Source organism: Phyllobates terribilis, unplaced genomic scaffold (assembly GCF_046119375.1).
Source record: "Phyllobates terribilis strain yellow unplaced genomic scaffold, ASM4611937v1 Scaffold_11__3_contigs__length_659146591, whole genome shotgun sequence".
Taxonomy (NCBI): domain Eukaryota; kingdom Metazoa; phylum Chordata; class Amphibia; order Anura; family Dendrobatidae; genus Phyllobates; species Phyllobates terribilis.
Genome location: NW_027362771.1, coordinates 349,604,775 through 349,893,132, shown reverse-complemented (window position 1 = coordinate 349,893,132; position 288,358 = coordinate 349,604,775). Strand labels below are relative to the sequence as shown.

Genomic DNA, 288,358 nt, shown 5'->3' with positions numbered 1-288,358 from the left:
TAGGGTTAATGAGAGCAAATCCTCTGCTATGTCAGTTTCTGGTTGTGATAATGTGTGTACTAACAGCGGTGAACCGATGGAGATTGGATCGGTGGCACCTCGCTCTCAAGAAAAAGACCGTCGTTTTTCGGAAGGCTTGTGTTTCTATTGCGGAAAATCTGGTCATTTGATTAAAGGCTGTGAGCTTCGTATGAAGAAAGAAAAAAAAATGGTCAGTCACGCCCGTATTGCCTGTTTAAATTCCAAGGGTATATTTTTAGCTGCTTCCACGATTGCTCAGGAAAAATTAATGGAATTTCGGGTGTTTGTTGATTGCGGGTCTACACTGAATGTAATTGATGGGGGATTCGTGGAAAAACTCAATTTAAAACCTGAACCTTTATCATCCCCCATTGCTGTGGTTTCTGTGGATGGCTCCCCTTTGAAGAATATTACTCTCAAGGTCAGTGAATTTCCTCTCACTATTAATGGTGTTCACCATGAGAAATTGGATTTGGTAGTGTTGAATAACTTGCCTTCTCCAGTAATATTGGGTTTGCCCTGGTTAAAATTTCACAATCCTGTACTGGATTGGTCTACCAGTGAAATTAAATCCTGGAGCCATAAATGTTATGACAAGTGTTGTAACGGGCGTATTGCAGCTTTGGATAGGGGAGAATTGCCTGTTCCTATTCAGGATTTTTTGAGAGTTTTTTCAGAGAAAGAATCGCAGGTTTTGCCTCCCCATAGAGACTATGATTGTTCTATTGAATTTGTCCCTGGAGCGATTCTTCCTAAAAGTCGTTTATTTAACCTTACTATTCCTGAGAGGAAGGCTTTGGAGGAATACATACAGACAAGTTTGGCCGCCGGTCACATTAGGCCCTCTAAGTCTCCTGTGGCGGTTGGATTTTTTTTTGTAAAAAAAAAGGACGGCGGTTTACGTCCTTGTCTGGATTTTCGTGAGATTAACAAAATTACGGTACGCAATCCTTACCCACTGCCATTGATTCCTGATCTGTTTAACCAGTTATTGGGGGCCAAGTGGTTCTCTAAAATTGACCTTAAGGGGGCATACAATCTGTTGCGCATGAAGGAGGGTGATGAATGGAAGACTGCTTTTAACACTCCTGTGGGTCATTTTGAGAATCTGGTTATGCCTTTTGGTCTTACTAATGCTCCTGCATTTTTTCAGAATCTGATTAATGACATCCTTAGACCTTTGATCGGTAAAAATGTGGTTGTGTATTTGGATGACATTTTGATTTATTCGCCAGATCTGGAGTCTCATTGGCAGAGCGTGCGTGAGGTATTACAGTTATTAATGGACAATTCGCTTTTTGCTAAGCTGGAGAAATGTGAGTTCGCTGTACAGAGAATTAGTTTTTTGGGCTACATTATCTCCAGCAAAGGTTTTGAGATGGATCCGGTTAAGGTTCAGGCTGTGCAGGAATGGCCTAGGTCTATTGCTTTGAAATCGATACAGAGGTTTTTGGGTTTCGCCAATTACTATAGAAAATTCATAAAAAAATTTTCTAGTATTGTCAAACCTCTGACTGATCTCACCAGGAAAGGTGCTGATGCGGTTCAGTGGTCTTCTGAGGCCATTGAAGCTTTTGTGTATCTCAAGGAGAGGTTCACCTCTGCTCCCTTCCTTATGCAGCCTGATGTTACTAGGCCGTTTTTGGTTGAGGTTGATGCTTCCTCTGTGGGGGTTGGCGCAGTATTGTCTCAGGATAACGGGGATGGATTACATCCCTGTGCCTTTTTTTCAAAAAAATTTTCGGAGACTGAATTGAATTACGATATTGGTAATCGGGAATTATTGGCTATTAAACTCGCATTTGAACACTGGCGCCACTTCTTGGAAGGTGCGGAATTTCCCGTTCAGGTTCTTACGGATCATAAAAATCTGATATATCTTGATGCTGCCAAGCGCCTGAATGCCGGTCAGGCTAGGTGGGCACTGTTTTTCTCGCGGTTTAATTTCTCCGTTACTTACATCCCTGGTACTAAGAATGTTAAGGCGGATGCCTTGTCTCGCAGTTTTTCTCCCATAGTCGGTGCTGAGAAAGAGGAAAACATTTTACAAGAAGGTGTTGTGATAGCTGCTTTAGACTCCGTTTTGGAAGATGAGATTCTTAAAGCTCAGGAGAATGCCCCATCTAACACTCCTCATGGGAGGTTGTTTGTGCCTGGGACCTTTAGGAGAGATTTGTTTGTTGAGTGTCACGAATCTCGGTTGGCAGGTCATCCCGGAATCTCTGAGACCAAGAGACTGGTGGGTCGCAGTTTTTGGTGGCCTGGATGGCAGAAGGAAGTCATTAAGTGGGTGCGCCAATGTACTATATGTGCTAGATCTAAGTCCTCACATACTCCTGCTGCGGGGTTACTTTGTCCTTTGGAGGTCCCCAGTGCTCCTTGGACACATTTGGCTATGGACTTTATAACTGACCTTCCCCCCTCTGAGGGTTTTACTGTCATCTGGGTGGTCGTGGACCGTTTTAGCAAGATGTGTCACTTGGTTCCCTTCGTCAAACTGCCCTGCGCTAAAACTCTCGCTAAGGCCTTTGTCAAGGAAATTGTCAGACTTCATGGCGTTCCTACTGACATTGTTTCTGATAGGGGTCCTCAGTTCGTGGCTCGTTTTTGGCGTGCCTTTTGTGACAAGTTGGGAATTCATTTGTCGTTTTCGTCCGGATATCATCCTGAATCTAATGGCCAGACAGAAAGGAAAAACCAGGATGTTGAGCAGTTCTTGCGTTGTTTTGTGGCAGACAATCAAGAGGGGTGGTCTGAGTTTCTGCCACTTGCCGAATTTGCTCTGAACAATCATACATCTTCTTCTGCTGGTTGTTCGCCTTTTTTTTGTTGTTCTGGGAGACATCCGTCGTTTGGGTCGTTCTCCAAGTTGGGATCTGCCGTGCCTGAGGAGGAGAATTTTTCCGGTGATTTGGAAAGAGTTTGGACGGATGTGCGTGGTAATCTTCAGGAGGCCAACAGAAAATCTAAAGACTACTTTGATAGGAAACGACAGGAGGTTTTGTTCGCTGTTGGTGACATGGTTTGGTTGTCCTCTAGGAATCTGCGGTTGAGGATTCCTTCTAAGAAATTGGGTCCCAAGTTTGTAGGGCCCTTTAAGGTGCTTCAGGTTGTCAACCAATCTGCTGTTAGGTTGGAGGTTCCTACCTCCTGGAGAATTAATCCGGTCTTTCATGTCTCTCTGTTAAAAAAAGCTGTTGTGTCGGATGGTGATGCCTCTGCCTCTGTTCCTCCGGTGGTGGAGGACGGGGAATATGAAATTTCTCGCATCCTTGACTCTAGACGGTATAGAGGTAGTTTGCAGTATCTTGTGGCCTGGAAAGGTTTCGGACCCGAGGATAACTCTTGGGTGAGGTCAGATGATGTTTCCGCGTCCAGACTTATCAGAGCATTTCACAGGAGATTTCCTGATAAGCCTGGTCCTAGGGGATCCGGAGGATCCTCTTAGAAGGGGGGGTACTGTTAGAACCTTGCTGTTAGGTTTTTTTTCCTTTGCTGGTCACATGACCTTGTTGGCCTATTTAATCCTGCTCCGCCCTTCTGGCTTTGCTGGACTTCATTGTATATCTACTTTCTAGCTAGCCTGTGCTCTGTATCTAGCTCTGTTAGTTTGCTTGGTCTACGGACCTCTATGTTCTATCTATTTTGTTTGTTCGTCTGTCTGCTACTATTTCTGTTAGGAGGTGTCCCATATTCCTCCCAGTCCTTAGTACTTGTAGGGATTCCCTCCCCACATCTATAGGTCTCCGTACAGACTAGATTAGGACTTTAGCAGGTCTGATCGCAGGATCAGGTTCCCTGTTACATCGTAGGGATTCAGCTGAGTCCTATAGTAGGGACAGATCTCCTCTCTTTCCTTAGCTTTGGTAGCAGAACATAACAGAAGCGTATACCCATGTGTGGGTGTGAAGCGGTGCATGGGAATACACCTCCCGAAATAACACAGTGGATTTGACTTTATGTTACTCTGCTGTCATTTGGTGGTGATGAGAAGTCTGGCCCAATCCAGCCCTTGTTCATTTTGATAAGGGTCAGCTTGTCAGCATTGTCAGTTGACAGGCGAGTGCGCTTATAAGTTATAATTCCCCCAGCGGCACTAAAAACACGCTCCGGTAACACGCTAGCTGCAGGGCAGGCCAGGACCTCCAAGGCATACAGAACGAGTTAATTCCAAGTGTCCAGCTTGGATACCAAATAATTAAAAGGCACAGAGGAATCACGGAGGACGCTGGTACGGTCGGCAAGGTACTCCTTCACCATCTTTTGAAACTTTCCACTCCTTGTGAGAGTACCCCGCGCCTCAGGGCCTGTAAGCTGGTCGGGTCTCAGAAAACTGTCCCAGAACGTTGACAGTGTTCCCCTGCTGGATTGGAGTTGCGTCCCTCTCTGTAGCCAACTTCCGAAAATGAGCTGCAGGCTGCATACTTTGTCGAGCAGATCTGGCAACTAGGGGTATGATTTAAGAAACCGCTGAACCACGAGGTTAAGCACATGAGCCAGGCATGGTACGTGTGTGATCTCGCCTCGCCTCAGCCGCCACCAGGTTACGGCCATTGTCACACACGACCATGCCTGGATGTAGGTTCAGCGGTCTCAGCCACAGATCTGCCTGCTTTTTCACAGCTGTCCACAACTCACAAGCAGTGTGAGGTTTATCACCTAAGCTTATGAGTTTCAGCACAGCCTGTTGCCACTTGGCTGAGACAGTACTGCAGTGCTTCCAGCTTGTAACTGATGTGGTGATATCTGAGATGGAGGCTGAACATGAGGAGGATGATGCGCAGTAGCTGTACACTGTGGGGGCAACTCTGACTGACATAGGGCCCGCAATCCTCGGTGTGGGGAGGATGTGTTCCGTCCCAAGGTCCGACTGGGTCCCGGCTTCCACTATGTTTACCCAGTGTGCCGTCAGGGAGATGTACCGTCCCTGGCCACAAGCACTTGTCCACGTGTCCGTTGTCAGGTGGACTCTCCCAGTAACTGCGTTGTTGAGGGCATGGCAGATGTTTTGGGACACGTGATTGTGTAGTGCGGGGATGGCACACCGGGCAAAATAATAACGGCTGGGGACCGAGTACCGAGGGACGGCCACCGCCATAAGGTTACGGAAGGATTCTGTCTCCACGAGCCTAAAAGGCAGCATTTCCAACGCAAGAAGTCGTGAAATGTGCGAATTTAGGACTGTGGCCTGTGGGGCGTTGGCTGCGAATTTGCGCTTTCATTCAAAGGTCTGGGATATGGACAATTGAACGCTGCGGTGGGACGTGGATGCTGTTTCTTGAGAAACTTCCATAACAAGTGAAGACTGAGAGGAGGGGGCATCTTTGCATGCAGTATGGACAGGGGATTGCCTTGCACGCACAACAGGGGGTTCTATTACACGCACAACAGCGGAAGAAGCAGTGGTGACACCCACTGACACAGGTCGTGGACCCTGGGGTTCGCCCCACAAAGTAGGGTGCTTTGCTGCCATGTGCCTGATCATGCTGGTGGTGATCAGGCTGGTAGTTTTGTCACCCCTGCTGATGCTGGCATGGCAGGTGGTACAAATGGCCTTTTGGGGTTATCAGCAGAGTCTTTAAAAAAATTCCAGACTCTGGAAGACCTACTGCTTGTACTGGCAACGTCCCTCGTGTTGGTGTTAAGGGGAACTGTTGCCCGCCTTCTGTGTGCGGCCACTACACTGCTTCTTCCTGCCTGTTGGGGTACTCTGCCTCCCTCCCCCTATGTGCTGCTGGCCTTGCTCTGCGTATCCTCCTGCCACGTTGGGTCAGTTACTAGATTATCCACCACCTCCTCCTCTTCCACTTGCGCACCACGATTCTCCTCCTCACTTCGTGGCAATTGTGTCTCGTCATCGTCCACCTCTTGTGACAAATTGCCAGCGTCGACTTCCTCTGGCCGTGGCTGTTCAAATATTTGGGCATCGCTACATGGGATCTCCTCTTCCACCACTTCAAGCGGAGCAGGCGTGGGTCACAAATATGGAAATGGACCAGTGAACAGCTCTTCACAGTGTCCAAGTGTGGGATCAGTTGCTGTCTGACGACACTCGGCATGGTGGGAGGAAGGAGCATCAGGGTTAGGAGGAGTATGCGGTCAAGACTCATGGCTACTAAAACTTGACCTTGTGAAAGACAGACCGGAGGTGGTGGTGCCCAGGTATCTGGAAGTATTATCTGCTATCCAATTAATAACCTGCTCACACTGATTAGTTCGCAATACTGGTGTTGTAGTGTGCTTCCCTAGTAATTCGGTCAAGAAGTGGGAACGAGAAGATGTGGCTGTTGGTTGTGGCACATTTTCACCTTGGTCACGGCCCCGTCCTCTACACGCACCATCACCAGAACGTCCAGTTCCACGTCCCTTGCCCATTGTAAATGAAGTAAAATAGCTTACACTCGCACTATCAATGGAAAAAGGGTAATAAAAAGGAGATTAGAACCGTGGAAGAGGAAAACCACAGTTCTATTTCTCAGGCCTACACCAGACTCTCTTAAACAGATATATTTGTGTCTGAACAGTCAGGGAGACACTATTACTGTTTTTTTTTACAGAAAAAATGCCAAAAGCAGGATAATACAGAGATTTGAACCTTGGAAGTGCAAAACCACAGTTCTAGTTATCTGGCCTACACCAGACTTTTTTAATTATTGGTATATATTGGTGTCTGAACAGTCACAGACACACTCAATTTTTTTTTTTTTTCTTTGGGGGAGGGGTTGAAAAACCAAAAGGTTAATAAGACGCATATTTGTACAGTCTGACTGAGGGAAAAAAAAAATACAGGATTTAGATGAAAAAAAAAGGATTTTTCCTGGCCCCTGAGACCGGGGGATAAGTCTAGCAATTTGACCAACAGGAGCACACAGGACTGTAATTCAGCGTTTGCTGGTATAACCACTGTGTCTCCTATACAGCCTGCCTGCCTGATATCTGGGATGGATATTAGTCCTGAGAAGGACTGTTTGTTTGATTTGGCAGGCTTTAGAGACCCTACACTCCTTATTTCGCAGTATAAATCTCTCCCTAGCTCAGCAGCACTCTCCCTACACTGTCTGATCCGGAGCGACTGTGTCCAAGATGGCGGTGCCCGGTTTTAAATACTCGAGGTGACGCTGTGCGGCCAGCCAATCACAGTAATGCCCACGAACAACATGGCTGTGGCATTACAGTGACTGGCTGGCAATCCCTGCATGTTCATTGGCTCTGTAAAGAGCGCCAAACGTGCAGGGCGGAGACCCGAGCTCCTGCCCGAGTAACCCGGAAATGCTCGGTGCTCGCCGAACATCCCGAGTAGCGAGATGCTCGGGCGAGTACCGAGCAGTGTCGAGCATGCTCGCTCAACACTAGTGGTGACGTGTTTCTATTATACTTTTCTTCTGACTGTTCCCCTCCTGGTTTTACTGATGTAAAACACTGACCAAATACGCAATGTGTGAACGTGGCTTTAGTGAGACAAGCAGATAACCTAGCGCTTTGCTAGGCACTCCCATTAGAATGAATGGCGCGCCAGTGCACATGATTGACACCCTCTCCAATCACACAGGCCTCTGCAGAGCCCAGGTTCTCGGAACTAGTTGGGGGTCTCAGTGGTCGGACCCCCAGTGATTGGGAAGTTATCCCCTATTCTATGAGTAGGGAATAACTTGCAAATTTGATAATACCCCTTTAAGGACACGCTGCTGCCAGCAACCTAGAGAGACAAATTCTAACTGCGACTAAACTACTGCACACACCATATATTATCCATGGATATTATCAGTGATAGGATGTCCTACTTCCTCACACTGTACAACCAGAGCATGTGCACTGGATATGTGGTGGTGGCGTAAGGACCTTTGTTGATGTCACACCCATGTGACCAGTCACGTGCTGAAGTCACGCCCTTGTCTCTACTTTCTGACTATACTCTTCCTATAATCGCAGAACCTGGCTCCTCCTAGTCATGACGTCATTGAAGGTCCTTCAAGGCTCGAGAAGCTTGCATCCTCTGCCCTGTCCCTGTGTCCGTTAACATAGGCATCCAGGTTCTGAAGCCAAGTAGATGTCACCTTGAGCTTCCTGCAGTCATGTCCGTGCTCAGGAGGGGCAGAGGTGTCCTACAAGGTGAGGCTGTGCCTGTTGTTAGTCCCTGAGGTGTCTGCTTGTAGGGCAGTGCAGTGATCACATGAGCAGGGTTACACTGGCTATCACTGCCCTGTACAGCAGCAGCAGCATTGTTATATGGGGCATTTATCAGTATATATTGGTAATTACTATTGTGACCGGCTCAGTCCATACATATTCTGTCCTTCTGTCACTATTCTGGGGTTCACCCACCTAAAGGTCCGGGTCATCACCGTATTCCTGAAACCGTGTGTCACACATGCAAACACAGCGGAAAAGTTTGTGGGGCTTAAAGGGTCACCTGAGGGGGGATTGTTTTTTTTCTTGAATGCGTGTATTTGCAGAAAAATAAATAAAGAAACGACCCAAAAACAAAGGAAAAAACGTGAGAAAAATACACTGGTGGTCAAAAATGACTAAATAAGCTCTCAAGAAACGATCAATAGATGCAAAAAAGCCACAACAGGACAAACCCGCAGAGATGGACTGGAGTGTTTTCTTAGGGTACCAGCAGTGGCTCAAGTTGCATTTTAACCATTGTAATGCCACTGATTAATCACTGACAGAAGTAGTTAAATGCCTTGTTTTCCGGTGTGTGTATCAGCTCCCATAACTCCCACTGTGACTCAGTCGTGAGGTGCCAATGGGTCACCATGGCAGCCAGGGGTGTGCTAACAGCCCCCTTGGCCGCCATTGTAGTCCTCCTACAAAGCACACTCAGTTACACTATATACTACTTTATTGTAGTGTATATACTATGAGCAATCAAATAATCGCAGGCTCACATTGCCGAAGGAAACTAAGGAATAAAGTGTACACTTTAAAAAAAATATATTAAAAAAAGTTTAAATCACCCCCTTTTTTCCCCCTTTGAAAGATAAGGAAATTTTAAAAACTACAAAATAAGCATAATTGGAGTGATTATTTTATTTCTTTAGAGATAACATATTCCACAGCACTTTACAATAAAAGGGATTGTGCACTACTAGGACAACTCCTTCTCAGTCTGAATGTTTGCCCCCATTAAAATTAAAAACACCTAAACTTACTGCCGATTCCAGTGCCATTCCAGTGGTATCTGCATTTGTGTTCCTGAGACTCGCATAAGGTTGTTCCATCATGTGACCTCTGCGCTCAATCAGAGCTGGCGTTACTGTCCCGCCTTCGGACATACAACCCCTGGCAAAAATTATGGCATCACCGGGCTCAGAGGATGTTCATTCAGTTGTTTAATGTTGTTGAAAAAAAGCAGAGGAATTAAGAGGAAGTGAGAAGGCAGACACAGCTCTCACCTCCTGTTGATTACTTTTACGTCCCAAGGGCTCACATGATGGAACAACCTTACTTGAGCCTCAGAAGCGCGAGTGCCAGCACTGTTGGAACAGCATTGGCACTGGAGGTGGTAATAGGTGTTTTTATTTTAACTGAGACAGACATTCAGATTGAGAAGGGGTTGTCCTCATAGTGAACAACCCCTTTAAGCGGTAACATGTACAGACCATAAAGATAATACAAACTAACATAGTTCAATAATTAAAGGAGTGAGGGCCCTGCTTGAAAACTTATAATGTACAAGGAAATAGAGGTGACACAATAGGTAAAAAGTGCTTGTCCCGTACAGTGCAGCCATCATTATAATAAGTAAAGCTGCATGATCCGGTCATCAGCCAGTATATAAGCACAGTCCTCAAGGGCTATTGGGTGCATAGAGGATGTGAAGACAGATGAGTAGAAGGGACCAGATTCTGAGGAAAATTTATAAAGAGGCAATAGAGAAAAATTAGATTAGTGAGGTGAGGTGATAGGCTTGTCTAAAAAAATGTGTTTTTAAACCACGTTTAAAAATGTGGGCGCTAAGTATTAACCGAATTATCTGGGGTAGTGCATTCCAGAAAGCTGGCGCAACATGAGAGAAGTATTCAAACAGAGGTGAGAGGTTCAGATTATGGCAGATGTTAGTCTTAGATCAGTTGCAGAACAGAGGGCACAGGTAGGGTGATAGAGATGACGGAGGAGATATAAGGCGGTGCAGAACTGTGGAGAGCTTTGTGGGTGAGAGAGATACGTTTATATTGTACCCTGTAGCGGACGGGTAACCAGTGCAATGACTGGCACAAGGTGGAGGCATAGGTGAAGCAGCTGGACAGAAATATAAGCCTGGCTGCCGCAGTTAGTACAGATTGGAGAGGAGAAGGTTTGGTAAGAAGGAGACCGATCAGAAGAGAGTTGCAGTAGTCCAGATGACTAAGATGAATAAGAGCAACAGTAAGAGTTTTTGAAGTTTCAAAGGTGAGAAAAGGTCGGATTCTGGAGATGTTCTTAAGACATTGTCATATCCATAAAAGTCTGATGTGTCAAAATATAAAATTATTTAAACAGTATGGTAGACGCTGGAAAAAAATGTAAACCCCAGAATTGCTGTTTTTTGGTTGGCACATTCCTGAAAACAATGCAGTAAAAAGTGATCACATCATATGAACCCCGAAATGCTTTCACAGAAAACTACAGCTAGGGTGCAAAAAAATAATGAAAAAAGAGATTGGGTTTTTCAATTGACCTCAGCCTTGCAACTTCTTCTGCTCCAGGAACACGGAAATCTAAGTTTGGAAACGTGAGCTGGTGATTTTCTTTTTCACCTTTGCAGAAAAACAAGCCCATACTTAGCTTTATTGACTGAATAAAAAAATAAGTTACAGGTCTCAGAAAATGATGACACAAATTTATTTTTTTTTTCTACTAATCTCAGATTTTTTTTAGTTACTTTAAATAAAAATAATCACTACAGATAATTACTGGTTTATATATAGTAACATAGAAGCATTGGGACAAAGGGTAATAATAGGGGTAAAAGTTTAGCAAATAAACCAATCAGCAGTAATATGCATAAGGTATAATGCTCACCCATAAAGTTATGTCGTTTTGCGGGGGGGTTCAGACGCATGCCCTGACGGGACCAGCGAACGTGTACTAATGTGAAAGCAGCCTAAGTCCACAACCACCCAAGTAGGCCCACGCGAAACGTGCGTCGGGGCTGTGAACTTTCACACAAGGATACATAACTTTATGGGTGAGCATTATGCCTTACATATATTACTGCTGGGTTATTTGCTTAAAGGGGTTTTCCCACAAACAGAAGTTCATTTTAATCAATAGATCTTGGAATAATAACAACTTCCACAATTGAATGTATTTAAATAAAAAGTTCCTGTGCTGAGATAATCTTATGAATGTGCCCCTGCTGTGTACTGTGTAATGGCCGTGTCTGACCGTGCAGGAACATGGTCTGATCATACCACATCTCCTGGGCAGGGGAGGAAGCAAAAGCGTATACCGACATTACATCAGAAGAGCACAGCTGATTTTTTCTTTGAAGTAAAACATTGTTTAAAAACAGGCAGTAAAATATTTTACCTCACAAAAAGAATCAGCTGTCATTCCCTGCTGTAATGTCTGTATTGTCTTTTGCTCCCCTCCCTGCCCAGGAGATGTGGTATGATCAGACCATGTGCCGTACATGGTCAGACACCGCCATTACACAGGGGAACATTTATAAGATTATCTCAGCACAGGAACATTTTAGTTAAACACATCCAATTGTGTAACTTATTATTATTCCAAGATCTGTTGATTAAATTGAACTTTCTTTCATGGGAAAACCCCTTTAACTATCAGGTGTATTACCATTTGTCCTAGCGCTACTGCGATTGCCTTAACTACTCATTGTATCCACGTTCGGATTTTATATGCCCTGAGCTATACTATGTTATGGATTCCTAAATGTGCACATGTACGATGTCATGCAAATAACGTAGTGCCCATGAGAAGGTGTCTGGCTCAGGCTAGCCCTACCTCTCTTATGTACTGTATGAATTCATTTGTGGCCGCCAATGTCCGCAATCATTTCAAGGCAGTCTAATGGATGTGGCCTAAGTGTCACAATGCCCTTTTCTTAGATCAGAGGGTAAATGAGACAGCCCAGCCATGACTGAACATTTTGTAATAGCAGTAAGTTTTTGCTGTGTAATCTGAGATCAGCATATGTAAGGACAGAGACCCTGATTCCAGTGATGTGTCACTTACTGGTCTGCTTGGTGTAGTTTTGATAAAATCACTGTTTTATCTGCTGTAGATCTAGCAGTTCGCTGAATGCTGAGCTCTGTGTAACCCCGCCCACACCACTGATTGGCAGCTTTCTGTGTACACTGTGCATAGGCAGAAAGCTGTCGACCAGTGGTGATGGTGGTGTTACACAGAGCAGGATGACTACATGGGACAAGACAACTAGCCCTCTAGCGATAATTTCCTACCGATAAAACACTGATTTTTATTGAAAATATAACAAGCAGTGCTGTAAGTGTTATATCCCTAGAATTAGGGTCTCTTTCCCTACATCATTCTTCTCTCAGATGAAATAACAAAAACCTGACAACAGATTTCTAAAGTCGTATTGCATATGCGCTTCTCACACACAACCTTAAGTCACTGTTTACATCCAACCTAAAGATGTATATGCCTTTTATGGAATAATCTATAGTTTATGCATTGTAGATATTTCCAGGTCTGACTTCTGTGAAATAGCAATAATTAATACAATTAATTATAAAGCCTTTTCATGTTATCCATTGACTACAGTGATGTCCACCCAGATACATTCGACTTTCATATCGCTTCACAGAATTCAGCAAAAACTCGCTCCTTCTTCACATTTTAACCGCTTCCCGACCGCCCACTGTACATAAACGTCGGCGCTGCCTGGGCTCTGTGCAGCGCCGACGTTTATGAACGGTCGAGGGTCCTGCAAGTGTTGCGGTTGCGGTTCAGAGCGACAGCTTTGACAGGGGACATCATCGGGACCTGTTTGGATCAGGTCCCAATGATGTTAACCCTTTGCTATCTTCTATATGCCGCGATCTATATTGATCCGTGGCATATAGAAGATAGTGAGAGGAGAGGGGGTCGTCCACTTACCTCTCTGACGGCCCCCTGATGCCTTCCAGGACCTGCCATTGTTATGGCAGCTGGAGGTCACATGACCGCCTCCAGATCTGCCATATATGGTGCCCTGCTGAGCTCAGGCTGCAGCTAAGTCCAGCAGGAGACAGAAAGTGTGAAACTGTCAGCAAACTTCTCATGCAATGTAATACATGTCTATTACATTGCATGAGAAAAGTGATTAGAAAAATAAAAATTAATGTCCCATACAGGGACTAAGTAAAAATGTAAAAAAAAAGTCTAAAAAATGTTTTCAAACTGTTAAAAAAAAAATCACAAAATAAATAAATAAAATATTAAACCAATAAATCCGTATATTTATGCAAAAATGAAAAATTGCACATATTTGGTATCGCCGCATCCGAAACAACCCGATCTATAAAACTGTCACACTAGCTCCTTCTGTGCACACCGTAATAAAAATAAATAAAAAAACGGAGCAAAAAACTATGCTTTTTCATCATATCGCCAAACAAAAAGTGGAAAAAAATGCGATCAAAAAGCAAAATGGAAATAAAAATGGTACCGCTGAAAACGTCATCTTGTTCCGCAAAAAAAAGCCGCCATACAGCTCCATCAGCCAAAAACTAAAAAGTTATAGCTCTCAGAATAAAGCGATGCAAAAAAAATATTTTTTCTATAAAATTGTTTTATTGTGTAAAAGCGCCAAAACATAAAAAAATATACAGTAAGTGTAGTATTGCTGTAAACGTACTGACCCCAAGAATAACGCTGCCTTATCACTTTTACCACACGCAGAACGGCATTAAAAAAAACCTCAGGAAACAATTCCTGAATTGTTGGTTTTTGTTAATTTTACCTCCCAAAAAACGGAATAGAAAGCGATCAAAAAATGTCACGTACCCAAAAATGGTGCCAATAAAAATGTCAACTCGTCCCGCAAAAAACAAGCCGTCACATGACTCTGTCTGCCGAAATATGGAAAAATTATAGCTCTCAAAATATGGCGATGCAAAAACTAGATTTTGCAAAAAAAAAAGCGTCTCTTAGTGTGTGACAGCTGTCAATCATAAAAACCCGATATAAATCTGGTATCTCTGTAATCGCGCCGACCCGAAGAATAAAGTAATCTTATCACTTATACTGCACGAGGAACGGCGTAAAAAATAAATAAAACCAATTCTTCACCTGCTACTGATTTGTTTATTGTGTCTCCCAAAGATCGCAGTAAGGCTCTGCTCACATTTATCCTGCGCTCTGTGCTGAGCACTTACACCAGAGTTTCCGTGTAAATCTCTGAAATACGTGATTCAGACGGAACCCATGACGGAAGATTCCCTGTAATGAGGCAGATATAGTCCTCTGTGGATGCCATCTGGCCTGTGATCCCACGGTGTCATTTTTTTTAGGCGTGCATAAAAGTGCGGTTGGCCACAGTTTTGTGCTCTTCTGAAAAAAAGGACACCGCTAAACAGAGGCCAGACGGAGTCCAGAGTAACTCTGCTGCCTCATTATAGTGAATGGATCCTGCAGGGGTTTCATCTGAATTACATCACTTGGAAATTTAGATGGAAACCCCGATGTAAGTGCTCAGCCTAGAGCGCCGGATAAATGTTACGTAAAATGTTCCCAATAAAAGCTTCAACTCGGTCCTCAAAAAAAGCTAGCCCTCACTCAGGTCCGTCATCTGTTAAAAATATAAGGGACTTCCAAGTTACTGGTAGCAGAAAGGCTCTGGAAAAGCGAAATGACCCTTGCCCCCCAAAAGAAATTCAGAAAATTTTGTGCTCCCAAATCAAATGCCTAATCTACAATAATTTGTTCTCTAATTGTGAAATAGCGCTCCTCCCTCCCAGATCTCGCCGTATGGCTAAGAGGTACGATACAGCCACATATGGGGTATTGCCACGTTTAGAAGAAATTGTGTGACACATTTCGGCACCATTTTTACCCATTGCCCTGTGTGAAAATGTAAAATCTGAGGGTAAAACATTTTTTTGTGGTAAAAATACAATTATGTTTTCTTCACTGCCCAATGGTATGAATTAAAAAATACTCACTACTTCCCTAGATGAATTCCTTGAGAGGTGTAGTTTACAAAATGGGGTCACTTGTGGGGGTTTCTGCTGTTTCGGCATGTCAGCGACTCTTCAAATGTGACATGGTGTCTGCAACCTATCCCAGCCAACATAGCGCTCCTTTCTCTTCCGAACCCTGCCGTACACCAAAGCAGTGGTTTTCCCGCACATATGGGGTATCGGCGTGCTCAGGAGAAATTGCACAACAAATTTCATGGTGCAATTTCTCCTATTATCCTTATGATAATGCAAAATTAGGGGATGAAAAACATTTTTTGTGGGAAAAATGTGAAAATTTTATTTTTACAGCTCAATATTATAAACTTCTGTGAAGCAGCTGGGGGTGCAAGGTGCTCACCACACATCTAGATAAGTTCCCTAAGGGTTCTAGTTTCCAAAATGGTGTCACTTGTGGGGGGTTTCCACTGTTTAGGCACATCAGGGGCTCCCCAAATGCAACATGGCGTCCGCTAATTATTCAAGCAAATTTTACATTCAAAAAGTCAAATGGCGCTCCTTCCCTTCCAAACCCTGCCGTGCGCCCAAACAGTGGTTTTCTTCCACATATGGGGTATCGGTGTGTTCAGGAGAAATTGCACAACAAATTTCATGGTGCAATTTATCCTATTACCCTTATGATAATGCAAAATTAAGGGATGAAAAAAGTTTTTGTGGGAAAAATGTGAAAATTTTATTTTTACGGCTCAATACTATAAACTTCTGTGAAGCACCTGGGGGTGCAAGGTGCTCACCACACATCTAGATAAGTTCCCTAAGGGGTCTAGTTTCCAAAATGGTGTCACTTGTGGGGGGTTTCCACTGTTTAGGCAAATCAGGAGCTCTCCAAACGCAACATGGCGTCTGCTAATTATTCAAACAAATTTTACATTCAAAAAGTCTAATGGCGCTCCTGCCTTTCCGAACCCTGCAGTGCGCCCAAACAGTGGTTTTCCCTCACATATGGGGTATCAGCGCGCTAATGAGAAATTGCACTACAAATTGTGTATTCCATTTTTTCCTGTTACCCTTGTGAAAATAAAAAAATTGGGTCTAAATAACATTTTTGTGAAAAAAAGTTAAATGTTCATTGTTTTCTTCCACATTCCAAAAATTCCCGTGAAACACCTGAAGAGTTAATAAACTTCTTGAATGTGGTTTTGAGCACCTTGAGGGGTGCAGTTTTTAGAATGGTGTCACTTTTGGGTATTTTCTGTCATAAAGGCCCCCCAAAGTCACTTCAAATAAGATGTGGTCCCTAAAAAAAAATGTTTTTGTAAATTTTGTTGGATAATTGAGAAATCGCTGGTCAACTTTTAACCCTTATAGCTTCCTAACAAAAAAAAATTTTGGTTCCAAAATTGTGCCGATGTAAAGTAGACATGTGGAAAATGTTATTTATTAACTATTTTGTGTGACATATCTCTGTGATTTAAGGGCATGAAAATTCAAAGTTTGAAAATTGCAAAATTTTCGCCAAATATCCGATTTTTTTCACAAATAAACGCAAGTGATATCGAAGAAATGTTACCACTATCATGAAGTACAATATGTCACGAAAAAACAATCTCAGAATCAGGGGAATCTGTTGAAGCGTTCCAGAGTAATTACCTCATAAAGTGACAGTGGTCAGAATTGTAAAAATTGGCCTGGTCACGAAGGCAAAAACAGGCTCTGGCGCAAAGTGGTTAATGTAGCAATCGTGATATTATGATAGATGCTTGTTACTAGCATATGTGTAACTAACTTATTTCTTTCTGTTTTATAAGCAATCCGTCCAGCCAGTACATCTAGCAGGGTTCAAACCTCCGAGGTGGCTGAAGTGGACACAAGCGAGAATGAAATTGTAAACCCAGATTTCACCAATAGGAATCCTCGAAACCTGGAGCGACTTGCACTGGCCGTTAAAGATCGAGGATGGGGCACAGTGTGGCCAACACGTCAGTACTGGCATAGGTGAGAAATAACGGGAGAGAATGTGGTAATATAAATGCAATATATTGCAAAGTATAAGACACTGAATGACCCTTTTTTTTGCATGATTATAATGGGCATTCCTAACTTTGATGATAGTTATACCCAGACATAAATTTCTATCCAAGTAGCACAAGTCGTTTTCTTTCTTTTCTTTTTTTTTTTTTTTTTTTTTTTTTTTTAAAGGGTACGTCTAGAACGCACTGGGCATCATGTGACGGCAACTGTGGAACATTGTAGCGGTAATGTCGTACTCTCTGCCTCCACCCAAGAATGGGCCGTAAAGAAACATCTTTACAGTACAAAAGATGCCATGGCATGTGAGAATATCGGTCGTGTTTTGTCCCAACGCTGTTTAGAGGCTGGAATCCATTTCACGTTTTTCCGAGAGATCCCATGGGTGTTCCGTAGTGAGTCGGTGAGAAGAAAAGTTGATCTTTTATGAATTACTAGTTTGGAGTAATGATGCTGTACGACCGGAGCTGTATTGTTCCTCTGAAGTGTTAATAGCCAAAATTTTGATGCAATATGTGACTTAAAAATATGAAAGGCCTTGGCTTGAAGATGAGGAAAATAGAATTCTGCCCTTTACATAAGTCTCTTCTTTACCAGAACAATTGGAATAAAGCCATTGCTCTTTTTTTCCTATAGATTACTGCTCAAGGTTTTACATTTGGTGCTATTTTTTTAGACTGCCATATAAAACACCAGTATTGATACATTTCCCCCTTTTTGTTCTGGTATACCGTTTGTGTTTTTCTGGAAACTGTGTTGGTCACGAGGAGATGTTGGTCATATATTGGTTAAAAATTATGTAAAAAGCAAACATAGAAGAGGGATATGTAATAAAATGATCAAAGAATCATTACCTACCTATTAAATCCCAGACCTTTCAGTACTACCACTCCTGTGTGTGTGTAATTGGCTGCAATGATAACGTGCCATATACCACATGTGACCACTGCAGCCAATCACTATAGTCAGCAGCAGGGAGCACCAGAAGGGCACAGGGATTCAATAAGTAAGTAGTGCCTGTTTTATTAATTTATCATATTTTCTGTAGCCCACTATTTCTGTATATTTTGAGAAAACCCATTGGAATTGTGGTGGTACCTGACTAATTCATTTACTGCTGAGGCTCTGTGCTCATGTTATACAACGTGTCTGCATGTCTGCCAGCGGTCTTCGGGGCTTCAGATGAGACATTTGATGCAGCCATAGACGGCGGTGACACAATGGAGCTCAAATGTTTTTTGTGCTACTCTTTTTTTTCCAACAGGTACATGAACCCGGTTTAGTATGTTTTTGTAAGTTTCCTAGCGACTTTCTGTGATAGTGCAACCCATTTAAGGTGCCCCTTCTCTTTTGAGAGCTGGTAGAAACAATTCCTTTCATTGCATCATTGGCATTGCGAGAACCAAATATAGTGGCTAAGGGGATTTTAACGATATAATTCCTGGGACAATATATTCAGTCATGGTGGGGGGCAGTAAGGGACTGGAGTAGCATTTCTAGCGTATGAAACATCAGAAATCTTGCTGAATTTGACTGGCTGGCGCAGCCACACCTCATACCGCCCCGACCCTTCCACTGCTCCACCCATTGTGGAGACGCTGCATTAAACTGGCCTGAAAAATACCTAAGTCGTAATATTTGTGCACCACTCCACATTGCGCAAATATTTAAGTTCTTTACACCAGTTTTCTGGTGAAAACACTTTGACGCGTCGCCCTATTATTGCTCTGCTTGGTGAACAGTTGCTGTTAATAGTCCGGTTTCTATTTGATATTAATATGTACATTTTGCCAATAGATTTGCTGGTCACCTCTTTAATTAATATGTACCTACAGACAAGTGACGCTTTACAGCCCATCCTGGCCATTGCTGAGTGCTAATAGGAAACCTTTTGAAAGCGTTGATTACTAGTGTTGAGCGAGTATGTTCTGTCCGAGTATGCTCCGGCTGGGCTCCGAGTATTTACAGCTGCTCGGTGATAAGGTTAAATCGCTCCCGTGTGTATGATTTGCAACTGTTTGACAGCTTTATTACATGTGAGGAATGTGTAAGAAATAGACATTCCTCACATGTAGTAAAACTGTCAAACCGTTGCAAATCATGCTCACGGGAGCGATTCAACCATATCACTGAGCAGCTATAAATACTCGGCCCGAGCATACTCGGCGAAAGGGTTAATAGAACATACTCGTTCAACACTATTGATTACCTTTTATATCTTCAGAAATAACTTAAAATCACCTGAATTAGTTACCCAGGTCAAGCAGCCGTATTCTTTATGTATTTAGTGTGCTTGATTAATCAGTTTAATCTCCTGGTTATTTGCATGCAAACCCCTGTGGTTGTCTGGATTCACATTTATTTTGGATGCACAAACAAGTAAAGGACATTACCATGTCAATATATACACAGGAGTGCCCACGCTGTTTTCTCAGGTTCTCCTTGATTTCTCTGTCCCTTTTATTTGCTCTGTTTGAGCTTAAAAGCATCCTTATTTATCTTGGAAGTGGAGTAGCAGTTCATAAATGTATTCATCAGTCGCTCGGGCTTAGCTTGTGCTGTTGATGACGGATCTCTAAATAGTGTGGTCATTTTCAGAGCTCATCTGTGCGTTTGGCTCTGGCGTGGTCTGTGTTTGTTCCCATCTTATGATTAGGTAATTGAGGGCTGGATATGAACAGCAGCTCTCAGCTTTCACTAAAAAGCATCCACGAATAAATGTATCAATTCACTTTGCAATAGTGATATAAAACTATAATGTACAAAAATATAATACTGATTAGAGAGTTGTTTATTGCGCTATACAGATAATGGTCACTTTGTACTTTTTGTGCAAAAAAAATATATATATCCAGCAACAGAAATCCAATGCTAAAAGTATTCTTTATTATGTCCATTTAAAAAATACAGATCTCGCATTACTCCATCGGTTTTCTTTTCAATTCCATTACAGTTACAAGGGCCCTGCTGTTTAGTTTGGCACTCCTTTTTTGGATAAAAAAACAAAACAAAAAAAAACATTTTTTTTAAGTAGATGTGAATTAAAACAGAACATTCCCAGTACTATATAGAAAAAATACATGTGAGCTTTTCCTACGTGTTTCGGACTGAATCTCCTAACCCCTTAAGGACCCTGTGATTTTCCATTTTTGCATTTTTGTTTTTTGCTCCCCTTGTTCCCAGAGCCATAGCGTTTTTATTTTTTGGTCAATATGGCCATGTGAGGGCTTATTTTTGCGGGCCGAGTTGCACTTTTGAACGACATTACTGGTTTTACCATATTGTGTACGGGAAAACGGGAAAAAAATTCCAAGTGCGGTGAAATTGCAAAAAAAAGTGAAATACAATTTTTTTTTTTTATTATTATTTTTTACCACTTTCTTTGAATGCTAAAACTGACCTGCCATTATTATTCTCCAGGTGATTACGAGTTCGTAGACACCAAACATGTATAGGTTCTTTTGTATTTAAGTGGTGAAAAAAAATTCCAAAGTTTGCTAAAAATAAATAAATAAAAAATGGTGCCATTTTCCAAGACCCGTAGCGCCTCCATTTTTCGGGATCTGGGGCCGGGTGAGTTTATTTTTTGCGCGCCGAGCTGAAGTTTTTATTGATACTATTTTGGGGTAGATCCGATGTTTTGAAGCCCGTTATTGCATCAGCACATGACAACCACTGGGGTCTGCTGCAGACCCAGGGTTGTCATGCCCACCCATCGGTGACCTGCAATCACGTGACAGGGTCACCGATGGACGGGGTAAGTGACGCGCTTCCGGCGCGGCGATGTTAAATGCCGCTGTCAGAGATTGACAGCGGCATTTAATATGTTAACAGCCACGGGTGGATCGCGATTCCACCCGCGGCTGTTGCGAGCACATATCAGCCGACATGTGCCCGGTTCAGTGTGGGCTCAGCGCCGGAGCCCGCGCTGAACAGGGGGTGACAGCCTGGGGCGTACAATACGCCCCAGGCTGTAAAGTGGCTAATTCACAAATTTCTATAGCAATGAACTGGGTAGATTGTGAACTGAATAAGATGCAGCCTTAGGCTTAGTGCCCACGATGCAGAAATGAAGCAGAAATTTTCCTGAGCATTTCTGCATCCACTTGGCAGAAAAAACGCATGCGGTTTTTTACATACGTTTTTGATGCGTATTTGCCATGCGCTTTTCCAATGCATTGTATAGGCAAATCCGCATGCGGAAACGCACAAGAATTGGTCATGTCTGGATTTTTTCTGCAAGTAAAATCGGCACAGAAGAAATCCTGACCATGTGCACAGAACTTGCAGAATGTCATAAGAAGTCATGGGATAAGGTATGCAATGCGTTTATAGAGCTTTTCCATGCTGCAAATCCGCACCAAAAACGCATCATGGGCACACAGCCTTTGCCTGTACATGGTGATTCAAGTATATAGTGCCAAGTACTACTCATATAAGCCCACTCATGCCCAGGGCCCACCGGAGGATTTCTCTGTACTCCTGTGGGCCAGTCCAAGCCTGCCCACATGCAGTTTTACCATAGATTATTAATAGATTGGAACCAGCCGGGTGCTTTTGCTGGTAAAACTGACTACAACACAGATTTGCTTTAAAACCACATTTTTTTTTCCCTTTTGCCGCTTCACGCCCAATGAGTGTGAACTTTCCTCTGGGTTATATCTGGTGCTATATATCAGTGGTTCTTTATGCACAGTGAGCCACTATGGGCAGAACATAACAATTCCTGGTAATTACTCTAGAACGTGGAGTCATTTATTTGTTATGTGGAAATGTGGTGATAAAAGTGAGTATGTAAGTAACTTCTGTTTTATAAAGGTTTCACCATGTGTTATCCAATTTTTTTTCTCCGGTATCCTAGTTGTTTAAGGGGTCTTCTTCTTCATTTTTTTTTTTTTTTTTAAATCTATTGAGTCTTAACAATGTACAAGTTAAAAATAAATGAAACTAGGATTGAACACTGAAGTACAAAGCATGTCTTCTTAGTTTCACCTGTGTCTCATGGATCTCCATAGACTTTAATGACCAAGTCTGATCTGCAAGATCGGATCAGAATAGGACATGCTATGAGTCTCACGGACAAGAGACACCGATCTATTTTTAAAATTTGATGTATATATGGCTCAATGAAACCCTATAGATCAGTGCGATGTCCGAGATGAAAACATACATCACTAGGACGTGTCACATGGATGTGTACATGTAGTCTAAGATGTGCAGATAAAGAGTCTCACATTGAATATCCAGTGATATGTGTGTAAAATATGAAGTCAGACCCCATGATTGCATGTACCTAGACAAGACAATTTATTTCTATTTGTTCCTGTTGAAAAAAAAATGCATTCACTTCTTTGTTTTGTAGGTGCAGAGGTTTCGAAATGCAATGATTGAGGGTGGAATTGTGTTGGGTGAACCAAGACGAATTTATGAATAGTAAGACATGATAGGTGCAGTTGCTGTGAAGAATACCAAGATCTACTAAATGTTCCTGCCTCTAGGACATCTCTGCAGAGCTGGAGCAGGCTTGCCTTCCTTGGGAAAAAAAACCTTGTCTTTCCAAGGCTGAACGCCATCTCTAAAGCTACATCTGGATTGTTGACTTTCTAATACACCTCCACGCTATTGTCACACAATTATTTCAGTCAAGTTTAATTTTGAAAGGGTCGTGATGTAAAAATTACCTTATTTTGCAAGTATTTTATTTGTCCAAGCTGAGTATTTTTCAATTAAATATTCCTATTAAAATTTTATTAAAGCTTGATAGGCTATGAAATTGATTGCAGTGAAGTGTCTGAGAGTGATTTATCTTCCGCCCGTTTGAACAACCGCTGATCGTCTTTGTTTAATTTGCATTTTTTTGGCAGCTTTTTGCCTATGCACAGAGTACACAGAAAGCTGCTAATCAGTAGTGTTCTACAGAGCTGAGCATTCAGAGAACTGGTAGAGCTGCAGCAGGTAAAACAGCAAAATTTGCAGCAAGCGGCAAATACATCAGTGGAATCAGGGTCTCTGCCCCTACATCATGCTGCTAATATCGCAGTAGAAACTTGGCAACAGATTCCCTTTAAAGACGTTTAACCACTTTCTCTTGTAATAAGGCTATGTGCCCACGATGCAGAATTGAAGCAGAAAATTTCTGCTTCATTTCTGCATCTCCTTGCCCGGAAAAATACATGCAGATTTTGACACGCGTTTTTCGCGCGTTTTGCACATGCGGAATTGCCATGAGTTTTCTAATGCATTGTAGGTGGCAATTCCGCATGCGTAAAGGCACAAATAATGGACATGCTGCGGATTTTTGAGCGCATCAAAAACGCTGTGGAAAAATCCACAGCATGGGCATTGAAAGTGCGGAATTTCATTGGGGACCATGGGGGACGGATTACCAAGCGTTTCCCAAGCGTTTACGCTGCAAAAATTCCGCAGCATAAACGCTTGAAAAACGCATCGTGCGCACGGACCCTTAGTGCAGCTTTCCTCACAAACTGACCAGCACTTCTGACCATAAAATGGCTGCTGGCGGAGGAATATGTGACTAGACCTGTCCCTCAGCTTTTCTCAATTGTAACGGAACTGCTTTTCTATTTGATGAGGCTGATGGACAGGCCTGGTCACATGACTCTCCGTCAGCAGCCATTTTGTAGACAGAAGTGCTGGGCAGTTTGTGAGGAAAGCTGCACTAACAAGTAAAAGTGGCCGACCTCCTCACCAGAGAGTCTGTCAGCGAGCTCGCTCTGATCGTCTAAGGCCACGTGCACACTGAGTATTTGGTCCACTCCTGGATTTGGCTTATAATTACTGAGGTAAAAAACTCACCAATCAGAGGAAATTTATAATAAAAACACGTCACCACTTCTGTACTTTTTACCCACTCCTGGTTTTCTCTTATAAATACTGAAGTAAAAAAAACCTCACCAAATACTCAACATGTGAACGTGGCCTGACAGGAAAGTTTATAACTTTTTTATCTGTCCTTTTTCTGAGCTCTTCTCAGCTGATTGATAACCACAGATTATATTGAAACTGAATGTGCAGGGAAACGAAAAGCCTGTAAAGGCCAGAGTATGCAAAATACGTAATGAAACCAAAATGTAAAAATGCTATTTAACCCAAAATGGATATTCTCTCTCCACCCCCCCGACAACCGGGAAGCCTGAAGGCAGAAGAGCAACATTTCAGAACAATGGCATGGCTGTGCGGCTGGCCCGAACTGTGCACTAAATGATGCTGCTAGCAGAGGTAGCTTTTCCTCTGCAGCATTGGAGTAGCACAGGAGCTGTAAAGCTGGCCAGATACCGCCATCGGCCATCTTCAGAGTAGGACTGTATAGCAAACAGCTGCCTGCAAGTGCTCTCCATTCCTAGAAAACGAGCCATTGCTAACAGACGGCAGAGGTGGTCAGTAACTTAGGCAATGAGCAGAAAACTATAGAATTAAAAATCCTTCTGGAAAGTATTTTATTAAGAGGTATATTACAAAGTTGTTGTTTTTTTTCAAGCACTCAGCAATTTTTTTCATTTAATAAGTTGAGATAACCACTTGATTTTTATTATTTATTTTTTTTACAAATAATGCGTTAAAGGGATCAGATCATAAACATGTAGTTATTACATGGCTCATAACTCCCCATGTTTAAGTCGCTGCTTGTATAAGGCAGGGAGAAATTGCAATTGTGACAGTGGGGTGCAGCGCTTTTGTCAGTGATCTGCAGTGTTGAGTAATCGGTACCCATGCTGTTGGCATGAATGACATCTTGTATGGCACAGCGGAGACCTGGTACAGCAGGGCCCTAATGACTAGTAACAACGCCATGGTGGCTTAATAAGTGCAGTTTTTCCCTTCCGTCTTTATTTGAAAAACAAGGACATGTAGAAATGTATACATTTCTGAGCTATGTAGAATGCTGATGGTGGTTTCACAACCACATTTTTGATAACCAGTTCCCTTTAACCCTTTAGAAATTACAGCTACTTTTTGCATAGTCCTTAATTTCCAGACTCAAAAGTAATTGGATTGTTGACTAATAAAGTCCCTTGATGGCTTTGTGTGGTCTGTTATCTTTTTATGTCTTGAAAAATTAAGGAGATAAAGGGTCTATAGATGTTTCCAAGAGTTGAATTCGCATCTGATATCTGTTCCTGGGAATTCCCATTATGTCAATAAAAGTGAAATAGATCATCATTGGTCTGAAAATATAAAAAAAAACAGATCAGTAGAAACATAAAATTTAAAGAAGTACTTCGATAAAGAATTTTGTTAATAAATCTGTGTATATGTGAATGTAATGTAGAGTGTGTGTCTTAACCCCTTAGTGACCAATAGACGTCTTTTTACTGACCTGCGATATAAGAGACTAGCATCCCCCTACGAGTGGCAATCCTGTAACTGTCACCTGTTCACTATAGCTGACAACTTGCTGCAACAGCCACGATCCATGTTTGGCACCGACCATGGACGTTTAACCCCTTAGATTCTGCTGTCAATAGTGACTACAGAATCTAAATAGTTAACAGAGTGTGGGGGCTCCCTCTTTAACCCCTTAACCCCTGAGGGTGGTTTGCACGTTAATGACCAGGCCAATTTTTACAATTCTGACCACTGTCACTTTATGAGGTAATTACTCTGGAACGCTTCAACGGATCCCCCTGATTCTGAGGTTGTTTTTTTGTGACATATTGTACTTCATGATTGTGGTAAAATTTCTTAGATATCACTTGCATTTATTTGGGAAAAAAATGGAAATTTGGCGAAAATTTTGAAAATGTTGCAATTTTCAAAATTTTAATTTTTATGCCCTTAAATCAGAGAGATATGTCACACGAAATACTTAATAAATAACATTTCCCACATATGTACTTTACATCAGCACAATTTTGGAACCAAAATTTTTTTTTGTTAGGGAGCTATAAGGGTTAAAAGTTGACCAGCGATTTCTCATTTTTCCAACAAAATTTACAAAACCATTTTTTTAGGGACCACATCACATTTGAAGTCACTTTGAGAGGTCTTTATGACAGAAAATACCCCAAAGTGACACCATTCTAAAAACTGCACCCCTCAAGGTGCTCAAAACTACATTCAAGAACTTTATTAACCCTTCAGGTGCTTCACAGGAATTTTTTGAATGTGGAAGAAAAAAATGAACATTTAACTTTTTTCACAAAAATGTTACTTTAGACCCAATTTTTCTTATTTTCACAGGGGTAACAGGAAAAAATGGACCCCAAAATTTGTTGTGCAATTTCCCCTGGGCACTCAGATACCCCATATGTGGGGAAAAAACACTGTTTGGGCGCACGGCAGGGCTCGGAAGGGAAGGAGCGCCATTTGACTTTTTGATTGTAAAATTTGCTTGAATAATTAGCGGACGCCATGTTGCATTTGGAGAGCCCCTGATGTGCCTAAACATTGGAGCTCCCCCACAAGTGACCTCATTTTGGAAACTAGACCCCCCCAAGGCACCTATCTAGATGCATAGTGAGCACTTGGAACCCCCAGGTGCTTCACAAATTGATTCGTAAAAATGAAAAAGTATTTTTTTTTCCACTTTTTCATTTTTACGAATCAATTTGTGAAGCACAAGTGCTCACTATGTATCTAGATAGGTGCCTTGGGGGGTCTAGTTTCCAAAATGGGGTCACTTGTGGGGGAGCTCCAATGTTTAGGCACGCAGGGGCTCTCCAAACGCAACATGGCGTCCGCTAACAATTTGAGACGATTTTCCATTCAATTTGTTAGCGGACACCATGTTGCGTTTGGAGAGCCCCTGATGTGCCTAAACAGTGGAGCTCCCCCACAAGTGACCCCATTTTGGAAACTATACCCCTCAATGATTTTATTAAGGTGTATAGTGAACATTTTGAACCCAGAGATACGACACAGAATTTGATAACATTAGGTCATCATATTGAATAAGTTGTCATTAGTCTTGAGCGCAAGTGCTCGCTCCTTGAGTTTGCATCGGGTACTCAGGTATGCACCATGTACTGCGTGTGCTTGAGTGACATGCTCGAGTCCCTGCCCCGCATGTTTCACGGTTATTAGACACCCAAAAAAAAACATGCGGGGATCTCTCGTGCATGGCAGGCAATCCCCGCAAAGTATTTTTGGCCGCGAAGCATATGGGGCGGAGACTCGAGCATGTCACTCAAATACCTCAATGCATACCCGAGCACCCGATGCAAACTCAAGTAGCGAGCACTTGCGCTCAACACTAGTGGCCATATCGTCATCTTTTTTTCTTACTTTTGAAAAAAATCCCAACCCTAACCCTAGCCCAACCCTAACCCGAGAGTTTATTTTTTATGCCGTTCCTCGTGCGGTATAAGTGATTAGACGACTTTATTCTTCGGGTCGGTGCGATTACAGTGATACCAGAATCATATGGGGTTTTTATGACTGACAGCTGTCACACACTAAAAGACGCATTTTTGTAAAATCTAGTTTTTGCATCGCCATATTTTGAGAGCTATAATTTTTCCAGATTTTGGCAGACAGTCATGTGACGGCTTGTTTTTTGCGGGATGAGTTGACGTTGTTATTGGTGCCATTTTCAGGCACGTGACATTTTTTGATCGCTTTCTATTCCGATTTTTGGGAGGCAGAATAAACAAAAACCAACAATTCAGGAATTGTTTTTTTTTTGTTTTTTTTTATTCTGTTTCGCGTGTGGTAAAATTGATAAGGCAGCTTTATTCTTCGGGTCAGTACGTTTACAGCGGTACCACATTTATATTGTTTTTCTATGTTTTGCACTTTTTCATAAAAGCAATTTTATAGAAAAAATTATTTTTTAGCATAGCTTTATTCTGAGAGCTATAACTTTTATTTTTTGGCTGATGGAGCTGTATGGTGGCTTGTTTTTTGCGGGACGAGATGACGTTTTCAGCGGTACCATTTTTATTTATATTTGTCTTTTTGATCGCGTGTTATTCCATTTTTTGTTTGGCGGTATGGTGATAAAGCATTGTTTTTTGCTTGTTTTTTTTTTTTTTTTTTACCGTGTTCACTGAAGGGGTTAACTAGTGGGACAGTTCTATAGGTCAGGTTGTTACGGACGCGGCAATACCAAATATGTGTACTTTTATTTTTTTTATAATAATATTTATTGATGGGTATATTATATTTTTATTTTTAGTGGATTATGTTTTTTATTTTATTTTTTATATTTTTACATTTTTTTTTTATTTTTCTTTTTACTTTCTGACAGTTTTTACACTTTTTTACTCTGTCCCACTCTGGGACTTTCACTTTTTTTATTCTGATCGCCTGCATGGCATAGGAATGGAGCACCATCCCTGTGCCGTGCCGGCTGTCAGCGCTGGACAGGGAGAAGATAGTTTGGAGATGCACTGCGCATGTCCAAAAAATCTTCCTGCTGTCTGGTGACCCGGATGTTGTCATGACGACATCGGGTCGTCATGGCAACATCCTGGAAGCCACGGCAGACAGCGCTGGAGGCCGGAAGAGGAGGTGAGTATCTGCGATCACCTCCCCTTGCCACCGCAATGCTGCGATCGACTTCGATCGCAGCATTGCGGGGGTTAATGTGCTGGGAGCGGTGCGGGACTGCTCCCTGCACATAGTACCGGATGTCAGCAGTGACAATCAGCTGACACCCGGCGGCGATCGCGCCCCCACAGCCTGTGTGCGCGCGCTATCGCGATGACGTACTAATACGGGTCTGGCTCTTAAGTCCCAGGGCACAGATGCGTATTAGTACGTCTAATGTTGTTAAGGGGTTAACCTCATTGGCACCCTGAGATCTTGATTGTGTGGTAATGATGGCGTGTAACGGCCTTAGAGTCTGCAGGCTATAGCAGCCTGTTCAGAAGTTATCAAAATTTAGGTGGTAAAAATGAACTTTTTCATTCTTGTCATGCCACTTTCCATTACTTCCTGAAAAGAATCAAAAGGGTTAATTAACCACCTGAAAGCAATTTTAAATACATTGAGGAATGCGGTTTTTAAAATGGTATCACTTTTGGGTGGTTTCCAACATATTGGACCCCCAAAGTCACTTCAAAACTGAAATAAGTTTTGTAAATTTCCTTGAAAAAATGAAAAATTACTGCTACATTTTTAAACCTTCTAAAATGCTAAATAAATAAAACAACACTTTACAAATGGTGCTGATGTAAAGCAGGCATGAGCGAAATGTTATTTATGAATGTTTTTATGTGGTATGACTTTTGGGATTAAAGGGATGGTCATTCAAAGTTTGAAAATTGCAATTTTTAAAACCTTTTTGTCAAATTTCTGATATTTTTTATAAATAAACTCAAAACATATTAACCAAATTTACCAATAAAAGTATCATGTGTCACAAAAAAACAAAATCATGTGTCTCAAAATCAATGGGATATGTTGAAGCATTCCAGAGTTATTACTGCGTAAAGTGACACTGGTCAGATTTTAAAAAATTGGTCCGTTCACTAAGGGGTTAAGATACCATATTTTTCGGACCATAAGACGCACTTTTTTCCCCCCAGATTTTGGGGGGAAAATGTGGTGCGTCTTATGGTCCGAATGTAGTCCAAACACACTTGTTCTGGTGCTTACTGTGGTGTGGGGTGGAGGCACCAGTGGCGGCGATGGAGCATGGTTGCGCTGCAGGTAGCGGGGTCGCATGGCAGGACGAGGGATCAAAGAGCAGGGATCAGCGGCGCCACCATTAATGCACTATGGCTGTGTTAGACAGGAGAAAGTGGGCGGTCTCCGGTCTAGATCACGTGCTGCAGTGACGTTACGCTGTGTGATCCCTCTTCCTGCGTGCGACCCCGCTACCTGCAGTGCGACCACGCTCCCTGCCTAGCACGGTCGAGACAAACAGTGAGGCAAGCATTATACTGTAGTTTAAGTACAGCACATACAGTAAAACACTACCACTGTGGTGAACTATAACTCCCAGCATGCCATAGGAGCTACAGGATATGCTGGGAGTTATAGTTCTCCTCAGGGAAATCACATGACATAAATGTGGGGTGAGCTATAACTCCCAGCATGCCATTGGAGCTGAAGGACATTCTAGGAGTTATATTTATTTATTGAATTATTATGTTATTAAACATGTTACTACATTTTTTGCTTGAAAAGTTTTTTTCTCCTATTTTCCACCTCTAAAACCTGGGTGCGTCTTATGGTCTGGTGCTCTTATAGTCCGAAAAATATGGTACTTGCCTACCGCTGCTCTGAACTGAACTTGGCAACACCAAAATGTCTGGGAGAGCGCTGCAGACAACCAATACAATCAACCAAACCAATGGTCACACTCCAGAACAGAAAGGGCAGATTGTTCCTTACTAGTAAATATTAAAGAAGCACTCACATCAGAAATGTTATACACTTAATATATTGCAATCATATTATATTGCATTGTGTACTTACAATTGCTCATTTTGCCCTTCTATCCAGTTAATTATTTATTATGCTTTGCTTGCATAGTACCATATTCTGTAGAGTATTACAGACCTCATCATCACTGTCCCCATTGGGGCTCACAATCTAAATTCCCTATCAGTATGTCTTTGGGGGGTGGGGAGTAAATCAGAGGAAACCCAAACAAATACAGGGAGAACATACAAACTTGCTAGCCACTGAGCCACCGTGCTGCCCATTATGTCTATGTCATCATTTGATTAAAAACAGACGACCTGAATTCTTTTAAGATCTATGTAGAAACAGGAAGTCAATTTTCCCTGCATGAGTCACTGCAAAAGTCCCTTGCTGTCGCATCGCTGTATATAGCACAAGTGATCAGATGATCACAGCTTCAGTTCCCTTAAGGGGACTATTAAGAACAGTGAAAAGAAAAAAAAAATAAGGGTTCAATTAATTTCCCTTTTCCCCGCAATAATGATATTAAAAAAAATGAGAAAATACATGTGGTATCGCTGCGTTCAGAAAAGTTTGATCTATCAAAATATAGAAATGATTAACCCGATCGGTAAAAGTCGCAAACGAAAAAAAAAAAATAACCGCCAAAATGAAATTTTTTTGATCGCTGTAATTAAGCAAAAAATGCTGTAACAAGCAAACGTCATATCTATCCCAAAATGGTATCAATAAAAATGTTGTCTAGCCGCACAAAAAAATAGGCAGTCACAGCTCCATCAACTGAAAAATGGCGACACAACCCCAAAAAAAATATTTTTGCAAACTTCTGATTTTTTTTACCACTAAAATAATAAAAGCAACTGAACATGTTTGGTATCGCTGTAATCATACTGAAGAGTAGAATTATATTGCGAAGCCGTTTTTACCAAAAAATGTACACCGTAAACAATTTCCAAAAAACAATGTCAGAATTGCGTTTTTTTCACAATTTCTCCCCATTTGGGATTGTTTTTCCGTTTCCCGGTTGTGGGCCTCTGCACTTGGCTACACTTTTTCACCGTTAAGCTCCACACACTTTTTGAAAAATGTTGCACTACTCTGAGTTGTACAAAAATTTTGCAAGCTTTTAGTTTTAATGCAGATTCCTAGTGAAAACTGATGATTTGAGGCTGTAGTGTTTCTTTAGAAAGATAAGATTTAGGCCATGTTCCCACATAGAATAAATGCTGCGTTTTATCATTCATTTTTTGTTCAGAAAATCTTCTGCATTTCACAGTTCAAAGTGGATCTGATTTCATGAACACATGCCTGCTGAGCATTTTCTGGTGTGTTTTTTTTCCTTATACTTTTCTCTGAGGAGTCTGAAAAATGCATATAAAAATATAAATGAGTTTTTAAAAGCAACCTGACATTAGGCAAAAGTGACCAGCTTTTGGCCTTATTTTATTCCTGCTCCATGATGGTGTAAAGGTGTGACAGGAACTTTCATATATCTGCCTTTGAAGACAACTGTTGTAAAGTGTGTATTGTGACATGTGGTTTTATTGCATTTTTTATGGAGTGATGTAAAATTGCATAGAATGTTATAGGTACTGATGTATGCAGTTCTTGTAATGTTATGTAATGTACAATGTGTAGTGCATAGGGAAAATATAGAATTAGATTTAGGACATAAGGTTTAGTATAGGACTTAGCGGGTAGGCCAGATAAGAAGATAGGCAGTGGTGGGCATATTAGTGGAAAGATATAGAGATATAGTTAAAATGTTTCGGACCAGCCCAGCACGGGAGGGGGTGGGTAAAGCTACAAGGGAAAACATTTTCTGGTTTAGTCAGGCAGTGTTAGTATGTAAGTTTCGTGTCAGATTTAAGTTTAGGTGGCAGTGGGCTCAAGGCACAAGGAGCACATAGCGTTCTGACTGCATGAGGTTGTACCAAATTCCCTGTGGACATTTCTGTAAGGCCTGGGGCCTACAGTCTGAAGTAGGCACTGGGAAGTATGCCTTATTCCCTTCCAACCAGGGGAAACCAGCTGCGGAAACGCGTGAGGGAGATGTTGCGGATCTCGTGCGTACTGCGGAGCCGGATGGAAAATCCCTGAGGCTGAGGGAACTAGTAAGCGTAGTTATAGTTCAGGCTAAACAAACAGAGAACATGAAAATGTACTGTGCTATGAACCTAAGCAGACAAGAAGGTTGGGCCCAATGCTGCATGTTGTCATTGTAATGGGTCTGGGAGGCGGAACCTCTGAGCTACTATACAAGGGGGCGGTCCTTGTAAGGGAGCGGGTGGCGACCAGGGAAGACGGGCAGGCAGTCACAGCAGGTGACCGGGACAGTCTCTGGGTGAACGGGCTGGAGGTCACGGCAAGTGACCGGGGTAGTCTCTGGATGAACGGGCAGGGGGTCACGGCAAGTGACCGGGGCAGTCTCTAGATGAACGGGCAGGGGATCACGGCAAGTGACCGGGGCAGTCTCTGGATGAACGGGCAGGAGGTCACGGCAAGTGACCGGGGCAGTCTCTGGGTAAAGGATAGGTACGACCTGTGATGGCTGAACCTCCAGGTAGGCTAGCAGGCAGATGGTAGATGTGTGCTCCCAGGTGAGCAAGCAAGAGTCTCTGGATAAACGAGTGGTCACAGCATGTGACGGCGGAGCCTCCAGGTAGGCCAACAGACAGGCAGCAGATGAGCGCTCCCAGGTGAGCGGGCAGGAGTCTCTGGAATGGCAGGTGGTCACAGCACGTGACGGCGGAGCCTCCAGGTAGGCCAACAGACAGGCAGCAGATGAGCGCTACCAGGTGAGCGGGCAGGAGTCTCTGGAATGGCAGGTGGTCACAGCACGTGACGGCGGAGCCTCCAGGTAGGCTAGCAGGCAGGTAGCAGATGTGCGCTCCCAGGTGAGCGGGCAGGAATCTCTGGAATGGCAGGTGATCACAGCACGTGACGGCGGAGCCTCCAGGTAGGCTAGCAGGCAGGTAGCAGATGTGCGCTCCCAGGTGAGCGGGCAAGCTGGTCCATAGACAGACTGACAGGAGTAGGAAGGCAGACCGTCGGACCTCAGGCTAGCAAGCAGGTAGGAGGAATGTCAGGCAGGAAACAGACAGCAAACTGGCAGGTTTCTGGCAGGTAACTGGCAGGTAACTGGCAACGGGACCTGAGGGCTGAAGCAGAGTAGTGAACAGTGCAACAACATTGCTCGGGCACCTCCATTTTGGAGGAGGTGCCTTATATATGGTGAAGTCCTCCGGCCATTGGCCGGGGACTCCTTAGGACGGCGCGCGCGGCCCCTTTAAGAGGGAGGGAGCGCGCGCTTGCGCCCTAAGCACAGTGGCCGGGAAGGAGCGCGCGCTGCCAGCAGAGCGGGAGGAGGACGCCGGGCTCGGAGCAGAGGGGTGAGGGGAACAGCGTCCCTGTCTAGCAGAGGGCAGGGACGCTGGCGCTACAGTCATCTATTAAGCTTGGACTGTTAAGTAAAGTTGAACTGGTTAATCTGAACCAGGTATCCCCTAATTTATATGCGGCTGTTCCTGGATCCGGAAGCATGGAGGCCTGTCACTGGAATGTGAGTGTTCTGCACCACACACACAGCACATATGGCCTGGGGCACATTTTACTTGTAAGGAGCCAGGGTGACATGAGGCAGCCCCTCGAAAATTACTACCGCCCTGCGAACCTTATAACGGAACACCATGTCACAAGGTAAAAGTGATAAGTTGCTCAGTGAACAAAACATTGAAATTTTGGGTCTATAGCAAGGAAACTTTCCAGGTCTCCCATTGAGAATCTGTTTTCAATCCTCAAAAACTGAGTGAACAAACAAAAATACAGAAATTGTGATAAATTAGAATTGTGCACATAAAGGGGACCTGTCACCAGGTCAAATGTGGATAGTCTTTACTCATATTTTATTCCTGCTGCTCCCCTAAGTAGCCTGCTTTTTGTATTCACTCATGATTCTCTGGGGGCATGTCTTTAGGTTGCACTGCATTATCACCCTGTGAGCAAAAACACCATGTTGGAAACTATAAAGTATAATAGAATATAAGATCTTTAAATAAGTAGCAGGAGACTGACTGGTTCATTTTCTGATTAACAAAGACAGTATATACCGTAATATACACAAAAACATAATAAGACTACAGTCTTCTGGGATATTTACAAATAGGAACAATATTTTATTTCTAAAAATATGATAGGAATTTACAAGATAATTTGTGTTTATTACTAATTTAACCTATTAACCTACTGTAAGTTTTCTTAATGATAGGGGGTCTTTGAAAAAGTGATAAGTGACAGTTCAATGAACTAACAAGTAAAATGAAAATGCTGTGACAAAAATGATGGAAAGTTGCCAACCTTTGATATTACATTGATGCTAAAATGGTGCCAACATGTCTATGTCCCCAAATAGCCTTGTATATCATTAAGTCTGTGTCAGATCTGAGAAAGTATAAGTTCAGGGATGGGGCTGTTTGAAATTGGAAAAAAAGGTCTGCTTTTTATCTGGCAACAGGGCCACTCTTCCCCATAGGCTAAGTCTGGTATTCCAACGTAACTTTTTTCAAGTTAAAGGAAACCTGTCATTCAGTTCATGCTGACCAAACCACGTTATTCTTTGAAACATCAAACATAGTGTGGAGAGCCGCCGGTAACTATAGGGAGAGATGAAAGATGGGGTTTCTCCTTGCATTGCTCAATTTGATTGACAGGTCTCTTCCTATGTAAATACATGGGAGAGACCTGTAAATCACCTAGAGAAGAGTGTGAAGAAGCTGGGCTGGGAGCGAATCTTCGGGTCGGACTAGTTGGTTTGGGCAGCATGAAACAAGTGACCAATTCCCTTTAAAGAAGTGAACTGCATTACTACCGTAGACACAGCACAAGGACAAGTGTTTTTATATTCCTGGTGTCAAGCAGAATTAAATTTTGAGGCTTAAAAAGTAACCCTTGTTCCAATTTTTATTTCATAAATCAATAGTACATGAGAAAATTAATTTTTTAAATTTCTTATCAGAAAAATCTGCTTCTTGCTCTGCCAGAATTGATAATTTATTTCCAAAATTCTCAATTCACAGTCAAAATCAGTATTCAGATATCGATCGCAGCATTTAAAAGGCAAGCAGAGGGATGGCCCGATCATTGCCATAGTGACCCGATGTCTTCATGACGACATCCGGGTCACCAGGCTCTAGCAAGTTAGTTAGATCATGCGCAGTGCATGATCTAACTTGTGTTAGTGCAGCACTGACAGTTACAAAGCATAGCAATGCTCGTGCATTGCTGTTCTTTATAACTGCGATCAGAGTGCTGAACATCAAAGTCCCATAGTGGGACTAAGTAAAAAAAAGTTTTTAAAAAAAAGTAAAACACAACTTGTGCAAATATAAAAAAAAAAAAATCACTAAATAATAATAATAAAAATTATATAGTGTACCCATAAATAAATATTTTTACAAAAAAAAAAAGTACACGTATTTGGTATTGCCTCGTCCAGAACGATCCACCCTATAAAAATGTCACACTAGTTAACCCCTTCAGTCAATACTGTTAAAAAATAAATAAAAAACAAGGCAAAAAAATGATTCTTCATCATCATACCACCAAAAAATAGAGTAAAACGCTATCAAAAAGACAAATGTAAATAAAAATAGTAATGCTGAAATATTGTCCTGCAAAAAAACTAGCTGCCATACAGCTCCATCAGCGGAAAAATATAAGTTATAGCTCTCAGAATAAAAAAAAATCTATTTCTTCTATAAAATAGTTTTTATTGTGTGAAAGCGCCAAAACATAAAAAAATGATATAAATGTGGTATCGCTGCAATCATGCTGACCCAAAGAATAAAGCTGTCCTATCAATTTTATCACACGTGGAACGGCATAAAAAAATAACCCAAAAAATTAATTTCTGAATTGCTGTTTTTTGTTATTTCTGCAGGAATAGAAAGCGATCAAAAAATGTCATGTGCTCGAAAATAGTACCAATAAAAACGTCAACTCGTCTCGCAAGAAACAAGCCCACACATGGCTCTGTTGGCAGAAGTATGGAAAAATAATAGCTATCAAAATATGGCGATGCAAAAACTAGTCTTTGTAAAAAAAAAAAGCATCTTTTACTGTGTGAAAGAAGTCAAACATAAAAAGCCAATATAAATCTGGTATCGCTGTAATCGCACCGACCCGAAGAATAAAGTTGTCTAATCACTTATATTGAACAAGAAACAGTGTAAAAAAATAAATAAAACCAATTCTTCACCTGCTGTTGATTTGTTAATTCAGCCTCCGAAAGATCGCAGTAAGGCTCAGCTCACATTTCTTCTGCACTCTACGCTTAGCACTTACACCGGGGTTCCCGTGTAAATCTCTGACATACGTGATTCAGGCGGATTCCCTATAATGAGGCAGATGGAGGCACTGTGTATGCGTCCGTCTTTTTAGGCTTGTATAAAAGTGGGTCCAGCCACAGTTTTGTGCACTTCTGGAAATAAGGACATTGCTGAACAGAGGCCAGACAGAGTCCAGAGTAACTCTGCCTTCTCATTATAGTGAATGGATCCTACGGGGGTTTTATCTGAATTATGTCACTCGGAGATTTAGATGGAAACCCCGATAAAAGTGCTCAGCAAACAGTGCAGGATAAATGTGATTCCAAATGTTATGTAAAATATTTCTAATAAAAGTTTCAAATCAATCCACAAAAAAAAACCCACTCAGGTCTGTCATCTGTCAATGGAAATATAGGGGGCTTTCATGATACTGGTAGCACAAAGGCTCTGGAAAAGCGCTATGGCTCCTTGCCCCCAAAAGAAATTCAGCAAATTCTGCGCTCCCAAATCCAAATGCCCCCCTCCTTTTTGAGCCCTAGTGTTCCTAAACCCCATTTAGCATCTACCTGTCTGGCATTTCTGTAGCAATGAGAGCCCACCTAATTTATGGGTGCATGTCTCCATAAGCATGAGCTGGGCACTACAACATACTGGTCACTACAACGTACTGATCACTACAACATACAGATCACTAAAATGGCAATTTGGAATTTTCACTCAGCAACATCCACTGCTGCTTGTTTTTGAAAAACACTCATTTAATCAAAATCATTACTACACTTGTAGATAAATTCACAAAGGGGTATAATTTCTAAAATGGGTCACTTGAGGGGGGATATTCTGCTCTTCTAGCTCCTAAGGACTCTGTATATGGAGTCTGCAAACAATTCTAGGAAAATCTGTGCTCCAGGAGGAAAATAGTGCTCTGTCCCTCTTGAATCTCGCCGTGTGGCTAAGTAATACTGTACAGCCACATATGGGGTATTACCATGTTCAACAGAAATTGTGGGACAAATTTTGGTTTTAACCCACTTTCCCGTGTGAAAATCTAAAGTTTGGGGCTAGAACAAAATTTTCGTGGTAAAAATGTAATAATTTTTTCTTCACTGTCCAATGGTATACAATACTGTGACACACCTGTGGTGTCAATTAGTGATCAGCGAACTTGCTCGTATAAGGGGATAACCAAGCATGCTTGAGTCCTAACCGAGTATCTTCGGCGTGGTCGTATATTATGTTCTAGTCCTTGCGTCTGCATGATTTACGGCTGTTAGCCTCAACACATGTGAGGATTCCCTAACAAACAAGCAATCCCTGCATGTGTTGAAGCAGCACTAAAATGCTTGGGTACTTGTTGTTCAAGTTGAGCAAATTGGAATGCTCGAGTGCTCGGTCCGAGTAACGAGCTCAATGTAAGTCTATGGGAAACTTGAGCATTTTTCCGGCAGCTCCCCCCGGCGGTCTGCAGAGGGCCTAAAAATTGCCCAAATCGATGGGAACAGTGCTCAAATGACATGGGAACAGCATGGGAAAGACCCCTGGAAGCATTTCTGACTCCCAGGTCAATGCTGTAAACAATGTTATCAGAGGTATTACGCCACTTTTACGGACTCACATTAAAACATACAAAAACAAAACCAAAATGGATTTTCCTGGGAAATATGTTAAGGAACATCCTTTCCACAGTAATGACTTGTATATAAAGCAAAATAAATATACAAAAACAAAAATTCTCCTCCACACCTTGGGCTATGTTCACACGTAGCGTTATTGATGCATTTTTGCACTTTTGCATTGCTTTCAACCAAGACAAATGCATTCACCAGAAAATGTCATTTTAATATGTTACAACCTTATCTGGCCATGTGGCATGTGACACATCATCAGACACATCCTGTTTCATTTATGATGGAGGGACTCTGAAAGTCACAAAGCCTATTTTTATAGGGCCATCAGGCGGCCCTTACTATTCTTAAAGGCCCAGCAGTCGGCTCTCGCTATTGTTAGAGAGCCATCAGCCAGCAATGCTTTGTTGCTCCCATTATTACCGAGTGGGTCTCCTATACTGTTATTGCGTATGCAGTGACTGCAAGGGGTGCCAAAAATTTTGACGCAACCCAATGTCCCTTTGAAGAGACATAGAGGAAGGTCTCAGTAAAAAAAATGTTGCCATTATAAAGGAGCGGGTCTCCTGTACTGGTAATGCCCATGCTGTGACTGCAAGGGCTGCCAAAATTTGTGAAAAACCTCACTAACAATTTAAAGACACATAGTGCTGGGCCACAGTAACGACATGTTCCCATTAGAAAGGAGAGGGTCTGCTCTACAGTTATAGGGTATGCAGTGAGAGCAATGGTGTCAAAATTTAGGAAAAACCCCACTAACAATTTAAAGACACATAGAGCTGGGCCACAGTAAAGAGTATGACATGTTCCCATTAGAAAGGAGAGGGTCTGCTATTCAGCTATAGGGTATGCAGTGAGTGCAACGGCTGCCAAAATTTAGGAAAAACCCTACTAACAATTTAAAGACACTTATAGCTGGGCCACAGTAGCGACATGTTCCCATTAGAAAGGAGAGGGTCTGCTATACAGTTATAGGATATGCCGTGAGTCCAACAGCTGCGAAAATTTAGGAAAAACCCCACTAACAATTTAAAGACACATAGAGCAGGGCCATAGTAACAACATGTTTCCATTAGAAAGGAGCGGGTCTGCTATTCAGTTATAAGGTATGCAGTGAGTCCAACAGCTGCCAAAATTTAGGAAAAACCCGACTAACAATTTAGACACATAGAGCTGGGCCACAGTAACGACATATTCCCATTAAAAAGGAGAGGGTCTCCCATATTGTTTGCCTATGCAGTGACTGCAATGGCTGTCAAAAATTTAGAGGCACTCCAGTGACGTAGATGTCAGAGGGCCTCCTGAAAACAATGTTCCCATTATTAGGAAGTGGTTCTCCCATACTGTTTGCCTATACAGTGAAGCAACTGCTGACAAAACTTTGAAGGAATGCCAATGCCTCTTGCAAGAGACGTAGAGGTCAGAGGGCCTCCTGAAAACTATGTTCCCATTATTAAGAAGTGGGTCTCCCATACTGTTTGCCTATGCAGTGAAGCAACAATTGCAAAAATTTGGAGGAACTCCAAAGCCCCATGCAAGAGACGTAGAGGTCGGAGGGCCTCCTAAAACTATGATCCCATTATTAGGAAGTTGGTCTCCCATACTGTTTGCTTATGCAGTGAAGCAATGGCTGCCAAAAATTTGGAAGAACTCCAATGCCCCTTGCAAGAGATGAAGAGGTCAGAGTGCCTCCTGAAAACAATGTTCCCATTATTAGAAAGTGTGTCTCCCATACTACTTGCCTATGCAGTGAAGCAACGACTGCCAAAAACTTGGAGGAACTCCAATGCCCCTTGCAAGAGACGCAGAGGTCGGAAGGCCTCTTGAAAACAATGTTCCCATTATTAGGAAGTGGGTCTCCCATACTGTTTGTCTATATAGTGAAGCAACGGCTGCCAAAAATTTGGAGGAACTCCAATGTCCCTTGCACGAGACGTAGATATGTTGATAGGGTACATATGGTGGTGATGTGGTGGAGGATGAGGATGCGGAGAAGGAGGAGGACAAGAGCAAATAGACAAAATCAGGAAGTGTATACCCATGCCTGGGTGTGAAGACAGAGATGCATGGGAATAGAGATAGACCTCCCAAAAAAAACATTGTATTTGAGTTTATGTTACGCTGCTATCATTCGGTGGTGTTGAGAAGTCTGGCCAAATCCAGCCCTTGTTCATTTTTATAAGAGTTAGCCTGTCAGCATTTTCAGTTGACAGGTGGATGAGCCTATCAGTTATAATTCCACCAGCGGCACTGAAAACCAGCTCTGACAAAACGCTAGCGGCAGGGCAGGCCAGGACCTCCAAGGCGTAGAGAGCCAGTTCATGCCACATGTCCAGCTTGGATACCCAATAATTATAAGGCACAGAGGAATCACGGAGGATGTTGGTACGATCGGCAAGGTACTCCCTCGGCATCTTCCGAAAATTGTCCCTCCTTGTGAGAGTACCCCTCGCATCAGGGCTTGTGCGATGGGAGGGTCTGAGAAAACTGTCCCAGAACTTTAACAGTGTTCCCCTGCCTCTGCTGGATTGCATTTGTGTCTCTCTTGCCTGTACTCCTTGGTTGTCCAACGAACTGTGACCTCTGCCGCCAGGGTTTCCAGATAGGAATTTTTTTAATAATTCCGCATCAAGGGTATTCTGGTACTGTTCCATTCTATTAGGCCTGTCCAGCGTGGGAATAATAGACAGAAAGTTTTCCTTGTAGCGTGGGTCTAGAAGTGTCACCAACCAGTAATGACTGTCACCCAAAATTTGGACAATGCGAGTGTCACGGGAAAGGCAGCATAACAAAAACTCAGCCATGTGTGCCAGACTGCAAAGAGGCAAGACTTCCGTGTCCTCACCAAGAGGTCGACCGACCATGCTCTCCTCCTCATCCTCTTCCTCCTCCCTGTCCTCAGGCCATCCACGGTGAACAGACAGTATGACAGTTGTACCGTCTATAGCGCAGGAAACTATCTCCTGTTCTTCCTCCTCCTCCTCTTCCTCATTGTCACCCAATCAACGTTGGGCTGTGTGGAATTACCCTGTATGGTTCCTTGCTCCACCTCATCGTGCTCCGCCTGCAATGCATCCTCTTTAATTGTGAGCAGAGAGCATTTCAGAAGACAGAGAAGTGGTATGATGATGCTAATTATGGCGTCATCACCGCTCACCATCTTGGTCGAGTCCTCAAAGTTTTCGAGGATGGTACATATGTCTGACATCCATGTCCACTCATGAGGTCTTATGTGTGGAGTCTGAACTGAATACAGACGTTCTTGTTGATGCTGGTAGTCAACAACTGCCCTCTTCTGCTCACATATCCTTCAGAACATCTGCAATGTAGAGTTCCAACGCGTGGGGACATCATAGATCAGTCGGTGAGATGAAAACGCTGCTGAAGCACAGCAAGGGCGGAAGCTGTAGCTGACTTTCTAAAATGGGCATGCAGGGGCGTACTTTGACATGATGCATGTGTGAGCTCGCCTCGCCTCAGAGCCGCCACCAGATTTTGACCATTGTCACACACGACCTAGCCTGGCTGTAGGATCAGCGGTGTCAGCCACAGATCTGCCTGCTCTTTCAGAGCTGTCCACAACTATTCAGCGTTGTGCGGTTTATCACCTAAGAATATTAGCTTCCAGCTTGTGACTGATATGGTCATTTTGGAAATGGAGGCTGAAGAGGAGGAGGAGGTGCAGGAGCTGTAAAATGTGGGGGCAACCCTGATTAACCCAGGGCCCGCAATCCTTGACGTTGAGAGGACGTGTTCCATCCCAAGGTCCTGCTGGGTCCCGGCTTCCACTATATTAACCTAGTGTGCCGTCAGCGAGATGTACCGTCCCTGCCTACAAGCACTTGTCCATGTGTCCTTGGTTAGATGGACTTTCCCAGTAACTGCGTTGTTGAGGGCACGTCTAGTGTTGAGGGACACGCGCTCATGTAATACGGGGATGGCAGACTGGGAGAAAAAGTGGTGGTTGGGGACCGAGTCCAGAGGGACGACCACCGCCATCAAGTTGCGGAAAGGTTCCATCTCTACGAGCCTAAAAGGCAACATTTCGATTGCAAGCATTCGCGAAATGTGTGAATTTAGTAGTGTGGCCTGTAGGGCGTTGGCTGCGTATTTGCACTTGCATTTCAAGGACTTGGGTAGGGCCCGAGGGTACCGGATTGGAGTCACTAGGTGTGAGGTGCAGGGAGAAGGCCAGAGAAAGGACACTCAGAAGGGGGTCCTGCTAAGTACTCCGGAGCTACCTGGGGGTGGACTGAGCCCCTCACTGAGTATGCACAGCACGACGGGGGAGATTGCTCTGGTACCTGTAATCTGGACTGTAACAACTGTGAGTAAAGACCCTGGGACTGCACTATCTTGTCTCTGTGTTCCTTGCTGCGCCATCCCTCACTGCACTACAATGCCCAGCACAACCTGCACAACCACCATCATCCACACACTGCCCTGAAGCTAACTCTTCCTGTGGGGAGTTATACCATCATTGCTGCAAAACCACCAGCTTCAGAGGACTGTTCCGCAGCGGCGGCCTCCACTCCACAGGTGGCGTAGTTGGACATTAAACACCTTTACATATACTTTCCCTTGGTTTGACCGCCCTGAGAACCACAGTTTTAAATAGTAGGCCTGTAATTTACTAATACTATTTTTCACAGACACCTAGTGTGAATAGCTTGACCAACACACTGCAACAGAATGGAAAAGGAGGCCAATATTTTCCACGTTCAGTTCAAATTTCTGGATTTTTATCTCTGAAATATGGAACAGATCTGGCTTTATTCTGCAGTGAGAACAAGCAAATGGAGCAGAAAAATGGTGTACTCTGGATTGCTTTTTAAGCAAATAACCAAGATTAATATAAAAAAAAAATTGCCCTGGCCCCTGATATCTGGGGCTATGTCTACAAATATCTGTAATTATTACAGCAACAGCAGACAGGACGTTCAATGGACTCTCTTGTGCTGTATCATACACTGCAGTCTGCCACATACACTGCCTGCCTGCCTAGCACTGATTATATGCAGCTGGATTTGTCCTCAGAAGGACTGTTAGTTCAGATGGATAGATATATATTGTAGAATCTGCTGAGTTTTGGGGTGCCAGTTAATATTAATTAACAAGAGATACTGGATCTTTTAAAGGGGATTTATTACAAATAGGATATTTACAATAACATACATAAGGTGCTCTCTTTACTCTATCACTAGAACAAAAGGCACCACACCACAGGACACACAATGTCTTCCCGCCTAACAGGTTTTATGACTTCACAGCACATGGTCAATCTCTTTGATGTAGTCCTTTGATGAACTTCTAGTGCTCTACAGAGTTTGTGGATCAAATTATGAGTTCAGTCATTCACATTACACGTACGATAGATATTGTCCATGTTGGCTTCCAACATATATATATGTTGTGAAATACATATACTAACAGGACGTTCAATGGACCCTCTTGTGCTGTATCATACACTGCAGTGTGCCACATACCCTGCCTGTCTGACTCCTGCTATCACCACTGAATATATGCAGCCGGATTAGTCCTCAGAAGGTCTGTTAGTTCAGTTGGATATACACTGCTCAAAAAAATAAAGGGAACACTAAAATAACACATCCTAGATCTGAATGAATGAAATATTCTCATTGAATACTTTGTTCTGTATAAAGTTTGTTGTCAGCACATTCAAATCACACAAAAATAATCAATGGAAATCAAATTTATTAACCAATGGAGGCCTGGATTTGGAGTCACCCCCAAATTAAAGTGGAAAAACACACTACAGGCTGATCCAACTTTGATGTAATGTCCTTAAAACAAGTCAAAATGAGGCTTAGTTTTGTGTGTGGCCTCCAGGTGCCTGTATGACCTCTCTACAATGCATGGGCTTGCTCCTGATGAGGTTCCACATGGTCTCCTGTGGGATCTCCTCCCAGACCTGGACTAAAGCATCCGCCAACTCCTGGACAGTCTGTGGTGCAACGTGACGTTGGTGGATGGAGCGAGACATGATGTCCCAGATGTGTTCAATCGGATTCAGGTCTGGGGAACGGGCGGGCCAGTCCATAGCTTCAATGCCTTCATCTTGCAGGAACTGTTGACACACTCCAGCCACATGAGGTCTGGCATTGTCCTGCATTAGGAGGAACCCATGGCCAACAGCACCAGCATATGGTCTCGCAAGGGGTCTGAGGATCTCCTCTTGGTACCTAATGGCAGTCAGTCCACCTCTGGCGAGCACATGGAGGGCTGTGCGGCCCTTCAAAAAAATGCCACCCCACACCATTACTGATCCACTGCCAAACCGGTCATGCTGAAGGATGTTGCAGGCAGTAGATTGCTCTCCATGGAGTCTCCAGATGCTGTCACGTCTGTCACATGTGCTCAGTGTGAACCTGCTTTCATCTGTGAAGAGCACAGGGCGCCAGTGGCAACTTTGACAATTCTGGGGTTCTGTGGCAAATGGCAAGTTTCCTGCACGGTGTTGGGCTGTGAGCACAACCCCCATCTGTGGACGTCGAGCCCTCATACCACCCTCATGGAGTCGGTTTCTATCCGTTTGTGCAAACACATGCACATTTGTGGCCTGCTGGAGGTCATTTTGCAGGGCTCTGGCAGTGCTCCTCCTGTTCCTCCTTGCACAAAGGTGGAGGTAGCGGTCCTGCTGCTGGGTTTTTGCCCTCCTACGGCCCCATCCACGTCTCCTGGTGTACTGGCCTGTCTCCTGGTAGCGCCTCCAGCCTCTGGACACTGCACTGACAGACACAGCAAAGCTTCTTGCCACAGCTCGCATTGATGTGCCATCCTGGGATGAGCTGCACTACCTTAGCAACTTCTATGGGTTGTAGAGTCCGTCTCATGTTACTGCAAGTGTGAAAGCACAGCCAACATTTAAAAGTGACCAAAACATCAGCCAGAAAGCGTTGGTACTGAGATGTGGTCTGTGGTCCCCACCTGCAGCACCACTCCTTTATTGAGTGTGTCTTGATAATTGCCAATAATTTCCATCTATTGTCTATTCCATTTGCACAACAGCATGTGAAATTGATTGTCAATCATATATATATATATATATGTTGTGGAATACCTATACTAACTATAAACAAGCAAATCTCTCCCTGACGCAGCAGCACCTACTCTGCCTGATTCCGGGGTAGACTGTGACGAGCATAGCGGCGCCAGGTCTTATATAGACCTAATGATGCTGTGTGGCCAGTCAATCACTGTAATGCCCACAACCAACATATCTACGGCATTACAGTGGCAGGCAATCCCTGCATGTTCATTGGCTCTCTAGAGAGCGCCAAACATGCAGGGAGGGGACCCGAGTTCCCACTCAAGCAACCCGGAAATACTCGCCGACCGCCAAGCTTGTGGAGCAAAGTGATGCTTTGGCGAGTACCGAGCAGTGGCAAGCACGTTCGCTCATCACTACTCATCACTAGTGTCAATATGATCACTGCACCCCTAGATGAATTCATTGAGAGGTGTAGTTTGTAAAATGGGGTCACTTTTCAGGGATTGTACTGTTCTGGCACCTCAGGGCCTCTCTCAGTGGGTCATGGCACCCACAAACCATAACAGTCAAATCTCCACTATAATATGGCACTCCTTCCCTTCTGAGCTTTGCACTGTGCCTGAAAAGTATTTCCCGATTACACGTAGGGTATTGGCTCACTCAGGAAATTTTTTTACAACAAACTGAGGTCCATTTTTTCCTATAAGCCCATGGGGCTAAAACAACATTTTAGTGGTAAAAATGCAATTATTCTTTCTTTACAGCCCAATGGTATAAAATTCTGCGATGCACATGTGGTGTCAATATGATTACTTCACCCCTAGATGAATTCATTGTGGGTGTAGTTTGTAAAATTATGTCACATATGGTGGCTTCTGCTGTTCTGTCACCTCAGTGGCTCTGCCAATGTGACATGGCACCCTCAAATCATTCCAGCAAAATCTGATCTCCAGTATGGCGCTTCTTCCTTTCTGAGTTTGCACTGTGCCTCAAAAATAGTTTTCGACACATATGGGGTATCGGTGTACTCAGGAGGAATTGTACAACACATTTTGGGGTCCATTTTCTCCTGCTATTCTTGTGAAAATGAAAAAAAAATTTAGGGCTAAAAGAACATTTTTGTGTGAAAAAATATATCTTTTTTTCATTTTCACAGATCAGTGTTGTAAAATTCTGTGAGACACCTGGGAATTCAAGGTGCTCCCCAGACATCTAGATAAATTCCTTGAGGGGTTTAGTTTCCAAAATGGGGTCACTTGTGGGGAGTTTAACTTTGTAGGCACATCAGGGGTTCTCCAAAAGCGATATGATACCCGCAGACCATTCCATCAAAGTATGCATTCCAAAACGTCAGTCCTTTCTTCCTGAGCCCTTCCCTGTGCCCAAACAGTAGTTTCCCCCCACATATGGGGTATCGGCGTACTCAGGAGAAATTGCACAACAAATTATATTGGGGCTAAAATAACATGTTTGTGAGAAAAATGTTTTCACAGCTGAACTTTATAAACTTCTGTGAAGCACCTGGGGGTTCAAGATGCTCACCACACATCTAGATACATTTCTAGAGGGTCTAGTTTCCAAAATAGGGTCACTTGTGGGGTGTTTCCACTGTTTAGACACATCAGAGGCTCCCCAAATGGGACATGGCGTCCACTTATGATTCCAGCAAATTTTGCGCTCAAAAAGTCAAATGGCGCTCCTTCCTTTCCGAGCCCTGCCGTGCTCCCAAACAATAGTTTTCCCCCACTTGTGGGGTATCGTCGTACTCAGTAAAAATTGCAAAGCAAATTGTATGGTGCATTTTTTTCTGTTACCCTTGTGAAAATAAAAAAATTGGGGCTAAAAAACATTTTTGTGAAAAAAATTAGATTTTTTGTTTTCACGGCTCAACGTTATAAATTTCTGTGACAGGGGCTCTCTAAACGCGACATGGCATCCTCTCTTGATTACAGCCAATTTTGCATTCAAAAAGTCAAACGGTGCTCCTCCCCTTCCAAGCGCTGCCATGCACCCAAATAGTACATTTCCCTCACATATGGGGTATCGGTGTGCTAAGGAGAAATTGTACAACAAATTTTGGTGTCTATTTTCTCCTGTTATCCTTGTAAAAATAAAGAAATTTGGGTCTAAAATATTTTTTGGTGAAAAAAATGAAATGTTCATTTTTTTTTCCACATTGCAAAAATTCCTGTGAAGCACCTGAAGGGTTATTAAGTTTCTTGAATGTGGTTTTGTGCACTTTCATGGGTGCAGTTTTTAAAATGGTGTCAATTTTGAGTATTTTCTGTCAAATAGGCCCCTCAAAGTCACTTCAAATGTGATTTTGTCCCTAAAAAAGTGGTTTTGTAAATTTTGTTGGAAAAATGAGAAATCGCCGGTCAACTTTTAACCCTTCTAACTTCCTAACAAAAAAAAAAATGATGTTTCAAAAATTGTGCTGATGTAAAGTAGACATGCATAAAATGTTATTTATTAACTATTTTGTGTGACATAACCCTCTAGTTTAAGGGAATAAAAATTAAAAGTTTGAAAATTGCAAAATTTTCTACATTTTTGCCAAATTACCGATTTTTTTACAAATAAACACAAGTCATATTGAACAAATTTTACCACTATCATAAAGTACAATATGTCACAAAAAACAATCTCATAATCAGTGGGATCCATGGAACCATTCCAGAGTTATTACCTCATAGAGTGACACTCGTCAGAATTGTAAAATTTGGCCTAATCATGAAGGTGAAAACAGGCTTGCAGGGTGAAGAGGTTAGGATTTGAGTTTTTTGGCAGAAAGAAGTTGTATTTCTTGGCATGTATGTATACATTTTTCTATAGTATTGTATCAATTACAATGTATGTCTTGTCTGAAAAACAGAAAAAAAGCTCAACACAAGTGATAATCTAAAGCAAGTAGTGCTGTTAGGCATGTAAACTATTCAAGAAAAGTTTAAAAAATGGGTTATGTTTGTGCTTGCTTTTAGTACAACAAAATTAACCCCTTTGTGACATGGCAATTTTTCATTTTTGCATTTTTTTTATTTCCTTCTTTCAGGAGCCGTAACCTTTTTATTTTTTCGTCAACTTTGCCATATGAGGGCTTGTTTTACACTGTGTTCCAAATTATTATGCAAATTGAATTCAAGTGTCTTAAAGATGTAATTTTTTTATTTTTCAAATAAAATCATGGTTGATATTTTGTCTCAGGGCTTTTTGGGTCACTGAAATCAATCTCAAACACCTGTGATAATTAGTTTGCCAGGTGAGCCCAATTAAATAAAAACTGCTTAAGAAGGACGTTCCACATTATTAAGCAGGTAACAGGTTTCAAGCAATATGGGAAGAAAAAGTATCTACAGTACAGACCAAAAGTTTGGAGACACCTTCTCATTTAAAGATTTTTCTGTATTTTCATGACTTTGAAAATTGTACATTCACACTGAAGGCATCAAAACTATGAATTATCACATGTGGAATTATATACTTAATGAAAAAGTGTCAAACAGCTGAAAATATGTCTTATATTCTAAGTTCTTCAAAGTAGCCACCTTTTGCTTTGATGATTGCTTTGCACACTCTTGGCATTCTCTTGATGAGCTTCAAGAGGTAGTCACCGGAAATGGTTTTCACTTCACAGGTGTGCCCTGTCAGGTTTAATAAGTGGGATTTCTTGCCTTATAAATGGGGTTGGGACCATCAGTTGTGTTGTGCAGAAGTCAGGTGGATACACAGCTGATAGTCCTACTGAATAGACTGTTAGAATTTGTATTATGGCAAGAAAAAAGCAGCTAAGTAAAGAAAAATGAGTGGCCATCATTACTTTAAGAAATGAAGGTCAGTCAGTCCGAAAAATTGGGCAAACTTTGAAAGTATCCCCAAATGCAGTTGCAAAAACCATCAAGCGCTACAAAGAAACTGGCTCACATGAGGACAGCCCCAGGAAAGGAAGACCAAGAGTCACCTCTGCTTCTGAGGATAAGTTTATCCGAGTCACCAGCCTCAGAAATCGCAGGTTAACACCAGTTCAGATTAGAGACCAGGTCAATGCCACACAGAGTTCTAGCAGCAGACACATCTCTACAACAACTGTTAAGAGGAGACTCTGTGCAGCCGGCCTTCATGGTAAAATAGCTGCTAGGAAACCACTGCTAAGGACAAGCAACAAGCAGAAGAGACTTGTTTGGGCTAAAGAACACAAGGAATGGACATTAGACCAGTGGAAATCTGTGCTTTGGTCTGATGAGTCCAAATTTGAGATCTTTGGTTCCAACCACCGTGTCTTTGTGCGACGCAAAAAAGGTGAACGGATGGACTCTACATGCCTGGTTCCCACCGTGAAGCATGGAGGAGGAGGTGTGATGATGTGGGGGTGCTTTTCTGGTGACACTGTCGGGGATTTATTCAAAATTGAAGGCATACTGAACCAGCATGGCTACCACAGCATATTGCAGCGGCATGCTATTCCATCCGGTTTGTGTTTACTTGGACCATCATTTATTTTTCAACAGGACAATGACCCCAAACACACCTCCAGGCTGTGTAAGGGCTATTTGACCAAGAAGGAGAGTGATGGGGTGCTATGCCAGATGACCTGGCCTCCACAGTGACCAGACCTGAACCCAATTGAGATGGTTTGGGGTGAGCTGGACCTTAGAGTGAAGGCAAAAAGGCCAGCAAGTGCTAAGCATCTCTGTGAACTCCTTCAAGATTGTTGGAAGACCATTTCCGGTGACTATCTCTTGAAGCTCATCAAGAGAATGCCAAGAGTGTGCAAAGCAGTCACCAAAGCAAAAGGTGGCTACTTTGAAGAACCTAGAATATAAGACATATTTTCAGTTGTTTCACACTTTTTTGTTAAGTATATAATTCCACATGTGTTAATTCATAGTTTTGATGCCTTCAGTGTGAATGTACAATTTTCATAGTCATGAAAATAATGAAAAATTTTTAAATGAGGTGTGTCCAAACTTTTGGTCTGCACTGTATCTTCTGCTGAAAAGTGTCAAATAGTGCAATGCCTTAGACAAAATATGAAAACATTAGATATTTTAAGAAAACTTAACCGTGATCATCGTACTGTGAATAGATTTGTAGCTGATACAGAGCAAATGGGTTCATGCAAATAAAGGCATAATGAGGAAGGTTTCTGCCAGACAAATTCATCAAATTAAGAGAAGCTGCTAAAATATGATTACAAAGCAGCAAACAGGTATTTGAAGCTGCTTGTGTCTCTGGCGTCCCACTCAAGGTGTAGGATCCTCTACAGACTTGCACTTGTGAATTAACCTAATATTTGGCCACCCCTAGACAATGCTAACAGGCAGAAATGGTTGCAGTGGGCCTAGACATACATGATGACTAATTTTAAAACAGTCTTGGTTACTGCTGAGTGTCGTACAACACTGGATGGTCCAGATGGATTGAGTAATAAATGGTTGGTAGATGGCCACCATGTCCCAACAAGGCTGCGACGTCAGCAAGGAGGTGGCAGACTCATGTTTTGGGCCGGAATCATGGGGGGAGCAGGTAAGACTCTTCAGGGTCCCTGAAAATGTGAAAATGACCTCAGCAAAGTACTGTATTTTTCGGATTATAAAATGCACTTTTTCTCCATATTTGGGAGCAAAATAGGGGTCCGTATTATAATCTGAAGTGAGCTTACTGGGGTTGCAGCGGTGGTGGAGTGGGGCCACAGGAGGCAGGTGGCGGCAAGATTGGGGCGATACTGCGGGCCCTGGGCTCTCAAAAGATATTGGCACTGGTTAGTGGAGTCTTCTTTCCCGTAGATTTTCCTGCTGTGGGTTTGAGAAAATGGCCGCCAGAGGTGACACATGCACAGATTGAGATCTTTTATGACCACACAGGAATACAACTAAAATACATTTAAAAAATGTTTCCTCATTCTGTAGCAAATATTTATATACTTCTGACAGTTTGTGTTTTTTTTATAGGGGTGGGGCAAATAACAGTGATTTGGGTTGACCGTGACATTTTTTTTTATTTTATTTACTTTTTATCTGCTATTTTTTATTCATTTTATGTTTCATTTATTTTACACATTGTGCCCCCATAAGGTCATAAATGACTTTTTGGGGGAACATTTCAATACTGTAAGGCTGTATGCTCACGTTGCGTTTTTTGCTTCATTTTTTCAGTGCAGGTTTGACAAAACCTGAAGGGTTTCCTGATGCCAGCAAATTGAATGACAATCTTGAAGTTTCATGCACACATTGCTTATTTGTGACTTGCAGATTTGGTGCAGATTAAACCCCTTCTCGTCCAATGATGTATATTTACGTAATCAGCCATGTCACCTTTTAATGCGGGCTCACATGCTGATCCCGCATCATTCCCCTCACGTGATTGTGTGGCGCTGATGGGTTGTCATGACAGCTGGAGGTCTGCTGAAGACCCCCATGCCTGTCATCACAAACCTTCTGTGAACCTCCAGTGAATTTTTATTAACCACTTAATAAAAAAAAAATAAACATGTTTGGTATCTGCGTAATCATACTGACCTGGAGAATCAGTTTTACCCTAGCATGGTAAATAATAAAAAAAACTAAACATTGTGGAATTGCACTTTTTTTGCAATTTCATCACAGTTGGAATTTTTTTCCCTTTCATGTGGCAGAATGAATGGTATCATACAAAAGTACAACTCGTCCCGCATAAAACAAGCCCTCGTACGGCTACATAGCTGGAAAAATAAAAAAACTTATGGCTCTTGGAAGAAGGGAAGGAAAAAACGAAAACGGAAAATCGCCCAAGGATGAAGGGGTTAAATCTGCAGCATGTCAATTCTTTCAGCGTTTTTGTTGCAGATTTCAGCCATACTAATGAGAGGGAAAAATCTGCTCCAAAAACGCAAATAAAAAACCCAGTAAAAAATGTGCGTTTTTGCCGCTGCGTTTTTCCTGACAAGTGATACATAAATTTCTGTACCAAATACTTAACGTGTGCACATACCCTAAGGCTATGTGCCCACGATGCAGAAATGAAGCAGAAAATTTCTGCAGCATTTCTGCATCTCCCTGGCAGAAAAAACGCATGCAGATTGTGCATGCGTTTTTCCTGCAGAATACATGCGGATTCACATGCGTATCCACATGCGTTAATGCATGTGTTTCCGCATGCGGACTGACAAGCACTTTCCAGGCGATAGCATCACTTGGAAAGTGCTTGACAACTAGGTCACACTATATAAATCCATAGTTCATATAGACAAAAATGACGTAAACGAACATATTCTGTTCAAAAAGCTGTTAAATTTATTAGTACATATTAGTAAAAAAAGACAAGATATTCATTAGAAAAGTAGCACAAATACATGAATAATGAGCAAAAACAAGGATGCCAGCATTGACACACAACAAATAGATATATAAATATATAAAGCAGATAGAGACAATATGCACACATATATACACATATACATACATGCATTTTTTTACTAATATGTACTATATAAATCCATGCAAACGGCATGGATTTATACTGTGTGACCGTAAAAAAAATAAATAAAGCTATACTTACCTCCGATGCCGCCGTGTGAGCTGTCGCGCTCCTTCCTGGTTCCTTCCTGGCTTGCCGGCATCTCGCGAGACAGCCTGCGGTCACATGACCGCGACGTCATCTCAGGTCCTGGAAGGAGAAGCGCTGCAGGGGCCGCCAGACAGGTAAATATAAACTTTATTTTTTATATTATTCTTTTTTTTCCAGGTACAATGGTACCCAGGTCTGGATGAGAGTCGTCTCTCCTCCAGAACTGGGTACCATCCGCACATTGAAACGCATATTATCCGCTTGTACAAATGTACAGACACGGATTCTATGCGTCTCAATGCAAGTCAATGGCGGCGCTTCCGCTGCGCTTCCGCAAAATTAATGAACATGCTGCGGATTTATGAGCGCTGCAGAAACGCTGCGGGAAAATCCGCAGCATGTGCATTGACATTGCAGAATGCCATTGGGGACCATGGGGTGCGGATTACCAAGCGTTTTTGATGCGTTTCTGCTGCGGAAATTCCGCAGCGGAAACGCATGAAAAACGCATCGTGTGCACGCAGACTAATAGCTTTATTTTTGTCCTATTTCCCCGATAACTGAGGTTGGCATATAAACCCCAGTTACAAGGGAAATGCCACCTGATGGTTGCTTAGCAGAGGAATCTGAGTCTCCTATAATCCAGCAGCTCCTGCTCCACCCTCCCTATTTACAGTGATCACATGACTACTATGTATGGAGAGGGAAGCGCCGTCAGTGCACACGTAGCGCTTGTTTAACTCTGTGTATAAAGCAATACATAAGACACAAACAGTAATAAATCATCTATGTCTTCTCCGTGGTGACTTCGGCTGTGTAGCAGAGTTGTTCTACTATGCAGTGAGGTTTTAGAACGTCACTGCAGAGTAGGACCCAGACCATCCAGCCAATTAAAGTCTGTGTGCAGCCTAAAAGCAGTTAAATATTATCTGGAAAATAGGATTCTCCAGATCAGTACAATTACAATGATGTCAAACTTAAAAAGTTTTTTTTAGACTTTATTGGTAAAAAAAAAAGTTCACAACTTTGTAAAAACAATGAGTCACAGAAAATGGCGACACAAATGATTTTTTTTTATTTTAGAAATTTCCGATTTTTTTTTACCACTTAAATTATAAAAACATATCGTCAGGTCAGTTTTACTGTATAGTGAACATAAGTAAAAAAAAACAAAAAACATTGCAGGATTGCTCTTTATTTTCACTATTTCATCACACTTGGATTTTTATTCACACTTTCCAGTACATCATATGATAAAATAAATGCTGTCTTCCGACAGTACAACTCGTCCCGCAAAAAACAAGCCCTCATATGGCTATATGGATGGAAAAATAAAGAAGTTATGGCTCTTGGAAGAAGGACTGGGGGGAGAATGAAAGCGCAAAAACAGAAATTTGACCTGTCAAGAAGAGGTTAATATTGGATCATGTAATTTTTTGCCTAAATGTAAGTATTAATCATGTAAGCTCACTAATTAATAGATAGACAAATTATTCTAGATGATAAAGAAAAAGAAGAGGTGCATAGACAGATATTTTTCAACTGTGTGAATAACAGACTTACTAGTGCCAGGCGACGTAAGAGACTTATGACCAATGCTCCTAAATCAATATTACTGGTTTAACACAAGAAGAGGTGCATTTGTATGTCAACATAGTAAATATCAATTCAGCTCCAGGCCAAGATGGCATCTCTCGGTGTACTAAGGGGATTAAGCCTTCTAATTGATAGGCCTTTGACTCTTGTTATCTTTCATTCCCCATTTAACTGAGTTAGTTCTGCAGTATTGGTACTGTATGTTGTTGATACTACACTGTTAAGTAGGTTTAAAGTTGGTCTTATACATCAGTGTAAGGACTGCTATTCTGGACCATATCTCCTGTCCCGAACTCAACAACCGCACAATGGGTTTTCCATTTTTGCATGGAAGCACACACCACTGATAATTTGGCGAGTAGCTCTTAATGAATTTGGTGCATCTTATTCCTGCACAAACCTCACCAGGACTGGCATATGAAAGGCCTTAATGAATCAGGGCCTTAAAAGGAATCTGTCACCACATTTGACCTATCTAAACTTTTAATATGGGCAAACAGTTTACGGAAAAACGTCATCCCTGTATGTCTCATATCAGATGGCTTGTTGTAGATAAATCATCTTTTATCATTTTATGTAAATTACCTCTTCCAAGCTATGAGGAGGACACTGCCAGGAAGATAACTCTACCTCCAGAGGTTATTTTACATGAAGGAGGTGTTACCAGTGTGATGTGTAATGGTTACCAGTGTGATGGCCGCTCTCTGCTCTCCTGATCTCACTGCAGAGCTGTGTGTGATTATAACTGACACATCTGCAGGTTCCTCTCAGCTTCCATCTCACAGGCAGACAGTGTTACAATGTTAAAATGCAGCAGAGCTCGGAGAGCTGCAAAAAAAATGTGTTTGAAAGAAGACAAATTTCATTTCTCCTGCTCTGTGTTGATTACTTGTCTTACACTCGTAACTCCCCCTTCATGTAAAATAATCTCCTGGAGGCAGAGTTATCTTCCAGGCGGCGTCCTCCCCAGAGCCTGGAAGAGGTCATTTACATAAAGTGATAAAAGATGATTTCTCTGGAATAAGACACCAGATTGCAAGGTCTTATTTTGTTCAGCTTCCTATGACCTACATGCTCATGTAGATGGCTTGGGAGGGTTGATCCTACTGACAGATTCCATTTAAGCTGTAATTGTGCTTAAGGACTAAGGATAAAGACTATTTCACAATAATATACAATAATTGGTGAACTCATTACAAATTATTGGCCTAAAAATCCTGCTGATCTGCTGATGAATTACCAAAATTATCGTTTGTTGGATGATTGAATAATTAATGCTTGCCGATAAATCAATGTTGTCAGTAACACATCTCTACATGTTAATAGGGGATGTGCCAGTGGCAACATACATGCTGTATGGGTGACTCGCCCAGGGGGATATGGGGACTCGGTACCCGGGCCTTTACCTCTTTGGGATGTCACGGCAGTCGGCTCCCGGGCCCGTACTCTGGGGTCACTCTTTAAAAGGGGTTTTGTTAATAGTTTCTCTCGTGACGCCACCTGTGGTTTCTGGTAATAGTTACCAGCGCTGCTGCAGACCTCCGGGGGTGATGGGATGGCAGCTGGGATGTTTCTGCTCCCCACAGGTGGAGCGGGCCCCCGGGGCAGGGTTGATAGAAGGGATGCAGGGTGTTGTGGCATAGAAGGGACGATGGCGCGGCAGCAATAACCGACAGAGACAGTGAGTGCAGTCATCTGATTTTACTCACAGTCCTTTTTAGATTCCACAGGTACACTGTACAGGTTACCGCTTCCCGCACCGCGCTGCATTCACCAAGCAGGGGTTCAGAAGTCCCTCCGGCAATTCGAGAGTACTTATCGGGACCCCCTTTCTATATGTTCCTTTCCTCAGCCGACTTTCCACGCTGGGTCTATCCCTCCTGCCCTGCGCCTCACAAACTGAGCCCCAAGATTGCGTCCTCGGATCCTTCAGAGACACCTGGAGTTCCCTGGTCCTACAAGGCTGCCTTTCTTAGCTGCTAGAATGCGAGTATGGCAACTGCACCATAAAAGTCAGAAGCCTCCGGTTTCCTAGCCGAGGCTTGAAGCGACACGACTAGCCCAGGGACCGGATCCCTTCTTGCGGCCTGGTTCCTCTGACACTTGACAGATTAGAGCGTACGGGTGGCTTCCTGCTCCTTCCGTACCCCTGGGACCCCTTCAGTTACCGGAGCCTTCCTCCTCTGCTCCCCTCCTCTTCTCTCCTCCGCTGGGCCTCATTCACCAGGCCCACTCTGGAGCAGAGCTCCTGAAGAGCACCTACTCCTGTTGCTAGACACTGACCTCCACTTACTACTACTCCTACTCCTCACTACCTAAGATGGATCCCCTATTTATACTCCTAACCAATGCTCCCCTAAACTCCTTCCTCCACCCACACCCACTACTTGGTTCCCCCTCACTCTGGTTCCCCCCACTCCAGCCAGGGACAGGGCTCAGCAGAACACAGTGCTCTTGCCCTTCCAGCCGGCCTGGAGCAGTGTAGTGTTTGATGCAGGTGTTGGGGTCCCGGGCTGTACCCTTTCCTTACCAGAGAGTGAGGCACCACCAATTGTAGTACCTCTGTGGCGACTGAACCCTCAGGGGCGCCACACGGGGACTGAATGATCATATTAACTGAAGCATCGGCGTCTCTGCCCCGTACTAGGCAGAGACGCCGTCTCTCTCACCTCCCCGCTCCTGGCGCGGCGTCCTCCAGCGCTTCTCTCCCCGCTGCTTCCCGCACGCGCTCCTTCCCCGGCAGTGTGCTTAGGGCGCGCGCGCGCTCCCCCTCTCTTAAAGGGACCGCGCGCGTCATCCTAAGGAGTCCCCGGCCAATTACCGGAGGACCTCCCATATATAAGGCACCTCCTCCAAAATGGAGGTGCCCGAGCAATGTTGTTGCAAAGTCTTTACTCTGCTTCAGCCCTCAGGTCCCGTTACCAGTTACCTGCCAGTCACCTGCCAGATTCCTGCTTGTTACCTGCCAGTCACCTGCCAGATTCCTGCCTGTTACCTGCCAGTCACCTGCCAGATTCCTGCTTGGTACCTGCCTGATATCCGTTTACCTGCTTGCAAGCCTGCTGTCCGACGGTCTGCCTTCCGACACCTGTCAGTCTGCCTATGGACCAGCCTGCCCGCTCACCTGGGAGCGCTCATCTGCTACCTGCCTGCTAGCCTACCTGGAGGCTCCGCCATCACTTGCCGTGACCACCTGCCCGTCCAGAGACTCTTGCCCGCTCACCTGGGAGTGCTCACCTGCTACCTGCCTGCTAGCCTACCTGGAGGCTCTGCCGTCACTTGCCGTGACCACCTGCCTGTCCAAAGACTCTCGCCCGCTCACCTGGGAGTGCTCACCAGCCACCTGCCTGCTGTCCTTCTACCCAGAGACTGTCCCTGTCACTTGCCGTGAGTACCCGTCCTTCTACTCAGAGACTGTCCCTGCCACTTGCCGTGACTACCTGCCCTTCTACCCAGAGACTGTCCCTGTCACTTGCCGTGACTACCTGCCCTTCTACCCAGAGACTGTCCCTGTCACTTGCCGTGACTACCTGCCCGTCTTCCCTGGGAGCCACCCGCTTCCTTACAAGGACCGCCCCCTTGTATAGTTGCCCAGAGGTTCCGCCTCCCTGACCCATTACATTAACAATCGTTCTGTCCCCATACAGTTTGTATTGGCCCATGTGAATGGGTCTTTAAACAATCACCAATTGACTTATATATAGCCAATAAACTCTTTTTATGGGAAAAAATGAAAAGAGAATAAAAGTGATACTTCTATTACTTGGAATCATTAAGAGCAGCATTGGGGAATTTCTCTTCAACAATATAGTTATCCTTAGCAATATGATCCTTATTACTTTAACTACGTGTTAACCTGAAACCTGATACATGCTGCCCAATCCGTGGGCATGTAAACCTATGAAGAATTGAGTTCAAAAGCACCTAAATGAAAAAATATTTTTTTTTAATAGATATAGTGATGAGCGAACGTGCTCGCCACTACTTGGTACTCGCCCGAGCATCACGGTGCTCGACAAGCTCGGCGAGTATTTCTGGGTTGCTCGGGCTGAACCTCGGGTCCCCGCCCTGCATGTTTGGTGCTCTTTAGAGAGTAGGGAGAGCTGCTGCTGAGTCAGGGAGAGATTTGCTTGTTTATAGTTAGTAAAAGTATACCACAGCATATCTATATATCCATCTGAACTAACAGTCCTTCTGAGGACTAATCCAGCTGCATATATTCAGTGGTGATAGCAGGGTTAGGCAGGGAGGCAGTGTATGTGGCAGACTGCAGTGCATACAGCACAAGAGGGTCCATAGCACGTTCAGTCTGCTGCTGTTGTGACAGATATTTGTAGACATAGCCCCAGATATCAGGGGCCAGGGCTAATTTTTTTTTTATCTTAATCCTGGTTATTTTCTTAAAAGGCAATCCAGAGTACACCATTTTTCTACTCCATTTGCTTTTTAGCACTGCAGAATACAGACAGATCTTTTCCATATTACAGCAATAAAAATCCAGAAATTTGAACTGAATGTGGAAAATATTGGCCTCCATTTCCATTTTGTTGCAGTGTGTCGGTGAAGCTATTCACACGAGGTCGCTGTGAAGAATAATATTAGTAAACTACAGGCCCACTTTTTAAAACCATGGTTCTCTGTCAGACATATCACATATAACTGCGTTCCAAATTCAGCCATTTCTGGCTTCCATTTACATTTTGTCGCAGTGTGTCAGCGAAGCTATTCACATAAGGTCGCTGTGAGGAATAGTATTAGTAGACTACAGGCACGCTCTTTAAAACCGTGGTTCTCCGTCAGACGTATCACATATAACTGTGTTTGAAATTCAGCCATTTCTGGCCTCCATTTACATTTTGTTGCAGTGTGTCAGCGAAGCTATTCACATGAGGTCGCTGTGAGGAATAGTATTAGTAAACTACAGGCCCGCTTTTTAAAACCGTGTTTCTCCAACAGATGTATCATGACGCGCCCCCTGGGCCGTGTGCAAGGGGATACCCGGAGCCGGATCTGGGTAGGGGTAGTAGTCCTTGTGGCGGTGACCCGGTCCGTGCCCAGGGTGTCAAACTAAGTGGCAGTCTATGGCAGTAGATGTTAACTTGATCGACTACGCCACCCGTTGAGTGCGGCTTTGAAGCCGCCGCTGCAGAACAGTCCACTGAGGCCAGGTGTATAAGGATGTGCAGCGTGGTGGTATAACCCCCAACGGGATGGGTATGGCCTCAGGGCAGCAGGTGTGGATGATGGGTGTAGTTATGTTGTAGAAAGGAGAGGCAGAGACGTGAGATGCAGTTTCAGGGTTTTTACTCACTGATGTCCTCTCAGTCACTCTGGCCTTGAGTGACCACCCGAGCCGTGCTGCGTCCACCAGGTCCTGGACTCGGCTAACCCCCAGGCAGTTCTGGAGCGTGGTCCTGAGCTCCCTTCTCCCTCTCTGTCTCTGGCCATTCCCACCAGGGATCCACCTTTGGCCAGCTCCCTCGGGTCTCTTAGTGGTCAAACCTCCTCTGGGTTCCCTGACCCTATGCTTGGTGTGCCTTTCTGGTGGATTTGGTGAGGGTCGTGGCAAATCTTGACCACGACCTCCGGTTCCTGGCTGAGAATTAGTGGCCTCCACCAGTTCGGGTTCCGGTACCCGTGTCCGCCAACCCTTCACCCTTTTTGGTCTGTTTCTGGGTTCTTAGGGTTCCCTCTGGTCTTCCACTCTGGGCCTTTCTTTCTCCTCTCTCCTCTGCAGGCTTGGCTCTGGAGCTGGGCCCAGCCGGAGCCACAGCTCCCTGTCAGCCCTCCTGGCTGAGCTCCCCTGCTCAAAAGACCCTGTCCTAAGATGGTGCCCACCATATATACTCCCTCTATGTGTGAACCCAGGTGACCAGCACCCAATGGGCTCCTAGCTTTACCCAGACTACTCCCCCTATCTGCCCCTACACTACTGGGATGTTCCACCCCCCTCCCACTCCAGCCAGGGACAGACGCTGTCGTACCTGCACATATACTGGTGGGAGTACCGTAGTTCTGTCCCCCGGAAATGGGATGTATGTAGTGCATGCAGCCTACTGAGCTCAGTTCCACACTCCATCCTTACCCGGGAGTGGAATACCACACCTCTGGCTTGAGGTGTAATACCCCTGTAGCAGCCGAATCCTCAGGGTGCTACATATCACATATAACTGCATTCCTAATTCAGCCATTTCTGGCCTCCATTTACCTTTTGTTGCACTGTGTCGGTGAAGCTATTCACATGAGGTCGCTGTGAAGAATAGTATTAGTAAACTACAGACCCGCTTTTTAAAACCGTGGTTCTCCGTCAGACGTATCACATATAACTATGGTTCAAATGCAGCCAATTGTAGTGAACGTGGAAAATATTGTCCTCCAATTAAAATGGGCAAGGTGCATGGCAAGGGACGGGGAAGTGGACGTGATGGTGATGGTGCATGCAGAGGTCGAGGCCGTAGCCATGGGCAAGCTGAAATTGTACCACAAAAAACATCCACATCTTGCCGCTCGACCTTCCTTTCCCAATTACTAGGGGACCACAGAACACCACTATTGAACACAGAGCAGTGTCAAAAGGTTGTTGGTCGGATAGCAGATAATGCTTCCAGTCACTTTGCCACCACCACCCTGTCTTCCACACGGTCAAGTCTCAGTAGCCGTGAGTCTGGACCGCATATTCCTCACCCTGATCCTCCTTCCTCCCAACATGCCGAGAGCCCGGAGACAACTGATCTCACACTTGGACACTCAGAAGAGCTGTTCACTTTTCCATTTATATATCCGGGCCTCTAGCCTGGCCAGCTTCAAATGGGTGAAGAGGAGAACGCGTGTAGCGAGGCCCAAATATTTGAGCAGCCACGGTCACATGAAGGCAATGGTGGGAAAGTGCAATTACTGTCGCAAGAGGTGGATGATGATGATAAGACACAATTGCCAGAAAGTCAGGAGGAGGACCTGGCTCATGTGCTTAACCTCGTGGTTCAGCGGTTTCTCAAAACCTACCCAGATCCGTTGGATCTGCATGTCAGAGTACGCCGCGTGTGTGCCCATTTTAGAAAGTCAGCTACAGCTTCCACCGCCTTTGCTGTGCTTCAGCAGCATTTGCAGCTTCCAGCTCACCGACTGGTGTGTGATGTCCCCACATTGGAACTCTACATTGGAGATGTTGGGAAGGATTGGTGAGCAGAAGAGGGCAGTTGTTGACTACCAAGGCAGTCGGTATTCAGGTCAGACTCCACACATAAGAACGTAGGAGTGGGCATGGATGTCAGACATATGTAGCATTCCTCCAAAACTTTGAGGACTCCACCAAGATGGTGAGCGGTGATGATGCCATATTTAGCATCACAATCCTGCTTCTCTGTCTTCTGAAACGCTCTCTGCTCACAATTAAAGAGGATGCATTGCAGGCGGAGCAAAATGAGATGGAGCAAGGAACCATACAGGGTGGTTCCACACAACCCAGCCTCATCTCAACGTGGATTGGGTGACAATGAGGAAGAGGAGGAGGAGGTAGAACAGGAGCTAGTTTCCTGTGCTATAGAAGGTACTACCTGCACAACTGTCATACTGTCTGTTCAGCGTGGATGGCCTGAGGACAGGGAGGAGGAGGAAGATGAGTAGGAGAGCATGGTCAGTCCTCCTCTTCATGAGGACACGGAAATCTTTCCTGTTAGCAGTCTGGCACACATAGCTGAGTTTATGGTACGCTGCCTTTCCTGTGACTCTTGTCTACATTTTGGGTGACAGTCATTACAGGTTGGTGAAACTTCTAGACCCACGCTACAAAAAGAACTTTCTGTCTTTTATTTCCCTGCTGGACAGGCCTAATAAAATGGGGCAGTACCAGAAGGCCCTTTTTGCGGAATTATTAAAAAAATTCCCATCTGAAAACGCTGGCTGCAGAGGTCACAGTTCATTGGACAATCAAGGAGTACAGGCGAGAGAGACACAAATGCAATCCAGCAGAGGCAGGTGAACACTGTCAAAGTTCTGGGACAGTTTTCTCAGACCTTCCCAGCGCACAGGCCCTGAGGCATGGGGTACTCTCACAAGGAGTGAAAAGTTGTGGAAGATGCTGAGGGAGTACCTTGCTGACCGTATCAACGTCCTCCGTGATTCCTCTTTGCCTTATAATTATTGGGTATCCAAGCTGGACACGTGGCATGAACTGGCTCTCTACGCCTTGGAGGTCTTGGCCTGCACTGCCGCTAGCGTTTTGTCAGAATGGGTTTTTAGTGCCGCTGGTGAAATTATAACCAATAGACTCATCCGCCTGTCAACTGAAAATGCTGATAGGCTGACTCTTATAAAAATGAACAAGGGTTGGATTGGGCCAGACTTCTCAACACCACCGTAACATAAACTCAAATACAGTGTCTTTTTTTTGGGAGGTCTAACTCTGTTCCCATGCACCTCTGTCTTCACATCCAGACATGGGTATACGCTTCCTGATTTTGTCTATTTGCTCTTGTTCTCCTCCTTCTCCTCATCCTCATCCTCCACCACCATATCTACCATATCACCATATCTACGTCTCTTGGAAGGGGCATTGGAGTTCCACCAAATACTTGGCAGCAGTTGCATTCACTGCATAGGCAAACAGTATGGGGGACCCACTTCCTAATAATGGGAACATTTTTTTCAGGAGGCACTCTGACCTCTACGTCTCTTGCAAGGGGTATTGGAGTTCCTCCAAATTTTTGGCAGCCGTTGCACTCACTGCATACCCTATAACTGGATAGTAGAATCGCTCCTTTCTAGGAACATGTCGTTACTGAGGTCCACCTCTATGTGTCTTTATATTTTTATTGGGTTTTTCCTAAATTTTGGCAGCCCTTGTACTCACTGCATACCCTATAACTGGATAACAGACCCTCTCCTTTCTAATGGGAACTTGTCGTTACTGTGGCCCACCTCTATGTGTCTTTAAATTGTTATTGAGGATTTCCTAAAGTTTGGCAGGTCTTGTACTCATTGCATACCCTATAACTTGATAGCAGACCCTCTCCTTTCTAATGGGAACATGTTGTTACTGTAGCCCACCTCTATGTGTCTTTAAATTGTTATTGGGGGTTTTCCTACATTTTGGCAACCTTTGTACTCTCTGCATACCCTATAACTGTATAGCAGAACCGCTCCTTTCTAATGGGAACATGTCGTTACTGTGGTCCACCTCTATGTGTCTTTAAATTGTTATTGGAGTTTTTCCTAAATTTTGGCAGCCCTTGTACTCACTGCATACCCTATAACTGGATAGCAGACCCTCTCCTTTCTAATGGGAACATGTCGTTACTCTGGCCCACCTCTATGTGTCTTTAAATTGTTATTGGGGTTTTTCTCAAATTTGGCTGCACTTGCAGTCACTGCATGGGAATTATCACTATAGGAGACCCACTCTTTTATAATGGGAACATTTTTTGAGGAGGACCTCTGACCTCTACGTCTCTTGCAAGGGGCATTGGAGTTCCTCCAAATTTTTGGCAGCCATTGCCGTCACTGCATACGCAATAACAGTATAGAAGACCCACTCTTTAATAATGGGAACAACTAAGCATAGCCAGCTGATGGCCCTCTAACAATAGTGAGGGCCCACTGCTGGCCCTTTAAGAATAGTAAGGGTCACCTGATAGCCCTATAAAAATAGTCTTTGTGACTACATAAATGAAACAGGATGTGCCTGATGATGTCTCACACACCACATGGCCAGATAAGGTTGTAAAATGTTAAAATTGCATTTACCTGTGAATGCATTTTTCACCGTTGAAAGAAATGCAAAAGTGCAAAAATGCATCAAAAACGCTACGTCTGAACATAGCCCAAGGTGTGGAGGAGCATTTTTGTTTTTGTATATTTATTTTGCCTCATATACAAGTCATTACCATGGAAAGGATGTTCCTTAACATTTTTCCCAGGAAAATCCATTTTGGTTTTGTTTTTGTATGTTTTATTGTGAGTCCGTAAAAGTGGCGTAATACTCCGACAACATTGTTGACAGCAGTGACCTGGGAGTCAGAGATACTTACAGGGGTCTTCCCCATGCTGTTCTCATGTCTTTTGAGCGCTGTTCTCATTGATTTGGGCAATTTTTAGGCCCTCTGCAGACCACCAGGGGGTGCCGCTGGAAAAATGCTCGAGTTTCCCATAGACTTACATTGGGCTTGTTGCTCGGACCGAGCACCCGAGCATTCCAATTTGCTCGACCAATGAGCAATGAGTACCCGAGCATTTTAGTGCTCGCTCATCACTAATTAGATCAACAGCATGATTCAAATTAAAAATACGGGATTTTAAAAACAGAGCCACAATGTGCAAAGAGATGAAAAGGCAGAGATGATAAATACAGGCAATATAATACAATAGGTGATATGCAGTACAAATAATTTACAGAAATTGGCCATAAATGCACAATGATGTAATTGAAAAATGTGATAGAAGTACATGCATATTCATAACAAATGTCAGTGCAACATGTATCAAACATTACTTGTATAGCGACATGTGGATCAGGGTATAAGACACCAAGTGCATAATTACACTAATGATCCATATCCTATCAGAAGAAAATAAGGTACCTTGTGCCATATAACATGAACATGATTCTAAATACTAAACTTGATTATATAAAGTGCAAAAGTTAACCCATAACAGTATGTGCCTTTATCACTGCAATAGCGCCAGCCCCAACTCGCATTTTGTTGCTGCCTTCTTCAGGTCACCCAATCTGTGGGCAGCATGTATCAGGCACTGGCTGTATAAACACAGACCGATATGTTTGACTCTGAAACGTTGCAGCACTCCAGAGAAAAACATAATTTGAATAGCCGCCAGGGACTGAGCTGTGCAAAAGACTAGTTGTACAGATGGGTCCCCTGCGGCTTTTTTCTGCCCAATCCCCTGGAGTGCTACTCTGTCTACATGTGTGTATAGGCTGAGACCTGTTAGTCACTGGCAACAGGTGAGGATATGCCGCTAGTCCGACTAGTCTGCTGCGCAGCTCGGGGCTCGGCGGCTACTAAAAGCATGTTTTTCTCTGAAATGCTGCAGTGTTTCAGAGTCATATGGCAGAGATTGTACAGCCATGCATACATGTGGCCCGTGGATTCAGCAGCTATTATCAGCTGTCAGGTTCACTCTAACTAATTTGTGGGTTATAATAACTAACAATGTTGATTTGAGGACGATAAATATTCAAGCTGTCGAGGGGTTGTTTTCAACAGGATAAAAATAAAATAGAAGATATCTACCTTTGTAGAAAAATATTCAGCTTAACTTATTTATTTAATTCTAAGCTCACTGATGGCTTACGATTCTCATGGGTAGTTTGACTGAATTATTGATAACCTTGCCTGTATAAGACCCTGAAAGTTACTATGTCGGACCACCCACTAGACTCCTAAGCCCAAACACTGAGCATGGTTTTAAATCAATGAAATACAAGTCATAATGAATCTTTTTTTTTAAATAAAACTAAAGAACTATCTGCTGCCGCTAGGCTCCTTGTCGACAACTTGATGCTTACAGACTGTGCTCGACATGACAGGATTCCTTGTTAAAGTTGCATGTGTAATCCGAAATATTTTCACCAGCATATGCAGAACAAGTATCTTTTCTAGAACACTGCACCAGAATACTAACCATAGAGTCAATACAAATGCTTTCCTGGTGACCTTGAGACTAATTTTCCATCTCCGGAGATTTTGTTCAACACTTCCTAATTATTTATGACGGCTTTACAGACATTAATAAGGTACAGACCAGTCATTTTTATTAGTGAACAGACTGAAAAAGAAAATGAAAGAATGTGAATTATATATCTGCATCACTAAACGATGTCATACAATTGAAAAGCACTAAGCAAAGAAAACTATATTTGCTTTCACTAAATTTTGACCTTGGAAATGTGATTTACTATCAAGCCAACTTTCATCTACCCAACATCATATTCTCTGTTGTCTAGCCAAACAGCACATTTCCTCAATGGCAGCAAATGGTTAACCTTTGAATTCCGTGTTCAATTTTAGCCCAGGGTACATTTTTTTCTCTACGTTGCCTCTCAGTAGAAGCAGAATTTGATAGAATTTCAGCCTATTTTCAAAATGATAAAATTTATCTGTCGCTTTCTCTGTGTTTACGCGCTGCCTTTAAGCATTATAAATCATTGGGGATGAGAGAGCTACACTTTTTCTTCCCGTTATTTAATAAGAAGAGCAACAAAGCTTCAGCCTTACTTTCTGCATCACGCCCTTCCACATCCAATAGCTCCAGGAGAATATCAACCAATTTTTCCCCCCTTATCTATAGACTTTAGAGCAATTTGAGCCATGTTTGGAGCTGTGGGATCTGTTATCATGTAACATCTTGCATATCTCAGAAGATGGTGATGGTTCCCTGCTTGCCTTCATGTACTTAAGTACAGCAAGACAAGATAAATTAACTACAAAGTGCCGGAGGGGGGAGAAGCTCGTTGACCAAATGCATAAACAAGGTAAGTGCTTGTATGAAATGATATATTGTTGCTATAAGGATGATTGAGTGTGTGGGGTTGAGCATAATAGCTGGCTTCTGGCACTTTGCTCTTGTTCACATCAGATAACGGTGTAATTCATGGTAATATAAGCCTGATAAACCATTCAGAGAGCCTTTTATCAGCTGATACTTCTACTGTACATTTATTCTAACATTACTGAGATGCAGCACAAGGTGCTTTTGCAAAAGTTATATAATGCGTGGATTGCTACAATTAAAAATACAATAACAACTGTGTCATTTTTAGCTCCAATTTTTATTTCTGTATACATATGTACACTAATATTGTCATGTGATGCACAATATATAGCTCAAACCTATACTTATTTCAGTGTTTTCTTTTAAGTCTTATTTTCTATCTTTGAAGCATGTTACAATAATACTAGATAAATGTACAGATATTAATGTGTTTGTATGAAGACATAGCAGATTGAAGAGAAGGGAGAACCTGATACAACTTTGAAAGAGCAGCACAGTATGGAACAAGGTCTACTCTCCAAAATGGCACAAAAGATATTGGACCGTTTCAATAATAAGATCAACCAAAGAATACGCCAAACACTTAGTCTATGAGTTTGGTGTATTTAAGAGGGAAGCTCTCTCCACCCTTCAGAACAGCTGGATGCTCTGTAGCTGCTCACACGTTAGAAAGTCAATCACTGTAAGGAAAGCAATAGGAAGTGGGGGTCACAATATTCTCTTGAGCCCACCAGACACATAAAATGTATGTCAGGCTTATAGAATCAATTAAGGCTATGTGCCCACGATGCAGAAATGAAGCAGAAAATTTCTGCAGCTTTTCTGCATCTCCCTGGCAGAAAAAACGCATGCAGATTGTGCATGCGTTTTTCCTGCAGAATACATGCGGATTCACATGCGTTTCCGCATGCAGATTGACAAGCGCTTTCCAGGCGATTTTAGCATCACTTGGAAAGTGCTTGACAACTAGGTCACACTGTATAAATGCATGCAAACAGCATGGATTTATATAGTGTGAACCGTAAAAATGAAAACAAATAAAGCTATTCTCACCCCCGATGCCCGGCGTGGCTGCAGCGCTCGTTCCTGTCTGGTTCCTGGATGCCTGCATATCGCGAGACAGAGCGGTGAAGGGCCTGCGGTCACATGACTGTGACGTCACCGCAGGTCCTCAAGCGATGCCGGCATTCAGAGAGAAGCCGCCGGACAGGTGAATATAAACTTTATTTGTTATTTTATTCTTTTTTTACAGGTAGAATGGTACCCAGGTCTGGATGAGAGTCTCCTCTCCTCCAGAACTGGGTACCATCTGCACATAGAGACGCATAGAAGCCGCTTGTAAAAATGTACAGTCGCGGATTCTATGCGTCTCAATGCAAGTCAATGGCGGGAGTTCCGCTGTGCTTCCGCAAAATTAAATGACATGCTGCGGATTTTTGTACGCAGCATAAACGCTGCGTACAAAAATCCGCAGCATGTGCATAGAACATGCGGAATCCCCTTGGGGACCATGGGGTGCGGATTACCTAGCATTTCACAAGCGTTTATGCTGCGGAAATTCCGCAGCATAAACGCTTGAAAAACGCTACGTGGGCACTCAGCCAAAGAATACACAGGAAGGCTCAATACCCAAATTATATAAGATGTCTAATGTGTATAATATACAGCCGTAATATGTCAATCACTGCCCTGAGGGTTAGGAGAGCATGAACATACAGTGGGGAAAATAAGTATTTGATACACTGACGATTTTGCAAGTATTCCCACCTACAAAGAATAGAGCGGTCTGTAATTTTTAACGTAGGTAAACTTCAACTGTGAAAGACAGAATCGAAAAAAAAATCAGAAAATCCAGAAAATCACATTGTATGATTTTTGCATTTTATTGCATGAAATAAGTATTTGATACAATTGAAAAACAGAACGTAATATTTGGTACAGAAACCTTTGGTTGCAATTACAGAGGTCAAAGGTTTCCTGTAGTTCTTGACCAAGTTTGCACACACTGCAGCAGGGATTTTGGCCCACTCCTCCATACAGATTTTCTCCAGATCTGTCAGGTTTCAGGGCTGTCACTGGGCAATGCTGAAATTCCGCTCCCTCTAAAGATTTTCTATTGGGTTCAGGTCTGGAGACTGGCTAGGCCAATCCCAGGACCTTGAAATGCTTTTTATGGAGCTACTTTTTATTTGCCCTGGCTGTGTGTTTCGGGTCATTGTCATGCTGGAAGACCCAACCACAACCCATCTTCAATGCTCTTACTGAGGGAAGGAGGTTGTTGGCCAAAATCTTGAAATACATGACCCCATCCATCCTCCCTTCAAAATGGTGCCGTCGTCCTGTCCCCTTTGCAGAAAAGCACCCCCAATGATGTTTCTCCCACCATGCTTCACAGTTGGGATGGTGTTCTTGGGGTTGTACTTATCCTTCTTCTTCCTCCAAACACGACGAATGGAGTTGATACAAAAAAGTACAATTTTGGTCTCATCTTGGAACATGACATTCTCCCATGCCTCTTCTGGATCATCCAGATGGTCATTGACAGACAAAGATCAGGCTGAACTTTCTAACAAATCCTTTATCTCATCACAGAGCTTGTCTGAGATATACACAGCTCAGGACTGCTGTATGATTTCCTCCAAACCTCTGCTGGTTCTGTCTGTGTGTTATCTAAGGAATAAGAGAAGGTATCCCTCTCTGTGTTCAGTGGGAGAGAAGCATTCCGGCACCATACCATCTGAATCAATTAATCACTTGTGCTTGTCTCAGACCATGTGCTCAAAGATTTCTCCAGTGGTGCAAAAGCCCAGAAGTTGTATGGCATAAAGACAGAAAAATATGAAGGCAGCACTCACCTAATCTTCTTAGAATATGTCCTTTATTGTTGTATGCGAGAAATGTCAGCGTTCAGCATGAGGCGCAGAGGCAGGAAACCCGAGGGGTATGCGAGGAAGGGAGAAACAAAGGACTATGGCCGTTTCACTGCTTTCCGGTTCTTCAATGGGACCAGGACTATGGCCGTTTCGCTGCCTTCCGGTTCTTCAACGGGTCCAGGACTATGGCCATTTCGCTGACTTCCGGTGCTTCAATGGGTCCCGTTGAAGCGCCGGAAGGCAGCGAAACGTTATTAGTCATTTATTCCTCCCTCCCGCGCACACTCCTCGGGTTCCTGCCTCATGCTGAACACTGACATGTTCCGCATACAACAATAAAGGACATATTCTAAGAAGATTTGGTGAGTGCTGCCTTCATATTTTCTGTATTTATCCCTCTGTGTGTGCTGTGCTGTGTATGGGAGACATCAAATAAGCTAGTCTTTTCCCACCAGCTCAGAGTCAATTGCAAATTAACAGATAAAGCCTGCAGAGAGGTAAACTTGAGAAAAATCAGGGCTCAAATAGTGTTATGATACATCTATACACACAAGACAAATTATTCTGAAATGTTTTTTGAAATACCTCTCGACAGATAGTTCTTCAAAAGTGAGAACATGTTTATTTTAGCTGAAAATGTTTATTTTTTTGTTTGGTATTTTTACCTCTCTCTTATTTACAGATGGGCGTATTGATCTGCGGGTCTCTGGTTCATCAACAAAGTCAGTTGACTCTGGCCGCTGGATGGGAGCCTTGTGAATCTCTTAACTTCTGGGATCCCCGGTTCGGCTTTTGATTAGCCAGTCTGTCATGATATAATCATTTCGACATAATGCACAGATGTTGTCGCACCAGCCTAGCTAATCATAAGCCACATTCAATATCTCGGAGGATAAGAGATGTGTTAGCCACCTGTCTAGTGGCCAGAGTCTACTGACCTGGCCAATGGACTGAAGTCCTGCGAATCGATCCGCCCATCTCTACTCTTATCCCCTGGGAGATGGTGGGTAATAGGGGAATGATTGATGGTCACTGCTTGTTTTTTTTTGTATGGCTGAAAAAATAAAAATAAATTTAGAAATCCTTTTATGAGTTGCAACTTGCACATGTAGTCTAACATCAGTGTGATAAAGCACAACATTTATGCAGTGTACACATCTGTATTTAACAGTATAAAATTGAAAATGCTGTACCCTATAACTTGTGTGGTGCTAAAAAGTTTGTGAATCCTTCAGAATTTCAATATTTCTGCATAAATTTGGCCTAAAAAACATAAGATTTTCATAAAAGTCAATAAGCCAAACCAAATCAAACAAATGAGTCAAAAATATTAGACTATCTATTTTTTTTATTGAGGAAAATAACCCAATATTACATGTCTGTGTGAGCATAGGCGGATTATAATGAGGGCAATCCGGGCGACCGCCCGGGGCCCCGAGCCTGCAGAGGGCCCGCGGCTCCGGGCGGGGTGTCTAATGCTGGATTGCCCTCACTATATGTGCGGGCCGCCGCGGCACATACCGGTAGCAGTGGCGGGAGGGGGGCCCCGTACCGCTCCCCCAGCAGCGGCCGCCGCTACTTCTTCATCGGCCGGGCCAGCACTGCAGCAGTTAACTTCCCTGTGCTGGCCCGGCCGCGTCACTGCTAGGAGACACGGCCCTGTGCGCGGCCGTGTCTCCTAGCTGTGACGTCACGCAGTGCGCACGCGGCCTGCAGTGCTGCACCGAAGAGCCTGAGGACTGGAGCCGAGCCGGGGGATGGTGAGTGTGTATGTGTATGTGTGTGTGTGTGTGTGTGTGTGTGTGTGGGCAGATGTCATTGTGTGATGTCTGTTTGTGTGTGTGTGGGCAGATGTCATTGTGTGATGTCTGTTTGTATGTGTGTGTGTGTGTGTGTGGGCAGATGTCATTGTGTGATGTCTGTGTGTGTGTGGGGGCAGATGTCATTGTGTGATGTCTGTTTGTGTGTGTGTGTGGGGGGGGCAGATGTCATTGTGTGATGTCTGTTTGTATGTGTGTGGGCAGATGTCATTGTGTGATGTCTGTTTGTATGTGTGTGTGTGTGTGTGTGGGCAGATGTCATTGTGTGAAGTCTGTGTGTGTGTGTGTGTAGGCAGATGTCATTGTGTGATGTCTGTTTGTGTGTGTGTAGGCAGATGTCATTGTGTGATGTCTGTTTGTGTGTGTATGTGTGTAGGCAGATGTCATTGTGTGATGTCTGTTTGTGTGTGTGTGGGCAGATGTCATTGTGTGATGTCTGTTTGTGTGTGTATGTGTGTAGGCAGATGTCATTGTGTGATGTCTGTGTGTGTGTGTGTGTGTGTGTAGGCAGATGTCATTGTGTGATGTCTGTTTGTGTGTGTGTAGGCAGATGTCATTGTGTGATGTTTGTATGTGTGTGTATGTGTGTAGGCAGATGTCATTGTGTGATGTCTGTTTGTGTGTGTGTAGGCAGATGTCATTGTGTGATGTCTGTTTGTGTGTGTGTGGGCAGATGTCATTGTGTGATGTCTGTTTGTATGTGTGTGGGGGGGGGCAGATATCATTGTGTGATGTCTGTTTGTGTGTGTGTAGGCAGATGTCATTGTGTGATGTCTGTTTCTATGTGTATGTGTGTAGGCAGATGTCATTGTGTGATGTCTGTTTGTGTGTGTGTGGGCAGATGTCATTGTGTGATGTCTGTTTGTGTGTGTGTGTGTGTGGGGGCAGATGTCATTGTGTGATGTCTGTTTGTGTGTGTGTGTGGGGGGGGGCAGATGTCATTGTGTGATGTCTGTTTGTATGTGTGTGTGTGGGCAGATGTCATTGTGTGATGTCTGTTTGTGTGTGTGTGTGTGGGGGCAGATGTCATTGTGTGATGTCTGTTTGTGTGTGTGTGTGTGGGGGGGCAGATGTCATTGTGTGATGTCTGTTTGTATGTGTGTGTGTGGGCAGATGTCATTGTGTGATGTCTGTTTGTATGTGTGTGTGTGTGTGTGTGGGCAGATGTCATTGTGTGAAGTCTGTGTGTGTGTGTGTAGGCAGATGTCATTGTGTGATGTCTGTGTGTGTGTAGGCAGATGTCATTGTGTGATGTCTGTTTGTGTGTGTATGTGTGTAGGCAGATGTCATTGTGTGATGTCTGTTTGTGTGTGTGTGGGCAGATGTCATTGTGTGATGTCTGTTTGTGTGTGTAGGCAGATGTCATTGTGTGATGTCTGTGTGTGTGTGTGTGTAGGCAGATGTCATTGTGTGATGTCTGTTTGTGTGTGTGTAGGCAGATGTCATTGTGTGATGTCTGTTTGTGTGTGTATGTGTGTAGGCAGATGTCATTGTGTGATGTCTGTTTGTGTGTGTATGTGTGTAGGCAGATGTCATTGTGTGATGTCTGTTTGTGTGTGTGTTGGCAGATGTCATTGTGTGATGTCTGTTTGTGTGTGTGTGGGCAGATGTCATTGTGTGATGTCTGTTTGTATGTGTGTGTGGGGGGGCAGATATCATTGTGTGATGTCTGTTTGTGTGTGTGTAGGCAGATGTCATTGTGTGATGTCTGTTTGTGTGTGTATGTGTGTAGGCAGATGTCATTGTGTGATGTCTGTTTGTGTGTGTGTGGGCAGATGTCATTGTGTGATGTCTCTTTGTGTGTGTGTGTGTGTGTGTGGGCAGATGTCATTGTGTGATGTCTGTTTGTGTGTGTAGGCAGATGTCATTTTGTGATGTCTGTTTGTGTGTGTATGTGTGTAGGCAGATGTCATTGTGTGATGTCTGTTTGTGTGTGTGTGTGTGTGGGGGCAGATGTCATTGTGTGATGTCTGTTTGTGTGTGTGTGTGTGGGGGGGGCAGATGTCATTGTGTGATGTCTGTTTGTATGTGTGTGGGCAGATGTCATTGTGTGATGTCTGTTTGTATGTGTGTGTGTGTGTGTGGGCAGATGTCATTGTGTGAAGTCTGTGTGTGTGTGTGTAGGCAGATGTCATTGTGTGATGTCTGTTTGTGTGTGTGTAGGCAGATGTCATTGTGTGATGTCTGTTTGTGTGTGTATGTGTGTAGGCAGATGTCATTGTGTGATGTCTGTGTGTGTGTGTGTGTAGGCAGATGTCATTGTGTGATGTCTGTTTGTGTGTGTGTAGGCAGATGTCATTGTGTGATGTTTGTATGTGTGTGTATGTGTGTAGGCAGATGTCATTGTGTGATGTCTGTTTGTGTGTGTGTTGGCAGATGTCATTGTGTGATGTCTGTTTGTGTGTGTGTGTGTAGGCAGATGTCATTGTGTGATGTCTGTTTGTGTGTGTGGGCAGATGTCATTGTGTGATGTCTGTTTGTATGTGTGTGTGGGGGGGCAGATATCATTGTGTGATGTCTGTTTGTGTGTGTGTAGGCAGATGTCATTGTGTGATGTCTGTTTGTGTGTGTATGTGTGTAGGCAGATGTCATTGTGTGATGTCTGTTTGTGTGTGTGTGGGCAGATGTCATTGTGTGATGTCTATTTGTGTGTGTGTGTGTGTGGGGGCAGATGTCATTGTGTGATGTCTGTTTGTGTGTGTGTGTGGGGGGGGCAGATGTCATTGTGTGATGTCTGTTTGTATGTGTGTGTGTGGGCAGATGTCATTGTGTGATGTCTGTGTGTGTGTGTGTGTGGGGGGGCAGATGTCATTGTGTGATGTCTGTTTGTGTGTGGGTGTGGGGGGGGGGCAGATGTCATTGTGTGATGTTTGTTTGTATGTGTGTGTGTGGGCAGATGTCATTGTGTGATGTCTGTTTTATGTGTGTGTGTGTGTGTGTGGGCAGATGTCATTGTGTGAAGTCTGTGTGTGTGTGTAGGCAGATGTCATTGTGTGATGTCTGTTTGTGTGTGTGTAGGCAGATGTCATTGTGTGATGTCTGTTTGTGTGTGTATGTGTGTAGGCAGATGTCATTGTGTGATGTCTGTTTGTGTGTGTGTGGGCAGATGTCATTGTGTGATGTCTGTTTGTGTGTGTAGGCAGATGTCATTGTGTGATGTCTGTTTGTGTGTGTAGGCAGATGTCATTGTGTGATGTCTGTTTGTGTGTGTGTAGGCAGATGTCATTGTGTGATGTCTGTTTGTGTGTGTATGTGTGTAGGCAGATGTCATTGTGTGATGTCTGTTTGTGTGTATGTGTGTAGGCAGATGTCATTGTGTGATGTCTGTTTGTGTGTGTGTAGGCAGATGTCATTGTGTGATGTCTGTTTGTGTGTGTGTGGGCAGATGTCATTGTGTGATGTCTGTTTGTATGTGTGTGTGGGGGGGCAGATATCATTGTGTGATGTCTGTTTGTGTGTGTGTAGGCAGATGTCATTGTGTGATGTCTGTTTGTGTGTGTATGTGTGTAGGCAGATGTCATTGTGTGATGTCTGTTTGTGTGTGTGTGGGCAGATGTCATTGTGTGATGTCTCTTTGTGTGTGTGTGTGTGTGTGTGGGCAGATGTCATTGTGTGATGTCTGTTTGTATGTGTGTGGGGGGGGCAGATATCATTGTGTGATGTCTGTTTGTGTGTGTAGGCAGATGTCATTGTGTGATGTCTGTTTGTGTGTGTATGTGTGTAGGCAGATGTCATTGTGTGATGTCTGTTTGTATGTGTGTGTGTGTGTGTGTGTGGGCAGATGTCATTGTGTGATGTCTGTTTGTGTGTGTGTGTGTGTGGGGGCAGATGTCATTGTGTGATGTCTGTTTGTGTGTGTGTGTGTGTGGGGGGCAGATGTCATTGTGTGATGTCTGTTTGTATGTGTGTGTGTGTGTGGGCAGATGTCATTGTGTGAAGTCTGTGTGTGTGTGTGTAGGCAGATGTCATTGTGTGATGTCTGTTTGTGTGTGTGTAGGCAGATGTCATTGTGTGATGTCTGTTTGTGTGTGTATGTGTGTAGGCAGATGTCATTGTGTGATGTCTGTGTGTGTGTGTGTAGGCAGATGTCATTGTGTGATGTCTGTTTGTGTGTGTGTAGGCAGATGTCATTGTGTGATGTTTGTATGTGTGTGTATGTGTGTAGGCAGATGTCATTGTGTGATGTCTGTTTGTGTGTGTGTTGGCAGATGTCATTGTGTGATGTCTGTTTGTGTGTGTGTGTGTAGGCAGATGTCATTGTGTGATGTCTGTTTGTGTGTGTGGGCAGATGTCATTGTGTGATGTCTGTTTGTATGTGTGTGTGGGGGGGCAGATATCATTGTGTGATGTCTGTTTGTGTGTGTGTAGGCAGATGTCATTGTGTGATGTCTGTTTGTGTGTGTATGTGTGTAGGCAGATGTCATTGTGTGATGTCTGTTTGTGTGTGTGTGGGCAGATGTCATTGTGTGATGTCTGTTTGTGTGTGTGTGTGTGTGGGGGGGCAGATGTCATTGTGTGATGTCTGTTTGTGTGTGTGTGTGGGGGGGGCAGATGTCATTGTGTGATGTCTGTTTGTATGTGTGTGTGTGGGCAGATGTCATTGTGTGATGTCTGTGTGTGTGTGTGTGTGGGGGGCAGATGTCATTGTGTGATGTCTGTTTGTGTGTGTGTGTGGGGGGGCAGATGTCATTGTGTGATGTTTGTTCGTATGTGTGTGTGTGGGCAGATGTCATTGTGTGATGTCTGTTTGTATGTGTGTGTGTGTGTGTGTGGGCAGATGTCATTGTGTGAAGTCTGTGTGTGTGTGTGTAGGCAGATGTCATTGTGTGATGTCTGTTTGTGTGTGTGTAGGCAGATGTCATTGTGTGATGTCTGTTTGTGTGTGTATGTGTGTAGGCAGATGTCATTGTGTGATGTCTGTTTGTGTGTGTGTGGGCAGATGTCATTGTGTGATGTCTGTTTGTGTGTGTAGGCAGATGTCATTGTGTGATGTCTGTGTGTGTGTGTAGGCAGATGTCATTGTGTGATGTCTGTTTGTGTGTGTGTAGGCAGATGTCATTGTGTGATGTCTGTTTGTGTGTGTGTGGGCAGATGTCATTGTGTGATGTCTGTTTGTATGTGTGTGTGGGGGGGCAGATATCATTGTGTGATGTCTGTTTGTGTGTGTGTAGGCAGATGTCATTGTGTGATGTCTGTTTGTGTGTGTATGTGTGTAGGCAGATGTCATTGTGTGATGTCTGTGTGTGTGTGGGCAGATGTCATTGTGTGATGTCTGTTTGTGTGTGTGTGTGTGTAGGCAGATGTCATTGTGTGATGTCTGTTTGTGTGTGTATGGGCAGATGTCATTGTGTGATGTCTGTTTGTGTGTGTGTGTGTAGGCAGATGTCATTGTGTGATGTCTGTTTGTGTGTGTGTGGGCAGATGTCATTGTGTCATGTCTGTTTGTGTGTGTGTGTGTGTAGGCAGATATCAATGTGTGATGTCTGTTTGTGTGTGTGTGGGCAGATATCATTGTGTCATGTCTGTTTATATGTATTTTTGTGTTTCAAATGTGTTTATGCGTGTATGTATATGTTTTTGTGTGTGCGTGACTGCGTGCGGCCTCCTGCTGAGTATAGTTGGCGCCGTGCGGCCTCCTGCTGTATCTGGGGGGGCGCCGTGCGACCCCCCGCTGTGTATAGATGGCTACGTGCGGCCCCCCGCTGTGTATAGATGGCTACGTGCGGCCCCCCGCTGGGTATAGATGGCTACGTGCGGCCCCCCGCTATGTATAGATCGCACCGTGCGGCACCCACGCCGTGTATTGATGGCGCCGTGCGGCCCCCTGCTGTGTAGAGATGGCGCCGTGCGGCTCCCCGCTGTGTATAGATGGCTACGTGCGGCCTCCCGCTGAGTATAGATGGTGCTGTGCGGCCTCCTGCTATCTCTGGGGGGGGCGCCGTGCGGCCTCCCGCTGTGTATAGATGGCTACGTGCGGCCTCCCGCTGAGTATAGATGGCGCTGTGCGGCCACCTGCTGTCTCTGGGAGGAGCGCCGTGCGGCCTCCCGCTGTGTATAGATGGCTACGTGCGGCCTCCCGCTGAGTATAGATGGCGCTGTGTGGCCTCCTGCTGTCTCTGGGGGGCGCCGTGTGGCCGCCCGCTGTGTATCGATGGCAACGTGCGGCCCCCCGCTGTGTATAGATGGCTACGTGCGGCCCCACGCTGTGTATAGATGGCTACGTGCGGCCCCCCGCTATGTATAGATGGCGCCGTGCGGCCCCCCGCCGTGTATTGATGGCGCTGTGCGGCCTCCTGCTGTCTCTGGGGGGGGCGCCGTGCGGCCTCCCGCTGTGTATAGATGGCTACGTGCGGCCTCCCGCTGAGTATAGATGGCGTTGTGCGGCCTCCTGCTGTCTCTGGGGGGGGCGCCGTGCGGCCTCCCGCTGTGTATAGATGGCTACATGCGGCCTCCCGCTGAGTATAGATGGCGCTGTGCGGCCTCCTGCTGTCTCTGGGGGGGGCGCTGTGCGGCATCTATACTCAGCAGGAGGCCGCACGGCGCCATCTATACACAGCGGGAGTCTCAGTGCTTTGCAAGAGCAGTCAATAAATTCTGCTTGATTAATTCTGAGCAACATAAAGTCTGGTTCGCTTCTAACCTGCTGTCTTCATTTTCAGCTTGCTGAATTCTATCTCATTTACTGTTATTCGAGACTATGCCTTTGCTGGTCTCTTTCACCTTGAATACCTGTAAGTGCTCCACTTAATGTCATATTTTTGATTCTGTTCTTCTTCATCTTTTGGCATGTGCAATTGTATGAGCAAGTATTCATATGAATTTATGACCTACTTAAACCTTCAAGGACCTTAAATTTTATTCAATCAAATTTTTTTCCAGTTTAAAACTATGGGACATATATGTGCCTTGGTCCTCAAAGGGTTTTTAAAGGGGCTGCAAACATAAATACGAAAAAAATAATTCAATTAGTGCTTTTTGTGTTCATTTAATTTTTATTTGAAGTCCATTTTTTTTATATACCTTGAAATTAAGCCCTACCCCATGGAATGAAGCCCTACCTACATGACATCTGAGAGCTACATGGATCCCGCTTGTGAGGTGCCTGTCCGTCACTACTATTCAGTTTTAGGGTCCACTCACTAAGCTATATATTCTCTCATGAAAGAGAATAGGGCCAATTATGCTAATGACACTCGGCTCAAACTCTGTCAGAGCTTCAACTGAGTGTGATCCGATTCTCTCGCAGCACAGATATGGAGAAGATGGAGAACTTACTTTCTCCATCTTCTCCATAGTCTCTGTGTGTTCATCGGACTGCACTTGGATGACATCCGAGTGCAGTCTAATGTTTTACGTGCACCCATAGACTTGTATGGGTGCACATGGTCCGAATATTGAATGAGATTATTTTCTCATGCCAATAATCGCAGATCTGCACTGTCCCGTAGTATAACATAGGACCGAGTCCTATCCGATAAAACATCACATAGCATTCGGCCGTGTTATACGACAGTGTGAGCGAGCCCTCAGAGTCAAGGAATATTTACATGCAGATGATGATATTACTCTCCAAGTGTATATTTTTTTAGGCGAGTTCATAGTAAATGCTTTGCCTTTTTGACATGTGATCAACTAAAGAACAAGAAAGATTTAGGACCTCCCCTATAGAGAAACGGAAAATAGTTTGGAGGACTTGCATGTCCTTTTTTATTTATTATGAGAAAATCATAAAAGATCCCGTTTTTTAACCATGCTGTGACTTTCTGCTGAGGGAGAGGGAGAGAGCTGCCCTATTCAGAGTCTGTAATAAGACCTGCTGACAAAAGTGTTAAAGATACAGTCTAATGTGAATTAACAATGAAAAAAAGTTAATTTCACAAATGGCTTGTATTTTTTTTAATACAAATTTTTTTGTGTTTACAGCTCCTTTAAAGGGAATCTGTCATCAGGTTTTTGCCACCTAATCTGAGAGCAGCATAATGTAGGGTTAGAGGCACTGATTCCAGTAATGTGTCACTTACTGGGCTGCTTAGTGTTGTTTTGATAAAATCATTGATTTGTCAGAAGGTAATTATCACTAGATGACTAGTAAGTTCTGTAGGACCCCACCCCCATCACTGATCAGTAGATTTCTGTGTACACTGAGCATGGGCAGAAAGCTGCCAATCAGTGGTGTGGGTGGGGCTATACAGAGCGCAGCATTCAGAGAGCTGCTAGATCTGCAGCAGATAAAACGGTGATTTTCTCAAAATGACAACAAGCAGCTGAAAAAGTGACACATCGCTGGAATCAGGGTATCTGCCCCAATATTGTGCTGCTCTCAGATGAGGCAGCACAATTAATATTGTGCCAAATTAATTTCCCGTGAACTATCACATGATCTATCACAGGGGATCATGTGACATGTCACGTGATAAATCAGGTGTGGGGGGGGGGGGGCCCGCGCCTTCTAAACTGCCCGGGGCCCTTGCTACTCTTAATCCACCCCTGTGTGTGAGGCAAAAGTATTTGAACCTTTAGGATTAACAAATAATTGGAAGGTGAAATTAGAGTCTGGTGTTTTTAATCAATGATATTACAATCAGGTGTGTATAAGCGATCTGTTTTATTTCAAGCCAACCTGTCAGCAGGATTTTGCTAAGTAAACTACAGGCAGTGTCATGTTGGGGCTGCTGCACTGGTTAATATGATACCTGAGGTGAAAAAATCCGTCTTGTGGTTCTTGTGTAATCAGTGATTGCAGTTTTGAGTTAATTTTATGCCCGTGCTCTGGGGCGGGACTGTAGGCATGATCTTTCCTTGGTGCTCTAGGCCAGATCTGCAAGATAAGACCTGCCCACAGACCGCCCCGAAGCACAAGTATGTTCCTCATCATGGAGACAGCCAGACAGAGAGACAGGGCGGCCTGTGGGCAGGTTTTTTCTTGCTGATCTGGCCTAGAGCACTAAGGAAAGATGCTGCCTACACGTCCGCCCCGAAACACGGGCATATCATTAACTCAGAACTGCAAACACTGATTACACAAGAACCACAAGACGGATTTCTTCACCTCAGGTGTCATATTAATCAGTGCAGCAACCCCAACATGACACTGCCTGTAGTTTACTTAGCAAAATCCTGCTGACCGGTTCGCTTTAAAGAACAAGGTTCTATCAAAGTCTGACCTTCACAACAAGTTTGTGTATTATGTGTATTATGACTAGTGATGAGCGAGCATGCTCGCTACTGCTCGGTGCTGGCTCGAGCATCTCACTGCTCGAGATGCTCGGCGCTTGCCAACTATTTCCGGGGTTGGTTGGCGGGAGCTCGGGTCTCCTCCCTGCATGTTTGGCGCTCTTTAGAGCGCCAATAAACATGCAGGGATTGCCTGCCACTCACTGTAATGCCATAGCCATATTAGTTGTGGCATTACAGTGTTGTCTGGCCGCACAGCGTCATCAGGTCTATATCAGACCTAGCACCGCCATGCTCGTCACAGTCACTCCAGAATCAGACAGTGTAGGGAGAGATGCTGCTGAGCTAGGGAGAGATTTGCTTGTTTATAGTTAGTGTAGGTCTTCCAAACTACACTGCTCAAAAAAATAAAGGGAACACTCAAATAACACATCCTAGATCTAAATGAATGAAATATTCTCATTGAATACTTTGTTCTATACAAAGTTGAATGTGCTGACAACAAAATCACACAAAAATCATCAATGGAAATCAAATTTATTAACCAATGGAGGCCTGGATTTGGAGTCACCCCCAACATTAAAGTGGAAAAACATACATGCTGATCCAACTTTGATGTAATGTCCTTAAAACAAGTCAAAATGAGGCTCAGTATTGTGTGTGGCCTCCATGTTCCTGTATGACCTCCCTACAATGCCTGGGGATGCTCCTGATGAGGTTGTGGATGGTCTCCAGTGGGATTTTCTCCCAGACCTGGACTAAAGCATCCGCCAACTCCTGGACAGTCTGTGGTGCAACGTGACGTTGGTGGATGGAGCGAGACATGATGTCCCAGATGTGCTCAATCGGATTCAGGTCTGAGAAAAGGGCAGGCCAGTCCATAGCTTCAATGCCTTCATCTTACAGGAACTGCTGACACACTCCAGCCACATGAGGTCTGGCATTGTCCTGCATTAGGAGGAACCCAGGGCCAACCGCACCAGCATATCTTACAAGGGGTCTGAGGATCTCATCTCGGTACCTAATGGCAGTTAGGCTACCTCTGGCGAGCACATGGAGGGCTGTGCGGCCCTCCAAAGAAATGTCACAGAACACCAGGATTGGCAAAGTCGCCACTGGTGCCCTGTGCTCTTCACAGATGAAAGCTGGTTCACACTGAGCACATGTGACAGACGTGACAGAGTCTGGAGATGCCGTGGAGAGAGATCTGCTGCCTGCAACATCCTTCAGCATGACCAGTTTGGCAGTGGGTCAGTAATGGTGTGGGGGGTGGTGAGATCTTCAGACCCCTTGTGAGACCGTTTGCTGGTGCGGTTGGCCCTGGGTTCCTCCTAATGCAGGACAATGCCAGACCTCATGTGGCTGGAGTGTGTCAGCAGTTCCTGCAATATGAAGGCATTGAAGCTATGGACTGGCCTGTCCATTCCTCAGACCTGAATCCGATTGAGCACATCTGGGACATCATGTCTCGCTCCATCCACCAACGTCACGTTGCACCACAGACTGTCCAGGAGTTGGCGGATGCTTTAGTCCAGGTCTGGGAGAAAATCCCACAAGAGACCATCCGCAACCTCATCAGGAGCATGCCCAGGCATTGTAGGGAGGTCATACAGGCACATGTAGGCCACACACAATACTGAGCCTCATTTTAACTTGTTTTAAGGACATTACATCAAAGTTGGATCAGCCTGTAGTGTGTTTTTCCGCTTTAATTTTGGAGGTGACTCCAAATCCAGGCCTCCATTGGTTAACAAACTTGATATCCATTGATGATTTTTGTGTGATTTTGTCGCCAGCACATTCAACTTTGTACAGAACAAAGTATTCAATGAGAATATTTCATTCATTCAGATCTAGGATGTGTTATTTGAGTGTTCCCTTTATTTTTTTGAGCAGTGTATATTAGAGACACATATCCATCCCAACAAACAGTCCTTCTGAGGCCTAATCCATCTGCCGAGATATCAGGCAGGCAGTGTATATGGGCAGGCAGGGTATATAGCAGACTGCAGTGCACATAGCACAAGAGGCTCCATTCCAGTTTTGACTGCTGCTGCTGTTAGATATTTCTAGAAATAGGTCCAGGTTTCAGGGGCCAGGAATAATTTTTTTGGGATATTAATCCTCATTATTTGCTTAAAAAGCAATCCAGAGAACACCATTGTTCTGCGCCATTCGCTTGTTGGCACTGCAGAATTCAGCCAGGTCCTTTCCATATTATAGTGCTAAAAATCCAGCTATTTAAAACTGTGGTTTGTCCGTCATACGGATCACATATAGTTGCACTAAAAATACTGCCATTTCTGGCATCCATTAAAAATTTGTTTCAGTGTGTCACTGAAGCAATTGACACCAGTTTGCTGTTCAAAATAGTTAACTACAGGACAGGTATTTAAAACTGTGGTTGGTCTGTCACACGGATCACATATACGTTTTCAGAAAATACTGCCATTTCTGGCCTCCATTAAAAATTTGTTTCAGTGTGTCAGTGAAGCAATTGACACCAGTTTGCTGTTCAAAATAGTTACATACAGGCCAGCTATTTAAAACTGTGTTTTCTCAGTCACACGGATCACATATACGTTTTCAGAAAATACTGCCATTTCTGGCCTCCATTAAATTTTTTTTTCAGTGTGTCAGTGAAGCAATTGACACCAGTTTGCTGTTCAAAATAGCTACCTGCAGGCCAGCTATTTAAAACTGTGTTTTCTCCGTCACACGATCGCATATACGTTTTCAGAAAATATTGCCATTTCTTGCCTCCATTGAAAATTTGTTTCAGTGTGTCAGTGAAGCAATTGACACCAGTTTGCTGTTCAAAATAGTTACCTACAGGTCAGCTATTTAAAACTGTGTTTTCTCCATCACTCGGATCACTTATACGTTTTCAGAAAATACTGCCATTTCTTGCCTCCATTAAAAATTTGTTTCAGTGTGTCAGTGAAGCAATTGACACCAGCTTGCTGTTCAAAATAGTTACCTACAGGCCAGGTATTTAAAACTGTGATTTCTCCGTCACACGGATCACACATACGTTTTCAGAAAATACTGCCATTTCTGACGTCCATTAAAAATTTGTTTCAATGTGTCAGTGAAGCAATTGACACCAGTTTGCTGTTCAAAATAGTTACCTTCAGGCCATGTATTTAAAACTGTGTTTTCTCCATCACACGGATCACACATACGTTTTCAGAAAATACTGCCATTTCTGACCACCATTAAAAAATTTTTTCAGTATGTCAGTGAAGCAATTGACATCAGTTTGCTGTTCAATATAGTTACCTACAGGCCAGCTATTTAAAACTGTGTTTTCTCCATCACACGGATCACTTATATGTTTTCAGAAAATTCTGCCGTTTCTGACGTCCATTAAAAATTTGTTTCAATGTGTCAGTGAAGCAATTGACACTAGTTTGCTGTTCAAAATAGTTACCTTCAGGCCAGGTATTTAAAACTGTGTTTTCTCCATCACACGGATCACACATACGTTTTCAGAAAATACTGCCATTTCTGAACTCCATTAAAAATTTGTTTCAGTGTGTCAGTGAAGCAATTGACATCAGTTTGCTGTTCAAAATAGTTATCTACAGGCCAGCTATTTAAAACTGTGTTTTCTCCGTCACACAGATCACATATACGTTTTCAGAAAATACTGCCATTTCTGGCTCCATTAAATTTTTTTTTCAGTCTGTCAGTGAACCAATTGACACCAGTTTGCTGTTCAAAATAGTTACCTACAGGCCTGCTATTTAAAACCGTGTTTTCTCCGTCACACGATCACATATAGGTTTTCAGAAAATACTGCCATTTCTTGCCTCCATTAAAATTTGTTTCAGTGTGTCGAAGCAATTGACACCAGTTTGCTGTTCAAAATAGTTACCTACAGGCCAGCTATTTAAAAGTGTATTTTCTCCATCACACGGATCACTTATATGTTTTCAGAAAATACTGCCATTTCTGACCTCCATTAAAAATTTGTTTCAGTGTGTCAGTGAAGCAATTGACACCAGCTTGCTGTTCAAAATAGTTACCTACAGGCCAGGTATTTAAAACTGTGTTTTCTCCATCACATGGATCAGTTATACGTTTTCAGAAAATACTGCCATTTCTGACCTCCATTAAAAATTTGTTTCAGTGTGTTAGTGCAGCAATTGACAACAATTTGCTGTTCAAAATAGTTACCTACAGGCCAGCTATTTAAACCTGTGCTTTCTCCATCACATGGATCACTTATACGTTTTCAGAAAATACTGCCATTTCTAGCCTCCATTAAAAATTTGTTTCAGTGTGTCAGTGAATCAATTGACACCAGTTTGCTGTTCAAAATAGTTACCTACAGGCCAGGTATTTAAAACCGTGTTTTCTCCGTCACACGGATCACGTATACGTTTTCAGAAAATACTGCCATTTCTGACCGCCATTAAAAATTAGTTTCAGTGTGTCAGTGAAGCAATTGACACCAGTTTGCTGTTCAAAATAGTTACCTACAGGCCAGGTATTTAAAACTGTGGTTTGTCCGTCGCATGGATCACATATAAGTTGGCTCCAAATTCAGTCATTTGTAGTGAGCCTGGAAGATATTGTCCTCCATTTAAAATGGGCAAGGCATGTGGCAAGGGACGGGGAACTGGACGTGATGGTGATGGTGCATGCAGAGGCCGAGGCCATGGGCAAGCTGAAATTGTGCCACAACAAACACCCACATCTTCTCGCTCGACCTTCCTGTCTCAATTAATAGGGGACTGCAGAACACCACTATTGAACACAAAGCAGTGTGAAAAGGTTATTGGCTGGATAGCAGATAATGCTTCCAGTCACTTGGCCATCACCACCACCACCTTGTCTTCCACACGGTCAAGTCTCAGTAGCTGTGAGTCTGGACCGCATATTCCTCACCCTGAACCTCCTTCCTCCCACCGTGCCGAGTGCCCGGAGCCAACTGATCCCACACTTGGACACTCCGAAGAGCTGTTCACTTTTCCATTTATAGATTCGGGCCTCTCATCTGGTCCACTTGAAGCGGGGGGGGGAAATTAGATCGCATGTAGTGATGCCCAATTATTTGAGCAGCCACGGTCACATGAAGGTGACGGTGGGAAAGTGTCACAAGAGGTGGACGATGATGAGACACAATTGCCAGAAAGTCAGGAGGAGGACCAGAGTGCGGAAGTGGAAGACGAGGTGGTGGATGATATAGTAACTGACCCAACCTGGCAGGAGGACATGCAGAGCGTGGAGAGCAGCACACAGGGGGAGGGAGGCAGAGCACCCAAACAGACAGGAAGAAGCAGTGTGGTGGCCCCAAAAAAGAAGACAGGCAACCGTTACCGTAACACCAACACGAAGGAAGTTGCCAGTACAACTGTTAGGTCTTCTCGAGTCTGGTTGTTTTTTAAAGACTCTGCCAATAACTCCAAAAAGGCAATTTGCACCACCTGCCAGGCCAGCATCATCAGGGGTGGAAAAATGACCAGCCTGACCACCAACAGAATGATCAGGCTCATGGCAGCAAAGCACCTGACTTTGTGGGCCGAATCCCAGGGTCCAGGAACAGTGTCTTTGGGTGGCACCACTGCTTCTTCCACTGTCGTGCATGCAAGGCAATCCCTTGTCCATGGGGCATGCGAAGATGCCTCCTGCCCTGCACCTGTCATTGCACACTCTTAAGTAGCAACATCAGGAAGCACGTCCACTTCCTTGTCCCAGCGCAGCGTTCAGTTGTCCATACCCCAGTCCTTGGAACGCAAGCACAAATACGCAGCCAATGCCCCACAGGCCACACTACTAAATTCCCACATTTGCAACTGCTTGTGGTCGAAATGTTGCCTTGTAGGCTCGTGGAGACAGAAGCATTCCGCAACCTAATTGGGGCGGCTGTTCCTCTGTACTTGGTCCCCAGCCGCCACTATTTCTCCCGGTGTGCCGTCCCCGCATTACACAAGCACGTGTCCCAAAACATTAGCCGTGCCCTCAACAACGCAGTTACTGGGAAAGTCCACCTAACCACGGACACATGGACAAGTGCTTGTGGGCAGGGACGGTACAACTCTCTGACAGCACACTGGGTTAACATAGTGTAAGCCGGGAACCAGTCGCACCTTGAGACCGAACACGTCCTCCCGACGCCAAGGATCGCAGGCCCTAGGTCAATCAGGGTTGCCCCCACAGTCTACAGCTCCTGCACCTCATCCTCCTCAGCTTCCTCCTCCTCTTCAGCCTCCATCTCCGAAATGACCACATACAGTGGTGGCCAAAAGTATTGGCACCCCTGCAATTCTGTCAGATAATACTCAGTTTCTTCCTGAAAATGATTGCAATCACAAATTCTTTGATATTATTATCTTCATTTAATTTGTCTTCAATGAAAAAACACAAAAAGAATTGTCCTAAAGCCAAATTGGATACAATTCCACACCAAACCTAAAAAAGGGGTGGACTAAAGTATTGGCACTGTTTGAAAAATGATGTGATTCTTCTCTAATTCGTGTAATTTACAGCACCTGTAACTTACCTGTGGCACCTAACAGGTGTTGGCAATAACTAAATCACACTTGCAGCCAGTTAACATGGATTAAAGTTGACTCAACCTCTGTCCTGTGTCCTTGTGTGTACCACATTGAGCATGGAGAAAAGAAAGAAGACCAAAGAACTGTCTGAGGACTTGAGAAACCAAATTTTGAGGAAGCATTAGCAATCTCAAGGCTACAAGTCCATCTCCAAAGACCTGAATGTTCCTGTGTCTTCCGTGCGCAGTGTCATCAAGAAGTTTAAAGCCCATGGCACTGTGGCTAAACTCCCTAGATGTGGACAGAAAAGAAAAATTGCCGAGAGATTTCAAAGCAAGATTGTGCGGATGGTGGATAAAGAACATCGACTAACATCCAAACAAGTTCAAGCTGCCCTGCAGTCCGAGGGTACAACAGTGTCAACCCGTACTATCCGTCGGCATCTGAATGAAAAGGGACTGTATGTTAGGATACCCAGGAAGACCCCACTTCTTACCCCGAGACATAAAAAAGCCAGGCTGGAGTTTTCCAAAACTTACCTGAGAAAGCCTAAAACGTTTTGGAAGAATGTTCTCTGGTCAGATGAGACAAAAGTAGAGCTTTTTGGGAAAAAGCATCAACATAGAGTGTACAGGAAAAAAAAAAGAGGCATTCAAAGAAAAGAACACGATCCCTACAGTCAAACATGGCGGAGGTTCCCTGATGTTTTGGGGTTGCTTTGCTGCATCTGGCACTGGACTGCTTGACCGTGTGCATGGCATTATGAAGTCTGAAGACTACCAACAAATTTTGCAGCATAATGTAGGGCCCAGTGTGAGAAAGCTGGGTCTCCCTCAGAGGTCATGGGTCTTCCAGCAGGACAATGACCCAAAACACACTTACAAAAGCACTATAAAATGGTTTGAGAGAAAGCACTGGAGACTTCTAAGGTGGACAGCAATGAGTCCAGACCTGAATCCCATAGAACACCTGTGGAGAGATCTCAAAATGTCAGTTTGGAGAAGGCACCCTTCAAATATCAGGGACCTGGAGCAGTTTGCCAAAGAAGAATGGTCTACAATTCCAGCAGAGCATTGTAAGATACTCATTGATGGTTACCGGAAGCGGTTGTTCGCAGTTATTTTGGCTAAAGGTTGTGCAACCAAGTATTGGGCTGAGGGTGCCAATACTTTTGTCTGGCCCATTTTTGGAGTTTTGTGTGAAATGATCAATGATTTGATTTTTGATTCATTCTCTTTTGTGTTTTTTCCTTGCAAGCAAATTAAATGAAGATAATAATACCAAAGAATTTGTGATTGCAATCATTTTCAGGAAGAAACTGAGTATTATCTGACATAATTGCAGGGGTGCCAATACTTTTGGCCACCACTGTAAGTCACAAGCTGGAAGCTCTGCAGCACTGCCTCGGCCAAGCAGCAACAGGCTGTGTTGAAGCTAATATGCTTAGGTGACAAACCGCACAATGCTGAAGTGTTGTGGACAGCACTGAACGAGCAGGCAGATCTGTGGCTCACACCGCTGAACCTACAGCCAGGCATGGTCGTGTGTGACAATGGCCGCAACTTGGTGGTGGCTTTGAGGCTAGGCGAGCTCACACAAGTACCATGCATGGCCCATGTGCTTAACCTCATGGTTCAGCGATTTCTCAAATCCTACCCGGAGCTGCCGGATCTGCTTGTCAAAGTATGCCGCCTGTGTGCCCATTTTAGACAGTCAGCTACAGCTTCCGCCGCCCTTGCCGTTCTTCAGAAGCGTTTGCAGTTTCCGGCTCACAGATTGGTGTGTGATGTTCCCACACGTTGGAACGCTACACTACAGTTGTTGGGAAGGATTTGTGAGCAGAAGAGGGCAGTTGTTGAGTACCACCATCAACAAGGTCGTCGGTATTCAGTTCAGACTCCACACATAAAACCTCAGGAGTGGACATGAATGTCAGACATATGTACCATCCTCCAAAACTTTGAGGACTCCACCAAGATGGTGAGTGGCGATGACACCATAGTTAGCATCACCATCCCACTTCTCTGTCTTCTGAAACGCTCTCTGCTCACAATCAAAGAGGATGTATTGCAGGCAGAGCACGATGTGATGGAGCAAGAACCCATACAGGCTGATTACACACAGCCCAGCCTCATCTCATCGTAACGTGGATTGGGTGACAATGAGGAAGAGAAGGAGGAGGAGGAAGAACAGGAGCTAGTTTCATGTGCTATAGACGGTACTGCCTGCACAACTGTCATACTGTCTGTTCAGCATGGATGGCCTGAGGACAGATAGGAGGAGGAGGATGAGGAGAGCATGGTCACTCGTCCTCTTGGTGAGGACACTGAAGTCTTGCTGTTAGCAGTCTGGCAGGCATGGCTGAGTTTATGTTACGCAGCCTTTCCCATTACTCTCGCGTTCTCAAAATTTTGGGTGACAGTTATTCCTGGTTGGTGACACTTCTAGACCCATGCTACAAGGAGAACTTTATATTTCTTATTCCTGAGGTGGACAGGTCTACAAAAATGGGGCAGTACCAGAAGGCCCTTGTTGCGGAACTATTAAAAAAATTTCCATCTGAAAACTCTGGCGGCAGAGGTCATAGTTCTCTGGACAACCAAGGACTACAGGCGAGAGAGACCCAACTCCAATCCAGCAGAGGCAGTGAGACACTGTCAGCCCCTCCAATCGCACAGGCCCTGAGGCGCGGGGTACTCTCACAAGGAGTGCAAAGTTTGGGAAGATGCTGAGGGAGCACCTTGCTGACCGTACCAACGGCCTCTGATTCCTCTGCGCCTTATAATTATTGGGTATCCAAGGTGGATACGTGGAATGAACTTACTCTCTACGACTTGGAGGTCCTGGCCTGCCCTGCCGCTAGTGTTTTATCAGAGCGGGTTTTTAGTGCCGCTGGTGGAATTATAACTGATAAGCGCATCCACCTGTCAACTGAAAATGCTGACAGGCTGACTCTTATAAAAATGAACAAGGGCTGGATTGGGCCAGACTTCTCAACGCCACCGAATGATAGCAGCTTAACATAAACTCAAATCCAGTGTCTTTTTTTGGGAGGTGTATTCCCATGCACCTTTTCACACCCACACATGGGTATATGCTTCCTGATTTTGGCTATTTGCTCTTGTCCTCCTCCTTCTCCTCATCCTCCACCACCATATTACCAGGGTGACCGTGGTCCGTGATGCAACACCCACATAATTTTTTAAAGGGTGTTTATAATGCCCATAAAAAAATAATTTATACAGTATGTTCATGTATACCCCCAGGGATAAATGTTTGTCAGCCCATACACTTAGTGCATGGGCATTACAAGTATAGGAGACCTGCTCCCTTCTAATGGGAACATTTTTTGATGAGGCCCTGTACGTCTCTTCCAAGGGGCATTGGAGTGACTCTTAATTTTTGGCAGCCGTTGCATTCACTGCATAGGCCAACACTATGGAAGACCCTCTCCTTTCTGATGGGAAATTGTCATTACCGTGGCCCTGGTCTATGTGTCTTTAAATTGTTAGTGGGTTTTTTCCTAAATTTGGTCAGCCATTGGACTCAGTGCATACCCTATAACTGTATAGCAGACTCTCTCCTTTCTAATGGGAACATGCCGTACTTTTACTGTGGCCCTGCTCTATGTGTCTTTAAATTCTTAGTGGGGTTTTTCCTAAATTTGGTCAGCCATTGGACTCACTGCATACCCTATAACTGTATAGCAGACTCTCTCCTTTCTAATGGGAACATGTCATACTCGTTACTGTGGCCCTGCTCTATGTGTCTTTAAATTGTTAGTGGAGTTTTTCCTAAATTTGGTCAGCCGTTGGACTCACTGCATACCCTATAACTGTTTAGCAGCCCCTCTCCTTTCTAATGGGAACATGTCGGACTCGTTACTGTGGCCCTGCTCTATGTGTCTTTAAATTCTTAGTGGGGTTTTTCCTAAATTTGGTCAGCCATTGGACTCACTGCATACCCTATAACTGTATAGCAGACTCTCTCCTTTCTAATGGGAACATGTTGTACTCGTTACTGTGGCCCTGCTCTATGTGTCTTTAAATTGTTAGTGGAGTTTTTCCTAAATTTGGTCAGCCGTTGGACTCACTGCATACCCTATAACTGTTTAGCAGACCCTCTCCTTTCTAATGGGAACATGTCGTACTCGTTACTGTGGCCCTGCTCTATGTGTCTTTAAATTCTTAGTGGGGTTTTTCCTAAATTTGGTCAGCCATTGGACTCACTGCATACCCTATAACTGTTTAGCAGACCCTCTCCTTTCTAATGGGAACATGTCATACTCGTTACTCTGGCCCTGCTCTCTGTGTCTTTAAATTCTTATTGGGGTTTTTCCCAAATTTTAGCAGCCCTTGCAGTCACAGCATGGGCTTTACCACTATAGGAGACCCGCTCCTTTATAATGGGAACATTTTTTTTTACTGAGACCCTCCTTTATGTCTCTTCAAAGGGGTATTGGGTTGTTTCCAAATATTTGGCAGCCCTTGCAGTCACTGCATACGCAATATCAGCATAGGAGTCCCATTCTTTAATAATGGGAACAACAAAGCATAGCCGGTTGATGGCTCTCTAGCAATAGTGAGGGCCGAATGCTGGCCTTTTAAGAATAGTAAGGGCCGCCTGATGGCCCTATAAAAATAGGCTTTATGATTTTCAGAGTCCCTCCATCATAAATGAATCAAGATGTGTCTGATGATGTGTCACACACCACATGGCCAGATAAGGTTGTAAAATGTTAAAATTACATTTCCCGGTGAATGCATTTGTCTTAAAAAATAACGTAAAAAAACAAAACAGTAGGATCTTTCTTTAGTATAAAAAACAGAGTTGCCAATGTAACCTCAATGTAATCACATTGTTCAGCTCTTGCACCTCTTCCTCCATCTCTGAAATGACCACATCAGTCACAAGCTGAAAGGACTGCAGCACTGCCTTGGCCAAGCGGCAACTGGCTGTGCTGAAGATAACATGTTTAATGCTTAGGTGACAAACCGCCCAGGGCTGCCGAGTTGTTGAAAGCTGTAACACAGCAGCCTGATCTGTGGCTCTCACCGCTGAACATACAGCTAGGCATGGTCGTGTGTGATAATGGGCGGAACCTGGTGACGGAGAAATGACAGCCGGAGTAGATACGGTTTCCCTCTATGCCAGTCCTTTCACCGAGCTAAAGAATATGGCTGTAGTGAAATACAACTCCCACTGAGAAGCTGTTTTAGATTGAAAAACATTGGGCCCACTAGAGGATTTGATTCTGAGGGCTCACCTCTCTCCCCCGCTCAAGAGCCCCATAGCAGCTGCAAAGTTAGCGCATTCATGAACTCTCCTGATGTAGAAGCCAGGGCACACCAGAGGATTCTCTGGTGGGACCGTCCAACCCTGCCGAGAAGCAGTCCTGGCTAAGAAAAGTGTGTGGGAAGGTTTCTGGACACTCTATGGCTCCTTTTTTACTGAGGTGGAAACCCACGCAAACACGGGGAGAACATACAAAATCCTTGCAGATGTTGTCCTTGCTGGGATTTGAATCCAGGATCCCAGCACTGCAAGGCTTCAGTGCTAACCACCGATCCAATGTGCTGCCTTTCACCCTCTGATATCTAACAGGCTGGAGAAACTTGCTCCTTTTGCCACTCTATCTTCAGCTCCTTTGTGAGAAACTAATGTATTTGGGCAGCCACTCAGTCTACCAAATAAAATTCCTGAGAAGGAAATTTGGGATGGCTTCGCTACTGGCACTGGGGGCAGTGCTAATACTATGGTGTTGTACCATAGTTTACTGGAAATATTCCAGGGTGGTATGAGGCAAGCAGATTCCCACAGAAAAGTACCAGCAGTAATGTTCAGGGACCTGCGCTTGTAGAAGGCGGAGACAACACCGGGAGAAATAGTGGCGGCTGGAGACCGAGTATGGACACGAGGCATTAGGTTGTGAAAAGCTTCCACCTCCACAAGCCTAAAAGACCACATTTCAAGTGAAAGCAGCTTTAGAGGACTTCCTGGGAGAAATGACAGCTGGAGTAGATATGCTTTCCCAAGTCCTGTCACCAAGCTAAAGAATATGGTTGTGGTGAAATACAACTCAGCAAAAAAAGCTGTGGACTGGCTCCGTACCGTCCCTGGCCACATTCACTTGACCGCGTGTTTGTGGGTAGGCGGTCCTTTCCAGTTTGTTGACTGGGGAGGGCACAGGTAATGTAGTGGGACCTGTGCTTGTGGAGGGCAGAGACGACACCGGGACAAATAGTGGCGGCTAGGGGCCGAGTATGGATACCCGGTCGCCGCCGCCATAAGATTGTGGATAGCTTCAGCCTCCACGAGCCTAAAATGCCACATTACAAGTGCTAGCAGCTGTCAAAAATTTGGCAGTATAGTATTGCAGCCTGTGGGTGGGTGGATGGCTGGCCGCATACTTGCGCTTGCATTGCAAGGAATGGGGTAGGGACAACTGAACGCTCCACTGGGACGAGGACGTGGACTACCACTTGAAGCTCATCAAGAGAATGCTAAGAGTGTGCAAAGCAGTCATCAAAGCAAAAGGTGGCTACTTTGAAGAACCTAGAATATAAGACATTTTCAGTTGTTTCACACTTTTTTGTTAAGTATATAATTCCACATGTGTTAATTCATAGTTTTGATGCCTTCAATGTGAATGTACAATTTTCATAGTCATGAAAATACAGAAAAATCTTTAAATGAGAAGATGTGTCCAAACTTTTGGTCTGTACTATATATATACAGTTGTGCTCAAAAGTTTACATACCCCAGCAGAATTTTTTCTTTCTTGGCCTTGTTTCAGAGAATATGAATGATAAAAAAAAACTTTTTCTCAATTCATGGTTATTGGTTGGGTGAAGCCATTTATTGTCAAACTACTGTGTTTTCTCTTTTTAAATCTTAATGACAACCAAAAACATCCAAATAACCCTGATCAAAAGTTCACATACCCTGGTGATTTTGGCCTGATAACATCCACAGAATTTAACACCAATGGGTTTGAATGGCTACTAAAAGAAACATCCTCACCTGTGACCTGTTTGCTTGTATTCAGTGTGTGTGCATAAAAGCTGAGTGAGTTTCTGCGATCCAGAAAGACTCTTGCATCTTTCATTCAGCCACTGACGTTTCTGGATTGTGAGTGTTGGGGAAAACAAAAGAATTGTCAATGGATCTATGGGAAAAGGTAGTTGAACTGTATAACACAGGAAAGTGATCCAAAAAAATATCCAAGGAATTGATAATGCCAGTCAGCAGCGTTCAAACTGTGATTAACAAATGGAAAATCAGGGGCTCTGTAAAAACCAAACCACGGTCAGGTAGACCAACAAAAGTTTTGGCCACAACTGCCAGGAAAATTGCTTGGGATGCAAAGAAAAACCCGCAAATGACATCAGCTGAAATTCAGGACTCTCTGAAAACTAGCAGTGTGGCTGTTTCAATATGCACAATAAGGAGGCACTTGAAGAAAAATGGGCTGCATGGTCGAGTTGCCCGAAGAAAGCCATCACTGTGCAAATGCCACAAAGTATCTCGCCTACAATATGCCAAACAGCACAGAGACAAGCCTCAAAATGTCTGGAACAAGGTCATTTGGAGTGATGAAACCAAAATTGAACTTTTTGGCCACAACTATAAACGTTACATTTGAAGAGAGGTCAACAAGGCCTATGATTAAAGGAACACCATTCCTACAGTAAAGCACGGAGCTGGATAGCTGATGTTTTGGGGATGTGTGAGCTAAAAAGGCATAGGAAACTGGGTAAAAGTTGAAGGAAAGATGAATGCAGCACGTTATCAGCCCAGAAGCTGCGCATGGGACGTACTTGGACGTTCCAACATGACAACGATCCAAAACACAAGGTCAAGTCCAGGGCCGGCGTCAGCACCCAGGGCCCTGAGCAGGCGGAGGGACCCACTCACTGTCAGGCACCCCGCCGCGCTATGGGACCCGTGAGCGGAGTAGAGCGGTGCCAGCGCCCGCTCCCCCTCCGCTTGCTCACGGCCCCAGCACCCGGCGCAATACTTACCTCTCCCCGTGCCTCCGCAGCAGGTCCTGTCTCTTCCGTGGCTGCTGCACAGTGATGTCTCAGGTCAGCGGGCGCGATGACGTCTTTCCACCGTGCTCTCTCCTGAGTCGTCACAGCGCAGAGCGGGAAGATGCCGGCGCACGTGAGGAGTCCGGAGCAGAGGCAGCAGGTGAGAAGTGAGGTGAGTATTTGATTTTTTTTTTTTTATTGTACGGAGGCATGGGACATTATATGGTGGGGTGGGGGGGTGTGACATCCTGCATGGGGCATTTTAAGCGAGGGCGGGGGTGTGTGTGACATCCTGCATGGGGCATTATAAGTGGGGGGGTGACATCCTGCATGGGGTATTATAAGGGAGGGGGTGTGTGACATCCTGCATGGGGCATTATAAGGGAGGGGGGGTGACATCCTGCATGGGGCATTATAAGCGAGGGGGGTGACATCCTGCATTGGGGCATTATAAGGGAGGGGGGTGTGACATCCTGCATGGGGCACTATAAGGGAAGGGAGGTGTGTGTCATCCTGCATGGGGCATTATAAGGGAGGGGGGTGTGACATCCTGCATGGGGCATTATAAGGGGGGGTGACATCCTGCATGGGGCATTATAAAGGAGGGGGGGTGACATCCTGCATGGGGCTTTATAAGGGAGGGGAGATGTGTGACATCCTGCATGGGGCATTATAAGGGAGGGGGATGTGTAACATCCTGCATGGGGCATTATAAGGGAGGGGGGTGTGTTACATTCTGCATGGGGCATTATAAGGGAGGGGGGTGTGACATCCTGCATGGGGCTTTATAAGCGAGGGGGGGTGACATCCTGCATTGGGGCATTATAAGGGGGGGGTGACATCCTGCATGGGGCATTATAAGGGAGGTGGGGTGTCATCCTGCATGGGGCATTATAAGGGAGGGAGGTGTGACATCCTGCATGGGGCATTATAAGGGGGGTGACATCCTGCATGGGGCATTATAAGGGAGGGGGTGTGTGACATCCTGCATGGGGCATTATAAGGGAGGGCGTGTGACATCCTGCATGGGGCATTATAAGGGAGGGGGTGTGTGACATCCTGCATGAAGCATTATAAGGGAGGGGAGATGTGTGACATCCTGCATGGGATATTATAAGGGAGGGGGGGGTGACATCCTGCATGAGGCATTATAAGGGAGGGGGGTGTGTGACATCCTGCATGGGGCATTATAAGGGAGGGGGGGTGCTACATCCTGCATGGGGCATTATAAGGGAGAGGGGGTGTGACATCCTGCATGGGGCATTATATGGGGGGAACAGCCTGCATGGGGCATTATGTGGGGGGAACAGCCTGCGTGGGGCATTATGTGGGGGGAACAGCCTGCGTGAGGCATAATGTGCGGGGAACAGCTTGCATGAGGCATTATGTGGGGGGAACAGCCTGCATGGAGCATTATGTGGGGGCACAGCCTGCATGGAGTGTTATATGGGGGCCAGTATTCTGTATGGAGCGTTATATGGGGGCCAGTATACTGTGTGGAGCGATTCGCCGGTTTCTGAGCTATTGTAGAATTTACAATAGATATCACTCATGTAATGTAAGAAGTAAAATCTTTGGCTTTGTACTATATATAAATTTCTCTGCGGTATCTGTGCATCATGAATCGTGGTATGTGTTAAGGGGGCCCACTGAGACTCTTTCACCCAGGGCCCACAAAAACTTGGAGCCGGCCCTGACCAAGTCGACCTGTCATTAGCTACATCAAAACAAAGTGAAGGTTCTGGAATGGCCATCTCAGTCTCTTGACCTCAATATCATTGAGCCACTCTGTGGAGATCTCAAACACGTAGTTTATGCTAGACAGACCAGGAATTTACAGGAACTGGAGACTTTTTGCGAAGAAGAATGGCCAGCTTTACCATCTGAGAAATGAAAGAACCTCATCCACAACTATCACAAAAGACTTCAAGCTGTCATTGATTTTAGAGGGGGCAATATACGGTACTAAGAACTGGGGTATGTGAATTTGGATCAGGGTCATCTGGGTGTTATTGGTTGTCATTAATATTTAAAAAGAGAAAACACAGTAGTTTGACAATAAATGGCTTCACCCAACTAATAACCATGAGTGGAGAAAAAGTTTTTTTGTTATTATTCATATTCTCTGAAACAAAGCCAAGAAAGGAAAAATTCCGCCGGGGTATGTAAACTTTTGAGCACAATTGTTTCCATCTAAACTAACAGTTCTTCTGAGGACTAATCCTACTCCATATAATCAGTACTAGGCAGGCAGGCAGTGCATATGGCAGACCACAGTGTATGATACAGCACAAGAGGGTCCATTGAACGTCCTGTCTGCTGCTGTTGTAATAATTACAGATATTTGTAAACATAGTCCTAGATATCAGGGGCCAGGGCAATTTTTTTTATCTTAATCCTGGTTATTTGCTTAAAAATCAATCCGGAGTACACATTTTTCTGCTCCATTTGATTGTTCTCACTGCAGAATAAAGCCTGATCTGTTCCATATTTCAGTGATAAAAATCCAGAAATTTGAACTGAACGTGGAAAATATTGGCCTTCTTTTCCATTCTGTTGCAGTGTGTCGGTCAAGCTATTCACACTAGGTGTCTGTGAAGAATAGTATTAGTAAATTACAGGCCTGCTATTTAAAACCGTGGTTCTCTGTCAGACATATCACCTATAAGACTGTTCCAAAATCAGACATTTCTTCCATTTCCATTCTGTTGCAGTGTTTAGGTCAAGCTATTCACACAAGGTCTCTGTGTAGAATAATAGTAGTAAATTACAGGCCTGCTATTTAAAACCATGGTTTCTGTCAAACATATCACCTTATAAGACTGTTCCAAAATCAGACATTTCTTCTATTTCCCTTTTGTTGCAGTGTGTCGGTCAAGCTATTCACACTAGGTCTCTGTGTAGAATAATATTAGTAAATTACAGGCCTGCTATTTAAAACCATGGTTCTCTGTCAGACATATCACCTTATAAGAATGTTCCAAAATCAGACATTTCTTCAATTTCCATTCTGTTGCAGTGTGTCGGTCAAGCTATTCACACTAGGTCTCTGTCTAGAATAATATTAGTAAATTACAGGTCTGCTATTTAAAACTTTGGTTCTCTGTCAGACGCATCACATATAACTGCGGTTCAAATCCAGCCTTTTGTAGTGAACGTGGAAAATATTGTACTCCATTTATAGATTGTAGCAGTCTGTAAGTGTACACCATTTTATAGCTCCATTTGCTTCTTTGCAGAATACAGCCAGATTTTTTTTAATTTTATTCATATTACTGTATTGTGGAAGCAGAGTAACTTTTTTTCAATGATCAGATGCACAGGATCCATATGACTGCCATAATAATAGAGAAATTTTGTGGAGCGTGCCAAATATTCCACTCCTTTTAAAGTCAGCCACCTGTTTTTCGTTGAAGCAATTGACACTTGGTCGCTGACAAATACCATACTATTAGGTGACTGTCTGAAACTGTGGCCATCAGACGTTATCCCATATGACTGCCCTAATAATCCAACAATTATTGTGAGCATGTCAAATTTTACACTCCATTTAAAGTATTGCAGTTGAGGGTTCAAACCTATTCTCAGTTGGCTGCTGTCAAATAGCATATCTGTGAACAATGTTGTCAGAGTATTACGCCACTTTTGTGGACTGACAACAAAAACATACAAAAAACAAGCTAAAATGGAAAAAATGTTAAGAAACATTCTTTCCAGGGTAATGACTTGTAAATAAGGCCAAATAAATAAAAAAAATAAAGTTATGGACTGTGGAAGACATTTATGCGACCAGAATAAACACTCATCTGTAGCTGGTGATGATACCACCTAGCAGCAGCACCTGTTCCTATTGTAAATGCATCTAGCAGCGTTATCGATAGGGAATATAATAGATTGTAAATTTTTTTTGGACAGCACCAGCAACACACAGTATAAGGCAATAATACCTGGCTGTATCAGTGTAATACGCTATCCATACTGCGATAGCTCAACCGTAAAAGAATTTCAGATAAGACAGTTAATATTCTAGAATATAGAATCTATTTGAATTGTCCTTCCCATTATTAAGGAGTGTGTCTCCTATACTGTTATTGCATATGCAACAATTTCAAGGGCTGCCAAAAGTTAGGATGCACTGCAATACACATTTGAAGAGACGTAAAAATAACTAAATAAATAAATAAATAAAAACACAGTAGGATCTTTCTTTAGCATAAAAACCAGACTCGCCAATGTAACCTCAATGAAATCACATTGCTCAGCTCCTGCATCTCCTCCACCAGTTCGGCCTCCATCTCCGAAATGACAACATCAGTCACGAGCTGAAAGCACTGCAGCACTGCTTTGGCCAAGCGGCAACAGGCTGTGCTGAAGATAACATGCTTAATGCTTAGGTGAAAAACCTCCCAACACTGCAGAGTTGTTGAAAGCTGTAACACAGCAGCCTGATGTGTGGCTCTCACCGCTGAACATACAGCCAGGCGTGGTCATGTGTAACAATGGGCAGAACCTGGTGGCGGAGAAATGACAGCCGGTGTAGATACGGTTTCCCTCTATGCCAGTCCTTTCACCGAGCTAAAGAATATGGCTGTGGTGAAATACAACTCTCACTGAGAAGCAGTATCCGACTAAAAAACATTGGGCCCATCAGATGATTTGATTCTGAGGGCCCACCTTTCTCCCCTGCTCAAGAGCCTGATAGCAGCTGCAAAGTTTGCACCTATCATGAACTCCCCTGATGGATAAGCCAGGGCCCACCCGAGGATTCTGTGCAACCCTGGCTAAGAAAAGTGTGTGGGAAGGTTCCCGGACACTCTATAGCTGTTTTTTTACTGAAGGGGAAATCCACGCGAACACGCGGAGAACATGCAAAATCCTCACAGATGTTATACTTGCTGGGATTTGAACCCAGGATCCCAGCACTGCAAGGCTTCAGTGCTAACTACTGAGCCATTGTTCTGCCGTTCACCCTCTGATATCTAACAGGCTGGAGAAACTTGCACCTACTGTCACTCTATCTTCAGCCCCTTTGTGAGAAACTAATGTATTTGGGCAGCCACTCAGTCTACCAAATAAAATTCCTGAGAAGGAAATTTGGAATGGCTTTTCCACTTGTACTGGGGGCTGTGCTATTACCATGGCATCGTACCATAGTTCAATGGAAATATTCCAGTCTTTTAGGAGGCAAGCAGATTCCCACAGAAAAGTACCAGCAGTAATGTTCTGGGACCCGTGCTTGTGGAAGGCAGGGACAACACCTGGAGAAATAGTGGCGGCTGGGGACCGAGTATGGAGACCCGGCTGCCGCCGCCATGAGGTTATAAAAAGCTTCCGCCTCCACGAGCCTAAAAGGCAACATTTCAAGTCCAAGCAGCTGTCCAGAAATGTGGCAGTTTAGTATTGCGGCCTGTGGGTGGGTGGCTGGCTGCATACTTGCGCTTGCATTCCAAGTAACAGAAAACTAAGCAGATGGTGGCCTTTATCATCATCACGACCTCACCTCGGCACTATGAACTCTCCTGATGAAGAAGCCAGGGCCCACCGGAGGATTCTCCTGTTCTCTGGTGGGCCCGTCCAACCCTGCCGAGGAGCAGCCCTGGCTAAGAAAAGTGTGTGGGAAGGTTCCTAGACACTCTATGGCTGTTTGTGTGGGCCACTTAGTATCTTCAGTTCCTTTTTGAGAAACTAATGTATTTGAGCAGAAGGAAAGGAAATTGTGGATGGCTTTGCTACTGATACTGGGGGCACTGCTAATACCATGGCGTCATGCCATAGTTCATTGGAAATATTCCTGGCTGGTTGGAGCCAAGCTGATTCTCATAGAAAAGTACCAGCAGCAAGCTAAGGAGATGGTGGCCTCTATCATCACCACAACTTCTATCATCATCACAACCTCGGCACTATGAATTCTCCTGAAGGAAAAGCCAAGGCCCACTGGAGGATTCTCCGGTTCTCTGGTGGGCCCATCCAACCCTGCCGAGAAGCAACACTGGCTAAGAAAAGTGTGTGGGAAGGTTCCCGGACACTTTATGGCTGCTTTTTTACTGTGAACTTGGCTCTAGTGAGACGTACCATTCCTGGACACATTCACCTGTCCACGTGTTTGTGGTTAGGCTGTCCTATCCACTTAAGTCCACTGGCGAGGGCACGGGTAATGTTCTGGGACTCGTGCTTGTTTAAAGACAACATTGGGAGAAATAGTGGGGAACCAAGTATGGACACCCGGCCGCCGCCATGAGGTTGTGGACAGCTTCCGCCTCCACAAGCCTAAAAGGCCATATATCAAGTGCAAGCAGCTGCCCAGAAATCTGGCAGTTTACTATTGTGGCCTGTGGGTGGGTGGGTGGCTGGCTGCATAATTGCGCTTGCATTCCAAGGAATGGGGTAGGGACAACTGCGCTGGGACAAGGACGTCGACGGTGTTTGTTGCAAGTGTGCAGTGACAGGTGCATGGCGGGAGGCATCTTTGCATGCGCCAAGGATCACTTCTGATGAGCACACTTTTAGGCAGTGACCTGGGAGTCAGAGATGCTTCCAGGGGTCTTCCAAAGCTGTTCCCATGTCTTTTCAGCACTGTATGCATGTGTCTGATCATGTCTCACACACCACATGGCCAAATAAGGTTGTGAAATGTTAAAATTACATTTCCAGGTGAATACATTTGTCTTGGTTGAAAACAATGCAAAAGTGCAAAAACGTATCAAAACGCTATGTGTGAACATAGCCCAAAGTGTGGAGGAGCATTTTTGTTTGTGTATATTTGTTTTGCCTTATATACAAGTCATTACCCTGGAAAGGATGTTCCTTAACATATTTCCCAGGAAAATCCATTTTGGTTTCGTTTTTGCATGTTTTATTGTGAATCTGTAAAAGTGGCATAATACTCTGACAACATTGTTGACAGCAGTGACCTGGGAGTCAGAAATGCTTCCAGGGATCTTCCACATGCTGTTCCCATGTCATTTGAGCACTGTTCCCATCGATTTGGGCAATTTTTAGGCCGCCTGCAGAACGCCTTGCTCATCACTAGTCCTGACCATAATCCTGTAGAAATGTTGTGGAAAAAACAGGAACAAGCAGTTTATGGGAGAAAACCCACCAATATAACAGAGTTGTAGCTGTTTTGTAGGGAACAATGTAATGTTGGTTGGAGATACAAAATATATTGCATTAGTCCAGTATGCTTTTTTCATTGTGTGCTTATTTTATGTTTTAAAAATATATAACTATGCTACCATAGAGCAACTGTAGTATTTGATGTAGGTATTGAATTTTCCTGTACTTGTAATGATGATTGAGAAATGGTAGAACCTGATATCAAGCTTTTATAGTTACTTTATACTGTTATAAATGATAATTGTTTCACATTTGTTCATCGCTTGGGTAGAATATTCAAACTACATAGTGTTAACAAAATTTGCAACAGAATTCTGGCACGTTTTGCTACAATATATAGAAAATTACAACACAAACACCCATGGAAGGAAGGATGTAATTCAAAGTGACACTATCCCAACTACTAGATCAGAAAAACTTTGTTCCCTGCAGTCACTGTCTGTGCACCTCAGGTTTTTTGAGCATGGCCACCAGTTCCATTATGGATGGTACCCCACACATTTTTATTCCTGAGCAATCAATTTAAGCATAAAATGGAGAAAAAAATTGCATTCTTGGATTAATTCTGTTCCTTTTTGCTGTTTTAGATTCATGTTAAGTGCTATTGTACATGAGGAACTGTAAAAGGATATTCTTGTTTAAAAAAATATGTGAAAAATGCAGAATTGTGTGTTTTTTCATCCTTATTGAGTGAGTAATAAGGGCAGATAAGACATAACCAAGAGGACTGTTGGGCGCCTTTCTTCAAAGGAATACAGGTTCCCACAACTTTATAGGTTCACAGACTGCAGCAATGATTCAATGACTGAACTAAATTAGCATTCAAACACTGCCTTGTCCCTCTGTAAATGTCTTTTTAGAAACAGTGTTAAAAATGCTTGCACTGTTTATTACTACTCTGACTTGTACCAGCAGAGAACAACCATAACTCATTCAGTGCTAGTATTGAAATACTAGTACATAAATACATGACATAGGTATTTTCATGAGACTGAAAGGACTTTCAGGCTTGAACCAAACCTTTGAACCAGAAATAATCGAATCATTTCAAATTCAAATTCATCAGGTTGGATGAATTTTTTGCAAGAATCACAAACTGCAAAGTCTCCAATTGCCCTGAAAAGATGTAACACTCTGAGATCCTTAGGACTGTATCCAAAACCTTTCAACTTTTTAACACAAAAACAACTGTATTAATGTCAAAATTACTTCACAATAGAAAAAGATGGTAACCCAGTATTAACCAACAGCCTATTTAATAACAAAGTGCACTGTCAGACTTATCATGATTTTTTTAACCCCTTAACGACCACCAATATACATTAAAACGGCAGCCGTTAAGGGGCCTTATTCCCTCATTGCCATTTTAAAATGGCAATCGGGAAAAAGACTATAGCGCCCCCCAGACCCAGAGTTGGAAATTTTCTGGGGTCTCAGCTACCAAGGGTAGCTACCAGGGGTAGCTGAGACCCTGGAGAACATGATTGGGGCCGGTTTTTCTGGTCCTCGATCAGTGAATAACGGCAATCACGAAAAAAAGTGTGCCCGCGGGTACAATGATTTCTCTCTTCTCTGACGTGATATACATTGCAGAGGAGAGAGAAATCACGCCCCCCAAGCCCACCCGGTACCTCCACCATCCCCTGGATCTCCTGGTTTGTCCACCTGGCCTTCCGTCATCTACCTGTAAAAAAAAAAAAATGACGGGAACATGCGCAGTGCGCCAGCCGAGATTTGCCGGCCGGTACGCGACAACAATAGGAAATTTTCCCTATTGGTTCCTTTTGCTCACTGTGATAGACACTATGACAATGATCAAAAGCAAAAAAATAGTAAATCAAATCCCCCTTTCTCACCCCCTTAGTAAGATAAAAATTATAAAATAAAAAATATATATTTTTTACATTCTTTGCAGTTAAGTTTAGGCTTGCGGTTAGGGTTAGGATTAGGGTTAGGGTTGTGTTAAACTGGGGTTAGGGTTGTATTAGGATTAGGGCTAGGATTAAGGTTAGGTTAGGGTTAGTGCTAGGGTTAAGGGTTAGAGTTATATTAGGGTTAGGGTTGTGTTCGGGTTGGATTTAGGGTTGTGTTGGGGTTGGAATTTTTTCAAAAGTAAAGAAAAAAAGTGATGACTATATGACTACTAGTGTTAAACGCAAGTGCTTGCTACTTGAGTTTGCATTGGGTGCTCGGGAATGCACCATGTATCGCGGGTGCTCGAGTTACATGTTCGAGTCCCCGCCCAACATGTTTCGCAGCTGTTATACAGCCAAAAAAACATGCGGGGATTGCCTGCCATACACAGGCAATCCCCACATGGCTTTGTTTTGGATTTCTAACAGCCGCCAAACATGTGAAGCGAGGACTCTAGCATGTCACTCGAGCACCCGCAATACTCGGTGCATACCCGAGCATCAGTTGCAAACTCAAGTAGCGAGCACTTGCGCTCAACACTAATGACAGCATATTCAATATGACTATCTAATGTTCTCATATTCTGTGTCGTACCTCTGGGTTCAAAATGCTCATTATACCCCTTGATAAAATCCTTGAGGTGTGTAGTTTCCAAAATGGGGTCACATAGGGGGGGTTTCCACTGTGTAGGCACATCAGGGTCTTTCCAAATGCAACATGGCATCCTCCCTCAATTCGAGCCAGCTTACTCAGGAGAAATTGTACAACAATTTTTGTGGTCCATCTTCTCCATTTTTGTGGAAAAAGTTTGATTTTTTAATTTCATGGCTCTACATTATATACTTCTATGAAGCACCTGGAGGGGGGTTCAAGGTGCTCACCACACATCTAGATAAGTTAATTGAGGGGTCTAGTTTCCAAAATGGGGTCGCTTGGGGGGGTTTCCACTGTTTAATCACATCAGGGGCTTTCCAAACGCGACATGGCGTCCTCTCTAGATTCCAGACAATTTTGTGTTCAAAAAGTCAAACGGTGCTCCTTCTCTTCCGAGCCCTGCCATGTGCCCAAACAGTGGTTTTCCCCCACATATGGGCTATAGGCATGCTCAGGAGAAACTGCACAACACATTTTGTGGTCCATTTCCTCTTATTACCCTTGTGAAAATAAAAAAATTGGTGTCTGAAGTAAAAATTTTCCTTCCTTTGTTGCTTCAGTTCCTGTGAAGCACATGAAGGGTTAATAAACTTCTTTAATGTTTTTTTAGCACCTTGAGGGGTGCAGTTTTTAGAATGGTGTCACTTTTGAGGATTTTCTGTCATATAGGCTCCTTAAAGTCAAGCCACTTCAAATGTGATGTGGCCCCTAAAAAAATGGTTTTGTAAATTTTGTTGGAAAAATTAGAAATTGCTGGTCAACTTTTAACCCTTTTAACTTCCTAACCAAAAGCAAAAATTGTGTTGATGTAATGCAGGCATGTGGAAAACATTCTTTATGGGCTATTTTATGTGACATATCTGATTTAAGGGCATAAGAATTCAAGGTTTGAAAATTGCAAAATTTTTGCTGAATTTCTGTTTTTTTTTCACAAATAAATGCAAGTCATATTGAAGAAATGTTACCACTTCAATGAAGTACAACATGTCATGAAAAAACCGTCTCAGAATCAGTGGAATCCGTTGAAGTGTTCCAGAGTTATAACTACATAAATTGACAGTGGTCAGAATTGTAAAATTTGGCTTGGTCATTAAGGACATAATTGGCTCCGTCACTAAGGGGTTAAATTAGAAATGGTCCAAAAATTATCCCTCCTAATCATTTGTGACCGACCAGGAAGATTGTTCTATGTTGATCACTGACTCAAAATTATGCTATTACTGTAAGGCCACGGCCCCACTATCAGTATTTGGTCAAAATGCCAGCACCTGCAACTGGAAGCTGTATTGGTGTGGTATGTAAGGATTAGTGTTGAGCGAACATGCTCGACACTGCTCGGTACTCGCCCGAGCATCACGCTACTCGGGATGTTCGGCGAGCACCGAGCATTTCCGGGTTACTCGGGCGGGAGCTCGGGTCTCCGCCCTGCATGTTTGGCGCTCTTTACAGAGCCAATGAACATGCAGGGATTGCCAGCCAGTCACTGTAATGCTGCAGCCATGTTGGTTGTGGGCATTACAGTGATTGGCTGGCCGCACAGCGTCACCTCACGTATTTAAAACCGGGTGCCGCCATCTTGGACACAGTCGCTCCGGATTAGACAGTGTAGGGACAGCGCTGCTGATTTAGGGAGAGATATAAACTGCGAAATAGTTAGTGTAGGGTCTTTAAAGGCTGCCAGAACAAACAAACAGTCCTTTTCAGGACTAATATCCATCCCAGATACCAGGCAGGCAGGCTGTATAGGAGACACAGTGGTTATACCAGCAAATGCTGCATTACAGTCCTGAGTGCTCCTGTTGCTCAAATTGCTGGACTTAGCACCAGGTGTCGGGGGCCAGGAAAAATCCTTTTTTTTCCATCTAAATCCTACTTTTTTTTTCCTCCTTCACACTGTACAAATACCCGTCTTATTAACCTTTTGGTGTGTCCCCCCTCCACCCCCTCCCAAAAAAAAGCGTGTCTCTGATTTTTCAGACACAAATATAACTGTTGAAAATAGTCTGGTGTAGGCTAGAGAAACAGAAGTGTTGTTTTGCACTTCCACGGTTCAAACCCCTGTATTATCCATTTTGGGCCATTTGTATCTAAAAAAAAAAACAGTTTGAGTGTGTCGCTCACTGTTCAGCCGCAAATATCTCTATTTAAAAAAGTGTGGTATACCCCAGTAAACAATAACTGTGGTTTTGCCATCCCACGGTAAAAAATCTCTGTTATTCAGGTTTTGGTAGTTTTTTCCGTAAAGAAAAACAGTAGTGTCTCCTGACTGTTGTGACACAAAAATATATCTGTTGAAAATAGTCTTGTGTAGGCCCGACATCCCAGTGTGGTTTCGCAGTTCCACGGGTCAAATCGCTGTACTATCCAGTTTTGGGCCTTTGGTATCTAAAAAAAAGCAGTTTGAGAGTGTCGCTCACTGTTCAGCCGCAAATATCTCTATTTAAAAACGTGTGGTATACCCCAGTAAACAATAACTGTGGTTTTCCTCTTCCACGGTTCTAATCTACTCTTTATTACTCTTTTTCCATTGATAGTGCAAGTGTAAGCTATTTTACTTCATTTACAATGGGCAAGGCGCGTGGCAAGGGACGTGGAAGTGGACGTTCTGGTGATGGTTCGTGCAGAGGACGGGGCCGTGGCCAAGGTGAAAATGTGCCACAACCAACAGCCACATCTTCTCGCTCCCACTTCTTGACCGAATTACTAGGGAAGCACAGAACAACACCAGTATTGAGAACTGATCAGTGTGAACAGGTTATTAATTGGATAGCAGACAATACTTCCAGTTACCTGGGCACCACCACCTCCGGTCAGTCTTCCACACGGTCAACTCTTAGTAGCCGTGAGTCTCGACCGCATACTCCTCCTCACCCTGATGCTCCTTCCTCCCACCATGCCGAGTGTCGTCAGACAGCAAGTGATCCCACACTTGGACACTCTGAAGAGCTGTTCACTGGTCCATTTCCATATTTGGGCCCCTCACCTGATACGCTTGAAGTGGTGGAAGAGGAGATCCCATGTTGCGATGCCCAAATATTTGAACAGCCACGGCCACAGGAAGTCGACGTTGGCAATCTGTCACAAGAGGTGGACGATGACGCGACACAATTGCCAGGAAGTGAGGAGGAGGAGCGTGGTGCGCAAGTGGCAGAGGAGGAGGTGGTGGATGATCTAGTAACTGACCCAATGTGGAAGGAGGACATGCAGAGTGAGGCCAGCAGCACACAGGGGGAAGAAGGCAGAGTACCCCAACAGGCAGGAAGAAGCAGTGTGGTGGCCGCAGACCGAAGGCAGGCAACCGTTCCCCGTAACACCAACACGAGGGATGTTGCCAGTACAAGCGGTAGGTCTTCCAGAGTCTGGAATTTTTTTAAAGACTCTGCTGATAACCCCAAAAAAGGCCATATGTTCCACCTGCCATGCCAGCATCAGCAGGGGTGACAAAACTACCAGCCTGACCACCACCTGCATGATCAGGCACATGGCAGCAAAGCACCCGACTTTGTGGGGCGAAACCCAGGGTCCACGACCAGTGTCAGCGGGTGTCACCACTGCTTCTTCCACTGTTGTGTGTGCAATAGAACCCACTGTTGTGTGTGCAAGGCAATCCCCTGTCCATACTGCATGTAAAGATGCCCCCTCCTCTCAGTCTTCACTTGTTATGGCAGTTTCTCAAGAAACAGCATCAACGTCCACGTCCACGTCCCACCGCAGCGTTCAATTGTCCATATCCCAGACCTTTGAACAAAAGTGGAAATTCGCAGCTAACGCCCCACAGGCCACAGTCCTAAAGTAGCACATTTCACGACTGCTTGCATTGGAAATGCTGCCTTTTAGGCTGGTGGAGACGGAATCCTTCCGCAAGCTTATGTCGGTGGCCGTCCCTCGGTACTCGGTCCCCAGCCGACACTATTTTGCCCGGTGTGCCATCCCCGCACTACACAAGCACGTGTCCCAAAGCATCTGCCGTGCCCTCAACAACGCAGTTACTGGGAGAGTCCACCTGACAACGGACACGTGGACAAGTGCTTGTGGCCAGGGACGGTACATCTCTCTGACGGCACACTGGGTAAACATAGTGGAAGCCGGGACCCAGTCGGACCTTGGGATGGAACACATCCTCCCCACACCGAGGATTGCGGGCCCTATGTCAGTCAGAGTTGCCCCCACAGTGTACAGCTCCTGCGCATCCTCCTCCTCCTCCTCTTCCTCATGTTCAGCCTCCATCTCAGATATCACCACATCAGATACAAGCTGGAAGCATTGCAGTACTGCCTCCGCCAAGCGGCAACAGGCTGTGCTGAAACTCATAAGCTTAGGTGATAAACCTCACACTGCTTGTGAGTTGTGGACAGCTGTGAAAGAGCAGGCAGATCTGTGGCTGAGACCGCTGAACCTACATCCCGGCATGGTCGTGTGTGACAATGGCCGTAAACTGGTGACGGCTCTGAGGCGAGGTGAGATCACACACGTACCATGCCTGGCTCATGTGCTTAACCTCGTGGTTCAGCGGTTTCTTAAATCGTACCCCGAGTTGCCAGATCTGCTCGTGAAAGTACGCCGCCTGTCAGCTCATTTTCGCAAGTCGGCTACAGCTTCCGCCGCCCTTGCTGTGTTGCAGCAGCGTTTGCAGCTTCCGGCACACCGACTGGTGTGTGATGTCCCCACACGGTGGAACTCTACCCTCCACATGTTGCAAAGGATTTGTGAGCAGAAGAGAGCAGTTGTGGAGTACCAGCTGCAACAAGGCCGTCGATATTCAGGTCAGACTCCACACATAACACCTCAGGAGTGGACCTGGATGTCTGACATATGTACCATCCTGACAAACTTTGAGGAGGCCACCAAGATGGTGAGTGGCGATGACGCCATCATTAGTGTCAGCATCCCACTTGTCTGTCTTTTGCAACGCTCTCTGCAGAGAATTAAAGAGGAGGCATTGCAGCCAGAGTATGATGAGATGAATCAAGAAGCCATAGCGGGCGATTACACACAGCCCAGCCTCATCTCATCCCAACGTGCATTGGAGGACAATGAGGGAGAGGAGGAGGACGAGGAGGAGGAGGAAGAACAGGAGCTGCTATCATGCGTTGTAGACGGTAGTACCTGTACAAGTGTCATACCTTCGGTTCAGCGTGGGTGGCCTGAGGACAGGGGGGAGGAGGAAGAGGAGGAGGAGGAGGAGAGCATGGTCAGTCGTCATCTTGGTGAGGACATGGAAATCTTGCCCGTTACCAGTCTGGCACGCATGGCTGACTTTATGTTACGCTGCCTTAACCGTGACCCTCGCGTTGTCAAAATGTTGGGTGACAGTCATTACTGGTTGGTGACACTTGTAGACCCCCGCTACAAGGAGAACTTTCACTCTCTTATTCCTGAGGTGGAGAGGTCTACAAAAATGGGGCAATACCAGAAGGCCCTTGCTGCAGAACTCTTAAAAAAATTCCCATCTGAACACGCTAGCGGCAGAGGTCACAGTTCGTTGCCCAACCAAGGCGTACAGGCGAGAGAGATGCAACTCCAATCCAGCAGAGGCAGGGGAACACTGTCAACGTTCTGGGACAGTTTTCTGACACCCGCCCAGCTTACAGGCCCTGAGGCGCGGGGTACTCTCACAAGGAGTGGAAAGTTTCAAAAGATGGTGAGGGAGTACCTTGCCGATCGTACCAGCGTCCTCCGTGATTCCTCTGTGCCTTTTAATTATTGGGTATACAAGCTGGACACTTGGAATGAACTCGCTCTGTATGCCTTGGAGGTCCTGGCCTGCCCTGCCGCTAGCGTGTTATCGGAGCGTGTTTTTAGTGCCGCTGGGGGAATTATAACTGATAAGCGCACTCGCCTGTCAACTGACAATGCTGAGAAGCTGACCCTTATCAAAATGAACAAGGGCTGGATTGGGCCAGACTTCTCATTACCACCAAATGACAGCAGAGTAACATAAAGTCAAATCCACTGTGTTATTTTGGGAGGTGTATTCACATGCACCGCTTCACACCCACACATGGGTATACGCTTCCTCGTTTCGGCTGTTTAATCTTCTTCTCCTTATCCTCAGCCTCCACCACCACTATACCACCAGGGTGCCAGCATTGCAAGTTCCTCTGTCCTAATTTTTGGCAGCTTTTGCTGGGAAAGCATAAGCAAATACCATGGGACACCCACTCCCCAATAATGGGACTTATGTTTGTAATATGCTGTACTGCATGGCTCTTGTAAGGGGCATTGCAAGTTGCTCCGTCCTAATTTTTGGCAGCTTTTGCTGGAAAAGCATAAGCAAATACCATGGGACACCCACTCCCCAATAATGGGACTTATGTTTGTAATATGCTGTACTGCATGGCTCTTGTAAGGGGCATTACAAGTTGCTCCGTCCTAATTTTTGGCAGCTTTTGCTGGGAAAGCATAAGCAAATACTATGGGAGACCCACTCCCCAATAATGGGTATTATGTTTGTAATATGCTGTACTGCATGACTCTTGTAAGGGGCATTGCAAGTTGCTCCGTCCTAATTTTTGGCAGCTTTTGCTGGGAAAGCATAAGCAAATACTATGGGAGACCCACTCCCCAATAATGAGACTTATGTTTGTAATATGCTGTACTGCATGGCTCTTGTAAGGGGCATTGCAAGTTGCTCCGTCCTAATTTTTGGCAGCTTTTGCTTGCAAGGCATAAGCAAATACTATGGGACACCCACTCCCCAATAATGGGACTTATGTTTGTAATATGCTGTACTGCATGGCTCTTGTAAGGGGCATTGCAAATTGCTCCGTCCTAATTTTTGGCAGCTTTTGCTGGGAAAGCATAAGCAAATACTATGGGAGACCCACTCCCCAATAATGGGACTTATGTTTGTAATATACTGTATTGCATGGCTCTTGTAAGGGGCATTGCAAGTTGCTCCGTCCTAATTTTTGGCAGCTTTTGCTGGGAAAGCATAAGCAAATACTATGGGAGACCCACTCCCCAATAATGGGACTTATGTTTGTAATATGCTGTACTGCATAGCTCTTGTAAGGGGCATTGCAAGTTGCTCCGTCCTAATTTTTGGCAGCTTTTGCTGGGAAAGCATAAGCAAATACTATGGGTGACCCACTCCCCAATAATGGGACTTATGTTTGTAATATGCTGTACTGCATGGCTCTTGTAAGGGGCATTGCAAGTTGCTCCGTCCTAATTTTTGGCAGCTTTTGCTGGGAAAGCATAAGCAAATACTATGGGACACCCACTCCCCAATAATGGGACTTATGTTTGTAATATGCTGTACTGCATAGCTCTTGTAAGGGGCATTGCAAGTTGCTCCGTCCTAATTTTTGGCAGCTTTTGCTGGGAAAGCATAAGCAAATACTATGGGTGACCCACTCCCCAATAATGGGACTTATGTTTGTAATATGCTGTACTGCATGGCTCTTGTAAGGGGCATTGCAAGTTGCTCCGTCCTAATTTTTGGCAGCTTTTGCTGGGAAAGCATAAGCAAATACTATGGGTGACCCACTCCCCAATAATGGGACTTATGTTTGTAATATGCTGTACTGCATGGCTCTTGTAAGGGGCATTGCAAGTTGCTCCGTCCTAATTTTTGGCAGCTTTTGCTGGGAAAGCATAAGCAAATACCATGGGAGACCCACTCCCCAATAATGGGACTTATGTTTGTAATATGCTGTACTGCATGACTCTTGTAAGGGGCATTGCAAGTTGCTCCGTCCTAATTTTTGGCAGCTTTTGCTGGGAAGCATAAGCAAATACTATGGGAGACCCACTCCCCAATAATGAGACTTATGTTTGTAATATGCTGTACTGCATGGCTCTTGTAAGGGGCATTGCAAGTTGCTCCGTCCTAATTTTTGGCAGCTTTTGCTTGCAAGGCATAAGCAAATACTATGGGACACCCACTCCCCAATAATGGGACTTATGTTTGTAATATGCTGTACTGCATGGCTCTTGTAAGGGGCATTGCAAGTTGCTCCGTCCTAATTTTTGGCAGCTTTTGCTGGGAAAGCATAAGCAAATACTATGGGAGACCCACTCCCCAATAATGGGACTTATGTTTGTAATATACTGTACTGCATGGCTCTTGTAAGGGGCATTGCAAGTTGCTCCGTCCTAACTTTTGGCAGCTTTTGCTGGGAAAGCATAAGCAAATACTATGGGAGACCCACTCCCCAATAATGGGACTTATGTTTGTAATATGCTGTACTGCATAGCTCTTGTAAGGGGCATTGCAAGTTGCTCTGTCCTAATTTTTGGCAGCTTTTGCTGGGAAAGCTTAAGCAAATACTATGGGTGACCCACTCCCCAATAATGGGACTTATGTTTGTAATATGCTGTACTGCATGGCTCTTGTAAGGGGCATTGCAAGTTGCTCCGTCCTAATTTTTGGCAGCTTTTGCTTGCAAGGCATAAGCAAATACTATGGGACACCCACTCCCCAATAATGGGACTTATGTTTGTAATATGCTGTACTGCATGGCTCTTGTAAGGGGCATTGCAAGTTGCTCCATCCTAATTTTTGGCAGCTTTTGCTTGCAAGGCATAAGCAAATACTATGGGACACCCACTCCCCAATAATGGGACTTATGTTTGTAGTATGCTGTACTGCATGGCTCTTGTAAGGGGCATTGCAAATTGCTCCGTCCTAATTTTTGGCAGCTTTTGCTGGGAAAGCATAAGCAAATACTATGGGAGACCCACTCCCCAATAATGGGACTTATGTTTGTAATATGCTGTACTGCATGGCTCTTGTAAGGGGCATTGCAAGTTGCTCCGTCCTAATTTTTGGCAGCTTTTGCTTGCAAGGCATAAGCAAATACTATGGGACACCCACTCCCCAATAATGGGACTTATGTTTGTAATATGCTGTACTGCATGTGACGCGCCCCCTGGGCCGTGTGTACACGTGTGTGGGATACCCGGTGCCGGGTCTCTGGGGTCTGTAGTCTCCGTGGCGGTGACCCGGTCCCGTGGCTCAGGCTGGTCAAACCAGTGGCAGTCTTTCTTAGGTTTTGAGGTTAATTGTCCGACTGCGCCACCCGTGGATTGCGGTCAGGGAGTACCACCGCTGCGAGGCAGACCGCTGAGGCTGGTGTGTGCGCAGCATAGAATGGGATAACTCCCCTCGGGAGGAGTATAGCCTCAGGGCAGTGAGTGTGGATGATGGGGGTGATGGTGCACGAGCGCAGCAGGAACGACTCAGAGTCTTTGCAGTGCAGTTCAGGGTCTTTACTGATGATTATAAGGTAGACCCTCCCGGGAGTACTGGCTAGCATAAGAGGCCTGGTCAGTCTGTGAGCAAGCAGGAGTTCCCCTGGCCAGGTGGAGTTGTAGGCCTCCCCGTCTGTTTGCACTCTTCCTGGCTACCTTGCTGTAAGCGGGTAGAAGTAGCCCACGTCCCTGAGTGTACCGTGTAGTGCTCCCCCGTATGGCTGGTGACTTGGGGCCTTCTGTTAGCCTCCGCTCCACGACGGCGGTGCTGGTCCCTTGCTTGTGACTGAGCCTCCGGGCTTCTATGGCCAGAGGACCTGAAATCCCCTGCCGGCTGGTTTCTGCTGCTGGATATATAAGTCCTCACAGCTTCGGACTCCTGTGTCCGGTTCCTATTGTCTTCTGCCAGGGCGAGCTCTGCTCAGCCTCCAGCCCCTGGTCTTTAGCTCCTAGCTCCTACAGAGCTCCTTGCTGTTACTTTCCCTTGCTCTCACTCTGACTCTGACTGTTCTCTGACTCACTCAACCCCGCCCCAGATCCAGTTTATAAGGGCAGAATTCTCCCCTCCCAGGACTGGGGCAGGAGGATGTTGCATGTTTAAGGGATCCTGACCAGGAAACCTCCCACTTGCTCTCTGACGTAATATCTCTATTACTGTGGTGACCAGACCCCTGGGGTGCCACACATGGCTCTTGTAAGGGGCATTGCAGTTCCTCATAATTTTTGGAAAGCCTTCCATTCACTGCTTAGGCCAACAGTGAACAGGAGACCCAGTTGCTATAAATCGAAAAAAAGATTTAGTTAACGCCCTCTGACCTCCATGTAATTTCCAAGGGGCATTGGAGTGGCTCGAAATTTTTGGTAGGCATTGCACTCACTGTATGCCCTATAACTGTGTAGCCGAACCGCTCCTTTTGTTACAGAAACATATCCTACAAGACATATCTGGTTGACTGGCCTGATATTGATGTGAATGGTCCCTGTTCCTCCTGCTCTTTCTCCTTTGCCACCACCTCATCCATCATTCATCACCTGAAGCTTTGTTTTAACGGGAGTCATAGAACTGGGATAGTAGCAGGAAAACATCCAGCAATCCTCGAAGGAGGTAGAATATGCGCCAAAACGCTGACCACCTCAGGCCTAGCTGCTACTACATACATGCGCTTGCATTCCAAGGAACAGAAAGCTAAGGAGGTGGATGGCCTCATGATCATGAATAATTTACTCGTTGTGTAGGAGGCCGACCACTGCTGCTGTCTACCTTCTGAACTTTGTGTTGAAGCCTGATTGGCCCAGGACCCGCAATCCTCTATGTCTGGAGGACGTGTTGCATCCCAGTGTCCAACTGTGTCCCGGCTTTCACAATATTAACCCAGTGTGAAGGCGTCAGTGAGATGGACCATTCCTGGCCACATTCACTTGTCCACGTGTTTGTGGTTAGGCTGTCCTTCCCACTAAATGCACTGGGGAGGGCACAGGTAATGTTTTGGTATGCACGCTTGTGTATAAGGCGCAACGGGACAAATAGGGGCAGCTGGGGACCTTTTATGGACACCCGGCCACCCCCACGCGGCTGGGGATTGTGTGTGGGCACCCGGTCGCGGGGCGGCTGGGGACTGAGTATGGACACCCGGCCACCCCCTGGTGGCTGGGGACCAAGCGTGGACACCCGGCCTCTGGGCGGCTGGGGACTGAGTATGAATACCAGGCTACTGACGCAGCCATGACGTGGTGGCCAGATTCCACCTCCACATGCCTTAAAGGCCCAATTTCAAGTGCAAGCAAGCTAGCAGTATGGTATTTGTAACGGGTCTGGGAGGCGGAACCTCTGAGCTACTATACAAGGGGGCGGTCCTTGTAAGGGAGCGGGTGGCGACCAGGGTAGATGGGCAGGCAGTCACAGCAGGTGACCGGGACAGTCTCTGAATGAACGGGCAGGAGGTCACGGCAAGTGACCGGGGCAGTCTCTGGATGAACGGGCAGGAGGTCACGGCAAGTGACCGGGGCAGTCTCTGGATGAACGGGCAGGAGGTCACGGCAAGTGACCGGGGCAGTCTCTGGGTAAAGGATTGGTATGACCTGTGGCGGCAGATGATAGACGTGAGCTCCCAGGTGAGCAGGCGAGAGTCTCTGGATAATCGGGTGGTCACAGCGTGTGACGGCGGAGCCTCCAGGAAGTCCAACAGACAGGTAGCAGATGAGCGCTCCCAGGTGAGCGGGCAAGAGTCTCTGGAATAGCAGGTGGTCACAGCACGTGACGGCGGAGCCTCCAGGTAGGCAAGCAGGCAGGTAGCGGATGTGCGCTCCCAGGTGAGCGGGCAGGAGTCTCTGGAATAGCAGGTGGTCACAGCACGTGACGGCAGAGCCTCCAGGAAGGCTAGCAGGCAGGTAGCAGATGTGCGCTCCCAGGTGAGCGGCCAAGCTGGTCCATAGACAGACTGACAGGAGTAGGAAGGCAGACCGTCGGACCTCAGGCTAGCAAGCAGGTAGCAGGAATATCAGGCAGGAAACAGACAGCAAACTGGCAGGAATCAGGCAGGTAACTGGCAACGGGACCTGAGGGCTGAAGCAGAGTAGTGAACAGTGCAACAACATTGCTCGGGCACCTCCATTTTGGAGGAGGTGCCTTATATATGGTGAAGTCCTCCGGCCATTGGCCGGGGACTCCTTAGGACGGCGCGCGTGGCCCCTTTAAGAGGGAGGGAGCGCGTGCGCGCGCGCCCTAAGCACAGTGGCCGGGAAGGAGCGCGCGCTGCCAGCAGAGCGGGAGGAGGACGCCGGGCTCGGAGCAGAGAGGTGAGGGGAACAGCGTCCCTGCCTAGCAGAGGGCAGGGACGCCGACGCTACAGTACCCCCCCCTTTAGGCCCCCCCTTTTTTAGGCCAGACAGAAATTTAGCAAGGATGAGAGGGGCATGGATGTTCTCCCGGGGCTCCCACGTTCTCTCTTCAAGACCAAACCCCTTCCAATCTACTAGAAAAAAGGTCTTCCCTCTTACCCTTTTGGTGGCCAGAATGTTCTCTACCTCAAATTCGTTTTCAGCGGAAACCGGAGCAGGAGGCGTACCTGTAGACTTGGAAAAAGAGTTAAGTACCACAGGTTTAAGGAGAGATACATGGAAGGAGTTAGGGATCCGCAAGTTGGCCGGGAGTTTCAATTTATAGGCCACCGGGTTGATCTGACTGATGACTTCCAGAGGACCGATGAACCGAGGCCCTAACTTATAGGAAGGAATCTTGAGCCAGACATACTTGGACGAGAGCCAGACCTTATCCCCTGGACGGAATTGAGGAGGATCCAGACGTTTTTTGTCAGCATGTCTTTTCATACGCTCGGATGACAGAAGGAGTGCGGACCGGGTACTCTCCCATGTGGAGGAAAATTTGTTAACAAGAGATTCCGCAGCCGGATTGTCCACCGAGGTGGAGACGGGAAACGGGATCCGAGGATGCTGACCGAAGACTACAAAAAACGGGGATTTGGAGGAAGATTCGCTCTCGTGATTGTTGTACGAGAATTCGGCCCATGGCAGAAGATCCACCCAGTCAGAATGGTGGGCATTAACGAAGTGCCGGAGGTAACTGGTCAGGATCTGATTGATCCGCTCCACTTGACCATTAGACTGTGGGTGGTAAGCGGAGGAGAAGTCCAGGGTGACGTCTAGCAATTTACAAGTGGCTCTCCAGAAACGAGAAGTGAACTGTACCCCACGATCCGACACGATGTGACGGGGCAGGCCATGAAGACGGAAGATGTGGCGGATAAAGTCTTTAGCCAGCTCGGGTGCAGACGGGAGGCCTGGCAGGGGAATGAAGTGAGCCATCTTGGAAAAGCGGTCAGCGACCACCCAAATGACCGTACAACCGGCAGAGACGGGAAGATCAGTTATGAAGTCCATCGCTATATGCTGCCAGGGGGCAGCAGGTACTGGCAGAGGAAGAAGTCGACCGGCTGGCAGGTGTCTCGGAACTTTGTTGCGGGCACAGGACACACAGGCAGAAACAAAGTCTATTACATCCTTGCGCAGGTTAGGCCACCAGTAGTGCCGGGAAATAAGCTGGAGGGTCTTCTTCTGACCGGCGTGGCCAGCTAGTTTAGACGAATGACCCCAGTGTAGGATCTTCTCCCGATCAGGTACCGATACGAACTTCTTACCGGGAGGGAGACGATTTAGACTCACGGGAGCCACCTGCATTACTCTGGCGGGATCGATGATATGTTTAGGTTCTTCCTCGAGATCAGATACCAGAAAAGATCGGGACAAGGCGTCTGCTTTGATGTTTTTGTCAGCCGGGCGAAAATGTAGAACAAAATCAAAGCGAGCAAAAAACAAGGACCACCGGGCTTGGCGCGGATTAAGTCTCTGGGCATGCTGGAGATAAGCCAAGTTCTTGTGGTCAGTGTAAATTATTACCGGATGAAGAGCCCCCTCGAGTAGGTAACGCCACTCCTCCAATGCCAGCTTGATGGCCAATAACTCTCGGTCTCCTATGGAATAATTGCGCTCAGAAGAGGAGAAGAGTTTAGAGAAGAAGCCGCAAGTTACCATCCTCCCGGAAGAAGATTTTTGAGTAAGTACAGCTCCGGCTCCAGAGGAGGAGGCGTCAACCTCCAGAAAGAACTGCTTGTTGCCGTCCGGACGATGCAGCACCGGGGCGGAAGAGAAGGCCTGTTTTAAGGAAAGAAAGGCCTCCTCTGCTTCGGGCGGCCACTCTTTGGGATTAGTACCCTTACGGGTGAGCGCGGAAATTGGGGCAGTCCGGGAAGAGAAGTGCGGTATGAAGAGGCGGTAGTAGTTGGCGAAGCCCAGGAACCGCTGAATGGCCTTCAACCCCTCCGGTCGGGGCCATTTCTCGATGGCAGACAGTTTCTCTGGATCCATTCGTAGGCCGGTCTGAGAAATAATGTAGCCCAAAAACGGAAGCGAGGTCTGTTCAAAGAGGCACTTCTCATATTTAGCGAAGAGGTGGTTCTGCCTGAGCCTAAGCAGGACCTGACGAACGTCCCTCCGGTGAGTCTGGAGATCCGGAGAGAAGACCAAGATGTCGTCCAGGTACACCACAACGCAGGAGTAGAGAAGGTCCCGGAAGATGTCATTGACCAACTCTTGAAAGACGGCAGGAGCGTTACAGAGACCAAAGGGCATTACCAGATATTCATAGTGGCCGTCCAGGGTGTTGAATGCAGTCTTCCATTCATCCCCTTGACGGATACGGACCAGGTTGTACGCCCCACGGAGGTCCAGTTTGGTGAAGACTCTAGCCCCCCTCAGGCGATCAAATAATTCTGGAATGAGCGGAAGGGGGTACTTATTCTTCACCGTGATCTGGTTAAGGCCTCTATAGTCTATACAGGGACGGAGAGAGCCGTCCTTCTTTTTTACGAAGAAGAAGCCTGCTCCCGCCGGGGAGGTAGATTTCCGGATGAATCCCCTGGCCAAATTCTCCTCAATATATTCGGACATCGACCGGGTCTCAGCAGCGGACAATGGGTAAATACGCCCACGGGGAGGAGTAGTACCGGGTAACAGGTCGATAGGACAGTCGTATGGTCTATGAGGGGGTAATGTCTCTGCCTCCTTTTTATTAAAGACATCAGCAAATGACCAATAGGGAATCGGAAGTCCAGGTAGATTAGTTGGGGTAGGAGAAGGACGGACGGGATGAACAGGAACCAAACAAGTCTTATGACAGTCCTGTCCCCAGCGAAGGACTTCTCCGGTCTGCCAGTCAAGCACGGGTGCATGTCTCTGGAGCCAAGGTAGACCTAGTAAGAGGGCGTGAGAGAGTCCAGGCAGAACATGAAAAGAGATGCTCTCAGAATGCAGCATTCCCACCTGCAGAGTTACGGATTCGGTGATGAGTTGGATGGGACGTGGTAAGAGGCCTCCATCCACAGCAGCGACAGATAATGGTACAGCCAGAGGTTTGGTGGGAATGCGGTATTTTTCTACCAGGGACTGTGAGATAAGATTCCCGGCCGCTCCAGAGTCAAGTTGGGCTAGTTCGAAATAACGATTCTCCCCGCAGATAATAGAGACTGACAGTAGCAGAGATGGAGAGGATTTATTCTTGTCTAGGTTGACCTCTCTGAGCGAACCTAGACACAGGCGTTTCCCGACCTCTCCGGGCAGGTACGGATCCGGTGCTCCTTACTGCCACAGTAGAAGCAGCTCCCTTCGGCACGGCGTAAGTCCTGACGGGTCTTGACCATCTTGGTCTGGTCGACCTGCATAGGCTCAGGAGAGTGTACCTGGGGAGAGACGGATTTCTGAAAAGTAGGAGCTAGACGTGGAAACCTCCTCTCACGGGTGACCTCTTTGGCACGCTCCTGGAACCGTAGGTCAATCCGGGTGGCAAGAGTTATTAGGTCATCGAGAGTGGTAGGAATGTCCCGACCGGCAAGTTCATCTTTAATGCGGCCGGACAGACCCTCCCAGAAGACGGATACCAGAGCGTCGTTATCCCAGGCCAGCTCCAAGGCAAGGGTACGGAACCGTATGGCATATTGGCCCACGGTGAGATTTCCCTGACGGAGGCGTAGCAGAGATGATGCGGATGAGGTCTTCCGTCCGGGTTCGTCGAAGACTTTCCGGAAAGCCATGAGAAAGGCAGGCAAGTCGGACACCAGGGGGTCTCCTCTCTCCCATAGAGGATTTAGCCAGGCCAGGGCCTCCCCGGTGAGATGGGACATGATGAAGGCAATTTTGGCCCGGTCGGAGTTAAACTGGTGGGACAGGAGTTCAAAGTGCAGGGTGCACTGATTTATGAAGCCCCGAGCCTGGGCGGAGTCGCCTCCGAAGCGAGGAGGTGCAGAAAGCCGGGGTCCGGGGTAGGATACCATGGTATTGGTGGGCAGCGGGGCTGCCGGGTTGCGAGTCATGGCACTGGCGGTGGTTGCTGGTGAAGCAGTCAGAGTGTCCAGGCGAGAATTGACATTCCGCAGGTGACCCAGGATGGACTCCTGTTGGGACCTCTGACGGGACAGTTCATGACAGAGGTCCAAGAGCGAGGGAGCTTGGGTGCCACCAGGTTCCATGGCCCGAGCAAACTGTAACGGGTCTGGGAGGCGGAACCTCTGAGCTACTATACAAGGGGGCGGTCCTTGTAAGGGAGCGGGTGGCGACCAGGGTAGACGGGCAGGCAGTCACAGCAGGTGACCGGGACAGTCTCTGAATGAACGGGCAGGAGGTCACGGCAAGTGACTGGGGCAGTCTCTGGATGAACGGGCAGGAGGTCACGGCAAGTGACCGGGGCAGTCTCTGGATGAACGGGCAGGAGGTCACGGCAAGTGACCGGGGCAGTCTCTGGATGAACGGGCAGGAGGTCACGGCAAGTGACCGGGGCAGTCTCTGGGTAAAGGATTTGTACGACCTGTGGCGGCAGATGATAGACGTGAGCTCCCAGGTGAGCAGGCGAGAGCCTCTGGATAATCGGGTGGTCACAGCGTGTGACGGCGGAGCCTCCAGGAAGTCCAACAGACAGGTAGCAGATGAGCGCTCCCAGGTGAGCGGGCAGGAGTCTCTGGAATAGCAGGTGGTCACAGCACGTGACGGCAGAGCCTCCAGGAAGGCTAGCAGGCAGGTAGCAGATGTGCGCTCCCAGGTGAGCGGCCAAGCTGGTCCATAGACAGACTGACAGGAGTAGGAAGGCAGACCGTCGGACCTCAGGCTAGCAAGCAGGTAGCAGGAATATCAGGCAGGAAACAGACAGCAAACTGGCAGGACTCTGGCAGGAATCAGGCAGGTAACTGGCAACGGGACCTGAGGGCTGAAGCAGAGTAGTGAACAGTGCAACAACATTGCTCGGGCACCTCCATTTTGGAGGAGGTGCCTTATATATGGTGAAGTCCTCCGGCCATTGGCCGGGGACTCCTTAGGACGGCGCGCGCGGCCCCTTTAAGAGGGAGGGAGCGCGCGCTTGCGCCCTAAGCACAGTGGCCGGGAAGGAGCGCGCGCTGCCAGCAGAGCGGGAGGAGGACGCCGGGCTCGGAGCAGAGAGGTGAGGGGAACAGCGTCCCTGCCTAGCAGAGGGCAGGGACGCCGACGCTATAGTATTGCAGCCTGGGGGTGGGTGGGTGGCAGGCTGCATACTTGCGCTTGTATTGCAAGTTATGAGGGAGGTACAATTGAACACTGCCCTGGGACAAGGACTTGCACGGGGATAGCTGCAAGTCTGCATCTTCTGATGCGGCAAGGATCACTTCTGATGGGCACACTTTTAGGCAGTGACCTGGGTGTCAGAGATGCTTCCAGGGGTCTTCCCCATGCTGTTCCCATGTCTTTTTAGCACTGTATGCATGTGTCACACAGCACATGGCCAGATAAGGTTGTAATATGTTAAAATGACATTTCCCGGTGAATGCATTTGTCACGGTTGAAAGCAATACAAACGTGCAAAAACGCATAAAAAATGCTACTTGTGAACATAGCCCAAGGTGTGGAGGACTATTTTTGTTTTTGGTTATTTTTTTACCTTATACACAAGTCTTTACCCTGGAAAGGATGTTCCTTAACCCCTTTCCGACCTGGTCAGTAATAGTACACCACCAGGTCGGGAAGGCCGGTTCAGCGGGGGCTCCGGCGGTGAGCCCGCACTGAAGCGAGCACATGTCAGCTGATTATTGGAATCGCAATCCACCCGCGGCTGTTAACATGTTAAATCTCTGACAGTGGCATTTAACTCGCGCTTCCGGGAGTCCTAAGCCCCGCCCATCAGTGACCCCGTCACGTGATCGCGGGTCACCAATGGGTGGGCATGACAACTCAGGGTCTGCAGCAGACGCCTGTGGTTGTCATGTCTCAATTGCTATGAGCGCCACCTAGTGGTCAGCGCTCATAGCAAGTGAGCATTTCTCCTGCATACAAGCGATCTGCTCATCGCTTGTATGCAGTAGAAGCAATCAGACAACTGCTGATTCTAGTCTCCTCTGGAGACTATAGAAGCAAGCAGAAAGTGTAAAAAAAAAGTTTTTAAAATAATAAAAAAAATAAAAAATATATAAAAGTTTAAGTCACCCCCCTTTCGCCCCATTCAAAATAAAATATATATATATAAAAAAAAAACCACATACACATATTTGGTATTGCCGCGTTCAGAATCGCCCGATCTATCAATATAACAGAAGAATTAATACAATCAGTAAACGGCGTAACGAGAAAAAAATTTTAAATGCCAGAATTAAGTTTTTTTGGTCGCTACAACTTTGCAATAAAATGCAATAACGGGCGATCAAAACATCGGATCTACCCCAAAATGGTATCAATAAAAACGTCAGCCCGGCACGCAAAAAATAAGCCCTCACCTGGCCCCAGATCCCGAAAAATGGAGAAGCTAAGGGTCTCGGAAAATGGCGTCATTTTTTTTTGTTTTTTTAGCAAGCTTTGGATTTTTTTTTCACCACTTAAATAAAAAAGAACCTATACATGTTTGGTGTCTATGAACTCGTAACGACCTGGAAAATAATGATGGCAGGTCAGTTTTAGCAATCTGTGAACGTGGTAAAAAAAGGACCCAAAAAACAACTGTGGAATTGCATTTTTTTTGCAGTTTCACTGCACTTGGAATTTTTTTCCCATTTTCCAGCACACGATATGGTAAAACCAGTCATGGTGTTTAAAAGTACAACTCGTCCCGCAAAAAATAAGCCCTCACATGGCCATATTGAACGAAAATTAAAAAAGTTCTGGCTCTGGGAAGAAGGGGAGCAAAAAAGGAAAACACAAAAACAGAAAGACCCATGGTCGTTAAGGGGTTAACATATTTCACAGGAAAGCACTTTCACTTTCGTTTTTGAACGTTTTATTGTGAGCCTGTAAAAGTGGCTTAATACCTCTGACCACGTTGTTGACAGCAGTGACCTGGGGGTCAGAAATGCTTCCAGGGGCGATCCCCATGCTGTCCCCATGTCATTTGAGCACTGTCACTATCGTTTTGGGCACTTTTTAGGCTTTCTACAGACTGCCGGGGGAGCCGCCGCAAAAATGTTCGGGTCTCCCATAGACTAACATTGGGCTCGTTGCTCGGGTCGAGCACCCGAGTATCACAGTGAGCTCGGCCCGAGCTTCGAGCACCCGAGCATTTTAGTGCTCGCTCAACACTAGTAAGGATATAAATTTTGACCAATAACACAAAAAGTAAAAAATTGTTTGTGACCTACACAGTTTGTGAGGTGGACAGTTGCAGTTAAACGGCTGGGTTTTGGACAATTTTCTTTATAAAACAATACTTTCTTCTTAACCCCTTCATGACACTTTATCCAGGTGTTCCCAACCAATGACGTATAGGTACGTTATAGCGATCGTGCATGATACAGGAACTGTGCCCGCTCGATTGTCGCCGGAAACTCATGTTAAATAATAGCTGAGCTTCAGATGTCACAGCCAGGACCGGTACCCACACAGCCCCTGACTGTTTAACCCCCTAAATGCCACAATCAATATCGATTGCAACATTTAGGAGGCTCCATTCTGATTGGCGCACCCACGACACCATTGCAAGACCCTGATGGTCATCATAGAAGCCCAATCTGCATGATAACATCTGTGTGACAGCGTGACAAATCAGGGATGTTCATGGGCAGAGACGATTTTTTTTGGCGCGAACAAGCCGGAACCCCGAACACGAACCCGAATTTGAAATGCCGAACAAATTCGCTCAACACTGATGATGACCTCTGGGTCTACCAGCTATGGTGGCCTGTTTAGACCATGCCAGGAGCATGGTTTAAGAGGAGATCTGTCAGTGGAGCACTGATAGGTATAATGCATTGCAAGGCTGGTGCATTACAATGCAATATATCAGTGATTAAAGTAATAAAAGTTAAAGTCCTGTAGAGGGACTAAGTAAAAAAAGTAAGAAAAAAGTAAAAAAAAATCATAAAAATATTCTTAAAACAATCACAAAATAAAGATTAAAAAATGAAAAAAAAATGTATACCAATAAATATGTATATTTGGGTAAAAAATAAACAAAAAAAGTGCACATATTTTGTATAGCCACTCCATCATCAGAGAAATAAAAAAGTTATAACTCTCAGAATATACAGATGCAAAAACAATTCTTTTTTCTATATTTTTTATTGTGCAAAATCAGCAAAACATAAAAAAAGATATAAATGTGGTATCGCTGTAATCGTACTGACCAGAAAAATAAAGCCATCTTATCACTTTCACCACACAGTTAACAACATAAAAACACCCAAAAAATACCTGTTTTTTGTTCATTCTGCCTCCCAAAAATCGAGATAGAAAACTATCAAAAAATGTTATGTGCCCAAGAATTGTACCAATGAAAACATCAACTCGTCCCGCAAAATGCAAGCTCTCACATGACTCTGTTGGCAGAAATATAGAAAAAATATTGTTATTGCAGCCAAAAATAATTCTGGTATTGCTGTAATCACACAGAGCTGAAGAATAAAGTTCTCTAATCACATAAACCATGCGGTGAACTGTGTAAAAAACAGTTCTTGACCTGCTGTTGATTTGTTTATTCTGCCTCCCAAAGAACACAATAAGGCTCGCCTCACATTTATCCTGTGCTCTACACTCAGAGCTTACATCGGGTTTTCCATGTAACTCTCTGAAACACGTGATTCAGAACCTCTGGCGCAAGATTCCCTATAATGAGTTAGATGGAGACACTGTGGATGCCATCTGGTCTATGATCAAGAGGTGTTCATTTTTTTAAGCGTGCATAAAAGTGCGGTCAGCAACAGCTTTGTGCACCTCTGAAAAGAAGGACACCATTCAACAGAGTTGGAGTCCAGGAGTAGCTTTGCTGCCTCATTATAGTGAATGGATCCCTTAGGGGTTTCATCTGAATCATGTCATTCCAAGATTTCGATGGAAATCCCGATGTAAGTGCTCAACGTAGATGATAACAATAATGTGATAACGAAAGGTTATGTAAAATGTTCCAAATAAAAGATTCAACTCAATCCACAAAAAAAGCAAATCCCCACTCAGATCCGTCATCTGTCAGTGGAAATATAGGGGCTTCCACGTTACTGGTAGCACAAGGGCTCTGGAAAGTGCCATGGCTCCTCGACCCCCAAAAGAAATCCAGCTAATTCTGCACTCCCAAATCCAAATGAGCCCCACTGTGCCTAAACCACCTTTTGTGTCCACATGTTTGGCATTTCTGCAATGATGAGAGATGAAAGCCCACTTAATTTAGGGGTACATCTCTCCAGAAGCAGGAGCTGGACATAATATTCTGGGCACTACAATGTACAGACCCTACAATATGGATTCTGCTCCTCTGGCACTTAGGGGCTTTGTATATGGAGTCTGCAAACTTTTCTATGAAAATTTGTTCTCCAAGAGTCAAGAGTCAAATAGAGTTCTTTCCCTCCTGAGTCTCGCCGTGTGGCCAAGTAGTACTGTACCGCATATTGGGTATTGACACCCATGTGCCCATGTGAAAATGCAATACCTGAAACAATATTTTTTTGTGCAAAAAATGTAATTATTTTTTCTTCACTGCACAATGGTATACAATTCTGTGACACACCTGTGGTGTCAATATGATCACTGCACCCTCAAATGGATTCATTGAGTGGTGCAGTTTGTAAAGTGGGATCACTTATGGGGAGTTCTGCTATCCTAGCATCTCTGGGGCTCTTCCAGTGGGTCATGGCACCCGCAAACCTTAACAGCAAAAGCAGCACCATAATATGACACTTCTTCCCTTCTGAGCTTTCCACTATGCCTGAAAAGTAGTTCCCGATTACATATAGGGTATTGGCGCACTCAGGAAAAATTGCACAAAAAACCTTTGAGGTCCATTTTTTCCTATAAGCCCTTATAAATTAAAATCTTGGGGCTAAAACAATATTTTACTGGTAAAAATTAAATTATTCTTTCTTTACCACCCAATGGTATAAAATTCTGTGAGGCACATGTGGTATCAATATGCTCACTGCACCCCTAGATGAATTCATTGAGGGTGTAGTTTGTAAAATGGTGTCACTAATGGAGGGGGTTCTACTGTTCTGGCACCTCAGGGGCTCTGACAATGTGGCATGTCACCCTCAAACCATTTCAGCAAAATCTGAACTCTAATATGGCTTTCCTTCTCATCTGAGCTACAGTGCTGGCCAAAAGTATTGGCACCCCTGCAATTCTGTCAGATAATACTCAGTTTCTTCCTGAAAATGATTGCAATCACAAATTCTTTGGTATTATTCTCTTCATTTAATTTGCTTGCAAGGAAAAAACACAAAAGAGAATGAAGCAAAAATCAAATCATTGATCATTTCACACAAAACTCCAAAAAAGGGCCGGACAAAAGTATTGGCACCCTCAGCCTAATACTTGGTTGCACAACCTTTAGCCAAAACAACTGCAAACAACCGCTTCCGGTAACCATCAATGAGTTTCTTACAATGCTCTGCTGGAATTGTAGACCATTCTTCTTTGGCAAACTGCTCCAGGTCCCTGATATTTGAAGGGTACCTTCTCCAAACTGCCATTTTGAGATCTCTGCACAGGTGTTCTATGGGATTTAGGTCTGGACTCATTGCTGGCCACCTTAGAAGTCTCCAGTGCTTTCTCTAAAACCATTTTATAGTGCTTTTGGAAGTGTGTTTTGGGTCATTGTCCTGCTGGAAGACCCATGACCTCTGAGGGAGACCCAGCTTTCTCACACTGGGCCCTACATTATGCTGCAAAATTTGTTGGTAGTCTTCAGACTTCATAATGCCATGCACACGGTCAAGCAGTCCAGTGCCAGAGGCAGCAAAGCAACCCCAAAACATCAGGGAACCTCCGCCATGTTTGACTGTTGGGACCGTCTTCTTTTCTTTGAATGCCTCTTTTTTTTTCCTGTACACTCTATGTTGATGCTTTTTCCCAAAAAGCTCTACTTTTGTCTCATCTGACCAGAGAAGATTCTTCCAAAACGTTTTAGGCTTTCTCAGGTAAGTTTTGGCAAACTCCAGCCTGGCTTTTTTAGGTCTCGGGGTAAGAAGTGGGGTCTTCCTGGGTATCCTACCATACAGTCCCTTTTCATTCAGACGTCGACGGATAGTATGGGTTGACACTGTTGTACCCTCGGACTGCAGGGCAGCTTGAACTTGTTTGGATGTTAGTCGAGGTTCTTTATCCACCATCCGCACAATCTTGCGTTGAAATCTCTCGTCAATTTTTCTTTTCCGTCCACATCTAGGGAGGTTAGCCACAGTGCCATGGGCTTTAAACTTAAACTTTAAACACTGCGCACGGAAGACACAGGAACATTCAGGTCTTTGGAGATGGACTTGTAGCCTTGAGATGTGCTCATGCTTCCTCACAATTTGGTTTCTCAAGTCCTCAGACAGTTCTTTGGTCTTCTTTCTTTTCTCCATGCTCAATGTGGTACACACAAGGACACAGGACAGAGGTTGAGTCAACTTTAATCCATGTTAACTGGCTGCAAGTGTGATTTAGTTATTGCCAACACCTGTTAGGTGCGACAGGTAAGTTACAGGTGCTGTTAATTACACGAATTAGAGAAGCATCACATGATTTTTCAAAGGGTGCCAATACTTTTGGCCAGCACTGTATGCACTGTGCCTCAAATGTAGTTTTCAACCACATATAGAGTATTGGCATAGTCAGGAGAAATTGCTCAAAAAATTGTACTGTCTATTTTCTCCTGTTACCTTTGTGAAAAGAAAAATTTTGGCCTAAAGTAAAATTTTTGGGGAAAAAAGTATTTTTTTCATTTTGACGGCTCAAAAAAAATTCTGTGAAGCACCTGTGTGTTCAAGGTTCTCACTACATCTCTAGATAAGTTCTTTGAGGACTGTAATTTCCAAAAGGGGGTCACTTGTGGGGATTTTCTGCTGTTTAGGCACATAGTTTTTAGCACATCAGAGGCTTTGCAAACGTCCGCTATCTATCCCAGTTAATATTGTGCTCCAGAATTCAACTGGTGCTATTTGCCTTCTGATCCCTGCCGTGTGCCCAAACAGTAGTTTTCTACCACATATGGGGTATTGGTGTACTCAGTGTTATGAACGTAACACGTACTCACTTACAGGTAATGGAAAAGGGAAGACCTACTACAGGAAGATTCCACATGCACACCCAACTGGTCCCTATATAGACTAGAAAGACTCTAGCCACACAACTCAACAGCACCACCTCGGACCTGGCTCTCCAAAAGGCCATCAAAGAATTTCTTGCACCTCCTGAGGAACCAGGGAGGAGGCCACAGCACACTGCCAACAAGAGGAGAGGAAGTTGTGCAGAAAAATACAAAAACCCAGGGTGAGAAAATTAAAAGACGTTCATATTGGGTAGAGAAGGAACGCTAAGGAGAGCCAAAAGGAAACTGAACAAGTATAACTACCCAGAAACTTAAAGAGGTGAAAGGAAGAGGTACAGAGAGGAAAAGCAACAGACTTGCTGCAAGAATTCAACTGGTATTTACCATGCAAGGTAAACTCTTTAGTTGAAGGGCTGGAACTCTTAAACTTAAGTCCACCTAGAGGTATAGCCAGCAAGGAAGTTTAGTGAAGGGTGAACATATAAAACCCAACCCAGGATGTAATAGAGCAGATCAAAACAGGAAAATGAAAAATACCTGGAGAGAAGCAAACTAAGAACGATGAACAAAGACAATTAGAACCATTAGCATTTGGACAAGGAAGAAAAGGCAATAGCTCAGCAGATAGAAGAACTGACCATGCACCGACAGGTCAGTGGATCGCATCCCCAAACCTAACCATGACACTCAGGAAAAGTAGCACAACAAACTATAAGGTCCATTTTCCCATGTCAACCTTGTGAGAAAGAAAAATTTGGGGGTAATGCAACAATTTTGCGGGAAAAAATTATTTTTAAATTTTTATGGCTCAACGTTATAAAATTCTGTGAAGCACCTGTAGGTTCAAGGTGCTCACCACACCTCTAGATAAGTTGCTTGAGGGGTGTAGCTTCCAAAATTAGGTCATTTGTGGGGGCTTTCCACTGTTTAAGCTCATCAGAAGCTCTGCAAATGTGACATGTGTCCCCTATCTATTCTAGCCAATTTTGCGTTCCAGAATTCAGGTGCGACTCCTTCCCTTATGAGCCTTACCGGGTGCCCAAACAATAGTTTTCTACCACATATTGGGTATCAGTATACTCAGGAAAAATTGCATATGAAATGATATGGTCCATTTTCTTCTGTTACCCTTGCCAAAAAGAAAAATTTTGTTGCTAATGGAAAATTTTAACAGGGAAAATAGATTTTTTTCATTTTCATGGCTCAAAGTTATAAAATTCTGTGAAGCACCTGTGGGTTCAAGGTACTCGCCATACCTTTAGATAAGTTTCAAGAGGGCTGTAGTTTCCAAAATTGGGTCAGTTATTGGGGATTTTCCACTGTTTAGGCACATCAGGGGCTCAGCAAACGGGACATGGAATCCAGTTTCCATTCCAGCCAATTTTGCGCTCCAAGAGTCAAAAGGTGCTCCTTCACCTCCAAGCCCTGCCGTGCACCTAAACAGTAGTTATACAGTGTATCGGTGTACTCAGGAGAAATTGCACAATAAATTGTATGGATCATTTTCACCTGTTACCTTGGTGAAAGTGAAAAGATTGGAGCTAAAGTAACATTTTTGTGACGAAAATTTTTTTCCATACACATTGCTTAAATTCCTGTGAAACACCTAAAGGGTTTTGAGTACTTTAAGGGGTGTAGTTTTTAAAATAGCATCACTTTTGGGTATTTTCTGCCACATAGGCACCTCAAAGTCACTTCAAATGTGATGTGCTCTCTAAAAAAAATGGTTTTGTAAATTTTTTTGGAAAAATGAAAAATTGCTGATTAATTTTTAACCCTTCTAACTTCCTAACAAAAAAATTATGTTTAAAAAAATGATGCTGATGTAAAGTCGACATGTGGTAAATGTTATTTATTAATTATTTTGTATATCTGATGTAAGGGCTAAAAAAATTAGAAGTTTGAAAATGTCAACATTTTCTCAATTTCTGTAAAATTTTCAATATTTTCATAAATAAATGCAAAATTTACCACTAACATGAAGCACTGACACTCATTTCAGATTTTTTTTCTGTAAATAATTATTGTGCTGGTTTGCTGCTTTCTAATACATTAAAGGGAATCTGTCAACACTAGTGATGAGCGAACGTGCTCACTACTACTGGGTACTCCCCCGAGCATCACGGTGCTCGACAAGCTTGACGTTTGGCGAGTATTTCCGGGTTGCTCGGACGGGAGCTCGGGTCCCCGCCCTGCATGTTTGGCGCTCTTTAGAGAGCCAATGAACATGCAGGGATTGCTTGCCATGCACTGTAATGCCATAGCCTTGTTGGTTGTGGGCATTACAGTGATTGGCTTGCCGCACAGCATCATCAGGTCTATGTAAGACCTGGCGCCGCTATGCTCGTCACAGTCTACCCCGGAAACAGGCAGAGTAGGAAGAGCTGCTGCTGAGTGAGGGAGAGATTTGCTTTTCTATAGTTAGTATAGGTATTCCATAACATATATACTGTATATACACTGTGTTCCAAATTATTATGCAAATAATATTTTCTCAGATTTCCCCAAATTACCTATATGAATTGCAGTCATTGTAATTTTCCAGTCAAATAACTATTAGAGTACAATTGAAAGGTTTTTGTACAAACTGCCTATGATAACAGTATATTTTAAAAAAAATAAAAAACTCAAACTGCACTCAAAATGCATGTTCCAAATTATTATGCACAGCAGAGTTTTCAACCTTTTCATTTTAATAAAGAACAAAAAAATGGTCATTTTTGAAATTATAAGCATTAGCAGGTTATTACAAACTGAAATCTGTCCTCATGCAAAACAATTAAAGCAGAAACCATCCAAAACCTGACAAATTCAATGGACGAGAGAGTTCAGAAGCTCCTTTCGAACAAGGGGTCCTATGTGCAAATGTAACATCACCTAGAATAAAGTTTTGAGTTGAAAACTGTTTTATTTCAGTTTGTAATAACCTGCTAATGCTTGTAACCTTTCAATTGTACTCTAATAGTTATTTGACTGGAAAATTACAATGACTGCAATTCATATAGGTAATTTGGGAAAATCTGAGAAAATATTATTTGCATAATAATTTGGAACACTGTGTATATATCCATCTGAACTAACAGTCCTTCTGAGGACTAATCCAGCTGCATATTTTCAGTGGTGAAGGTGATAGCAGGGGTTAGGCAGGCAGGCAGGGTATGTGACAGACTGCAGTGTATAATACAGCACAAGAGGGTCCATTGCTTGTTCAACTTCTGACTGATCCTGCTGTGACAAATATTTGTAGACGTAGCCCCAGATATCAGGGGCCAGGGCTAATTTTTTTTTTATCTTAATCCTGATTATTTGCTTAAAAAGCAATCCAGAGTACACAATTTTTCTGCTCCATTTGCTTGTTAGCACTGCAGAATGCAGCCAGATCTTTTCCATGTTACAGCAATAAAAATCCAGAAATTTGAAATGAATGTGGAAAATATTGCCCTCCATTTCCATTTTGTTGCAGTGTGTTGGTTAAGCTATTCACACGAGGTCTCTGTGAAGAATAGTATTAGTAAATTACTGGCCTGCTATTTAAAGCCGTGGTTCTCTGTCAGACATATCACCTATAAGACTGTTCCAAAATCAGACATTTCTTCCATTTCTATTCTGTTGCAGTGTGTCAGTCAAGTTATTCACACTAGGTATCTGTGAAGAATAGTATTAGTAAACTACAAGCCTGCTATATAAAACCGTGATTCTCTGTTAGACGTATCACATATAACTGCGCTCCAAAATCAGCCATTTCTAGTGAAAATGTGGAAAATGTTGTCCTCCATTTAAAATGCTCAAGGTGCATGGCAAGGGACAGGGAAGTGGATGTGATGGTGATGGTGCATGCAGAGGCCGAGTCTGTGGCCGTGGGCAAGCTGAAATTGTGCCGCAGCAAACACCCACATCTTGTCGCTCGACCTTCCTGTCCCAATTACTAGGGGACCGCAGAACACCACTATTGAACACAGAGCAATGTCAAAAGGTTGTTGGTTGGATAGCAGATAATGCTTCCAGTCACTTTGCCACCACGACCCTGTCTTCCACACGATCAAGTCTCAGCAGCCGTGAGTCTGGACCGCATATTCCTCACCCTGATCCTCCTTCCTCCCACCATAACGAGTGCCCGGAAACAACTGATCCCACACTTGGACACGCAGAAGAGCTGTTCACTTTTCCATTTGTAGATTCGGGCCTCTCGCCCGGCCAGCTTCAAGTGAGTCAAGAGCGATGCCCAAATATTTGAGCAGCCACAGTCACACGAAGGCAGCGGTGGGAATGTACAATTACTATTGCAAGAGGTGGATGATGATGATGAGACACAATTGCCAGAAAGTCAGGAGGAGGACCAGGGTGTGGAAGTGGAAGACGAGGTGGTGGATGATAGAGTAACTGACCCAACCTGGCAGAGGGACATGCAGAGCAAGGAGAGAAGCACACAGGGGGAGGGAGGCATAGCACCACAACAGGCAGGAAGAAGCAGTGTGGTGGCCGCAGACACAAGGCGGGTAAGCGTGTCCCGTAACGCCAACACGACGGAAGTTGCCAGCATCAGCATGGATAGCAAAACTAGCAGCCTGACCACCACCAGCATGATCAGCTCCATGGCAGCAAAGCACCCGACTAAGTGGGCCGAACCCCGGGGTCTAGGAACAGTGTCTGCTGGTGACACCACTGCTTCTTCCGTTGTTGTCCATGGCACATGAGACGATGCCTCCCGCCCTTCACATGTCATTGCACACACTCAACTGGCACCATCAGCAACCATGTCCATGTCCTTGACCCAGCGCAGTGTTCAGTTGTCCCAACCCAGTCCTTGGAACGGATGTGCAAACACACAGCCAATGCCCCGCAGGCCACACTACTAAATTCCCACATTTTGCGAATGCTTACGCTCGAAAAGGTTGCCTTTTAGGCTCGTGGAGAAGGAAGCTTTCTGCAACCTGATGGCGTCGGCCATCCCTCGATACTCGGTCCCCAGCCGCCACTATTTCTCCTGGTGTGCCGTCTCTGCATTACACGAGCACGTGTCCCACAACTTTAGCCATGCCCTCAACAACGCAGTTACTGGGAAAGTCCACCTAACTACGAACACGTGGACAAGTGCTTGTGGGCAGGGATGGTACATCTCGCTGGCGGCACACTGGGTTAATGTAGTGGAAGCCGGGATCCAGTCAGACTTTAGGACAGAACACGTCCTCCTGACACCGAGGATTGCGGGCCCTAGGTCAATCAGGGTTGCCCCCACATTCTACAGCCACTGCACCTCCTCCTCCTCCTCTTCAGCCTCCATCTCTGAAATGACCACATCAGTCAGAAGCTGGAAGCACTGCAGCACTGCCTCGGCCAAGAGACAATGGGCTGTGGTGAAGCAAATGTTATGATCTGCAAACAAGAGCTAAGGAAAGAAGGGGAAAGCTTTCCCTACAGTAAGACTAAGCTGAATCCCTACAATGTAGCGGGCTGCCTGTTCCTAGGGCACAGACCCGCCTTAGTCCTAGGCTAGTCTGAACGAAGACCTATAGAATAAAGGGAAGGGGTCCCTAAAAGTACTAAGGACTGGAACAAAAATGGGACACCTCCTGAACAGAGAAAGTTGTTGCAGAAAACAAAAGATAAACTGACAAAAAGGTACTAGAAGTCCAAAAGCGAACTGAGATATATAGGCACCCAAGCACCTGGCTAGCAAAACAGTCAAACAACACTGAAGTCCAGCACAGCCAAAAAGGCAGAGCTGGAATATAAAGGTAGATGGTCACGTGACCGCAAAACACAAGATGGAAAAAACAAACAGGAGTGTTCTAACAGCTAATATGCTTAGGTGACTAACCGCAAAATGCTGAAGAGTTGTGGACAGCTCTGAAAGAGCAGGCAGATCTGTGGCTGAGACCGCTGACCCTACAGCCAGGCATGGTCGTGTGTGACAATGGCCGGAACCTGGTGGCGGCTCTGAGGAGATGCGAGCTCACACACGTACCATGCCTGGCCCATGTGCATCATATGGAGGGGGAATACTGTAGAGGCTATCAAATTTATTGATGAATTAAATACTAATGACTGAGGTCTTTCCTTTACCTCTAACATATCCGAGAGTAATATCCAATATCTTGATCTTCAGATAAATATTGACAATTCGGGCAAAATATCTACATCTACCCACTTCAAGGAAGTGGATGTAAATAGTTATCTTGAATTTGACAGTGGCCATTTGCCCAGTTGGATTAGAAATATTCCATACTGTCAATATTGGCGTGTCAGAAAAAATTGTACACATGATTCGGATTTTTTTCTGGAATCTAAGGTTTTACAAAAACGCTTTAGAGCTAAGGGATACCCCCAGAAATTATTAAAGGATGCTTTCTCCAAAACTAGATCCTTATCACAGAACTTGTGTATCAATAAATCTAAGAATACCAGTCAAGAACCAAGTGATGATTTCAGTTTAAATCTGATTACTACCTATGGTAAACCTACACAAGCGTTATCCAGTTTATTAAAAAAAATACTGGTTCATTTTAAGGAACGATCCGATATTGACTGGTCATTTACCGGAATTTCCCCATGTCATATATCGGAGGAGTAAAAATCTAGGAAATTATATAGCCCCCAGCAACACAACTATTGGTAGAAGACTTAACCATTCAAATTTAGCTCCTATTAGCAATAATGGATGTTATAAATGTAATGTTCCTAAATGCTTATGCTGTCATTCCATTGATAACGGAGCTAAAACATTCGTCTCTGCGGTCACTGGAGAGATATAACCCATCTGCTTTAGACTTACATGTCAATCCTCATATGTGATATATTTGCTCTAGTGCACCTGCGGCCTGCAATACATTGGCCGCACTATCCAAGAAATGCACTCCAGACTAAATAAACATCACCAAAATATTAGAAACGGCTTTCCTTTACATAGCGTTTCTAATCATTTCTTAAAAGAACATCAGAAAAATCCTAATAATTTGAAACTAACTATCATTGATCATATAGTTGATACACATCATGATAGATTAAATCACCTTATTACACGCGAAAATTATTGGATTTTCAAAATGGGAACTCTGTCTCCTGAGGGTTTGAATCTTAATATAGAAAAGACAACTTTTTAAACAACTGTTTTCATGTTTTAGCAATTTCATTATATAATTTTTGCAAAAAATTTTTTTTGTTTGTTTTGTTTTTCAAAAAAAAAAATTTTCAGAATTTTTTTTCAAAATGTTTTTTTTTTCAAAAATCTTTTTTTTTCATTTTTTTTTTTTTTTCGTTATTATATATCTTCCTAATTGTAAAGATAGAAACAGTAGGGGAGCTTTTGGTTCCTCTCCCACCCCTTTTCCCCTACCTATATCTGGTGATTGTAATTTTTATATTCACATATTGTTCTATATTGTATGTGATTTTTTATAATATAAAATATAGGGTGTTAGATAACAATATATCCTATTAAGTATTATGATTATAGGATTCGCAAGTTCCTATACTGCGAATCCTATTTATGAGAACCCTATATGTTTCATTAGGTACTAATTTATAAAAATCCTGTTTACTCTATTGGGCATAAATGAACTCAAGGGGTTAATATAGAGATATCACTCTGTATTTAGCCCCGCCCTCTGTAGTAATTGTATACCTGGTTAAATGTATACAAGGATCATTTGTTTGCCGCTTGTCATACCTGATGAAGGTGGCCTTGTCCACCGAAACGCGTTGTGTGTATTAATAAATCAGTCATTTTAATTAATTTTTGCCGTTATTGGCGCTCTGATACTGCTATTCACATTCACTGATTGTCTTTTTCCCCCTGCTGGGGTGCGGTAGAGCTGCCTTTATTTACTTGTTCAACCACCTGTGGGATGAAGTTAACTAAGAGTTACTACCCTGGTTTCCAAGCTACGCTGCCCTAACCCCTCCGGAACACTGCCGGGAAGGGTGGTGAAGCTGGGCGTCCACCTCGGCGGTATGCGCAACTAACCTGATCACGTGACCCACCACCGTGAGATCATGATCTGTGAACTCCGCTGAAAGCAGGTGACAGCCATCAACAGAGCGGAGCTTGTGGAGCTTTACACTGGGGTTGTGCAGAGGTGCACAACTCCATAAGGTTAGTAGCCATTCCCACACCCCTCTACAAATTGCATTACTGAGTCACCCATTGTGCCCTGTTCTCTCCTTTTTTTTACATATTGGCCCATGTGCTTAACCTCTTGGTTTAGCGGTTTCTCAAAACCTACCCAGATCTGCCAGATCTGCTTGTCAAAATACACCGTGTGTGTGCCCATTTTAGAAAGTCAGCTACAGCTTACATCGCCCTTGCTGTGCTTCAGCAGTGTTTACACCTTCCAGCTCACCGATTGGTCTGCGATGTCCCTACGCATTGGAACTCTACATTGCAGATGTTGGGAAGGATTTGTGAGCAGAAGATGGCAGTTTTTGACTACCAGCATCAACAAGGCCATCAGTATTCAGGTCAGACTCCACACATAAGACCTCAGGAGTGGACATGGATGTCAGACATCTGTACCATCCTCCTAAACCTTGAGGACTCCACCAAGATGATGATCGGCGATGATGCCATAATTAGCCATCACCATCCCACTTCTCTGGCTTCTGAAACACTCTCTGCTCACAATCAAAGAGGATACATTGCAGGCGGAGCATGATGAGATGGAGCAAGGAACCATACAGGGTGATTCCACACAACCCAACGTGGATTGGGTGACAATGAGGAAGAAGAAGAAGAACAGGAGCTTGTTTTCTGCGCTATAGACGGTACTACCTACACAACTGTCATACCATCTGTTCAGCGTGGATGACCTGAGGACAGAGAGGAGGAGGAGGAGGAGAGCATGGTCAGTCGTTCTCTTGGTGAGGACACGGAAATCTTGCCTGTTAGCAGTCTGGCACACATGGCTGAGAATATGTTACGCTGCCTTTCCCGTGACCCTTGTGTTGTGTAAATTTTGGGTGGCAGCCATTACTGGTTGGTGACACTTCTAGACCCACGCTACAAGGAAAACTTTCTGTCTCCTATTCCCGTGCCGGACAGGCCTAATAAAATGGGTCAGTGCCAGAATGCCCTTGTGGAATTGTTAAAAAAATTCCCATTTGAAAACGCTGGCGGCAGAGGTCACAGTTCGTTGGACAAACAAGGAGTTCAGGCGAGAGAGACACAAATGCAATCCAGCAGAGGCAGGTGAACACTGTCAAAGTTCTGGGACAGTTTTCTCAGACCCTCCCATCGTACAGGCCCTGAGGCGTGGGGAACTCTCACAAGGAGGGAAAAGTTTGGGAAGATTCTGAAGAAGTACCTTGCCTACGGTACCAACGTTCTCCATGATTCCTCTGTGCCTTATAATTATTGGGTATCCAAGCTGGACACGTGGCGTTAACTGGCTCTCAACGCCTTGGAGGTCCTGGCCTGCCCTGCCGCTAGCGTTTTGTCAGAGCCGGTTTTTAGTGCCGCTGGTGGAATTATAGCCGATAGGTACATCCACCTGTCAACTGTCATGCTGACAGGCTGACTCTTATAAAAATGAACAAGGGCTGGATTGGGCCAGACTTCTCAACACCACCGAATGATAGCAGCGTAACATAAACTCAAATCCAGTGTCTTTTTTTTGGGAGGTCTAACTCTATTCTCATGCATCTCTGTCTTCACACCCAGACATGGGTATACGCTTCCTGATTTTGTCTATTTGCTCTTGTCCTTCTCCTTCTCCTCATCCTCATCCTCCACCACCATTTCACCACCATATCTACCATATCACCATATCTACGTCTCTTGCAAGAGGCATTGGAGTTCCTCCAAATTTTTGGCAGTCGTTACATTCACTGCATCGGCAAACAGTATGGGAGACGCACTTCCTAATAATGGGAACATTTTTTTTAGGAGGCCCTCTTCTATGTCTCTTGCAAGGGGCATTGGCATGCTTACAAATTTTTGGCAGCCGTTGCATTCACTGCATAGGCTAACAGTATGGGAGACCCACTTCCTGATAATGGGAACATTTTTCTCAGGAGGCCCTCTACTACGTTTCTTGCAAGGGGCATTGGCGTGCTTACAAATTTTTGGCAGCCATTGCAGTCACTGCATATGCAAGAACAGTATGGGAGACCCACTCCTTTCTAATGGGAACATGTCGTTACTGTGGCCCAGCTCTATGTGTCTTTAAATTGTTATTGGGGTTTTTCCTAACTTTTGGCAACCATTGGACTCACTGCATACCCTATAATTGTATAGCAGACCTGCTCCTTTCTAATGGGAACATGTCTTTAATGTGGCCCAGCTCTATGTGTCTTTAAATTGTTATTGTGGTTTTTCATAAATTTTGGCAGCCGATGTACTCACTGCATACCCTATAACTGTATAGCAGACCCGCTCCTTTCTAATGGGAACATGTCGCTGTAATTTCAGATTTGGATTTGCTCACTTTTCACCGTCCCAATTTTCCTATGCCTATTGTATGCCCTATTTGCTTTCTGTAAGTGTCATGCAGCCTTTAGTGGCAGGATAAAAAATTAATAAAAAAAGAATTATACTACAATATTTTTTTCTTTAGTAGAAATAACTTACATAATCAAAACTAAAAGTTATTTTTTTAAAAATTGCAACACAATACCTTTAAGAATGAAGTAAAAAATGCCTAATTGTAATTCAAATGCAGCAGGAGAACTGCCAGCTGCACCATATCACTGATGAATCACGCTGAGTCAGTCACACACTGCTGCTGACATCTCTCCTATCTCTCCCTCCATATTAATTAAATCTCTATATTATTCTCAGAAACATTGAAACATCCCTGGCGGCATGCTGGCATTGCTTACCACCTCCCACCATGCAAGACCGCCATCTTACCTATCAGTCCAGGCTGCACACTTTGCTCCAGTACCTGCTGTGTGCATATATCTTGTCTGATTGCTTAGGGCGGCGGAGCGGTTACTGCCTGATTCTTATAGTTACAGTGTGCGCAGTCCTAATGCCTCCCCAGCCTACTGCTGTGAGTCATAAACCCCCTCCACCCAGTAGGAGGTGCCTGAGCAACACTTTCTTTCAGTGTGTTCTGTGCAACTGAGTTGCCAGGTCCTGTCCTGTATCTTGTCTGTTTCCGCCACCCTGGGGGCTGTATACCCAGGCCTGTGACCTGTATCTGTGACTTCTAGTCTGTTCCGCCACCCTGGGGGCTGTATACCCAGGTCCGTTATCTGTATCTGTGACTTCTAGTCTGTTTCCGCCACCCTGGGGGCTGAGTTCCCAGACTCGTTCCTGTATCTTGTTCCGGGTTCAGTTCCTGTCTGAACTGTGTCCTAGCCCGTTACCTGTTTGTCTCTATGTCCATACCTTCCCTTTTCCTGCAGTGTCTGAACCTGCACCTAACTCCAACTCGTTGTCTCTGTACTTCTGTTTGTGAGTTTTGTGTCCACTCGCTACTTCATTGTAAGTACCTTGCGTGTATCTGGTTCTGCTTGTCCCATTTCCCTGCTTCCGTTTCTACCTCCTGTGTTCTATCTTCCTGTATTTTCCAGTCTGTTCCATGTGAACAGAGCCCTGTCCTGTCTGCCTGCACCTTCTGCGGTTTCGCTCTGCTCAGCTTGTCCACCGCACCTGCGGTTTCGCTCTGCTCTGCTTGTCCACCGCACATGCAGTTTCGCTCTGTTCTTCTTGTCCACCGCACCTGCGGTTTCGCTCAGCTTGTCCACCGCACCTGCGGTTTTCGCTCTGCTCTGCTCCGCTTGTCCTCCGCGACTGCGGTTCGGCTGTTAGTCCACCGCACCCGCAGCTCTGTTCCTGTATCCCAGTCTGTACTGGTCCCTATCCAGCCTGCATTCCTACCTGCCAGTATCTGCCTGTCTGCATACCAGCTGTGCCTGCCAGCACCCGCCTGTCTGCATACCAGCTGTGCCTGCCAGTACCCGCCTGTCTGCATACCAGCCGTGCCTGCCAGTACCCACCTGTCTGCATACCAGCTGTGCCTGCCCGTTCCTGCATTCCCCGGTGTGGGTCAACAGCTGTGACCATGGTCTGACCTGGAGAAGCACCTGGTCCCTCTGCTCGGTTCCTCCCTGGTTTACGGAGTCGACTGAGCCGCCATGCGACCTTTTTCGGACTGAGTTGATACTTAGTCACGCCCCTCCAGGCACTCCTCGGTTAATGGTCCAGTGGGATCACTAACCACGCTCACGCCAGTTAGTCCGGGCGTGTGCGTAACAGTTTGCTCAGGCCATGGTCCCCATTGAGCCCCACGGCCCTTCGCTCTCGGAGACATTTCAATCCTTGTCTGGCGAATACGTGCACCAAGGAAAAAAAATTTCTCAAGCTGAAGTCCAGCCCAAATGGAACTATCAGCACACGTTCCTGCGGATCCACCACAGTACTATGGGGATCCAAAACAAAGCCATGTATTTGTGGAGCAATGCATGCTGCATTACAAATTCTATGCTCACTATTTTCCCACTGATAGGTTAAAGTAGCATTTCTGATGTCGTACCTAGCGGGTGATGCCTTGAATTGGATCACCCCCCCCTATGGGAAGCATGGGATCCTATCGTCTCTGACCTGCAGCCCTTCCTGGTGGCCTTTCTAATGGTCTTCAATGACCCTAACCCTGAAGCTTCTGCTAAAGCTTCCCTTCCCAATATCCTGGAGCAGTCCCGATGGGTGATGCATGTAGGTAGCCCACCAGTTCCCCAGCCAGAACAGGCTGCTGCCCACACAGAATCCACACAGGATGACAATGCTCCACAGAATACTTCTCTTCTCAACCTCAAGAGGCAGTCCAGATGTGCAAGGCGTAGAGGTAAACCGCCACACAAGGTTCTGTCCTCCCAAAGACCTCCTGTTCCCCATCCTGTAGAGGCAGCTATCCGCACAGAATCCATGAAGGTTGACCATGTTCGTCAGGCAAATCAGAGGCCGGAACTCAGTCACAAAATCAGATTGCAATCTCGCTGCGGTTGTTTGGGACACCCTGATAGTCTTTGTCCAGTGAAGGTTGGAGAATCCCAAGACATTAGGCCTGTAGAACAGGCTGCCCTTGGTGTTAGTGTTTCCTCTCCACAGATGACCATGACTGTCTCCGTGGCAAATGAAGGCCTCGGATTAACCAGAAGTTTCGGGCTTAAAGCCTTGAAGAGTCGGTGTCTGATTCCCGTCCGACAACTCCAGAATTCGGTTTGGGCATTGTCAGCGGAAGGACGAGCACTACTCAGAAACAGTCAGAATGTCTGTACAAATTAAGTTCCAGATTGGAGCATTACACATGAAGAAGTTCACATTCCAGGTGCTGTCTTGTTTACCCATAGGTCGTCCAGAGCCGAGAGATCTAGTGCCCGCTCAGGTCTGGAGATCCTGCATGGTGTTTCCTGGGGGACTACTGAGGTACAAGGGGTGTCCAGTCCCCATATCTTCAGGACAGTCAGCAGTGTCTTCTTCTTCTTCTTCACCAGATCTGCTAGTCGCTGACTCGCTGTGCACTGAAGTCTCCGAAGGAAGGAAAGCAGAGGCAATGTCCCCACACAGTCTCGACGACTGTACCAATGATCTGACTTCAGGTACTGCCCCACCTCCAGATGTGTCATCTCTGAAACCAGGCTGAAGTTGGTCCCAAAGCAAGGATCCTCCATCCCTAATAAATCTGGCAATAAGTCCATCAAGGCAGTGGCTTCCTCCAAGTCTCTGCACCCCTCCAACCAGGTGGAGGACCTCCAGTTGTCTCTTGAATCCTCCGGGGTGCTAACTGATAACAAATGGAGAGAGACTTTTCTACACCCTGTACCTGGTACTTCGCCCACTTCATCCAGTAAGCTTAGCAAAGTGTACATCAAGGCGGTGGTGGATCTCCAGTTGTCCTGTGAGTCCTTTGGGGTGCTACCCAATATTAACAAGTGGAGTGAGACTTTCCTGTGTCCTGTTCCTGGTACTTCACCCACTTCATCTGTTGCTGAGGATGGCTCGATGGGAGGAAGCATCCTAGTCACCAAGATGATGAGACCAGCTTCGTTCTCTCTAGTGGACAGAAGAGGTAATCTTCTTGAAGAGAAGGATCGGCCTCCAAATTCTCTGCAGAAAATCCTTGCAGTCTTGAAGAAGAGGGGGCGTAAAGGGGGGGTACTTTAACATCCCTGGCGGCGTGCTGGCATGGCTTACCACCTCCCACCATGCAAGACCGCCATCTTACCTATCAGTCCAGGCTGCACACTTTGCTCCAGTACCTGCTGTGTGCATGTCTCTTGTCTGATTGCTTAGGGCGGCGGCGCGGTTACTGCCTGATTCTTATAGTTACAGTGTGCGCAGTCCTAATGACTCCCCAGCCTAATGCTGTGAGTCACTGGATACTTAAACCCCCTCGACCCAGTAGGAGGTTCCTGAGCAACACTTTCTTTCAGTGTGTTCTGTGCAACTGAGTTGCCAGGTCCTGTCCTGTATCTTGTCTGTTTCTGCCACCCTGGGGGCTGTATACCAAGGCCCGTTATCTGTATCTGTTACTTCTAGTCTGTTTCCGCAACCCTGGGGCCTGAGTTCCCAGGCTTATTCCTGTATCTTGTTCCGGGTTCAGTTCCTGTCTGAACTGTGTCCTAGCCCGTTACCTGTTTGTCTCTATGTCCGTACCTGCCCTTTTCCTGCAGTGTCTGAACCTGCACCTAACTCCAACTCGTTGTCTCTTTACTTCTGTTTTTGAGTTTTGTATCCACTCGCTACTTCATTGTAAGTACCTTGTGTGTATCCAGTTCTGCTTGTCCTGTTTCCCTGCCTCTGTATCTACCTCCTGTGCTCTATCTATCTTCCTGTATTTTCCAGTCTGTTCCATGTGAACAGATCCCTGTCCTGTCTGCCTGCACCTTCTGCGGTTTCGCTCTGCTCTGCTTGTCCACCGCATCTGCGGTTTTGCTCTGCTCTGCTTGCCCACCGCATTTGGGGTTTCGCTCTGCTCTGCTTGTCCACCGCATCTGCGGTTTCGCTCTGCTCTGCTTGTCCACCGCATCTGCGGTTTCGCTCCGCTCTGCTTGTCCACCGCACCTGCGGTTTCGCTCTGCTCTGCTTGTCCACCGCATCTGCGGTTTCGCTCTGCTCTGCTTGTGCACCGCACCTGCGGTTTCGCTCTGCTCTGCTTGTCCACCACATCTGCGGTTTCGCTCTGCTTGTCCACCGCATCTGCGGTTTCGCTCTGCTCTGCTTGTCCACCGCATCTGCGGTTTCGCTCCGCTCTGCTTGTCCACCGCACCTGCGGTTTCGCTCTGCTCTGCTTGTCCACCGCATCTGCGGTTTCGCTCCGCTCTGCTTGTGCACCGCACCTGCGGTTTCGCTCTGCTCTGCTTGTCCACCACATCTGCGGTTTCGCTCTGCTCTGCTTGTCCACCGCATCTGCGGTTTCTCTCTGCTCTGCTTGTCCACCGCACCTGCGGCTTTGCTCCGCTCTGCTTGTCCACCGCACCTGCGGTTTCGCTCTGCTCTGCTTGTCCACCGCACCACCGCAAATTATAGGCTGTGTTTTTTTAGGGTGATTTGCATAGAGCAAATTGCAAATTGCTCAAAATCAATCGGGACCAGCAAATGTTAACATTCAACATGAATTTGATGCAATTGAATTGATTTGCTCTTATCTACAGTACTTAGTACTTATTTTACTGCTCTGCATTCCTTGCTTTTCTTGACATATATAGTAGGTACTATTCTATGGTAGATATTTGCATGTTTTCCAGGAGTTCAGTTTTTGAAAGAAAAAAAACATATAAAAGGAATATTATTCTAGGTGGCCACTTGAGATTTATTTTTCTATATGCAACAATACTATATAGTATGACAAAAGTTAGGCAACGTTCCCACAATGATTTTTCACTCTGCATATTTTTGAAAAAATGAAAGTAACCTTTTTTATTTAATGGATGCAGAAAATTTGCAACATTGAAAACTCACCAAAAGCTCAATGTGAGAACATAGCCTTAGATGTTATATTTTCCAATGTCAGTCAAATATGGAGCTTAGGACCATAAAAAAAATTACATTTGAAAGTAAACATCTCCGGAAATTATTTAGTTACACAATCGATGACTTTACAATTTTTTTCAGCTAATGGTTACTACTTAAAAGTGTCACTTTGAGAATTCTCCAGAAAGATCACCATGGCAGTAATTGTTATTATATATGCTGTAGTGTGCAACTATCTCCTGTTTGCCTGTATGTGTTGCTTTCATATATTTTAATAAAGAAGATATGTTTGGAGTGTCGCCAATTCTTCCTTAGAAATCTATTAAAATATTTTACTTAGTATTGCTGAAAATGTCTGTGGATCAACGTTTTAAGCCAATTGTCTGACCTTGAATGTCATTTGTTGTTATTCTTTGTAATCTAAAATTCGGATTTTATTAATTTTCTGTTACACTGCATCATTATAGCAGTCAGAGCTCTATTTTTCCGATACTAAGCTCCAAATCTCCTGCATAGCCGTTAATGACAACAATATACAGAACATTTAAATATCGCACATGCACTACTGATCTAATTATACCCCTACATACTGGACTTTTGTGTTTGGGATAGCGAGGAAACATAATTTAATTATATCAATTGCTGAATTTCCTAGCCATTACATTCTCACTGATCTACTATTTATCCTTTGTCTGATAAATGTTTGTGGCTTGAATACCCATTAAGGTTCATTGCTATCAGAATGAAAATCACTGATTAATTGCTATATATTAAGAAATCAATCATTTGTTCCCATTCCTTATACAAAACTCATTGTGAAAATTGAAATGGTTGTAAGAAAAGAATCCAATAGAACGGGAGGAGCATGTGGTATATATCATGCCTTCTTGACATGTAGGTTCTTAAAAAACTTTGCATATTAATTATCTGATTTACATAATTATTAATAATGATCTACATTTGTGACAGTTTTATGTCAAAAGAATAATCCAAGCATTACGTCAAAGATAGTGAAATAATGGCCAAGTTTCCAAGTTTACATATTTTTCTGAATTGTTTGGGCATGATGCTCTTTTATTCCATCACTTAATCATCACATGCTGGCAAAAAAACTAGGCATCCGTTGTATTGAGTCATTTTTATAAATCTTACTTTCTGTCACTAGATATGAGTTGTGTTGTACTGAGCTGGGTAATAACCATGCTGGATAATGGAAGCTAAAATATGGATTCACTGTTCTTATCATCAACTTTATCTCATTATTCCCACATTTTCACTTCAATGGGCTGCGCCTCTCACTGTTACATTGCACGCTGAGAAACAATGCTGACAAAGAGGCTATTGGATGCTCAGGAGGTGATGTGCATGGGTCCTTTTCTAATTAAGAAAAAGGAGAGCAATACTTGTTGGGTAGAGATGAGAGAAGCATTTCAATGCAAATTGAATTTTTGTGAAATTTTAGGAAATTTGCAGGTCCAGGCAAATTCAAAATATCTGCAATGCATCAGCCTCACATGACCTGAAGCATTGCCGCGTTGCCATCCCCACAATGCTTATCAGCTATCATATCACATAGTGTAGCAAATCAGGAGGGACAATCAGAACCTATATAACAGCCGAAGGATAGGAATGTAGCAGCCATTTTATGGTAAATCAGGTTAGAGAGAGGATGTCAGAGCTCACAGCAAAGTAATAGAGATAGGGATATATATATAGCCAGGATCTCGGGCAGTTTAACATCGGGACTCGGACACTGCAGAGTTTGCCACACTGATCACGCGCCCCTAAAAATAAAATAAGGTCCCATATATGTACATATTTGTTTTCTGAATAAGAAATCCCCCACACTACACATGGCTCAGTGTGACCAACAGGTATTGAGACTCTTCTCCTTTTCATGCTGTGACTATTTTTAACTTTATATTTTTGTGGCAGGAATAGGTGTCATTATGTAACAGGTATGGTTAGTACACAACTGACTACTGCACAGTCACTAAAACGGCATTGGTAATCCTATGTGATGTATATATGTGCATACACCTGGTCATTCATGTGTCCTCAGTATTATTTGAGGATATCCCTATATACCGCATTTTACTTGTGCCAGTAATACTTTGATGATAATAGTAATTGCAGCAATATCTGGTTAATGACTCCATGCAATCCAAGATGGTGATAGATCTGTAATTCATGCTGACACAGAGTATGTTAACACAGAATTACATGTATGAATAGTAGGTGCCCAGCATTTGTGTATTGTGGTGTGGTGTGGTTTTTATTGATCATTGTTATTTATATTTTACACTGATATATGATCTATTCATTTTATCTTGTTTTTATATTCGTGTGTGCACTTCTGGTTTACAGTGCCACCATGAACCAAGTACTATGAATAAAGGTTGTTGTTAAACTAACATACTGTTCTGATAGTATTCTATGACCAATGTGTTTGTTTTTTTCTTCTTTGGGTCTACATATATATAATATATATAGTTTTCAGCATAAATAAGTACACCCCCTTTGAAAAGTAGAATTTTAATCAACATCTCACTGAATACAAGAACAGTTTCCAAAAGTTTCATAAAACATTTTTTAACTCATAACAAGAAAATAAGGCTAATAATATAACTTTCATTACAAAATCTTCAGTTTTACAAAAATTAGTTGATGCAAAATTTAATACATCCCCACATCAAAAACTAGTCTTCTAGGCATGGAATGAACAAGTTGCCCACATATTGCAACAACTATCTTTTTCGATTCTTCAAGAATTACCTCTTTTAGCCAGCATATTAGTGGGGGGGGAGTGGATAATGTTATGTTATGGAATATATGGTTCATTACTCGTATCAATTACAGCATGATGATGTTTCCTCTAAAAATGATACCATCAGTTTAAGACCATGGCTCCACTATCAGTATTTCATCAGTATTCAGTCAATATTTTTTCTCAGGAGTGGGAGCCAAAAACAGGTGAGGAATAATCAGAGAAAAGGTATAATAGAAACAAGTCACCAATTCTGCATTTATCACCCACTCCTGGTTTTGGCTCCCACTCCTGAGAAAAAATACTGACTGAATACTGACCAAATACTGATAGTGGGGCCGAGGCCTTAGTCAGTGTTCCATCCAGTTGTCCAGCAGTGCCGTCTTAAAAGGCTGTCCACTACTTTAACATTGATAACCTATCCTTAGGATAGGTCATCAATGTCTGATCGGTGGAGGTGTAACACCCGATTCCCCCATTGATCAGCTGTTCTCGGTGCTGGCAGCTGCCAGAAGTGCTCAGTTTTGGAGCAGCTCCATCTACTGATAGTTCAAATCAATAGGGAGCGGATGTGCAGTACGCAGCAACGGCCACTATCAGTAGACGGAACAGCTCCATAACGGAGCATTTCCGGCAGCTGCTGGCACTGAAAGCAGCTGATTGGCGGGGGTGCTGGTTGTCGCACCATGACCGATCAGGCATTGATGACCTATGGTAAGGATAGGTGATCAATATAAAAGTAGTGGACAGCTTCTTTAACAGTTAGGTTTTTACATTGTGGATGTCTATTCTGTCAATAGCAACTCTATCTTTTCTGTCCCTACATTCCTTTAGTTCCATAAGCCACAGCACAAAAAACTTCTTTTGATTTATCAGATGAACTGAAGTCAGCTTTCAGGTTTTGTATTTGGATGACATGGGGCCAGAGGAGATGGAGGGCACCATTGAAATGCCTATCTGTGTTGATGGCTCTGTCAGACATGGTGGTAAGGGCTCTGGCAGCGGCAGTCGCAGTGGTAGTAGCACTCTTAGTCATGACAAATCTAGGTAGGAATGAGGCAGGCTGAAAATGAGCTTGGCACGTAGTTTTTGACGGAAGTTAGCAGGGAGGTTCTGCAAAACATCTTGGCTACCAAACCACAGATCTTCTGTCGATGTTAAAATCCTTCTGTTGCTTCATGTAATCCCACACAGACTCAGTGATGTTGAGCTCAGGGCTCCGTGGGGGCCAAATCATTACTTCCAAGACTCTCTACAGAGAACTTTTCTAAAACAACTAGAAATGTCCCTTTTAAATGTAAATCACTCTAACACTACTCTTTTCGTAGACTGGTTTCCTGAACTATTCTGTAAAAAAAAATTCTAAATACACAGCAGTGCTAAAAATTCCTTACTGTAAAACTAAAATGTGTCCTAAAAAATATATTATTAATCCATTTTGATATGCAAAAAAAAGCTCTATCATGGATCAGTCAGAAATATAAAAGCTCTAATTTTAACAGATACAAACAAAATGTATTGTAGCCCGCAGTCATAATAACATAAAATCTCCCAACGTTTTTTGGTGACTAATATCAGCACAAAGTGCACTATGGTAAATTGTATTCTGGTTAGTCTATAAATCAACTGTTCAAGGGTAAATCATTCATAAGTACGGTGAATACCACACTTCTAAGTAGCATCTTTTTTCTATTTCAGGGACATAATTTTTGTGCGGTTGCTAATGTTTCACTGAAAGCTTCATCTCTATTTACAGAAGGTAAAATCATTTCAGCAGAATTTACAACTCAAACATATTCTGAGTCCATTACAATGAAGAATGCCATGAACTAATATGATGCCTCGGATTTTACTAATGGTGAAGTAGGTAAGTTTATAGTTCTTTATTATGGACAAAGTAACTTGTATTTCTAAATGGGCATTCGGTCATTATCCCCCTTATCCATGTTCTGCTGTAGTCAATTTTTTTTTGCACTTTTATTTTTCCTCCACCTTATCCAAGAGTCATAACTTTTCATTTTTCCATTGGTGTAGCTGTAGGAATTGTTTTTTATGTTGGGCAAGTTGTAGTTTTGCTTGACACTATTAATTTTACCATACAATATGCTAGAATATGGAAAAAAATCCAACTGTAGTGACATGGTGAAAAAAAATTCAATTCTGCCATTGCTTTTTTTTAGGCTTTAGTTTAATGGTGTGCAGGAAAAAGTACTTGACAACATGATTTCCCAAGGAAATGTGAATACAGCAATACCAAACTTGCATCGATTTTTTTTAAGTGGTGAAAAAAATTTAGAATTAAAAATGATGTGATGATAAAAAATTTCAACTCTTGCATTTCTCTTTTCTTTCTCTCTATTTCTGGATGGCTGATTGGTGTCAGCGAACTGGCAAGTGCACCATTTAAATGCAGCTGTCAGTGATTGACAGTGGCATTTAAACAGTTAGCAGTGATTAGTGCAAGCTCTGGTGGCTGCAGTCACAGGCAGAAGGCAGACATAATCTGCCAAGTATGGTGTACGCTCTACACCTGAGCCACTCCATACATAAGGACCTGGTATAAGTATTAATATTCCTATCTTGGAAATGGGTCAAGGAGGTAGAGAGTTTGTGTTTAATTGCTATAGTATAGAAATCTTATTATTTGGATCTGGATAATTTTTTGGGGAAAGCAATGTTCTGTTAAAAATTTCTTAAAATAGTAGGCAACAATACTAGGAAAACGAATGTCTTTGAAATAATAATTTGTGGGATTTATGCTTTTATAGTGCTCTGAGAAAACTGAAACTTGAGTAAACCACATGAACCATCTTGTTCTAATGGATGAATTTAACAATTATTCAACAATTTACAATTTTGCAAAGACTGAATCTGAATGTATTGAAAGATAATGTTTGCACAAGATATCTCAGATGTCTACCATGGCTTGCTATAAAAATGCATTTTGCTTACTTGCATGTAGCAAGAGAACATCCTTTTTTGAATTGAAAAAATAAATTATATACAGTGGGGAAAATAAGTATTTGATACACTGCCGATTTTGCAAGTTTTCCCACCTACAGACAATGAAGAGGTCTGCAATTTGTGACATAGGTACACTTCACCTGTGAGAGTCAGAATCCATAAATAAAAACCAGAAGATCAAATTGTATAATTTTTAAATAATTAAATTGCATTTTTTTACATGAAATAAGTATTTGATCACCTACCAGCCAGCAAGAATTCTGGCTCTCACAGACCTGTTAGTTTTTCTTTAAGAAACCCTCCTACTCTGCACTCATAACCTGTATTAATTGCACCTGTTTTAACATTTTACCTGTACAAAAGACACCTGTCCACACACTCAATCAATCACACTCCAACATCTCCACAATGGCCAAGACCAAAGAGCTGTATAAGGACACCAGAGACAAAATTGTAGACCTGCACTAGTCTGGGATGGGCTACAGGATAATAGACAAGCAGTTTGTTGAGACGTCAACAACTGTTGGTGCAATTATTAGAAAATGGAAGAAACACAAGATGACTGTCAATCTTTCGCGGTCTGGGGTTCCATGCAAGATCTCGCCTCGTGGGGTAAGGATGATTCTGAGAAAGGTCATGAATCAGCCTAGAACTACACGGGAGGACCTGGTCAATGACTTGAAGAGAGCTGGGACCACAGTCTCAAACATTACCATTAGTAACACACTATGCCATCATTGATTAAAATCCTGCAGGGCACGCAAGGTCCCCCTGCTCACGCCAGCACATGTCGAGACCCATTTGAAATTCGCCAATGGCCATCTGGATGATCCAGAGGAGGCATGGGAGAAGATCATGTGGTCAGATGAGACCAAAATAGAACTTTTTGGCATAAACTCCACTCGGCGTATTTGGAGAAAGAAGAAGGATGAGTACAACCCCAAGAACACCATCCCAACTGAGAAGCATGGTGGGGGAAACATCATACTTTACGGGTGCTTTTCTGTAATAGGGACAGAACGACTGCACCGTATTGAAGGGAGGATGGCTGGTGTCATGCATTGAAACTTTTTGGCTAACAACCTCCTTCCCTCAGTAAGAGCATTGAAGATGGGTTATGGCTGGGTCTTCCAGCATGACAATGACCCAAAACACACAGACAGGGCGACTAAGGAGTGGCTCCGTAAGAAGCATTTCATGGTCCTGGAGTGGCCTATAGAAAATCTTTGGAGGGAGCTGAAAAAAAATGTTGCTCAGCGACAGCCTAAAAAAGATCTGGAGAAGATCTGTATGGAGGATTGGGCCAAAATCCCTGTTGCAGTGTGTGGAAACTTGGTCAAGAACTAAAGGAAACCTCTGACCTCTAAAATTGCAAGCAAATATTTCTGTACCAAATACAGTGGGAAAAAAAGTATTTAGTCAGCCACCAATTGTGCAAGTTCTCCCACTTAAAAAGATGAGAGAGGCCTCATCATAGGTAGACCTCAACTATGAGAGACAAAATGAGAAAACAAATCCTGAAAATCACATTGTCTGATTTGGAAAGAAATTTTTTTCAAATTTTGGTGGAAAATAAGTATTTGGTCAGTTACAAAATTTCATCTCAATACTTTGTTATATATCCTTTGTTGGCAATGACAGAGGTGAAATGTTTTCTGTAAGTCTTCACAAGGTTGGCACACACTGTGGCTGGTATGTTGGCCCATTCCACCATGCAGATCTCCTCTAGAGCAGTGATGTTTTGAGGCTGTCGCTGGGCAACACGGACTATCAACTCCCTCCAAAGGTTTTCTATAGGGTTTAGATCTGGAGACTGGCTGGGCCACTCCAGGACCTTGAAATGCTTCTTACAAAGCCACTCCTTCATTGCCCTGGTGGTGTGCTTAGATCATTGTCATGCTGAAAGACCCAGCCACGTTTCATCTTCAATGCCCTTGCTGATGGAATGAGGTTTGCACTCAAAATCTCACGATACATGGCCCCATTCATTCTTTCATTTACACGGATCAGTCGTCCTGGTCCCTTGGCAGAGAAACAGCCCCAAAGCATGATGCTGCCATCCCCATGCTTCACAGTAGGTATGGTGTTCCTTGGATGCAACTCAGCATTCTTTCTTCTCCTAACACGATGAGTTGTGTTTCTACCAAACAGTTCTACTTTGTTTCATCTGACCATATGACATTCTCCCAATACTCTTCGGGATCATCCAAATGCTCTCTAGCAAACTTCAGACGGGCCCGGACATGTAATAGCTTAAGCAGGGGGACACGTCTGGCACTGCAGGATCTGAGTCCCTGGCAGCGTAGTGTGTTACTGATGGTAGCCTGTGTAACGTTGGTCCCAGCACTCTGCAGGTCATTCACTAGGTCCCCCCATGTGGTTCTGGGAATTTTGCTAACCGTTCTTGAGATCATTTTGACCGCAGGGGGGAGATCTTGTGTGGAGCCCCAGATCGAGGGAGATTATCAGTGGTCTTGAATGTCTTCCATTTTCTAATTATTGCTCCCACAGTTGATTTCTTCACACCAAGCTGCTTGCCTATTGCAGATTCAGTCTTCCCAGCCTGGTGCAGGGCTACAATTTTGTTTCTGATGTCCTTCGACACCTCTTTGGTCTTCACTATAGTGGAGTTTGGAGTGTGACTGTTTGAGGTTGCGGACAGGTGTCATTTATACTGATAAAAAGTTCAAACAGATGTCAGTACTACAGGTAATGACTAATGAGTGGAGGACAGAGGAGCCTCATAAAGAAGAAATTAGAGTACTGTGAGAGCCAGAAATCTTGCTTGTGTGTAGGTGACCAAATACTTATTTTCCACCAAAATTTGAAAAAAAATTCTTTCCTGATCAGACAATGTGATTTTCAGGATTTATTTTCTCATTTTGTCTCTCATAGTTGAGGTCTACCTATGATGTCAATTACAGGCCTCTCTCATCTTTTTAAGAAGGAAAACTTGCATAATTGGTGGCTGACTAAATACTTTTTTCCCCACTGTATAAATTCTGTTTTTCTAATGTATCAAATACTTATTTCATGCAATAAAATGCAAATTGATTATGTAAAAATCATACAATATGATTTTCTGGATATATTTTTTAGATTCTGTCTCTCATAGTTGAAGCGTATCTACGATAAAAATTACACACCTTTCAATACTTTGTAAGTGGGAAAACTTGCAAAATCGGCAGTATATCAAATTCTTATTTTCCCCAATGTATAGAGTTCTGTGCAAAAATATTTATACAGGTGTGAAAAAATATTGAAAAGTAAGAATGTTTTAAAAAATAAAACTGTTAATTTATTTTTCTCAATTAACAAAACGCAAAGTGAATGAACAAAAGAGAAATCTAAATTAAATAAATATCTGGTGTGAGCACACTTTGCCTTCAAGACAGCATCAAAGTATCAGTTCTTCAAGGTACTTTTGCAAACATTTTTTTAAAGAATTTGACAGGGAAGTTGTTATAAACATCTTGGAAAACTAACCACAGCTCTACTGGTATGTTGGCCCATTCCACCATGCAGATCTCCTCTAGAGCAGTGATGTTTTGGGGCTGTCGCTCGGCAACACAGACTTTCAACTCCCAAATCATTCCGTCTCCTCATGTAATCCCAGACAGACTTGATAATGTTGAGATCAGGGATTTGTAGGGGCCATATTATCACTTCCAGGACTCTTGGTTTTTCTTTATGATGAAGATAGTATTTAATGATATTAGCTGTATATTTTTAGTTATTGTCCTGCTGCAGAATAAATTTAGAGCCAATCAGACATCTCCCTGATGATATTGTATAATGAGTAGGTATCTGTCTGTATTTTTCAACCTAGAAGACACAATTAATCATGAACAAAATGCCTAACTCCATTTGCTGAAATGCAGCCCTAATTTGCAAGAAATCTCCTTCATCCTTCACTGTTGCCTGCAGATACTCATTATTGTACCGCTCTTCCACGGTTCAGTGAAAAACTGTCTTTGTTACAGCCAAATATTTCAAATTTTTGCTCATCAGTTGAGAGCATTTGCCACTATTTTCATATGTTTCATGTATAATTCTTCCATAATAACTATTTCTGACCAGACTTTTTCAAACAGTAGACAGGTATACATGGGTCCTACTGGTTGCTGCTAGTTCTAAGACAATGGCACTGCTGGTCATCTCCCAATTTTGAAGCGAAGTAAGCATGGTGTGTCTTTCATCTACTGCGCTAACTTTCCTTGGTCGACCATCGCATCGGTGAACCTCAATGTTGCTCATCTCTTGATGCTTTATCAGGACATCTGAAAACCCTAATCTTTGAAATATTTGCTTAGCAGAAACCTTATTGATGCATTATAATTACCTTGTCTTTTATTGGTGTGATCAGTCTTGCCATGTTGTATGACTTGTGATATGAAATTGTCTTCCACAACTTCACCTTTGTTGCAGAGTTTGGCTGTTCCTCATCCAGTTTTGAAGGGTTATTCTCAGGTTGTCTCTTCTGTAGAAGTACTGGAAGGACAAAGAGTGCAAAATAGGGCTTTAACTAATTAAATTATGTGTAAACTAAAAGAGATTTTGCGCTCACCTTGACAAGTTGCAACCTGCAACTATATACCAGCTGCTACACAACCATGGATAAATAGATCGAAAAAGGATATAATGTGGAATTCAAATGGTTTTCACTGCGCTGCTGGTCTGCCATGTGGAAAAGACATCTCAAATCCAAAGCTTCCAGTAAAGGATTTTTATTTCTATTTGTTACAAATTAAAAATCAATGCGTTTCAAAATTTTTCCAACTTCTTCATCAGGATGGGATATAATTAGTGATGAGCGAATGTGCTCGCCACTGCTCGGTACTCGCCCGAGTATCACTGTGGTCGACAAGCTCGGTGAGTATTTCCGGGTTGCTAGGGCGGGAACTCGGGTTCCCTCCCTGCTTGTTTGGCACTCTTTAAAGAGCCAATGAACATGCAGGGATTTCCTGCCATGCACTGTAATGCCGTAGCCATGTTGGTTGTGGGCATTACAGTGATTGGCTGGCCGCACAGCATCATCAGGTCTATATAAGACCTGGCGCTGCTATGCTCACCACAGCCTACCCCGGAATCAGGCAACAATCCTTCTGAGGACTAATCAAGCTGCATATAATCAGTGCTAGGCAGGCAGGCAGTGTATGTGGCAGACCGCAGTGTATGATACAGCACAAGAGGGTCCATTGAACGTCTTATCTGCTGCTGCTGTAATAATTACAGATATTTGTAGACATAGCCCCAGATATCAGGAGCCAGGGCCAACTTTTTTCTATCTTAATCCTGGTTATTTGCTTAAAAAGCAAATCAGACATTTCTTTCATTTTCATTCCGTTGCAGTGTGTCGGTCAAGCTATTCACACTAGGTGTCTGTGAAGAATAGTATTAGTAAATTACAAGCCTGCTATTTAAAACCGTGGTTCTCTGTCAGACATATCACCTATAACAGTGTTACAAAATCAGCCATTTCTTCCATTTTCATTTTGTTGCAGTGTGTCGGTCAAGCTATTCACACGAGGTCTCTGTGTAGAATAATATTAGTAAATTACATGCCTGCTATTTAAAACCGTGGTTCTGTCAGACATATCACCTATAAGACTGTTTCAAAATCAAACATTTCTTCCACTTTCATTCCGTTGCAGTGTGTCGGTCAAGCTATTCACACTAGGTCTCTGTGTAGAATAATGTTAGTAAATTACAGGCCTGCTATTTAAATCCGTGGTTCTCTGTCAGACGTATCACATATAACTACAGTTCAAATCCAGCCATTTGTAGTGAACATGGAAAATATTGTCCTCCATTTATAGATTATAGCAGTGTGTCAGTGTAGACCATTTTACAGCTCCATTTGCTTGTTTGCAGAATACAGCCAGATTTTTTTTTCGTTTTATTCATATTACTGTATTGTGGAAGCAGAGGAACTTTTTTCAGTGAACAGACGGACGTGATCCATATGACTGCCGTAATAATGCAGAAATTTTGTGGAGCGTACCAAATATTCCACTCCTTTTAAAGTCAGCCACCTGTGCTTTGTTGAACCAATTGACACTTGGTCGCTGACAAATGCCATACTATTGGGCAACTGCCTGAAACCGTGGCCATCAGACGTTATCCCATATGACTGCCCTAATAATCCAGCAATTATTGTGAGTGTGTCAAATATTACACTCCATTTAAAGTATTGCAGTTGAGGGTTGAAACCTATTCTCAGTTAGCCACTGACAAATACAAATCTGTGAACAATGTTGTCAGAGTATTACGCCACTTTTGGAAACTGACAAAAAGAAAACTATACAAAAAAACAAGCTAAAATGGAAAGAAATGTTAAGAAACATTCTTTGCAGGGTAATGACTTGTGTATAAGGCCAAATAAAAAAAATAAAGTTATGGACTGTGGAAGACATTTATGCAACCAGAATAAACACTCAGGTGTACGTAGCTGCTGATGATACCACCTAGCAGCAGCACCTGTTCCTATTGTAAATGCATCTGATAGCGTTATCGATAGGGAATAGAATAGATTTTAAATTTTTTTGGGCAGCAACATTAGTACGCAGTATAAGGCAATAATACCTGGCTGGATCGGTGTAATACACTATCCATACTGTGATACCTCACCCGTAAAAGAATTTCAGATAAGACATTTAATATTCTAGAACATAGAATTTATTTCAATTGTCCTTCCCATTATTAAGGAGTGTGTCTCCTACACTATTATAGCATATGCAACAATTTCAAGGGCTGCCAAAAATTTGGACACACTCCAATACACGCTTGAAGAGACGTAAAAAAAAGAATAAAAAAATAAATAAAACACAGTAGGATCTTTCTTTAGTATATAAAAACCAGACTCACCAATGTCACTTCAATGTAATCACATTGTTCAGCTCCTGCACCTCCTCCTCCAGTTCAGCCTCCATCTCCAAAATGACCACATCAGTCACAAGCTGAAAGCACTGCAGCACTGCCTTGGCCATATGGCAACAGGCTGTGCTGAAGATAATATGCTTAATGCTTAGGTGACAATCCGCCCACTACTGCAGAGTTGTTGAAAGCTGTCACACAGCAGCCTGATCTGTGGCTCTCACCGCTGAACATACAGCCAGGCATGGTCGTGTGTGACAATGTGTGGAACCTGGTGGCGAAGAAATGACAGATGGAGTAGATACGGTTTTCCTCTACGCCAGTCCTTTCACTGAGCTAAAGAATATGGCTGTGGTGAAATACAACTCTCACCGAGAAGCAGTGTCAGTGAAAAACATTGGGCCCACCAGAGGATTTGATTTTGAGGGCCCACCTTTCTCCCCTGCTCAAGAGCCCCATAGCAGCTGCAAAGTTTGCACTATCATGAACTCCCCTTATGGAGAAGCCAGGGCCCACCCGAAGATTCTCTGGTGGGCCTGTAAAACCCTGCCGAGAAGCAGCTCTGCCTAAGAAAAGTGTGTGGGAAGGTTCGTGGACACTCTATGGCTGCTTTTTTTACTGTGGACTGGCTCCAGCAATCTATAAGGTTGCAATCTATGATCCCTTCACTGGCTCTCCATTGGCCAGAGACTTAAGTTCAAAATCGTAACCATGACATGCAAAGCCATCCACAACCTGTCTGCTCCATATATCTGTGTCCTAGTCTCCCAGTACATACCAGCACACAACCTCCAATCCTCTCACGATCTCCTTCTTTACTCCGGTCTTCTCTCCTCTTCCCATAATCGCATACTAGATTTTTCCTGTGCATCCCTTCTACTCTTGAATTGTGTACCCCAACATATCAGACTCTCCCCTACTGTTGAAACCTTTAAAAGGAAGCTGAAGACCCACCTCTTCCAACAAGCCTACAACCTGTAGTAACCCTCACTCCACCATACCACTGCACGACCAGCTGTACCCTCACCTACTGAATCCTCACTCATCCCTTATAGACTGTTTGTGCGCCCTCACAGGCAGGGTCCTCTCTGCTCTTGTACCAGTCATTGACTTCTTTTCACATTTAAAGCGTAATGGAATAACTGTCCAGGCTGCGCACTATACTCCTTTACTTGCTGTGTGCTTGTCTCTTGTCTGCTGGCTTAGGGCAGCGGCACGGTAGCTTCCTGATTCTTAAAGTTACAGTGTGCGCAGTCCTAATGTGTCCCCAGCCTATTGCTGTGAGTCACTAGATACTTAAACCTCCTCCACCCAGTGGGAGTTGCCTGAGCAACACTTTCTTACAGTGAGTTCTGTGCAACTGTGAGTTGAGTTGCCAGGTCTTGTCCTGAATCTAGTCTGTTTCTGCCACCAAGAGGGCTGAGTACCCAGGCCCGTTACCTGTATCTGTGACTTCTAGTCTGTTTCCGCCACCCTGGGGGCTGAGTACCCAGGCCTGTTACCTGTATCTGTGACTTCTAGTCTATTTCCACCACCCTGGGGGCTGAATGCCCAGGCTCGTTCCTGTATCTCGTTCCTGTGTCAGGTCCTGTCTGAACTGTGTCCTAGCCCGTTACGTGCTTGTCTCTATGTCTGATCCTTCCCTTTTCCTGCAGTGTCTGAACCAGTACCTAACTCCTACTTGTTGTCTCTGTACTTCTGTTTGTGAGTTTTGTGTCCACTTGCTACTTCATAGCAAGTACCTTGTGTGTACAGTACAGACCAAAAGTTTGGACACACCTTCTCATTTAAAGATTTTTCTGTATTTTCATAACTATGAAAATTGTACATTCACACTGAAGGCATCAAAACTATGAATTAACACATGAACCAAGAACTGTGGTAGGGACAACTGAACGCTTCAAAGGGACAAAGACGTGGACGGTGATGGTTGCAAATCTGCAATGACAGGTGCAGGGCGGAAGGCATCTTTGCATGCTCCTGGACAGGGGATTGGCATGCATTCACAACAGCGGAAGAGACAGTGGTGTCACCCCCAGACACTGTTTCTGGATCTTGGTGTTTGGCCCAGCTTTTCGGGTGCTTTGCTGTCATATGCCTGAGCATGTTGGTGGTGGTCAGACTGGTAGTTTTGGTGCTCTTACTGATGCTGGCCTGGCCGATGTTGCAAATGGCCTTTTTGGGGTTATCTAAACAGTCTTTAAAAAAGAACCAGACTCAAGAAGATCTAACAGTTGTACTGGCAACTTCTGTCGTGTTGGTGTTCCGGGGAGCAGTTGCCTGCCTTGTGTCTGACTTTCTGTCCATTGTGTCTTATGATTATCCACCTCTTGAGACAGTATTTGAACTTTCCCACAGTCACCTTCAGGTGACCATGGCTCCTCAAATCGCTACATGTGATTTTCTGTTGCCCTGTTCGAAGCTGGCTGGTCGAGACGCCCAAATTTATCAATGTAAAAGTGAACAGCCCTTGGGGTAACCCTGGACTCTAATCTCTCCTTCAAACCACATATCCAAGCTCTTTCCACTTCCGAGCAGACCGAGCAAGAGACCAGAATATATAAATGAAAAGATGAACAAAACAGCTCTTCGGTCCAAGTGTGGGATCAGTTATCTCGGGGCTCTCGGAATGGTGGGAGGAAGGATGATCAGGGTGAGGAAGATGCCGACTCCAAATAAAAAAAATCTCCCGGATCCAAACATTCCTCAACCACAAATCTACAAAAACATTAGTGCACGAGCTCATCATCTCCCTTCTCGACGACTGCAACGTCCTGCTCTGTGGCCTCCCTTCTAACACTCACGCATTCCTCCAATCTATACTAAACTCTGTTGCCCGACTAATCCACCTGTCCCCTCGCTATTCCCTGGCCTCTCCTTTATGTCAATCCCTTCACTGACTCCTCATTACCCAGAGACTCAAGTTCAAAACCCTAACCTTGGAATGCAAAGCTATCCACAACCTGTCTCCTCCATACATCTGTGACCTAGTCTCCTGGTACTTACCTGCATGCAACCTCTGATCCTCACAAGATCTCCTTCTCTACTCCCCTCTTATCTCCTCTTCCCACAATCGCATAAAATATTTCTCCCATGCATCCCCCCTTCCCTGGAACTCTCTACCCCACCATTTCTGGCTCTCGCCTACTGTTGAAACCTTTAAAAGGAAGCTGAAGACCCACCTCTTGCGACATGCATACAACCTGCAGTAACCCTAGCTCCACCATACTGCTGCAAGACCAGCTCTATCCTCGCCTACTGTTTCCTCACCTATGCCTTGTAGACTGAGCCTTTTCAGGCAGGGTCCTCTCCTCTCCTGTACCAGTCGCTGTCACATTTTTGTTCAAGATTATTGTAATTGTTTTTGCGATGTATACCCCTTTTTATATGTAATGTGCCATGGAATAAATTGCGATAAAGTAATAATATTGTGATCCAGACTCACATCTACTGAAACAGGACCATAAACCAAACCAGAAAGAAACGAAAAAGGAGCCCATAGTATTGCAAAAATAGTATATATCAAAATTTATTAATTAATACATAAATGGTCAGACAGATAAAGGAATCAGTGCGTAAAAAGAATGAGGCGATAAAAAACCGCAACAACCCTCTACACACGGCAGACCCAATTCAGGACACAACAAGTATTCAATTATATATATAAAAAATGTCCAAATACACAAAAGGTAATCGCCATACAAAAGATACTGTTATCTATCCTCTCCATGGAATTTGCAGAGAGGGTAATCTATAGATACATAGTTTTATAGTACAGCATATATGCAAGATTACCCACACTGTCCTATACGTGCTGGATGTAAATACTAGTGTTGAGCCACCCCCGTAGTGTTCGGGTTCGGTTCGGTTCGTCGAACACCGGGATGTTCGAGGAACTGTTCGTCGAACTGTTCGTCGAACACCTTAGAACACCGTCAAACACCGTTAAAACCAATGGCAGGCAAACAAAAACACATAGGAACACATAGAAAACACCTTCAAAGGTGTCCAAAAGCTCACAAACTGCTCAGAAGACGCTTTCTTTAAAAAAGCCGGCCGGCAATTCAGCAGCGGCATACACCGGTACCCGACAATTTAGACATGAAGGAATAGAGCATCACACATAGATTAGATAGATAGAAACATGTCAGTCACATATATATATGAAGTACAGTGACAGTGTTGCTTACTGTACTTGTCATTTAGTGTAAAGGATTTATTAAAAAATATAATAGTGTTTTCGTGCACCGTCTCTTTAAAAAAGCCGGCCGGCAATTCAGCAGCGGTACCCGACAATTTATAACAGACAGAATAGAGCTTCACACATAGATTAGATAGATAGAAACATGTCAGTCACATATATATGAAGTACTGTGACAGTGTTGCTTACTGTACTTGTCATTTACTGCAAAGGATTTATTAAAAAAAATAATAGTGTTTTCATGCACCGTCTCTTTAAAAAAGCCGGCCGGCAATTCAGCATCTGTACCCGACAATTTAGAATAGAAGGAATAGAGAATCACACATAGATTAGATAGATAGAAACATGTCAGCCACATATATACGAAGTACAGTGACAGTGTTGCTTACTGTAATTGTCATTTAGTGTAAAGGATTTATCAAAAAAAATAATAGTGTTTTCATGCACCGTCTCTTTAAAAAAGCCGGCCGGCAATTCAGCATCTGTACCCGACAATTTATAACAGACAGAATAGAGCTTCACACATAGATTAGATAGATAGAAACATGTCAGTCACATATATAATAAGTACAGTGATAGTGTTGGTTACTGTACTTGTCATTTAGTATTAAAATAAAGGATTTATTATTAAAAAAAATTGGCGTGGGGTTCCCCGTAATTTTAGTCTCTAGCGGAGGTTAAGCAGACAGCTGGGGCAGATGTTTGAAGCCTGGGAAGGGGGTAATACCCACGGAGCTTACCAGGCTACTAATATCAGCCCCCAGCTGAATACCTAGCCTTTACTAGCTATTAAAATGGAGGACCCCCCCCAAAAAAAATGACGTGGGGTCCCCCCTAATTTAATAGCTAGCAAAGGCTAGGCAGACAGCTGGGGGCTGATATTAATAGCCCAGGAAGGGAGCCATGAATATTGGCCCCCTCCCAGGATAGAAACACCAGCCGTCAGCCGCCCCAGAAATGGCGCATCCATAGGATGCGCCAATTCTGGCACTTAGCCTCGCTCTTCCACGCTGCCCTGGTGCGGTGGCAGGGGGTAATAGGGTTGGGGTTGATGTCAGCTTATAATGCCAGCTGACATCAAGCCCAGGTTAGTAATGGAGAGGCGTCTATAAGACACCCCCATTACTAACCCCATAGTCAAAGTTAAAAAAAAAACACAAACACCCAGAATAAAGTCCTTTAATTGAAATAAAGACACAATTCTTTATTGTTCTAAATTAAACCATACTTACCATCACGCCCATTCCAGCTGAAGCCAACGATCTCCTGCAATAAAAGAAAAATAATAAAGCAACCTCATCCTTACCTTTCCATGGTTCCCAGGACGGCTCCAGCTCTGCTACATCGAGATGACAGGCTGGACCGCAGCAGAACGCTGCCATCCAGCCTGTCATCCCGCAGACACTGAGAAGCGCAGGCATGCTTGCGCTCCTCAGTGTCTGACTGTGACGGCATCCAGATGAGCCGACAATGAACTCGGCTCACCTCATGTACGTCACTGACAGCGTGGGAAAATTCTCCTGCACTCAGCGCTTCAGCGTGAGAATTTTCCCACGCTGTCAATGACGTGCATGAGGTGAGCCGAGTTCATTGTCGGCTCATCTTTGTGCCGTCACAGCCAGACACTGAGTAGCGCAAGCATGCCTGCGCTTCTCAGTGTCTGCGGGATGACAGGCTGGATGGCAGCGTTCTGCAGCGGTCCTGCCTGTCATCTCGATGTAGCAGAGCTGAAGCTGTCCTGGGAACCATGGAAAGGTAAGGATGATGTTGCTTTATTATTTTACTTTTATTGCAGGAGATCATTGGCTTCAGCTGGAATGGGCGTGGCGGTAAGTATGGTTTAATTTAGAACAATAAAGAATTGTGTGTTTATTTCAATTAAAAGACTTTTTTCTGGGTGTTTGTGTTTTTTTTAAATACTTTACTAGAAATTCATGGTGGTCATGTCTAATATTGGCGTGACCCCATGAATTTCGGGCTTAGGGCCAGCTGATAATGCCAAGCTGGCCTTAACCCCTTTATTACCCAGTGAGCCACCTCACCAGGGCCCTGGATAAGTTGGGTACAGCGCCAGAAGATGGCGCTTCTATGAACGCGCCATTTTCCTGGGCGGCTGCGGACTGCAATTTGCAGCGGGTGGGGCCCAGAAAGCTTGGGCCTCCCTGCGCTGCAGATTCCAGCCCCCAGCTGCCTAGTTGTACCTGGCTGGACACAAAAATAGGGCGAAGCTCCACGTATTTTTTTTTTTAATTCATGAAATTCATGGAATATTTAAGAAAAAAAGGGCTTCCCTATATTGTTGTGTCCGGCTAGGTACAAATAGGCAGCTGGTGGTTGGGAGCAGCCCGTTCCTGCCTGCTGTACCTGACTGGACACAAATATAGTGCGAAGCCCCACATCAATTTTTTTTCCATTATTTCATGAATTTCCTGAAATAATTGAAAAAAAATTGACGTGGGGCTTCGCCCTATATTTGTGTCCAGTCAGGTACAGCAGGCAGGAACGGGCTGCCCCCAACCACCAGCTGCCTATTTGTACCTGGCCAGACACAACAATATAGGGAAGCCCTTTTTTAAAAAAATTATTTCATGAAATAATTAAAAAAAAATTGACGTGGGGTTTCGCACTATATTTGTGTCCAGCCAGGTACAGCAGGCAGGGACGGGCTGCCCCCAACCACCAGCTGCCTATTTGTACCTGGTTGGACACAACAATATAGGGAAGCCCTTTTTTTCTTAATTATTCCATGAATTTCATGAAATAATTTAAAAATAAAATGCGTGGGGCTTCGCCCTATTTTTGTGCGCAGCCAGGTACAACTAGGCAGCTGGGAGCTGGAATCCGCAGCGCAGGCAGGCCCAAGCTTTCTGGGCCCCACCCGCTGCAAATTGCAGTCCGCAGCCGCCCCAGAAAATGGCGCGTTCATAGAAGCGCCATCTTCTGGCGCTGTACCCAACTCATCCAGGGCCCTGGTGCGGTGGCTCACTGGGTAATAAAGGGGTTAAGGCCAGCTTGGCATTATCAGCTGGCCCTAAGCCCGAAATTCATGGGGTCACGCCAATATTAGACATGACCACCATGAATTTCTAGTAAAGTATTTAAAAAAACAAAACACCCAGAATAAAGTCCTTTAATTGAAATAAACACACAATCCTTTAATGTTCTAAATTAAACCATACTTAACATCACGCCCATTCCAGCTGAAGCCAACGATCTCCTGCAATAAAAGTAAAATAATAAAGCAACCTCATCCTTACCTTTCCATGGCTCCCACGACAGCTTCAGCTCTGCTACATCGAGATGACAGGCTGGACCGCAGCAGAAAGCTGCCATCCAGCCTGTCATCCCGCGGACACTGAGAAGCGCAGGCATGCTTGCGCTCCTCAGTGTCTTGCTGTGACGGCATAAAGATGAGACAAGTTCATGTCCAATGAACTCGGCGCACCTCATGCACGTCACTGACAGCGTGGGAGAATTCTCCTGCACTCAGCACTTCAGCGTGAAAATTCTCCCACGCTGTCAGTGACGTACATGAGGTCAGCTGAGTTCATTGGACATGAATGAGCTCACCTCATGCACGTCACTGACAGCGTGGGAAAATTCTCACGCTGAAGCGCTGAGTGCAGGAGAATTTTCCCACGCTGTCAGTGACGTGCATGAGGTGAGCTCATTCATGTCCAATGATCTCAGCTCACCTCATGCACGTCACTGACAGCGTGGGAAAATTCTCCTGCACTCAGCGCTACAGCGTGAGAATTCTCCCACGCTGTCAGTGACGTGCATGAGGTGAGCTCATTCATGTCCAATGAACTCAGCTGACCTCATGTACGTCACTGACAGCGTGGGAGAATTCTCACGCTGAAGTGCTGAGTGCAGGAGAATTCTCCCACGCTGTCAGTGACGTGCATGAGGTGAGCCGAGTTCATTGGACATGACCTCGGCTCATCTTTATGCCGTCACAGCCAGACACTGCAGAGCGCAAGCAAGCCTGCACTTCTCAGTGTCTGCAGGATGACAGGCTGGATGGCAGCGTTCTGCTGCGGTCCAGCCTGTCATCTCGATGTAGCAGAGCTGAAGCTGTCGTGGGAACCATGGAAAGGTAAGGATGAGGTTGCTTTATTATTTTTCTTTTATTGCAGGAGATCGTTGGCTTCAGCTGGAATGGGCGTGATGGTAAGTATGGTTTAATTTAGAACAATAAAGAATTGTGTCTATTTCAATTAAAGGACTTTATTCTGGGTGTTTGTGTTTTTTTTAACTTTGACTATGGGGTTAGTAATGGGGGTGTCTTATAGACGCCTCTCCATTACTAACCTGGGCTTGATGTCAGCTGGCATTATAAGCTGACATCAACCCCAACCCTATTTCCCCCTGCCACCGCACCAGGGCAGCGTGGAAGAGCGAGGCTAAGTGCCAGAGTTGGCGGATCCTATGAATGCGCCATTTCTGGGGCGGCTGACGGCTGGTGTTTCTAGCCTGGGAGGGGGCCAATATTCATGGCTCCCTTCCTGGGCTATTAATATCAGCCCCCAGCTGTCTGCCTAGCCTTTGCTAGCTATTAAATTAGGGGGGACCCCACGTCATTTTTTTGGGGGGGTCCCCCATTTTAATAGCTAGTAAAGGCTAGGTATTCAGCTGGGGGCTGATATTAGTAGCCTGGGAAGCTCCGTGGGTATTACCCCCTTCCCAGGCTTCAAACATCTGCCCCAGCTGTCTGCTTAACCTCCGCTAGAGCCTAAAATTAAGGGGAACCCCACGCCAATTTTTTTAATAATAAATCCTTTATTTTAATACTAAATGACAAGTACAGTAACCAACACTGTCACTGTACTTCTTATATATGTGACTGACATGTTTCTATCTATCTAATCTATGTGTGAAGCTCTATTCTGTCTGTTATAAATTGTTGGGTACAGATGCTGAATTGCCGGCCGGCTTTCTTAAAGAGACGGTGCATGAAAACACTATTATTTTTTTTAATAAATCCTTTACACTAAATGACAAGTACAGTAAGCAACACTGTCACTGTACTTCATATATATGTGACTGACATGTTTCTATCTATCTAATCTATGTGTGATTCTCTATTCCTTCTATTCTAAATTGTCGGGTACCGCTGCTGAATTGCCGGCCGGCTTTTTTAAAGAGACGGTGCATGAAAACACTATTATTTTTTTTAATAAATCCTTTACACTAAATGACAAGTACAGTAAGCAACACTGTCACTGTACTTCATATATATGTGACTGACATGTTTCTATCTATCTAATCTATGTGTGATGCTCTATCTTTCTGTTCTAAATTGTCGGGTGCCGCTGCTGAATTGCCGGCCGGCTTTTTTAAAGAGACGGTGCATGAAAACACTATTATTTTTTTTGATAAATCCTTTACGCTAAATGACAAGTACAGTAATCAACACTGTCACTGTACTTCATATATATGTGACTGACATGTTTCTATCTATCTAATCTATGTGTGAAGCTCTATTCTTTCGGTTCTAAATTGTCGGGTACCGGTGTATGCCGCTGCTGAATTGCCGCTTTTCATGTTTCACTGTTGGCACTGTTCCCATCGATTTGGGCAATCACTGTAATGCCACAACCACCATGGCTGTGGCATTACAGTGAGTGGCAGACAATCCCTGCATGATTGGTGCTCTAAATAGCGCCAGACATGCAGGACACGCTTTTGGTGCACGAACAGTTATCGAACATAACCTGGAACAGCCGAATTTTTTGCAAATCGTTCGGGTTCGTCGAACAACTCGAACACCGCCCAAAACAGCTCGAATTTGAGATTGGCGAACAGTTCTAGTCGAATACCGCTCATCTCTAGTAAATACCCTATCATGTACTGAATAGAGCTAGGAGTGACTTGCTAGAGTCACCATTGTATACGTACCAGGGATGTCAGGCTTCAGCATGGAACAGTCAGGGGGTAGCCAAGGAGTAATAGGTCCGTCTGGGGTCGGCACGTGCGGAGCAGGGATGCTCCGACGCATGTTTCGGTGTTTCCCTTCGTCAGGGGGCGTGTGTGCTGCCTCACTGTCACCTGCTTATATCGGCGCCAAACAGCGCCGCAAAACCGGAAGTGACTCGTACGTCACCATGGGGACCAGGTGACCGCACGTCACTCAGACACGGAAAGCCGGCCGGCGCACCGATCCACACGGCACGCACGCGTATATGATCGTCTCCTTCACTGAAGGGGAAAACTGACAGGGCAGGAAAAAGGTGGGGGGAGAGAGAAAGGGGGGGGGAAGGGGTGGGGAGGGGACGGGAAATACCAAGTGCGACAAGTGAGGTGAAAAAAGGGGGGGAAGGGGGTGGGGAGAAGATAAATAATATCCCTTCCGGCCATATCTGGCATCCCAGGTCATATACTTTTCAAATAACACACACATATATATTGTTGTTTATAATGGTCATCTTAAAAGAACAAGATAAATAGTGGCCGCATCCGACTATATAGTCAGATGTGGATTCCAATACTTGCCCAAATATACAGATGCATGCTACACTATATATCTGTATATATACATATGTGAAATGAGCTAAGAACACACATGTTTATATACATACCTCATGGCGAAGATATTACAATAGAGATATGTTAGCTAGACAATATACAACATTATAATGCAGATATCAAAGTATATCATAAAAATAAGTATCAATCAGCTTTCTCATTCAATATAGCATTATCATACGAGTTAATATTTGAATTCATATTTAATAAAGTGGATATCGTATTCATATAAATATAATATAATTTCATCTTTACAAATCCAATTATTTAGTGTCTCCACCAAGCAGGCTGTAATCCATGATCCCTCGCAATCTTGTATGAACCAAAACGAGGCAGTGCGTCTGACAGAGAGACTGTTCACAGGCTGGATCAAAAAGACCCCCCGGCGTAGGAAGGAGAACGACCGAAGATGGGTAAGGTCCTAGTATGTGCAAGAGAAACAGTGAGTTAAAATCATATAAAAAATTGAATTAAAATAAATCCGGCCTCCATTCCATATGGCCACTTTGAATAAGACTATGGCTAAAAGTTACATGTATAGCCATTTTGTGGTAGGATACTGGGGACTAGAGAAAAGGAGAATAACTGATGCTCTCATTTAGTCCCTTCGGATGCAATGTATTCAGGGTCCAAATCCAGCGGGATTCCATTTGAGCCAGTTTTTGACCCACCTTACCCCCCCGTAAATTAGGTATAATACAATTGATGCCCCTTATTCTAAGCTTAGACGCATCACAGTTATGGTGGGTCTTAAAATGGCGAGGTAAAGTTTTGAGGGTGGATGTGTCCGTGTGGTCAGCCGCCGCAATAATGCCCAAGACGTGCTCGCGGACACGCACCTTAAATTGGCGGGTAGTCATACCCACATATATAAGTCCACACGGACAGGTGGCAAAATATATGACATATTTAGTGGTACAGGTGATAAATCTGTTAATCCTGTAGACTTTAGATCTGTCAGATTTAAAAAACGTGTCACAGCGTTTCACGTTTGGGCATGCAACGCACCGACCACAAGGGACACATCCACTCCTTCTAGTAGGGATATCTAGAAATGTAGTCCCCACCGACCCCTCATAATGTGAGCGCACCAGATGATCACGTAAATTCTTTGATCGTCTGATGGTAATAGATGGTTTATCCGGGATGAATTTGGATATGATGTTATCTGCCCTAAGGATGTGCCATGATTTAGACAGTATCTATCTCATCTGAGGGAATTGAGAGTGAAAACTGGTGATAAACCTCACTTTTTCTTTATCTTCCCTTCTGTTTTTATTGCCATAGATCAAATTCTGCAGAGAAGAGGATTTAGCCCTATTATATGCCCTCTTAATTGTGCTGTGACTATATCCTCTCTCAAGGAATCTCTCTTTCAGTTCTAAAGCCTGTTTCTCAAATTCAGCATCAGTGGAGCAGATCCTCCGGACCCGAAGGAACTGCCCCACCGGTATTGATCTGAGCATATGCGTGGGATGTGAAGATGTTGCATGCTGCAACATACTGGTAGAAGTGGGTTTCCGAAACAGGGTAGTTTGTAGGCAATTATCCTCATCCCTTGTAAGCGACACATCCAAAAATTCAACATGATGAGCGCTAGATTTTTAGGTGAGATGTATATTAAAATTATTGCCATTTAGTTGGTCCATGAACCCCTGTAAGGACAACGAGGAACCCTGCCAGATCATGAAGATATCGTCGATGTAACGTGTCCAAAAAAGGACACGGCACATCGTCTCATCACGATCTGACAGGTAGAGGTCCCTTTCCCACAGACCCAGGAACAGGTTAGCATAGGCGGGCACAAAGGCCGCGCCCATGGCTGTTCCCTGGGTCTGAAGAAAAAAGGACCCTTTAAAAGTAAAAAAGTTGTGATTAAGAGAGAACTCCAATATCTCCAAAATAAGCAATATCAGGGAAGGTGGTAGGGCTGAAGTGCCCAGGAAGAACCTGACAGTGGAGAGGCCATCTACATGCCTGATATTAGTGTAGAGTGTCTCTACATCTGCAGTCACTAGAATGGTATCTTCTTCGATATATAGTCCGTCCACCTTTTTGAGAAGCTCACCAGTGTCTTTAAGAAATGAAGGCAGACATTCCACCAGTCGCTGCAGATGAGAGTCAATCCACCTTTTCACAGGTGACAGTGAGGCAGCACACACGCCCCCTGATAAAGGGAAACACCGAAACACGCGTCGGGGCATCCCTGCTCCACACGTGCCGACCCCAGACGGACCTATTACTCCTTGGCTACCCCCTGACTGTTCCGTGCTGAAGCCTGACATCCCTGGTACGTATACAATGGTGACTCTAGCAAGTCACTCCTAGCTCTATTCAGTACATGATAGGGTATTTACATCCAGCACGTATAGGACAGTGTGGGTAATCTTTCATATATGCTGTACTATAAAACTATGTATCTATAGATTACTCTCTCTGCAAATTCCATGGAGAGGATAGATAACAGTATCTTTTGTATGGCGATTACCTTTTGTGTATTTGGACATTTTTTATATATATAATTGAATACTTGTTGTGTCCTGAATTGAGTCTGCCGTGTGTAGAGGGTTGTTGCGGTTTTTTATCGCCTCATTCTTTTTCCGCACTGATTCCTTTATCTGTCTGACCATTTATGTATTAATTAATAAATTTTGATATATACTATTTTTGCAATACTATGGGCTCCTTTTTCGTTTCTTTCTGGTTTGGTTTGTGAATTTATGGCGATGGAGCCTTATGATGTCCGTAATAGGGTAGTATTGAATACAGTAATCACTTAGGTCTATAATATTTGATATGATATATACTACCTGGTCATGATTAGTATGTATTATAGTATTTTTGCTGTGTTTTGCACAGGTTTTTGCTTCTCTGACAACATGGACTATAAGGCCAAAGAAAAGTCCTGGCTGTCACAAATTGATCAGACGTTTGGAGGTTCAGTGGCGGATGGCCCAGTGGTAGTTGAACAGGGATGGGATGAGAAAATAATGTCTATACAGAAACTACTAATTAAAAGAACAAAACTGTGGTGGAATAGGGCTTTTTTAGGAAAATATATTACTTGTCATATGATTCCACGAGGACTACGAGTACGGGTTATTCCTACATTTCCGGTTGAAGATGAGGGGTTCATCACTAAATGGGAAGAAGCCTGCACCAATTGCTCTCTAACATTGATGCAATTATTAGTGGATCTCAATTCAAAATCTATTATGGATCTGGATGCCCAGTTAGACATGGTACAGACGGAGTTCAGATCCAACTGTCCATCGGATATACTTATTAATTTTGACTCACAAATGGATCAAATTTTGGATTCTACAGTCAAAAAGATTCATGATGTACTACCTACTACCTACCCTGATATTGCTTATTTTGGAGCTATTGGAGTTCTCTCTTAATCACAACTTTTTTACTTTTAAGGGGTCCTTTTTTCTTCAGACCCAGGGGACAGCCATGGGCGCGGCCTTTGCGCCGACCTATGCTAACCTGTTCCTGGGTCTGTGGGAAAGGGACCTCTACCTGTCAGATCGTGATGAGTTGATGTGCCGTGTCCTTTTTTGGACACGTTATATCGACGATATCTTCATGATCTGGCAGGGTTCCTCTTTATCCTTACAGGGGTTCATGGACCAACTAAATGGCAATAATTTTAATATACATCTCACCTACCAATCTAGCGCTCATCATGTTGAATTTTTGGATGTGTTGCTTACAAGGGATGAGGATAATTGCCTACAAACTACCCTGTTTCGGAAACCCACTTCTACCAATATGTTGCTGCATGCAACATCTTCACATCCCATGCATATGCTCAGATCAATACCGGTGGGGCAGTTCCTTCGGGTCCGGAGGATCTGCTCCACTGATGCTGAATTTGAGAAACAGGCTTTAGAACTGAAAGAGAGATTCCTTGAGAGAGGATATAGTCGCAGCACAATTAAGAGGGCATATAATAGGGCTAAATCCTCTTCTCGGCAGAATTTGATCTATGGCAATAAAAACAGAAGGGAAGATAAAGAAAAAGTGAGGTTTATCACCAATTTTCACTCTCAATTCCCTCGGATGAGAGAGATACTGTCTAAATCATGGCACATCCTTAGGGCAGATAACATCATATCCAAATTCATCCCGGATAAACCATCTATTACCATCAGACGATCAAAGAATTTACGTGATCATCTGGTGCGCTCACATTATGAGGGGTCGGTGGGGACTACGTTTCTAGATATCCCTACTAGAAGGAGTGGATGTGTCCCTTGTGGTTGGTGCGTTGCATGCCCAAACGTGGAACGCTGTGACACGTTCTTTAAATCTGACGGATCTAAAGTCTACAGGATTAACAGATTTATCACCTGTACCACTAAATATGTCATATATTTTGCCACCTGTCCGTGTGGACTTATATATGTGGGTATGACTACCCGCCAATTTAAGGTGCGTGTCCGCGAGCACGTCTTGGGCATTATTGCGGCGGCTGACCACACGGACACATCCACCCTCAAAACTTTACCTCACCATTTTAAGACCCACCATAACTGTGATGCGTCTAAGCTTAGAATAAGGGGCATCGATTGTATTATACCTAATATACGGGGGGGGGTAAGGTGGGTCAAAAACTGGCTCAAATGGAATCCCGCTGGATTTGGACCCTGAATACATTGCATCCGAAGGGACTAAATGAGAGCATCAGTTATTCTCCTTTTCTCTAGTCCTCAGTATCCTACCACAAAATGGCTATACATGTAACTTTTAGCCATAGTCTTATTCAAAGTGGCCATATGGAATGGAGGCCGGATTTATTTGAATTCAATTTTTTATATGATTTTAACTCCCTGTTTTTCTTGCACATACTAGGACCTTACCCATCTTGGGTCGTTCTCCTTCCTACGCCGGGGGGTCTTTTTGATCCGGCCTGTGGACAGTCTCTCTGTCAGACGCACTGCCTCGTTTTGGTTCATACAAGATTGCGAGGGATCATGGATTACAGCCTGCTTGGTGGAGACACTAAATAATTGGATTTGTAAAGATGAAATTATATTATATTTATATGAATACGATATCCACTTTATTAAATATGAATTCAAATATTAACTTGTATGATAATGCTATATTAAATGAGATAGCTGATTGATGTTTATTTTTATGATATACTTTGATATCTGCATTATAATGTTGTATATTGTCTAGCTAACATATCTCTATAGTATACGTGATGTTTCTTATATAGTGGGTACACAAAATATTGTAATATCTTCGCCATGAGGTATGTATATACAAATGTGTGTTCTTAGCTCATTTTACATATGTATATATACAGATATATAGTGTAGCATGCATCTGTATATTTGGGCAAGTATTGGAATACACATCTGACTATATAGTCGGATGCGGCCACTATTTATCTTGTTCTTTTAAGATGACCATTATAAACAACAATATATATGTGTGTGTTATTTGAAAAGTATATGACCTGGGATGCCAGATATGGCCGGAAGGGATATTATTTATCTTCTCTCCCCCCCCCCTTCCTCCCCCCTTTTTTCACCTCACTTGTCGCACTTGGTATTTCCCGTCCCCTCCCCACCCCTCCCCCCCCCTTTCTCTCTCCCCCCACCTTTTTCCTGCCCTGTCAGTTTTCCCCTTCAGTGAAGGAGACGATCATATACGCGTGCGTGCCGTGTGGATCGGTGCGCCGGCCGGCTTTCCGTGTCTGAGTGACGTGCGGCGCTGGGGCCATGGCCCCGCCCCACCGCTGACACGTGACACGGTCACCTGGTCCCCATGGTGACGTACGCGTCACTTCCGGTTTTGCGGCGCTCTTTGGCGCCGATATAAGCAGGTGACAGTGAGGCAGCACACACGCCCCCTGACAAAGGGAAACACCGAAACACGCGTCGGGGCATCCCTGCTCCGCACGTGCCGACCCCAGACGGACCTATCACTCCTTGGCTACCCCCTGACTGTTCCGTGCTGAAGCCTGACATCCCTGGTACGTATACAATGGTGACTCTAGCAAGTCACTCCTAGCTTTATTCAGTACATGATAGGGTATTTACATCCAGCACGTATATGACAGTGTGGGTAATCTTGCATATATGTTGTACTATAAAACTATGTATCTATAGATTACCCTCTCTGCAAATTCCATGGAGAGGATAGATAACAGTATCTTTTGTATGGCGATTACCTTTTGTGTATTTGGACACTTTTTATATATAAAATTGAATACTTGTTGTGTCCTGAATTGGTTCTGCCGTGTGTAGAGGGTTGTTGCGGTTTTTTATCGCCTCATTCTTTTTCTGCACTGATTCCTTTATCTGTCTGACCATTTATGTATTAGTTAATCAATTTTGATATATACTATTTTTGCAATACTATGGGCTCCTTTTTCGTTTCTTTCTGGTTTGGTTTGTGAATTTATGGCGATGGAGCCTTATGTTTTCCGTAATAGGGTAGTATTGAATACAGTAATCACTTAGGTCTATAATTTTTGATATGATATATACTACCTGGTTATGATTAGTATGTATTATATGAAACAGGACCATGTGGCACACAAGGTGGTGGTCGTGGCAAATAGACTGGAAACTTTATCTGCTATCCAACCAACAGCCTTTACACATTGCTCTGGTTTCAATAGTGGTGTTCCATGGCCCCCTAGAAATTGGGACAGGAAGGTAGTTCTACATGACGTAGGTGTTTGTTGTGCTCCCTCAGCAGGCACAGTTTCATCTTACCCACGGCCTCTGCGTGCACTATCACCATCACCATAACGTCCACTTCCCCGTCCCTTGACACACACCTTGCCCATTTTAAATGGAGTTTAAGATTTGTCACGTTGCCAAAATTGTCTGTATAATTACAGAAGTAATATAGGATCACGTCTGATGAGATTACCACAGTTTTAGGCAGTGCCCTGGGAGTCAGAGATGCTTCCAGCCCCAGGGGTCTTCCCCATGCTGTTCCCATGTCACACACCACATGGCCAGATAAGGTTGTAAAATGTTAAAATGACATTTCCCGGTGAATGCATTTGTCACGGTTGAAAGCAATGCAAAAGTGCAAAAACGCTTCGTGTGAACATAGCCCAAGGTGTGGAGGAGCATTTTTGTTTTTGTATATTTAATTTGCCTTATATACAAGTCATTACCCTGGAAAGGATGTTCCTTAACATATTTTCCAGGAAAATCCATTTTGATTTTGTTTTTGGATGTTTTATTGTGAGTCCCTAAAAGTGGCGTAATACCTCTGACAACATTGTTCACAGCACTGACCTGGGAGTTGCTTCCAGGGGTCTTCCCCATGCTGTTCCCATGCCATTTGAGTACTGTTTCTATCGATTTGGGCAATTTTTAGGCCCTCTGCAGACCGCCAAGGGGGAAGGGGCCGTCAGAAAAATGCTCGAGTTTCCCATAGACTTACATTGGGCTTGTTACTCGGACCGAGCACCCGAGTATTCCAATTTGCTCAACTCGAACAACGAGTACCCGAGCATTTTAGTGATCGCTCATCACTAGATATAACAAATCTGATCAGATGGTCAGATTTGTTATATCCCAGGGTGGGCATCTAAGCAGAACAAAAATAAGCAGTGTGAACAGTGCGCCACACAAAATTTTTCACTTTCGCATCACCCAGTAATGCAATATGAAATTTCACTCACAAATTTTACATATGACCCCAACCATCACACTCCAAAGTAATTATACAACACTTCTAGCCCCTTAAACATATAAATACAAGCTACACAAATTGGTATAATTTGCTATGTATTGTAATAGGGGTGGATACTGTTTATAATATTAACTTCTTCACACTCCAGTATGTATTTATTCCTCATGGAGCAGGTCAGGGGGTTTAGATCGGGCTCAGAAGCTGATCTCACTCCACACAGGGCAGTTGTCATTTGTGCCTCTAACAGCAGTGATCAGAGCTAGCATACCGGAATAAAATGTAATAAACAGCAGGCTGCCCCTCCCAAACCATAGCTAAACTCCATTTTCAGTAATCTACAAGAAACATAGTTAGCTTATGTCATATTCATGGGAGCACAGCAAGATTGAACCAACCAGTCTCCAAGAATAACAAGTGCATGTCTCAGATTTAGGAAAAACAAAACAATCTCAACATTTTCTTTATGGACAGATGAGACAAATATGGAATTCTCTGTTAAAATGGGTCTTGTTATTTGTAAAGCAAAAGCAAGGTTCTATATCAAGGTGTGATGAACCTGTAGCCGCCATCTTGGTAATGATAAATCATATCCAGGGATGGCCACACTTCAGCAGCCCCCACCCTTGGGACCTTCTGTTAAAACGTCAACTAGATAGTTTCCCCCCATCCAGGCTCCTGTAAGATAAGAAGCCTACTTAACACTTGAATGCTAGGAGCTTCAAAGACTTCGAGAGGAAACACAGCCAGCAGGGGGGGGTGCTTCGTCTATCTGTACCTGACCATTTGTCCCATAGGACTAGTTTCTTTGTCTGTCACAAGCATGGAGGCATAAGATATAGAAACATGAATAGTACACGCATGTTGCGTGGGATGGGCCAATAAAAAAATATCACGGCGTCCCGGAGCCATTGCGCACACAAGCCTCCGCGGTAGACGTTTGTACGTGCTCTGGAAGCCAAGATATAGCGCGGAGCCATTCCTGAGGACCGTATGGTATCATAATTGATATCAAAAGGTCGGTTACGGCGGCCCGAATCCATGGGAACCCCTGGGGGTATCATGAGACCATCCCAGAAGAAGTTATTGGGTTCCATAGAATTTGGGCTTCTGATCGAAGTTAGACCTGAGGGTGGAGACTGAGCCAGCTGACCTCACCAGTAGTGGGCGGGACGGGGCAGGTAAGATAGCAGGACAGACAAGAGACAAGTCAGTTTTTTGACCCAAGAGTGGTGTGCTGAACATCTGAGCACCAGCTGAGGCCACCAAGGGGAGGAGCAGTTTGACCATGCGGTGGTAGGCCTCAGCCTGTAACAAAGAACCGTGCCTGCGACCGCAGAATCCTCTCCCTGCGTCACAAGAAAATCAAGAAACCGGTAACTGATATGCTGTGGTGATTCTGTGTGTTGTATTCCATTGTTGTATAGTTTAGCCTGACCTTATACCTGTGTATATTTAGTTGTATATCGTGTATCTAGTGTATTATTATAATCAATTACCTCAAGTAATTGTGGGCCTGCCTTTTATTCTGCATAACGAACGCACGTCCGTGTGAGCTCGGCTCAAGCCAAAAACGCTACCCAGGGTTGGTTCCTGACCCGATATAGGCCCATTCACGGACTGGGCGTATATCTAAAATAGGGACTGGTGGCAGCATACCAACTGGGGATTGGGGAAGGCTGGTAGTGACGGTCGGAGGTTCAGATATATATATTCCTGGCGCGGCCAAGGAAGATATATATACCGCCCTCACTACAGAGGGCCCCGATACCCAGTAGGTTACAGGACAGTCTCCCTGGCGACCGCTTATCCTAGGTGCAGTTCCTTGACTGACCTGAGGCTAAGAGGGCGCTAGCGAGTTGTGCTGTGTAGTGACGTTACTGTTTAGTGACGTTGAAGGGATAACACACTACCGTGTTCCCTGCGCTGGTTGCAGCTTCCTGGCACTACTTTCTCTAGGTGCAGTACCTTGACTGACCTGAGAGGTAAGGGGGCGCCAGAGAGCTGCACCCACCGGCCGGCTTTCATCACATTGGTGGCAGAGCGGTGGGATTGCAGAATAATAGTGTTGTGGGACCCCTACTCCCAGGCACTAAAGACTGCCAGTGGTAACTTCCACTGCTGGAGTCTTAAGGTCAGCCCAACGTTAGACGGTCAGGCTAAAAGTATAACAAGGTGTGTGCAAACTCAGGGTTGCAGCGGTGTCGGTTACCAAGATGGCAGACGGCACCAGGAGCAAGACCCTGCAAGAGGCTAATGCTACGGTCCGTGTGGCAGGAGGGGAGGACATTGTTACTCATGGCGAGGAGGAGTCCAGCCCGGGCACCTCAGGGAGCCAGTCCCCAGTATACGGTCCCGCAGTGGGCTGCCCACCACCTACCCAGCCCAGCCTGTCCAGATCACAAGCCCTTTTACAAGCGGCTATGGCAAGTCTCCAGTCTCATGGCGATGCCGTCTACAAAACCCTCCTGGCAGCATCAGAGAAGGCAGCGGAGGAGGAGCGTGCAGAGCGGGCTGCGGAGCGGGCTGCGGAGCGGGCTGCGGAGCGTGAAGCTGCAGAGCGCCGGGAGGCTGCGGAGCGTGAAGCTGCAGAGCGCCGGGAGGTTGCGGAGCGTGCAGAGCGAGCTGCGGAGCGCCAGCACCAACTGGACCTGGCCCAGCGGGGGCTTCCGCTAGAGCAACCAACCCATCAGGAGACCAAGTCGTCCAAAGTCCGAGCTGAGGACTTCCCTCTACTGGAGAAGGATGGGGACCTGGACTCCTTTCTGGTGGCATTTGAACGGACCTGTCTTCAGCACCATCTGGCCCGGGATCAGTGGGCCAGATACCTGACCCCCCGTTTGAGGGGTAAGTCCCTGGATGCCTTGGGGGACTTACCTGCCGGGGAGGTACAGAACTACGACTGCATCAAGCGGGCCCTGATCCGGCAGTACAACCTCACTCCCGAGTCGTACCGCCAGAAGTTCCGGAGCCTGCTGCGTGGCCCCAAGGACACCTGGACCGATCATATGCGGGCGCTGTTGAGAGCCGCAGAGCACTGGACCTCGGGTCTAGCGCTTACTACCCGCCAGGAGGTCCAGGAACTGTTCGTCACGGAGCAGTTCTTGTGGAACTGCCCAGAGGACCTCCGACAGTTCCTCCGTGACCGAAAACCAACAGGGGCTTCTGCTACAGCCGCCCTGGCAGACGAGTATGCCAATAACAGGGCGCCTGAGCTGAAGAAGTCTGCCAGCAGCACCTGGAGAGGGGGTAAGCCCAGTCATGCCCCTGTTTCCCCGGCCCCTAGAACACAAGGGGTGTATCCCCCTGTTGCCCTCTCCAGGCAAGGACCAGACGTAAGACGTTGTCATCTATGCAACAAACCAGGACACTTTAGGGCTGAGTGTCCCCAGCGCCAAAAGACCCCATCCCAGTCCCAGAGAGCGCCCAATGTTTTGTGTGTGGGAGGGGGTGGTGGTAGGTCCCTGGACAACATCCAACCCGTCACCATAGGCCGTTCTGCGGTCATGGGACTGCGGGACACGGGCGCTGAACGAACACTGGTACGGCCTGAGGTGGTGTCCCCCCAGGACTTGGTACCAGGAAAGACTCTTTCCGTCTCCGGGGTTGGAGGCGTGGAGCCGGCACTTCCCGTTGCCATGGTGTATTTGGACTGGGGTGCCGGAAGGGGGATGCGGGAGGTGGGAGTAACGCCAAATATTCCCGCAAATGTTTTATTAGGGACCGACTTGGGGCGTCTAGTATCGCAGTATGTACCCTCTGAACCCCCAAGTTCGGCCCCCCAAGAGTGTATTGATTTGTCTGCTGCTAATGCCAACCATGTTGTATGTAGTGTGTGTCCTGCTGAGGAGGAGGGAGTGAAACCTGAGGGTAACACCTGCACAGACACAACACAAACAGGGTTAGTGAAAGCAGGTGGGGAGTGTGGGGATGCCCGCAGAGGTGCTCAGCCGGCGTGCCGTGACCTCTTGTCCTCCGGTGAGGGAGGGGGCGGGCAGGATTCTGTAGAGGGAAGCTCAGGGATGGAGAGGGGGGCAGCTACCGGCAGTGTAGGGCTCCCAGGGGTATCCAGGCTGCTGAGTATAGGCCCACTGCAGGGGGAGGAACAGGCCATGGGAGGTGGGGGTGTCCCAAGAGAGGAGCCGCCAGGTAAGACCCCAGGGCAGGAGTTCCCCACATCCGAGATGTCCAAAGGCCTAGGAAGCCTGCCTGATCGGGCGGCTTGGTCAGAAACAGAGGGGAAGCAGGCACTACCCACGGTCACAGCGGTCATAGCCGCTGTCACCAGGAGTGGGAGCGTCGGAGCCCAAGGAGCCTTGCAGAGGTCCGACGGCTTCCCCACTTCTGACCAAGTGTCTGCCGGGTCAGACAGCGGCCAGGTGACATGCCCGGAGGGGCTGACGGAGGATGTGGCAGTTTCGTCGATTCTGGCCACATCAAGTCAGGAATTTCAGGCTGCGTTGGAAGCAGACGACAGCCTGAAAGCTCTCAAGGAACAGGCGGCACAGCCTCCCATGGAGTCAGACTGCGAGCGTGTGGTCTGGGACCAGGGACGGCTGTACCGGGTAACGGTCCAGCAGGGTTCACCGGAGGCGTGGCCCAGGGACCGACAGTTAGTGGTACCCTATCCGTTCAGGGCGGAATTGTTGCGGATCGCACACGAGATTCCGATGGCCGGACACCTAGGGATCGCTAAAACCAAGGCCAGGATAGCTCAGCAATTCTACTGGCCTGGGATGGGAGCCGCGGTGGGTGCCTACTGCCGTTCGTGTGACACCTGTCAGAGGGTGGGGAAGGCGGGGCCGCGCCCCAAAGCCCCACTGGTAACTCTGCCAATCATCGAAGAGCCTTTCTCGAGGGTCGCTGTGGATCTTATTGGACCTCTGTCCACTCCCAGCCACTCCGGGAAATGCTTCATACTCACGGTAGTGGACTATGCCACCCGGTACCCGGAAGCGGTAGCTTTGTCGTCCATTCGGGCCGACAAGGTGGCTACCGCCTTACTGGAGATCTTCTCCAGAGTGGGTTTCCCCCAAGAAATGCTCACCGACCGAGGGACCCAGTTCATGTCGCGGCTGATGGAGTCCCTCTGTAAGCAAATGCAGGTGCAACATCTGGTGGCCAGCCCGTATCACCCACAGACTAATGGCCTGTGTGAGCGGTTCAATGGCACCTTAAAGCAGATGCTTAAGATGTTGGTCGACTCCCACGGGAGAGACTGGGAGCGTTACCTCCCACACCTCCTATTTGCTTACCGGGAGGTTCCGCAGGCCTCAACGGGGTTCTCCCCCTTTGAGCTCCTGTACGGGCGACGGGTACGGGGCCCCCTGGCTCTGGTGAAGGAAGCATGGGAAGGGGATTTGGCCACCCCCGAGGTGTCGGTCATCGAGTATGTCGTGCGCCACCGGGACAGGATGATGGCCTTGGCAAAGCTGGTGCAGGACAATATGGCCCAGGCCCAGGCCGACCAGAAGCGGTGGTACGACCAGAATGCTTGTGAGAGGACCTACCAGGTGGGTCAAAAGGTGTGGGTACTGGTCCCCGTACCACAGAACAAGCTTCAGGCAGCCTGGGAAGGTCCCTACTTCGTGCACCAGAAACTCAATGCCGTCACCTATCTGGTCACCCTGGATCACGCCCGTGGAAGGAGGAAGGCCTTCCACGTGAACATGATGAAGGCTCATCATGAGCGGGAAGCGACTGCCCACCCAGTGTGCAACCTTCCCGAGGAAGGAGAGGTAGAAACCCTCCTGGATCTGCTCACCCAAGCCAAGGCGGGTGGGTCCATCGAGGATGTGGGGGTTGGCCACCAGCTCACGGAGGACCAACGGTCCCAGCTGGGGACCACCCTGCACCCCTTCCGGGGGCTGTTCAGCAGCCTGCCCGGAAGGACTGAGATGGCTGTCCACGACGTGGACACTGGCGATCACCCGCCGATCCGGCGTTCAGCATATCGGGTCTCTTTCGAGGTGCAGGGAAACATGCGCCAAGAGATAGACGAGATGCTGAAGCTGGGGGTGATCCAGGCATCCAGCAGCGCGTGGGCCTCGCCTGTAGTCCTCGTACCAAAGAAGGACCGAACTACACGGTTCTGCGTGGACTACCGGGGGCTCAACGCTGTAACGGCCACCGATGCGTTCCCCATACCACGCATCGATGACCTGCTCGATCGGATGGCCGGGGCTAAGTACCTGACCATCATGGATCTGAGCCGGGGGTACTGGCAGATTCCTCTGACCCCCGCGGCAAGGGAACGCTCTGCCTTTATCACCCCTTTTGGACTGTACGAGTCCACAGTGATGCCATTCGGCATGAAGAATGCCCCTGCCACTTTTCAGCGGATGGTCAATACGCTGCTTGAGGGACTTGAAGGGTACGCGGCTGCGTACTTGGACGATATTGCAGTCTTCAGTCCCACTTGGGAGGATCACCTAGAGCACCTGCGGCAGGTGCTCGGTCGGATCCACCGGGCAGGCTTGACCATCAAGCCGGAAAAGTGCCAGCTGGGCATGAGTGAGGTCCTCTACCTGGGTCACCGGGTAGGCGGGGGGGTTCTGAAGCCAGAACCTGGGAAAGTGGATGCCATCGCATCCTGGCCCACTCCTAGGACCAAAAAGCAGGTGATGTCCTTCTTGGGGACCGCCGGGTACTATAGGTGGTTCGTCCCACACTATAGCACCCTGGCCAAGCCCCTGACGGACCTCACCAAGAAGAAGCTGCCCGTCGCAGTCGACTGGACAGTCGCCTGCGAGACAGCTTTCGGGGCACTCAAAGCCGCCCTAAGTAGCTCCCCTGTACTGCAAGCTGCCGACTTCGACCGGCCGTTTGTGGTACAGACCGACGCCAGTGACTTTGGCCTCGGTGCTGTGCTAAGTCAGGTCAACACGACAGGCCAGGAACATCCTGTCTTGTACCTGAGCAGGAAGCTACTGCCCCGGGAGGTGGCTTACTCCACGGTGGAAAAAGAATGCCTGGCAATTGTATGGGCCCTGCAGCGTCTGCAGCCCTACTTGTACGGGAGCCATTTCACCGTGGAGACGGACCACAACCCCCTCAGCTGGTTACACACGGTCTCTGGGTCGAATGGCAGGTTGCTACGCTGGAGCCTCGCTCTCCAGCAGTACCACTTCTCCATTCGCCACAGAAGAGGCCGTGACCACGGTAACGCTGACGGGTTATCCCGGCAAGGGGAGGGTGCAGAAGGACGCACGGGGGAACACAGGAATGTGCTACCCCCTCGCGCCCTCGTATAGGGGGAGGTGTGATGAACCTGTAGCCGCCATCTTGGTAATGATAAATCATATCCAGGGATGGCCACACTTCAGCAGCCCCCACCCTTGGGACCTTCTGTTAAAACGTCAACTAGATAGTTTCCCCCCATCCAGGCTCCTGTAAGATAAGAAGCCTACTTAACACTTGAATGCTAGGAGCTTCAAAGACTTCGAGAGGAAACACAGCCAGCAGGGGGGGGTGCTTCGTCTATCTGTACCTGACCATTTGTCCCATAGGACTAGTTTCTTTGTCTGTCACAAGCATGGAGGCATAAGATATAGAAACATGAATAGTACACGCATGTTGCGTGGGATGGGCCAATAAAAAAATATCACGGCGTCCCGGAGCCATTGCGCACACAAGCCTCCGCGGTAGACGTTTGTACGTGCTCTGGAAGCCAAGATATAGCGCGGAGCCATTCCTGAGGACCGTATGGTATCATAATTGATATCAAAAGGTCGGTTACGGCGGCCCGAATCCATGGGAACCCCTGGGGGTATCATGAGACCATCCCAGAAGAAGTTATTGGGTTCCATAGAATTTGGGCTTCTGATCGAAGTTAGACCTGAGGGTGGAGACTGAGCCAGCTGACCTCACCAGCAGTGGGCGGGACGGGGCAGGTAAGATAGCAGGACAGACAAGAGACAAGTCAGTTTTTTGACCCAAGAGTGGTGTGCTGAACATCTGAGCACCAGCTGAGGCCACCAAGGGGAGGAGCAGTTTGACCATGCGGTGGTAGGCCTCAGCCTGTAACAAAGAACCGTGCCTGCGACCGCAGAATCCTCTCCCTGCGTCACAAGAAAATCAAGAAACCGGTAACTGATATGCTGTGGTGATTCTGTGTGTTGTATTCCATTGTTGTATAGTTTAGCCTGACCTTATACCTGTGTATATTTAGTTGTATATCGTGTATCTAGTGTATTATTATAATCAATTACCTCAAGTAATTGTGGGCCTGCCTTTTATTCTGCATAACGAACGCACGTCCGTGTGAGCTCGGCTCAAGCCAAAAACGCTACCCAGGGTTGGTTCCTGACCCGATATAGGCCCATTCACGGACTGGGCGTATATCTAAAATAGGGACTGGTGGCAGCATACCAACTGGGGATTGGGGAAGGCTGGTAGTGACGGTCGGAGGTTCAGATATATATATTCCTGGCGCGGCCAAGGAAGATATATATACCGCCCTCACTACAGAGGGCCCCGATACCCAGTAGGTTACAGGACAGTCTCCCTGGCGACCGCTTATCCTAGGTGCAGTTCCTTGACTGACCTGAGGCTAAGAGGGCGCTAGCGAGTTGTGCTGTGTAGTGACGTTACGGTTTAGTGACGTTGAAGGGATAACACACTACCGTGTTCCCTGCGCTGGTTGCAGCTTCCTGGCACTACTTTCTCTAGGTGCAGTACCTTGACTGACCTGAGAGGTAAGGGGGCGCCAGAGAGCTGCACCCACCGGCCGGCTTTCATCACATAAGGTCATGTTTCAAAACCTGGAATAAGAAGTTTACTAATGAAAACATTCTACTTTTGATGTCTCCAAAGTAAATTCCTTGAAATTCAGCTTTCTTTTGCATTTCAGGTGGATCTGTCACAGTACCAACTTTCACAAATAAATTTCACAGTAAAAACTTCACACATTAGTAAATTAGACCTGATGCGACTGATGTATAGTTTAAAAATCCATGTTATTTATACTCCTCACATTAAAATTAGCTTTTATGAGTCTACCTAAAGTGTGAGAGAGTCCAAGGTACTAAGTCTATGCCCGCATACCCAGTCTGAGTGACAGTTGCAGCTTATACTGAGCAGTGTGAGATTAGCAGTAGCTGGGGGGGTGCGGAACTGAGAAGCTGTCAATTATGTTAGGATTGTAGAGATTGAGATTAACCAAACAAAAAATATTATACAGCCATTCTGACATGACTTTTTAAAGTAAGTACTAATTATGGGAGAGCGCTAAAATGCTCAAGTGCTCGATGCTCGGGTCGAGCAAACTGGAATGCTTGGGTGCTCCACCCGAGCAACGAGCCCATTGTAAGTCTATGGGATACTCAAGCATTTTTCAGTTGGCTCCCCCCGGCGGTCTGCAGAGGGCCTAAAAATTGCCCAAATCGATGGGAACTGTGCTCAAATGACATGGGAACAGCATGGGGAAGACCCCTGGAAGCATTTATGACTCCTAGGTAACTGCTGTGAACAACGTTGTCAGAGGTATTACGCCACTTTTATGGACTCACAATAAAACACAAAAACGAAACCAAAATGGATTTTCCTGGGAAATATGTTAAGGAACATGCTTTCCAGGGTAATGACTTGTATATAAGGCAAAAAAATAACCAAAAACAAAAATACTCCTCCACGCCTTGGGCTATGTTCACACGTAGTGTTTTTGATGCGTTTTTGCACTTTTGCATTGTTTTCATCCGTGACAAATGCATTCACCGGGAAATGTCATTTTAACATTTTACAACCTTATGTGGCCATGTGGTGTGTGAGACATCATCAGACGCATCCTGTTTAATTTATGAAGAAGGGACTCTGAAAGTCACAAAACCTATTTTTATACGGCCATCAGGCGGCCTTTACTATTCTTAAAGGGCCAGCAGTTGGCCCTCGCTATTCTTAGAGAGCCATCAGCCGGCTATGGTTTGTTGTTCCCATTACTAAAGAGTTGGTTTCTTATACTATTATTGCATATGCAGTGAGTGGCAGATCTGGCCAAAATTTGGACGCACCCCAATACCTCTTTGGAAATTTGAACGCACCCCAATACCCCTTTGAAGAGACTTAGAGGAAGGCCTCCTGAAAACAATGTTTCCATTATTAGGAAGTGGGTCTCTCATACTCTTTGCCTATGCAGTAAATGCAAGGGCTGCCAAAAATTTGGACCTACTCCAATGCCTCTTGGAAGAGACGTAGAGGAGGGCCTCCTGAAAAAAATGTTCCCATTATTAGGACGTGGGTCTCCCATTGTGTTTGCCTATGCAGTGAATGCAAGAGTTGCCAAAAATTGGGAGGCACTCCCTTGCCCCTTGGAAGAGACGTGGAGGTCAGAGGGCCTCCTGAAAACAATGTTCCCATTATTAGGAAGTGGGTCTCCCATTGAGTTTGCCTATGCAGTGAATGCAAGGGTTGCCAAAAATTTGGAGGGCCTCTTGAAAAAATGTTCCCATTATTAGGAAGTGGGTCTCCCATAGTGCTGGCCTATGCAGTGAATGCAAGGGCTGCCAAAAACTGGCCTATGCAGTGAATGCAAGAGTTGCCAAAAATTGGGAGGCACTCCCTTGCCCCTTGGAAGAGATGTGGAGGTCAGAGGGCCTCCTGAAAACAATGTTCCCATTATTAGGAAGTGGGTATCCCATTGAGTTTGCCTATGCAGTGAATGCAAGGGTTGCCAAAAATTTGGAGGGCCTCTTGAAAAAATGTTCCCATTATTAGGAAGTGGGTCTCCCATAGTGTTGGCCTATGCAGTGAATGCAAGGGCTGCCAAAAACTGGGAGGCACTCCAATGCACCTTGGAAAAGACGTGGAGGAGGGCCTCATAAAAAATGTTTCCATTAGAAAGGAGCGGGTCTCCTATACTTGTAATGCCCATGCACTAAGTGTATGGGCTGACAAACATTTACCCCTGGTCGGTATATATGAACATACTGTATAAAATTTTTTTTTACGGGCATCATAAACACCCTTTAAAACAATTGTTGCATCGCGGACCACGGTCACCCTGGTGATATGTTGGTGGAGGATGAGGAGAAGGAGGAGGACAAGAGCAAATAGCCAAAATCAGGAAGCGTATACCCATGTGTGGGTGTGAAAAGGTGCATGGGAATACACCTCCCAAAAAAAGATAGTGGATTTGCGTTTATGTTACGCTGCTTTCATTTGGTTGTGTTGAGAAGTCTGGCCCCATCCAGCCCTTGTTCATTTTTATAAGAGTCAGCCTGTCAGCATTTTCAGTTGACAGGCGGATGCGCTTATAAGTTATAATTCCACCAGCGGCACTAAAAACCCGCTCTGATAAAACACTAGTGGCAGGGCAGTCCAGGAGCTCCAAGGCATAGAGAGCCAGTTCATTCCACATGTCCAGCTTGAATATCCAATAATTATAAGGCACAGAGGAATCACGGAGGACGTTGGTACGGTCAGCAAGGTACTCCCTCAGCATCTTCCCAAACTTTGCACTTCTTATGAGAGTACTCCACGCCTCAGGGCCTGTGCGATGGGAGGGGCTGAGAAAACTCTCCTAGAACTTTGACAGTGTTCCCCTGCCTCTACTGGATTGGAGTTGTGTCTCTCTTGCCTGTATTCCTTGGTTGTCCAACGAACTGTGACCTCTGCCGCCAGCATTTTCTGATGGGATTTTTTTTAATTGCTCTGCAACAAGGGCCTTCTGGTACTGCCTCATTTTTGTAGACCTGTCCGCCTCAGGAATAAGAGATATACAGTAAAGTTCTCCTTGTAGCATGGGTCTAGAAGTGTCACCAACCAGTAATGACTGTCACCCAAAATTTGGAGAACGCGAGGGTCACAGGAAAGGCAGTGTAACATAAACTCAGCCATGCGTGCCAGACTGCTAACAGGCAAGACTTCCGTGTCCTCACCAAGAGGATGACTGACCATGCTCTCCTCCTCCTCCCTGTCCTCAGGCCATCCATGCTGAACAGACGGTATGACAGCTGTGCAGGTAGTACCGTCTATAGCCCATGAAACTAGCTCCTGTTCTTCCTACTCCTCCTCCTCTTCCTCATTGTCACCTAATCCACATTGGGATGAGATGAGGCAGGGCTGTGTGTAATCACTCTCTATGGTTCCTTGCTCCATCTCATCGTGCTCCGCCTGCAATGCATCCTCTTTGATTGTGAGCAGAGCGTTTCAGAAGACAGAGAAGCGGGATGGTGACGCTAATTATGGCATCAACGCCACTCACCATCTTGGTGGAGTTCTCAAGGTTTTGGAGGATGGTACAGATGTCTGACATCCATGTCCACTCCTGAAGTCTTATTTGTGAAATCTGAACTGAATATTGACGGCCTTGCTGATGCTGGTAGTCAACAACTGCCCTCTTCTGCTCACAAATCCTTCCCAACATCTGCAGTGTAGAGTTCCAATGCGTAGTCACATCGCACACCAGTCGGTGACCTGGAAGCTGCAAACGCTGCTGAAGCACGGCAAGGGCGGCGGAAGCTGTAGCTGACTTTCTAAAATGGGCACACAGGCGGCGTACTTTGACAAGCAGATCCGGCGGCTCCAGGTTGGTTTTGAGAAACCGCTGAACCACGAGGTTAAGCACATGGGCCAGGCATGGAACATGTGTGAGCTCACCTCGCCTCAGAGCCGCCACCAGGTTCCAGCCATTGTCACACACGAACATGCCTGGCTGTATGTTCAGCGGTGTCAGCCACAGATCTGCCTGCTCTTTCAAAGCTGTCCACAACTCTTCAGCACTGTGCGGTTTGTCACCTAAGCGTATTAGTTTCAGCACAGCCTGTTGCCACTTGGCTGAGGCAGTGCTGCAGTGCTTTCAGCTTGTGACTGATGTGGTCATTTTGGAGATGGAGACTGAAGAGGAGGAGGAGGCTGAGAAGGATGAGGTGCTGGAGCTGTAGACTGTGAGGGCAACCCTGATTGCCCTAGGGCCCGCAATCCTTGGCGTCAGGAGGATGTGTTCCATCCCAAGGTCTGACTGGGTCCCGGCTTCCACTATGTTAACCCAGTGTGCCGTCAGCGAGATGTACCATCCCTGCCCACAAGCACTTGTCCATGTGTCCGTGGCTAGGTGGACTTTCCCTGTAACTGCATTGTTGAGGGCACGGCTAATGTTGTGGAACACGTGCTTGTGTAATGCTGGGACGGCACTCCGGGAGAAATAGTGGTGGCTGGGGATCGAGTACCAAGGGACGGCCGCCGCCATCAGGTTGTCTTCATGAGCCCAAAAGGCAACATTTAGAGTGCAAGCAGTCGCGAAATGTGGGAATTTAGTAGGGTGGCCTGTGGGGCGTTGGCTGCGTATTTGTGCTTGCGTTCCAAGGACTGGGGTATGAACAACTGAACGCTGTGCTGGGACAAGGACGTGCTTGCTGATGGTGTTAGTTGAGAATGTGCAACGATAGGTGCAGGACAGGAGGCATGTTCTCATGCACCATGGACAGTGGATTGGCTTGCATGCACAACAGCGGAAGAAGCAATGGTGCCACCCGCAGACACTGTTCCTGGACCCTGGGGTTCGGCCCACAAAGTCGGGTGCTTTGCTGCCATGTGCCTGATCATGCTGGTGGTGGTCAGGCTGGTTGTTTTGCTACCCCTGCTGATGCTAGCCTGGCAGGTGGTGCAAATAGCCTTTTTGTGGTTATCGGCAGAGTCTTTAAAAAACAAACAGACTCGGGAAGACCTAACAGTTGTACTGGCAACTTCCTTTGTGTTGGTGTTACGGGGAATGGTTGCAGAAAGGATCTGGAAAAGCAAAATGGCCCTTGCCCCCCAAAAGAAATTCAGAAAATGTTGTGCTCCCAAATCCAAATGCTTCCCTCCCTTCTGAGCCCCACAATGTGCCTAAACTACATTTAGTGTCTACATGTGTGGCATTCCTGTAACGATGAGAGCTTGCCTAATTTACAGATGCATGTCTCCAGAAGCATGAGCTGGGCACAATGTACTGGTTACTAAAGCGTACTGGTCACTTCAACAGCAGTTTGAAATTTTCACTCAGCAACATCCACTGCTTTTTGTTTCTGGAAAAGACCCATGGAGTCAATATCATCACTATACCTGTACGTAAATTCCCAAAGGGGTATAATTTCCAAAATGGGGTCACTTGAGGGGGGATTCTGCTATTCTAGCACTTAGGGTCTATGTATATGGAGTTCGCAAACTATTTTAAAATAATTTGTTCTCCAAGAGTCAAATAGCACTCCATCCCTCCCGGATCTCACCATATGGCTAAGCGGTAAGGTACAGCCACATATGGGGTATTGCCATGTTTAGAATAAATTGTGTGACACATTTTGGCACCCTTTTTACCGATTGCCCTGTGTGAAAATGTAAAGTCTCAGGCTAAAACATTTTTTTGTGGTAAAAATATAATTATGTTTTCTTCACTGCCCAATGGTATAAATTTAAAAATTAAAAAATACTCACTACTTCCCTAGATTAATTCCTTTAGAGGTGTAGTTTACAAAATGCTGTCACTTGTGGGGGTTTCTGCTGTTTCGGCATGTCAGCAACTCTTCAAATGTGACATGGTGTCTGCAACCTATCCCAGCCAACATAGCACTCCTTTCTCTTCCGAACCCTGCCGTACACCAAAGCAGTGGTTTTCCCCCACATATGGGGTATCGGCGTACTCAGGAGAAATTGCACAACAAATTTCATGGTGCAATTTCTCCTGTTACCTTTCTGATAATGCAAAATTAGGGGATGAAAAACATTTTTGTGGGAAAAATGTGAAAATTTATTTTTATAGCTCAATATTATAACCTTCTGTGAAGCACCTGGGGGTTCAAGGTGCTCACCACGCACCTAGATAAGTTCCATAAGGGGTCAAGTTTCGAAAATGGTGTCACTTGTGGGGGGTTTCCACTGTTTTCACACATCAGGGGCTCCCCAAATGCAACATGGTGTCCGCTAATTATTCAAACAAATTTTACATTCAAAAAGTCAAATGGCGCTCCTTCCCTTCCGAACCTTGCCATGCGCCCAAACAGTAGTTTTTCCCCACATATTGGGTATCGGCATACTCAGGATAAATTGCACCACAAATTTCATGGTGCAATTTCTCCTGTTACCTTTATGATAATGCAAAATTAAGGGATGAAATACGTTTTTGTGGAAAAAATGGGAAAATTTTATTTTTACGGCTCAATATTATAACCTTCTGTGAAGCACCTGGGGGTTCAAGGTGCTCACCACACATCTAGATAAGTTCCCTATAGGGTCTAGTTTCCAAAATGGTGTCACTTGAGGGGGGTTTTCACTGTTTAGGCACATCAGGGGCTCCCCAAATGCGACATGGTGTCCGCTAATTATTCAAACAAATTTTACATTCAAAAAGTCAAATGGCGCTCCTTCCCTTCCGAACCTTGCCATGCGCCCAAAGAGTAGTTTTTCCCCACATATGAGGTATCGGCATACTCAGGATAAATTGCACAACAAATTTCATGGTGCAATTTCTCCTGCTACCCTTATAATAATGCAAAATTAAGGGATGAAAAACATTTTTGTGGGAAAAATGTGAAAATTGTATTTTTACAGCTCAATATTATAAACTTCTGTGAAGCACCTGGTGGGTCAAGGTGCTCACCACACATCTAGATAAGTTCCTGAAGGGGTCTAGTTTCCAAAATGGTGTCACTTGTGGGGGGTTTCCACTATTTAGGCACATCAGGGACTCCCCAAATGTGACATGGCGTCCGGTAATTATTCAAACAAATTTTATATTCAAAAAGTCTAATGGTGCTCCTTCCCTTCCCGAACTCTGCAGTGCACCAAAACAGTGGTTTTCCCTCACATATGGGGTATCAGCGTGCTCAGGAGAAATTGCAATACAAATTGTGTAGTCCATTTTTTCCTGTTACCCTTGTGAAGATAAAAAAATTTGGTCTAAAGTAACATTTTTATGAAAAAAAGTTAAATGTTCATTGTTTTCTTCCACATTCCAAAAATTCCCGTGAAGCACCTGAAGGGTTAACAAACTTCTTGAATGTGGTTTTGAGCACCTTGAAGGGTGTAATTTTTAGAATGGTGTCACTTTTGGGTATTTTCTGTCATAAAGGCCCCTCAAAGTCACTTCAAATAAGATGTGGTCCCCAAAAAATGGTTTAGTAAATTTTGTTGGAAAAATGAGAAATTGCTGGTCAACTTTTAACCCTTAGAACTTCCTAACAAAAAAAATTTTGGTTCCAAAATTGTGCTGATGTAAAGTAGACATGTGGGAAATGTTATTTATTAACTATTTTTTGTGACATATCTCTCTGATTTAAGGGCATGAAAATTCAAAGTTTGAAAATTGCAAAATTTTCAAAATTTTCACTAAATTTCTGATTTTTTCACAAATAAACGCAAGTGATATTGAAGAAATTTTACCACTATCATGAAGTACAAGATGTCACAAAAAAAAATATCGGATTCAGGGGGAACCGTTGAAGCGTTCCAGAGCTATTACCTCATAAAATGAAAAAATTGGCCTGGTCACGAAGGTGAAAACAGGCTCTGGCACGAAAGGGTTAACAGATTTATTTCATAATGTGTCCAGTTTGTATTGTGAAATCTGGTCACAGATCTGTTTTAAAATGTAGAACTAAGCCCTGTATAGAAAATGCCTACATTTAGTACCTCAAAAAGAAACTCCAAACTGATGCTCCACCTCTGCTTGGCACTTATGACTTTAAAATGGTGGATCACTCCCACCATCTTGGCATCACTGAGATATGTGGAAGCATTCCAGAGTTATTACCACATAAAGTGACATATGTCAGATTTGAAGAATTCAGTCTGGCAAGGAAGGTGAAAACTGATTGTGAAGGGGTTAAGTAATGCATTGCATACAATAAAAACATGCTACCCACATATATGAACATCAAAGTACATAAATCAGAAAATCGCAAAATGCATGTCACACAAGCACTGGGGACATGTCACCCAAGCTATTTGATTGGTAGTACAGCCATAGGGCAGATTTTCTGACTCAGTGATGTGGGCTTAGGAACTGAGAGCACAGTATCAGCAATGGATATCAGTTGTAACATACAACCGGCTGTATACACTGTGTGCACAATTATGCAAATGGGTATTTTGACCATATCATCATTTCATGCTGATTTTTTAACTGTAAGCTGTATTAAAAAGATAAGGAAGTGGTGTCCAGCAGCAGAGGAGGCGTTACAAGACTGCTTTGATTGTACAGACTGGGAGGTGTTGTGTACCATGAAAGAGAATTGTGATGTTAATGAGATTACTGGCAGAGTTACTGATTACATCAACTTCTGTATGGACATTGTAGTACCTGTTCAAGAGATTCGGTGTTATGCAAACAATAAGCCATGGATTACAAAAGAGTTGAAACATTTACTAAACATGAAAAAACTGGCTTTTAAAAGGAAGGACAAGGAGGCATTGAAAATTATACTGTGAGACCTAAAGGGGAAAATTAAGATTGCCCGTGAGGCATTCAGAGTTAAATTAGAAAATCAATTTGCACAAAAAAGCTCCAGAGAGGTGTGGGCTGGAATGAAGCTAGTGACTGGGTTTAAGGCAAGGTCGGAGCAGGGGGGTGGTGGACTTAGAATGGATAATGAAATGAATGAGTTCTTCAATAGATTCAGCAATAAAGGTGCGGTAGCAGCAGGGAAGGGGGAGGAGGCCGGGGAACAACTAGCTAAATTAACAGGGGGTGAAATAGATCATTTCTCGGTCTCCAAAAATGACATGAGGGACCAGTTTAGTAAGCTGGCCATTGGCAAAGCAGCAGGGCCTGACGGTCTCAGTCCACGTGTCCTCAGAGTGTGTGCAAATGAGTTGTGTACTGTCTTCCAGCATCTCTTTAACCAGAGCTTACAATCAAAGAGAGTACCAGTGCTATGGAAGACTTCCTGCCTGGTGCCGGTTCCCAAGACTACCTTCCCGGCTTCCCCGGGGGACTATAGACCGGTGGCCTTAACATTGCATGCGATGAAGTCCTTGGAGAGAATAGTACTTGCTCACTTGTGTCCGAGGGTGATGGCGCATACTGATGCTCTTCAGTTTGCGTACCGGCAGGGACTGGGGGTGGACGATGCTGTAGCGTCTCTGCTACAAACAGTACATTCCTTTTTGGACAATGATGGAACCACAGTGCGTGCTTTGTTCTTTGATTTCTCTAGTGCGTTCAACACATTACAGCCACTCTTACTGCGTGGAAAGTTGATTAAAATGGCGGTGGATGAGGGACTTGTAAATTGGATAATTGACTACCTGTCGGATAGGCCACAGTTTGTTAGGTGGGGGACGGCTACATCAGATAGTGTACTGAGCAGTGTCGGAGCCCCGCAGGGAACAGTGCTGTCGCCATTCCTCTTTACATTGTACACAGCTGACTTTCAGTATAAATCAGACCGTTGTCACCTCCAGAAGTACTCGGATGACTCTGTGATAGTTGGCAGTATTGGGAAGGACCAGGATGAAGAGGAATATAGAAGGGTGGTTGCGGACTTTGTAGTATGGTGCCAGGCTAACCATCTAGAACTAAATGTTAAGAAAACCAGGGAGTTGGTGATGAGCTATGGAAGGTGCAGGATGTGGAGATGGTGGACACTTTCAAATATTTGGGGGTTTACCTGGATAGCAAGCTAGACTGGAAGTGCCACATGGAGAGGGTCTACAAGAAGGGGATGAGTAGATTGTACTTCCTAAGGAAGTTAAGGTCGCTTAATGTGTGTGGCAAAATGCTTGAGGTGTTCTACCAATCCATTGTGGCTAGTGCCACCTTTGCGGCAATAATTTGCTGGGGTAACAGTGTGCGTGTTGCTGACACCAACAAGCTCAACAAACTTATAAAGAAGGCTAGCGCGATGGTGGGCCTACAGCTTGGGACTTTTGAAGAGGTGGTAGAGGATAGGATTAAGAAGAAGTGCAGAGCTATAATGGGCAACAACACACACCCGCTTTATGAACTGTTTGCGAAACAGAAGAGCACATTCAGCAATCGCCTAATACAACTAAGGTGTAAAAAGGAAAAATACAGGAAATCGTTTGTTCCAACAGCTATGGGGGTGTTTAACAAATGTCTGAAAAGCAATGTCTAAAGCATTCCAAATGTTATGTTATCATATGTGTCATGTTCGAGATCTGTGTTCTGCTGCTGTGATACCGCAATTTCCTCCGGGATAAATAAAGTATATCTTATCTTATCTTATCTTAAACATGAATGATTATTGGATGAAGCAAATCAGATGATGTGTATTGGTGTAATGGGTGAGGGTGAGACTGAAGGATATCAACAATCTTTATCAAGGTGTGCAGAATTATTAGGCAGTATGCTTTCTTTGGGCAAAATAGGCTAAAAAAGAAATTTAACTGACTGAATAGTCAAAAATAGTTAAAAGAGGGATGCAGCACTCTTGAAATTGCTACGATATTGGGTGTAATCACAGAATCATCAAGAGTTTTGTTGCCAATAGTCAACATTGTTACAAAAAAACTGCCAAATATTTAAGATTGAAATGGGAAGCGAACAGAAGCCCATTATCCTCCAGTGTTGTCATATTCAAAAACTTCATCCTACCTGGAGAGCCCAGAAGTACGAGTTGTTCAGTGCTCAGAGACATGGTCAAGGTAAGGAAGGCTGAAACTCGACCGCCACTGAACAAAACACAGAAGTTGAAATGTGAAGACTGGGCCAAGAAATATCTGAAGACAAATTTTTCATAAATGATATGGACTGATGAGATGAAAGTGACTCTTGACAGACCAGATGTATTGGCCCGTGGCTGAATCAGTAATGGGTACAGACCTCCACTTCCACTCAGACACCAACATAGTGAAGATGGATATTGCTGTGGGCTGGTATTATTAAATATAAGCTACTTGGACCATCTCAGGTTGAAGATGGAATCAAAATAAACTTCTAAACCTACTGCCACTTTTTAGAAAACACTTTTTCAAGCAGTTGTTAGAGGAAAAAATCTGTATATTTCAAGAAAGCCATGATTTTTATGCAGGTCAATGCTCCATCGCATGCATCAAAGTTTACCACTTCTAAAGAATAATGACTTGGCATCCTTCCTCACCTGACCTAAACCCTATTGAGAACTTGTGGGCCATTTTTAAATGGTGAAGAAAAACAATTACCTCTTTGAAAAGTTTCTGGGAGGCTGTGGTGGGTGCTGCCCAAAAAGTTGATTGTCCACAGATTAAAAAACTTACTGATTCCAAGCTTATAACTGCTATTGAAAAGTATGGTGGTTATATTGGTCACTGATATTTTTTTGAAATGTCAAAAAGGCATTTTTATACATTTTTGAGTAGTTGGTTATTATTTTTATATTAACAGATGAAAATACACAATTGAGATGGGAAAATTTACATTTTTCATTTAGTTTCATAATAATTCTGCACACTAATATTTGCAGAACAATTCTGCTCACATAGATATTCTCCTACAAAAGACAAACCCTCACTTTTACTTTCTTATATATTCAGGTTTAATATTTATTAAACTTATGGACTGACTGACAGCACTGGAGTAGTTCAATAATAAAATTAATCATCAAAAATACTAATTACCTTATAATTGTGCACACAGTGTATGTTCCTGCTGTGACACTGGCTGTTTGTGTGCAGTAGTCACAGTCCATGAGATGAGTTAACTTTAACATCTCAGTCAGCCCTCTATAGCCCCTTGATTTCTATATAGCAGTTAACTGCTCACCTCCTTCCCTCAGCTTTTGATCTAGCTGCTGTTTCAGGTTTATTAACCTTCTAGATTGACAGACGGCACTGTAGTTGTTCAATAATAAAGTTGATCATCAAAAATTCAAACTGCCTGATAATTGTGCTGTGCACACAGTGTAACTCATTAGATGCTGTGGTCAATTATGACCATTGTGTGACACCCCAGGGGTCTGGTTGCCACAGTAATAGAGATATTATGTCTGAGAGCAAGTGGGAGGTTTCTTTGGTCAGGATCCCTAAACATGCAACACGGCCCACCCAGACCTGGGAGGGGAGGAATCTGCCCTTATAAACTGGGTCTGGGGCGGGATTAGAGCAGTCAGAGTGAAGCTGCAGACAGAGTCAGAGCCTGGAGTTCAGTTCCAGACACAGGGAAAGCAAGAACAGGAGCTCTGTAGGAGCAGTAGCAGAAGTCCAGGGGCTGGAGCTGAGCAGAGTTCGCCCTGGACGAAGACACTAAAACCGGACACAGGAGTCCGAGGCTGTGGGGACTGATATACACCCAGCAGCAGAAACCAGCCGGCAGGGGATTCCAGGTCCTCTGGCCATAGAAGCCCGGAGGCTCAGTCACAAAGAAGGGACCAGCGCCGCCATCCAGGAGCGGAGGCTAACAGAAGGCCCCAAGTCACCAGCCATACGGGTGAGCACCACACGGTATACTCAGGGATGTGGGCTACTTGTAACCGCTGACAGCAAGGTAGCCAGGAAGAGTGCAGATAAACGGGGAGGCCTACAACTCCACCTGGCCAGGGGAACTCCTGCTTGCTCGCAGACTGACCAGGCCCCTTATACTAGCCAGTACTCCCGGGAGGGTCTGCCTTGTACCATCAGTAAAGACCCTGAACTGCACCTCACGTCTCTGTGATTCCTTGCCGCACCTGCACCATTAGCACTGAGACCCTCAGACCATCACTCCCATCATCTTCCACATTAGCTGCCCTGAGGCAATACTTCTCCCGTGGGGAGTTATCCCATACTCGGCTGCGCAACCAACATCAGCCTCAGCGGTCGGCAGCGCAGCGGCGGTCCCCACTGACCGCAATCCCCGGGTGGCGTAGTCGGACACTTATTACAACATTTAGACTGCCACTGGTTTGACCACCCTGGGCACGGACCGGGTCACCGCCACGGAGAACTACAACCCCCAGCGATCCGGCTCCGGGTATTCCCCCTGCACAGCAGCAGCAGCACAGGCCCAGGGGGCGCGTCAATTGCATCAAAGGAGCTTAATAGAGGGAGACAGGGGCGTAACAACCGTGTTCCCAGTGGTCGCCGGTGTGACCCGGCCCTGCGGGTGAGGGCCGGGGCCCACCGATGCCAGCAAAAGCTTCAGCTGGATGTATGTCCTCGGACATACATTCAGCTGAAGGGTATTGTGGTGCGCAGGAAGACATAAAAGCATCAAGACCGGAAACTTAAAGCAATATGTCTCCAAAACAGGAAATGCACAACAAAACAAATGAGGAACGAATGGGAGGAAACTGGAGTCAATGTCTGTGACCGAACTGTAAGAAACCGCCTAAAGTAAATGGGATTTACATACAGAAAAGCTAAACATAAGTCATCACATCTAAACAGAAAAAAACAAGGTTACAATGGGCTAAGGAAAAGCAATCATGGACTGTGGATGACTGGATGAAAGTCATATTCAGTGATGAATCGCGAATGGGCAAGGTGATGATGCTGGAACTTTTGTTTGGTGCCGTTCCAATGAGATTTATAAAGATGACTGCTTGAAGAGAACATGCAAATTTCCACAGTCATTGATCACAGTCATTGATGATATGGGGCTGCATGTCAGGTAAAGGCACTGGGGAGATGGCTGTCATTACAGCTTCAATAAATGCCCACGTTTACATTGATATTTTGGACAGTTTTATTATCCCATCAATTGAAAGGATGTTTGGGGATGATTATATCATTTTTCAAGATGATAATGCATCCTGCCATAGAGCAAAAACTGTGAAAACATTCCTTGAAAGAAGACACATAAGGTCCATGTCATAGCCTGCAAATAGTCTAGATCTCAATCCAATTGAAAATCTTTGGTGGAAGTTGAAGAAAATGGTCCATGACAAGGCTCCAACCTGCAAAGCTGATCTGGCAACAGCAATCAGAGAAAGTTGGAGCCAGATTGATGAAGAGTACTGTTTGTCACTCATTAAGTCCATGCCTCAGAGACTGCAAGCTGTTATTAAAGCCAGAGGTGGTGCAACAAAATACTAGTGATGTATTGGAGTTTTCTTTTGTGTGTTTGTTTTTCATGATTCCATAATTTTTTCCTCAGAATTGAGTGATTCCATAATTTTTTACCTCTGCTTGGTCTGAAAAAAATTACCCTTACTGAGTACCACATTTTTAATCTTGATTTCTTTTAGTGTTTCTTAAAGCCCTAAAGTTGCCATTTGAAATGACTTTAGTTTTGTGCCATGTCTGTGATCTGCTTTTTTCAACAACATTAAACAACTGAATGAACATCCTCCAAGCCCGGTGATTCAATAATTTTTGCCAGGGGTTGTACTTGCACATGACGCGCCCCCTGAGCCTGTGCTGCTGCTGTGCAGGGGGAATACCCGGAGCCGGATCGCTGGGGGTTGTAGTTCTCCGTGGCGGTGACCCGGTCCGTGCCCAGGGTGGTCAAACCAGTGGCAGTCTATTTGTATTGTAATAAGTGTCCGACTACGCCACCCGTGGATTGCGGTCAGTGGGGACCGCCGCTGCGCTGCCGACCGCTGAGGCTGATGTTGGTTGCGCAGCTGAGTATGGGATAACTCCCCACGGGAGGAGTATTGCCTCAGGGCAGCTAATGTGGATGATGGTGGGAGTAGTGGTGTGAGTGTCCCAGTACTGATGGTGCTGGTGTGGCGATGAAACACAGAGCCTTGTAATTGCAGTTTCCAAAGCTTTACTCACGGTTGTTATTCAGGTCAATGCTGCAGGCGATGACTGCCCAAGCCGTGCTGCGTCCACCAGGTGAGGGACTCGGTCAACTCCCAGGCAATTCCAGAGCGTGGTTCAGAGCTCCCCTCTCTTCCTTTCTACTGGCCGTCCCCACCAGTGACCCACCTTTGTCCAGCTTCCTTGGGCCTTCTGTTGGCGAAACCTCTCCCGGTTTCCCTGACCCTATACGGTATGCCTTTCTGGTGGATGTAGTGAGGGGTCGCACCAAGATGTGGTCACAACCTCCGGTTTTGGCTGAGGATTAGTCGCCTCCACCAATTTGGGTTCCGGTACCCTATTCTGCCAACCCTTCACCCAGTATCTCCTCTGGGCATATGGGGTTCCTTCTGCCTTCGTGTCTCTGGGCCTTTCTCTGTGTTCCTTGCTTCCTTTCTCCTCTGTTCCAGTTCCTTTCTTACTTTCCTTTCTGTTCCTCCTCCTCTCTCTCTCTGCTGCTTCTGGCCTCCACTCCAGGCCTGCCTCTGGAGCTGGGCCCAGACTGAGCCACAGCTCCCTGTCAGCTCTCTCTGGCTGAGCTCCTCTCTGAACTGACCCGGACTGAACTGAACCCTGATCTAAGATGGTGCCCACCTTATATACCTCCCTCTATGTGTGAGCCCAGGTGACTAGCAACCAATGGGCTCCTACCTATGCCCAGAAACCCACCCCTATCTGCTCCTACACCACTGGGTTTTTCTCCCCCTCCCCACTCCAGCCAGGAACAGAAGCTGTCGTGCCTGCACTCTGTCTAGTGGGAGCACCGTTGGTCTGTTCCTCGGAAATGGGGTGTGTGTGGTGCATGCAGCCTACTGAGCCCTAGTCCACACTCCATCCTTACTCGGGAGTGGAATATCACACCTCTGGTTTGAGGTGCAATACCCCTGTAGCAGCCGAGCCCTCGGGGTGCTACACACACAGTTGCACATACTTTCATCTAGTTTGTAGGCCAGGATTTCATGCACATCAGGACATGTGAACATAATGTAGTGAGGGAGCAGAAGAGCAGAAGCAGGGGAGCAAGATCCTGCACTGTCACTCCATGGAAGTGTGAGGCCGTGCTGTGACATTACACTGGTTACACACCCACACAGCCAGCTAAATAAAAGGCCTTGGATTCCTCCTTTTGCAGAAGTGCTATAGCCTGACTCTCAAGAAGTGACTCATAGAAGACATCTATACCAATCTCTTAGCTGCACCTGGTGCTAATTACACATTACTACTAGTGATGAGCGAGCATACTCGCAAGTATTCGATACTCGCCCGAGTACTTGCGAGATGCTCGGGCGGATGCTCGGGTCCTCTCCCTGCATGTTTGGTTCTCTTTAGAGCGCTAATCAACATGCAGGGATTGCCTGCCACTCATTTTAATGCCACAGCCATGGTGGTTGTGGCATTACAGTGATTGGCTGGCCGCACAGCGTCATCAGGTCTATATCAGACCTGGCACCGCTGTGCTCGTCAGTCTTCTCCGCAATCAGGCAGTGTAGGGAGAGGTGCTGCTGAGCTAGGGAGAGATTTGGTTGTGTATTAGGCAGTGTAGGGAGAAAACAAGTACATTACACATAATCCATCTCAACAAACAGTCCTTCTGAGGACTAATCCATCTGCAGACATATCAGGCAGGCAGTGTATATAATCAGGCAAGCAGTGTATATAGCAAACTGCAGTGCATATAGCACAAGAGGCTCCATTCCAGTTCTGCCTTCTGCTGCTGTTAGATATTTCTAGACAAAGGCTCATGTCTCAGGGGCCAGGAATATTTTTTTGGATCTTAATCCTCATAATTTGCTTAAAAAGCAATCCAGAGAGCACCGTTTTTCTGCGCCATTTGCTTGTTGGCACTGCAGAATACAGCCAGGTCCTTTCCATATTACAGTGCTAAAAATCCAGCTATTTAAAACTGTGGTTTCTCCGTCACACAGATCACATATACGTTTTCAGAAAATACTGCCATTTTTGGCCTCCATTCAAATTTTTTTTCACTGTGTCAGCGAAGTTTTTAACACCAGTTTGCTGTTCAAAATAGTTACCTACAGGCCAGGTATTTAAAACTGTGGTTTGTCCATCACACGGATAACATATAAGTTTGCTCCAAATTCAGTCATTTGTAGTGAGCGTGGAAGATATTGTCCTCCATTTAAAATGAGCAAGGCACGTGGCAAGGGACAGGGAACTGGACGTGATGGTGATGGTGCATGCAGAGGCCAAGTCCAAGGCCGTAGGCAAGCTGAAATTGTGCCACAACAAACACCCACATCTTCTCGCCCGACCTTCCTGTCCCAATTCCTAGGGGACCGCAGCACTCCACTATTGAACCCAGAGCAGTGTCAAAAGGTTGTTGGTTGGATAGTGAATAATGCTTCCAGTCACTTAGCCACGACCACCACTACCCTGTCTTCCACACGATCAAGTCTCAGTAGCCGTGAGTCTGGAATGCATATTCCTCACCCTGATCCTCCTTCCTCTCACCATGCTGAGTGCCCGGAGACAAATGATCCCACACTTGGACACTCTGAAGAGCTGTTCACTTTTCCATTTATAGATTCGGGCCTCTCCCCCGGTCCACTTGAAGCGAGACAAGAGGAGATCGCATGTAGCGATGCCCAAATATTTGAGCAGCCACGGTCACATGAAGGCGACTGTGGGAAAGTGTCACAAGAGGTGGATGATTATGAGACACAATTGCCAGAAAGTCAGGAGGAGGACCAGGGTGCGGAAGTGGAAGACAAGGTGGTGGAGGATATAGTAACTGACCCAATCTGGCAGGAGGACATGCAGAGCGAGCAGAACAGCGCACAGGGGGAGGGAGGCAGAGCATCCAAACAGGCAGGAAGAAGCAGTGTGGTGGCCGCAGACAGAAGGCAGGCAACCGTTCCCCCTAACACCAACACGAAGGAAGTTACCAGTACAACTATTAGGTCTTCCAGAGTCTGGTAATTTTTTAAAGACTCTGCCAATAACCCCAAAAAGGCCATTTGCACCACCAGCCAGGCCAGCATCAGCAGGGGTGGCAAAATGACCAGCCTGACCACCACCAGCATGATCAGACACATGGCAGCAAAGCACCCGACATTGTGGGCTAAACCCCAGGGTCAAGGAACAGTGTCTGCGGGTGGCACCATTGCTTCTTCCGCTGTTGTGCATGCAAGCCAATCCCCTGTCCATGGTGCATGTGAAGATGCGTCCTGCCCTGCACCTGTCGTTGCACACTATCAAGTAGCAGCATCAGGAAGCACATCCACTTCCTTGTCCCAGCGCAGCTTTCAGTTGTCCATACCCCAGTCCTTGGAACACAAGCGCAAATACGCAGCCAACACCCCACAGGCCACACTACTAAATTCACACATTTCACCACTAGTGTTGAGCCACCCCCGTAGTGTTCGAGTTCGGTTCGGTTCGTCGAACACCCGTGTGTTCGCCGAACTGTTCGTCGAACACCTTCGAACACCGTTAAAACCAATGGCAGGCAAACAAAAACACATAGAAACACATAGAAAACACCTTCAAAGGTGTCCAAAAGCTGACAAACTGCTCAGAAGACACAACTAACACATGGAAAAGTGACAAGTACATATAGTCATGCGAAAAGAAAAGAGGTGGAGGAGTAAAAGGAGGGGGAGACACAAATATAGGCATGTCATGCCCTTCTAAAATCCAAAAAGTGAGAAGCCGACACGTTCAGTCCGCTCCTGCCCGTGCCACCTCCGTGTCGCCGGGTTTGTGCCAGAGCCGCGGTGAACCCTGACGGCCAGCCCCCCTCTCCCAATACTGGTGCCTGTCCGCTGGTGGGTCGAGCGAGCCCCCCTGTGGTGGAGGCAGCTCTAAGCTTTTTAATTTAAATTGTCTCTCTAATTTGAATGAATACACTTTAAATCCATTTACAAGGATCTATTGGAGGGCAAGTCTCATGCCAGCAGCCGCATAATTCCAGCTCCAGTAGCGTCCACTAAAGCTGCTGCAGTTAAAAAGCTTTTATAAGGATCGAGCTCGGCTGTCCACCGCAAGGCATCCTACTGCCAGTCCCAGCCCCTATGCCTTGGGGTGCCTCCTGATGCTCTTCACTGAGTATCCCGTGGTCCCGAAGCATTTCCTTTGAAAAAATTAAGTGTCCAAACTACAGGTGGTGTAGCTTGCTTAACAGCCGGGATAATCCGCTGACTAGCAAACACTGCTACTAGGCACAAAGTATTTCCTGGGCTAGATGCAGTTACAAATTTGTAATTAGATACTCTCGTTGGATGCTGAGAAAGCATTCCATAGAGTCTCCTGGCACGCCATATATGATTCTCTTAAAAAGCTTGGGGTAGGGGTCTAGGGGACCCTTTTATAGCCAAAATCACGGCCCTGTATCACAATACGTCACCTAGGCTGAAGATAAATGGAACTGTAGCACCCTGAGGGCTCGGTTGCTACAGAGGTATTGCACCTCACCCAGAGGTGTGATATCTCACTCTCAGGTAAGGATGTAGTGTGGATCAGGACCCGACACCTGCATGCATTACACCACATTGCCATGGGGCAGGGCGACCAATATGACTCTGAGATAGGCACGACAGTCCCTGTCCCTGGCTGAAGTGGGGGGAGGGAACACTGAGGAAGGGGAACCCTGTAGTGCAGGAGCAGGGAGGAAGCAGTTCCTGGGTGCATTGAGAAGGGAGTATAAAAGGTGGGCACCATCTTAGTTCAGTGCAGAGAAGTCTGAGCAGAAGTGGCAGGGAGCAGGGGCTCTGCATGAGCTCTGCTCCGGAGGCGGGCCTAGTAACAGAGGCCCAGGCCTGGAAGAGGGAGAAGGAAGGAAGAGGAGCGGAGAAGGCTCCAGGAACGAGGAATGAAGGGATCCCAGGGGTGCGGACGGGCGAGTCGCCACCGCACGCCCGAATCCACCTGCGTGGAGGGGTCAGGCCAAAGTGGGAGACCGGTCCCCGAAACTAGTGGAGGCAGGAAACGACCCTCAGCTAGAAACCGGAGGCTCTGACATTTTATGTGGCGCAGCCCCTCGCTACACCCGCTAGGAAGGCACCACATAGGGTCAGGGAAACTGGCGCCAAGTTTACCAAGAGGAGGCCCGAGGCAGCCGGACAGAAGGGTTGGTAAGAAAGGCCAGACAAAGGACACACAAAGGGGGTCCTGTGAAGCGCTCTAAAGTTATCTGGGAGTTGTCTGAGCCCCTCACCTGGTGAGCACAGTACGACGTGGGCAGCCGTTACCTGCAGACGTGGTCTGGATAATAAGAACTGTGAGTAAAGGCCCTGGACTGCATCACTGACTCCGTGTCGTTACTGCTGCTGCCCTGCACCATCACCCCCATCCTCCGCATACACTGCCCTGAGGCTATACTCCTCCCGTGGGGAGTTATGCTACGCTCTGCTGCACCCACAACACCAGCCTCAGCGGTCTGCCCTGCAGCGGCGGTTCACTCTGACCGCAATCCACGGGTGGCGTAGTCGGACATTTAAACATCAAAACCACATAAATAGTTCCGCCACTGATTTGACCACCCTGAGCCACGGAACCGGGTCGCCGCCACGAAGACTACAACCACCAGCATCCACCAAAAAGGGTCCGGCTCCGGGTGTCCCAAGGCCCAGGGGGTGCATCAGAACATTTTCATCACCTTTCACAATCACCAATGGGACAAGGCAGGGATGTCCTCTGTCCCCTCTCTTATACATCCTAGTGACGGAGCACCTGCTCTCATCAATTCGCCATAACCCCAATATTAGGTGGATTGAGGTGGGAGGCACCGAGTACAAGTGTTCTCTATTTGCTGATGATGTCCTAGTATATATCACTCAATCACATATATCCATCCATGCTGTTATGGCTGAAATAGATCACTTTGTTACATGGTCAAATTTTAAAATCAATGCAGCGAAGTCTGAGGCCCTCGATGTCTCCCTCCCCAAATCCATATAGGATTCCATCCAGTCCAACTTTCCCTTTGCCTGGCCCTCACAGGGTATCAAATACTTAGGAATTCCTATTCATAGAGACCTCTCCCATCTATGTTATCTTAATTTTGGGCCCTTTATTGAACAACTCCATACAGACCACGGTTGGCAAGTTAGAACTGTAAGATTCACTACGTGAACCACTGGTGTTTTGTGGAAAAGCACATGTACACTGTGTTCCAAATTATTATGCAAAAAGTGTTTAGGAGTGATAAGGGAAGAATTTGTTTGTTTGTCAGTTAAACTCATTGATGGTGATGTGTGTCAGGGCTCTTTATATCACTGTAAGCAATTGCAGACACCTGTGCTAATTAGTTTGGCAGGTGTGTCCAATGAAAGGCAAGACTACTTAAGAAGGCTGTCTCACATTATTAAGCAGCCTACATTTTCTGCCAAAATGGGAAAGAAAAAGGATGTGTCGGCTGCTGAGAAGCAACAAATTGTGGAGTGTTTAGGTCAAGGCATGACTACAATCAACATTGTGCGATGATCAGGATGAAGTGTCTTGGCAATCAAGAAGTATGTAGCTGATTCACAGTACACACGTGTGCGTGCTGATAAGGGCAAATTGAGGACTCTTTCCTACAGGCAATTACATCAGGTTAAAAGAGCAGCGGCAAAAAAGCCTTGTCATAGCAGCAGACAAGTTTTTGAAGCTGCTGGTGCCTCCAACGTCCCCCGAACAACAAGATGCAGGGTCCTTCAGAGGTTTGCAGCTGTGCATATGCCATCCTGTCGACCTCCTCTATCCACTTCACACAAGCAGAAACGGCTCCAGTGGGCTAAACATTACATGAAGACTGATTTCAAAACTGTTTTGTTCACGGATGAGTGCCGTGCAGCGCTCGATGGTCCAGATGGATGGAGTGGAGGATGGCTGGTTGATGGACACCCCACGCAAACAGCGCCAACAAGGAGGAGGTGGAGTAATGTTTTGGGCTGAAATCATGGGGAGAGAGATTGTCGGCCCCTTTAGGATCCCTGAAGGCGCTAAAGATGAACTCCATAATGTATGTGGATTTTCTCAAACAGCACTTCCTGCCATGGTTCAAGAAGAAGAACCGTGTATTTCACAGAAAGATCATTTTTTTGCATGATAATGCACCATCTCATGCTGCACATAAAACATCTGCATCTCTGGCTGATATGGGCATAAAAGGGGACAAACTTATGGTGTGACCCCCATGCTCCCCTGACCTCTACCCCATTCAGAACCTCTGGAGCATCATCAAAAGGAGTGTCTATGATGGCGGGAGGCAGTTTACATCTAAGCAACACCTCTGGGAGGGTATTCTGTCCTCATGCAAAACAATTGAAGCAGAAACCATCCAAAACCTGACAAATTCAATGGACGAGAGAGTTCAGAAGCTCCTTTCGAACAAAGGGTCCTATGTGAAAATGTAACATCACCTAGAATAAAGTTTTGAGTTGAAAACTGTTTGATTTCAGTTTCTAATAACCTGCTAATGCTTATAATTTCAAAAATGACCATTTTTTTGGTCTTTATTAAAATGAAAAGGTTGATCGAAAAGTTTGGGGGATCTAAGAGTGTGGCAACCCAGTAGTCATGATTACTTCGAATTCTGACAATATGAGGGTCATGTTGCAGGTAGTGCAGCAAGAAGGCACTTATGTGTCTTGCGCATCTCGGAGCCCCAAAATTATTTTCCGGGCTAGATGCAGCTAAAAATTATTATTAATTTTAAATCTGGTGGAGCTTAGTATAGATGGCCTAATAGGATCAGTGCTGCACACTGCTACAAAGCCCAAATTATTTTCCAGCCAAGATACAGATAAACATGATTAGTAATTTTAAATCTGGTGGAGCTTATTATAGATGGCCTAATAGAATCAGTGCTGCACACTGCTACAAATCCCAAATTATTTTCCAGCCAAGATACAGATAAACATGATTAGTAATTTGAAAGCTTAAAACGGTTGGTAGGGTGATTTTAACCAATCATCAAGCTTTTACTCTCCCCAGGATGACACAGGGGTAGAAAAGTCATTTCGGATCCATGATTTGCTCATCTTTATGAACGTGAGTCTGTCTACATTATCTGTCAGCACACCACCAGCAGCGCTGAACACACGTTCAGACAGAACGCTGGCTGCGGGGCATGACAAGATCTCCAAGGCGTAAGTGGCTAGCTCCGGCCATTTATCCAGATTGGAAGCCCAAAAAGAGCAAGGGTCCAGTGACACAGTCATGGGTTCAATGTTTACTTGGAGATACTCCTGTACCATCGTCTCTAGGCGTTGACTATGTGTCAGACTTCTTGTCTCCTGTGGCCTTGCAAAGGATGGGCTAAAAAAGTGGTGAAATGATTCCGCAAAATTGATGTTACCAGCAGATACTGTGGTTCTGTTATGGTTTGAGTGCTGAACACTTGACGGTCCCACGGTTGGCAAGTTGGAACTGTGAGATTCACTACGTGCACCACTGGTGTTTTGTGGAAAAGCACATGTAAGATTCTGCAACAGTCTCTGCTGATACTCCTGCATGCGTGCATCACTTTCTATGGCAGGAATAAATTCGGCAAATTTACTTTTGTACCGGGGATCTAACAGTGTGTCAACCCAGTAGTCAGGATTATTTCTAATTCTAACAATTCGAGGGTCATGTTGCAGGTAGTGCAGCAAGAAGGCACTCATGTGTGTTGCGCATCCAGGAGCACCAAGTCCCTGTTGTGTTGGTGGCGAGGTAACAATCATGCTTCCTTCCTCTGTCCTCTCCCCCCAACCTCGCACAACAGAAATGTGATCAAGGTCTCCCTCATGAGTCTTCCATCAGCTCGTCCTCCACTTCTTCCTGGGCTCCTGCACGTTCCTCACTAGTTTGGCTGCTACCATGCGCCCTGGTAAAACCATCTCCCCCACCCTCACATGCCTGCCGCCTTGGTGCTGCCGACCGTCTGGACCTTGCAGATGTTAGCCCTTCCGCATACAACTCCTCCTCCTCTACTTCCTTCACCTCCTCTTGTGCCACCACCTGACTCCGAATTCTGTTTAACATGTGCTCCAGCATGTAAATCACCGGAATAGTCATGCTGATAATGGCATCGTCAGCACTAAACATCTTCGTCGCCATTTCAAAACTGTGCAGAAGGGTGCATAGGTCCCTGATCTGAGACCACTCCTCCAGCGTGATTTGCCCCACCTCTGGATCTCATTGGCCCAGGCTATACGTCAGAACGTATTGCACCAGGGCTTGTCGGTGCTGCCACAGTCGCTGCAACATGTGCAGAGTTGAATTCCACCGGGTAGGCACATCGCATTTTAGCCGGTGAAGTGGCAGGCCCAACGACTTCTGTAGAGATGTAAGTCGCTGAGCTGCGGGATGCGAACGGCGGAAGTGAGCACACAGCGACCGTGCCCTCTGCAGAAGGCCATCTAGTCTGGGATAGTGGGCTAAAAATTGCTGGACAACCAGGTTCAACACGTGAGCCATACAAGGCACGTGTGTGACATTGCCCCGGCGAAGGGCCGCACCCAGGTTTGCAGCATTGTCGCACACGGCCTTCCCTGGTTTCAGGTCCAGTGGAGACAACCATTCATGAAATTGGTTCTCCAGAGCTGACCACAACTCCTCAGCTGTGTGACTCACATTTCCCAGACATTTCAAAGTAAAAACCGCCTGATGACGTTGAGCCCTACTGCCAGCATAGTAAGGAGGTGTGCAGGATCCCTTCTGCGCAGTTAGAAAGCTTGTGGCATGACCAGACAGGCTTTGGGTGCAGGTGGAAGACCGAGAGGAGGTTGAGGAAGCAGAAGCAGTGGAGGAACTTTGACATAAAGAGGATTGACGCACAACTCGTGGGGACGGCAAGACTTGGACAGCAGCCCCTTGTCCTGCTGTCACCATAGTTACCCAGTGCCCAGTCAGCGACATGTAACGCCCCTGTCCATGCCTACTCGTCCAAGTGTCTGTGGTGAAATGCACCCTGTCACACACAGAGTTTCTCAAAGAAGCGGTGATGTTGTGTGCGACATGCTGGTGGAGCGCAGGCACACCTTTCTTTGAGAAGTAGTGCCGACTGGGCATCTGGTACTGGGGCACTGCGACGGACATAAGGTCTCGAAAATCCTCTGTGTCCACCAGGCGGAAAGGCAGCATTTCTGTAGCCAAGAGCTTGCAGATGGTGAAATTCAACCTCTTAGCTTTCTCATGGCTAGGAGGAAATGGTCTTTTACTTGTCCACATCTGAGGGACCGAGGGCTGGCTATTGTGCTTAGACGGGGTTGATAAGGGTGTCCCCGGCAAACTGCCGGTCTGTGAGGAAGATGCAGGCGGACATGTTAGGTTGCCTTGATCCAAAGGTAGTGCTATCGATGTCGGACAGCGCTCAACACCAGCTGGTGTTACCACCTCCAAAGAAAATGATGACCTGCCAATCACGCTGGCTGTTGCGGGTAAATAGGTGGCAGGTCTGCGCCCCAAAACAGGTGTGACTGCTGTCCCCCCAGTCACAGAGGATGAAGAGGCCGCGGATGCACAAGATATGGCAGACAGTGGTTGGCCCGGCCGGCTAGGCCGCATTGTAGCACACTGAGCTTCCCACTGCAACTTATGCTTCATGTCCATGTGCCGGTTCATGCATGAAGTACTCAAACTATGTATTTTTTGGCCTCTACTTAGCTTTTGCTGACAAATGTTACAGATAACACGAGTTGGGTCATCTTTATCAATCTGAAAAAATGCCCAGGCTATGCAAGGCTTAGCACCCATGCGACCTGAAGAGCCACCACGACTTGTGGTGAGAGGCAGAGTTGTGTTTGAGGATGCAGTTGTTGACGTGCTTCCAGTACTACATCTCTGTCCAGGAAGGCGCAACCTGACCTCGTCGTCACTAGCATCTTCCTCCACCTCCTCTGCTGACCTCATCTCTTGGCTGACTGTGGGTTGACAGTAAGTGGGATCTCCAACCTCATCATCATCACCCTGTGCGTTATCACACCCGTCGTCCTCAGAGCCAACCTGTTCCTGCCCTGACAAAAAACTAAAGTTGTCGCTCCAATCAGGTATTTGAGTCTCATCATCGTCTTCCTCATTGTCTCCACCAACAGGAGTTACAGTTTGGGAATGAGGGTCTACATTATGGTCAGAACCTTCTGCGTCTGGTCCTGGATCCGACTCATAAAGATTCTGGGCATCAGTGCAGATCATTTCCTCGTCTGGATTCACAAAAGCGCTGGAATCGACCTCTGATTCCCAGGCTATAGTATGAGTAAACAGCTCTGCAGACTCAACCATCTGTTCTACCTCATACTCAGACGGGCAGCTGGAGATTTGGGAGCTGTGAGGAAGCAAGTGCGATTGGGGTGACACCTTTGAGGACTGGAGTATTTGTGATGTTGAAGTTGATGTGGAGGAGAGCCCACTTAAAGGAGCACTTGATATCCGTTGAAGCACCTGCTGTTTTTGTGCCTCATCTGGAATTTGTAGCGATTGGCGTGGCCGTAAGAAAGGGATCTTATCACATTGTCCGCTAAAAGAAGTAGACAATTTAGTTTGGCTGGAAGATGGTCTTTCTTCTGCAGATGTTACTGTTGCTTTAACACCTACCCCACGGACACAACCTTTTTTCCCCTTCCCAACACGCCTATTCCCCTTTCCACCAGCAGCAGGCCTTTTTCCACTCATTTTGGTGGTTAACTAATTCACAACTCTGGAGTTGTTTGCACAAAAAAACAATGGATGGGAACCGAGCAGAGCTGAGTGGCCAAACTGTGGTATTAGGCCAAAACTATTGGCTGGGTTAGATGGAGAAAAAAATTATATTCGATTTGCAACCTGATGGAGGTCAGTATAGATGGACTAATAGAACAAGTCCCACACACAGCTAGAAGCCCAAATATTTTTTCAGAGGTAGATGCAGAAAAAAATTATATTCAGTTTGCAACCTGATGGAGGTCTGTATAGATGGATTAATAGAACAAGTCCCACACACAGCTAGAAGCCCAATATTTTTTCAGAGGTAGATGCAGAAAAAAAATTATTTTTAATTTGCAACCTGATGGAGGTCAGTATAGATGGACTAATAGAGAAAGTCCCACACACTGCTAGAAGGCCAAATATTTTTCAGAGCTAGATGCAGAAAAAAATTATATTCAGTTTGCAACCTGATGGAGGTCAGTATAGATGGACTAATAGAACAAGTCCCACACACAGCTAGAAGCCCAAATATTTTTTCAGAGGTAGATGCAGATAAAAATTATTTTTAATTTGCAACCTGATGGAGGTCAGTATAGATGGACTAATAGAGAAAGTCCCACACACTGCTAGAAGGTCAAATATTTTTTCAGAGCTAGATGCAGATAAAAATTATTTTTAATTTGCAACCTGATGGAGGTCAGTATAGATGGACTAATAGAGAAAGTCCCACACACTGCTAGAAGGCCAAATATTTTTTCAGAGCTAGATGCAGAAAAAAATTATATTCAGTTTGCAACCTGATGGAGGTCAGTATAGATGGACTAATAGAACAAGTCCCACACACAGCTAGAAGCCCAAATATTTTTTCAGAGGTAGATGCAGATAAAAATTATTTTTAATTTGCAACCTGATGGAGGTCAGTATAGATGGACTAATAGAGAAAGTCCCACACACTGCTAGAAGGCCAAATATTTTTTCAGAGCTAGATGCAGATAAAAATTATTTTTAATTTGCAACCTGATGGAGGTCAGTATAGATGGACTAATAGAGAAAGTCCCACACACTACTAGAAGGCCAAATATTTTTTCAGAGCTAGATGCAGAAAAAAATTATATTCAGTTTGCAACCTGATGGAGGTCAGTATAGATGGATTAATAGAACAAGTCCCACACACAGCTAGAAGCCCAAATATTTTTTCAGAGGTAGATGCAGATAAAAATTATTTTTAATTTGCAACCTGATGGAGGTCAGTATAGATGGACTAATAGAGAAAGTCCCACACACTGCTAGAAGGCCAAATATTTTTTCAGAGCTAGATGCAGATAAAAATTATTTTTAATTTGCAACCTGATGGAGGTCAGTATAGATGGACTAATAGAGAAAGTCCCACACACTGCTAGAAGGCCAACTATTTTTTCAGAGCTAGATGCAGAAAAAAGTTATATTCAGTTTGCAACCTGATGGAGGTCTGTATAGATGGATTAATAGAACAAGTCCCACACACAGCTAGAAGCCCAATATTTTTTCAGAGGTAGATGCAGAAAAAAAATATATTCAGTTTGCAACCTGATGGAGGTCTGTATAGATGGATTAATAGAACAAGTCCCACACACAGCTAGAAGCCCAATATTTTTTCAGAGGTAGATGCAGAAAAAAAATATATTCAGTTTGCAACCTGATGGAGGTCAGTATAGATGGACTAATAGAGAAAGTCCCACACACTGCTAGAAGGCCAAATATTTTTTCAGAGCTAGATGCAGAAAAAAATTATACTCAGTTTGCAACCTGATGGAGGTCAGTATAGATGGACTAATAAAACAAGTCCCACACACAGCTAGAAGCCCAAATATTTTTTCAGAGGTAGATGCAGATAAAAATTATTTTTCATTTGCAACCTGATGGAGGTCAGTATAGATGGACTAATAGAGAAAGTCCCACACACTGCTAGAAGGCCAAATATTTTTTCAGATCTAGATGCAGATAAAAAATATTTTTAATTTGCAACCTGATGGAGGTCAGTATAGATGGACTAATAGAGAAAGTCCCACACACTGCTAGAAGGCCAAATATTTTTTCAGAGCTAGATGCAGAAAAAAATTATGTTCAGTTTGCAACCTGATGGAGGTCAGTATAGATGGACTAATAGAACAAGTCCCACACACTGCTAGAAGCCCAAATATTTTTTCAGAGCTAGATGCAGAAAAAAATTATATTCAATTTGCAACCTGATGGAGGTCAGTATAGATGGACTAATAGAATGATGCTATGCCCAAAAGATTTTACTTCACTAGGTGCAGTAAAAAAATTGGTATTCTATACACAGGTGGTATATCTTGCAACACAGATAGGCTACTCCACTGACTAACACACTCTGCAATAGGCCAAAAAGGATTAGCTTTGCTAGATTCTGTTATGTTCTGCTACCAGAGCTAAGGAAAGAGAGGAGATCTGTCCCTACGATAGAACTCAGCTTGATCCCTACGATGTAACAGGGAACCTGATCCTGCGATCAGACCTGCTAAAGTCCTCAGCTAGTCTGTACGGAGACCTATAGATGTGGGGGAGGAATCCCTACAAGTACTAGGGACTGGGAGCAAAATGGACACCTCCTAACAGAAATAGTAGCAGACAGACGAACAAACAAACAATATAGAACACAGAGGTCCGAAGACCAAGCAAACTAACAGAGTTAGATACTGAGCACTGGCTAGCTAAAGAGTAGTAATACAATGAATTCCAGCAAAGCCAGAAGGGCGGAGCAAGACTAAATAGGCCAACAAGGTCATATGACCAGCAATAGAAAAAACCTAAGAGCAAGGTTCTAACAGTACCCCCCCTTCTAAGAGGATCCTCCGGATCCCCTAGGACCAGGCTTATCAGGAAATCTCCTGTGAAACGCTCTGATAAGTCTGGACGCGGAAACATCCTCCGACCTCACCCATGAGTTATCCTCGGGTCCGAAACCTTTCCAGGCTACGAGATACTGCAAACTACCTCTATACCGTCTAGAATTAAGGATGCGAGAAATTTCATATTCCCCGTCCTCCACCACCGGAGGAACAGAGGCAGAGGCGTCACAATCCGACACAACAGCTTTTTTCAACAGAGAGACATGAAACACCGGATTAATTCTCCAGGAGGTAGGAACCTCCAACTTAACAGCAGATTGGTTGACAACCTGAAGCACCTTAAAGGGCCCTACAAACTTGGGACCCAATTTCTTAGAAGGAATCCTCAACCGCAGATTCCTAGAGGACAACCAAACCATGTCACCAACAGCGACCAAAACCTCCTGTCGTTTCCTATCAAAGTAGTCTTTAGATTTTCTGTTAGCCTCCTGAAGATTACCACGTACATCCGTCCAAACTCTCTCCAAATCGCCGGAAAAATTCTCCTCCTCAGGCACGGCAGATACCAACTTGGAGAACGACCCAAATGACGGATGTCTCCCAGAACAACAAAAAAAAGGCGAACAACCAGCAGAAGAAGATGTATGATTGTTCAGAGCAAATTCAGCAAGTGGCAGAAACTCAGACCACCCCTCTTGATTGTCTGCCACAAAACAACGCAAGAACTGCTCAACTTCCTGGTTTTTCCTGTCTGTCTGGCCATTAGATTCAGGATGATATCCGGATGAGAACGACAAATGAACTCCCAACCTGTCACAAAAGGCGCGCCAAAAACGAGCCACGAACTGAGGTCCCCTATCAGAAACAATGTCAGTAGGAACGCCATGAAGTCTGACAATTTCCTTGACAAAGGCCTTAGCGAGAGTCTTAGCGCAGGGCAGTTTGACGAAGGGAACCAAGTGACACATCTTGCTAAAACGGTCCACGACCACCCAGATGACAGTAAAACCCTCAGAGGGGGGAAGGTCAGTTATAAAGTCCATAGCCAAATGTGTCCAAGGAGCACTGGGAACCTCCAGAGGGCAAAGTAACCCCGCAGCAGGAGTATGTGAGGACTTAGATCTAGCACATATAGTACATTGACGCACCCACTTAATGACTTCCTTCTGCCATCCAGGCCACCAAAAACTGCGACCCACCAGTCTCTTGGTCTCAGAGATTCCGGGATGACCTGCCAACCGAGATTCGTGACACTCAACAAACAAATCTCTCCTAAAGGTCCCAGGCACAAACAACCTCCCATGGGGAGTGTTAGATGGGGCATTCTCCTGTGCTTTAAGAATCTCATCTTCCAAAACGGAGTCCAAAGCAGCTATCACAACACCTTCTTGTAAAATGTTCTCCTCTTTCTCAGCACCGACTATGGGAGAAAAACTGCGAGACAAGGCATCCGCCTTAACATTCTTAGTACCTGGGATGTAAGTAACGGAAAAATTAAACCGCGAGAAAAACAGTGCCCACCTAGCCTGACGGGCATTCAGGCGCTTGGCAGCATCAAGATATATCAGATTTTTATGATCCGTAAAAACCTGAACGGGAAATTCAGCACCTTCCAAGAGGTGGCGCCAGTGTTCAAATGCGAGTTTAATAGCCAATAATTCCCGATTACCAATATCGTAATTCAGTTCAGTCTCCGAAAATTTTTTTGAAAAAAAGGCACAGGGATGTACTCCATCCCCGTTATCCTGAGACAATACTGCGCCAACCCCCACAGAGGAAGCATCAACCTCAACCAAAAACGGCTTAGTCACATCAGGCTGCATAAGGATGGGAGCAGAGGTGAACCTCTCCTTGAGATACACAAAAGCTTCAATGGCCTCAGAAGTCCACTGAACCGCATCAGCACCTTTCCTGGTGAGATCGGTCAGAGATTTGACAATAACAGAAAATTTTTTAATGAATTTTCTATAATAATTGGCGAAACCCAAAAACCTCTGTATCGATTTCAAACCAATAGGCCTAGGCCATTCCTGCACAGCTTGAAATTTAACCGGGTCCATCTCAAAACCTTCACTGGAGATAATGTAGCCCAAAAAACTAATTCTCTGTACAGCGAACTCACATTTCTCCAGCTTAGCAAAAAGCGAATTGTCAATTAATAACTGTAATACTTCACGTACGCTCCGCCAATGAGACTCCAGATCCGGCGAATAAATCAAAATGTCATCCAAATACACAACCACATTTTTGCCGATCAAAGGTCTAAGGATGTCATTAATAAGATTCTGAAAAAATGCAGGAGCATTAGTAAGACCAAAAGGCATAACCAAATTCTCAAAATGACCCACAGGAGTGTTAAAAGCAGTCTTCCATTCGTCACCCTCCTTCATGCGCAACAGATTGTATGCCCCCCGAAGGTCAATTTTAGAGAACCACTTGGCCCCCACTAACTGGTTAAACAGATCAGGAATCAATGGCAGTGGGTAAGGATTGCGTACAGTAATTTTGTTAATCTCACGAAAATCCAGACAAGGACGTAAACCGCCGTCCTTTTTTTTTACAAAAAAAAATCCAACCGCCACAGGAGACTTAGAGGGCCTAATGTGACCGGCGGCCAAACTTGTCTGTATGTATTCCTCCAAAGCCTTTCTCTCAGGAATAGTAAGGTTAAATAAACGACTTTTAGGAAGAGTCGCTCCAGGGACAAATTCAATAGTACAATCATAGTCTCTATGGGGAGGCAAAACCTGCGATTCCTTCTCAGAAAAAACTCTCCAAAAATCCTGAATAGGAACAGGCAGTTCCCCCCTATCCACAGCTGCAATACGCCCGTTACAACACTTGTCATAAAATTTATGGCTCCAGGATTTAATTTCATTGGTAGACCAATCCAGTACAGGATTGTGCAATTTTAACCAGGGCAATCCCAACACCACCGGAGAAGGCAAGTTATTCAAAACTACCAAATCCAATTTCTCATGGTGAACACCATTAATAGTGAGGGGAAACTCACAGACCCTGAGAGTAACATTCTTCATAGGGGAGCCATCCACAGAAACCACAGCAATGGGGGATGACAAAGGTTCGGGTTTTAAATTGAGTTTTTCCAAGAATCCCCCATCAATTACATTCAGAGTAGACCCACAATTGACAAACACCCGAAATTCCATTAATTTTTCCTGAGCAATAGTGGAAGCAGCAAAAATACACCCTTGGAATTTAAACAGGCAATACGGGCATGACTGACCATTTTTTTTTCTTTCTTCATACGAAGCACACAGCTTTTAATGAAATGACCAGAATTTCCGCAATAGAAACACAAACCTTCAGAAAATCTGCGGTCCTTTTCTTGAGAGCGAGGTGCCATCGCTCCAATCTCCATCGGCTCTCCACTGTCAGTACACACATTCTCATGACCAGAAACTGACATAGCAGAGGATTTGCTCTCATTAACCCTTGCACGCAGTCTCCTATCCACCCGTATAGCTAATTGCATAGCCTGTTGCAAATCTTCAGGTGTGGGATAAGCAATTAGCAGGTCTTTAACCCTTTCACTAAGCCCAGCAAGAAACAGACTCTTCAGAGCAGAATCGTTCCACCCTATTTGAGTAGACCACCGACGGAAATGAGTACAATATTTTTCCACATTACCTGATCCCTGTCTCAAACGTCTCAACTCAGTCTCAGCAGATGAGACACGGTCAGGATCATCATATAATAGCCCCAAAGCAGAAAAAAAACTATCCACTGATCTAAAGCATGTATCACTAGGTTGCAAAGAAAAGGCCCACTCCTGAGGCTCTTTGCGCAAAAGTGACATTATGAACCCTACGCGCTGGTATTCATCCCCAGAGGACCTGGGTCTCAAACGAAAATACAATAAGCAAGCATTTTTAAATGAAAAAAATTCTTGGTGTTCACCAAAAAATAAATCAGGCAAACGTACCTTAGGCTCCAAGAAATGTGCTCCAGGACAGTTACTCACGTGCTGACGGAGCTCGGCCACCTCCAGAGAGAGTCCCTGCAGGCGTTGAGCCAAATCCTGAACCGACACCATGATGGAACAGAAAAATCTTTCCTTAGAGAATTTGCAGGCTGGACTTACTGTTATGTTCTGCTACCAGAGCTAAGGAAAGAGAGGAGATCTGTCCCTACAATAGAACTCAGCTTGATCCCTACGATGTAACAGGGAACCTGATCCTGCGATCAGACCTGCTAAAGTCCTCAGCTAGTCTGTACGGAGACCTATAGATGTGGGGGAGGAATCCCTACAAGTACTAGGGACTGGGAGCAAAATGGACACCTCCTAACAGAAATAGTAGCAGACAGACGAACAAACAAACAATATAGAACACAGAGGTCCGAAGACCAAGCAAACTAACAGAGTTAGATACTGAGCACTGGCTAGCTAAAGAGTAGTAATACAATGAAGTCCAGCAAAGCCAGAAGGGCGGAGCAAGACTAAATAGGCCAATAAGGTCATGTGACCAGCAATAGAAAAAACCTAAGAGCAAGGTTCTAACAGATTCAGCCAAATGCTGTGAAAAAAACTTGCACAGCACTGGCACAGACCTGCCTGGCAAAAACTGATAGGAACTGATGTAACCTAGTCCTGAAAAGGACTGCAATTACAATTAGTCTTTACTCCCACAATCTATATATTTAAGAGCACAGACCTGCCTGATAAAAGTTGTAAGAAATGCTGTAACCTAGTCCTTAAAAGGACTGCAATCACAACTATTCCCTACTCCCAAGCTATCTGTAGATTTGTGCGAAAATTGGCTTGAAATTAACAAGGTATAGCACACACAGCAACAGCGGTGCCGTCTAACACGCAGCTGCAGCAGTGAGAAAATGGTGGCGACGGGGAAAATGGCTTGGTCTTATAGGGCAAGGACATGTCATACACTGCCAATGACACATGCCCTTGCTTGTGTGAAAAACAGCAGTTCGCTCCGTGTGTGCACTGCTGATAGGCTGACAGACTGCACCTCCCCACTGCAAATGCGGGAAAGAGAAAAAAAAATGGAGATCTTCATTATTCCTGCAGAGATCCATCCCCTGCCCCTCCCCCCACCCCGCTGTACACTCAAACTGCGTATTAACATTAATTTTCATCATTACTGAGAAAAAATCCAGTTATGATTTTGGTGCACGAACAGTTATCGAACATAACCTCGAACAGCCGAATTTTTGTCAAATCGTTCGTGTTCGCCGAACTGCTCGAACACCGCCCAAAACAGCTCGAATTTGAGATTGGCGAACAGTTCGAGTAGAACAACGCTCATCTCTATTCACCACTGCTTCCGCTCGAAATGTTGCCTTTTAAGCTCGTGGAGATGGAAGCATTCTGCAACCTGATGGCGGCAGCCATCCCTCGGTACTCGATCCCCAGCCGCCACTATTTCTCCCAGTGTGCAGTCCCTGCATTACACAAGCACGTGTCCCTAAACATTAGCCATGCCCTCAACAACGCAGTTATCGGGAAAGTCCTCCTAGCCACGGAAACGTGGACAAGTGTTTGTGGGCAGGGACGGTACATCTCGCTGACGGCACACTGGGTTAACATAGTGGAAGCCGGGACCCAGTCGGACTTTGGGATGGAACACGTCCTCCAGACACAAGGATTGCGGGCCCTAGGTCAATCAGGGTTGCCCCCATGGTGTACAGCTCCTGCACCTCATCCTTCTCAGCCTCCTCCTCCTCTTCAGCCTCCATCTCCGAAATGACCACATCAGTCACAACCTGGAAGCACTGCAGCACTGCCTCAGCCAGGCGGCAACAGGCTGTGCTGAAGCAAATATGCTTAGGTGACAAACCACACAACGCTGAAGAGTTGTGGACAGCTCTGAAAGAGCAGGCAGATCTGTGGCTCACACCGCTGAACCTAAAGCCAGGCATGGTCGTGTGTGACAATGGCCGGAACGTGGTGGCGGCTCTGAGGTGAGGCGAGCTCACACACGTACCATGCCTCGCCCATGTGCTTAACCTCGGGGTTCAGCGGTTTATCAAATCCTACCCGGAGCTGCTGGATCTGCTTGCTAAAGTACGCCACCTGTGTGACCATTTTAGAAAGTCACCTACAGCTTCCGCCGCCCTTGCCGTGTTTCAGCTGCGTTTGCAGCTTCCGGCTCACAGACTGGTGTGTAATGTCCCCACACGTTGGAACACTTCACAGCAGGTGTTGGGAAGGATTTGTGAGCAGAAAAGGGCAGTTGCTGAGTACCAGCATCAACAAGGCCGTCGGTATTCAGTTCAGACTCCACACATAAGACCTCAGGAGTAGACATGGATGTCAGACATATGTACCATCCTCCAAAACTTTGAGGACTCCACCAAGATGGTGAGTAGAGATGAGCGGTGTTCGACTCGAACTGTTCACCAATCTCAAATTCGAGCTGTTTTGGGCAGTGTTCGAGCCGTTCGGTGAACACGAACAATTTGAAAAAAATTCGGCTGTTCGAGGTTATGTTCGATAACTGTTCGTGCACCTAAATCATAACTGGATTTTTTCTCAGTAATGCTGAAAATTAATGTTAATACGCAGTTTGAGTGTACAGCGGGGCGGGGGGAGGGGCAGGGGATGGATCTCTGCAGAAATAATGAAGATCTCCATTTTTTTTTCTCTTTCCCGCATTTGCAGTGGGGAGGTGCAATCTGTCAGCCTATCAGCAGCGCACACATGGAGCAAACTGCTTTTTTTCACACAAGTAAGGGCATGTGTCATTGGCAGTGTATGTCACATGTCCTTGCCCTATAAGACCCAGCCATTTTCCCCGTCTCCACCATTTTCTCACTACTGCAGCTGCGTGTTAGACGGCACCGCTGTTGCTGTGTGCGCTATACTTTGTTAATTTCAAGCCAATTTTTGAACAAATCTACAGATAGCTTGGGAGTAGGGAATAGTTGTGATTGCAGTCCTTTTGAGGACTAGGTTACATCATTTCCTACGACTTTTATCAGGCAGGTCTGTGCTCTTAAATAGATAGGTTGGGAGTAAAGACTAATTGTAATTGCAGTACTTTTCAGGGCTAGGTTACATCAGTTCCTATCACTTTTTGCCAGGCAGGTCTGTGCCAGTGCTGTGCAAGTTTTTTTCACAGCATTTGGCTAAATCTAGCAAAGCAAATCCTTTTTGTCCTCTTGCAGTGTGTGTTAGTCAGTGGTGAAGCCTATCTGTGTTGCAAGCTACACCACCTGTGTATAGAATACAATTTTTTTTACTGCACCTAGTGAAGTAAAACCTTTTGGGCACAGCATCATTCTATTAGTTCATCTATACTAACCTCCACCAGGTTGCAAATTCAATATAATTTTTATCTGCATCTAGCTCTGAAAAAATATTTCGGCTAGTAGCAGTGTGTGGGACTTGTTCTATTAGTCCATCTATACTAACCTCCACCAGGTTGCAAACTCAATATAATTTTTATCTGCATCTAGCTCTGAAAAAATATTTCGGCTTGTAGCAGTGTGTGTGACTTGTTCTATTAGTCCATCTATACTAACCTCCACCAGGTTGCAAATTCAATATAAATTTTATCTGCATCTAGCTCTGAAAAAATATTTCGGCTTGTAGCAGTGTGTGGGACTTGTTCTATTAGTCCATCTATACTAACCTCCACCAGGTTGCAAACTCAATATAATTTTTATCTGCATCTAGCTCTGAAAAAATATTTCGGCTTGTAGCAGTGTGTGTGACTTGTTATATTAGTCCATCTATACTAACCTCCACCAGGTTGCAAATTCAATATAATTTTTATCTGCATCTAGCTCTGAAAAAAATATTTCAGCTTGTAGCAGTGTGTGTGACTTGTTCTATTAGTCCATCTATACTAACCTCCACCAGGTTGCAAATTCAATATAATTTTTAGCTGCATCTAGCTCTGAAAAAATATTTCGGCTTGTAGCAGTGTGTGTGACTTGTTCTATTAGTCCATCTATACTAACTTCCACCAGGTAACAAATTCAATATAATTTTTATCTGCATCTACCTCTGAAAAAATATTTCGGCTTGTAGCAGTGTATGGGACTTGTTCTATTAGTCCATCTATACTAACCTCCACCAGGTTGCAAATTCAATATAATTTTTATCTGCATCTAGCTCTGAAAAAATATTTCGGCTTCGGCTTGTAGCAGTGTGTGAGACTTGTTCTATTAGTCCATCTATACTAACCTCCACCAGGTTGCAAATTCAATATAATTTTTATCTGCATCTAGCTCTGAAAAAATATTTCGGCTTCGGCTTGTAGCAGTGTGTGAGACTTGTTCTATTAGTCCATCTATACTAACCTCCACCAGGTTGCAAATTCAATATAATTTTTATCTGCATCTAGCTCTGAAAAAATATTTGGGCTTCGGCTTGTAGCAGTGTGTGGGACTTGTTCTATTAGTCCATCTATACTAACCTCCACCAGGTTGCAAATTCAATATAATTTTTATCTGCATCTAGCTCTGAAAAAATATTTCGGCTTGTAGCAGTGTGTGAGACTTGTTCTATTAGTCCATCTATACTAACCTGCACCAGGTTGCAAATTCAATATAATTTTTATCTGCATCTAGCTCTGAAAAAAATATTTCAGCTTGTAGCAGTGTGTGGGACTTGTTCTATTAGTCCATCTATACTAACCTCCACCAGGTTGCAAATTCAATATAATTTTTATCTGCATCTAGCTCTGAAAAAATATTTCGGCTTGTAGCAGTGTGTGTGACTTGTTCTATTAGTCCATCTATACTAACCTCCACCAGGTTGCAAATTCAATATAATTTTTATCTGCATCTAGCTCTGAAAAAATATTTCGGCTTGTAGCAGTGTATGGGACTTGTTCTATTAGTCCATCTATACTAACCTCCACCAGGTTGCAAATTCAATATAATTTTTATCTGCATCTAGCTCTGAAAAAATATTTTGGCTTCGGCTTGTAGCAGTGTGTGAGACTTGTTCTATTAGTCTATCTATACTAACCTCCACCAGGTTGCAAATTCAATATAATTTTTATCTGCATCTAGCTCTGAAAAAATATTTCGGCTTCGGCTTGTAGCAGTGTGTGAGACTTGTTCTATTAGTCCATCTATACAAACCTCCACCAGGTTGCAAATTCAATATAATTTTTATCTGCATCTAGCTCTGAAAAAATATTTCGTCTTGTAGCAGTGTGTGTGACTTGTTCTATTAGTCCATCTATACTAACCTCCACCAGGTTGCAAATTCAATATAATTTTTATCTGCATCTAGCTCTGAAAAAATATTTTGGCTTGTAGCAGTGTATGGGACTTGATCTATTAGTCCATCTATACTAACCTCCACCAGGTTGCAAATTCAATATAATTTTTATCTGCATCTAGCTCTGAAAAAATATTTCGGCTTCGGCTTGTAGCAGTGTGTGAGACTTGTTCTATTAGTCCATCTATACTAACCTCCACCAGGTTGCAAATTCAATATAATTTTTATCTGCATCTAGCTCTGAAAAAATATTTTGGCTTCGGCTTCTAGCAGTGTGTGAGACTTGTTCTATTAGTCCATCTATACTAACCTCCACCAGGTTGCAAATTCAATATAATTTTTATCTGCATCTAGCTCTGAAAAAATATTTGGGCTTCGGCTTGTAGCAGTGTGTGGGACTTGTTCTATTAGTCCATCTATACTGACGTCCACCAGGTTGCAAATTCAATATAATTTCTATCTGCATCTAGCTCTGAAAAAATATTTCGGCTTGTAGCAGTGTGTGTGACTTGTTCTATTAGTCCATCTATACTAACCTCCACCAGGTTGCAAACTCAATATAAATTTTATCTGCATCTAGCTCCGAAAAAATATTTTGGCTTGTAGCAGTGTGTGGGACTTGTTCTATTAGTCCATCTATACTAACCTCCACCAGGTTGCAAATTCAATATAATTTTTATCTGCATCTAGCTCTGAAAAGATATTTCGGCTTGTAGCAGTGTGTGGGACTTGTTCTATTAGTCCATCTATACCAACCTCCACCAGGTTGCAAATTCATTATAATTTTTATCTGCATCTAGCTCTGAAAAAAAAACATTTCAGCTTGTAACAGTGTGTGTGACTTGTTCTATTAGTCCATCTATACTAACTTCCACCAGGTTGCAAATTCAATATAATTTTTTTCTGCATCTAGCTCTGAAAAAATATTTCGGCTTGTAGCAGTGTATGGGACTTGTTCTATTAGTCCATCTATACTAACCTCCACCAGGTTGCAAATTCAATATAATTTTATCTGCATCTAGCTCTGACAAAATATTTCGGCTTCTGCTTGTAGCAGTGTGTGAGACTTGTTCTATTAGTCCATCTATACTAACCTCCACCAGGTTGCAAATTCAATATAATTTTTATCTGCATCTAGCTGTGAAAAAATATTTTGGCTTCTGCTTGTAGCAGCGTGTGAGACTTGTTCTATTAGTCCATCTATACTAACCTCCACCAGGTTGCAAATTCAATATAATTTTTATCTGCATCTAGCTCTGACAAAATATTTCGGCTTCGGCTTGTAGCAGTGTGTGAGACTTGTTCTATTAGTCCAACTATACAAACCTCCACCAGGTTGCAAATTCAATATAATTTTTATCTGCATCTAGCTCTGAAAAAATATTTCGGCTTGTAGCAGTGTGTGTGACTTGTTCTGTTAGTCCATCTATACTAACCTCCACCAGGTTGCAAATTCAATATAATTTTTATCTGCATCTAGCTCTGAAAAAATATTTCGGCTTGTAGCAGTGTATGGGACTTGTTCTATTAGTCCATCTATACTAACCTCCACCAGGTTGCAAATTCAATATAATTTTTATCTTCATCTAGCTCTGAAAAAATATTTCGGCTTCGGCTTGTAGCAGTGTGTGAGACTTGTTCTATTAGTCCATCTATACTAACCTCCACCAGGTTACAAATTCAATATAATTTTTATCTGCACCTAGCTCTGAAAAAATATTTCGGCTTCGGCTTGTAGCAGTGTGTGAGACTTGTTCTATTAGTCCATCTATACTAACCTCCACCAGGTTGCAAATTCAATATAATTTTTATCTGCATCTAGCTCTGAAAAAACATTTGGGCTTCGGCTTGTAGCAGTGTGTGGGACTTTTTCTATTAGACCATCTATACTAACCTCCACCAGGTTGCAAATTCAATATAATTTTTATCTGCATCTAGCTCTGAAAAAATATTTCGGCTTGTAGCAGTGGGTGGGACTTGTTCTATTAGTCCATCTATACTAACCTCCACCAGGTTGCAAACTCAATATAATTTTTATCTACATCTAGCTCTGAAAAAATATTTTGGCTTGTAGCAGTGTGTGTGACTTGTTCTATTAGTCCATCTATACTAACCTCCACCAGGTTGCAAATTCAATATAATTTTTATCTGCATCTAGCTCTGAAAAAAATATTTCGGCTTGTAGCAGTGTGTGGGACTTGTTCTATTAGTCCATCTATACTAACCTCCACCAGGTTGCAAATTCAATATAATTTTTATCTGCATCTAGCTCTGAAAAAATATTTCGGCTTGTAGCAGTGTGTGTGACTTGTTCTATTAGTCCATCTATACTAACTTCCACCAGGTTGCAAATTCAATATAATTTTTATCTGCATCTAGCTCTGAAAAAATATTTCGGCTTCGGCTTGTAGCAGTGTGTGAGACTTGTTCTATTAGTCCATCTATACTAACCTCCACCAGGTTGCAAATTCAATATAATTTTCATCTGCATCTAGCTCTGAAAAAATATTTCGGCTTCTGCTTGTAGCAGTGTGTGAGACTTGTTCTATTAGTCCATCTATACTAACCTCCACCAGGTTGCAAATTCAATATAATTTTTATCTGCTTCTAGCTCTGAAAAAATATTTCGGCTTCGGCTTGTAGTAGTGTGTGAGACTTGTTCTATTAGTCCATCTATACAAACCTCCACCAGGTTGCAAATTCAATATAATTTTTATCTGCATCTAGCTCTGAAAAAATATTTCGGCTTGTAGCAGTGTGTGTGACTTGTTCTATTAGTCCATCTATACTAACCTCCACCAGGTTGCAAATTCAATATAATTTTTATCTGCATCTAGCTCTGAAAAAATATTTCGGCTTGCAGCAGTGTATGGGACTTGTTCTATTAGTCCATCTATACTAACCTCCACCAGGTTGCAAATTCTATATAATTTTTATCTGCATCTAGCTCTGAAAAAATATTTCGGCTTCGGCTTGTAGCAGTGTGTGAGACTTGTTTTATTAGTCCATCTATACTAACCTCCACCAGGTTGCAAATTCAATATAATTTTTTTCTGCATCTAGCTCTGAAAAAATATTTCGGCTTGTAGCAGTGTGTGGGACTTGTTCTATTAGTCCATCTATACTAACCTCCACCTGGTTGCAAATTCAATATAATTTTTATCTGCATCTAGCTCTGAAAAAATATTTGGGCTTGTAGCAGTGTGTGGTACTCATTCTATTAGACCATCTATACCAAGCTCCACCAGCTTTGAAATTAATAATAATTTTTAGCCGCATCTAGCCCTGAAAATAATTTTTCTTCCCAATAGTGGTAGCAATAGAAATATGGGGCGCGCTCCTGGCTAATAAAAATATACGCTTCATAAAAAAAAACACTGCATTAATAAGATGTCATCATCGTCTCTCCCAGTGCTAGGCCTACTACGCCGGCTAGCATTCCTGTGCCTAAAACACAATGTATGTAACCACGATGCTGAGGGGTCTAAAACTGCTGCTAACGCTTTATCACAATTCAATTGGCAGATTTTCACAGAGCTCTTCCCCAACGCCCACCCATCGGGCAACAGTTGCCCACCCTCCCTATGGGATCTAGTGGCGAATAGTTGATGCCATTAATCAGAACGTCAGTTGCCCCGTCGATGTGGCAAGCATACGGTAAGGCATGGGAAGAGTGGACTCCACTAGTAGCAGGCAGACGGGTTGACCAATGTGAACAAGCCAGATCACAAGTCACCATAGAATTTCTCCACCAGCTAATGATGAGGGGCATATCAGGGGCGTCAGCGCAGCGGTGTCTGACCGGAGTAGCATTTCACTTCCAACTACTGAATTGGGGAGATGTGACAAAGATTCATCATCAGACAATCCATAAAAGGGTGGAAAAGGGGTCAGCCAAGTCAGGAGTGTAGACGTCCCGTCCCGTGTCACTAAAACTGATTTCTCACATCATATCCCTAACACCATTAACATGACACACAATTTGAAGCAACACTACTGTCTACTGCATTTGCGATCGCCTTCTTCGGGGCTCTATGCATAAAGCGAATTAGTCCCTCAATCCAAAATTACCACCAGTGGAGGCTTATTACACCAGGACGTAGTCATAGCCAATAATGCAATACGTCTACGCATACGCCAATCGAAAACGGTTCCAGCGGGCAGGGGCACTTGGGTACTTCTACAACCCAAAAACGGTACACTGAGTCGGGTAACAATAGTAAAAACATGTATAACCATCAGATCACAAAGTAATTTCTTCCTATCACACATTGATGGAACGCCATTATCAAGATACCAGTTCCAAGCTATATTTAATAAATGCATAACATCGGCAGGGAACCACCCCAAAGATTACGGGACACACTCATTCCACATAGGTGCGGCCATGGAAGCAGCAAGAGCAGGACTGTCAGAAACGGAAGTTCAGAGGATAGGGAGATGGCGATCCACGTGTTTGGCGAGATACAGGTGACGCTAAGCCAACAGTGTGGGTGATAGGCCACTCGTATATATATTGGGCAGAAAAAAGGGCGAAAGTCCACACAGGCGGGAGGAAATTAGAGTTTCGTAACACATATTTCAACTGCAGAGGTATTAGAGGTCTGCTATGGCCACAGGTACTAATGGAGGTAATCAAGGTAGGGAGAGAGGCAAGAGGTCTGGTCATCTTAGTTATACAGGCCGGGGGAAACAACCTAGGTCATCACAAGAGCGCATAACTAATGGCAATAATGAAACTAGACACTGAGCGCTTCAGAGAATTTTTCACAAAACTAACTATAGTATGGTCAGAGATTGTGCCGATAGCGGTATGGCAAGGTGCGCAAGACATCACGGCCATCGAACGGACAAACAGGGTAATAAATATTCGGATGGCAAAATTTAGAAGAGACAGAGGTGGTGTAGTGATACGACACCGACAACTGGAAGGAGATAAAGCAGGCCTCATACGGCCTGACAGTGTTCACTTAATGGATATTGGAATGGACATATTCCTGTCAGGACTCCAGGACGGAGTGGAACAAGCGTTAAGAGTGATGGGTGGGGGTCAGAGTCCTGCATACAAGTACGCAGGATCCTCCGTGGCCTGGAAATAGAAAGGACATGTTGGAGAGTTACACTTGTTGGCCCACTTGCCGGAGTGGAGACCCAGGGCATGCTGCAACAAGCTGAATTATTTTAGAAATAAAATGCCTTTCTAATGGAATGAGTATAAAGAGTTAATAAAGCTGTGACCGATCCTCACCCATCCAGTTGTAAGAGTTACATTATTGTATTGTCAAGGAAAGGGGGGCGGTAGGGGGGCTGAGCGTCTGGGTTTGGTTGGGGGACCCCACAGTCTGCCTAGGCTAGATGCATTTAAAATTTTTTATTAGATACACAGGCGGTGCAGCTTGCTTCGCAGCTGGGCTACTATGCCCAAAGTATTGCCTAGGCTAGATGCAGTTAAAAATTCTACGCTGACTAGCAGACACTGAAGCTTTGGAGCAGACCTCTGAGTAAACAGCTCTTCAGACTGCACCATCTGTGTTACCCCAAGCCATAGTGTATGTAGTTTCTTACAGTTAAAAGGGAAGGGGGGAGCGACCCAACCCACCTGAAATTGACGATGCCAACGTCACGTAAGACACAGCAAGGGGACTCCAAAAAGAGTCTCCATTTTTTATCAAAATTGTGGCACAGACACCACTAAACCCTAGAACGCATACCTGGGGCCTCGCAGGCCCGCCCTGTTAATTGTTTTCTATTTTCTGCAAGATTTCTTTAGTTAGAATTTTGAAACTCTAGGGATTCTTCATGTATATAATTGTTTGTCATTTGAGTTTGAGTTATTCCATGTTATTTGCACACGGGCCTAAAAGGCCCCAGGTATGTGAAAGTGTAGATTTTTATGGTCATGCGTTCTAGGGTTAAGTGGCATCAATTGCCCCACAGTTTCTTAAAACGGTTGGTGAGGTGATTTTACCAAATCCTCAAGCTTTTAGTCTCCCCAGGATGACACAGGGGTAGAAAAGTCCTTGCGAATCCATGATTTGCTCATCTTTATGAATGTGAGCCTGTCTATATTCTCAGTGGACAGCCGCGTATGCCTATCTGTCAGCACACCACCAGCAGTGCTGAACACACGTTCAGAGAGAACGCTGGCTGCAGGGCATGACAAGATCTCCAAGGCGTGAGTGGCGAGCTCCGGCCATTTTTCCAGATTGGAATCCCAAAATGAGTAAGGGTCCAGTGACACAGTCATGGCTTCGATGTTCACTTGGAGATACTCCTGTACCATCCTCTCTAGGCGTTGACTATGTGTCAGACTTCTTGTCTCCTGTGGCCTTGCAAAGGATGGTCTAAAAAAGTAGTGAAACGATTCCACAAAATTGCTGATACCAGCACATACTGTGTTACTGTTATGGTTTGAGTGATGAAGACTCGACAGTCCCACAGTTGGCAAGTTAGAACTGTGAGATTCACTACGTGCACCACTGGTGTTTTGTGGAAAAGCACATGTAAGATTCTGCAACAGCATCTGCAGATACTCCTGCATGCGTGAATCCCTTTCTATGGCAGGAATTATTTCGGCAAATTTACTTTTGTACCGGGGATCTAAGAGTGTGGCAACCCAGAAGTCGGGATTACTTCGAATTCTAACAATCCGAGGGTCATGTTGCAGGTAGTGCAGCAAGAAGGCTCTCATGTATCTTGCACATCCAGGAGGACCAAGTCCTTGTTGTGTTGGTAGCGAGGTAAGAATCATGCTTCCTTCCTCTGCCCTCTCCCCCCAACCTCGCACAACAGAAATGTGATCAAGGTCTCCCTCATCTGATGAGTCTTACATGCCCATCGCCAGTTCGTCCTCCACTTCTTCCTCGGCTCCTGCACCTTCCTCAACAGTTTGGCTGCTACCATGCGCCCTGGTTAATCCCTCACCCCCACCCTCCCATGCCTGCCGCCTTGGTGCTGCCGACCGTCTGGACCTTGGAGATGTTATCCCTTCCGCATATGACTCCTCCTCTACTTCCTCCACCTCCTCTTGTCCCACCACCTGACTCTGAATTTTGTTTAATGTGTGCTCCAGCATGTAAATCACCGGAATAGTCATGCTGATAATGGCATCGTCGTCAGCGCTAAACATCTTCGTCGCCATTTCAAAACTGTGCAGAAAGGTGTGTGGCACCCCTGAGGGTTCAGTCGCCACGGAGTTACTGCATCTCACCCAGAGGTGTGGTATCTCACCCTCAGGTAAGGAAGGAGTATGGCTCGGGACCCTAACACCTGCATCCAACACATACCCGCAGTGGGGGTAGGGCGAGATTGCTCCTAAGGGAGAGTACAGTCCCAGGTCACTAGCTGGCGGGAGGATCCTATGTAGTGGGTGCTTAGGGGAGCAGCTTAGGGGAGCACATGACAGGGAGAGTATAAATAGGAAGCCATCTTAGAAAGAGCAAGCCAGTCAGAGGAGGAGAAGTGACAGGAGCAGAGGCTCTGCATGAGCTCTGCTCCGGAGGCGGGCCTAGCCTGGGAGGCCCAGGACTGAAGGAGAGAAGAGAGGAGTGGGAGCAGGAAGGCTCCAGGAACCGAAGGGACCCTAGGGGTACGGGCCGTGCAGAAGGCCACCTGTACGCCCGCTGCTACCAGGAGGTAGAGGGGTCAGGCCAGATAAGGGGAACCGGTCCCTCAACTAGCAGAGAAACAGCAAGGCTCAACTAGAAACCGGAGGCTGCAGCATTTCATGTACTGCAGGCCAAAGTCCACACCAGTCTCACTAAAAAGGTAGCCACATAGGACCCAGGGGACGGAACACACGTCGCCCGCCAAGGCCCGAGGATACCGGATAGAAGTGTCACTGGGTGTGAGGTGCAGGGAGAAGGCCAGAGAAAGGACACACAGAAGGGGGTCCTGCTAAGTACTCCGGAGCGATCTGGGGGTGGACTGAGCCCCTCACTGAGTACGCACAGCACGACGGGGGAGATTGCTCTGGTACCTGTAATCTGGACTGCAACAACTGAGTAAAGATCTTTCGACTGCATCACACGGACTCTGTGTTCATTACTGACTCCCTGCACTACAACCACCATCATCCACCCACACTTCCCTGAAGCTACACTCTTCCTGTGGGGAGTATTAATACCATTGCTGCAAAACCACCAGCTTCAGAGGACTGTTCCGCAGCGGCGGCCCCTTTGGCCGCACTCCACAGGTGGCGTAGTCGGACATTATAAAACCCATATATACAAATTACCCTTGGATTGACCGCCCTGGGTCACGGACCGGGTCACCGCCACAGTAACTACAACCCCCAGCGTCTACCGGCCCGGCTCCGCGTACCCCACGGCCCAGGGGGCGCATCAACTTCATAGGTCCCTGATCTGAGACCACTCCTGCAGCGTGATTTGCCCCACCTCTGGATCTCATTGGCCCAGGCTATACGTCAGAACTAGTGTTGAGCATTCCGATACTGAAATATCGGGTATCGGCCGATATTCGCGGTATCGGAATTCCGATACTTAATTCCGATACTTTTACAATATCGAATACCGGAATCGGAAGTTCCCATAATGCCTGCGCTCTGCAGTGTCTCTGAAGGATGACAAGCTGGATGGCAGCGCTCAGCTGCGATCCAGCCAGTCATCAGAATGCCATCCCAGCGTGAGAGAATTCTCCTGATTGTTTAAAAGCCGGTGGGCGGTAAAAAGCCGCCGGCTTTTAAACAATCACACAGCCCCATACTGCTTCCCCGCAGCCTCCCACCCCGATCCTCCGCTCCCCTCGCCACCTCCCATCCTGATCGTAAGTTAGGACCGGGCGGGGAGAGCAGCACCAAGGAGCGGGGAGCGAAGGACCCGGGCGGGGAAGCCGGCAGTGAAAAGACTTCACCGCCGGCTTTCCGGTTCTGTGCTGCGCTTTCCCGCTGGTTATTTCAAATGAACAGCTGAGGTATCAGGTGATGCTGATCAGCTGTTCATTTGAAGTAGCCGCGGTGCCCTCAGAGGGTTCATGTGAGTTCATGCTTGACTGCATTGCATGAACTCACATGAACTTTCCCACGGCCGCACAGGTCAGCCTCACCTCCCAGACGATCAGCCCGTCATGATTGGTATGTGTGGGTGTCTGTGCGATGTCTGCGGGTGTGTGCGGGGTGTCTGTGCGTGTGTCTGTGAGTGTGTGCGGGGTGTCTGTGCGATGTATGCGGGTGTGTGCGTGCAGGCAGACATAGGCCGGTGTGACACTACTACTCCCATCGGCCTATGTCTGTCCCCCGTCCACTCGTGCCAGCAGGATCAGCTCGATGGGAGCAGTAGTTCCCATCAGCCTGATCCTGCTATTTAAATTGCCCTACTGTTTCCCCAATAAATTTTAAATACATGTCATTGGTGGCCAGTGGTTGCCAACAATAAATTAGTTCATACATTACCTGTCCCCGCCGATCGCCACCTAAAATAAAGTAAAAAATAAAAAACTACACCTATACTCACCTAGACACCTAATTCCCCGAAGCCATCGATCTCCTGTAATAAAATATAAAATAATAAACCACAACCTTATCCTTACCCCTCCGTAGTAGTCCACGAGTGTCCCACGATGATCTCCAGTTTAGAGCAGCCACATACAATGTGACCACTCTGAACCGCTGCCGCCGCTAGAATGACGGGGCCGTAAAGCAGCCCCGTCATTGCATAAGCGGGTTCGCCGGAGTTCAGGCAGCGCTGCTCCGGTCAGCTCCTTTAGGGCCCTGCTGTACCGTGAGAAATTCCCACGGTACAGCAGGGCCGTAAAGGAGGTCTCCGGAGCTGCGCTGCCTGAATGTACTCCGGTGACCTCAGTCAGTGGCTCCCGCTGCCGGGAGCGGACGTGTTCCCGGCAGTGTGAGCTTACAGCAGCCATGCACAGCTGTCACCATATCCAGATGTGACAGCTGTGCATGGGAGATCAGCGCAGGAACGTGGACAGGTAACTATTTTTTTTTAGTAAACTAAGAATTAAATAAAATTGTGTGTTTTATTTCAAATAAATTATTTTTTTCTGGGTGTAGTGTGTTTTTTCTTTTTAACACTTTGTAGGTTAGTAATGGGGGTGTCTTATAGACGCCCATCATTACTAACCTGGGCTTCATGGCAGCTGGCGCTGACATGAACCCCAACCCTATTACCCCCTGCCACTGCACCAGGGCAGCGTGGAAGAGCGAGGCTAAGTGCCAGAGTTGGCGCATCCTATGGATGCGCCATTTCTGGGGCGGCTGACGGCTGGTGTTTCTAGCCTGGGAGGGGGCCAATATTCATGGCACCCTTCCTGGGCTATTAATATCAGCCCCCAGCTGTCTGCCTAGCCTTTGCTAGCTATTAAATAGGGGGCACCCCACGTCATTTTTTTGGGGCGGTCCCCCATTTTAATAGCTAGTAAAGGCTAGGTATTCAGCTGGGGGCTGATATTAGTAGTCTGGGAAGCTCTGTGGGTATTACCCACTTCCCAGGCTTCAAACATCTGCCCCAGCCGTCTGCTTAACCTCCGCTAGAGCCTAAAATTATGGGGGATCCCACGCCAATTTTTTTTTAAATAAATCCTTTATTTTAACACTAAATGACATTTGAGGAGTTAATAAAGATGCAGTCCCTAAATTATTATTTATTTTTTAATTAATTTTTCCCAAAAATTTTGACGTGGGCTTTGCCATATTTTTGTATGCCAGCCAGGTACAGCATCCAGCTTCTATGAACGCGCCATTTTCCGGGGTGGCTGCGGACTGCAATTTGCACCGGGGTGGGGGGGCAGAAAGCTTGGGCCTCCCTGCGCTGCAGATTCCATCCCCCAGCTGCCTAGTTGTACCTGGCTGGACACACAAATAGGGAGAAGCCCCACATATTTTTTTTTTTAATTATTTCATGAAATTCATGAAATAATAAAGAAAAAAAGGGCTTCCCTATATTGTTGTGTCCAGCCAGGTACAAATAGGCAGCTGGTGGTTGGGCGCAGCCCGTTCCTGCCTGCTGTACCTGGCTGGACACAAATATAGTGCGAAGCCCCACATCAATTTTTTTTAAATTATTTAGTGACGCGCAGACACTGAGAAGCGCAGGCATGCTTGCGCTCCTCAGTGTCTCTCTGTGACGGCATAAAGATGAGCCGAGGTCATGTCCAATGAACTCGGCTCACCTCATGCACGTCACTGACAGCGTGGGAAAATTCTCCTGCACTCAGCGCTTCAGCGTGAGAATTTTCCCACGCTGTCAGTTACGTGAATGAGGTGAGGTCATGTCCAATGAACTCAGCTCACCTCATGCATGTCACTGACAGCGTGGGAAAATTCTCACGCTGAAGCGCTGAGTGCAGGAGAATTCTCCCACGCTGTCAGTGATGTGCATGAGGTGAGCTGAGTTCATTGGACATGACCTCGGCTCATCTGGATGCCGTCACAGAGAGACACTGAGGAGCGCAAGCATGCCTGCGCTTCTCAGTGTCTGCGGGATGACAGGCTGGATGGCAGCGTTCTGCTGTGGTCCAGCCTGTCATCTCGATGTAGCAGAGCTGAAGCTGTCCTGGGAACCATGGAAAGTTAAGGATGAGGTTGCTTTATTATTTTTCTTTTATTGCAGGAGATCGTTGGCTTCAGCTGGAGTAGGCGTGATGGTAAGTAGAGTTTAATTTAGAACAATAAAGAATTGTGTGTTTATTTCAATTAAAGGACTTTATTCTGGGTGTTTGTGTTTTTTTTTTTAACTTTGACTATGGGGTTAGTAATGGGGGTGTCTTATAGACGCCTCTCCATTACTAACCTGGGCTTGATGTCAGCTGGCATTATAAGCTGACATCAACCCCAACCCTATTACCCCACTGCCACCGTTACAGGGCAGTGGGAAGAGCGAGGCTAAGTGCCAGAATTGGCGCATCCTATGGATGCGCCATTTCTGGGGCGGCTGACGGCTGGTGTTTCTAGCCTGGGAGGGGGCCAATATTCATGGCACCCTTCCTGGGCTATTAATATCAGCCCCCAGCTGTCTGCCTAGCCTTTGCTAGCTATTAAATTAGGGGGGACCCCACTTCATTTTTTTGAGGGGGTCCCCCATTTTAATAGCTAGTAAAGGCTAGGTATTCAGCTGGGGGCTCATATTAGTAGCCTGGGAAGCTCCGTGGGTATTACCCCCTTCCCAGGCTTCAAACATCTGCCCCAGCCGTCTGCTTAACCTCCGCTAGAGACTAAAATTAAGGGGAACCCCACGTCAATTTTTTTTAAAATAAATCCTTTATTTTAACACTAAATGACAAGTACAGTAATCAACACTGTCACTGTATTTCATATATATGTGACTGACATGTTTCTATCTATCTAATCTATGTGTGAAGCTCTATTCTGTCTGTTGTAAATTGTCGGGTACCGCTGCTGAATTGCCGGCCGGCTTTTTTAAAGAGACAGTGCATGAAAACACAATTATTTTTTTAAATAAATCCTTTACACTAAATGACAAGTACAGTAAGCAACACTGTCACTGTACTTCATATATATGTGACTGACATGTTTCTATCTATCTAATCTATGTGTGAAGCTCTATTCTTTCTGTTGTAAATTGTCGGGTACCGGTGTATGCCGCTGATGAATTGCCGGCTTTTCGCGTAATACATTCTACATTATTCTTAGTTGTTTTCCTTCATGTAGAATTAACCTACAAGGAAAGAAAGGGTTTATTTTCATTCCGATATTTGTGTCCCATTGACTTGCATTGGTTTCCGGTATCGGAATCGGCGATATCCGATACTTTTTGGGTATCGGTCCGATCCAATCCGATACAATATTTCCTGATATCGGAAGGTATCGCTCAACACTAGTAAGAACGTATTGCACCAGGGCTTGTCGGTGCTGCCACAGTCGCTGCAACATGTGCAGAGTTGAATTCCACCGTGTCGGCACATCGCATTTCAGCCGGTGAACTGGCAGGCCCAACGACTTCTGTAGAGATGTAAGTCGTTGAGCTGCGGGATGCGAACGGCAGAAGTGAGCACACAGCGACCGTGCCCTCTGCAGAAGGCCATCTAATCCAGGATAGTGGGCTAAAAATTGATGGACAACCGGGTTCAACACGTGAGCCATACAAGGCACGTGTGTGACATTGCCCCGGCGAAGGGCCGCACCCAGGTTTGCAGCATTGTTGCACACGGCCTTCCCTGGTTGCAGGTCCAGTGGGACAACCATTCATGAAACTGGGTCTCCAGAGCTGACCACAATTCCTCAGCTGTGTGACTCACATTTCCTAGACATTTCAAAGTAAACACTGATGCCGTTGAGCCCTGCTGCCAGCATAGTAAGGAGGTGTGCAGGATTCCTTCTGCGCAGTTAGAAAGCAGTAAAACGGATTAATTGACCTTTGAGGTCACATGGTAGTAGGTAATCAAAATTACGACCATAAACTCTGTTCAACGTCTCAAACGACAATTCATATAGACAAAGATGACGTACACGAACATATTCTATTCCAAAAGCTGTTAAATTTATTAGTACATATCAGTAAAAAAGACAAGATATTCATTAGACAAGTAGCACAAATACATAAATAATGAGCCAAAACAAGGATGCCAGCGCTGACACACAACAAATAGATATAAATAACAGATGGAGAAGATATGTAGATTTATATATATATATATATGTAACAAACCCCAACCCACCCATACAGTATAATCACAAAGCTGGAGCTATAAATGTAAAGGTGCACAGTGAACATCCAAACAGAGAATATAATGGAAGTAGGTATAGGTATAAATATATAGCTCACATATCCCCATCCCAACTACAAGCATGTATACCAAGGCTTTAAACTATCCAACTACCAATAGAAAAACACAAGGCTTCAAACTAAGCCCTAAGATGCATAAAGACTACTCACAGAGGTCAGGTTAGTTAGACACCTAAGGTCCTACGCAATAACTAAGTGGGGATAGAGCATTACTCACTTATTGTAGTGTTATGTCAGCGCAGGCATCCGCAACCGTACGCGCGTTTCGGCGCTGTGCCTTCTTCTGTTTATTATATTCTCTGTTTGGATGTGCACTGTGCACCTTTACATTTATAGCTCCAGCTTTGTGATTATACTGTATGGGTGGGTTGGGGTTTGTTACATATATATATGACTCGCCCCCTGGGCCGTGGGGCACTCGGATCCGGGCAATAGGGAAACGGTGGGGGTAGTAGTGGCAACCCGGTTCCGTGGCTCAGGGTGGTCAGACCAATGGTAGTCTGCTACTGTACTTTAGATAATGTCCGACTACGCCACCCGTGGATTGCGGTTATTAGGAACCGCCGCTGCATGCAGACCGCTGGGGCTGATGAGGTGTGCAGCTGGGGTAGTGTGACTCCCCACGGGAAGAGTGCGGCCCCAGGGCAGTGTAGTGGATGGTGGGAGTGATGGTGGTGAGAGTCCCAGTACCGGTAGTGCCGGAGGAGCAAAAAAGCACACAGACAACGTACTGCAGTCCAGGGTCTTTACTCACGGTTAATATCCAAGTCACTTCAGCTGGCAATGACTGCCCGAGCCGTGCTGCGTCCACCAGGTGTGGGGCTCGGTCAACTCCCAGGCAGTTCAGGAATATGGCACAGGACCCCCTTCTTTCCTTTCTCTGGCCTGCCTCACCAGTGACCCACTTTTGTCCAGCTGCCGCGGACCTGCACAGGTAAACATGGGCCCCGTTCCCCGCTGTCCTATATGGTGCCTTCCTAGCAGGTTTGATGAGGTGTCGCACCAATAAATGATCACGACGTCCGGTCTTTGGCTGAGGGTAGTTTCTCCTCCACCAACTTGGGATCCGGTACCCTTAATCTGCATGACCCTTCACCCTGTATTCTCGTGGGTTCTTAGGGTCCCTTCCACCTTCTTGTTCCTGAGCCCTTCTGTTCCTCTGTCTCTTCCTTTCTTGTTCCTTCTTCTCCTGTTCCCACTTCTCCTTCTCCTCTCAGGCTCCGGCCTCTTCTCTAGGCCTGCCTCTGGAGCAGCAGTCACCCTGAGCTGCTGCTCCCTGTCAGCTCTCCTCTCAACTTCTCCTCACAGACTGAACCCAGATCTAAGATGGCTCCTCCCTTTTATACTTCCCTCTAGCCATGAGCCCAGGTGACCAGCAACCAATGGGCTCCTACCTACACTCAGGAACCGTCCCCTCCTGCTCCTACAGCACTGGGTGTTCCACCCCCCCCTCCCCACTCCAGCCAGGGACATAGTCGGTCGTGCCTGCACTTCTGTATAGTGGGAGCACCGTTGAGCTGTCCCTCGGAAATGGGGTGTGTGTGCTGTATGCAACTAACTGAGCCCTGGTCCATACTCCATCCTTACCTGGGAGTGGAATATCACACCTCTGGCAGAGGTGCAATACCCCTGTAGCGGCCGAACCCTCGGGGCGCTACATATATATATATATATATATATATATATATATATATATATACATACATATCTTCTCCTTCTGTCATTTATATCTATTTGTTGTGTGTCAGCGCTGGCATCCTTGTTTTGGCTCATTATTTATGTATTTGTGCTACTTTTCTAATGAATATCTTGTCTTTTTTACTGATATGTACTAATAAATTTAACAGCTTTTGGAATAGAATATGTTCGTGTACGTCATCTTTGTCTATATGAATTGCAGTTAGAAAGCAGGTGGCATTACCAGACAGGCTTTGGGTGCAGGTGGAGGACCGAGAGGAGGTTGAGGATGCTGAAGCAGTGGAGGAACTTCGAGATAAAGAATATTGATGCACAACTCATGGGGACGGTAAGACTTGGACAGCAGCCCCTTGTCCTGCTGTCACCATAGTTACCCAGTGCCCAGTCAGCGACACGTAACTCCCCTGTCCATGCCTACTCGTCCAACTGTCTGTAGTGAAATGCACCCTGTCACACACAGAGTTTCTCAAAGAAGCGGTGATGTTTTGTGCGACATGCTGGTGGAGCGCAGGCACACCTTTCTTTGAGAAGTAGTGCCGACTGGGCATCTGGTACTGGGGCACTGCGACGGACATAAGGTCTCGAAAATCCTCTGTGTCCACCAGGCGGAAAGGCAGCATTTCTGTAGCCAAGAGCTTGCAGATGGTGAAATTCAACCTCTTAGCTTTGTCATGGCTAGGAGGAAATGGTCTTTTACTTGTCCACATCTGAGGGACCGAGGGCTGGCTGTTGTGCTTAGACGGGGTTGAGTAGGGTGTCCCCAGCAAACTGCCGGTCTGTGAGGAAGATGCAGGCGGACATGTTAGGTTGCCTTGATCCAAAGGTGGTGCTCTCGATATCGAAGAGCTCTCAACACCAGCTGGTGTTTCCACTTCCAAATGAACTGACGACCTGCCAATCAAACTGGCTGTTGCAGGTAAAGAGGTGGCAGGTCTGCATCCAAAAGCATGTGTGACTGCTGTCCCCCCAGTCACAGAGGATGAAGATGCACAAGATGGGGCAGACGGTGGTTGGCCCGGCCCGCTAGGCCACATTGTAGCACAGTGAGCTTCCCACTGCAACTTATGCTTCATATCCATGTGACGGTTCATGCATGAAGTACTCAAACTATGGATTTTTTGGCCACTACTTAGCTTTTGGTGACAAATATTACAGATAACACGAGTTGGGTCATCCTTATCGATCTGAAAAAATGCCCAGGCTATGCAAGGCTTAGAGCCCATGCGACCTGAAGAGCCACTACGACTTGTGGTCAGAGGCAGAGTTGTGGTTGAGGATGCAGTTGTTGACGTGCTTCCAGTACTCCGTCTCTGTCCAGGAAGGCGCAACCTAACCTCCTCGTCAATAGCATCTGTGACGCTCAGCTGCGCTTGGAGTGCATTGATGGAATCCTCCACAAGAGGCCCCCATAAACATTCACACATCTCCACCTTCCACCTCAGACCAGCAGAGGGAGCCCGTTAGGGATATAAATAGGAAAGGTGGAGCTAGGCAGTTCAGTTCCTCTGAAGAGTTCCTGCAGTAGAGAAGCCTAAGAGAGGTCAGTCTGCAGTGGAGCTCAGTCTAGTCTAGAGAACTCAGTTAATAGTTCAGCAGTGGAGCACGAGGCTCCTGCTAGCTAGATTCAGGGAGCCCAGTTAGAGCTTGAGGTGTGCCGGCGCCATAAGATCGGTGAAGCGCGGCAAGCTGCCGTTAGTGTGTATAGCCTAGTGAGGGCCCGAGTAGGCCGAAAGCGAGTGGCGAGGTAGTACATAAGGGGCAGAGGAGCTTAACCAGCTCACCCCAAAGCATTTACCGGACACCGGATCCGAGCTTACTGGGATCTCTATGACCCAGTAAGGCATAACCGGAGTCCCTGGAGAACTACAAGTCCTCCGGGATGTGCCTGAATTTCCACCAGTAAAAGGTACTGAAGTGACTACCGTGTCCGTTCCCGTTCTTGCTCTGACCCAGCTTGGTCTCGCCTGTCCTGCATTCCCCCTGCATACGCTTTTCTGAGGCCTAGCTCCACCTGTGGGGAGCTATACCATCGAGCTGCCTTATCACCGGACTCAGTGGACTGCTGCAGCGCTGGTGCTTCTCACCAGATACCACAGGTGGCGTCATGAACTCTTATAAAATAACAATTATCCACACTTTTAAAGAGTGACCCCAGGGTATGGGCCCGGGAGCTGAACAACGCGACATCCCCAAGGCCAGGCAAAGGCCCGGGTACCGAGTCATCCCCTTCCCCTGGGCTAGTCACATCCTCCTCCACCTCCTCTGCTGACCTCATCGACTGGCTGACTGTGGGTTGACAGTAAGTGGGATCTCCAACCTCGTCATCATCACCCTGTGTGTTCTCACACCCGTCGTCCTCAGAGCCAACCTCTTCCTGCCCTGACTGAAAAGTCAAGTTGTCGCTCCAATCAGGTATTTGAGTCTCATCATCGTCTTCATCATTGTCTCCAACAACAGGAGTTACAGTTTGGGAACGAGGGTATACATTATGCTCAGAACCTTCTTCATCTGGTCCTGGATCCGACTCATAAAGATTCTGGGCATCAGTGCAGATCATTTCCTCATCTGGATTAACAGAAGCTCTGGAGCAGACCTGCGTTTCCCAGGCTATAGTATGAGTAAACAGCTGTGCAGACTCAACCATCTGTGTTACCCCATACTCAGACGGGCAGCTGGAGACTTGGGAGCTGTGAGGAAGCAAGTGCGATTGGGGTGACACCTCTGAGGACTGGAGTATTTGTTATGTTGAAGTTGAGGTGGAGGAGAGCCCACTTGAAGGAGCACTTGATATCCGTTGAAGCACCTGCTGTTTTTGTGCCTCATCTGGAATTTGTAGCGATGGGCGTGTCCATAAGAAAGGGATCGTATCACATTGTCGACGAAAAGAAGTAGACATCTTAGTTTAGCTGGAAGATGGTCTTTCTTCTGCAGATGTTACCCCCCCCCACCGCGGGGGGGCTCGACTCACCAGCGGACAGGCACCAGTATTGGGAGAGGGGGGCTGGCCGTCAGGGTCCACCGCAGCTCTGGCACAAACCCGGCGAGGCACGGGCAGGAAAGGACTGGCCGTGTCAGCTTCTCACTTTTTTGGTTTTAGAAGGGCATGACATGCCTATATCTGTGTCTCCCCCTCCTTTTACTCCTCCACCTCTTTTCTTTTCGCATGATTATATGTACTTGTCACTTTTCCATGTGTTAGTTGTGGCTTCTGAGCAGTTTGTCAGCTTTTGGACACCTTTGAAGGTGTTTTCTATGTGTTTCTATGTGTTTTTGTTTGCCTGCCATTGGTTTTAACAGTGTTTGAAGGTGTTCGACGAACAGTTCGACGAACAGTTCGGCGAACATACGGGTGTTCGAAGAACCAAACCGAACTCGAACACTTCGGGGGTGGCTCAACACTAATGGTGAGCAGCGATGACGCCATAATTAGAGTCACCATCCTGTTTCTCTGTCTTCTGAACTGCTCTCTGCTCACAATTAAAGAGGATGCATTGCAGGCGGAGCACGATGGGATGGAGCAAGGAACCATACAGGGTGGTTACACACAGCCCAGCCTCATCTCATCCCGACGTGGATTGGGGGACAATGAGGAAGAGGAGCAGGAGGAAGAACAGGAGCTAGTTTCATGCGCTATAGACGGTACTACCTGCACAGCTGTCATACCGTCTGTTCAACGTGGATGGCCAGAGGACAGAGAGGAGGAGGAGACCTTGGTCAGTCATCCTCTTGGTGAGGACACGGAAGTCTTGCCTGTTAGTAGTCTGGCATGCATGGCTGAGTTTATGTTACGCTGCCTTTCCCATGACCCTGGGTGACAGTCATTACTGGTTGGTGACACTTCTAGACCCACGCTACAAGGAGAACTTTATATCTCTTATTCCTGAATCGGATAGGTCTACAAAAATGGGGCTGTACCAGAAGGCCCTTGTTGCGGAACTATTAAAAAAATTCCCATCTGAAAACGCTGGTGGCAGAGGGCACACTTCGTTGGACAACCAAGGAGTACAGGTGAGAGAGACACAACTTCAATCCAGTAGAGGCAGGGGAACACTGTCAAAGTTCTGGGAGAATTTTCTCAGCCCCTGCCATCGCAGAAGCCCTGAGACGCGGGGTACTCTCACAAGGAGTGCAAAGTTTGGGAAGATGCTGAGGGAGTACCTTGCCGACCGTACTAACGTCCTCCGTGATTCCTCTGTGCCTTATAATTATTTGGTATCCAAGCTGGATACACGGAATGAACTGGCTCTCTGTGCCTTGGAGGTCCTGGCCTGGCCTGCCGCCAGCGTTTGATCAGAACAGGTTTTTAGTGCCGCTGGTGGAATTATAACTGATAAGCGCATCCGCCTGTCAACTGAAAATGCTGACAAGCTGACTCTTATAAAGATGAACAAGGGCTGGATTGGCCCAGACTTCTCAACACCACCGAATGATAGCAGCGTAACATAAACTCAAATCCAGTGTCTTTTCTTTGGAGGTGTATTCACATGCACCTTTTCACACCCAGACATGGGTATACGCTTCCTGATTTTGGCTATTTGCTCTTGTAATCCTCCTTCTCGTCATCCTCCACCACCATATCACCAGGGTGACCGTGGTCCGTGATGCAACACCCACGTAATTTTTTTAAAGGGTGTTTATGATGCCCATAAAAAAAAATTTTATACAGTATGTTCATGTATACCCTCCAGGGGTAAATGTTTGTCAGCCCATACACTTAGTGCATGGGCATTACAAGTATAGGAGGCCGCTCCTTTCTAATGGGAACATTTTTTTATGAGGCCCTCCTCCACGTCTCTTCCAAGGGGCCTCCAAATTTTTGGCAACCCTTGCATTCACTGCATAGGCAAATATAATGGGAGACCCACTTCCTAATAATGGGAGCATTGTTTTCAGGAGGCCCTCTGACCTCCACATCTCTTCCAAGGGGCATTGGAGTGCCTCCAAATTTTTGGCAACCCTTGCATTCACTGCATAGGCAAACACAATGGGAGACCCACTTCCTAATAATGGGAACATTGTTTTCAGGAGGCCCTCTGACCTCCTCGCCTCTTCCAAGGGGCATTGGAGTGCCTCCAAATTTTGGGCAACCCTTGTATTCACTGCATAGGCAAACACAATGGGAGACCAACTTCCGAGTTTCCATTCAATTTGTTAGCGGACACCATGTTGCGTTTGGAGAGCCCCTGTGTGCCTAAACATTGGAGCTCCCCCACAAATGACCCCATTTTGGAAACTAGACCCCCAAAGGCACCTATGTAGATGCATAGTGAGCACTTGTTATTTTAACACTAAATGACAAGTACAGTAATCAACACTATCACTGTACTTATTATATATGTGACTGACATGTTTCTATCTATCTAATCTATGTGTGATGCTCTATTTTTTCTGTTCTAAATTGTTGGGTGCCGATGCTGAATTGCCGGCCGGCTTTTTTAAAGAGACGGTGCATGAAAACACTATTATTTTTTTTAATAAATCCTTTAACACTAAATGACAAGTACAGTAACCAACACTGTCACTGTACTTCTTATATATGTGACTGACATGTTTCTATCTATCTAATCTATGTGTGATGCTCTATTCTTTCTGTTCTAAATTGTCGGGTACCGGTGTATGCCGCTGCTGAATTGCCGGCTTTTCATGTTTCACTGTGAGCACTGTTCCCATCGATTTGGGCAACCACTGTAATGCCACAACAACCATGTCTGTGACATTACAGTGAGTGGCAGACAATCCCTGCATGATGTGAAAAAATCCAGTTATGCTTTTGGTGCACGAACAGTTATCGAACATAACCTCGAACAGCCGAATTTTTTGCAAATTGTTCGCGTTCGTCGAGATTGGCGAACAGTTCTAGTCGAACACTGCTCATCTCTATAGGAGACCCACTCTTTAGTAATGGGAACAATAAAACATAGCCGGCTGATGGCTCTCTAAGAATAGTAAGGGCCGACTGCTGGCCCTTTAAGAATAAGAAAGGCCGCATGATGGCCCTATAAAAATAGGCTTTGTGACTTTCAGAGTCCCTCCTTCATAAATGAAACACGATGTGTCTGCTGATATCTCACACACCACATGTCCAGATAAGGTTGTAAAATATTAAAATGACATTTCCTGGTGAATGCATTTGTCACGGTTGAAAGCAATGCAAAAGTGAAAAAAACGCATAAAAAACGCTATGTGTGAACATAGCCCAAGGTGTGGAGGAGCATTTTTGTTTTTGGTTATTTATTTTGCTTTATATACAAGTCATTACCCTGGAAAGGATGTTCCTTAACATATTTCCCAGGAAAATCCATTTTGGTTTAGTTTTGGTATGTTTTATTGTGAGTCCGGAAAATTGGCGTAATACCTCTGACAATGTTGTTGACAACAGTGACCTGGGAGTCAGAAATGCTTCCAGGGGTCTCTCCTCATGCTGTCCCCATGTCATTTGAGCACTGTTCCCATCGACTTGGGCAATTTTTAGGCCCCCTGCAGACTGCCGCGGGGAGCCACCTGAAAAATGCTCGAATTTCCCATAGACTTACATTGGACTCGTTGCTCAGGTCGAGCAACTAAATATTCCAATGTGCTCGACCCGAGCATCGAGCACCCGAGCATTTTAGTGCTCGCTCATCACTAATTACTATCTTGTCCTCCCTGTGTAGGAGAGTGAATCTGAGAAGAGCTCCTCACTCAGCAGCACAGCCTCAGGGGTGAGGTGGCCTCACTGTCACCTTCTCTGGCCTCACTGTCACATTGATCCTGGACTGCTGTTGGCCCTTACTTCCTCCTGGGTATGTAGGGTGGCCTGGCTTCATCCCCACAGAACAGTCAAGCCCCTCCCTCTGCACTCTGGTGAAGCATCTAATTGGTTAAGGCAAGTGCCTTTTGCAAGTCCCCTCTGAAATGTAAAGTGCTGCGGAATATGTTGGCGTTATAGAAATAAAAATTATTATTATTATTATTTATTATTAGGTGCCTCTCACATGTTACAACTCTGTTTTTTAACCAATAAGTGGTTGTTTCTTTTTTTGTGCAGCGAAAACGCTGATCACAGCCTGCAGTGTGTTACCAGTGTGTTATAAAATGCACAAAGGCCAGAAGAACAGTTTTAAATAAAGTTTTTACATTTAATAAATGGCACCCGCTACATGTTTAACCGCATAGGGGCCAAGATGATTACACATCCTCCTTCCCAGGGCCTGTGCACAAAGCAAAGGCAGTCTCTGGACATGTAAAGGGAAATATAGAGGTGGAGGCAGGAGCAGGCGGCCCATTGTGCATATTGAGGCAGCGCTGCACACCAGAAATCTTCCAGGTTGAGCAGATAGCCAGGCCTGATGACCAGGAAAACTCCATAGGTACACATAGTAATGGAATGTAAAGATTACTAAATACCTTAATAGTACACAGCAGGGTTACTTTGAAAACCAATTGTGGACAACAGCAAAGGGAGGCAATTAAAGGAGAAGGCAGCAGAGATCGGCGCTTTTGCCGGGACAGGTAACACATTTATTATGCAGTGATACTAGTGATAAAAATCCCGGAGGATCGAAACATCTAGTGCTAACCAATTGCTATAGTAAGACATCATTTTGACTGTCCTAACCTAGATATTGTGTTAATGCTTAGTAAAACTCAGATTCACGTCTGTTCATAAATGTGTTGTATTTTGGATTGTCCTAAAGACTGTTGTAGACTTGTGTAAAGACTTGCCACATTTTCTATATTAATAATCTGTTAAAGGAAATCTCAGAAGGTGTTTGCTATTTCTATATATTTATATCTCTGAGAGCAGCATAATATAGGTCAAGATTCCAGGGATGTGTCACTTACTAGGCTGTGTGTTTCAATACAATTAATATATTATCAGCAGGAGATTATCACTAGAGAACTAGGTCTCACATGCAGATGACATGAGTGCATAAGTGAATGGATATAGGGAATAAAGGAAAGTTCTGTGTCAAATATGACCCCAAGACAGTGATTGTGCTGCTTGGGAGTTATGGTAGAATCACCCAAGGAAATTGCAATATCAGGTTTAGGTAGGTTAGTAGAGAGAGGAAACACAAGAAGTTCAAGTTTTGGAGATATTCAGTTTCAGATAAAGGGAGGACATGATGTTAGAGACAGCAGATGAATAATTCCTGGTATTTTGTTTTAAGGTGGGGGTGATATAAGGAGACGTTGTGTATAGTTGGGTGTCATCAGCATATAGATCGTGCTAAAAAACATATCTGCTGATGGTTTATCCAGTAAGGGCAGTGTATAGGGAGAAGAGTAGGGAGCCTAGGACTGAATCTTGAAGAATCCTGACAGTAAGGGGAAGATGACAAGTATAGCTAGCAAATGATACACTGAAGGAGCAGCCAGAGAGGTAGAAGGAAAACCAAGAGAAAGCAGTTTCTTTGAGGTCGAGAGAGCAGAGCATAGTGAAGATGAGCTGGTGATCCACGGTGTTAAATGCAGCAGAGATTTCCAGAAGAGTCAGTGGAGGTAGTGATCATTACATTTAATAATTAATAGATCATTAGAGACTTTAATAAAGTCAGTTTCAGTAGAGTGTAATAACGGATTAGACAAGAGAGGACCAAGAGTTCCAGGAGTTTAGAGGTGAAGGGGAGATTAGCTACAGGTCTCTAGTTAGCAGTGTAGTTCTGCTAGAGAGATTTTATTTTAGTAAAGGGGTTATGACGGCATATTTGAATAAGGAGGGAAAGATTCCAGAAGAAAGAAAGAGGTTAAATATTTTAGTTATGTAGACAGTGACTGTTCAGGGGAAGGACTGAACAAGATGTGAGGGAATAGTGTAATTGGTGCAGGTTGTAGGATGAGAAGAAGCAAGGAGCCTGTTAACTTTTTCTTCTGTGATGGGTTCAAAGGTGGAAAACCAATTTGACTTGTGGGAGGAACGGAGATCCATGCTGTAAGGAGATTGGGTACAATGTCTTGATGGATATGGTCGATTTTTTTTCTTGGAAATAATTAGCCAGATCATCAGCGCCAAGGTTGGTAATGGGGGCCTGTAATTTAGGGCTCAGGAGGGAGTGGAAAATTTCAAAGGGTTGTTTTGGATTGTCGGATAGTGATGCAATGAGGCTGTTTGGCCAGATAGAGAGCAGAGTTATATACTTTGAGCATGAAATTATAATGTATTAAGTCTTCTACTAAAAGTAATTTTCTCCAGTAACACTCAACACACATGGAGACCCGCAGTCGTCTGTGCTGGGTTGTTCTGCGTATAGCAGGTGCTGCATCATCCAGGGCACTTTCAAATGTCTTATTATAATGTGACAATGTTAAGTCTGGACAGGAGAGGGTGAAGAAAAGATTTACAGTAGATTGTCCATAAGATTCTGAGTATTAATGGCACATAGATTTCTGTATGTGCGGAAAGAGGTGGTGTCCTGAGTTGGGCGACAGTACGAAGGTTGTGGTCAGAGAGCAGGAAAGAAGAGTTAGGGTATGTGCCCACGATCAGCGTTTTCAGCATTTTGGACGCAGCTCACCTGCGCTGCGTCCAAAACGCTGCATTGTACAGTAGAAGTAAAGTGGATGGGATTTATAGAAATTTGATGCCGTGTAAATTCACTGGCGGCGCAGGGTTTACGAGCCACAGCTAGTCAATTTTCCCAATAGAATAGTTTGAAGATTCTAACTGTGTGGACCTCAAAGGGAGGGAACATAAGCAAGAGTACTGGGGAAATAACCTGGATAGCACAATGTGATGAAAGGAGCAAACCAAAACTCCACCTTGTCTGTTCTAAAGTCTGAGGGTATGTGAAAATGTAGCCCACCATACCCAAGAGCAGCAGCGGCAGCGGTGTCCAACTGCTAGATCCAGGTTTCAGTGAGAGCCAAGAGGTTAAGGAAATCAGAAAGGAAGAAGTCATGGATGTAGGGGAGTTTCACTGAACTTGAGTTTCAGAGTGTGCAGTTAACAGAGACAGGACAAAGGCATGCAATGAATGTTAATGGAATTTGCAGGGTTTAAATATACAGAAGGAAGAGAATATACCGTATTTACTAATGGAAGAAGGGCCAGAGTTACATGTGAATGGTAAAAAAGCATAAAAAATGTTGCAAGAAAGCGTGTATTTATACAGCATTTTTCCTGCCAAGAGACACATTTTTGGTGTAGAAATGTCCGCTGCAAATTTTTAACATGTGCACATACCCACAGGGAACAAAATATAGTGAATACTATATGAATTGTGCAATAAAAAAATAAATTGCCGCCACATCCAAAAAGTAATGTTTTTTTTCTTAGAAATACACTTTTTTTTATTTATTAAAAAGGTTCTTCAGTCTTGGGACATAAGTCTGAAGGCACTTTATATGATTGCAGACTGCTGAATCGTGACAATGTGTGTTGTGCTCGCTGTCACGAATCCCAGTAGTGCTTGTGTGAGTGGGAAGTCACGTAACTGTATATCTGCAATTTGTATACTTGTTGAGACATGTGGACTAGATATATTCGGTTTCTCTCCATAGAAGTGAGTTGAGGGAAGGTAGATGAATCTTATCTGTGCATGACCACTAGTATACAGTGGCGTAACTAGAGACTGATTTGCCCGGATGCAAGATTTGAACCAGGACACCCCCATCATGAATAAATAAATATATTTATATATACATACATATATGCGCCCTCCATCCTGATATATATGCGCCCTCTATCCTGGTATATATCTCCCTCATCCTGGCCCCATCCTGGTGTATATATCGCCCATTCTGGCATATGTCCCTTATCCTGTGCCCCATCCTGGTATATATATATATATATATATATATATATATATATATATATATATATATATACAGTACAGACCAAAAGTTTGGACACACCTTCTCATTTAAAGATTTTTCTGTATTTTCATGACTATGAAAATTGTACATTCACACTGAAGGCATCAAAGCTATGAACTAACACATGTGGAATTACATACTTAATCAAAAAGTGTGAATCAACTGAAAATATGTCTTATATTCCAGGTTCTTCAAAGTAGCCACCTTTTGCTTTGATGACTGCTTTGCACACTCTTGGCATTCTCTTCATGAGCTTCAAGAGGTAGTCACCGGAAATGGTCTTCCAACAATCTTGAAGGAGTTCCCAGAGATGCTTAGCACTTGTTGGCCCTTTTGCCTTCACTCTGCGGCCCAGCTCACCCCAAACCATCTCGATTGGGTTCAGGTCTGGTGACTGTGGAGGCCAGGTCATCTGGCGTAGCACCCCATCACTCTCCTTCTTGGTCAAATAGCCCTTACACAGCCTGGAGGTGTGTTTGGGGTCATTGTCCTGTTGAAAAATAAATGATGGTCCAACTAAACGCAAACCGGATTGAAAAGCATGCCGCTGCAAGATGCTGTGGTAGCCATGTTGGTTCAGTATGCCTTCAATTTTGAATAAATCCCCAACAGTGTCACCAGCAAAGCACCCCCACACCGTCACACCTCCTCCTCCGTGGTTCACGATGGGAACCAGGCATGTAGAGTCCATCCGATCACCTTTTCTGCGTCGCACAAAGACAAGGTGGTTGGAACCAAAGATCTCAAATTTGGACTCATCAGACCAAAGCACAGATTTCCACTGGTCTAATGTCCATTCCTTGTGTTCTTTAGCCCAAAAAAAGTCTCTTCTGTGTGTTGCCTGTCCTTAGCAGTGGTTTCCTAGCAGCTATTTTACCATGAAGGCCTGCTGCACAAAATCTCCTCTTAACAGTTGTTGTAGAGATGTGTCTGCTGCTAGAACTCTGTGTGGCATTGACCTGGTCTCTAATCTGAGCTGCTGTTAACCTACGATTTCTAAGGCTGGTGACTCGGATAAACTTATATAGTATAATGCACCCCATAGTCATCCATAAAGTATAATGCACTCCCCATAGTTATCCAGAAAGTATAATACACTCCCCATAATCATCTATAAAGTATAATGCACAGCCCATAGTCATCCATGTAGTATAATCCATCCACAAAGTCATCCATATCGTTTAATGCACTCCATAGTCATCCATAACGTTTAATGCACTCCATAGTCATCCATAAATTATAATGCACCTCCATAATCACCCATAAAGTATAATGCACTTTCCGCATCTAATGCAATTCTGTTAAAAAAATCCGCACAACTCAAATCTGCAAACTCAGCCTAATCTCCAGAAAAATTGACATGTTGTGGATTTGAAACACGCACCGCAGGTCAATTTACACTGAGTAAAAAGAAAGCGCAGTGGCCATGAGATTTCTATAAATCACATTCACTGTAAGACGCTGCATTTTTGCGCAGGGTCAAAAACTCACAAAAAAATCATTGTGGGCACATAGCATTAATGTTTTATTTTTCCATTGAAATTGATGAGTTGTAGTTTTAAATGTTACCATATATTTTTTCATACAATGCACTAAAAAAACAGGAAAAAAATCCAAATAGGATGAAATGCTAAAAAAATGCAATACCGCCATGTTTTTTGGGTTTTGTTCTTACAATTTTCTTCATGTGGGCAATTGAGTATGAAATGGAATTTGGGTGTGGCTAGTGGTTTGGTTAACAGTTTTTATTAAGAAATAAAAAAAATACACATATTTGGTGTCGTTGCTTTCGTAAAAGTCTGATCTATCAAAATATAAAGTAAATTAATCCGATCAGTAAATGTCATAATGAGAAAAGAAATTTAAATGCAATACATGTGGGTTTTTGGCCACCACAACAGAAAAAAAATGCAATAAGAGGCGATCAGAACATCGCATACACCCCAAAATGATGTCAATAAAAACAATGGCTTCAAAAAACAAGCTCCATATCCCGAAAATTGATAATGTTATGTTACGACTCTCAGAAAGTGAAGACAAGCAAATTTTTTTTTTTTTGCAAATTTCTGAATTTTTTATCACAATTTAAATAAAACAAAAACTATGCATGTATGTGCTTAATCATGCTGACCTGGAGAATCATACAGCCAGGTAATTTTTATAGTAAAATGAACCACATGACAGACCCGGTAAACAGATACAAACCACAAGAGGCTTATTTATATTATAATAGGGGAGGACACTAGAGATGAGTGAATAGGGCAAATTCAAATTTGCCGGTTTGCAAGTATTTTCTCGAGAAATTCCATTAGTGGATTAGTTAATCCTTGTTACACTCTGGTAACTCTCCAGACCCCAAAGTATAACGTATAATGTAAAAAGTAAAAAACTTCTTATACTCGACTTATCACTCACCTCTTCGGCCCTCCCTGTCCACATTTCTTTTTTAGAACAATGCCTTTGAGCTTAACTACCAGCATAACATAAAAAAAAGCAATTACACATGGCTGAATGAACGTATTGAGACAAAATCAACATCTTATCAATTATGGATCATTTCTACATTTTAAATATTTAACTTTCCATTATGACGCACCCAGGGGATGGGGATGACTACTCGGCGCCCGGGCCTTGCTGTTAGTTTTGGGGGGATGTCGCGGTGGCCAGCTCCCGGGCCCGTACCCTGGGGTCACTCTTAAAAGCAAGGAATGGGGGAAAGGTGTATGGGAAAGGGGAAATTGTTCGTGACACCACCTGGAGCGGGGCCTTAGGGCAGCGTAGGAGAAGGGATGCAGGACAGAGGGGACCCAGCCGGGACAGAGGAAGGGTAGAAGACTAGGCACGCACACCGGAGTTCACTTCAGTACCTTTACTGGTGGTGTTTCAGGCACAATCCAGGGCACTGTAGGGTGAAGGGTGCATATCAGGACTCTCCCCAGTGAGCTGGTGTGGGGCCTCCTGTTTCTTGCCTTTTCCTGATAAGTTAATGACCTGCCTGGAGCTAGGCCTAACTTGGTCTCTGTCTTGCACCTGCTGACCTGGTGGTAGGGCCTTCTGTTGGAGATCTCACTCCCCGGTCTCTTGGGCCTCCGTGACTCCTGACCCTGGTATAACAGTCAGCTTTTGGTGTTCCTGGGACATATAGTTCGCCAGGTGTTCCGGTTGTTTCTGCTGGGTGTAGAGATCCCTGCAGACGCGGACCTGGCGTCCGGTAAATGGTCTTGGGGTGAGCTGGCTAAGCTCCTCTGCCCCCTATGTAGCTTGCTTACTCCACTTGCCTTCGGCCACGCTCGGAGCCCTCGCTAGGCTTCACACGGGCAGTAGGCCTCGCTACTCTTCACCGCTCTTTTGTTGTCAACACGCCCTAGGCTCACTAACTGAGCTCACTGAGTCTGTACTGACCTGACAACTTCTCTGGCTGCAGCAGACTGACTGCATACCCCAGGCTGTAGATTCCAGACTCCAGACTTCACTCTCTGTGGACTCCAGACTTTAGACTGCACTGCCTAGCTCCACCTTCCCTTTTTATACCCCTAACTGGCTCCCTCTGCTGGTCTGAGGTGGGAGGTGGAGGTGTGTGAATGCTATGAGGGCCTCTTGTGGAGGAATCCGTCCATGCACCCCTCTGGGATCTGTGGCACCAATGCGCAGCAGGGCGCCATAATTGCCCTCAACAATGCATGTACCATGTGTAGATTTCCCTACAAATCACAATGTCATGTATTTCCCTAATATACAGCTTTCCGCATCATATTTTTACAACTATTTAAAGGGGAAATCAAGATAAAATTACTTTTAGCTTGATGGGAATTTCTGAAATTTTGCAATACATTAAGGACTGGAGAACTGAGCAAGGAAACAACAGGGAACTGAAGAACAAAAGCTGCAAGGGATCAGCGAGGAAAAGTATGATTTGCTTTATTAAAAATAGTCTGAAACATGTAACCAATTATATTATCTGAAAAGCTCTCTTAAAGAGTGCCATAGTCCTAGCTTGAACATTTAAGTCCCTCTCCCAGTGCAGCAAGTGAAACCCCCCAGCACTGGAGGGTCCATCCACTTTTGCTTTGGGGTATACATAAACACTGTCCCCTTTTAACCCTATGCAGTCCAGAATTTTTGGGGTTTGTATATGAAAAATTAGCAAAAAAAACTTATCTCCAGTAATCAGAAGCATTTGGTTTTAGATGGTGTAGTTAAAGGTAACTGAACCCATTATGAAATTTAGGAAAGCATTATTTTTCTCCACAGGCCTACTTGGTACAAATACTTCTTTCCTCAATACATAAAATAATCTTGTAAAATCTATGTTTTATCTTGCCTTTCTTGTATATTACATTTATTTACAGAAGGCAAGCAATGAAGTATGACAAATATGAAAAGTACAGTATACTGAATGGGTCAAATTTGCCATATAACTTATTATTCTTAGTTGTATGGTTGTGGTACCAGCTGTATTGTTACTTGCATATAATTATTCCATGTGCTGATTTTCTAACTACAGTATATGTTTATTTTTTTGCTTTCCAGGAAAAGTTTCAGGAAGCTGAGCTACAAGAAATGAACATAACAATAAAACCTTTCCCATCGTAAGTAAGGTATAACAGATAGACAACAAGCTAACCAAGACTGAAATGTGTACCATCTGTGTGGCACATACCACAATAGAATGCAGAATAAAAATGAAAAAAAAGTTGCATCTCACTAAATTAGAAAAGTTAATTTATTTTAGTTCTTCAATACAAAAAGTGAAATTCATATATTATATAGAGTCATTACAGACAGAGTGATCTATTTCAAGTGTTTATTTCTGTTAATGTTGAGAATTATGGCTTACAGCCAATGAAAACACAAAAAGTCATTATGTCAGTAAATTAAAATAATTAACAAAAACACCTGCAAAGGCTTCCTAAGCGTTTAAAAAGGCCCCTTAGTCTGTTTCAGTAGGCTCCACAATCATGGGGAAGACTGCTGACTTAACAGATGCCAGAAGGCAGTCATTGACACACTCCACAGGGTCCCAGAGTTCCAATTTTCATTTGGAAATCAAGATCCCAGAGTCTGGAGGAAGAGTGGAGAGGAACACAATTCAAGCTGCTTGAGGTCTAGTGTGAAGTTTCCACAATCAGTGATGGTTTGGAGAGACATGTCATCTGCTGGTGTAAGTCCACTGTGTTTTAGCAAGACCAAAGTCAGCGCAGCCGTCTACCAGGAAATTTTAGAGCACTTTATGCTTCCCTCTGCCGACAAGCTTTTTGGAGATGGAAATTTCATTCTCCAGCAGGACTTCGCACCTGTTCACACTGCCAAAAGTACCAATGCCTGGTTTAAAAACAACAGTATCACTGTGCTTGATTGGCCAGCAAACTCGCCTGACCTTAGCCCCATAGAGAATCTATGGGCTATTGTCAAGAGGAAGATGAAAGACACCAGACCCACCAATGCAGACGAGCTGAAGGCTGCTATCAAAGCAACCTGGGCTTCCATAACACCTTAGCAGTGCCACAGGCTGATCGCCTCCATGCCACGCAGCATTGATGCAGTAATTGTTGCAAAAGGAGCCCCGACCAAGTATTGAGTGCATTTACTGAACATACATTTCAGTAAGCCAACATTTCGGATTTTATAAACATTTTTCAAGCTGTTGTTATAAAGTATTCTAATTTACTGAGATAATGACTTTTGTGTCTTCATTGGCTGTAGGCCATAATCACCACATTAACAGAAATAAACACTTGAAATAGATCACTCTGTTTGTAATGACTCTATATAATTTATGAGTTTCACTTTTTGTATTGAAGAACTGAAATAAATTAACTTTTTGATGATATTCTAGTTTAGTGAGATGCACCTGTAGATAGATATCCATAGATTCATAACTAGTGCCTTGCATGTGTAGCTTACTGCACTTGTATTAACCTAATAAATAAATAAATAAAAAAAATGATGTGGGGTACCCCCAATTTTGTTAAACAGCAAAGGTAAAGCAGACAGCTGAGAGCTGATATTATCAGGAAAGGTCCTTGGTTATTTGGCCCTTCCAGCCTAAAAATACCAGCCCACAGCTGCCCCAGAACTAGTGCATCACATGAAATGCTCCAATTCTGGTGTTTCGCCTTGGCTCTTACTGATGTCGTGGCGAATTGGCAATCGGGGTAATGGGGCTTTAGCTTGATGACAGATAAGTGTCCAAAAACACAGCTGACATCAAGCCCTGGTGCTAGTAATGCAGAGGCGTCTATCATACACCACTAGTGTTGAGCAAGCACTAAAATGCTCGGGTGCTCGAAGCTCGGGCCGAGCTCACCGTGATACTCGGGTGCTCGACTCGAGCAACGAGCCCAATGTTAGTCTATGGGAGACCAGAGCATTTTTGCGGCAGCACCCCCGGCAGTCTTTTAAAAGCCTAACAAGTGCCCAAAACGATAGTGACAGTGCTCAAATGATATGGGGGCAGCATGGGGATCGCCCTGGAAGCATTTCTGACCCCCAGGTCACTGCTGTCAACAACGTGGTCAGAGGTATTAAGCCACTTTTAAGGGCTCACAATAAAACGTTCAAAAATGAAACTGAAACTGCTTTCCTGTGAAATATGTTAAGGAAGTTCCATTCCAGGGTAAAGACTTGTGTATAAGGTAAAATAAATAACCCCCCAAAAAAATACTCCTCCACACCTTGGGATATGTTCACAAGTAGCATTTTTTATGCGTTTTTGCACTTTTGTGTTGCTTTCAACCGTGACAAATGCATTCACCGGGAAATGTCATTTTAACATTTTGCAACCTTATCTGGCCATATGCTGTGTGACACATGCATACAGTGCTGAAAAGACATGGGAATAGCATGGGGAAGACCCCTGGAAGCTTCTCTGACACCCAGGTCACTGCCTAAAAGTGTGCCCATCAGAAGTCATCCTTGCCGCATCAGAAGATGCAGACTTGCAACTATCCCCGTGCAAGTCCTTCTCCCAGAGCAGTGTTCAATTGTACCTCCCCCATTCCTTGCAATGCAAGCGCAAGTATGCAGCCTGCCACCCACCCACCCCCAGGCTGCAATACCATACTGCTTGCTTGCACTTTAAATTGGGCCTTTTAGGCATGTGGAGATGGAATCTGGCCACCACGTCATGGCTGCGTTGGCGTCCTGGTATCCATACTCAGTCCCCAGCCGCCCAGCAGCTGGGTGTCCACACTTGGTCCCCAGCCGCCAGGGGGCAGCTGGGTGTCCATACTCGGTCCCCAGCCGCCAGGCGGCCGGGTGTCCACACACGGTCCCCAGCCGCCTGGGGGCAGCCAGGTGTCCATAAACGGTCCCCAGCCGCCCCTATTTCTCCTGTCAACTTCCCCCCACACACTTTTCTTAGCCCAGCCTGCTTTAGGGCAGCATTGGACGAGCCCACCAGAGAACCAGACTCCTCCGGTGGGCCCTGGCTTCTCCATCATGGGAGTTGAGAGTGCCAAGGTGAGGAGCATGATGATGATGATAGAAGTTAGCATCTGCTTTGTTTTCTTGGAATGCAAGCGTAACTGTGCAGCCTGCCACCCACCCCCAGGCTGCAATACCATACTGCTAGCTTGCACTTGAAATGGGGCCTTTTAGTTTGAAGGAGGCCGAAGCTGGCCACTACCTCATGGCTGCTTCGGCAGCAAGGTATCCATACTCAGTCCCCAGCCACCCCTATTTGTCCCGGTGTGCTTTATACATAAGATTAAGCGCGCATACCAAAACATTACCTGTGCCCTCCCCAGTGCATTTAGTGGGAAGGACAGCCTATTCCGCTGTAGTGTGTGCATGCCAAACCCCCGTTCATGGTACATGCGAAGATGCCTCCCACCCTGCACCTGTCATTGCAGACTTGCAACTATCCCCGTTCAAGTCCTTGTCCCAGGGCAGTGTTCAATTGCACCTCTCCCATTCCTTGCAATTCAAGCGCAAGTATGCAGCCAACCACCCACCCCCAGGCTGCAATATCATACTGCTTGCTTGCACTTGAAATTGGGCCTTTAGGCATGTGGAGGCGGAAACTGGCCACCACGTCATGGCTGCGTTGGCGTCCTGGTATCCATACTCATTCCCCAGCCGCCCGGCGGCCGGGTGTCCACACTCGGTCCCTAGCCGCCCCTATTTCTTCTGTCAACTTCCCCCCACACACTTTTCTTAGCCCAGCCTGCTTTAGGGCAGCATTGGACGAGCCCACCAGACAACCAGACTCCTCCGGTGGGCCCTGGCTTCTCCATCAGGGGAGTTGAGAGTGCCAAGGTGAGGAGCATGATGATGATGATAGAAGTTAGCATCTGCTTTGTTTTCTTGGAATGCAAGTGCATGTATGTAGTAGCGGCTAGGCCTGAGGTGGTCAGCGTTTTGGCGCATATCCTACCTCCTCCGAGGATTGCTGGATGTTTTCCTGCTACTAACCCAGTTCTATGACTCCTGTTAAAACAAAGCTTCAGGTGATAAATGATGGATGAGGTGGTGGCAAAGGAGAAAGAGCAGGGGGAACAGGGACCATTCACATCAATATCAGGCCAGTCAACTACATATGTCTTGTAGGATATGTTTCTGTAACAAAAGGAGCGGTTCGGCTACACAGTTATAGGGCATACAGTGAGTGCAATGCCTACCAAAAATTTCGAGGCACTCCAATGCCCCTTGGGAATGACATGGAGGGCCTTAACTAAACCGTTTTTTCCATTTATAGCAACTGGGTCTCCTGTACACTGTTGGCCTAAGCAGTGAATGGAAGGCTTTCCAAAAATTATGAGGAACTGCAATGCCCCTTGAAACAGATGTGGATTACAGCGTACTAAAAACCTTCTACCCATTATTGGGGAGTGGGTCTCCCTTAGTTTTCGCCTTTGCATTGAAAAGCAAAAGCTGACTAAAATTAGGAGGAAATGCAATGCCCGTTGGAAGAGTCGTAGAGGTAAGAGGTAATTAAAAACAACATTTCAATGCCCCTTGGAAGAGCTGTGGAGTTCAGAGTGGCTTAAGAAGACGCTTTTAATGCCCCTTTGAAGAGACGTGGATGTCACAGCAGCTTAACAAGACGGTTTTAATGCCCCTCGGAAGAGACGTGGAGGTCCCAGTAGCTTAACAAGATGGTTTTAATGCCCCTTGGAAAAGTGGTGGAGGTCACAGTAGCTTAACAAGACGGTTTGAATGCCCCTTGGAAAAGTGGTGGAGGTCGCAGTAGCTTAACAAGACGGTTTGAATGCCCCTTGGAAGAGACGTGGAGGTCCCAGTAGCTTAACAAGACCCTTTTAATGCCCCTCGGAAAAGTGGTGGAGGTCGCAGTAGCTTAACAAGATGCTTTTAATGCCCCTCAGAAGAGACGTGGAGGTCCCAGTAGCTTAACAAGACGCTTTTAATGCCCCTTGGAAAAGTGGTGGAGGTCACAGTAGCTTAACAAGACCGTTTTAATGTCCCTCGGAAAAGTGGTGGAGGTCGCAGTAGCTTAACAAGACGCTTTTCATGCCCCTAGAAGAGACGTGGAGGTCCCAGAAGCTTAACAAGACGGTTTTAATGCCCCTTGAAAAAGTGGTGGAGGTCACAGTAGCTTAACAAGACGGTTTTAATGCCCCTTGGAAAAGTGGTGGAGGTCACAGTAGCTTAATAAGATGGTTTTAATGCCCCTCGGGAAAGTGGTGGAGGTCACAGTAGCTTAACATGACGCTTTTAATGTCCCTCAGAAGAGACGTGGAGGTCCCAGTAGCTTAACAATACGGTTTTAATGCCTCTCGGAAAGTGGTGGAGGTCGCAGTAGCTTAACAAGACGCTTTTAATGCCCCTCAGAAGAGACGTGGAGGTCCCAGTAGCTTAACAAGACGGTTTTAATGCCCCTTGGAAAAGTGGTGGAGGTCGCAATAGCTTAACAAGATGGTTTGAATGCCCCTTGGAAGAGATGTGGAGGTCCCAGTAGCTTAACAAGATGGTTTGAATGCCCCTTGGAAGAGACGTGGAGGTCCCAGTAGCTTAACAAGACGGTTTTAATGCCCCTTGGAAGAGACGTGGAGGTCCCAGTAGCTTAACAAGATGGTTTGAATGCCCCTTACAAGAGCCATACAGTACAGCATCTTAAAAATATTATTCCCATTATTGGGGAGTGGGTCTCCCACAGTCTTTGCTTATGCCTTCCAAGCAAAAGCTGACAAAAATAAGGACGGAGGAACTTTCAATAATGGCAACATGGACCACGGTGGTGTGGGTTTGAAGCGGTGCATGTGAATACACCTCCCGAAATAACACAGTGGATTTGACTTTATGTTACTCTGCTGTCATTTGGTGGTGATGAGAAGTCTGGCCCAATCCAGCCCTTGTTCATTTTGATAAGGGTCAGCTTGTCAGCATTGTCAGTTGACAGGCAAGTGCGCTTATCAGTTATAATTCCCCCAGTGGCACTAAAAACACGCTCCGATAACACGCTAGCGGCAGGGCAGGCCAGGACCTCCAAGGCGTACAGAGCGAGTTCATTCCAAGTGTCCAGCTTGGATACCCAATAATTAAAAGGCACAGAGGAATCACAGAGGTCGCTGGTACGGTCGGCAAGGTACTCCCTCACCATCTTTTGAAACTTTCCACTCCTTGTGAGAGTACCCCGCGCCTCAGGGTCTGTCCGAAGGGAGGGTCTGAGAAAACTGTCCCAGAACATTGACAGTGTTCCCCTGCCTCTGCTGGATTGGAGTTGCGTCTCTCTCGCATGTACGCCTTGGTTGGGCAACGAACTGTGACCTCTGCCACTAGCGTGTTCAGATGGGAATTTTTTTAACAGTTCTGCAGCAAGGGCTTTCTGGTACTGCCCCATTTTTGTAGACCTCTCCACCTCAGGAATAAGACAGTGAAACTTCTTCTTGTAGCAGGGGTCTAAAAGTGTCACCAACCAGTAATGACTGTCACCCAACATTTTGACAATGCAAGGCTCACGGTTAAGGAAGCGTAACATAAAGTCAGCCATGCGTGCCAGACTGGTAACGGGCAAGACTTCCGTGTCCTCACCAAGATGACGACTGACCATGCTCTCCTCCTCCTCCTCCCCCCTATCCTCAGGCCACCCACGCTGAACCGACGGTATGACAGTTGTACAGGTACTACCATCTACAGCGCATGATACCAGCTCCTGTTCTTCCTTCTCCTCCTCCTCCTCTCCCTCATTGTCCCCCAATGCACGTTGGGATGAGATGAGGCTGGGCTGTGTGTAATCGACCGCTACGGCTTCTTGATCCATCTCATCATACTCTGGCTGCAATGCCTCCTCTTTAATTCTCTGCAGAGAGCGTTGCAAAAGACAGACAAGTGGAATGCTGACGCTAATGATGGCCACTCACCATCTTGGTGGACTCCTCAATGTTAGTCAAGATGGTACATAAGTCAGACATCCAGGTCCACTCCTGAGGTCTTATGTGTGGAGTCTGACCAGAATATCGACGGCCTTGTTGCAGCTGGTACTCCACAACTGCTCTCTTCTGCTCACAAATCCTTTGCAACATGTGGAGGGCAGAGTTCCAACGTGTGGGGACATCACACACCAGTCGGTGTGACGGAAGCTGCAAACGCTGCTGCAACACAGCAAGGGCGGCGGAAGCTGTAGCCGACTTGCGAAAATGAGCTGACAGGCAGCGTACTTTGACGAGCAGATCTGGCAACTTGGGGTACGATTTAAGAAACCGCTGAACCACGAGGTTAAGCACATGAGCCAGGCATGGTACGTGTGTGATCTCGCCTCGCCTCAGAGCCGCCACCAGGTTATGGCCATTGTCACACATGACCATGCCTGGACGTAGGTTTCACCGGTCTCAGCCACAGATCTGCCTGTTCTTTCACAGCTGTCCACAACTCACAAGCAGTGTGAGGTTTCTCACCTCAGCTTATGAGTTTCAGCACAGCCTGTTGCCGCTTGGCAGAGGCAGTATTGCAGTGCTTCCATCTTGTAACTGATGTAGTGTTATCTGAGAAGGAGGCTGAACATGAGGAGGAGGAGGAGGATGATGCGCAGGAGCTGTACACTGTGGGGGAAACTCTGACTGACATAGGGCCCGCAATCCTAGGTGTGGGTAGGAGGTGTTCCGTCCCAATGTCCGACTGGGTCCCGGCTTCCACTATGTTTACCCAGTGTGCCGTCAGTGAGATGTACCGTCCCTGGCCACAAGCACTTGTCCACGTGTCCGTTGTCAGGTGGACTCTACCAGTAACTGCATTGTTGAGGGCACGGCAGATGTTTTGGGACACGTGCTGGTGTAGTGCGGGGATAGCACACCGGGCAAAATAGTATCGGCTGGGGACCGAGTGCCGAGGGACGGCCACCACCTAAAAGGCAGCATTTCCAACGCAAGCAGTCGTGAAATGTGCAAATTTAGGACTGTGGCCTGTGGGGCGTTGGCTGCGAATTTCCACTTTCGTTCAAAGGTCTGGGATATGGACAATTGAACGCCGCGGTGGGACGTGGATGTGGACGTTGATGCTGTTTCTTGAGAAACTGCCATAACAAGTGAAGACTGAGAGGAGGGGGCATCTTTGCATGCAGTATGGACCGGGGATTGCCTTGCACACACAACAGGGGGTTCTATTGCACGCACAACAGTGGAAGAAGCAGTGGTGACACCCGCTGGCACTGGTCATGGACCCTGGGGTTCACCCCACAAAGTCGGGTGCTTTGCTGCCATGTGCCTGATCATGCTGGTGGTGGTCAGGCTGGTAGTTTTGTCACCCCTGCTGATGCTGGCATGGCAGTTGGTACAAATAGCCTTTTTGGGGTTGTCAGCAGAGTCTATAAAAAAATTCCAGACTCTGTAAGACCTACAGGTTGTACTGGCAACGTCCCTCGTGTTGGTGTTACGGGGAACTGTTGTCTGCCTTCTGTGTGCGGCCACCACACTGCTTCTTCCTGCCTGTTGGGGTACTCTGCCTCCCTCACCCTGTGTGCTGCTGGCCTCGCTCTGCATGTCCTCCTGCCACGTTGGGTCAGTTACTAGATCATCCACCACCTCCTCCTCTTCCACTTGCACACAACGATCCTCCTCCTCACTTCCTGGCAATTGTGTCTCGTCATCGTCCACCTCTTGTGACAAATTGCCAGCGTCGACTTCCTGTGGCCGTGGCTGTTCAAATATTTTGGCATCGCTACATGGGATCTCCTCTTCCACCACTTCAAGCGGAGCAGGCGAGGGGCACAAATCTGGAAATGGACCAGTGAACAGCTGTTCAGAGTGTCCAAGTGTGGGATCAGTTGCTGTCTGACGACACTCGGCATGGTGGGAGGAAGGAGCATCAGGGTGAGGAGGAGTATGCGGTCGAGACTCACGGTTACTAAGAGTTGACCGTGTGGAAGACAGACCGCAGGTGGTGGTGCCCAGGTAACTGGAAGTATTATCTGCTATCGAATTAATAACCTGTTCACACTGATACGTTCGCAATACTGGTGTTGTTCTGTGCTTCCCTAGTAATTCGGTCAAGAAGTGGGAGCGAGAAGATGTGGCTGTTGGTTGTGGCACATTTTCACCTTGGCCACGGCCCCGTCCTCTGCACGCACCATCACCAGAACGTCCAGTTCCACGTCCCTTGCCACGCTCCTTGCCCATTGTAAAGGAAGTAAAATAGCTTACACTCGCACTATCAATGGAAAAAACAGTAATAAAAAGTAGATTAGAACCCGACTCCTACACCCGACTCTTTTAAACAATCTGAACGATCAGGGAGAAACTATTACTGTTTTTCTTTACGGAAAAAAATACCAAAAGCTGAATAATAGAGATTTTTTACCATGGAATGGCAAAACCACAGTTATTGTTTACTGGGGTATACCAGACAATTTTAAATAGATATATTTGCGGCTGAACAGTGAGCGACACACTCAAACTGTTTTTTTTTTAGATACAAATGGCCCAAAAGTGGATAATACACAGATTTGACCCATGGAACTGCAAAACCACACTTCTATTTCTCGGGCCTACACCAGACTATTTTCAACAAATATATTTGTGTCTGAAAAATCAGGGAGACACTATTAGTTTTTCTTTACGGCAAAAAATGCCAAAAGCAGGATAATACAGAGATTTGACCCGTGTAACTGCAAAACCACACTACTATTTCTCGGGCCTACACCAGACTATTTTCAACAGATATATTTGTGTCTGAAAAATCAGGGAGACACTATTAGTTTTTCTTTTTGGCAAGAAATGCCAAAAGCAGGATAATTCAGAGATTTGACCCGTGGAACTGCAAACCACACTTCTATTTCTCGGGCCTACACCAGACTATTTTCAACAGATATATTTGTGCCTGAACAATCAGGAGACACTATTACTCTTTTTCTTTATGGCAAACAATGCCAAAAGCAGGATAATACAGAGATTTGACCCGTGGAACTGCAAAACCACACTTCTATTTCTCGGGCCTACACCAGACTATTTTCAACAGATATATTTGTGTCTGAAAAATCAGGGAGACACTATTAGTTTTTCTTTACGGCAAAAAATGCCAAAAGCAGGATAATACAGATATTTGACCCGTGGAACTGCAAAACCACACTTCTATTTCTTGGGCCTACACCAGACTATTTTCAACAGATATATTTGTGTCTGAAAAATCAGGGAGACACTATTAGGTTTTTTTTTACGGCAAAAAATGCCAAAAGCAGGATAATAGAGATTTTTTACCGTGGAACAGCAAAACCACAGTTATAGTTTACTGGTGTATACCAGACTTTTTTAAATATATATATTTGCGGCTGAAAAGTGAGCGACACAAACTGTTTTTTTTTAGATACAAATGGCCCAAAAGCAGGATAATACAGAGGTTTGAACTGTGGAACTGCAAAACCACACTTCTGTTTCTCTAGCCTACACCAGACTATTTTCAACAGATATATTTGTGTCTGAAAAATCAGAGACACATTTTTTTTTTTGGGGGGGGGGGGTGACGACACCAAAAGGTTAATAAGATGGGTATTTGTTCAGTGTTAAGGAGGGGAAAAAAAGAGGATTTAGATGAAAAAAAAAAGGATTTTTTCCTGGCCCCCGAGACCTGGAGCTAAGTTCAGCAATTTCAGGAACAGGAGCACACAGGACTGTAAGGCAGCGTTTGCTGGTATAACCACTGCATCTCCTATACAGCCTGCCTGCCTGCCTGCCTGATATCTGGGATGGATTTTAGTCCTGAGAAGGACTGTTTGTTTCATCTGGCAGCCTTTACAGACCCTACACTAACTATTTCGTAGTATATATCTCTCCCTAAATCAGCAGCGCTGTCCCTACACTGTCTGATCCCAGCCGTCTGTTTCCAAGATGGCGGCGCCCGGTTTTAAATACTCGAGGTGACGCTGTGCGGCCAGCCAATCAATGTAATGCCCACAACCAACATGGCTGCGGCATTACAGTGACTGGCTGGCAATCCCTGCATGTTCATTGGCTCTGTAAAGAGCGCCAAACATGCAGGGCGGAGACCCGAGCTCCCGCCCGAGTGACCCGGAAATGCTCGGTGCTCACCGAACATCCCGAGTAGCGTGATGCTCGGGCGAGTACCGAGCAGTGTCGAGCATGCTCGCTCAACACTATACACCACCATTACTAACCCAGTAATAAAAAGCAAACACGCAAAAAAATACTTTATTGAAAAAAACACTCACCCTCACTTTCATTTATTTATTAGGTTAAATGATGTACAGTAAGCTACAAATGCAAGGCACAAATTATATATCACTTTATTCTACATGTAGCATGTGTTGCAGTGAGCAATCTGTGTTGTGTAAATGTGCTACCACGGCCTGCAGTGTCTCCGGACTTGTCTGCAATCCAGCACATCAAGGATGTCATTGGTTGGCAATTGCAAAGAATACTGCCAGCCGCAAATCTTGATGATTTGTGTGCTTTAGTGCATTCAGTGTGGCTTAAGAACCTCATTTATAACTTGCCAAGGTATGAAAGTGCATGTATTTCTGCATGTGGTGCTGATACTGGATACTGAATAAATCAAGATGTTTTGAAAACTTTGTTTAGATTTTTTCATCACTTACATATCATTACATCCTAATCATTAGTACAGACCTTGATTTTACTCTAAGAGCAGTGGGAATATGGAACTCTCTACCACATGATGTTGTAATGGTTTATTCACTAAAAAAGTAAAAGGAGACCAGGATGCCTTTCTTGAAAAATATAATATTACATGTTATAGGTACTAGATTCTGAGATGGGTATGCACGGGAACCTATGGATACCGAATATATTTGGTAAAGTTAAATGTGCACATTCAGTGGGAAGTTAGGGACCATTTATTTGATGGTTATCTGATGTCACCCTGTGGTCAGTTTAAGATCCAGACACTAAACGGGTGTATGGAGATTTTGGAAGTCAAATTTCCAACCAAATATGAGTTTTCAGTTTAGTAACATAACAACAACAAAAAATGTAGCAATTTGTCATAATACCCTGTCCCCTAACAAAAAACAAGGTCTCTGAGATATCTGGATTTTAAACTTCTATTTTTATCTTGGCAAAGACATTGTGTTTATGTTTGGACATTTGCCCTGAAAATCAAAATATTAAGTTCAAAAACTGGTAAGTGTAATCCTTCGTTCTCTTGCTATATTCAGGCATTAAACATTTAGAATTTTCCTAATTTTCCTTAACACTGTTCTGTTTGCTAGTGATGTGTATGTATCTTTTACTAGTGATTAAGCAGAATTTTAGTTTAGTAACTGAGTTTGTATATATAACAGAGGAAACCTGTGGTATCTTGGCAACAATTGAAGAAACAGCTATAAGACATGTTGTCATTGCCATCCTGTAACAAAGAAATAATGCAGACCTGACAAAGAATAAAAGGCTATTCCAGACTGCATTATGTCTTGTGCAGGTGACCGAATATTTCGGTCTGAGTGCGATCCGACAAAACACAGGATTGTACTTGGACCAATATTATTCTATGAAGCCGTGCTCTTGCCTGATTTTTTCCTTGGACCGAGACTGTCCTATGAAAAAAATCTCAGCATGCACAATTTTCTTCCGTAAATTGGATGACACTCAACCATGCAAGTCAATGAGTCTGTCAAAAAAATCAGACTACAGACGGATGACATCTGAGTGCCGTCTAATTTCACGGACTGACAGAATGTAGAAGATGGAAAAAATGTTTTCCGTCTTCTCCATATCCAATAAAATCGGATCACACTCTGATCACACGCTGATCACAATCTGATCAGAGGACGATTAGGATAATCAGCCCAATTCTCTCAGATGAGAGGAAATACAATCGTAACATTTTGTGGGTGTATCACATACACTGTTTATTAATTCTGTTTGTCTTTTGCCTTTTTTAGAATTTTTTTAATTAATGTACAGATTAATTTCTCACTCATTATTGCTATAGAAATTGTATTTACCTGTCACTTTTACGTCTTATAATTAAAAAAAATCTTTATAAAACTCAATTTGTGCTTTACAGTCATGTGCATCCAGGTCCCTGCATGTCAGGCTGAGCAATATATCTGAGGATATTATGTTAAGTTAGACCTCTTACTGTATAGTAAATGGCAAAGAGCTACGTTATATGAATAATGACTCCTAAACTGGAAGCCCCATCCAAAAAGCCTCTTATTTTAAAACGAAGCAAGAGGAAGGAGCCATGTATGTAATCACTACTCATCTTCTGAAATATTAGTAAACGGGTATTGAAGACGACTCTGCTTCAAAAGGCAAAATGGTCTATTTTTCAGAAATTCTCTCTTATAAAGTACAAATAAAGCGCTAATATCTATGATGTACTTGGAAAAGCTTGTAGGATATGTGTACTAGACCAGTAAAGTCGTATTCAATTCTTTTTGTTTCATGTTTTGGTGATTAATATTGCATCATTTCATTTATTTTCTACAGAATTAATGGTGGTAAAAGCAGCAGATGGCAGACGGCCGGAACAGCTTAACATGTTTACTTCTGGAAGAAACATATAATACAGAGACTGTTTGCCAATCAACCTAAACAAATAAGAATACGGAAACAACTCCATCAATCTAACACATCATAAAGAATCTGGTTGCTTTGTGCCTATGTGATCACTGCTAGCTCTGCATATCTTTTAACGTCACACACTACTTTACCTTCTGTATTATTTATTCCGTTTAAATTTTTATCTCTACTTTTGTCATTTTTATCCTTGATTAATAATAATAATGGAATCAGAAAACACAAGTATTATAAATTCGCTTCCAGAAACACCATACTGGAATAATGATACCTTATTGTTCAAACCAATATTCAATACAATGATCGCACCAGTGACCATCGTCATATCAGTGTTTGGAATAACTGGCAATAGTCTTGTAGTATGGTACCTCTCATTTAAGATTAAGAGAACCACTTCGTCCATCTATATTTATAACCTTGCCCTGGCTGATGCAGCATTTTTGCTGTCTTCTTTTGTTTTGCACATTTGTGCATTGTTTTTAACACTGATACCACACCTAGAACCTCAGTATGAGGATGAGCATGTTATTAACTTGATAAGTGTGCTAACTCTAGTTTGTCTCTTTGGCTACAACACTAGCCTATGTCTTCTAACAGCTATAAGTATAGAAAGATGTCTGTCTGTTCTCTTTCCCATATGGTATCATTGCAACAGACCAAGGCATATGTCCTCTATTATCTGCACTCTAATATGGATCATTTCTTGTACTCTTTGCATCCTTGAGTTTGTATTTTGTTACAATGTAACCTATAACCGTAAAGGTATACTGAAAGAGTCCAGTAAGGAATGTAAAATCACCTTCGTCATCATTTGTTGCTGTAGCTTTGCAATTTTTATACCATCCATGACCGTTTCAAGTTTAATTTTGCTTATCAAAGTATGGGCAAGTTCTCAACATCGACAGCATAAAAAGTTATATATTGTCATTGCAGTAACAGTCCTAGTGTTCCTATTGTTGGGAATGCCCATGAGAGTGTTATTGCTCGTATGGTACAAACATCATGCCGTGCCATCATTTCCCATCATGGACCTTTTTTCTCTGTTTTGTGTCACTAACAGTAGCATAAATCCATTTATCTATTTCTTGGTTGGCCGTCAAGGTCAAGATGGAAAAATTACACTTCTATCAATTTTTCAGGCAGTTTTTCGAGATGATTGGAATCAGCCCAAGAGGGAGCAAAGAAAGCCAACAGAAGAGACTGTAACATGATCACTGAACTTCCAAAATAAGAGAAGACTTGATGTACCTTCACACTGGCTCATTTCATTGTACTTAAATGGCACGTTCAATAATTGTTGTAATCTAAAGATGAAGATGTCCAGCGTTGACAGTTCTACTGATAAACTTTATAGAGACAGCTTATACCACAGAAGTATTCGAGTGCCTTCTCCCATGTTGCCAGTGATTAGTTTTGAAAGGCAATTTTTTTGTTGGGGCATATTATGAATTGGCTGTTTTATACGGTGAAGGCTTGAATAGAAGCCCACTTGCTACATAACCAGTCAACAGTATTATTAATGGAACATGGTAGATGGGGGCACTGTTATAGATTTTATACTGGGGTGAAAAGTTTCATGTTAGGCTTCCGCTTATGGTGAGGAAGAATTTTCTTTCTCCATTTTTCCTTAACTTGGTGTAAGTTTTGTTCATTTTGTGTCAAGATTTTTCTTAGCTAAATTGCATAATTATAAAGTGTATATAAAAAAGATGTTAATTAGAGTTTACAAAAGGTGAGCTACTGTATACTGTGCCGGCACATTGTAGTATCCACAAACCAGAGATGATGGAAGGAAATTAGTCCATTTAGAGGTGTTGTATCCATATAGCAGATTCATTGTTTATACAGTAATAATTATTTTTGTTGTGCTATTTATGTGTTAACATGTCAGCAATGATCAATCTATTAGATCAGTTTAATTGTGTGAATCATACTTATGCAGCAGTCTACGTATTAATGATACAGGAGCATTAGTTGTTGAAACCCATAATACTGTAGCCAATAAAAGCTGCCTGTCTAGAATGCAGGGGAAGTATATTTTTCTTGGGGATATTAGGTCCCATTAAAATCCTGCTTATGTTTTCATCAATGTGTAATGTGAACCATTATGCTGTGCAGAAAGCTGAATGTATTTCTGAACAAAGTTCTAATTTAGGAACCTCATTTAAGTTAATAAATGTACACATAAAAGACACTAAGATTATGTGTAACTTGTAAAGTAGTCTTAACCCAATCCAAACTGTTTAAAGGGAACATATCAGCTATATTTTTTTTTACTAATAACCAGATCCTGAATTTTGTTTTTTATCTCTAACCTATAGATTTTTTATTCACATTTCTGTCCATGGCTATTAGTGCTGCCATCTTGCCTGACCCGCTAACATCATTCAGGGATCTGAATAAACTGGATGACACTGAAGACAGACTTTGCACTTCAGAGGTCCAGCCGACTTTCATTTGTTTTGAACTGATACATTGCTAAGATAGACAATAGATAAAAAAGTAAAAAAATAATGGAAACAACTAAGATGACAACTGACAAAAAAATTGGTCTTTTTCTCTCCATGCAACACTCACATGGATGTGGGAACGCAGCCTAACAATTAGTCCTCCCCTCTTAGTACATGAACAGTCATATGGCAGAAGACAAGATCAAGCACTCCGATTACAGATTCTAAAAGTTTGCAGTTTATTTACGAAACTTGGATATATTTAACCCTTTAGTGACCAATATGTTTTTCTGCCCCTTTACATATGAGAATAGCATCCTCCTATGGGTGCAAATGCAACATCTGTCAGCTGTACAATATAGCTGACACCCTGCTGCATCAGCCACGATTGTTGTCGGCGCCCACAATGGTTGTTTAATCCCTTAAATGCTGCTGTCGATAGTGACTATGGCATCTAGATGGTTAACAGAGTGTGGGGGCTCCCTCTTTAACCCCATCGGCACCCTGAGATCTTGATTGTGTGGTCTTGATGGTTGCATAGCAATTAATTGCCAAATAACGGCCTTAGAGTCTGTTAGCTATAGGGGCCTGTTCAGAAGTTAGCAACATTTAGGTGGCAAAAATAACATTTTTTTTTCCTGTCATGCCACTTTACATTAATTCCTGAAAATCACTTGAAGGGTTAATAAACTACCTGACAACAGTTTTGAATATGTTGAGGGGTGCCGTTTTTAAAATGGTATCACTTTTGGAGGTTTTCCAAAATATAGGTCTCCCAAACCTGAATACGTCTTTAAAAAAATGAGTTTTGTAAATTTGCTTGAAAAAATGAAAAATTCCTGTTACATTTTTAAACTTTCTAACATCCTAAAAAAATGAAAGAACATTTTACAAATGGTGCTGATGTAAAGCAGATATGAGGTAAATGTTATTTAGTTTCTACAGGTGCTTCTCACTAAGTTAAAATATCATCAAAAAGTTAATTTATTTTATTTCTTCAATTCAAAAAGTGAAACTCATATATTATATAGAGTCATTACAAACAGAGTGATCTGTTCCATCCTGGGAACCATGGAAAGGTAAGGATGAGGTCGGTTTATTATTTTACTTTTATTGCAGAAGACATTGGCTTCAGCTGGAATGGGCGTGGCGGTAAGTAGAGTTTAATTTAGAACATTAAAGAATTGTGTCTTTATTTCAAATAAAAGACTTTATTCTGGGTGTTTGTGTTTTTTTTTTAACTTTGACTATGGGGTTAGTAATGGGGGTGTCTTATAGACGCCTCTCCATTACTAACCTGGGCTTGATGTCAGCTGGCATTATAAGCTGACATCAACACCAACCCTATTACCCCACTGCCACCGCTACAGGGCAGTGGGAAGAGCGAGGCTAAGTGCCAGAATTGGCGAATCCTAAGGATGCACCATTTCTGGGGCGGCTGACGGCTGGTGTTTCTAGCCTGGGAGGGGGCCAATATTCATGGCACCCTTCCTGGGCTATTAATATCAGCCCCCAGCTGTCTGCCTAGCCTTTGCTAGCTATTAAAATAGGGGGGACCCCACGTCATTTTTTTGGGGGGGTCCCCCATTTTAATAGTAAAGGCTAGGTATTCAGCTGGGGGCTGATATTAGTAGCCTGGGAAGCTCCGTGGATATTACCCCCTTCCCAGGCTTCAAACATCTGCCCCAGCCGTCTACTTAACCTCTGCTAGAGACTAAAATTATGGGGAACCCCACGCCAATTTTTTTTTTAATAAATCCTTTATTTTAACACTAAATGACAAGTACAGTAACCAACACTGTCACTGTACTTATTATATATGTGACTGACATGTTTCTATTAGTGTTGAGCGAGCATGCTCGACACTCTCGGTACTCGTCCGAGCATCTCACCACTCGGGATATTCGGCGAGCACCGAGCATTTTCAGGTTACTCGGGCGGGAGCTCTGGTCTCTGCCCTGCATGTTTGGCGCTCTTTACAGAGCCAATGAACATGCAGGGATTGCCAGCCAATCACTGTAATGCCGCAGCCATGTTGGTTGTGGGCATTACAGTGATTGGCTGGCTGCACAGCGTCACCTCGAGTATTTAAAGCCGGGCGCCGCCATTTTGGACACAGTCGCTCCGGATCAGACAGTGTAGGGAGAGTGCTGCTGAGCTAGGGAGAGATTTATACGGAGAAATAGGTAGTGTACGGTCTCTAAAGTCTGCAAAATCAAACAAACAGTCCTTCTGAGGACTAATATCTATCCCAGATAGACAAGGACTTTGCACGGGGATAGTTGCAAGTCTGCATCTTCTAATGCGGTAAGGATCACTTCTGATGGGCAAACTTTTAGGCAGTGACCTGGGTGTCAGAGATGCTTCCAGGGGTCTTCCCCATGCTGTTCCCATGTCTTTTCAGCACTGTATGCATGTGTCACACAGCACATGGCCAGATAAGGTTGTAAAATGTTAAAATGATATTTCCCGGTGAATGCATTTGTCACGCTTGAAAGCAATACAAAAGTGCAAAAACGCATAAAAAATTCTACTTGTGAACATAGCCCAAGGTGTGGAGGAGTATTTTTGCTTTTGGTCATTTATTTTACCTTATACACAAGTCTTTACCCTGGAAAGGATGTTCCTTAACATATTTCACAGGAAAACAGTTTCAGTTTCGTTTTTGAACGTTTTATTGTGAGCCCGTAAAAGTGGCTTAATACCTCTGACCACGTTGTTGACAGCAGTGACCTGAGGGTCAGAAATGCTTCCTGTGGCAATCCCCATGCTGTCCCCATGTCATTTGAGCACTGTCACTATCGTTTTGGGCACTTTTTAGGCTTTCTACAGACTGCCGGGGGTGCCGCCACAAAAATGCTCGGGTCTCCCATAGACTAACATTGGGCTCGATGCTCGGGTCAAGCACCCGAGTATCACGGTGAGCTCGGCCCGAGCTTCGAGCACCCGAGCATTTTAGTGCTCGCTCAACACTACTGGCAACGTCCCTCGTGTTGGAACGGGGAACGGTTGCCCGCCTTCTGTCTGCAGCCACCATACTGCTTCTTCCTGCCTGTTGGGGTACTCTGCCTCCCTCCCCCTGTGTGCTGCTGGCCTCGCTCTGCGTGTCCTCCTGCCACGTTGGGTCAGTTATTAGATCATCCACCACCTCCTCCTCTTCCACTTCTGCACCACGGTCCTCCTCCTCACTTCGTGGCAATTGTGTCTCGTCATCGTCCACCTCTTCTGACAAATTGCCAGTGTCGCCTTCCTGTGGCCGTGGCTGTTCAAATATTTGGCCATCGCTACATGGGATCTCCTCTTCCATCACTTCAATCGGAGCAGGCGAAGGGGCCCAAATATGGAAATGGACCAGTGAACAGAACTTCAGAGAGTCCAACTGTGGGATCAGTTGCTGTCTGACGACACTCGCAGGCCTGGTGGGAGGAAGGAGCATCAGGGTGAGGAGGAGTATGCGGTCGAGACTCACGGCTACTAAGACTTGACCATGTGGAAGACAGACCGGAGGTGGTGGTGCCCAGGTGACTGGAAGTATTATCTGCTATCCAATTAATAACCTGTTCACACTGATCAGTTGGTAATAGTGGTGTTGTGTGCTTCCCTAGTAATTTGGTCAAGAACTGGAAGCGAGAAGATGTGGCTGTTGGTTGTGGCACATTTTCACCTTGGCCACGGCCCCGTCCTCTGCACGCACCATCAACAGAACGTCCAGTTCCACGTCCCTTGCCACGCGCATTGCCCATTGTAAATGAAGTAAAATAGCTTACACTCGCACTATCAATGGCAAAAGGGTAATAAAAAGGAGATTAGAACCGTGGAAGAGGAAAACCACAGTTCTATTTCTCTGACCTATACCAGAATCTTTTAAACATATATATTTGTGTCTGAACAGTCAGCGAGACACTCAAACTGTTTTTTTTTATGTAAAAAATGCAAAAAGGTGGATTACACCCAGATTTGAACCGTGGAAGAGGAAAACCACAGTTCTATTTCTCTGGCCTACACCAGAATCTTTTAAACAGATATACAGTCATATGAAAAAGTTTGGGCACCCCTATTAATCTTAAGCTTAATGTTTTATAAAAATTGGTGTTTTTGCAACAGCTATTTCAGTTTGATATATGTAATAACTGTTGGACACAGTAATGTTTCTGCCTTGAAATGAGTTTTATTGTACTAACAGAAAATGTGCAATCTGCATTCAAACAAAATTTGACAGGTGCATAAGTATGGGCACCTCACCAGAAAAGTGACATTAATATTTAGTAATTCCTCCTTTTGCAAAAATAACAGCCTCTAGTCGCTTCCTGTAGCTTTTAAGGAGTTCCTGGATCCTGGATGAAGGTATTTTTGACCATTCCTCCTTACAAAACAATTCCAGTTCAGTTAAGTTTGATGGTCGCCGAGCATGGACAGCCCTCTTCAAATGATCCCACAGATGTTCAATGATATTCAGGTCTGGGGACTGGGATGGCCATTCCAGAACATTGTAATTGTTCCTCTGCATGAATGCCTGAGTAGATTTGGAGCGGTGTTTTGGATCATTGTCTTGCTGAAAGATCCATCCACTGCGTAACTTCAACTATATCACTGATACTTGAACATTATTGTCAAGAATCTGCTGATACTGAGTGGAATCCATGCGTCACTCAACTTTAACAAGATTCCTGGTGCCGGCATTGGCCACACAGCCCCAAAGCATGATGGAAGCTCCACCAAATTTTACTGTGGGTAGCAAGTGTTTTTCTTGGAATGCTGTGTTTTTTTGCCGCCATGCATAACACCTTTTTGTATGACCAAACAACTCAATCTTGGTTTCATCAGTCCACAGGACCTTCTTCCAAAAAGAAATTGGCTTCTCCAAATGTGCTTTTGCATACCTCAGCCGACTCTGTTTGTGGCGTGCTTACAGAAACGGCTTCTTTCGCATCACTCTCCCATACAGCTTCTCCTTGTGCAAAGTGCGTTGTATAGTTGACCGATGCACAGTGACACCATCTGCAGCAAGTTGATGCTGCAGCTCTCTGGAAGTGGTCTGAGGATTGTCCTTGACTGATCTCACCATTCTTCTTCTCTGCCTTTCTGATGTTTTTCTTGGCCTGCCACTTCTGGCCTTAACAAGAACTGTCCCTGTGTTCTTCCATTTACTATGTTCCTCACAGTGGAAACTGACAGGTTAAATCTCTGAGACAGCTTTTTGTATCCTTCCCCTGAACAACTATGTTGAATAATCTTTGTTTTCAGATCATTTGACAGTTGTTTTGAGAAGCCCATGATGCTGTCTTCAGAGGAGATTCAAACAGGAGAAAAACTTGCAAGTGGCCACTTTAAGTAGCTTTTCTCATGATTGCATATACCTGGCTATGAAGTTCAAAGCTCAATGAGGTTACAAAACAAAAAAAAGTGCTTTAGTAAGTCAGTAAAAAGTATGTAGGAGGATTTAAAACAAGAAAATGATAAGGGTGCCCATACTTATGCACCTGTCAAATTTTGTTTGAATGCAGATTGCACATTTTCTGTTAGTACAATAAACCTCATTTCAAGGCAGAAACATTACTGTGTCCAACAGTTATTACATATATCAAACTGAAATAGCTGTTGCAAAAACACCAATTTTTATAAAACATTAAGCTTAAGATTAATAGGGGTGCCCAAACTTTTTCATATGACTGTATTTGTGTCTGAACAGTCAGCGAGACACTCAAACTGTTTTTTTTATGTAAAAAAGGCAAAAAGGTGGATTACACCCAGATTTGAACCGTGGAAGAGGAAAACCACAGTTCTAATTCTGTGGCCTACACCAGAATCTTTTAAACAGATATATTTGTGTTGAACAGTCAGCGAGACACTCAAACTGTTTTTTTTTTATGTAAAAAAGGCAAAAAGGTGGATTACACCCAGATTTGAACCGTGGAAGAGGAAAACCACAGTTCTAGTTCTCTAGCCTACACCAGAATCTTTTAAACAGATATATTTGTGTCTGAACAGTCAGCGAGACACTCAAACTGTTTCTTTTTATGGGAAAAAATGCAAAAAGGTGGGTAAAACCCAGATTTTAACCATGGACGAGGAAAACCACAGTTCTATTTCTCTGGCCTACAACAGAATCTTTTAAACAGATATATTTGTGTCTGAACAGTCAGCGAGACACTCAAACTGTTTTTTTTTATGGAAAAAAGGCAGAAAGGTGGATAACACCCAGATTTGAACCGTGGAAGAGGAAAATCACAGTTCTAGTTGTCTGGCCTACACCAGAATCTTTTAAACAGATATATTTGTGTCTGAACAGTCAGTGAAACACTCAAACTGTTTTTTTTTATGGAAAAAAGGCAAAAAGGTGGATAACACCCAGATTTGAACCGTGGAAGAGGAAAACCACAGTTCTAATTTCCTGGCGTATACCAGACTTTTTTAAATAGAAATATTTGTATCTGAACAGTCACCGAGACACTCAAACTGTTTTTTATTTATGGAAAAAAGACAAAAAAGTGGATAACACAGAGATTTGAACCGTGGAACTGCAAAACCACAGTTCTAGTTATCTGGCCGAAACCAGACTATTTTAAACAGATATATTTGTGTCTGAACACTCACAGACACACTCAATTTTTTTTTTTGGGGGGGGATACCAAAAGGTTAATAAGATGGGTATTTGTACAGTTCTGACTGAGGAAAAAAAAAAAAGAGGATGTAGATGAAAAAAAAATGGATTTTTCCTGGCCCCTGAGACCTGGGGCTAAGTCTAGCAATTTGAGCAGCAGCACACAGGACTGTAATGTAGTGTTTGTTAGTATAACCACTGCGCTTCCTATACTGCCTGCCTGCCTGATATCTGGGATGGATATTAGTCCTCAGAAGGACTGTGTGTTTGATTTTGCAGGCTTTAGAGACTCTACACTCCCTATTTTGCAGTATAAATCTCTCCCTAGCTCAGCAGCACTCTCCCTATATTGTCTGATGCGGAGCGACTGTGTCCAAGATGGCGGCGCCCGGTTTTAAATACTTGAGGTGACGCTGTGCAGCCAGCTAATCACTGTAATGCCCACAACCAACATGGCTGCGGCATTACAGTGACTGGCTGGCAATCCCTGCATGTTCATTGGCTCTGTAAAGAGCGCCAAACATGCAGGGCAGAGACCCAAGCTCCCGCCCGAGTAACCCGAAAATGCTCGGTGCTCGCCGAGTAGTGAGATGCTCGGGCGAGTACCGAGCAGTGTCGAGCATGCTCGCTCAACACTACTTACAGCCAATGAAAACACAAAAGTCATTATCTCAGTAAATTAGAATTAACAAAAAACACTTGCAAAGGCTTCCCAAGCGTTTAAAAAGGTCACTTAGTCTGTTTCAATAGGCTCCACAATCATGGGGAAGACTGTTGACTTGACAGATGTCTAGAAGGCAGTCATTGATACATTCGACAAGGAGGATAAGCCATGAAATGTCATTGCTAAAGAAGCTGGCTGTTCACAGAGTGCTGTATCCAAGCATATTAATGGAAAGTTTAATGGAAGGAAAAGTGTGGTAGAAAAAGGTGCACAAGCAACCGGGATAACCGCAGCCTTAAAAGTATTGTTAAGAAAAGGCCATTCAAAATTTTGGGGGAGATTCACAAGGAGACCACCACGCACAGACATATCCAGGACATGGGCTACAAATGTTGCATTTCTTGTGTCAAGCCACACATGACCAATAGACAATGCCAGAAGTGTCTTACCTGGGCCAAGGAGAAAGACCTGGACTGTTGCTCAGTGGTCAAAGGTGTTGTTCTCAGATGAAAGTAAATTTTGCATTTCATTTGGAAATCAAGATCCCAGAGTCTGGAGGAAGAGTGGAGCAGCACACAATTCAAGCTGCTTGAGGTCTAGTGTGAAGTTTCCACAATCAGTGATGGTTTGGGGAGCCATGTCATCTGCTTGTGTAGGTCCACTGTGTTTTATCAAGACCAAAGTCAGTGCAGCCGTCTACCAGGAAATTTCAGAGCACTTCATGCTTCCCTCTGCCGACAAGCTTTTTGGAGATGGAAATTTCATTCTCTAGCAGGACTTGGCACCTGTCCACACTGCCAAAAGTACCAATACCTGGTTTAAAAACAACAGTATCACAGTGCTTGATTGGCCAGCAAACTCGCCTGACCTTAACCCCATAGAGAATCTATGGGGTATTGTCAAGAGGAAGATGAAAGACACCAGACCCACCAATGCAGATGAGCTGAAGGCTGCTATCAAAGCAACCTGGGCTTTCAAAACACCTCAGCAGTAGAGATGAGCGGTGTTCGACTAGAACTGTTCGCCAATCTCAAATTCGAGCTGTTTTGGGCGGTGTTCGAGTTGTTCGACGAACCCGAACGATTTGCAAAAAATTCGGCTGTTCGAGGTTATGTTCGATAACTGTTCGTGCACCAAAAGCGTGTCCTGCATGTCTGGCGCTATTTAGAGCACTAATCATGCAGGGATTGTCTGCCACTCACTGTAATGCCACAGCCATGGTGGTTGTGGCATTACAGTGATTGCCCAAATCGATGGGAACAGTGCCAACAGTGAAACATGAAAAGCCGGCAATTCAGCAGCGGCATACACCTGTACCCGACAATTTAGAACCGAAAGAATAGGGAATCACACATAGATTAGATAGATATAAACATGTCAGCCACATATATACGAAGTACAGTGAAAGTGCTGCTTACTGTACTTGTCATTTAGCGTAAAGGATTTATCAAAAAAAATAATAGTGTTTTCATGCACCGTCTCTTTAAAAAAACCGGCCGGCAATTCAGCAGCGGTACCCGACAATTTATAACAGACAGAATAGAGCTTCACACATAGATTAGATAGATAGAAACATGTCAGCCACATATATACGAAGTACAGTGACAGTGCTGCTTACTGTACTTGTCATTTAGCGTAAAGGATTTATCAAAAAAAATATTAGTGTTTTCGTGCACCCTCTCTTTAAAAAAGCCGGCCGGCAATTCAGCAGCGGTACCCGACAATTTATAACAGACAGAATAGAGCTTCACACATAGATTAGATAGATAGAAACATGTCAGTCACATATATATGAAGTACAGTGATAGTGTTGGTTACTGTACTTGTCAATTAGTATTAAAATAAAGGATTTATTATTAAAAAAATTGGCGTGGGGTTCCCCTTAATTTTAGGCTCTAGCGGAGGTTAAGCAGACGGCTGGGGCAGATGTTTGAAGCCTGGGAAGGGGGTAATACCCACGGAGCTTCCCAGGCTACTAATATCAGCCCCCAGCTGAATACATAGCCTTTACTAGCTATTAAAATGGGGGACCCCCCAAAAAAAATGACGTAGGGTCCCCCCTAATTTAATAGCTAGCAAAGGCTAGGCAGACAGCTGGGGGCTGATATTAATAGCCCAGGAAGGGAGCCATGAATATTGGCCCCCTCCCAGGCTAGAAACACCAGCCGTCAGCCGCCCCAGAAATGGCGCATTCATAGGATGCGCCAATTCTGGCACTTAGCCTCGCTCTTCCACGCTGCCCTGGTGCGGTGGCAGGGGGTAATAGGGTTGGGGTTGATGTCAGCTTATAATGCCAGCTGACATCAAGCCCAGGTTAGTAATGGAGAGGCGTCTATAAGACACCCCCATTACTAACCCCATAGTCAAAGTTAAAAAAAACACAAACACCCAGAATAAAGTCCTTTAATTGAAATAAAGACACAATCCTTTATTGTTCTAAATTAAACCATACTTACCGTCACGCCCATTCCAGCTGAAGCCAACGATCTCCTGCAATAAAAGAAAAATAATAAAGCAACCTCATCCTTACCTTTCCATGGTTCCCACGACAGCTTCAGCTCTGCTACATCGAGATGACAGGCTGGACCGCAGCAGAACGCTGCCATCCAGCCTCTCATCCCGCAGACACTGAGAAGCGCAGGCTTGCTTGCGCTGCTCAGCGTCTCTCTGTGACGACATCCAGATGAGCCGAGTTCATGTCCAATGAACTCGGCTCACCTCATGCACGTCACTGACAGCGTGGGAAAATTCTCACGCTGAAGCGGTGAGTGCAGGAGAATTCTCCCACGCTGTCAGTGACGTGCATAAGGTGAGCTCATGTCCAATGAACTCAGCTCACCTCCTGCACGTCACTGACAGCGTGGGAGAATTCTCCTGCACTCAGCGCTTCAGTGTGAGAATTCTCCCACGCTGAAGCGCTGAGTGCAGGAGAATTTTCCCACGCTGTCAGTGACGTGCATGAGGTGAGCCGAGTTCATTGGACATTAACTCGGCTAATCTGGATGCCCTCACAGAGAGACACTGTGGAGCGCAAGCAAGCCTGCGCTTCTCAGTGTCTGCGGGATGACAGGCTGGATGGCAGCGTTCTGCTGCGGTCCAGCCTGTCATCTCGATGTAGCAGAGCTGAAGCTGGCATGGGAACCATGGAAAGGTAAGGATGATGTTGCTTTATTATTTTTCTTTTATTTCAGGAGATCGTTGGCTTCAGCTGGAATGGGCGTGATGGTAAGTATGGTTTAATTTAGAACAATAAAGAATTGTGTGTTTATTTCAATAAAAGGACTTTTTTCTGGGTGTTGTGTTTTTTTTAAATACTTTACTAGAAATTCATGGTGGTCATGTCTAATATTGGCGTGACCCCATGAATTTCGGGCTTAGGGCAAGCTGATAATGCCAAGCTGGCCCTAACCCCTTTATTACCCAGTGAGCCACCGCATCAGGGCCCTGGATGAGTTGGGTACAGCGCCAGAAGATGGCGCTTCTATGAACGCGCCATTTTCCGGGGTGGCTGCGGACTGCAATTTGCAGCGGGGGTGGCCCAGAAAGCTTGGGCCTCCCTGCGCTGCAGATTCCAGCCCCCAGCTGCCTAGTTGTACCTGGCTGGACACAAAAACAGGGCGAAGCCCCACGTCAATTTTCTTTAAATTATTTCATGAAATAATTAAGAAAAAAAGGGCTTCCCTATATTGTTGTGTCCGGCCAGGTACAAATAGGCAGCTGGTGGTTGGGGGCAGCCCGTTCCTGCCTGCTGTACCTGGCTGGACACAAATATAGTGCGAAGCCCCACGTCAATTTTTTTAAAATTATTTCATGAATTTCCTGAAATAATTTAAAAAAATTGAAGTGGGGCTTCGCACTATATTTGTGTCCAGCCAGGTACAGCAGGCAGGAACGGGCTGCCCCCATCCACCAGCTGCCTATTTGTACCTGGCCGGACACAACAATATAGGGAAGCCCTTTTTTTCTTAATTATTTCATGAATTTCATGAAATAATTAAAAAAAATTGAAGTGGGGCTTCGCACTATATTTGTGTCCAGCCAGGTACAGCAGGCAGGAACGGGCTGCCCCCATCCACCAGCTGCCTATTTGTACCTGGCCGGACACAACAATATAGGGAAGCCCTTTTTTTCTTAATTATTTCATGAATTTCATGAAATAATTAAAAAAAATTGAAGTGGGGCTTCGCACTATATTTGTGTCCAGCCAGGTACAGCAGGCAGGAACGGGCTGCCCCCAACCACCAGCTGCCTATTTGTACCTGGCCGGACACAACAATATGGGGAAGGCCTTTTTTTCTTAATTATTTCATGAATTTCATGAAATAATTAAAAAAAAAGTACGTGGGGCTTCGCCCTATTTTTGTGTCCAGCCAGGTACAACTAGGCAGCTGGGGGCTGGAATCCGCAGCGCAGGGAGGCCCAAGCTTTCTGGGCCCCCCCCCCCCGCTACAAATTGCAGTCCGCAGCCACCCCGGAAAATGGCGCGTTCATTGAAGCGCCATCTTCTGGCGCTGTACCCAACTCATCCAGGGCCCTGGTGCGGTGGCTCACTGGGTAATAAAGGGGTTAGGGCCAGCTTGGTATTATCAGCTGGCCCCAAGCCCAAAATTCATGGGGTCACGCCAGTATTAGACATGACCGCCATGAATTTCTAGTAAAGTATTTAAAAAAAACACAACACCCAGAATAAAGTCCTTTAATTGAAATAAAGACACAATTCTTTATTGTTCTAAATTAAACCATACTTACCATCACACCCATTCCAGCTGAAGCCAACGATCTCCTGCAATAAAAGAAAAATAATAAACCAACCTCATCCTTACCTTTCCATGGTTCCCACGACAGCTTCAGCTCTGCTACATCGAGATGACTGGCTGGACCGCAGCAGAACGCTGCCATCCAGTCTGTCATCCCGCAGACACTGAGAAGCGCAGGCATGCTTGCGCTCCTCACTGTCTCGCTGTGACGGCATCCAGATGAGCCGAAGTCATGTCCAATGAACTCGGCTCACCTCATGCACGTCACTGACAGCGTGGGAAAATTCTCACGCTGAAGTGCTGAGTGCAGGAGAATTCTCCCACGCTGTCAGTGATGTGCATGAGGTGAGCTCATGTCCAATGAACTCAGCTCACCTCCTGCACGTCACTGACAGCGTGGGAAAATTCTCCTGCAATCAGCGCTTCAGCGTGAGAATTTTCCCACGCTGTCAGTGACGTGCATGAGGTGAGCCGAGTTCATTGGACATGAACTCGGCTCATCTGGATGTCGTCACAGAGAGACGCTGAGCAGCGCAAGCAAGCCTGCGCTTCTCAGTGTCTGCGGGATGACAGGCTGGATGGCAGCGTTCTGCTGCGGTCCAGCCTGTCATCTCGATGTAGCAGAGCTGAAGCTGTCGTGGGAACCATGGAAAGGTAAGGATGAGGTTGCTTTATTATTTTTCTTTTATTGCAGGAGATCGTTGGCTTCAGCTGGAATGGGCGTGATGGTAAGTATGGTTTAATTTAGAACAATAAAGGATTGTGTCTTTATTTCAATTAAAGGACTTTATTCTGGGTGTTTGTGTTTTTTTTAACTTTGACTATGGGGTTAGTAATGGGGGTGTCTTATAGACGCCTCTCCATTACTAACCTGGGCTTGATGTCAGCTGGCATTATAAGCTGACATCAACCCCAACCCTATTACCCCCTGCCACCGCACCAGGGCAGCGTGGAAGAGCGAGGCTAAGTGCCAGAATTGGCGCATCCTATGAATGCGCCATTTCTGGGGCGGCTGACGGCTGGTGTTTCTAGCCTGGGAGGGGGCCAATATTCATGGCTCCCTTCCTGGGCTATTAATATCAGCCCCCAGCTGTCTGCCTAGCCTTTGCTAGCTATTAAATTAGGGGGGACCCCACGTCATTTTTTTGGGGGGGTCCCCCATTTTAATAGCTAGTAAAGGCTATGTATTCAGCTGGGGGCTGATATTAGTAGCCTGGGAAGCTCCGTGGGTATTACCCCCTTCCCAGGCTTCAAACATCTGCCCCAGCCGTCTGCTTAACCTCCGCTAGAGCCTAAAATTAAGGGGAACCCCACGCCAATTTTTTTAATAATAAATCCTTTATTTTAATACTAAATGACAAGTACAGTAACCAACACTATCACTGTACTTCATATATATGTGACTGACATGTTTCTATCTATCTAATCTATGTGTGATGCTCTATCTTTCTGTTCTAAATTGTCGGGTACCGCTGCTGAATTGCCGGCCGGCTTTTTTAAAGAGACAGTGCATGAAAACACTATTATTTTTTTAAATAAATCCTTTACACTAAATGACAAGTACAGTAAGCAACACTATCACTGTACTTATTATATATGTGACTGACATGTTTCTATCTATCTAATCTATGTGTGAAGCTCTATTCTTTCTGTTCTAAATTGTCGGTTACAGATCCTGAATTGCCGGCCGGCTTTTTTAAAGAGACGGTGCATGAAAACACTAATATTTTTTTTAATAAATCCTTTACACTAAATGACAAGTGCAGTAACCAACACTGTCACTGTGCTTCTTATATGTGTGACTGACATGTTTCTATCTATCTAATCTATGTGTGATGCTCTATTCCTTCTTGTCTAAATTGTCGGGTACCGGTGTATGCCGCTGCTGAATTTGCCGGCCGGCTTTTTTAAAGAGAGTGTCTTCTGAGCAGTTTGTCAGCTTTTGGACACCTTTGCAGGTGTTTTCTATGTGTTTCTATGTGTTTTTATTTGCCTGCCATTGGTTTTAACGGTGTTCGACGGTGTTCTAAGGTGTTCGACGAACAGTTCGACGAACAGTTCCTCGAACATCCCGGTGTTCGACGAACCGAACCGAACCCGAACACTACGGGGGTGGCTCAACACTACTCAGCAGTGCCACAGACTGATCACCTCCATGCCACACCACATTGATGCAGTAATTGATGAAAAAGGAGCCCCAACCAAGTGTTAAGTGCATTTACTGAGCATACTTTTCAGTAGGCCAACATTTTGGATTTTAAAAACATTTTTCAAGCTGTTGTTATAACGTATTCTAATTTACTGACATAATGACTTTTGTGTTTTCATTGGCTGTAAGCCATAATCATCAACATTAACAAAAATAAACACTTGAAATAGGTCACTCTGTTTGTAATGACTCTATATAATATATGAGTTTCACTTTTTGAACTGAAGAACTGAAATAAATTAACTTTTTGAGGATATTTTAATTTAGTGAGAAGCACCTGTATTTTGTGTGGTATGACCGTCTGGATTAAAGGGATAATCATTCCAAATTTGAGCATTGCTATTTTTTTCAAATGTTTGTCAAATTTCTGGTATTTTTTATAAATAAATCCAAACCATATGCACCTAAAGTTATCATTAACATAAAGTACATTGTGTCACGTAAAAACAGTCTCAAAATCATTGGGAAATGTTGAAACATTCCAGAGTTATTGTCAAATAAATTGACACAAGGGGGGATAAGGGATTAAGTAATGCATTGCATACAATAAAAACATTCTACCCACATATATAAACATTAGTGTTGAGCGAGCAATAAAATGCTCTGGTGTTCGAAGCTCGGGCCGAGCTCACCGTGATACTCGGGTGCTCGACCCGAGCAACGAGCCCAATGTTAGTCTATGGGAGACCCGAGCATTTTTGCGGCGGCACCCCCGGCAGTCTGTAGAAAGCCTAGAAAGTGCCCAGAACGATACTGACAGTGTTCAAATGACATGGGGACAGCATGGGGATCGCCCCAGGAAGCATTTATGACCCCCAGGTCACTGCTGTCAACAACGTGGTCAGAGGTGTTAAGCCACTTTTATGGGCTCACAAGAAAACGTTCAAAAACGAAACTGAAAGTGCTTTCCTGTGAAATATGTTAAGGAACTTCCTTTCCAGGGTAAAGACTTGTGTATAAGGTAAAATAAATAACCAAAAACAAAAATACTCCTCCACACCTAGGGCTATGTTCACAAGTAGCATTTTTTATGCGTTTTTGCACTTTTGTATTGCTTTCAACCATGACAAATGCATTCGCCGGGAAATGTCATTTTAACATTTTACAACCTTATCTGGCCATGTGCTGTGTGACACATGCATACAGTGCTGAAAAGACATGGGAACAGCATGGGGAAGACCCCTGGAAGCATCTCTGACACCCAGGTCACTGCCTAAAAGTGTGCCCATCAGAAGTGATCCTTGCCGCATCAGAAGATGCAGACTTGCAACTATCCCCGTGCAAGTCCTTGTCCCAGGGCAGTGTTCAATTGTACCTCCCCCATTCCTTGCAATGCAAGCGCAAGTATGCAGCCTGCCACCCACGCACCCCAAGGCTGCAATACCATACTGCTTGCTTGCACTTGAAATTGAGCCATTTAGGCACGTGGAGGCGGAATCTGGCCACCACGTCATGGCTGCGTCGGCGGCCTGGTATCCATACTCAGTCCCCAGCCGCCCGGCGGCCAGGTGTCCACGCTTGGTCCCCAGCCGCCAGGGGGCGGTCGGGTGTCCATACTCGGTCCTCATCCGCCCCGCGGCCGGGTGCCCACACACGGTCCCCAGCCGCCTGGGGGCGGCCGAGTGTCCATAAATGGTCCCCAGCCACCCCTATTTGAAGGACAGCCTAACCACAAACATTTGGACAAGTGAATGTGGCCAGGGATGGTCCATCTCACTGATGCCTTCACACTGGGTTAATATTGTGGAAGCCAGGACACAGTTGGACACTGGGATGCAACACATCCTCCAGACATAGAGGATTGCAGGTCCTGGGTCAATCAGGCTTCAACACAAAGTTCAGAAGGTAGACAGCAGCAGTGGTCGGCCTCCTACACAACGAGTAAATTATTCATGATCATGAGGCCATCCCTCTCCTTAGCTCTCTGTTCCTTGGAATGCAAGCGCATGTATGTAATAGCGGCTAGGCCTGAGGTGGTCAGCGTTTTGGCGCATATCCTACCTCCTCCGAGGATTGCTGGATTTTTTCCTGCTACTATCCCAGTTCTATGACTCCCGTTAAAACAACGCTTCAGGTGATGAATGATGGATGAGGTGGTGGAAAAGGACAAAGAGCAGGAGGAACAGGGAACATTCACATCAATATCTGGCCAGTCAACCACACATGTCTTGTAGGAAATGTTTCTGTACCAAAAGGAGCGGTTCGGCTACACAGTTATAGGGCATACAGTGAGTGCAATGCCTACCAAAAATTTCGAGGCACTCCAATGCCCATTGGAAGTGACATGGAGGTCAAAGGGCCTTAACGAAACTGTTTTTTCCATTTATAGCAACTGGGTCTCCTGTACACTGTTGGCCTAAGCAGTGAATGGAAGGCTTTCCAAAAATTATGAGGAACTACAATGCCCTTTGAAACAGACGTGGATTACAGCATACTAAAAACCTTCTACCCATTATTGGGGAGTGGGTCTCCCTTGGTGTTCGCCTATGCATTGAAAAGCAAAAGCTCACTAAAATTAGGAGGAAATGCATTGCCCGTTGGAAGAGTCGTGGAGATTAGAGTTAATTAAAACAACATTTCAATGCCCCTTGGAAGAGCTGTGCAGTTCAGAGTGGTTTAACAAGACGGTTTTAATTCCCGTTGGAAGAGACGTGGAGGTCACAGTAGCTTAACAAGACAGTTTTAATGCCCCATGGAAGAGTAGTGGAGGTCGCAGTGGAATAAAAAGACAATATCAATGCCCCTTGGAAGAGTGGTGGAGGTCACAGTAGCTTAACAAGACGGTTTTAATGCCCCTTGGAAGAGTGGTGGAGGTCGCAGTGGAATAAAAAGACAATATGAATGCCCCTTGGAAGAGTGGTGGAGGTCACAGTAGCTTAACAAGACGGTTTTAATGCCCCTTAGAAGAGACGTGGAGTTCAGAGTGGTTTAACAAGACAGTTTTAATGCCCCTTGGAAGAGATGTGGAGGTCACAGTAGCTTAACAAGATGGTTTTAATGCCCCTTGGAAGAGACGTGGAGTTCAGAGTGGTTTAACAAGACAGTTTTAATGCCCCTTGGAAGAGTGGTGGAGGTTACAGTGGAATAAAAAGACAATATCAATGCCCCGTGGAAGAGACGTGGAGGTCACAGTAGCTTAACAATACGGTTTTAATGTCCCTTGGAAGAGTAGTGGAGGTCACAGTGGAATAAAAAGACAATATCATTGCCCCTTGGAAGAGTGGTGGAGGTCACAGTAGCTTAACAAGACGGTTTTAATGCCCCTTGGAAGAGCTGTGGAGTTCAGAGAGATTTAACAAGACGGTTTTAATGCCCCTTGGAAGAGACATGGAGGTCACAGTAGCTTAACAAGATGGTTTTAATGACCCTTGGAAGAGACATGGAGTTCAGAGTGATTTAACAAGACGGTTTTAATGCCCCTTGGAAGAGACGTGGAGGTCACAGTAGCTTAACAAGACAGTTTTAATGCCCCTTGAAGAGCTGTGGAGTTCAGAGTGGTTTAACAAGACGGTTTTAATGCCCCTTGGAATAGACGTGGAGGTCACAGTAGCTAAACAAGACAGTTTTAATGCGGCTTGGAAGAGACGTGGAGTTCAGAGTGGTTTAACAAGATGGTTTTAATGCCCCTTGGAAGAGACTTGGAGGTCACAGTAGCTTAACAAGACAGTTTTAATGCCCCTTGGAAGAGTAGTGGAGGTCGCAGTGGAATAAAAAGACAATATCAATGCCCCTTGGAAGAGTGGTGGAGGTCACAGTAGCTTAACAAGATGGTTTTAATGCCCCTTGGAAGAGTGGTGGAGGTCGCAGTGGAATAAAAAGACAATATCAATGCCCCTTGGAAGAGTGGTGGAGGTCACAGTAGCTT

The 288,358-nt window shown here is 44.9% G+C and overlaps 2 protein-coding genes across 5 annotated transcripts; both read left to right on the top strand.

Moving 5' to 3' along the window:
* Positions 1-7,946: 7,946 nt before the first annotated feature.
* Positions 7,947-22,906, top strand: MRPL18 (mitochondrial ribosomal protein L18). Its single transcript, XM_073650803.1, has 4 exons — positions 7,947-8,130; positions 16,928-17,114; positions 17,319-17,550; positions 22,510-22,906. The coding sequence occupies exons 1-4, from the start codon at positions 8,094-8,096 to the stop codon at positions 22,579-22,581; spliced, it is 528 nt and encodes a 175-aa protein (XP_073506904.1). The 5' UTR covers positions 7,947-8,093; the 3' UTR covers positions 22,582-22,906.
* A 43,664-nt stretch (positions 22,907-66,570) lies between these two features.
* Positions 66,571-270,429, top strand: LOC141165162 (proto-oncogene Mas-like). 4 transcript variants are annotated; one of them, XM_073650799.1, is made up of 4 exons: positions 66,571-67,070; positions 149,849-149,959; positions 254,392-254,450; positions 267,723-270,429. In XM_073650799.1, exon 4 carries the CDS (start codon positions 268,019-268,021, stop codon positions 269,021-269,023), a length of 1,005 nt encoding a protein of 334 aa, XP_073506900.1. In that variant the 5' UTR covers positions 66,571-67,070; positions 149,849-149,959; positions 254,392-254,450; positions 267,723-268,018; the 3' UTR covers positions 269,024-270,429. The 4 variants fall into 4 exon arrangements, with proteins under 4 accessions (XP_073506900.1, XP_073506901.1, XP_073506902.1 ...); XM_073650800.1 differs by having other exon boundaries at positions 149,791-149,959; XM_073650801.1 differs by lacking the exon at positions 149,849-149,959.
* The last annotated feature ends 17,929 nt before the right edge of the window (positions 270,430-288,358 follow it).

What these genes read in the sequence shown, in the direction of transcription:
- LOC141165162 (XM_073650801.1), top strand. Translation starts at nt 268,019, where the DNA reads ATGGAATCAGAAAACACAAGTATTATAAATTCGCTTCCAGAAACACCA.
- MRPL18 (XM_073650803.1), top strand. Translation starts at nt 8,094, where the DNA reads ATGTCCGTGCTCAGGAGGGGCAGAGGTGTCCTACAAG. An exon ending in GGGCAGAGGTGTCCTACAAG is followed by an intron (nt 8,131 to 16,927) that starts GTGAGGCTGTGC and finishes CTGTTTTATAAG; the next exon opens with CAATCCGTCCAGCCAGTACA. An exon ending in ACACGTCAGTACTGGCATAG is followed by an intron (nt 17,115 to 17,318) that starts GTGAGAAATAAC and finishes TTTTTTTTAAAG; the next exon opens with GGTACGTCTAGAACGCACTG.